At 42.7% G+C, this 288,358-nt stretch overlaps 5 protein-coding genes across 17 annotated transcripts; 3 read left to right on the forward strand and 2 right to left on the reverse strand.

Moving 5' to 3' along the window:
• Nucleotides 1-10,775: 10,775 nt before the first annotated feature.
• On the forward strand, nt 10,776-62,236 carry HSPA4 (heat shock protein family A (Hsp70) member 4). 2 transcript variants are annotated; one of them, XM_020806172.3, is made up of 20 exons: nt 10,950-11,195; nt 33,940-33,997; nt 34,554-34,694; nt 35,121-35,243; nt 36,834-36,933; nt 41,458-41,591; nt 45,016-45,260; nt 48,096-48,172; nt 49,880-50,031; nt 51,346-51,452; nt 51,707-51,840; nt 52,794-52,975; nt 53,249-53,341; nt 53,764-53,916; nt 54,069-54,194; nt 54,750-54,857; nt 58,626-58,745; nt 58,845-58,877; nt 59,132-59,293; nt 60,477-62,236. In XM_020806172.3, the coding sequence occupies exons 1-20, from the start codon at nt 11,089-11,091 to the stop codon at nt 60,681-60,683; spliced, it is 2,562 nt and encodes an 853-aa protein (XP_020661831.1). In that variant the 5' UTR covers nt 10,950-11,088; the 3' UTR covers nt 60,684-62,236. The 2 variants fall into 2 exon arrangements, with proteins under 2 accessions (XP_020661840.1, XP_020661831.1); XM_020806181.3 differs by lacking the exon at nt 58,845-58,877 and having other exon boundaries at nt 10,776-11,195.
• A 4,415-nt stretch (nt 62,237-66,651) lies between these two features.
• On the forward strand, nt 66,652-79,822 carry RNF14 (ring finger protein 14). Of its 4 annotated transcripts, XM_020806225.3 has the most exons (8): nt 66,652-66,790; nt 71,346-71,508; nt 72,667-72,818; nt 73,754-74,278; nt 75,443-75,671; nt 76,509-76,681; nt 78,719-78,849; nt 79,219-79,822. In XM_020806225.3, exons 2-8 carry the CDS (start codon nt 71,355-71,357, stop codon nt 79,271-79,273), a joined length of 1,419 nt encoding a protein of 472 aa, XP_020661884.3. In that variant the 5' UTR covers nt 66,652-66,790; nt 71,346-71,354; the 3' UTR covers nt 79,274-79,822. The 4 variants fall into 4 exon arrangements, with proteins under 4 accessions (XP_020661884.3, XP_020661854.3, XP_020661875.3 ...); XM_020806195.3 differs by lacking the exon at nt 79,219-79,822 and having other exon boundaries at nt 78,719-78,975; XM_020806216.3 differs by lacking the exons at nt 66,652-66,790; nt 79,219-79,822 and adding an exon at nt 66,913-67,039 and having other exon boundaries at nt 78,719-78,975.
• An 856-nt stretch (nt 79,823-80,678) lies between these two features.
• Nucleotides 80,679-97,594, reverse strand: GNPDA1 (glucosamine-6-phosphate deaminase 1). 4 transcript variants are annotated; one of them, XM_020806237.3, is made up of 7 exons: nt 97,460-97,594; nt 93,103-93,232; nt 91,782-91,883; nt 88,790-88,972; nt 85,193-85,377; nt 83,316-83,490; nt 80,679-81,173 (listed from the first exon to the last, which is right to left on the reverse strand). In XM_020806237.3, the coding sequence occupies exons 2-7, from the start codon at nt 93,224-93,226 to the stop codon at nt 81,076-81,078; spliced, it is 867 nt and encodes a 288-aa protein (XP_020661896.2). In that variant the 5' UTR covers nt 93,227-93,232; nt 97,460-97,594; the 3' UTR covers nt 80,679-81,075. The 4 variants fall into 4 exon arrangements, with proteins under 4 accessions (XP_020661896.2, XP_020661916.2, XP_020661923.2 ...); XM_020806257.3 differs by lacking the exon at nt 97,460-97,594 and adding an exon at nt 97,012-97,147; XM_020806264.3 differs by lacking the exon at nt 93,103-93,232 and having other exon boundaries at nt 97,460-97,546.
• A 9,053-nt stretch (nt 97,595-106,647) lies between these two features.
• On the forward strand, nt 106,648-162,205 carry NDFIP1 (Nedd4 family interacting protein 1). Of its 6 annotated transcripts, none has more exons than XM_072990209.2 (9): nt 106,648-106,922; nt 123,374-123,442; nt 134,795-134,882; nt 137,375-137,505; nt 138,883-138,970; nt 140,155-140,279; nt 144,844-144,910; nt 150,800-150,905; nt 161,275-162,205. In XM_072990209.2, the coding sequence occupies exons 1-8, from the start codon at nt 106,863-106,865 to the stop codon at nt 150,901-150,903; spliced, it is 732 nt and encodes a 243-aa protein (XP_072846310.2). In that variant the 5' UTR covers nt 106,648-106,862; the 3' UTR covers nt 150,904-150,905; nt 161,275-162,205. The 6 variants fall into 6 exon arrangements, with proteins under 6 accessions (XP_072846310.2, XP_072846309.2, XP_078241894.1 ...); XM_072990208.2 differs by having other exon boundaries at nt 106,706-106,922; nt 150,800-150,916; XM_078385768.1 differs by lacking the exon at nt 123,374-123,442 and having other exon boundaries at nt 106,706-106,922; nt 150,800-150,916.
• An 86,920-nt stretch (nt 162,206-249,125) lies between these two features.
• On the reverse strand, nt 249,126-268,663 carry SPRY4 (sprouty RTK signaling antagonist 4). Its single transcript, XM_020806307.3, has 2 exons — nt 268,470-268,663; nt 249,126-250,624 (listed from the first exon to the last, which is right to left on the reverse strand). Exon 2 carries the CDS (start codon nt 250,589-250,591, stop codon nt 249,671-249,673), a length of 921 nt encoding a protein of 306 aa, XP_020661966.2. The 5' UTR covers nt 250,592-250,624; nt 268,470-268,663; the 3' UTR covers nt 249,126-249,670.
• Nucleotides 268,664-288,358: the final 19,695 nt, after the last annotated feature.

Consider the following 288,358-nt stretch of genomic DNA (forward strand, 5'->3'; position numbering starts at 1 on the left):
CAGTAAGGCAGTGGAACCAATTACCTTGAGAGGTGGCGAGTGCTGCAACACTGAAGGCATTCAAGAGAAATTTAGACAACCACTAGGCAGATATCCTTTGATTTGTATTCCTGCATCGAGCAGAGGGTTGAATTTGATGGCCTTATAGGCCCCTTCCAACTTCGCTATTCTATGATTCCGAGATTCCTGAGCCTCGCAGATATCATTGCCAGTGAGAGTAATAGTCCAAGAAGGGACCTTTCCAAGTTCTCTTATGAATTTATAAAAGGAGGGGCGATTGGCAGCACTATTACGATCACACGCAGTTACCAGAGTGCTGATTGTGATACTGATCACTCCCTGGTGTGTAGTAGAGTAAAACTACGAACAAAGAGAGTATATCACACGAAAAAGGAAGGAAGACCACGCATTGACATCAGCAAGACTTGCGATCAAAGAAAAGTGAAGGAACTTGCCCAAGCACTTGAGGAAGTCCTTCCAGGTCCGGCTAATGCAAATGCACCTGAACGATGGGAACACTTCAAGAACACTGTCTATAACACCGCCTTGTCCACCTTTGGCAAGAAGACCAAAAAGATGGCTGACTGGTTCGAAGCCCATTCAGAGGAGTTAATGCCAGCCATCGAGGATAAGAGAAGAGCTCTAGCAGCATACAAAGCCTGTCCTAGTGAGTACAACTTGCAAGCTCTTCGAGCTGCTTGCAGTCAAGTCCAACAGGCTGCCAGGAGATGCTCCAACAATTATTGGCTCCAGCTCTGCTCTCAGATACAGTTAGCAGCGGACACAGGTAACATCAAAGGAATGTATGACGGTATCAAGCAGGCCTTAGGTCCAGTACAGAAGAAATCTGCTCCCCTGAAGTCTGCTACAGGTGTGCTCATCCAGGACCGAGCACAGCAGATGGAACGCTGGGTACAGCACTACTCTGAGCTATATTCCAGAGAGAATGTAGTAACCGAAGAAGCATTAAATAACATTGAGTGCCTGCCTATCTTGGAAGAGCTGGACAGCGAACCAACCCTAGCAGAAATAAAAGCGGCCTTGGACTCCCTCGCCTCTGGCAAGGCACCTGGAAAGGATAACATCCCCACTGAAGTGCTGAAATGCTGTAAGGAGATCATCACCTCCGAACTGTACGAGGTCTTTTGTCTCTGCTGGAGGGAAGGTGAAGTACCACAGGACATGAAGGATGCAAACATCATCACATTGTACAAGAACAAAGGAGACAGGGGTGACTGCAATAACTACCGGGGCATCTCTCTTCTTAGTGTGGTAGGGAAGCTGCTTGCCCGTGTTGTGCTGAAGAGGCTCCAGGTGCTTGCAGATAGAGTCTATCTAGAATCACAGTGCGGCTTTCGAGCTAATAGATCCACCACTGACATGGTATTCTCCCTCCGACAGCTGCAGGAGAAATGTAGGGAACAACAACAGCCACTCTTAGTGGCCTTCATAGACCTTACAAAAGCATTTGATCTGGTTAGCAGGGATGGCCTTTTTAAAATACTTCCCAAGATTGGATGTCCACCTCGTCTCCTTAACATCATCAGATCTTTCCATGAGGGAATGAAAGGCACTGTAGTTTTTGACGGCTCAACATCAGACCCCTTTGATAACTACTGAGAACAATGCCCAGCCCATACGGTCTAGCCCATATAGAGCAATTGGTAATCATGCTATCCAGATTGAACAAGAGATACAAAAGATGTTATCTTTGGGGGTGATTGAACCGTCATTCTCCCCTTGGGCTTCACCGGTGGTACTGGTGCCAAAACGTAACGCTTTGGGTGAAATTCTCGAGGAAGTAAGATTTTCTGTTGACTACAGAAAGTTAAACAGTGTTACTGTTCCAGATCCATACCCATTATCTAGAATGGATGATTTAATTGAACATCTTTCAAAGGCTAAGTTTATCAGCATTCTCGATCTAAAGAATGCTTATTGGCAGCTCGATTTGGCTGAAGAGTCACGAGATAAGACCGCTTTCATCACGCATGTGGGAACTTTCCGTTTCCGAAGATTGCCATTTGGTTTGAAGAATGCTGGTGCTTCATTTCAAAGGATGATAGACAAACTTTTACAAGGTTTACCTTTTGCAAGTGCTTATCTTGATGATGTTGCCATTTTCAGTTCTGATTTTGATTCTCACATGTCTCACATTGAAACTGTTTTGTCCAGACTTCAGCAAGCAGGACTGACAGTCAAAGCCAGCAAATGTCAATGGATGCAAGGAAAAGTCATGTACTTAGGTCATTTGATTGGGCAAGGAGAAATTCAGACTCTGCAAGCCAAAGTACAATCTATTAATGATTGGCCTATTCCAAAAACTAAGAAACAGGTACGCTCGTTTTTGGGCCTAGTTGGCTACTACAGAAAATTCATTCCTGATTTCAGTCATTTGGCTTCACCTCTGACAGAGCTCACTAAGAAGAGACAGCCTGTCAAGGTAAAGTGGACACCAGAGTGTCAAGGTGCCTTTGATGCTTTAAAAGCTAAGATTATGGATGCACCTATACTGAAATCCCCTGATTTTGACAAACCATTCATTTTACAAACAGATGCCTCTGAATTAGGCCTTGGAGCAGCATTGTTACAGCAAGGAGAAGATGGGAACCTTTACCCTATCTCATACTTCTCTAGAAAACTCTTGGATAGAGAGAGAAATTTTGCAGTACCTGAAAAAGAGGCTCTTTCTATATTTTGGTCTCTAAATTTACTTAGACCTTACCTATGGGGGCGTAAGTTTACCCTCCAAACAGATCACAGAGCGTTAGTTTGGTTGCAGAAGATGAAATCTCACAACCAAAAATTGTTGAGATGGAGTCTAGCATTGCAAGATTTTGATTTTGAAGTTCAACACATTCCTGGAAAATTGAATGTTGTGGCAGATGGTCTTTCTAGAATGTACTGTGAAGATTCTTATGAACCTGAACGTTGAAACAATGTATTCAACAGTGTGCTATGTTTCAGTGTTGTAATAGTTAATCTGTAGTTGAATTTTGAGATATAACCAGTTAATTACTTTGAATTACTTTTTAGTTACTTTTGCTTGATTTCTTAAAATTAGATCAGATTAACTGCTCTGAATTTTAACGATAATCAGGGGGGGCATGTGATGATTTGTGTTTTTATGTGTATTAGAATGGGATATGTAGTCCTAAGATTGTCCCAATAGCATCCATCTTGATTTAAAGTCTGCTCTGTAGTAGGAAAGTTTTTCATGCTGTTTCAGAGAAGCCTCGCTCTCTGGTTATCTCGTTGCTAGGATGAGTAGCGAGCAGAGACTTTCGTAGTCAAAATAATTCTGCCACAAAACTTGATAACAACTCTCAAGCTCTCATGAGAAAGTTAGGCGGGACAACAAGACCCAGGAGGGGGTGTTCCTTATGAGGAATTCTGGGAAGAAGAAGGAAGTTGGTAAGGAGTGGGAAAAAGATGGAGTTGGACTGAGAAAGGTCAGACACGTGCTTTTTCCTATAATGGATTATAATTTTGCTATGGACTGTTTTTCCTACCATGGACTGATGGAAGTTAACTGGATTTCATCTAGCGTCAGCCTCTGAAGACCCAAGACACATGAGATGGACTGTGTTATGTTTTTTTATTAGTTAGCTTAATTCCTTTTCTTTATTTTTACAGCTGGAGTGGGGAGGGGAGTGTTCCGTTTGTCTTGTTATGAAAATGTACCTACTGAGCTATTTTACCATCAACTGAAACCTTTTCTAAAGCAATTCTTTTCAATAAAGCAGTAATGATTTGATCTGCATGCATTGGTTCTTGTACAGACTAGCTGAATGTCTAATTGGCCATGTGTGTTTGCTACCAAAGATTTAGAGCCAGATTATTCTGAGTATAACTCATGGATTTGTCTGTGTGTGTTGCTTTCTTACTAAAGGAGATTGGCTTTTGAGGAAGAAGTTTAGACAGGACCTTGCTGAGACCTAAGTGGCTCTGCTCAGCAGTCAGAGGTTTGTCTGGATTTCGGACTCATCCCAGTCTTCGGCACCCCCATAAATCTCTTTGGAGATAAGGGGCAGCTTACATGGTTGGCAGCGGTGACACGAAACACGGGCTTTGATTTATTGCGTTTACTTTGGCTTAAGTTGAAAGCAGCAAGCATCTCGATGCATGTGCTTTTCACAGCTGGGAAATCCCAAGCCTTGGCAGAGGGGTTTCTTCCACGCTATTTACTTTGAAGGGCTATAAATTAGCTATATTGCATTTTTCTTTTCAGCTAAGGGTCTTAAAGAAAGACTTAGCTTTAAGCGAAGTCTGTTAAGAACTAATGCTTTGGTTATGTAATTGGGCTGTTTAATGAGTGGACATTTTCATGCAAGTAAGCGGTCGCCCTTCTGAAGCTCCAGGGTAGGGCTGTTTTCTGCCAGAGTGTTTTATGGCTTTGCCCTCGCCCTACAGTTTCGACTACAGGGGCAGGGAGAGGATTTTCCTTTTGGGTCAACTTGGTGTCTGCGTTAGTTGCAGCTTGCATGGAGCAACACTTAGAAGGAGAAGAATTTTTGGAGTTGCCTGGAGAGCAGTTTGTGACTCAGAGAACAATTAAGATTAAGGGATTGCGAACAGGTGGAATTAAGTACAGTCTCACAACTGAGGATATCCAGGACCTACTTGGATCTGATCCAGATCAGACTTGGTCTAGGTTGCGACAGATGGATCAGGCAGAGGAAATGGCGGGTGCCAGCACTCCGGTAGGGAGGGGAGTGCCAGCCAGAGACATTCCTGATGAAACAGCAGGAGCGGCAGCAGCAGCACCCGGTGCTGAGGGTCCTGATCCTAACAAGAGTCTATCACCAGTGGATAAGTTAACCCTTATGTTTGCTGATTTTGTTGCTTGTTACACTCAATCTATTCATAATCAGAACATTGCTGATAGTTATTGAAGCAGTACAGAGAGAAAAAGGTGGAGCGTTTGGTTAATGAGCTGAAGGAAAAAGAGGAGTTTAAGAACTCAATAGCCAGTGTTGATAGAAGCAATCTACCTTACTACCATGATGGCGATGATATCTTATCATTTTTATCTATATATGAGCAAGCGTGTAGAGATCTTAGTATACCTGAGGCCTGGTACCTCAAGTTATTGCGTACTCAGTGTTCTGGGCAACTTGCCAACATTGTAGCCAAATTATCTAATGAGGACACTGACTGGCCTATTTTTAAAGAAGTGGTAAAGAGAAAATTTGGTTTTACTTCGGAAATACTGAGGCAGAACTTTAGAAAACTGAAAAAGCAGCCTAATGAGTGTTATTCTGCACTAGCTGACAAGATAGAACACCTAGGTGATCAGTGGTTGAGCTCCTTGGGCGTCAGTACCTTTGAGGATTTAAGAACTGAGTTGTACAAGGAGCATTTTCTTAATTTAGTGCCTTCAGAAATAAGGAGTACTTTGTTGGAGAGAGACTACAAAGACTTGCAAACCCTTGCTTTAAAAACTGATGAAATTCTCTCCTTTAAAAGGCCTGAACCTGCTGTTAGGGCAAAGACTGCACCAGTAGTGCCTAAGAGACAGAGTCAGCCTGATTTTAGAAAGTCTTTTTCTCAAGAGCCCAGGCAAAGTTCATTTGAACAACACAGGAGCCTAGCTCCTAGCCAGAGTAAAACACCTCTTAAATGTTTTGAATGTGGTGGCTCTCATCTGCGACGAGATTGCCCAAGGTTGAATGTGCCAGCTAGCCAAGTTAAGGAGCCAGCTAGAAAAACACCTGTTCCAGAAGGGCCTCAGCATGTTTGTTTTTTAAGCCATTTTCTTTTGAATTAGCAGACATTTCTTGCTATATATAATGATTTTTTTCGAGCTAGGAGAGCTCCACTCTCGTGTCATGTCACAGGCAAAGACAGATTTGATAAGAATATAGCAGAGTAAAAGATACTGCCATGAAAGCATTTCTGACGTAAGCATATCGCTGCGTTCCAACCATGTACTGACAGAGGCTGTCTTTAAAATGAAAGTGAAAAGTACACAGAGTTGTGATAATTTTAGTTTCAATTGTGACCTTATTTTACCCTTTGTACTATTGACTGGCTCAAGAGCTATCTCATTCCTTGAGACTATATAACTGGATGAAAATATACAAATTTCAGTTGTGTACGCTGATTAATTAACAGTACTTTTCTGTTATCTCTTCCTATATCTCTAACCAACACATCAACTTTATAAAGGAGGGTTGTATACCTATGGAAAGGTAACGGGGAAGGGGTCTCTTATAGGCTGAAAGGGTCCTAGGCCTCTAAATCTTAATCTGTTGGTATATATTTTTTTAAAAATGAAGTAATGTCTGAAATGGATTGTATCCACAAATGGAAATGAATTGATCAGTCCTGAAGGTGCCTTAATTTTCTTTTACTTTCTTTTAAATCAAAATGTCAATTCAAATTCATATAAACACACATTGAAATAAATCTCTTAAAAGGTGCCATGTACTTTTGTTTTCTGTTAATCATATTGATACAGTGACCTGTTTGTAAATTAGCAAAATTCAGGAACACCCATTCCCAACTTAGACCTATCTAAAAGCATTGTTGAGATGTTCAAGAAAACTGTGGAGAGATCCAGGAAACCTGAGTTTGTCACTCACACATCGCTTCTGACAGAGGTTATCCTACAGAACTCACAGCTGGGGTTTTAATAAAATATCTTCTGCATGTGAAATTTGTATCATTCCATCTGCCTCTGACGGTGGACATTTTCTTGGTCCTGGTGATTTCCTTTGAAATATCTATACCTAAAAGTCTGGCCCTGCTGAGATAGTAAACAGCTGTAGTGCAGCACGTGTGCATGCTGCCTTTTATTGTGTAAATGGCATTTAGAGAGTTTGGTTGAAAAATAGTATACAGTATAAATATTATAAATACAATGTATTGATTTTTATAAAGGCTTCATTTGAGAGCCTTCTTAATTAACCCATAGGATAAAAATGATAACCACTAAGAGGAAAATGGATTATGAGGACTTTGTAGTGAGGAAAAGCAATATACTGTATACACCAGGATGTATTATCTTCCTAGGATTGAGTCTAGCAACATTTATTGAACACTTCACTGTGGAATGAGTTTACAGTACTCATATAAGTGAACCCTGATGTCACATAAGTGAAAAACCAACCAACCAAACCATCACTGAACACAATACGAATTGCTGCTCAACTCTTGTAAACACAAGGCAAATAAATTCAAATGTATCAATTCCTTTCTTGTCCGTTTTCTTTTCTGTCCAGCTTTCATACTTGTACACAGTTGAGAAAAAAAGAGTGTGGATGGTCTTGTCCTTGGTCTTAAGTAAATGATATTTTATACATAGTTCCTTCATTGCTGCCCTTCTGAGTCTCAGTCTTCTGATTTCTTTGCTGCAGTCTCTATTTGGATTGATGATTGAACCAAGGTATACAAAATCTTTCACTATTAAAATTTCTTCATTGTCTACATTAAAGAGGTATAGTTCTTCTGTAGTAATGATCTTTGACTTCTTAATGTTCCACTGCAGTCCTACTTTGCCATTTTCTTCTTTCACTTTCATCAGAAGTTGTTTTAAGTCATTGCTGCTTTCTGCCAGTAAAATAGTATCAATTGCATATTTTAAATTACTGATGCCTTTTCCACCAATTTTCACTCCTCTTCCATCTAAATCTAGTCTGGCTTTTTGTATGATATACAGTATTTTTCACACAGATTGAACAGATAAGGGGATAAAATGCACCCTTCTCTGACAACTTTGCCTACTGGAAATCAGGACAGAATAGGAAGAGACAGTGTTACAGTGGTGCCTTGCTTAACGAGTGCACCATATAACGACGAAATTGCATAGCGATCCGTTTTTTGGGATCGCTAATGCGATCGCTTACCGATGGCCCCAATGGGCGAAAATCGCATTGCAAAGACCGGTAAGCGTTTCGCTTACCGATCTTCGCATTGCGACGCCCGACAATCAGCTGTTTGGCGGTTCTAAAATGGCCGCCGCACGACCCAAAATGGCCACCGCAACCATTTTCGCGCCCTGCCCTTGCTTACCGAGGGCGCGAAAATGGCGTCGCAATGAGGAAACATTGCATAACGGTGAGTAAAGAAGCCATTGGAACGCATTAAACTAAGTTTAATGCGTTCCAATGGCTTTTTCCATCCCGTTTAGCGATGTTTCGTCATAGCGAAGGTTAATCCGGAACGGATTAACCTCGCTATGCGGGGCACCACTGTACTTCCAAGAGGCAAGGGTGTCAGAACAGTAGCTTCTTGTCTACAATACAGGTTCCACATCAGGACAATCGAGTGCTGAAGCACACCCATTTCTTTCAGAACAACCCATAGTTTCTCATGATCCACACAAAGGCTTTGCTGTCGTCTGTAAGGCATAGACTGATCTTCTTCTGGAATTTTTGGTTCTCCCCAGTAGCCCGCAGATGTTTCCAATATGATCTCAAGTGCCTCTTTGTTTCTGGAATCCAGCTTGAATGTCAGGCATTAGTCACTCCATATAAGGTAAAAAAGCCTCTGTTGAAACACCTTGATCATCACTTTGCATGGGAAACTAGAGCAAAATTAGAGTTATTCCACTCCTTGGCATCTCCTTTCTTAGTAACTGGAAAGTATATTGAACGTTTCCAGTCTGTGGGACATTATTGTTTTCTGTATTTATCTGCATATTCCTGTTAGGATTTCAACAGATTCAGTTTCTGTGGCTTGAAATAGTTGTATCAGTATCCCAGCTATTCCCAGTGATTTATTTCTTCCCAGTGCTTCCAGAGCAACTTTCACTTCACTTTCTAGAACTGCAGGTTCTTCATCACAGGGTTCCACTTCAAAGGTGTCTGTCATCTTTTTATCTCTTCTGTATAGGTCTTCAGTACACTATATACACATTCTCTTTATTTTATTCTGGTCAACTAGGGTATTTGGCACTAAAATTCTTTTAGCGTTCTTTTCCAGCTTTACTCTAATGTTGGATATTAACAATTAATTGTCAGTACCACAATCTACTCCTGATTTTCTTTTGGCATGGAGAATACAGCTTCTCCATCTTCTGCTTCCAATTACATAGTTTGATTTTTCTATTAACTATCTGGTGATGTCCAAGTATACAACTGACTGTTCAGTTACTTGAAGCATGTATTTTCAATGGTTGCATTGATAGGTTTCCCATGGAATTTGATCACTATTATTCAATCAGATCTTGCATCATAGTCTCTAATTGCCTGTGCTACATCTTGCCTCAGTATTAGAGCCACTCAGTTTCTTCTGAGTTTGCCATTTCCAGAGGAGAAAACTTACTAGTTGTCTCATTGAAAATATCCCATTCCTGTCCAATTTTGTTCGCTGGCACCAAACAATGCAATGCTTATACATACAATTTCTTGCTTTATTGCTTCCCTGATTCATACTTCTCATGTTCTATGTTCCAATTGTATGTGTGGTGCAGAAATGAATGTTCCTTTCACTTCTGTGCACATCAGTCACTAGATGTCCTTATAGCTTTAATCCAGTTGTGGGATTACCAACGTAGCCATTCATACTTGTCCTTTGCTCTTCCCCAGTAGTTTATTTATTTAGTACACTGCCCATTTGGCCAAGGGCCACTCTAGGTGGTTCACACCAGAATATAACAATAGACAACAATTTTAATAAAACCTTAAATTATATCAACATACATTTCAAAATACAGTAACATAAAAAAACAACCTGTACTAGACATTCTAACTTAAATACAGTACAGTAACTGGGCGCTTTCCAACCTGAGAGTCTCTTCTTCCCACACTCTCTCATTTTATTTTGGACTATGTCATCATAGCAGTATTATGGTATGGAAAGTTCAGTAGTGGTTTACCATTGCCACCTTCTATACAATATTAACAAAAGTTAGAGTGTTAGGCCATTGCCTCCACTGCCAGTGTCACTTTCAGCTACCATTGCTGCCTCTATCGCTGCTGGAGCTTTCTATCCATTCGTTGCTGCTGGTGTGGCCATTACTCCTGACCAGGGTGGAGGCATCTTCGTCTGGGGCTGAGCTGAGGCCATTCTGCCTTAGGTGACCTTTGTAGGAGCCCAGGTCTCACCTCCTGACAACATTGCTCTCAGCTTTACTGACACACTCAAACCCCTTCACCATGTGAAGTACAGTAATGGTCCCAAATTGCCCATTTACGATGTTACATACAGTATTTGAATCACCACAGGACTAGTTTACAACACTGTGTGCTGCTCCTGAGATAATGTTATCTCTCCCAGCTACTCCGATGGCAACGTTTCTATCGATATGTATAAGTAGGCCATTAGAGCTGTCGTGGAGGGCGGGTAGAATGGAGGGCTAGTATCAGGACTACAGAGAAGGCTCGGCAGGCGATGAGATCGAAGGGAATAGGCCGACTTGGCTGAAGAGAGATGGAAAGGGAGGGAGAGCGCTGCATTGGAACAAGAGACCGGCCAACCCCATCGATCACCGCAGTACACCCTAAAGGAGAGCGAACGGCCCGAGCATGCGCACATGCAGGAAAGCCTCTCCGGAAATCCCTGCCCCTTGACTTAAATTAACCTCCTCGCCTCCACCCATCGCTTTCCTCGACACATTCTGCGGGAGGCGGAGCTACCGAGGTTGCACTGTGGGTGCCTGTACTGTAGATGTTGTGAGAGAACGTGCGCCTTTCCGTCCGCCTGCCCTAGGAGTCTCGCGAGAGAATTTAGAGCCTCCTCTCCCCTCCTTCCCACCCGTTTTCCTCTTGACGGGACGGGATCTTTCGAGATCTCCCTTTTCTCCTCCGCTGCCTCTTCACCCCCTCCCTCCCTTCCTCCTCCTCCTCCTCCTCCCCCCCCGCACGCACGAGGAGGCAACGGGAGTCGCGCGCGCCGCTGCCCATTTAAACAGGCGGAGCGGCCGCTCTCAGCGGAGGTAGAGGCGGTGACGGAGCGCAGCCTCTTCCCCTCGTCGCTTTTGCCGTCTTTTCTTCTCGCCTTCTCTTGCCCGGCGGCCGGCCTTGGGCGAGCTCCGTTCCCCTCCCTCATTCCCTCCCCCGCTCTTTCCCGTGGGCCCCTCCGGCCGCCTCGTCTCGTCTCCGTTCGGCCCAACTTCGGCTCCTCGTTCGCTTCAGAGGCAGCATGTCGGTCGTGGGAATCGACCTGGGCTTCCAGAGCTGCTATGTGGCCGTGGCCCGAGGAGGGGGCATCGAGACGGTCGCCAACGAGTATAGCGACCGCTGCACCCCGTGAGTAGCTGCAGGGTTGGGGCGGAGGATTTGGAGCCGAAAGGGAGGCGAGAGGGGGCATCGCGCCCTGGGAACAATGGGGGGGGCGCGGAGGGGGGGGAAGAGAGATTGAGAGAGAGAGGCGCTCCTTAACGGCCTTGCCTCGTCATGTGGGGGTCATCCCAAGCAAAGTAGGCGGGACGCCGAGGGAGAAGGTCGCTACCGCTTCCCCTTTGGCCATCATTGAATGGGTGGGAGTCTCCGCACAGGCGAGCCGCGCCTTGGGTGGTGGGAAAAGGTGCCGCCCGCAGGGTCCGGTCAACTAGCCGTACGGGCCACTGCGCCAAAAAGGCGGAGGGAGTGCCCTTCTCTCCTCCCTCCCCCCCTCGCAGCCCCGCACCCCCCCCCGTGCGCACCTTGGCGAAAGAAGGGGGAGGGTTCCGCCCTGTCCCCTGAGAACCGCAGGCCCCGTTTGGAAACCCGTCAGTCACGCGGGGGGGGGGGGGAAGCAGGACCATGAAGCTTCTGGTGCTCTGCAGGCCTAGAACTGTAAGATACATCCCGGGTTAGGAAGAGCCTTCTGGAAGGTCTGGATTTAATAAAGTGACACTTCAGAGGCATTCGTTATTTGCAAAAAAAAAATCCCAAAGGGAGGACTCCCTTCATCTATTGCACCGCAAGCAGTCAAAAGTACAAAGGCTAAATCTGTTTGGGAGTCCCAGCTAGAGTACACCCATTGAATGGCTGGAAGTTAAGTCAACCCTTATATAAGTCCTACTGATTTAATGAATTTAACTGGGAGTACTGTAATATTTGGACTTGGCTCCACCCCCACAGAATGTTATCATGACGTAACTTTTTCTAGACACGATCAGCTTCGCTTGATACACAAAGTCTTGTAGCAACCTAGTAAGTATGTGGGTGAATGTTGATGGGTTGGGGATTATAAAAAGTGAGATAAGAGGGAGATGAAGTGCAAAACTACACACACAACACTGCTGTATGATGACAAAATCAATTGCATTGCTGTGGTGATTAATTTGTGCTGTCGGGTGAACATTATTCATTTTTGATCCATTGAATGTAAAGTTGATTTTTTGCTGTATTCAGTGACATTGCTGTATTTAGTGACATTTTGCTGTATTCAGTGACATTGCAATCTGTCTTTGAAGCTCCTTTGTGCTACAATGCTTACATAAAGATCATTTACAAAATGTTCCAGGAGATTGCAGTTTTCCTCCAAATGGTTTTTGAATATGCAGCTTTGCATGTCAGATTTGTTTCTATTTATTCTTTTCCATTTCTCCTGTGTCGAAGGTGTTGGTGTGAAATAATAGCAGATATTGCACTGCATTAAAAACAGATTTATGAACCTCTGGTGCTGTTGATGAGACTTTCTAAGGTCCTACAATAATTTTGCCAAATTAGTGGTAGGGACAGTATTGGTAGCAGAATCTTCCACAGTATCAGGTTTCTGTGTCTTGTATTGTGAACTAGGTTGCTGCTGCTTATTTCAACTTTTTTAAGATGGTCAGCTATTTGTAAACGAGTATAAGTGTGTTGTCTAAGACCAATGAGAGTGAAGCATCACTGTTTATGTCAGGGGTTTCCAAATGTGGGTCCCTGGTCAACTCCCAGAAATCCTGGTCAGCACAGATAGTTGTGAAGGCTTCTTGGCGTTTGAGTCCAAGAACATCTACCAGCTAGGAACCACTGGTAGGTGGATTGTAGATGGTAATGAGTGCTATAGATGGTATTTTCTAGTGGTATTTTATATTTTTTTTCCTTTGGAAATATTCTAGACCAGGGGTCTCCAAACTTTTCAGTGCTAGGGCCACATCATATATTTTACATATTTTTGAGGGTGGAAGGAGGAAGGGGGACCCAAGTGATTCCCCACTCCTGCTGTGTTTGCAAAGGTGGGGGATTTCTGGGTCCCCCTTCCCTCCTCTACCTATACCTGGGCTGGATAAAAAGGCAAGGCAGACCAGATGTGGCCCATGGGCTGTAGTTTGGAGCCCCCTAGACTGATTGTATTGCTTTGTTGAGTAAAGGGTGAATAGTAAGCTGCCAGATGTGGGGACTATACTAAACTATTTAGAATGGTGAGGGCAAAAGAATATTGTAAAGATCTCCTAAAGGATTTCTTCAGATTGAATGAATAAGTAATAAAATACAAATGAGACTCAGTGTAAAGTACCTGAAAAGTGAGGTATGTTAGGGTAGATCTTCCCAGCTTCACAGCAACACTGGTGAGCTCTTAGCTGGCAAGAGCTAGCCAAGAAAGGCACCTTAGGTTTGTGACAGAAGGTAGCTCAAAGAATTACAATTCATTGTGGAGCTGCTGTAAGAAAAAAAAGACAACTTCTATTTTGGATTGAATTAAAAAATATGTATAATCGATGGCAGGTGTCAAGAAATGACAAGGTTTGAGGAGTTAGTAATTCAGAGAGAGAAAGGAAGGAATAAACCAATGAAAGAGATGGTTACTAGGATTTATAAGATGTTGATTGAAGCAGAAAGGTACTAAGAATTTTTAAAAGTAATATGGGAAATGGATATGTATGTATGTATGTATGTATGTATGTATGTATGTATTTATTTATTTATTTATTTATTTATTTATTTATTTATTTATTTATTTATTAGATTTCTACCCCGTCCATCTAGACCGAAGGTCTACTCTGGGCAGCATTACAAATTTAAAAACAATTCAACCAATAAACATGCCCTATAAATCCAAGATGGTAAGATGTGAATGTAAGATACAGCAGGAGGGAAGGCTAAGGAAATAAGTACTGACATATGGAATAGTATATGGAAAAAGAGAATTTAAAGAACCATGTCACATGATAAAATAAGATGTTTTTAAAATGATTTGGAGGTGGTATTTGACACCTGTGAAACTAATTAACATTGACTGTAGATATTCTAAAACTTATTGGAGGTATGGTCAAGATGTAGGTACTTATTTCCATATGTGGCGGGAATATGATATTCTATTGACATTTTGGAAGTTAGTATTTAAAATCATAAAAACAGTAATAGAATTTTCTCCAAAGAGTGCATTATTGTTCGCATTTGAAGAAGGACAGTATGAGTGGACAAAAGAAGAGTTAATAACAAATATGATAATGTCAGCTAGATTAGCAATTCCAGAAAACTGAAGTATAGGTGTAAAATAATTGAATGGTATAATGACATTTGGGAAATAGCTGTTAATGATAAATTGACATAGCATATAAAATATAGTAAGGGATTGATAAAAGAAAATAAGCTTGTTGAAATTTGGCAACACTTCCAGAATTTTGTTCTCTCTCTCTCTCTGCAAAGATAATAAAAATATTTAAAACAGGAAAAAAACCCTTAATCTACATGAAGAGTTTGAGTCAAAAGTATGTAAAATATTTTGGCATGTAGTAATACAACAGATAGTATCATACTGCTATTATAACTCCTTGGTGCAACATCATCTTTGCTTCTGATTACAGCACCTAAAAATGCTATCATGGAGCTGGAAAGTGCGGAAATGGGGACTGGAACAACAGGAAAGGCTACAACATTTGAGATGGTTTGGATTAGAAAATAATGTACAAAGTTTTTCATAGTGTGGAGGAAGCAGGTCAGGAAAAGTCTTTCTCACACGCTTGTGGTACTGGAACCAGTAGTCATCCATTGAAGCTGAAAGGCAAGAGGTTCAGACAAGGAAAAGGAAGCATTTCTTCAGAAGGGAGTAGTTACACTGTGGAATTTATTGCCATAAGATGGAGTGATGGCTGCCAACTAGAATGGATGGATAAATTGACTGGATAAATTCATTAGACGTCAGCACCATCAATTACTACTAAGTATACAGTAATGGCTATATTTTGCCTCCAGTATTAGGCAGTATGCTTCTATGTATCAGTTGCCTGGGAAGTACAATTCCCAAGGCAGAGGGTATAATTACACTTGTATTCTGCTGGCAGACTTCCCAGTAGCCACTGTATGAAGGCAACTGGACGAGATGGGTGTTTTGTCTGATCTAACATAACATATTACTATTGTAGTTGTTTCGTTGTAAGCTTTTGGGAAGTTATTGTTAATAATCATTGTAAGTCTAGTCACTGGCCACAGTGAAACATGTCTTAGTTATATCCTGGCTGAATTACTGTAATGTGTTCTGTGTGGGGCTGTCCATGGAAAGTGCTTGGAAATATTTGCGGGTCCAAAATACTGCAGCCAGATTGTTTACTGGGACTTGTTACAGCAGCTCCACTCATTGCCAGTCTGCTTCTGGGCACAATTCAAAGTACTGATTTTAACATATAAAGTTTTAAATAGCTTGGGTTCAAGCCATCTCACAAACTGTATCTTAAAGAGCCTGTGCAGGTGTTGAGATAATCAGAGGAGGCTTTTCTCTCATTTCCACCACCTGCACAGGTGTACTTCGTGGAGACACAGGAGAGGGCCTTGTCCCATCTCTCAGAATGTCGAATTCCCTCTCACAGGAGGCCAGCCTGGCCCCATCTTTGCTGTTGTTCCACAAGTAGGCTAAGACCTTTCTCTACCTGTTGGAAATGGTGGAGAGCAGGGATTAAAGCATATTTTATTTATAGTAGCCCCTCCTATGTCCTTGGGATCAGTATCCACTGATTCACTTAGCTTCCTCAAAAAACTAAACACTCTGTGAGAGGCATGATGAGAGCATAGAAGCTCTCATTGGCGTGCCATCCATCAGTAGAGTATCCCAAGAGGTACAAACCACTCCTCCGCCGACCCCTCGAGAAAGCGTGCACTGGGGAATAGATACCTGGGACTTGGAAGAGAACTTACAGGGTTTAACCGTGACCACACAGACAGAAGGGGATTTGGCGGGAAAGAAGGAAAGAGGGAGGTCCGTAATAGAGGTGGGAATGGGAGATATAGAAAGGGAGAGTGTATACCAGGAGGTTGGGAACTGATCTGGGTGGAAGATCCCTGGACAGGGAAATGGGAGAAGATAAAGGTACTCCGGGAAGAAGCAGATTACTGGCGTAGGAGGGGACTACCCCAGAGACCCTCTTACTGGAGAGAGTCAGAGGCACGGGAGTGGAGAAGGAGGTTGAAGGAGGAAAGAGAGGTTGTGGTGATAAAAGCGGAGGACTGGCGGTAATGGCGAGCGGAGGAAGCACGGAGGATGATGTACTTTCAGGACCGTGGGGTCCTTCCGAACGAGAGGGGGAGTGGCTTTGGAGAGAGCAGAGAGACAAGGAGACCCTACCGCTACAGTGGTGCCTCGCTTAGCAATCGCTCTGTTTAGCGACGAAATCGCTTAGCGACACATTTTTTGCAATCACAAAAGCAGTCGCTTTGCAATGTTCCCTATGGGGTATTTTTGCTTTGCGATGATCGGTTCCCTGCGATCATCGCAAGGCAACCCTTTTTGCACAGCTGATTGGTGGTTTCAAAATGGCCACCGGGGAAAAAAACATGGCCGCCCGCTGTTTTCTGGGACAGATTCCTCGCTTTAGAGGCAGCGAAAATGACGGCGCTATGGAGGATCTTCGCTGAACTGTGAGTTTTAAGCCTATAGGAATGAATTAATCGTGTTTTAATGCGTTTCTATGGGCTTTTTATTTTCGCATTACGATGTTTTCGTTTAGCAGCGTTTTTTGCGGAATGAATTAATGTCGCAGTGCGAGGCACCACTATATTAGGAGATGAGGGAGAAGAACCTAAGAACCCAAGTTATGACCCCTTCCTACCTGGGCCATGGGACACTAAATTGTTGAACCTGTTTGAACAAAAAACCTGGTTGCCCTTGCGGGGCCTGTTGGCGCCACAAGAGAAGTTGGAAGAAGAACCCTTAACAGATACATTTCAGTTAAATAATTCAATAAACCCGAGTTTGGATTTTGTTATAAAACGACTCCTATTTTATTCGGTAAAGAGGCTGAGGCTAGTTTCGAACATTCACACACTCCCCTACATACATATTGATACATATTTTCAGGGTGTTTTTACCAGTACTAGCCACCAAAGAGAGGCAGAGGCTCCATAATATATAGTATTTGCTATTTCTCAGTTTTTCAGCATCCATGAGGGGCTTGGAACCAATCCCCCTCAGATACCGCATTCCTGCTGTATTGATTGTATTTTTATACCACCCCATAGTGAGCAAGTACTCTATGTGAACAGCCAAGGTATTAAATTACAGTGAGTATATTTAAAAAAACAGTCATTAAACATATTATTTATTTGTTTATTTTATTTATTCAATTTATATACCACCTATCTAGCCAAAGTCCACTCTAGATGGTGTGTATGTAGATACAGTGGTGTGCCTCGTATAACGAGCGCCCCATTTAACGAAGAATCCACATAGCGATGCGGATTTTGCGATTGCAGAAGCGATCGCATTGTGATTTTTCCCCATAGGCCCCATTTCCTCCCAGCTGACCGGCGGGCGCTTCCAAGCGACTGCGGTGGAGGCTTCCCCGGAGGTCACTCTGAAGCCTGCGCCGCCCAGCTGGGGGGAGAAGGTTCGGAGCGCCTGCGGTGGATGCTTCCCCAGAGGTCGCTCTGAAGCCTGCACCACCCAGCTGGGCAGCGCTGGCTTCAGAGCAACCTCCGGGGAAACCTCCACCGTGGTTCCAGTGCTGCCCAGCTGGGGGGGAGAAGGTTCGGAGCACCCGCGGTGGACGCTTCCCGGAGGTCGCTCTGAAGCTGGCTTTGGAGCGACCTCCGGGGAGGCCTCCACCGCGGTCCCAGCGCCACCCAGCAGGGGGAGAAGGTTCGGAGTGCCCGCAGTGGACGCTTCCCAGAGGTTGCTCCGAAGCCTGCGCCACCCAGCTAGGGGAAAATGGCCGCCCGCAGTGTTTTTGCGCCTCGCTTACCAAGGCGGCGAAAATGGCAGCTGGATGGGGGATTCTTCGCTTACGAGTGAGTTTTTCCCCAATAGGAACGCATTAAACTGAGTTTAATGCGTTCCTATGGGTTTCCCCCCGCATAGCGAAGAATCCGGATAGCGACGTTAATCCTGGAACGGATTAACGTCGCTATGTGGGGCACCACTGCAGATAGGTAGATAGATGGATAGATAGTATATTAATAATGAACAATAGACAAACATAGTACAGTGGTGCCTCGCTTAACGAGTGCACCGTATAGCGATGTTTCCGTATAGCGATCCCTTTTTCGGGATCGCTATACGGAAACATACCCGATCTTCACAATGGGGAAAACCCGCATTGCGAAGATCGGGTATTGCGGCGGCCATTTTGGAGCCGCCGAACAGCTGATCGGCGGTTCCAAAATGGCCACCGGAAGCCCGGAAATGGCTGCCGGCAGCCGTTTTCGCGCCCTGCCCTCGCTTAGCGAAGGCGCGAAAATGGCTGCCAGCACCTGGAATCCTCGCTGAACGGGTAAGTAACGAAGGTATTGGAACGCATTAAACGAAGTTTAATGCGTTCCAATACCTTTCCCCTACCCGTTTAGCGATGATTCCGTATAGTGAGGGTTAATCCGGAACGGATTAACCTCGCTATACGGGGCACCACTGTAATAGAAATACAAATGACATAATATCTTCTGTATTCACGCAGGCTTTCATAGCCGGGATCTAATGGTTGTTGTGGGTTTTTCAGGCTCTTTGGCTGTGTTCTGAAGGTTGTTCTTCCTAACATTTTGCCAGTCTCTGTGGCCGGCATCTTCAGAGGACAGAAGTGCCACTCCACTCCTTTGAAGATGCCAGCCACAGAGACTGGCAAAACGTTAGGAAGAACAACCTTCAGAACATGTCCAAAGAGCCCGAAAAATCCACAACAACCATAATATTTTCTGCTAAATGAAAATAGTAAAGTTAAAATTAAAACCCTAATAGAAGATCCCAGCTACTTAGCTAGAATAAAATGGCTAATGTTGTGGCAAGAGCTCACAGGCTTTCAAATTTGTTGTTGTTGCTTAGTCATTAAGTCATGTCTGACTCTTCATGACCCCATGGACCAGAGCACGGCAGGCCCTCCTGTCTTCCACTGCCTCCTGGAGTTGGGTCAAATTCATGTTGGTAGCTTCGGTGACATTGTCCAACCATCTTGTTGTCCCCTTCTCCTCTTGCCTTCACACTTTCCTAACATCAGGGTCTTTTTTCAGGGAGTCTTCTCTTCTCATGAAGACTCCCTGGAAGTCTTTTATTGTCTTGCTTTCAAATGCAAGACCATAAAAAACTGTCCTAAAAATTCAGTTTTTAACGGTTCAGTTTTGGCTTGTTGAGAATGAGTTCATGTGCTGGTATATGCAGGCAAAGACTAAAAATGTCAAATACCTTAGGCCTACTGTGTTCTTGCTTCAAGTGAAAGTGATTGGCAGGGGTGCACTAGCATATCAGTAAGATGTGCACGAATGGAGTTGTACCGAAAACGTTTGTAGTAGTTCAGTGAATTAATTCATTCAGTGTACTCAGGAGTATGGAAACTTGTATTTAGGTATGATTGGGTTCAGGTTTCCTGGCCATAGGTCTCTCTCACACTCCTCTCCCTATACTGACTGGGGGGTGAACAAAGGCTTCAAGCTTGCCACAACATGGATAGTGGGCCCAGCTCCCCTTAGCCTTGCTCTCCCTCTTTCTCTTACATCTTTCCATTTCTACATGTCTGTGCTGACTGTTGATTTGAAAGACCAAATTGTCATTTGATTAATAAAATACAGTGGTGCCTCGTTTAACGAGTGCACCGTATAGCAATGAATTCGCATAGCGAATATAGCAATGAATTCGCATAGCGATCCGTTTTTTGGGATCGCTAATGCGAAGGCATACCGACGATCGCAATGGGCAAAACTCGCACTGCGAAGATCGGTAAGCGTTTCGCTTACCGATCTTCGCATTGTGACGTCGGGAGATCAGCTGTTCGGCGGTTCCAAAATGGCCGCCGGATGACCCAAAATGGCTGCGCGCAGCATTTTTGCGCCCTGCCATCGCTTACAGAGGGCGCGAAAATGGCTGCTGCTATGGAGGAACATCGCTGAACGGTGAGTTTTGTGCCCATTTGGAACACATTAAACATTAGGTTTCCCCGTTCCGTTTAGCGATGTTTCCCCATAGCGAAGGTTAATCCGGAACGGATTAACCTCGCTATGCGGGGCACCACTGTAGTAATTTGATAAATAGTCGCTGATCGCTGATGGCAAAAGGTTAGGATGATGTCTACAATAGTAGGCACTAGGGCACTTACTGAGGTTTGGCCAATCGGGCCCACAAGTGTTGCATGAATGGCCAGCATTTCATACCCCACTTCCTCTCATGGGCCCCCACTCAGAGGAAGAGGGGTGGCACAGAATCCAGGGTACCCATGCAACACCTGTGGGCCTGATTGGCCAAACTGTTCTGAACTCTGGTCCCCATATCTAATAAGCAGCATTTATATCTGTCAGATGTAGTTTTGAATAAATGTTTTGAAAAAATGTTTGAGTTCAGTACATGTTCGAGTACAATAACAAATGTTCAGTGTAATATTCTTGAAGGGACTGAAGTAGCATAGATCCTGCTACAGTAAAACACTGAAATAGTTATGATTAGATTAGATTAAATGTTTGTAACTTTGAAAAACTAGTCAATTGTAGAGCACTCTGAAGATTTGAGGTTCAGCCCTCCCCTTTTGTCAAAATAAACAGGAGTCTTTTTTGAATCAAAATCTAAACTGTTGTTTATTTCTTTAGACAAGGGTAAAACTTTTTAATGTGAATCTTGTTGTAACTTCTCTTGCGTAGCCAACAGGGAGTCAAACGGATTCAATGATTTAATGTCCCAAGGTCCCACCATGCAGGGGTCATGGTCTGGCATACAGTGGGGTCTTGACTTGAGAACTTAATCTGTATTGGAAGGCGGTTCTCAAGTCAAAAAGTTCTCAGGTCAAATCTGCATTTCCCATAGGAATGCATTGAAAACCATTTAATCCGTATCTGCTCTTTTCGTCCATAGAAACTAATGGGAAGCTGCTATTTCGCCTTCTGCCACTAGAGGGGGATATTTTTTCTTTTTTCCTTTTAACCTAAGATGACTTAGCTTTTAAAAAAAGGAAAAAAAGAGTTCGTAACTCGAATCTAAGTTCGTAAGTTGAGTCCATATATTCCTATGAGAGCGGTTCGTAAGTCGAAACGTTCGTATGTCGAGCCGTTCGTAAGTCGAGACCCCACTGTATCTGCTTCAACTCCTTCTTCTCTCAATAGCGGTGAGGTCTCGTCATCCTCTTGCCCGTAAGCTGTCCCCACGGTCCTGGAGGTACATCATCCTCCACGCCTCCTCGGCTCACCATGCTCGATGTTCCTCCGCTTCTCGAGCCACAGCCTCCTTCTCCTCCCTCAACCTTCTCCTCCACTCTCTTGCCTCGGACTCACCCCAATAAGATGGGCGCTGAGGGAGTCCTTTTCCCGCCTCTGCGAAAGACCACCCCTTTTCTTCCCTTCCTGCCAACTCCCCCTCAGTTTGTGTAGCTTTTGTCAGACCCCGCAGGCTTATTTCCAGCTCCCGGGTATCTGTCTCCTGATGCACTTTCCTGGGAGGTGTTGGCGATGGAGTGGTCTGTGCCTCTCTGGAGGTCTTACCTGGGGACGGCACTCTGATGAGAGCTTCTATACTCTCATCCCATTTATCACATACTCATGTTAACATTTTAGGATTGTGTTCTGTGTGTAAAAGCTGAGGCTGAAATCTGAAAGTATAATTCATTTTGTGAGACACACTGTTTTGCATGGCAAGTCCTTATAACTTAGATGGACTTGTTAGTGATGAAAAAGAACACATTTCTCTTCAGCTCTTGGAAGCAACACTCAAACAGAGATCTGCTCAGAATGCTCTTGCCAATGGAAAGGAAGAAGCAATTGTTGGATCATTCTTCCTTCTGCAGCCCTCAACACTACCTCCCATACTGTTTAGAAAATCAACCCTTTGGCGCAGCTTCTTGATGTGCATGGCAGATTGCAAATGAAGAGAAAATTGATAAAGATTGTGTCCTGCTGGTAAAAGAAGACATTTGGTCTTTGAAAGGCTTATGCTAGTTGCAGTCTGTAGACCTTATAGTGCTGAGACTTTGTATCCTTCCCTTCAGTGACAATTGAGATTATTTCACATGAGAAACTGTGGGCTTTTTTTCTCCTCGCAATCCAAATGTATATTAGGAGTATTTGACTTTATTTGTTAAATACTCCCTCGCCTCAACATGTGTCATTTAGTTTGAAGATGTATTTGATGATGGGCAGGAAGATTCTTGACTTTTAAGTAGTCAGTATATTGTAAGACCTCCATACAGAGCACGTTACCATAGTCTCTCGAGACTGAAGGATGCCTACTACTATATTGTAAAACATTAGTAGACTGATAACATGATATTCTTGTTAGGCTGGTAAAATCTGGGTGAACAGTGATACAATTAGGTGGATTTGTGACTAATTGATGAATCATATTGACATAGTGCTTACAAATAGTTCATCATCTTAGAGAAAAATGACAAGAGGGTGTTGCAAGACTAGGCCTGTTGTAGTTCATTGTTTTGTAAAATAGCTTGCATAAAGGAGAAGAACGGGTATCAATGTTCCCTCTGATTTTCCACTAGCACTGGGTGGGGGCCTGCCCTGCCTTGTGTTTCCCGGTTCCGGCCACGACCAGAAGCAAATGAGCAGCAACATTGGCTCAGCTGCAATGCACTGATGCAGCGCTGCATAGCTGCGTGGTTGCACAGCTGAGAGGGACCATTAAAGAGTACTCATCTGATTTTCAGAGACACTTGAAGATGCAGACAAACTACAGAAACAAGATTCAAGGTGACAGATTGGCAAACTGGACCAAAACAAATAAAAATGAATTTTAACAAGGATAAATGCAGAGTCTTGAATTCTAGACAGATACACAAATATAGAATGAGTGACATCTCAGTTTCTATTGTTCCATGTGAAAAGAATCTGGCATTTTGCTGGTCTAGAACCTAATCGTGAATCAGCAGTGCAGTATAGTGGAAAATAAAACTAGTGCAATTTTAGACTATAAAAATAGAATTAAGGTGTTTAGGTAACTGAACAAATGGTGTCCCTCTGTTCTCTTCTAGTCAGACTTTAATGCAGTATCACGTACAGTTCTGGACACCACAGTTAAAGGATTATCAACAAGCTGAAATGTTTCCAGAGGGGGTTTGATAAAGATGGTGAACAACCTAGAAACTAATTCTCATGGGAAATGGTTGCATGAATTGGGTATGTTTAGCCTAGAGAAAAGGCAACAAAGACGTGACAGCTGCATTCAGATAACTGAAGGACTACATAGAAATTAGAGCAAATGAGTTTTCTCCCAAATTGAACTTGTAGGAGTAAAGCACTTATGTCCTGGCCAGGAAGATAATGGACTCCAGGGTTCTCCTCAGGGAGTACTTTAGTGGGGTGTGAAATAGCTGGCAGGCAATAGGCCTCCTCGAAGTCCACCAGGGATATATGTGGAAGACCTTGTAGATGTAGAGAATACCACCTGAAAACCCTGCCCAGGGTGATAACCCAGGTCAACAGCTGGCGAGGCAGGGAGATTCCCATTTAATTAGGCTTGTGGCAGGAATGGCTCCTTCTGAGCCTTCTGCTGTTTGTATTGCTAATAGATTATCTGTTGGTTGCAATCTGGTGATCTTAGAAGGGGAAGTCTCTTAGAGCAGGGGTCATCAACTCCCGGTCTGTGGCCTGGCGCCAGTCCATGGACTTCCTTTAAGTGGGCTGCAGACACGGATCTACGCTCACGCACGCACGCATGGGGGTGTTGTGCTTGCGAAGGGGCGTGTCATGTTTGTGTGGATGCGCACAAGCACAACATGGCCACCCGCAAGTGCGACATGCCCACCCACTCTCAAAATCTGCCTGGCTTCTACTTTCAGCCCAACCTGGAGCAGCAGCAGCAGCACCTACTTGGCGAGCGTGGGGCTTCCTCCCCACCTTGTAGGCGCTGGGTCCCACCTGCCCCTCCGAAGTGCCCACATGTCCAGAGGGGGAGCCTTCTCCCTGCCCCTCAACCTTCTCCCTCAGGGATTTGGCGCCACCAGGGGTTCTGCTTTTATGTCTCTCACCCCCCCGCCCTTTGTGGGTTACCCGAGGCTGCTGCTGCTGTCACCTCGTCCTCTCTGTGGCTGAGTTGAAGGAGGGGCCCCGCACGCAACTTGGCTGTGCGCTTCTCCTTCCTCCTGCCTGGTACTCCTCCGCTCCCTGCCCAGACATGCCGCGGAAGGGGGTGATGCCGAGAGAACAGCCTTCTCGCGCATGCTCCCTTCTCCCTGGTTTCTATTCGCAGCCTGCCGCGGAGAGCTTGTGCCCATCCATCCGTCCATCTTGACAGTCTGTCGCTCGTTCCCTCCCTCTCTTTTCTTTTCCTTTTCCTTTCCTGCTGCTGCTTGTTTGCTGCCACCACCGGGGCTGAAGAGCCACGGCCAACAAGGAACAAAAAAAGGAAAGAATCTTGGTATCTAGTAGAACAGAACAAAGCCTATTTTATATTTGTTTCTTCCATGTAGGCAGAACATAACATATTTCAAAATATATTGTCATTGTCACCCAGTAGTTGAACATATGTAGTACCAAAGACTGAAAGGGAGCTGTTCTGTTTCAGTGTGAGTAGAATTCTGTCTTCAGGCCCTGATGTAGACTAGTTACATGTAGGACCCGCCATGTACCACAAAGAGACCCGCCATGTACATCCAATACTCCACCATTCCTTTCCATTCCCCAGTATATGACTTCTGAATCACCCATCCCCTTGTACCTAACCAAATGCAGACTGAAAGAGAAAAAAAGGAAATTCAATTTTTAAGCAAGGAACAGTGGTCATCATTGACCAGATAGGCGGAGTATAAATTGAATAAACAAACAAACAAACAAACAAACATCTTACTCCAAGATGTCCAGTTGAAGAGACAGTGGTCTTCTCATCCCTTTGAGAGGCTGGATGTCATCGTGGCCATTCTGACCATGCATGCAACGATTCTAAACAATGATATTGTGTTGTATCCAGACCAATAATTCATTATTCTTCCTGCACTGCTGCTTCCATTCATTTTACCTGTATGATCAGCGGTAACAATTTGTCACAGATTCCTACAAATACCGTTTCCATCTGCAGCTCTTGGAAACTTCAGTTTAAAATTTATAAGGGTCCAACCCTTGGATCTCTATCCTTCAGGATTAAGAGAAAGAGGAGAGTTTTTTTTCTTATGACCAAATGGGAATGCCACTAGCTTGATGTTTTCTTGATAAACCAGCAGTGCTGATCATGTGAGCCCTGTCTCAGTAATTCACCTCTTGTGTGATAAGAGGCAGAATCAGTAGGAAATCAGTATAGTGTCGGGCCTGTGATTATTCTTGTGGATATTCTATATTTGGTGGGGTGGGAGATGGAACTTTGCTAGTGGCAGTCAAGACTGCTTTTGGGATGAACTGTGGAGATGTTGAAAAAGAATGCAAAAGAGAAAATGTAGAGACATGTAAACTGTCTGGAAAACATTTGAGAATTTTTGTAGTTAAAGTATTCCGCTGTGGTCCCTTGTTGATTATTGACACTTTGGAATATACAGTAATACTATGAATTTCCAAAACACTGTAGATTTATTCATATGATATTTTAAATTTCATGAAATTAATATTCAATGTTTTCCTCCACCACTGTTATTTAATCTCTGCCCACCCACTCCTGAAATAAAGAGACGGACACAGGTGTTGGAATTAGCTAGGGCCACACTTTATTGCTTTTAACTTCCAATCACTCTCATCCTGCAGAGGGGCCTGGGTGTCATGTGGATCCCTGGGGCAGGCTCTAGGGGTATCTCTTACCCCCTCTCCAATCCTAAGCGGGTGAGTCCCAAGCCCCTGGTCAGAGTTGTCCCCTGAACAGCTTGTACCCAGCTGGCCCCAGACTGGGAAGAAAAACCTCCCTATCTGCCATCCATCCAACTGTCTAGAACTAAGGCATGCAATGCATGGGACTATACCTTATTCACACCTCATCCCAGCGAGTGAAACACTAGATCCTGGTTGCTGTGATGCTGGGTGCAGTAGGACCCCATGCGCTTTTTGGAAGCTCACTGTAACTCACCTTCTCTTCCGCACTACCTGACAGTTTGACCTATTTAAACGTAACTCAAACCTAGAATAGCCCTCAGAATCCCATGGGTAAACAGTGTGGGATAGGCAAAAAATACATCCGCCCACCTTTTATATTCCATTCAGGTGAGATGGACTCAAAATTCCTATCCGGCCCTGAAGCAACCACCTCAGCCACACTGGACCCAGGGTGGGCAGGTTAACTCAAAGGAAAAAGGGCTGGCTGGGGGAAGAAGGATCTTATAATTTCACCAACATCCAGCCCAAGCACAGCCTTGTGGGAAGCGCCAATTGGTGCCACTACCTGCCTATGTCAGATCAGGAAACATGGGAAAAATAGTTCCAAGCCAGCGTATGAATCCACGCCAGCAGAGGTATACATTGCCCACCAGCTCCAGAAATACAGAGATGGACTCAAGTGTTAGAGTTAACTAGGAACACATTTAACTGATTTTAACCCCTCTATTGAGGGGTGAGTTGTGGGGGGCATATTATAAATGGTGTGAGGGATTGGTTAGGGCTGTCAGGCATGTGGGGCATGGAAGAGATGAGGGGAGTGCATAGTGGGATGCTTTTAGTCCATGTGGGGCAGAAGAGTCGTCATGTGGCATGGTGTGGGATTGGGAGCAGAGGATCTCCTGTAGGGGAGCCATACAGCTGGGAAGAAGGTGGAGTGTGTATGTATGAGAGGGGAGTTGGGTGATTCTAGAGGGGATCACTACACACAAAAGACCAGCTAATGACACCCATCAACCACAGTGACAGATAATCTCTTCTCCTTATCACAATACACCCACAACAAGACACACTAATCACACATCTACAGAAAAAGACAAAAGCCCATCTCACAGCCATAAATACTGCACTCCCAAGCCAGCTACACCAGAGCACAGAGTGCTGTCCTCTGAAGATGCCGGCCACAGAGACTGGCGAAATGTTAGGAAGAACAACCTTCAGAACACAGCCAAAGAGCCTGAAAAACCTACAACAACCATTAGATCCCGGCCGTGAAAGCCTTTGCGAATACATTGAACACTTATAGTGCTGGAAAAGAGTTTTACAGATAGCATGACTTGTCAGAAAGATAAGTAAAGCAAATTAAGTGTGGACTTTCACTACAAGCTAAAATAACAAAGGGTACTGTACTACCATCATAAAAAGACAAGCTCACTGGAAAACGCAGCACATGAGATGGATTGACACAGTAAAGAAACCCACAGTCTTTTGTTTGTAAGACCTTTTGTTTGGTGGTGCACTCAAAGTAGGACCAGGAGCAGAAAGACTGGGATTCAGATTTTGGGAATAAACTGTGATACTCTTGCCTGCTTTGGGGATGAGAAATAGAGAAACACGATTGCTACACACTTCATATTTCTGCTGTTCTCAGCAAACTGCAGAGCTAAATGCAGTAGAGATCACTGTAACAGTTTTGAGTCACACACACATAATTTTTCCTAGGTTTTGAGCCACTTTTCACTTTTGAGTCACACACACAAACACAATTTTCCTAGGTTTTGAGCCACTTTTCAGTTATGAGTCACACACACATAGAAATACACTGTGAGGAGGAGATAGAAATCACAGCAGAGAGTGAGCCGTTCCTCAAACATCCAAGATAGAACAAGAGATAAGACCCGAAAGGGAGTTAGGAGCAAGACGCAAAGAGAAGCAAGTGACAGATGCGCGCGCCAGGGAGGTGGAAAAGATCACGACTGAGATAGGAGAAATACAAGGCAGGGAAAGGCGCGAGAAGGAAAAACGGAAGAAACGGTCAGAAACAGCGGTTACGAGGGAAAGAGCAGAGTGGGGAAGTGAGAGGGAGAAAGTGGATGTGTTTTTAACAACCAAAGAAGGGAACGTATCCAAAGAAACAGAGAAAATAACAGTTGTAAAAGAGAAAGTGCCAGAAATACCTGACGAGGAAGTGCAGATATTTTCAATCCCTCAGAAGAGACCAGCAGAGAGTGATATTGATGAGGAGACCAGAGATCCTGCTAAGGGGAAATTTAGACCTATAATCCCTGGTCTTAGCCCTGAAGAATGGACGGTTCTAGTTTATCACAGAGCTCACGGTCTGGAGAAGATGGTACACCAGCTAGATCCCGCAGTAGAGAAAGAGCTGTCGAAGGAGGGAGATTGGGCCCGCCATCCCTGTTGCGGGATGCATGGCCCGCAACTAATTCATGAGAATGCCAACAGAGAAGGAGAAATCTGCAAGAACCTATTATTAAAAGAGTTACCAGTTGAGAAATCGTTAACCTGGTTTTGGGAAGATTCTCCACCCCAATTGATGTTACAAAACCCAGTTGAAGTTGATAAAAAGGTTAATGCAAGTTGTGTTAATAAAAATACTTTATTTCATAACCTAGATGCATCATTTGTTCTTTCTGACATGGAACATCATAAAAATAATACCGAAACCCCCCCCCCCACACACACACACATACACAGACAAAATTTTCCTAAACTTTTAATTCTACAGCATTAACACAGAGCCCTTTGACAAGAAAAAAAAAAGTTCCCAAAGAGACACTCTGCTTTGATGAAACAAACTCAGGGTAACATTTATACCAGATAAAAGTACACACAACGCACACACCCCTACCTCACTCCTTCAATTTTGTACATACATTTGAAGCCGCACGTTCCTTTCCTGCTTAACCTGCAGCCTCCCTCCTGCTTGCAAAGTCACCTCGGGCGGGGCCGGAAGCAGTCATTTGACTCCCAGGGGCTAGCTGTAACCAATCAAGCAGGCTTATCTCCTATCTCTTAAAGAGATCTCTTAAAGAAAGAGTGCCGGAACCCAGGAAATTAGCAAGAACAAGTGGCTGACGATAGTTTGAGTTTTGGCGGTGGTGTGGGGTGGTAGCGGGAGGGTAATGCTCTGCTTGTGTGCCAAGGGAGACGTCTCCGCGTGCCACAGGCAGCACGCGTGCCATAGGTTCGCCATCACTAGCCTATATCTATATATTTACACATGGATAACTCAGTTCCTTGTCTTCTCATTGGCTAATGCTACCCTCCATTAGTTTTGGCAGTTTCAGTCAGAGTTTGTGACACATATCTGTCTCAGAAAACTTACCGGTAAATGTCAGAGTTTGTTGCATTTTGTCAGCATTAGACAGTACTCTGTTATCTGAAAGGATTGTACAGAAGTCTTTGTCATTAGGACTGTCATTGGGGTGCCATTTATTAGTAGACTTTCAGGTTATGAACAGACAGTAGTGAACAAAATCTTTACTAGAGATCTCACACAGTGTATACTCATCTCCTATAGCAAGTGCATCACGAAGTTTCTGGTGCTCTGTTTTCAGTAACTTGGCAACAGTGACAATCAAAACAGATTTTATAAATGCCATCACATAAACTTGTTCATTCTCACAGTGCATGTCTGCTTGAAATTTATTTATTTAAAATATTTTTACCCTGAGTTTTCTCCTTAAATCATAAAGGAAGTTTAGTCACTGCTTGGTTATAATTTAATACTGTTTCCTGAAAGTATGTCCTGGTTTCAATAGGGCTTTCTTGCATTTAAAAAACTTTCCTTAAGATTTTGGCATTACTGCTCAAATGTAACAGCATTTCTTAAAACAGCAACAACAGTAGTTTCATTGTACAGATGTACCTCGGTTTACGAATTTAATGCGTTCTCCAGGACGTTACGTAATGCGAAAAATTTGTAAACATGCAGTTTGCCATAGGAATGGGGGCAATGCTATAAACCTCCAGTATTTTCAATGTACTTCTGTTTGTAAACCAAAAATTACGTTAACCGAGGTGTTGCTAAACCAAGGTACTACTCTATTAGGAATTATCCCCTAGCTCAGTGGCCCCCAACCTTTTTTTACCTCCATGGACCGGTTTAGAGTGTGGGGGGTGGAGTGGGGTATCTGCATGCATGGGGGGCTGTGGGAGAGGCCATGCATTCGTGGGAAGAGGCGTGCATGCATGGGAGGGGCCATGGGAGCAGGCAGGCGTAGGAAGGGCCATGTATGCATGGGAGGGGCTGTGTTATGTGGGAGGGGCCATGCCTGCATGGGAGGGGTGTACATGCATCTGCGGGGGGGGCAGGAGATCTGTCTCTGTGGCCCGGTCCTTGGGGACCCCCTGCCTTAGCTGATGAGCTTAGGTCTGCAGCTTTAGAAGTGCAATTCAATAACTTGGCCAATTGCTGTGGGTGACAATAACAAAGTCAAAGCCTGTGAGTTAGTGGGCTTGGTAATGAAAGAAGAATGCCACCCTTTCAGTCCACTATACTTTTCTTTCAGCCCCCTATGGTTTGGGGCTAGCAGCACATGAAAGTAGCTTCCACTTCTCTGCAACCAATACTTAAGGCCAAGAGACAGACAGAAAAGGGACAGGGACTCCATGGTTATGAACAAGCTTCATCCAGATCTCCTTCTGTCTTTATGTGGGAGAACTCCCCTTCGCTCAATCCCACCTCAGAGTCTACTTTAGAGGTACTTGATTGGCTTGATTTTGGTGATTTTGTCTCCTTTGGAGCTGTCAAGACTGCTTTCTCCTCTTAAGTTCCTTCATGTTTTTCCTTTTAAATTTGTTGTGGATTATGTAGGGCATGGTGCATCAGCCTCTTATTGACTATGTCATCCTTCACTTTTGCAAAGTTTGAGAAACTCTTCAGCTACATAAGGGTTTCTCTTTTGTGGTAGCTGCCATTTTCATGTTTTCTATTATTTGACAACATTACCTGAGACTTAGGATGAAGTTAGTTGTTTCATGAATTCTCGAAGGCGGCCGGCATCTGATGGTTGTTGTGGGTTTTTTGGGCTCTTTGGCCATGTTCTGAAGGTTGTCCTTCCTAATGTTTCGCCAGTCTCTGTAGCCGGTGTCTTCAAAGGACAGGAGTCGGATCTCTGACCAGAGCGCAGACAGAGTTCTGACCCCTGTCCTCGATGTTGGCCACAGAGACTGGCAAAACATTAGGAAGAACAACCTTCAGAACACGGCCAAAGAGCCCGGAAAACCCACAACAACCATTAGTTGTTTCAGTTTGTAGGGAATGGCATATGTGATCCAGGAACTCTGGTCTTGGAATTGGACTCCATATTCACAGCAGATACCCAAGAAGCAATACCATTTTACAACTTTCATTTGAGAAGGGATAATACGGTGCTTATTTTCCAGGAATGTGTGGCCAGAATCTTGTTTAGTGTGGTAAATTTCACTAGAGTATGCCCATTGAATCAATGGGGACCTGGTGAGTCAACTCTTCTCTAACTTTCATTGAGTCAAATGGGCCTAGTCTGGTATGATTTACTATGTTAATAGGATCTTGGCCTATAACTCATAAAACTGTCTCACAGTCACAGCAGTATGAAGCAGTAGACCTGGATTACACTTGTATGCATCTGTGCTGTTACAAATATAGACAAGGGCATGAATACTGTTTTTAGTAAATGCAGGCATTTCTCTAATCCAGGAAGTTAACCATCCATTAAAAAAGTATCAAGGGTATTAAAAATGATTGTAGTTGTTGTGTACGTGGTCCCCATTAAGTCACTGGGCAGTCTTTCTGGTAGTCTTGGAAAAAGATTATGTGTAGGTAAATGAATATTCTGTTTTTTTTTCATACTTCAGTGTTTTACTGTCCATGATGAAATCTTTGTTACTTGAAAGGGATTTGCAGAGTTTGAAGTGCAAGTGAACTTCCAGAGGACTGTTATACTATAAATGTAAAATACTGACATGCCTATGAATTAGGTAAAGTTGCTCAAGACCTCTTTAGACGATTGTTTATATAATTAGCCATGGCAAGTGAAATTTGCAGTAGGCTTGTATCAAAATTTTCACTAAAACTCAAAAAAAAAATAATAATAAAAATGTTGATTCTTAACAAGAATGATTCATCATCATATTCATTGGAAGAGTGAGTGGATTTAACAGCAGCATAGAACATGGTATTTTATTGTATCATAGTGTTCCAGTCACACACACTATGTGTGGAGTGGGTATTCATATTTCCATGCAGTATTCTATATAGTCTAAAATATTTTAATTTGTGGAACTGTTGATGTAGTAACAATGAGCTGAATCCAAGGTTGGTCCCAGCTACAGTAGAATAATTTAAATAAGTGGCACTTAACATTAGAAGTGAAGAACAAGGTTCATTAATCTCAAATGGGTCTTAGTACAGTGGTGCCCCGCTAGATGACGATAATCCGTTCCAGCAAAATAGCTGTAGAGCAAAATCGTCGTCAAGCGAAAAAAAAACATTGAAATGCATTGAAAACTGGTCAATGCATTCCAATGAGGGAAATACCATCCAGCGAAGATCCTCCATAGGGCGGCCATTTTCCAGTGCCTGTAAAGCGAAGAATCCATCCTGAACGCAGCGGGGAGCCATTTTGCACAGCAGGGAGCCATTTTGAAAACCTGACAATCAGCTGTTTGTGATCGTCGTTAAGCGGAAAATCGTCGTCAAATGAAAAAACATTTGAATCATCGTTTTGCGATCACAAAAAACTCGTAAAGCAGATTCATCAGCAAGCGGGGTAATCGTCAAGCGGGGCACCACTATACTTAAAATTCATTTTGCCTAATTGCAGTAAAACAGCCAGCAATCTGGTTTTGTAACATTTTGCATCAGGTTCGCATTTCAAGGTTCAGATTAATCCAATGATACTATTTTATTCTTTGCTGAGCTGAGTGGAATCTAATTTCCCTTAACTGTATTGGTTTTTCCTGTGCAATCTCTTGTATTCCATGAAAAACTACATTTGAAGATTGGGAGATTCTTTCAAGAGTTGCTGGACGAATTGCCCATCCCTGAGAAACAGAAGACAAGTGTAGGATCCAAACTAGGAACACAATGACTTGTTATAATTATTTCAGTAGGAAAGAGTTTGCTTATGAAATAAAACAAACTATACTGGTTGGAGAAAGCTTGTGTTAGGTTGTGCTGCGGTTGTATAATTCAGTATGCAAGAGCATAAATAACAGGACAGAACAAGCTTTAGTGTTTAAAACCATAGGTCACCACAATATCAACAGCAACACAAAATTACACTGACCCCATATATCTTTACATAAATTTAAAATGACATAACCTCCCTTCTTTAAGACTTTTAATGCTTGGCACTTATTTTCTTTGCTTCCAAAGCAATTTTTGCTATTTGATGGGTAGTATTTGCATCTGTACCCACAAGCAGTGTGCAAAGTTGAGTGGGGGGGTCTATCACATAGGAGTCTATGAATGCCAGCAAAAAGTTGGCTTCTTGGCATAAATAATAAATAGTGACTTCCCATCAAATCAAATTTCTCCTTGAGGGCAGTTTTAATTTAAGAGATTGACACCTGTTATGGAGCTTTTTGTTGTTGTCTTAGAGTTAAAGAGTGGATCCTTGTAAATAGATCTGTTTTATTAGAATTAGGATGGATAAAAGTCAATTTTTAAAAAAAAAATCAAATTGATTTTAAATTATTTGAAATAAAAATGATTTTTATTTAAATCACTAAAAATCTGATTTTTCAATTTAAATTGTGATTTAAATCAACTTGATGTTAAAAAATTATTGCTTTTTATCCACCCCAGTTCTAATCATATCCACCCTAATTAAAACATTAATTAGGTTCACATCACTCAAGTTTGCTCACTGGTTTATTTCTGTATTTGGAAAAAATGTTTTCATTCAATCTATATGCTGAACTGAACACTCTTCTTTCATTGTAGGTCATGTATAGCATTTGGACCCAAGAACCGTTCAATTGGAGCTGCAGCTAAAAGTCAAGTAAGAATTTCATGTATTTCAGAATGGTTCATACAATCACACATACAAATGCTAGATATAAATTTGATGAATACTGACAGCTTGAATTAAGATTGTATTTGGTTGTTGTGGGTTTTTCGGGCTCTTTGGCAGTGTTCTGAAGGTTTTTCTTCCTAACGTTTCGCCAGTCTCTGTGGCCGTCATCTCCAGAGCACAGAGTGCTATCCTCTGAAGATGCCGGCCACAGAGACTGGCGAAACGTTAGAAAGAACAACCTTCAGAACACGGCCAAAGAGCCCGAAAAACCCACAACAACCATTAGATCCCGGCTGTGAAAGCCTTCGCGAATATATTAAGACTGTATTTGTTTCTTAGGTTGAATTGTTAAATATTTTATGTGTGTATTTTATATCTCTTTATATATCTCTTTATATATACTTTATATACCTGTTAATAATAAAAGCACAAGAGAACTACAGGATGTGAATCAACAAGAGACATCAACCTGTTCTGCAAATTATGGGGAACATGAATATTATACCCTGTATGATGAGACTAAATGTTTTTTCTTATTTAGGTAATTTCAAATGCAAAGAATACCGTGCAGGGCTTCAAAAGATTTCATGGTCGTGCATTTTCAGATCCCTTTGTTCAAGATGAAAAAGCAAAGCTTGCTTATGAACTTGTCCAGCTGCCATCACATTCTGTTGGCATCAAGGTGAGCATAAGTATGCAAATTAACACATTGACGCAAATATGCACATGTTGATCCTGTCCATAAGAATACACAGCAGTTTGACTGATAAGCATGAAAATAGAGTGATTCTAAAAAAATTAAGGTGAAATAAGGATGAGTGTTTTTCTTAAACTATAACACAGCTGTTCAGAATGGCAGATTTAAGCTTTCCAAAATTTGAATAAGTTTGTCTTTTTTGAGGTGAAATAAATGTTCCATGTCAGAAATGTATCTCCAAGATACAGAGCTAATTTATGTTATTTTAAGAGAGACTGTTACAGTACTGATTTGTGAAATGGAAGGAGGAATATCTATAGACCTTGAGATTTTAGCATTGGTAAAATCTGTTTGGACTTCCTTGAAGGTTGTAACATTGAAATGTGTGTTTTATTCTCCATTTATACAAAGGTTATGTATATGGAAGAAGAACGAAATTTCACCATTGAGCAGATAACAGGAATGCTCCTCACTAAGTTAAAAGAAACTGCAGAGAATGCACTTAAGAAACCTGTGGTTGATTGTGTTGTGTCTGTAAGTAAAACAACAACTTAATGTCTGCATTGATGTCTAAACTGGAGTTTTTTTGTGAATGGCGTGTTTGCATTGCAAATATTTAGTTGTTCTATCAGAACATTGGAGTAACACGCTCTGAACAAAAGCTTCCTTTCTAGATAATCCATTTTTAAAAGGTTCCTTCAGTTTTCTGTACTACTCTGTATATCACAAGGTGAAGCTAGATATGCATAGAAGTACTGATATTATTTGAACTCTAACTGCATTCTTTGCAGTCTTGTTGATAATGGCTTGTCTGAGACAATGCCACCCTGTGTTGGACAAGTTGACTGTCTATTATGACACAATAGTGTAGTAGTTGGAAAAGGAAAGATGTGACTTGTAAAGCGTCACATTTGGGCTGTGAGTATGGATTGGGACGTTTATACTGGAACTCTTGGAGAAGGCAGAAGGGCTATAGGCATCATTATTACCAGCTGTAATTTTAGCATATTTTTAAACTGGTGCCTTTTATAGTAACTCATGTCAGACAAAAAGACGGTTCATTCTGTTACTTTCACAAATCTTACACATACAAAGAAAGGGAAAAGGAATCATTAAATTTCTGTCCAAATTGGATTACAGTAGGACTGCCATATCTGTGGGATCAGTATCTGCAGTTTCACTTATTAAATTAAAAAATTCAGGAAGATAACTTCCAATGTGTATTACCAAAGCTGGCCACAAGAGGGAACAAGAGACTATGCTATATTGTAAGCATTCTTCAGTCTCAAGAGACTAAGGTAATGTGCTCTGAATAAAGGTCTTGGAATAGCTTCTAGTGTGGCTGAGAAGGCCAATTCGAGAGTGACAATCCCTTCCACACTGAGGACAAATACAATCTGTCCCCTGTCCAGCTCCCTGGTTTCGGGGCTGCCTATTTGCCTCCTCTATATACTGAGCATATATATATATACTATATGCTATATACTGAGTTTCTATATCTGCATTTTCTGGTGTCCGGCTGTGAGGAGAGGACTTGGAACTGTTTCCCCTGAGATATCACTGTCGTATTGTACTTAGAAAAATTTTCTGGTTTTTCTGTTCTAATTACAGTGGTGCCTCGCATAGCGATTGCTCCGTTGAGCGATGAAATCACTTAGCGACTAACTTTTTGCGATCGCAAAAGCGATCGCTTTGCGATGGTCCCTATGGGGTTTTTTCGCTTTGCGATGATCGCGGGGAAGCAATCATGGCAAAGTGACCCTTTTTTAACAGCTGATCGGTGGTTTCAAAATGGCCGCCGGGAAAACAAAATGGCTGCCTGCTGTTTTTCCTCGCTTTAGAGGCACTGAAAATAGCCGCCCCATGGAAGATTTTTGCTTAAAGGTGAGTTTTTAAGCCCATAGGAACACATTAATCATGTTTTAATGCGTTTCTATGGGCTTTTTAATATTGTTTAGTGATGAAATCGCTTAGCAACGTTATTCTGGAACGGATTAACGCTGCTAAACGAGGCACCACTGTATACCTTATTTGAAAATATACCTTAAAATTAATTCAAATAAATGTTATTTTCCTGTTTGGCTATATTCTCTTTAAAAATATAATTTTATTTATTTCTTATAGGTTCCATGTTTCTATACAGATGCAGAACGGAGATCTGTGATGGATGCTACACAGATAGCTGGTCTCAACTGCTTACGTTTAATTAATGAAACTACTGCAGGTAGCTAGTTAACTGCAAAGAATACTGGGCATGATTTTTTTTATCTAATACATTTTAAACCATTCTGATTACAGTGGACCCTTGACTTACAGACGGCTTGACTTACAGACTTTTTGAGTTACAGACTTCTCTGGCCGCAAAATTTAGGTTTGACTTGCAGACTGAGATTTGACTTACAGACCAGAAAAAAACCAAAATGGAACAAAAACGGCCTGTTATGGGATTAATCGGTTTTCAATGCACTGTAGGTCAATGGAGACTTGACTTACAGACTTTTTGACTTGAGAACCGCCTTCCAATACGGATTAAGTTCTCAAGTCAAGACCCCACTGTATTATGTTGGTCTACTGTAATGTTAGTTTTGATGAATAAAGATTTATCTAGAATAATTTGAATAGACTTGCTCTACAATTCATACATGAATTTACTATAATCAACTTTTGATGAGTCTGTGCGTGAAGGCCTAGGATAATTCAAAATCTGTTTTTCTCAGATTTTTTTTCCAGTGAAACTTCAGGAATTAGGAGCAATGCAGCCCAAAGAATGCACTATATCATAAAAGAGTATATTGTTTGAAATATTTATGGAATTTGCAGAACAGTACTATGCACACAGTGTGTCTTACACAAAAATAAAATACAGTGGTGCCCTGCATGACGACGATAATTTGTTCCGTGAAAATTGCTGTTTAGCGAAATCGTCTAGCAAAAACAGTTTCCCAGTTGGAATGCATTGAAACCCGTTTAATGCGTTCCAGTGGGGAAAATACCTTGTCGTCTAGCGAAGATTGCCTATAGGGAAGCCATTTTGCGAGCGCCGATCAGCTGTAAAAATGGCTGTCCTGCGAAGTAAGGGTCCGGAAAACACAGTACAGCCATTTTGCGAAGCCGACGATCAGCTGTAGAAATCGTCATCTTGCAAAAAAACGGTCCGCGAAGCACGGACCAAATCAACGTCCAGCGAAAATTGCCCATTAAAATCACTGTTTTGCAAATCGCTATAGCGATCGCAAAACGTCATCGTTAGCGGGGTCGTCTAGTGAGGTACCACTGTACACTGTGTTTAGTTCAGCTTGCTCTCAGGTAAACACACATATGATTGATGTGTCGAAGGCGTACATTCCTTAGTTTTTACAAATAAAATTCCAGATATATCCTGTATTATGAGAGCTATAAACTGCCATAGTTTCTGCTATTCAAAACATGTAATAAATAAGTAGAAAAATAATTAAGATTGAATACAAACTTTATCATATGCAAAATAATTGTATTGGGCAGAAACATTCTCATAATTTTAATGCTTCTTGGAACTAAGCATTGTGTCTACCATGTACACAAGGATTTATTTGATTGTTTATTTAAACTATACCCTGCCTTTCTTAAGTGGACCTAAAGCAGCTTACAGTTTTAAAACAAATAGGGGAGAGGGGAATAGAGAGGGCTCTGCCTTAGGCAGCCAGTTACTGAGACAAAGTCTGCCTGAAGAGAAGTCTTTTGCCTGCCTGTGGAAGGACAGCAAAGAAGGGAGTGTCCTAATCTCTTGTGGGAGGGAATTCCATAGCTTAGGAAACAACAGAGAAGGTCTTCCCTTGTGCCCTCACCAAACGCACCTATGAGGATGGCAGGTGGGGAGAAAGGCCTCCCCTGAAGATTTTAAAACCTGAGCAAGCTCATGAAGGGAAATACAGTCTTTCAAGTAACCTTGAGTTATTTTATGATACCGCATAAGAGTCTTCATACTACTGATTCTAAGTGAGCAAGAATTTGTCTTGAATTATATAGAAAAGAAAATATGTCATAGGCAGTTATTAGTGATGTGCCATTTTTCTTTTTCTTTCCTGGACTGTAACTTCCAAAATTCTCTAAGAATTCCACAGGCAGAATTCTGGGAGTTCCAGCCTTCAGACCCACACCTACTAGCGCCTACAATTGCTCAACTGAGCCAAGGCCTATCTCAGACCTTGTTTCCTGTTCAAAAAAGGAGCAGTGCTTCCTTCAAGTCATACTAGAGATGGTGGCATTTGTATACGAATACTGTACCCCCATTTCTAGTTATAGTTCTTTGAGGGAAGCTCTTATAGAGTGAAACCGCCACTCAGGAATCCCAGGAGCAGCTTCCTTTTTTTAATCAGGGAGCAAGGCCAAGTGTGATTCCAGCTCAGTTGAATGAAATTGTTTGTGGTATAGAACTCCCTGAATTCTTCTTGGGTAATTATTCTAGAGTATTGGGAATTGGAGTCCAGGAAGAAGGAGGAAGAGAAGAGGAAGGAAGGAAGATGACACATCTCTAGTGTTTATGTCTTACTCTTGTGTAAGCATGCATGGGATTATTCTGCATATTTCATAAATGTGTCAAACAGTACAGCCTGTTATTATGAAATAATATATGTTGTTAAAACAGTAAAATAAGTGTTGGGTTGATTAAAAGTGTATCCAGTTAATTTCTCCCAATCATAGAAAGTCTTCCATCAGTGGAATGGGGAAGAAGTGATCCCTTGCTTATCCTTGACATTTTGGGGGTTCCTAGGGACAGGAACGATGGATAATGTTTTGTAGTAAATGTGGATGTCTATAACACGGGAGTTCATGCATATATTTTAGCTTCCCCTTTCCAGTTTTTTTTTCTGGGAGGAAACTGGAGGAGTGAACAAATTATCCCAACAACTTAAAAATTTCTGGAAATTTGACACCTTTGCTCTTAGTTTGTAGATCAGTTGCTTTAACAGAAAAGTGATGCGCTGGCATTGAATAAGAAGAAATGTTATTTTTTATGGTGTAAAAATGATGGTTTACTCTGGCATGGTCAACAGTACAATCAGTGCATAATGAGCAGGTAGGTGTGAACAGATCATTTGTATGCTCAGGAACATGCAACACTTTGGCCTTAAAATGCCTTCTTTCTGAATACAGTGGTACCTCGCTTAACGGGCGCCCCGTTTAATGACGAAATCGCATAGCGATGAGGATTTTGCGATCGCTTTGCGATGGTCTGATTGGGTTTTTTTCGCTTTGCGATGATCGGTACCCTGCCTAGCTTACCGATCATTGCAAAACGATGATTTTAAAACAGCTGGTCGGCGGTTCCAAAATGGCCGTCGGGTAAAAAACATGGCCGCCCACTGTGTTCAGGGACGGATTCCTCGCTTACCGGGCACCCAAAATGGCCGCCGTATGGAGGATTTTCGCTTAAAGGTAAGCGCTCATAGGAATGCATTAAACAGGTTTTAATGCATTCCTATGGGCTTTTTTATTTCACATAGCAACGAAATCGCTTTGCAGTGATTTTTGCTGCACGGATTACTGTTGCTATGCGAGGCACCACTGTACGTTAATTTATCTTCAAGGTCTAAGAAAAGAGCCTTTCTATTATATACTTTTATTTTAATTTTGCAAAGCACATAACTTCCAACATCCATCAGAGACCAACTATAAAGAGGTTTAGAATGTTATGGTGGTATCATAGCATTCTGTTAGATTAGAAGACTATAATAAGAATATTCAGTGATGCTCCGCTTGACGACGATAATCAATTCCAGGAAAATTGCTGTTAAGCGAAATCATTGTCAAATTGGAAAAAAACACAATTGGAATGCATTGAAAACCGGTTAATGCGTTCCAGTGGGGAAATACAGTGGTGCCTCGCTTAGCGACATTAATTCGTTCCGCAAAAATCACTGCAGAACGAAAACGTCGCTATGCGATATTAAAAAGCTCATAGAAACGCATTGAAACCCCTTCAATGCGTTCCTATGGGCTTAAAACTCACCGTTGAGCGAAGATCCTCCATAGCGCCACCATTTTCGGTGCCTCTAAAGCGAGGAATCCGTCCCTAAACACAGCGGATAGCCATGTTTTTTTCCTGGTGGCCATTTTGAAACTGCCGATCAGCTGTGCAAAAATGGGGGCTTTGCGATGATCGCTTCCCTGCGATCATCGCAAAGCGAAAATACTCCATAGAGAACATCGCAAAGCGATCAGTTTTGCGATCGCAAAAACAGTGTCGCTAAATGATTTCGTCGCTAAACGGAGCGATTGCTAAGCAAGGCACCACTGTACCTCATCATCCAGCGAAGATCACCTATAGAGAACCGCCAATCAGCTGTTTAAAATAAGTGTTGGGTTGATTAAAAGCAGGGGTCCGGAAAACAGCCATTTTGCGAAGGGAGGGAAGCCATTTTGTGAAGGGAAGCCATTTTGCGGAGCTGGAAAAACCATTGTTTTGAGAACAAACGGTTAGCGAAGCAGGCACCTTATCAACGTAAAGCAGATTTCCCCCATAGGAACCAATGGCAATCGCAAAAAACTCATCGGTAAGCAATTTCAACGTCATGCGGGGTAAGCGTCTAGCGGGGCACCAATGTATAGTATTCTATGTTGTGATGACTTGCATTTATAGTATGGAACCACATGAAGTTCTGTTGAATGGTTGGGATATAGTAAAGATTTGTTTTTTTCTGAAGGGTATACTTAGCAAAATATGAACAAGGCTTTTACTTACAGTAGACTGAACTCTTTGTTTCTCTAGTTGCTCTCGCATATGGAATCTATAAACAAGACCTCCCTGCATTAGAAGAAAAACCCCGAAATGTGGTGTTTGTTGACATAGGGCATTCAGCTTACCAAGTATCAGTATGTGCATTTAACAAGGGAAAATTGAAGGTAAATGATTATGAAATGTATTCTGCTATTTCAATATAGAACATGCTATACCTGAGAAATTTGTATTAACACATTGATGATCCATACAGTCCCTTTCAGTCTGCAGTTCTAAGATGATGATGATGATGATGATGATGATGATAGTTTAGGATTATAAATATGTAATACTGTGGATTACCTGAAATACACATAGGTAAACATTAGGATCAAATCAAGAGTGGACTCCCTAGAACCAACAGGGACTAAACTGTGGTTATAATAATGGGGGTATATCATGAGAAGATAAGATTTTCTTGTAACAGTTAATAATGCTTGGAAGGCAGCAAGAAAAGAGGAAGATGGATTGCAGAACTGTTAATAATAGCACCTTTTAGGGTGTCACTAATTAATAGGATTGCCGTAAGTTCTTCATAGTATCTGTGAACCATAGGTATGGTTTCCTTTCATGCTTGCACAAATGTCTTTGGGACCCTTCAGAGCCTAAATAATGCATTAAAATGCATCCTCTCCACTGTGCATGCTCCCCACCCTCTATCTAATCCTCAGTTCCCTTTTTGCTGCTACTGAGAACAGCCTAGGAGCTTCTCTAGACCTCAGATTCTTAACAGTTTGTATATAGTTCTTACCTACCTTGACCTTGACTGCCTTCTCTTCTCCCTCCCTCTACTGACTTTTCATCCTAAAAAAAATCTGTCAGATCTGCCATAAATTCACCAAGGTAGTAATAGAAACAGGCGGTCCTGTTTGAAATTCTACCTATGGTAGAATCTTTTCAGGCAGTCTGCACCATCACCAAGAAGACCCCATCAGTTTCAACTGTCCATCTATTAAAAAAATCCTAAAAAGTTTCTTATGGAGGTGCTCCACAAAAGCTCTAGAACAGTCATTCTCAACAGGAGGCATATGGTCCAGAGGGGGTAGGGGCTGGCACATTTGAAGGGGGCTACAGACTGGAAATCATCATAAACCACATTATAACGTTCATTATGTCACTTACACAATCCTGATTCAGCCTATCTTTCATGCTATGTTATAGCCAAAAAAAGTTTAGAATGGTTGATCTAAAGCAGAGGTCCCCAACCCCCGGGCTGGACTGGGCCACTGGGACAGACCTCCCCCCCCCACAGTCCCTTTGTGCATGCGCGCCAGCGCCCACGTGACCACTCCCCCACCCTTTTGCGCATGTGCACGAGCACCATGCCACTGTTTGCGCATGTGCACAAGTGCCGCACCCCCATTTTTATGCAAGCGCGCGAGTGAGCGCCTGCACGAACACCTTCTCCTTCATGCATACACATGAGTGCACCCCCCATGCGAGAGTGCTTGCTTCTTCACGCATGCGCGAGGGGGTGCCCCGCCTTCCCTAGCTGGTCCATGGGGTTAAAAAGGTTGGGGACCCCTGCTGTAGAGCAGGGGTCCCCAACCTTGGAACTCCAGATGTTCTTGGACTACAACTCCCAGAAGCCTTCACCACCACCTCTGCTGGCCAGGATTTCTGGGAGTTGAGGTCCAAGAACATCTGGAGGCCCAAGGTTGGGGACCACTGCTCTAGAGGACACATTCTCTCAAATAGAACCTAGCCAACAAATGCCAATCCTCAGTACTGAAGATAGACCCTCATCCTCAAAGTCTATATTGAAACCTCTTTGCACAGAAAAAGGTCTACCAATTCAGACTCCCTACCTAAAATGACTAAAACCAAGAAAACAAATAATCATCAAACATCTGCTGCTGAAGTCTCAACAACTCACTCGTCACCATGCCATCACTTGCCTCAAAGTAAAGATTAGGATGAACGTGATTACCTTATTTGCTTGGGCTCAGAATTGGAAGATACCCAATGTGATATAGTGGACAGATTGATGGACTAGGACTCAGGAGGTCAAGGTTCAAATCCCTTCTCAGTCATAGACTCACTGAGGCAGTAGAATTGGTGAATTCACCAGAATTAAGCAGAATTTTGCTCAAAGAAAGAAAACCATCCACTAAGCATACATTCATTCATGCATACATGCATTCATTTGTTCATTCATTCATTCAATATACAGTACCACCCAATTAGTGCCATGCACTATTCTGGGCAGTTTACAGAAATTTAAACCATACTATAGTAGCATGAGCAATTAAAGAAACCACAAAATCTCCTCCCCTCATTTTGCCACACAATGACTTTATTTACCTCAGCAGTGGACTGAGAATTGAATTGAAGATTAGATACAAGGTTAGGCACCTATGCAGTGGAGATGGTGAGTTTTAATGCTTTTTTAAGCTCTAGAAAGTTCCAAAGATGTTCATACAACCAAAAAGGATCCGATATGTGTGAAGTTATAGATGACCACTTGAAGAGCTACATTTACAGGTAAGCAACCTGTTGGATGCCATAAGTGAGAAGCAAATTTATGGTACATAACAAGTTTTCTTAAAATACCTCTTTGCCATCTCTTTTGAGTGTATTTCACTTGCAGATAAGTTTTTTTTTAAATGTAACTCTTTTTCTATACATCATCTGTTGCCATACGTGAGGGCAGGTCAGTGTTGTCAGTATGCTAGTTTTATGTAATTTTTTTAGCTCAGCAGCAGTATGTAGGAAGATGTCAGCTGACTTTGTAAAAAAAAGCTTGCAGAGGCTATCCTAAAATACGACACTTTAAAAGGGCACTTTCATGAGACTGAAGGCCAATATTCAGTTCTTATTTGAACTATGAAAAGGGAGCCAACTGGCAGAATATGTTGTAGCCTTCATATGTTGTAACAAAAATGTGAAGATAGGTACGACCTACTGTTAACAATAATCTATCAGCCACCTATTCAGAAGGTTCTATCGCTTTAGTGAAGAATTTCAAACTAGGATAACAATACTTTTAAGTAACTGTCACTACATTAACTTTAAATATGGTAGTTGCTGAAATTCAGTGATGGGGTGGTGAGTTGGGTCTTCCCACAAACCACCTCTGTCATGAGTGAGAACATACCTGTGACGATAGGTGTGGTCATTCCTACTATGATGACCAGGTCTTGACTGAAGTGCTGCCTGAATGGAGAAGCCCATGAAGGAAAATGCCTAATTTTGAGAAGAGCTATCTGAGTGCGCTTCATTGTTCCTCACCTTCTCTGTTAGAGAAGGTGAAGTGTGTATGAAGCCAGCTTTGTTGCCTTGGCATGCCCATCTCCTCCTGGTGAGGTAACTGTGAAATGTCCTTGGACACTGGAAATATCTAGCCCCCTGTTTTTGTCCTGTTGTTCCAGGGTGATACATCATGACATGAAGGTAGATGACCTGATGTAAAATATTTTCTGTGCTAGTAATTTTAATCTGTATTTGAGTGAGAGCCTTGAGTCTGTTTATTTGAAGCTCTCATATTGCTAGTTGTTGTTCCTTGGTTTCATAGTTAACAGAGATACTTTATTCCTTCTATGGTTATAGGTTCTGGCAACGGCATTTGACACAGTACTCGGTGGCAGAAAATTTGATGAAGTATTAGTAAATTATTTTTGTGAAGAATTTGGGAAGAAATATAAACTAGACATAAAGTCCAAAATTCGTGCACTGCTGAGATTATCTCAGGAATGTGAGAAATTGAAGAAGCTGATGAGTGCAAATGCCTCTGATTTGCCAATGAACATAGAATGTTTCATGAATGATATTGATGTCTCTGGAAATATGAACAGGTATTCTGTTTTAATTTCATTTATTCATAAATTTTAGTAGCATAAACTGCCTTAAATTTCTCTGCTTTAATAAATAAGGTGAGTACTGTGTCCATACAGTGTCCACACAACAACTGAAATCTGGTAGTAAGTCACAACTAGACTAGATCTATTAGATCAGTGAGGCTTTAGTGAGTCAGCACCTATGTAAGTTTGAGTGATTCATTGGGCCTACTCTAGAATCATAGAAAAGTGAAGTTGGAAGGGGCCATCAAGGCCAACCCCCTGTTCAACACAGGAATACAACCAAAGCATATCTGTCAGGTGATTATCTAAGTTTTTATTGAATGCCTCCAATGTTGGAGCACTCACCCCCTCTTGAGGTAATTGGTTCCACTGTCATACTGCTCTAACAGTTATGAAGTTTTCCTGATATATCTGGCTTCCTTTAACTTGAGTCCATTGTTGCATGTCTTGCACTGATTGAGAACGGATCTTGCCCCTCTGTATAACAACCCTTCAAATATTTGAAAAGTGCTATCATATCACCCCTCAGTCTTCTTTTCTCAAGACTAAACATGCCCAATTCTTTCAGCTTTTCCTCATAAGGCTTGGTTTCCAGCCCCCTGATCACCCTCCTCTGAACATTTGTTAGCATCCTTCTTGAAGTGTGGTGTCCTGAACTGGACACAGTACTCAGGGTGAGGCCTAACCAGTGCTGAATAGAAGGGGACTAGCACCTCGCAGGATTTGGAAACTATACTTCGATTAATGCAGCCTAAAATAGCATTTGACTTTTTTGTAACCATATCACACTGTTGGCTCATATTTAGCTTGTGATCTACGACAATTCCAAGATCCTTCTCCCTCCTAGTTTTGCTGAGCCAGGTATCCCCCATCTTGTAACTATGTAATTGGATTCTTTTTCTGATGTGCAGTACTTTGCACTTATCCCTGTTGAATTTCATTCTGTTGCTTTCAGCCCAGTGCTCCATCTTATCAAGTCATTTTTAATTTTGTTTCTGTCTTCTCAGGTATTATCTATTCCACCCAATTTGGTATCATCTGCAGATTTGACAAGCATTCCCTGCACTTTCTCATCCAAGTCATTAATAAAAATATTAAAGAGCACTGGGCCCAGGATTGAGCTTTAGGGTACCCCACTTGTTACCTCCTCCCAGTTAGAGAAGGACCCATTAATCATCACCCTCTGAGTATGATTTTGTAGCCAGTTGTGTATCCACCTGACATTTTATCTATACAGCCCAAACCTAATTAGCTTGCTAATCAAGATATCATGGGGCACTTTGTCAAAAGCTTTACTGAAGTCAAGATATACTATGTCTGCAGCATTCCTTCTGTCTATCAAGGAGGTTACCTGATCAAAAAATGAGATCAAATTAGTTTGGCAGGATTTGTTCTATGTGTGAATTACTACTGGATTTCAGACAGTATTTGCAAAGTATTTTAAATTTAGTCTTTTAAATTGAGATCCAAGGGTTGATGGAGAAGAGAGACCAGTTAGCTGTGTTTAGGGGACAAAATTGGAATAGTTTCATCTTCTGTTCAAACCATTTATATTTATGTCCTTGTGCAAACCCTGTTTGGGATCTTTTTTGCTATAATGCTGAAGCATGCCTTTAGAACTGCAATAGAAAGTGTCTACCTCCAGACTAGATCAGATGGAAAGCTCTTTAATCCCTCTAGATTGAGAGTGAAGACCAAAGCCCAGCTGAAATGTATGTGGGACTTCGTCTTTGCCGAAGATGCAACTGTTGCCCATTCTGCTGAAGACTTCCAACAACTCATGAATCACTTTAGCATGGCCTGCCAAGACTTTGGATTAACAATCAGCCTTAAGAAAACACTGGGCCAGGGCGTGGAATCACCTCCCTCTATTACCATCTATCTCTACACAAGAACTGGAGGTTGTTCATGATTTCGTGTACCTTGGCTCAACGATCTCTGACACTCTCTCGAGATGTTGAGCGGGATAAATGTGTTGGCAAAGCAGCTACCATGTTCTCTGGACTCACAAAGAGAGTATAGCTTAATAAGAAGCTGATGGCATATACCAAAATCCAGGTCTAAAGAGCCTGTGTCTTGAGTACACTTCTGTACTGCAGTGAGTCCTGGACCCTTTGTGCACAGCAGGAGAGGAAGCTGAACACATTCCATATGCGCTGTCTCCGAAACATTTTTGGTATCACCTGGCAGGACAAAGTTCCAAATAGAGTAGTCCTAGAAGGAGCTGGAATTTTTAGCATGTATACATTACTGAAACAGCGATGTCTACTTTGGCTCAGGCATGTCGTGAGAATGACTGGTGATTGGATTCCAGAAGTTCTCCTTTATGGAGAATTAGTGCAGGGAAATCACCGTAGAGGGAGACCACAGCTGCGGTACAAGGGTATCTGCAAGCAGGATCTGAAGGCCTTAGGAATGGACCTCAACAGATGAGAAAATTTGACATCTGAGTGTTCAGCCTGAAGGCAGGCGGTGCATCATGTCCTCTTCCAATTTGAAAAGACACTTGTCCAGCAGGCTGAGGCAGACCTGAAACCCTGCAAAATCAGGGAGCTGGACAGGGGCCAGATTGTATTTCTATTCAGTGTGGAAGGGATTGTCACTGTCGTATTGGCCTTCTCAGCCACACTAGATGCTCTTCAAAGTTCTCTATTCAGAGCATGTTACCATAGTCTCTCGAGACTGAAGGATGCCTATTGTAATCTAAATTTTAAAGTAAATGTGGCCAAACAGGAAGGGAGGGGTTAAGAAACTACCACAGACTGCCTGATTGCTTTCCTATTTTAAGCTAATGATAAAAGACAAATTCTCTTTTTCCCCTACTCACAGGAGCAAATTCTTAGAGATGTGTGAGGACCTTTTGGCCAGAATAGAACCACCACTTCGAAGTGTCTTGGAACAAGCCAGTAAGTGTAGATTTATTAGCTGGAATGTAGTATGTATGCATTAAGTAGAATATCTTAATTTAAGCTATTATATAGTGGCTAAAATAAAGAAAGCTGAGTTAGGTATCTGGCTGAGGGGGGTTCAGTTCCCCACTGTGTATTTCGAAAGAGTCAGCCTGTGCAGCCAAGGGCAAGCTGCAGAGTCCAATGATGGTCCCAGAAAAGAGAATAGTGAACCACTTCTGTGTATTCTGTACCCAGAAAACAGTGAAAAATGTCTCCATAAGTCATAATTGACTTTATGGCAACTAATTATTATTATAAAGTATGTAAAATGTACACTAAATGTTCTTCCTCTAAACTAATAGAACAGTGTTCAGTAATTTTCTAGCAAGCAAAATTGCTTGAGTGGCTCATTTTTGTGAATAGAGGTTTTTGTGTGCTAGTGAAATTGTGGAAGTATAGCTGAGAGTGGAATTACATAGTCCTCAGCAATGTACATTCAGCTAGTTGATCTTGAAGATGTTTACCCCTTGTTCTGCTATGAAGCCTGTATGTACGGTGGCAAAATGGTAATTATTGCTGCACAGATATGCAGCAGTAGATTTTGTGCAACAGCCCAATTCAGCATTCCATAAGGCAATCCAAAAAATAGGGGCACCACAAAAAAACTTTGAAGACAAAACTTGCTTACAGTGAAAGAATGGCCAGTTGCAATCCTTTTTTTTCCTTTTCCTTTTTTTTTTTAAATTTGGAAGGAAGCCAGTCTTGGGTGGAGGAAAAAAATTTTAATTGAGAGGCAAAAAACTTCTGAGTTTCTGGCTTTCCGTACAAACTGATTATCAGCATGAATACAGTATTCCAAGCATAAACATTATTACAGGCTCAGGGGAGGAGATCTGAACTTTTGACTTTGCTAGTCAGGACTAAATTAAATAATTCTCGGCAGAGGCCCAGGGAAGTGGGTCCCCTTCTCCTGTGCTACAGATCAATTGAAAGCAAGGCTCACCTGGTTTACTTTTGAGTAAGGAGACAGCAGCCAAGGACAGCTGAAGAAGGGTGAAGGTTGAGGAGACAGAGTAGATGCAACGCTTTTTGAAAAACAGCCCTAAAATTGCTTTGTGTTGGGTGACAAGTGGTTAACTGATGAAAAAAAAATCAGCTTCTGGGATTTTTCCTTGGTTGGTGTCACTTTATGAATGGTAATGAGCACAAGGAGGTATCCTATAAACCATCTTGACTGCTGCCACTGGTGTTATCAACATTCAGAGTGTCCTTTGCTATGTAAAACTTGTTACCCTTTTTTTCTGCTGGCAGTGCAGGTACAATACTGTGCAGCAATATGGGGCCATTTACTGGATTTTTGAGTCATATGTACAGAAGCACAATATCCCACATTTATAAACTGGAGGGTTTTTTTAAGAATTGAATGTTACTGTCAGTTGTAAACAAGGGGAAAATTGAAGAGATAGAAAACACATTGTATGGATGAGTAACATCAGAGACTGGCAAAGCCTTAATAAAGAGCAACTAATCCATGCACCAAGAGATATGTAGAGATATGCCACAATGATAGCCACCCTCAGCAACTGAAACGGCACCCAGAGAGAGAGAGAGAGAATATAGATTATGTGTTTCTAGCTTGTTATGTATCAACTATGGGTAGAGTTTTGAAAGTGAAAACAGAATTTATGCTTGGAATTCCTTAAATCTCTGTCCTCTTTGTAGAGTTAAAGAAGGAAGATATCTATGCAGTAGAAATTGTTGGAGGGACTACAAGGATACCTGCTGTAAAGGAGCGTGTCAGTAAATTCTTTGGTAAAGAAGTCAGTACAACTTTGAATGCTGATGAAGCTGTCACTCGAGGCTGTGCTTTGCAGGTGCGAACAATTGCCTGTATGCTAAGATATGGGTCTCTTTAATTTTTATTTCATTTTAGTTCCATTAAAGATTTAATTAAGTTTTGTATAGCTGAATTTGGAAGTAGTATTAAGTATATGTGAGTAAATGCATTGTTTGTCTTGATGGATTCAGTTCTCATTAGAACACTCAAACAGTGCAGGAATAGCTATGTGAAAACAGTAACTCACTACCCACTGTATCTGTAACAGGACAACCATACGTAATCAGATATCCATAACAATATCTAATCCTCTTGGATTCATTTCTACAGTATTCTCCCCCTAGTGGTAGAGGATGTATTGTATTTGCTTCACAGTGGCTGTAGGTTTTTATCTGAGTCTTTGAGGAAACTGTTTAAAAAATGTAATGTAAATTAAAATGTGGTTTATTTAGCTGTGTACCAGAAAACACATATGTCGTTTTTATCCATTGTTACTGTATTTTTTTTATTTACTGTTCCCATAGTCAAATCAGTGGGAGTATATTATTTGAGAGTTGTTTGAAAGCTGAATTTCTGTGACTGCTAACTTTGAAGTAAATCTCCTTGAATGTGGGAATGCTGTCTCCAGAGAGGGTCCATACATGATAGTTGAGTCTTAGGCATCAGGCAAAACCTTTATTGTTGCTCAGGCTTTGTGTATAATGAGTGGACAGCCTGCAGCACTTAAACAGAACTCATGTGGTTCTTAGATTAATTAAAAAATCCCAAGTACAAATGATATTTTTGTTCTCCATACCTTACCAGGCGGGACTGGGGGGTGGGGGAGATATGAGGTAGGCTAATCTGTGACCCTGTATACCTGTGGCATAAGGCTCCTGATTGATTTTCCCCCAAGGAATTATAGTGCTCAGCACGAGGTGGTGGTGGGGAAGTCACAACCCAGTGTAAGTTTCCATTAGTGGTTTGAATGCAATACAGTGGTGCCTCGCTAGACAATGATAATCCGCTCCACTGAAATCGCTGTTTAGCGAAATCATCGTCTAGCGAAAAGCATTTCCCCATTGGAATGCATTGAAACCTGTTTAATGCGTTCCAATGGGGAAGAATCGTCATTGTCTAGTGAAGATCAGCCATAGGAAAGCCACTTTGCGAACCGCTGATCAGCTGTTTAAATAGCTGTCTTGCAAAGCTGAGGTCCTGAAAACACTCGTTTTGCAAGCACGGAGGGAGCTGTCAAAATCGCTGTCTAGTGAAAATAAACATACATGGGACTGGGTTATGTAAATCTTTTGACATTGCAGCTATGTGTTTTGATCTTGCATAACTTAATCCAATATTTTGTTTCTTACAGTGTGCTATTCTATCCCCAGCTTTTAAAGTGAGAGAATTTTCTATAACAGATTTGGTACCGTATCCCATTTCTTTGAAATGGAATTCCCCGGCAGAAGAAGGAATAAGGTAAAGTATTATACACTAAAAGCACTTAAGAACTAATTATTGCTGACAGTCATAGCTAATTGCACATACAGTATGTGGCTGTGTACAACATACCCGAATACTAAAGTTTTAAAATCACTTATAAAATGTACTATATATTCCTCTTATTGTCTTGCAAGATTTTTTTTCTGGGTCCACAGAAGTAATTAACCTTGAAAATTGCAGGAACAGTACTACTAACCAGGGTCAAGTAAAATATATATTCTTTTCTACAGTGATTGTGAAGTTTTCCCAAAGAATCATGCTGCACCATTCTCCAAGGTTCTCACATTCTACAGAAAAGAGCCTTTCTCTCTGGAAGCTTATTATAGCTGTCCTAAAGAGTTGCCTTATCCAAATTCTGCCATAGGTAAGTACATGTGTAAGATGATGACTGATGAGTGTGCATACTTATACGTGAAACATACAGATAGCGTATACATATGCTTTTAATGTAAGCACCAGTTTTCTTATAGTCTTACATTGATGGAAAGATACAGGCTAAGGAGAAGGGCAAAGATTTGATCTTTGAACTAAATATAAGTTGAGTAAGTAACCAATACAGTGTTTTATTAGTTTTGTATTTTTGCTGCAGTACATGCTAAAATGAAGGATCTTATCTTAAGTTAGCAAATCTCATGGTAACACTATTGAAGGAGAACAGTGTCAGTATTCATAATAAGAGAGCTAGTTCTGATTTGAACTGCAGTGGTGCCTTCACTTATGAACTTAATCCGTTCCAGAACATGTTCGTAAGTCAAAAAGTTCATAAGTCAAATCAGCATTTCCCATAGGAATGCATTGAAAACCGATTAATTCGTTCTGGCTGTTTTTTGTTTGTATGTAGAGGCGCCGTTTGTAAGTCAAAGCATTAGTTCCTATAGGAACTAATGCAAAACCAGTTAATTCGTCCTCTACCACTAGGGGGAGATATTTTTTTAACCTAAAATAACTTAGGTTAAAAAAAGGTCAGGAAAGGAGGGAGGGAATGAACACCTTTTAAACAAAATACCTTTAAAACAAAGCAGCTTTAAATCAAACCAAGCACCTTTTAAACCAATTTTTACATTTTAAAATTACTGTACCAGACAGTACCAAGCAGTCTAAAGTCCATTTCCCGCTTTCCCCGCATTTTTCTTATTCCTAAGTCGAAGCTCCGTTTGCAAGTTGAAGCAAAATTTTGCAAACATAGCTGTTCATAAGTCGAAATGTTAGTATGCATGGGGCGTTCGTAAGTCAAGGCACCACTGTATTTGTATCTGTGAAGAACTCAAACTTACATTACTTACTTGCTTTAATTAAAATATTGTCTTTTTCCTTTAGCTCAGTTTTTAATTCAGAAGGTAACACCACAAGCAGATGGATCCAGTTCAAAGGTCAAAGTGAAAGTCAGAGTAAATATCCATGGCATTTTTAGTGTTTCAAGTGCATCACTTGTGGAAGTTCATAAATCAGAAGAGAATGAAGAGCCTATGGAAACAGATCAGCATGCAAAAGAGGAAGAGGTAACTAGAATGTGGATAGCTATGTCCTTTCCCTAGTCTAGTTGCAACAGTATATTACTGATACTGGCTGTACTAACTAGCTTTCACATATAGTGAGATCAATTTGATCTGGAAGCCCACCTTCTTTCACTTACGGCCCCTTCCACTTAGGAATATGAAAACAGTAATAATGATGAACTCAAAGTATGAGAAAATCTTGTTGACTTCCAGTTGTTTGTATTTAATAAGGTGGGGTATCTAATAAACAGGCAACACTAACTTTTTAAATTTCAGAAGATGCAGGTAGATCAAGAAGAGCAACAGAAGATTGAGGAACACCAGCAGCAAGTACAAACTGAGAGCAAGACTGAGTCTGAGGAAATGGAGGTAAAAATGTGTATGCAAACCAAAATTCCATTCTAGAATAGACTGAATAATAGAAACAAAATGCAAACAGCTTCACTATCTTGCAGAACACCCAATATTTTCAGTTTTAATTAAAATGTACATTACTTTAAATTAACATGATTTAAGTACATTACATTTGTCATTTACATTACATGTTAATGTAATTTCTATACAGTTGTGTTACATTCTTTGAATCCATCTTATTTAGACATAGGTCCCAGTGAAGTTGGTGGACCTTGCTTAAAAGAAAGCATTGTTAGGGTTGGTTTGTTAGTAAAATTGGTGATGCTGAACTTAAAATGAGTTTCAGTAAAATCATGACTTGTTTTGATTGTAAGAATATTGTTGGTCTTGAGACAATTACCTAAAACACAATATTTATGTACATTGTTCTAATGCAGACTTCTCAAGCTGGAACAAAAGAGAAGAAAACAGATCAACCTCCTCAAGCTAAAAAAGCTAAAGTGAAAACAACAACACTTGACCTTCCAATTGAGAATCATTTGGTGTGGCAAATAGGAAAAGATATGTTGAACTTATTTATTGAGAATGAGGTAATCTGGTTTGAGCACTAATGCCACTAGGGAAAGATTTTATAAATTATTGATGGTTGTGGGTTGGATGGGAGGGAGCTGTATAATAACTATTTGACAGTAACAGTCTCTTTTTAATTGAGACAAAAGTGTAATGAATATGCTTCCTGCAGGGTAAAATGATCATGCAGGATAAACTGGAGAAGGAACGGAATGATGCCAAGAATGCAGTGGAGGAGTATGTTTATGAAATGAGAGACAAGCTGTGTAGCTTGTATGAAAAGTTTGTTAGTGAAGAGGTATGTGTTGCTACTGACATATTACTGTGGATATTAAGACCATTTTTCTTAGAGTACTTAAACAGAGTACTTGTGATCACTCACACAATACATTGAGCAGAGAACTTTGAATTGAGATGTTAATAAATTGTGCGCTCTTCGTGCAAACACTTGAAAATGGAAACAGAGAGGGAGAATAAAAATTTTCCTCATCTTGTGACCAACATAAAATGGATAGTCATATCACTAATTTTATACTAAAGATGTGCAGCTATATAGTAGAAGAAAGTTAATTCCATCCTCTTTTTTTGTCCCTTTGTGGCATTGTTGATTTCTCACTATGCCCTGGCCTTCAAAGTTTGCCTGCCCAGTCTTTGCCTTCACCACGCATGTTTACAAGTTCTGTTTTGAAGTTTTCAGGAAGATTATGAATTTTAATTAACTATTTAGTTCTCATTTTTAAAGAGTTTCTAGGGCAACATGGTGGTGCATTTTTCATGGCTGGAAGCTGACAGGTCACATTTTAATGCATTCTTTTAAAAAAAGTTTAGCCTTTCATCTTTTTTTTTTCTCCAGGATCGTAATAGTTTTACTCTGAAGTTGGAAGATACAGAAAACTGGCTGTATGAAGAGGGTGAAGACCAGCCAAAACAAGTTTATATTGATAAGTTGACTGACTTGAAAGTAAGTGGCATTTTAAAAACCTGAAATTTTGCAAAGGAGAATCTTGGAGAATGGTTTAGCATTTCCTTTCCTTTCTCGAAGGAAAGTAAATTTACTATTATGAGTGTTAGAACTATGTAAGATCATCTATATTCTGATTATGTGTGGTTGTCCTGATTGAGTATGGTCTATTACATTCAGAGTAGATAAAATGAATAATTAAAATCCTGTTGTATGCTGAGTAAGACTGATGATATCATTAGCATTAGCAATTTTTCAGGATTTATTTCCGACTGCTCTTCTGAAAGTCCTGAGGATCCTGTGTAATCTCTTTCATTATAGGGAAGCTGTGGGGACTGCGGGATGGGAGGCGGAAGTCTTTGACTGCCAAAAACAGGCATTCTGCCAATAAAATGTATATGTCAATCTTTTGAAAAATATGTATTCAATCTATAGTGAACTAGAGTGTGCTTTTGGTGGTGGTGGGAAGATCACATGATTAAATTAAATCAATGTGTGTTGTGATGTAAATCAAGTCTACCCGATCAATGTATTCGCGAAGGCTTTCGCGAAGGGATCTAATGTTTGTTGTGGGTTTTTCAGGCTCTCTGGCCATGTTCTGAAGGTTGTTCTTCATTGATCACATTCTACCCTAATCACATTTGGTTTACATGTTGTAAAATTCACATGCTGTTCACCCAGTGACACATATCTTTTCAGCCCAACTGGCTTTTGCACTTTTCCAAAGATTCACACATTTAACTGATCCTTAAGTTAAATGGATCCTTGTAGACAACCTCTACATGACATCTGCACACAATGGTTGAAATACAATTGCACAAGTTATGCCATGTTTGCAGCATAACTTAGGGCAATGGGATTTCTGCCAACGATTTCACCCAGAAAATGGGACAGTGATGTGCATGCTTGAGCAGAGTCATCAGCACATCTGGTGCTTTATTCTGTGTCCTTATAGCTGCAGTCAAAAGCTGCTTTCAAAGTGAGTACAGTAGGATTACTGTATCCATAAGATCAATACCTGCAGTTTCACTTATCTTCTGCCTGAAAATATTAAATAAAAATACTCAGAAATATGTGTTTCGAAAATGTATTACCAGAATGGGTGAATCAATGGTGTTTCCCCTCATTTGGGCTTTTTATGAGGGATGGAGAAGGGAAGGTAGCAATTTAGGTAGTGCTTGTTTTGGTGCCTGTCTGTTAACAGAAGCAGGTGCGGAAGTACGAGGATGCCTGGCTTGCTTGCTTGTTGTCTTTGAGAGTGCCTATCTTGAGAAACTGATTTGGGAATGGGGCATGGAAGTAGCAGAAGAGGGAACTGATAGTGTTCTTCAGCAGCACCTCCAGAACATATTTTGTCTTGGGGCTTCTCACTGCCCCCTTCGCCTTTATCCTGGCCTTGCTCTCAGCCTTCGCTTAGTCCTTTTGCCAACCAGAGTTAGAGAAGCAAAATGCCTGGAGAGGCAGGTGGACAGACGGACAGAGGGGTTTCCTAGCAAATAACCAACCATGGGATGGGGAAGACAGTTCAGGTGAGGGGCTGCCCAAGGGCTCTGGTTCCTTTGGGACCTCAACCACTAGAGGATTCATTATTAACTACAGTTCCTCACCCATGGGAGGGAAAGGCTTGGAACTGATCCCCAGCAGATACTGGATTAGATGGTCATTTTAATAGGAGCTGATGGGTACAAGAAGAGTCCGCCTGCCCACAGGTACACATAATTGCTCCAGATTTACATACCAGAAAGACCTAAGTAGTTAGTTTCAACAGTGTTTAAAAAGGGTATGTCATGGAGATTTATTGTAGGATACATGTCAGGAATGACTCGTCCTTAAATGATGCTATTCCACTAGGGGCAGGTGCCAACTTTAGTTCCCAAATTCAGAACCTAGAAGATGTGTGAATGTGCAACTATGGGCAAGCTTCTACCCTAGATTTCCAATTATCCCCTTATTTTGGAACAAAATATTACTTGCTGTGTACTTTAAACCTTGCACACCAGCCTGACCAGGTAGGACACTGAAAGAACAAAAATAGCCACCATAGCCCTGTTGCTAAGGCACTTCCTTTAGACACTCAAGCCCTCGTTTCCCCAAGGATCACACTTGGGTAAAATATGAAAGAAGGTTTATTTTTAAAAGATTTAAAAGTTGTGGAACATAAGATATTCAAAAGTTACAAACTGTACTGTTAAAATGCCAAGGTTTTAAGGATTAACCTTTGATACCCTTTGAGCTGCAAGGGATCCGATGGATCATTGAGTCCAGCCCTTGTCAAGGAGGCACAGCAAGGAACTGAATTCCCAACCTCTGGCTCTGCAGCCAGAGACTTAAACCATTGAGCTATTCAGCAGTTCATTAGATGAGCTTCTGAAAGCATTTCCCTAATAAAACAATAAATATCTAGTAACTAGAGTATAATGGATGTATTACTTAATTACCATGCTAGTTGCTTACCATTGCTAAGTCTCCTGATCAATCAATGAAGGCTGTAAAACTTGTCACTCCCTCCTTTCTTCTGGAACACACACACAGTTAGTCCCACTTTCTATAATTTAAAGTATCTGCAGCATGATGGTATCCAATCAGTGCAGAGTTCTTTGTTCAGAAGTCCACGCCCAACTTGTAACTTTCCAAAGTTCAGTCCCTTGTTCCCAGACTGGTTAGCGATTAAGATGGAATCCAGTATTTACCACTCTTGGACTTCAGCCTTGAAGTGGACTTCTGTCAGATGAAACAAAAAAGCTGTTTCCCAGGCAGATATGACACCTGTGCAGACTCTTTGTGAGGGTTCTAGAATGGCCTCAGGTTGATTGGACATAAACACAGGATGCTCAGGCTTTGGAAAACCAGAACTGGGATTTATTGGTACATTAAACAAAGAATTATCAACATTGAACTTGTCTGTAGTTTTGTCTCTCACTGCCAACGGGTCAAACGAGGGTGTCCATAAATCTTGTAAGAACAGGTTGTAACCTGATTCATACCAGGGACACTTAACAAAAGGATTAGTCTCTATGTGGTCCCGGCTGTCAACGTCCACCTCAATCAAGGGAAGGGTCTCCTCATCTCCTCCCTCCGGGTCGAAGGGGGTGACTCCCTCAGCATAGGGGTCCCAAGGTCCTATAAATACCTCCTCCGGCGAGCCTCCTCCAGACACCATGCTCACCTTTTTTGTTCTTCTCTTTCCACTGCCTCTTTCTCTTCTCTCAAGCGCCTCCGCCACTCTCTGGCTTCGGACTCCCCCCAATAAGGTGGCTTGGGAGGCAGACCCCATCTCCTTCTATAATCAGCCTCTTCCCGAGGCACCCTTACTTTCTCGCATCTCCCTGTCCAGGAATCCTCTACCCATATCAACTCCCAGCCCCCAGGTATGGCATCCCGTTCCCTTTTTATATCCCTGTTTCCTGCCTCTACCAACAGTCTTCCTCTCTTCTGTTCCCGCCTTTTCCAATCCTGTTTGGGTGGCCACAGAGAGTCTTGTCATACCCCGTTCTAACTCACGGGTGTCTATTCTCTGGTGCCTGACCACAATGCAGGGAGTTGTAGTCTCTGTCTGGGTCTCCTGTTCTTTTCTAGGGGAGGACAACACTCCGGCGAGAGCGTCAATCGCCTCGCCTCGGGTCTCACACTCTGAAAAACAAGTACTACAAAACCCATTTCCTCACAGTACAACCATGAGGCATTCTTGGGGAAGGCAAGTGTATAAGTCATTTCAGATGTGCAATACAGAGTTCTAATTCTGTCTTGGTAAATGTTTCTTAAATTCAGGCTGTGGGCCAGCCTATTCAAGCACGATTCCAAGAATCTGAAGAAAGACCAAAAGCCTTTGAAGAGCTTGGAAGACAAATTCAACAGTTTATGAAAGCTGTTCTTGCATTTAAAGCAAAGGTATTTTTGTATGTCTCTCTTTGTTTCATTTATCTGGGACAGGTTTAAAATTCTATTGGATGTTTTCATTAGTTAAGAAACAAATTGGTTCCTTTTCAGGAAGGTGTGGGGCAGTTTTCAAGTGATGGGCAGGTATGGCTGGAAACTGTAGTTATCTCCTTCCATAGCAGAGTCCTATTACTTACCCTTCTGTTTATTCAACCCATTCTAGTCAATGTCATGTGATAGTGTGCTTCCGTGAATTTTAGTTTGCTTAATGTCCTGCCAGAATTCATTCACCCAATTCCTTTCATCAAGCTGAGGTGAAAAATTTTTGTTTTACAAAACACAGTAGTGTAGAACAGCATGGTTATTCAAACTAATATTTTACTTTCTGAATATGTTAGGATGAGCAGTATGACCACCTGGACCCTGCAGAAGTGGCCAAAGTGGAAAAAAGTGCAAATGAGGCGATGGAGTGGATGAATAACAAGCTTAATCTTCAAAATAAGCGAAGTCTCACCTTGGATCCAGTTGTCACAGCTAAGGATATTGAAGCAAAGACAAAAGTAAATAATTTTTGAATTTGTGAAGGGGGGGAGGATGTCCTATGTTTGCATATTGGTGATACTTTTTTTTGAATGAAAGAAGCTCACAATTTCCTTTCAAGGTTGTTAAAGAGGTCATGGGGTATTTTGACTCCATATGTTCATCTACGCTGTGAACGGTGAGGCGGGGCTCAAAGGGGTGCGCTCCAATGAGCTGGTGCACTTACCACTAGGTAGGGGAAAGCCCTGTCTCCATAGCCCCTTCTGAACTGTTTGTCTAGCTGACACCATTCCCATGTTCTAAATTCAGCTAGCTTAATTTAATTCAATTCCAAATTAATTTACTCGATATGAAATCTTTTGCACTCTGCATGTGTTCTCTGGAAAAAACCAGAATTGCACAGTCAAAGGCCTGGCTGCTGGATTAATGTCTCCAGGAACATTTTGCAAAGAATAGTCCCCCAGGCAAGGAGTCTATTCTAAAAGATAACTTTAAAGAGAAAAGGCAAAACAATGGTTAAACTTTTAGGATGCATTCAAGGTACAGAAGTTAAAGGCATAGAGCAAGTTACAAGCAAGCACTACAAGCCTGAATTGCTGGTATTTCTAACTATGTGTAACTGCCATTATTTTTCATGGTGGCTCTAATCTTACTTGAAATCAGGGTGCATCTCATCCCATGTTAGGAGAGGCTTCTCTCAGCCCTCAATCTGGAAAAGAGAGCTCTCCATGTCTCGGCTTCTTCACTCTTCCCTTTGTCCTGTGTTCCCTCCTGCCTGTTCTTAAAGGCAGGCAGGAGGGAACACAAGAACACTTACTATGTCCCCCTCTTAACCTCAGAGGACACACATGATCCTTGAGAACCTGGTGACACGTAACTTCAAAGGGGGCCTTTGAAGTATGGTTAGATGGGGGGAGGTTACTGTGACTCAAAGATGAAAGGTTTGTGTGTTTTATACTTCAGAGAAATGGTCATCTGGTATTCTGACTCCTTTTCCTGGCAAATGGTGAGCTCTGCCTAAAAGGGAGCTGTTTTCCAATAACACGTTAATACAATTTTATGGCAGAGCCATTCCTCCTCCCCCCCCATGCACTTTTCTACATACATATACTTTTATCTGTTTCCTTAGAAATGATCTGGACAATAATCTATTACTATATACTTTGTTGATGTATTAATGATTTTTATCTCTTTCATTTTTAGGAACTGATAAATACATGTAATCCTATAATGAACAAGCCAAAACCCAAGGTGGAGCTTCCAAAAGAGGATGAAAAACCAGCAGAGCAAAATGGTCCAGTAGAAGGCCAGGGTGATGGCAGCAAAGCATCTCAGACTGCTGACCAGAATACTGAATCAGCAACCCAAACATCTACAGAAAAGAAACTGCCTGAAATGGACATTGATTAAATTCCAGCTTTTGTTTATAATAGAAACTTTAAAAAAGCTTTAAGTTGTCAACTTCATGTTCTGAATATGAATGGGAGCCACGTGAGAACTGCAGCTTTCCCACAGTATGCTTTTTGAATGGGGGTTGGTCAGTATGAAGTATTTTAACTCTTGGGGTAGTGAACTCTTCAGTTTGTAAGTTCATTTTTTGCCATATGACATTAGAAGCCCTTGGTAACTATTAGATTTATATAAAATCATAACTGACTCTCGATTTACTCCTATCCCTGATGTTGAGTCCCCTTTTAGTAAAAGAATGAGGGCAGCTGGAAGATAATTTTGTCCTTTTCATTTTCCACTATGTTGCCACTGTGGATTGAAGTGGCTACATTATAATTATTAGTTGACATGAAAGTTCCAGAGGTGTTTGAAGCTCTGGTTGTTTTGCACAAGAGAATAATAAAAGTACTGGTTTTACATCCTTCTGCAGTTATAGCAGCAATAAGGGCATGTATTTTTAAGCTGGATGTTTAATTCTTTTCACACTGTACCAGTAATAGTTATGTGAGGAATATGGCACCATGGGTCAGATTACGTGTTTGTGCTAATGGCAAAGAGCTCAAAAGGCTGGAGTGTTTTTTTCCAATTCATGTCCACACTCCATTATAAATATTAATGTCCTGAGCATTGTATTGAATTGTTTATCTAATATGCAGTGTAGCAAATTATATACCTGAAGCTGCTATTAGATGCAAATATGTACACTTATGGTAAATTCCCCTCAGCTATATGAAATGCTTGTAAATTTCTGTCTCTAGTTTAGTTGCTTACAGAAAAAGGGGATATATTGGTAGCTGTCTGCACCTCTGGATGATTTTGATTGGTTGCTAAGAGAATGTTTGCTTCCTACAATTGGAAGTGCTCAGCTAGCTTTATTTTTCAACAGTGATGAAGGCTGGCAGTTTCCTCATATGTTCTTCTTCACTTTGGCTGTGTTTTTCTTCTAGTAATTGATAACTGTCATAGACTTGTATGTGTGAAATAAAAATGGAAACATCCATATACATTGCGAGAAATAAATGCACTGGATTATACTGGATTTTTTTTAAAAAAATTGATTATGGTTGTAGGAAATCAAATTCTTAAGAGATTGGAACAATAACATAGATGCTTTTTAAAAGCTCCTCTTTAAAAACAAAACAAACTTAAGATAATTAATTTACCAAAATGAAACTCTTCAGTCTGTCAGTCGTATCCTACAATTGCTCATGGGTTATACAATCATTTTTCCTGTTAACTGCTGTTTAGGTGTTAACCTTATGCTTTGATTAATGTTTCTTGGTATCCACAGCACATTCAAACTAACAAGCTGTATGTATGTGAAAGTACCAGTTTACTTCCATAAACCTTCTACTCCCAGTTAAGATTTTTTTAAAAAATCACTGTTTATGGGCTAGGAAGAGACTCCCAAGAATACCTTGAGTCTGACTGACAACTCTGCTGTTGTTCTTATTACCTGCTCACCAACTGCTGCGACTTCCTTCTAATGAAATAAAAGCTTTTGCTCTACCATGGCCTTTTTTGTTAGCTTCCATTTCTTTAAAAAGTTCATTGCTAATTTTCTTTTATCCATTTTTTTTTGTTTTCTGTGCATGAAATGTTAAGCACTTAAGTGCTAGAAGAATGGGTTTGTCTACTCTCATTGGTGTACAGTACTGTATATGTATACATAAAACTGGTACCATATTCCTGTATGAGTTTGAGTACTGAGCTAAATAGCATACGTTCTTATAGAGGATGCTTCTGGAACTTGAAAGGAGAAAAAGACAATAGGATGTTAAGTGGCAGACAAACAGCTGGAGCATAAACACAGAGGTGCTAGTAAAAGCAGTAGAATGGAAACGAGCTAGTGAACAGGCTTGCAGCAATAATAGATACCACTGTTGGAAAAGTAGAAAATCTGCCTTTTGTAAGTACAGTTCATTACTCATTGGTAATTGTGGGGTAAAAACCTTTGAACAATCTTGTTACTCGTTCATCACTAGTCATTAGTATGTACTGTAGTTGGCTGTTTAATGTATCAGAGGTATCTACAGAATAAATACCAACCTCAACTGAAAGATGAGGTGTCTGAAAAGGACTTCCATTAATCTTGTATATGACTCAGCTTCTAGTTTATGCATACTCTTTGGCAAGAAGTGGTACAGTGGACCCTTGACCTATGGAATTAATCTGTATTGGAACGGTGGCCGTAGGTCAAAAAGTCCATAGGTTGAAAATGCATTCCCCATAGGAATGCACTGAAAACCATTTAATCCATAACCAGCCCAAGAAAACCCTAAATAAATAGACCTTACCTTTCCGAAGCCTTCCGGAGGTCCACCATCACTGCTGCTCGAGGCCTTCCCCGCCGCTGCCGGAGGCCTCTCGGAGGTCCCCCACTGAGACAGGCTTTCCCAGGATGGCCCAGGTAGGCCCGGCCTACCCTGGGAAAGCCTGCATCGGCGGAGGGGGGGGGACACCTCCGAGATGCCTCCCATGGTGGCAGGGAAGGCATCTGGAGGCCCCCTCGCAGCTGATTGTGCCTCTGGAGAAGCTCCAGAGGCAGGATCAGCAGCAAGGGGGGCCTCCAGATGCCTTCCAGGGCTTCTCTGCCGCCGTTGGAGGCATCTCGGAGCCCCCCCCCCCGATACCAATCATGCCTCTGAAGCACGATCAACAGTGGGGGGTTGGACCTCTGAGATGCCTCCCATGGCGGCGGAGAAGCCCTGGAAGGCATCCAAAAGCACGATCGGCAGCCTACGGACTGGAAGGGGGAGGCGGGGAATGTGCCAAATTTGAATTTGGCACTTTCCCCACCTCCCCCTTCTGGTCTGTAGGTTGATTCTCCAGCCGCAAGTTGATTGGAAACTTTGCAGCCGGAGAAGTCTATACCTCGAAAAGTACTCATGTCAAGCTGTGCGTGCATTGAGGGTCCACTGTATATGAAGCTTTATCTATCTTTGGAGCCCTTGCCACCTCCTTCACATCCATTTCTGTACTTTCTTTATGACTACTTAAGGTTCAGAACCTATGTTAGTGTTCGGCTTTGGCAGTGCACCACACAGCATCAGCTGAAGGGGATGCTTTATTGGCTAAGACAGTCAATAAATAATAATTCAAATCTATTGTCTTCTGTGCTTTCCTGGCACTAAACCTAAATTCAGAGATTTCATTTTCGTTTACTCATATCAACTGAAGCCATCTACGGAAGCACTACTTTTATTTTTCGTGCAAACAAAGTGATGATCAAGGGGTTGCAACAAACTTTTACCTTATATGGAGTGAGGAATGCCTGGTGTTCAAGCTGGATTTTGAAAAAGAAGAAGCACTTGAGATCATATTGCAAATATCTGCTGGCTACTGGAAAGCACCAAAGAATTTCAGAAGAAAATCAGACTATCTTTTATAGACTACAGCAAAACCTTTGACTGTAGAGCATGAAAAAGTTTGGGTTGTTCTGTAAGAAATGGGTATGCTTCTGCACTTGACTCTCCTGATGCATAACCTGTTTGACAAGAAGCTACTATTAGGCCAGATTATGAAGTGACAATGATTTCTTATAGGCAAAGATGTCAGACAAGGGTGCATGTTATCTCTTTTATCTGTTAAATCTGTACCGGAACATATACAGAAAGCCAGACTACATTCCGATGGAGCGGTGAAAATTGGATGAAGAAATATCAATAATTTAAGATATGCTGGTGACAACATCTTAATGCAGAAAGCAGCGATGACTTCACCTGACTGCAAGGGGAAGTGAAAGAAAAACCTGTCAAAACAGGATTGCAGTTGAATGTGAAGAAAACAAAAATCATTACTACAGAAGAACTGCACAACTTTACCAGTGACAATGAAGAACTTAAAATAGTTAATCGATTTTGTATACTTTGCTTCAATCATCAGTCTAAATGGAGACTGTAGCAAAGCAACCAGAAGACTGCTGATTCATACGGTTGTAAGTTAGAAGCGACTTGATAGCACACAACACAACTGCAGCCATCATAGTTGAAACCTTGGTAGGCTTCTACAGTAGAGAAAGGTGGGAATTGGGGAAGGGTTGTTCGGTTGGTTTGGCAACAATTTCCCATACAGTATTAGGATAAACTGGCCACTGTCCCTGTTTTGAGATGGGTGAGTGAGACCCTGTCATACATGTACTGTACATCAATAGAATATTGGCAAAAGTAAAAGGAGAAAAGAGAAAAAGCCAAAATAATGCAGAAATTTTAAGATTAACAGATTTCAGTACGAGCTTTTGCGGATCAAACCCCACTCTGTTAGACCCAGGAGTGCAAATACATGCTACCTTGATTTATGTCGGGGTAGTGAGATACATGACCATGTGAGGATACAAATACCGTAATAGACAGAATGGTTCCTCAATCCAGGAATGCGATTATCAAAAGTGTTAATTGGCCCGGATGATTGAGTAGTTGAGGTTTTCCCATCAATGATTCGAGTTGTTTCCAAGGCTGAGATCAGAGATTATCAAGGGAGGCCACTACATAGAAGGGGGTGCTGATAAGCATTGAGCCTTTCCCAGAAAAAATTGAGCTAGGAAGCTATAAATTGAAGGGTGTATTGGCCAATAATCAAGTTCCTGTTTTTCCAAGGGAAAGGTGCAAAGCAGATTCGTGATGAAATGTCACAAACTATGGGTGACAGTGGCCCTTCATATGCAACAGTTAAATGTTGGGTTGTCAATTTTAAAACTGGCCATTTTGGTGCTGAAAGTGAGAAACCCAGTGGAAGGCCTATTTCTGTCTCTGTGCCTGCAAATGTGAAAGCCATCCATGACATGATCCTGGAGGACCGCTGAATATCAGCCAAAAGTATTGCTATATATCTGAGAATATCACGTGAGAGAGTTGGTGCCATTATCCACAACGACTTGGAAATGAGAAAGCTGGCAGCAAAGTGGATCCCCAAACTTTTGACAACCGAATCAAAGAGGAAATGTGTGGAGTCATCGGTGGCTGTTTTGGAACATTTCGCAAGAAATGAGTCAGATTTCCTGGGCAAACTGGTAACTAGTGATGAAACATGGATCTACTATTATGATCTTGAGACAGAAAAAAAGTCTAAGGAATGGAGGCACAGTGGTTCCTCCAGGCCAAAGAAATTCCGAGTACAAAGGTCGGTGCAGAAGAAAATGTCGATTGGGGGGGGGGGGAATAAGAAGGGAGTTCTGCTGGGGGACTACCTCCAACAGGGTTAAACCATCAGTGCAAAATATTACTGTGCTTTTGAGGCAAAACATCAAGGAAAAACGTCCAGGAAAGCTCTCCAAAGGTGTCATCCTATTGCATGCCAACACCTCGTCACACACTGCAGGTGAAACAATGGCAAAACTGACCTCAGGCTTTCACGTGATGCCCCATCCACCCTATTCTCCCGACCTGGCTCCTTCTGACTATTATCTGTTCCCCAAACTCAAAAAAGCACCTAAAGGGACAACGATTTGGGAGTGTTCTGGAGGCAACTAATGCTGCAAATGAATGGTTACACCAGCAGTCGGAGGAATTTTATTTGCAGGGACTTAAGAAGCTGCAGGACAGATGTCCCAAGTGCATTGACTTCCTGGGGGAATATGTAGAATAGTGTGGCGTTTACAGCTTCCTAGCTCAATTTTTTTCTGGGAAAGGCTCAATACTTATCAGCACCCCCTCGTACAGGGACATATATTGGCAGTGGCGTGGGAACGAAACAACATTTTGGCCTCTTTCCCCGCCTCCCTTTTCTTTTGCTCACATGCCGAGATAGAAAGCCAGGGATACTTCCTTGGAAAGGGATAGGAGCTGTGGGAGCCGCTGATTTCCTCAACGGGGGACCGTCGCCCGGGTTCGGCTCCCTTGCCCGAGAACGCAACCCAGCGGGCTTCAGGGCGCAGGCCAAGAAACGCCCTTACTTCCTCCTCCTCCTCCTCCTCCTCCTCTCTCGGTGCAAAATGAAGTTTCCCAGGCAAACCGGAAGCCCGAGGCCGCGCCGGCCTCTCTTCCTGCGGCTCCTGCTGCCCTTTCCCCGCCGCGTTGTCACGCCCGGTTGGACGCCGAGCACGAAGCCGGAATACCCGAGGGAGGGAAGGGGTGCGTTCGTTTGTGTGGGTATGGGTGTGGGTGTGTGGAGTGGGGGTTCGCGCCGCTTTTGGGGACCGCGGGCAGGCGAGGGAGGGAGGGAGGGAGGGAGAGAAGGCGGGTTGTGGCGGAAAGGGCGGCCGGGGCTGGGCCAGGGTTAGCGGCGGGCAGAAGCCGGAGAGGCGGCGCCCGAGCTGGACGACTCCCTCGGGGTAGCGGGAGCGCAGGGACCGAGCGGAGCCGGGGCGCCCCCGGCCAAGGGTGAGACGCGCCGTGCGGGGGCTCCGCTGAAGGGAAGCCGGGAGGGGAGGAAGGCGCCACTGCTGGCGGCGGGCGGGAAGGTCGGGTGCTTGACGGGCCGCCCTTGAATGTCGGGGGAGAGGCGCTCGGCTCTCGCCCCGTCGCCTCTCCTTGGCTGTTGCTGCCGGGCCGAGCCTTGCCTCCCTTCCGGGAATGGCCCCTGTGCCCCGCTCGTGCCTCGAGGTCGGTGGCCGGGGAAGGACAGTTCTGTCCGGAGGGAGCTGCAGGTTTTCCCCCTCCTGCTCACCTCTCTGTCTGCGGCTGTTCTCAGGCCTCACGAGAATAAACGCTGACGGTGCGGCACTGGCAGGAAACCCGCATTTTTCCTTGAGCAAACTGGTCGCAAAGTCGTAAGATCAGTTGCAGGACAATCAGAAGTTTTCCCAGGTAACAGGTGCCGAAGGAGGCAAAACCGTAATGTTCCCAGAAGACAGACCACCTTTTTCTCTCTCTCGTTTGAGATTGTTTTATAAATGGGGGTGAAAGGAGGAGAGAGAGAATATGATCCAGCAGGTGGAAATGTATAATCAACCATCCTTGCGCTATACCATGCTGTATTGTAAAAGGCTTCCAACTTTGTGGAATAATTTTACAGCAGAGAGTAAGGAAGTGGTGTGGTGGCTTGTTGTCGCTATGCTGGGTATAGTCAGGTTCAGTACAATGTTCAGTCCTGACGCCTTGGTCAGAGAGCAGTGGTCAGTTACGGTCAGCCCTGCTAGCTGGCTTCCCTTTCTGGCGTGGTTGGAAAAAGGAGTTAGACAACGTCCCACTTAGGTCACTTCCCAAGTTCTTTGTCGTTTTTTATTTTTAGTATTTATAAAGCAAAAAAGCAAAGAGTGCTGCTTATATCGGTCGGGGTGTGTGTGTATGTGTGTGTATAGATAGCTAGATAGCTAGATAGCTAGATAGCTAGATAGCTAGATAGCTAGCTAGCTAGCTAGCTAGCTAGCTAGCTAGCTAGCTAGATAGATAGATAGATAGATAGATAGATAGATAGATAGATGTATGTATGTATGTATGTATGTATGTGTGTGTGTGTGTGTGTTTATATATATATATGTGTGTGTGTGTGTGTGTGTGTGTGTGTGTATTGTCTAGACTGTTTTGGCATTGGGAAGATGAATGAAAATGGCCAACACTTGCTGGAGTTTTGCTGTTATTCTGATCTTTGTGTCAGCAACATGTTTTTTAATATGAAGCTTCAACACTGAGTTTCTTGGAGACTTGGCATTGGCATCAGCTCAATTTGATCCTCACTAGACACTCTAGCCTTCCTAGTATTATGATCACATGCAGTTACCAGGGTGCTGATTGCGATACTGGTCACTCCTTGGTGTGTAGCAGAGTCAAACTGCGAATAAAGAGACTGTATCACACAAAAAGGGAAGGAACACCACATATTGACATCAGTAAGACTCGCGATGAGAGAAAAGTGGATGAATTTGCCCAAGCGCTTGAGGAAACTCTTCCAGGCCCAGCTGGTACAAATGCACCCGAATGACGGGAACATTTCAAGAACGCTGTTTATAACAGTACCTTGTCCACATTTGGCAAGACAACCAAAAAGATGGCAGACTGGCTTGAAGCCCATTTGGAGGAGTTGATGCTAGCCATCGAGGAAAAGAGGTGAACTCTAGCAGCATACAAAGCCTTTCCTAGTGAGTACAACTTGCAGGTTCTTCGAGTTGCTTGTAGCAAAGTCCAACAGATTGCCAGGAGATGTTCTAACGATTATTGGCTTCAGTTCTGCTCTCAGATACAGACAGCAGCATACATAGGTAACATCAAGGGAATGATAGTATCAAGCAGGCTTTAGGTCCAATACAGAAGAAATCTGCTCCTTTGAAGATTGCTACATGTGTGATCATCCAGGACTGAGCACAGGAGATAGAATGCTGGGTGTAGCACTACTCTGAGCTATATTCTAGAGCAGTGGTCCCCAACCTTGGGCCTCCAGATGTTCTTCGACTTCAACTCCCAGAAATCCTGGCCAGCAGAGGTGATGGTGAAGGATGGGGACCACTGTTCTAGAGAGAATGCAGTAACTGAAGAGGCATTAAATAACATTGCGTGCCTGCCTGTCTTGTAAAAGTTGGACAGCGAACCAACTTTGGCAGAAATAAAAGCGGCCTTGGATTCCCTCACCTCCAGCAAGGCACCTGGAAAGGATAACATCCCTGTTGAAGTGCTGTAAAAGAGACCATCACCACCGGGCTGTATGAAATCTTTTGTCTTTGCTGGAGGGAAGGTGGAGTGCCACAGGACATGAAGGATGCAAACATCATTACATTGTATAAGAACAAAGGAGACGGGCTGACAGCAATAACTACCATAGCATCTGTCTTCTCAGCATGCCCATGTTGTGCTGAAGAGGCTCCAGGTGCTTGCAGACAGAATCTATCCAGAATCACAGTGTGGATTTTGAGCTACTTAATAGATCCACCGTTGACATGGTATTTTCCCTCAGACAGTTGCAGGAGAAATGTAGGGAACAATGACAGCCCCTCTTTCTGGCCTTCATAGATCTTACAAAGGCCTTTGATTTGGTTAGCAGGGGCGGCGTTTATAAAATACTTTGCAAGATTGGATGTCCACCTCTACTCTTTAAGGAAATGAAGGGCACTGTAGTTTTTGATGGCTCAACATCAGATCCCTTTGATATCTGAAGCGGAGTGAAACAGGGCTGTGTCCTCACGCCGACTCTGTTTGGGATCTTGTTTACTGTCATGCTGAAGCACGCCTTTGGAACTGCAGCAGAAGGTGTCTATCTCCGGACTAGATCAGATGGAAAGCTCTTTAATTTCTCTAGTTTGAGAGCAAAGACCAAAGTCCAAAAGAAATGCATGCGGGACTACCTCTTTGTTGATGATGCAGCTGTTGTTGCCTATTTTGCTGAAGAGATCCAACAACTTATGAATCATTTTAGTAAGGCCTTGCAAGATTTTGGATTAACAATCAGTCTGAAGAAAACACTGGGCTAGGGCGTGGAATCACCTCCCTCTATTATCATCTCTACACAAGAACTGGAGGTTGTTCATGATTTCGTGTACCTTGGCTCAACAATCTCTGACACACTCTCTCTAGATGTTGAGCTGGCAAAGCAGCTACCATTTTCTCTAGACTCACAAAGAGAATATGGCTTAATAAGAAGCTTACGGCATATATAGGTCTATAGAGCCTGTGTCTTGAGTGCACTCCTGCACTGCAGTGAGTCCTGGATCCTTTATGCATTGCAGGAGAGGAAGTTGAACACGTTCCATATGTGCTGTCTCTGACACATTTTGGGTATCACCTGGCAGGACAAAGTTCCAGCTAGAGTAGTCCTAGAATGAGCTGGAATTTTTAGCATGTATACGTTACTGAAACAGTGACGTCTGTGCTGGCTTGGCATGTCGTGAGAATGGATGACGGTCGGATTCCAAAAGATCTCCTGTATGGAGAATTAGTGCAGGGAAAGTGCCCCAGAGGGAGACTGCAGCTCAAGGATATCTGCAAACAGGATCTGAAGGCCTTAGGGATGGACCTCAACAGATGGGAAACCTTGACATCTGAGTGTTCAGCCTGGAGGCAGGCGGTGCGGCATGGCCTCTTCCAAATTGAAGAGACACTTGTCCAACAGGCTGAAGTAAAGAGGCAGTCCCGAAACCAGCAAAATCAGGGAGCTGGACAGGGGACAGACTGTATTTGTCCTCAGTGTGGAAGGGATTGTCACTCTGAAATTGGCCTTCTCAGCCACACTAGACGGTGTTCCAAGACCTCTATTCTGAGCATGTTACCATAGTCTCTCGAGACTGAAGGATGCCTACACTAGATATCAGGCAAATGGGATTGTTTCAGCTAGCCATTGTTAAAACAACTGTAGTTTGTCAGAGTTGAATATAATTCTTAACTGCAGTTAATTCCAGACAAGTAAATGCTTTTGAATACTTCCCAGCTGTATTGAAGAAAGAAGGGGGAAAGGGGGAAAACTTAAACCTGAAGGTTGGTGCTGTTTGTTACCTTAAATGTATTGACTATCTGATTGCGTTCATTTTATCACTTTAGCACAGAGACTATGGCAAATTACCTAATAAAAACAACATAACCCAATACAATACAACCAGACCTCTAATAAAAAGCTAGGGTGCTAGTGCTGTTCCAGTCAGCTACCATTCTCTTAATATTTCATCATCAGCCTGACTGGGTCTGATGGAAGCTGAAGCCCAACTGTGTTCTTGCAAATTATTCAATTATAGTAGCGTGCCTAACATTATGTTAATATTTACAGGAACTTTAAATGTCTTCAGAGGACAAAGAAGCTCAGGAAGACGAGCTTCTTGCTTTGGCAAGTATTTATGATGAAGATGAGTTCAGAAGAGCAGAGTCTGTACAGGGAGGAGAAACCAGAATCTCTGTGGACCTGCCTCAGAACTTCAGCATATCTGTTAGAGGTGAGTCTGGCCTCCTGTGGTAACGCCTTTCCTTGCAGTATATTGTGATAGCGATGCTACTTACAGAAGTTCTAATTAGAGAAGGGGGTATTCGTATATGAATACAAATATCCCTGCACAGCTTGAGTTAACGAGGGTCCAGCCCAAGGGGGACCCTCATCTACTCGCGCTTCCAGTGGCAGCAGCCTCACTCGCTCGTCCAATCACTCCCTGAGGCCCCCCCCATCTCTTCCTGCTCGGCAGCCGTGCAGGGAGACTTGTCCTCCCTCCCCCTGCCTGGACTGGTTAGCAAGCAGGAAGAGATGGGGGCTCCGGGAGTGATTGGAAGGGTGAGGGAGGTTGGCGGCAGCGGCGGATGCATGAAGGGACAGTCCAATCCCAGGGGCTGGACCCTCATTAACTCCAGCTGTGCGGGGATCTTCGTGTTCATATACGAATACCCCCATCTCTAGTTCTAATTCATGATTAGAGATGGGCACAAGCCACACAGTTCGGCAGCACAGCTTCTTGCCCATCTCTGTTCATGGTCCTCTTCCCCAGAGGTAGGATGGGTTTCACACCGTGGACCTTTGGTGTAGTTTGCACATGGTGTGGTGCAGGGCAATCTCATAGGCTCCTCTTTGTAGTTTTGAGAATATTTGGTGCGGTCAGATTGGAGTTGTATTGAAGAGCAGTTCATTCCTCCTGTAAGGAAAAGGTGTTCTAAAGAGTTAATCCATAATAGTATTCAGATCGAGAGAAACTGACCTGATGATTGTATGGTACACAAGTACAGGAACCAGCCTTCCAAACTAGATTGGCTACTCAGGGTAGTACGGTTTGTTTTTCAGCCATGTTTAGAATCTTGAGAATAATTCTCAAGAGAGAATTCTCAATAAGTCCAATCAATCAATCAATCAATCAATCAATCAATCAATCAATCAATCAATCAATCAATCAATCAATCAATCAATCAATCAATCAATCAATCAATCAATCAATCAATCAATCAATAAAATGGAGATCAAAGTAAGTTTAAATAGGTCTGAATCAGACTAGTGACTGTGTGATTCCTTATGGCTGAAAATGCTTCAGAGGGGAGGGTGCATATCTGTTCTGTTAGACAGCACAGTTTTAGAACTCCATCTCTCTTATATTATCAGATGTATTTTGTTGCAGGCAATCAGACGGACGGTCTTCAGAACAGCAACTTTGAATGTATGGTTTGCTTTTTGCCTCCAGTAGTGCTGAATTTTGAATTCCCAGAAGACTACCCTTCAACCTCCCCACCCGTGTTCACTCTCAGTAGCAAGTGGCTCTCCCGGGCGCAGGTTGGGCACTGATTTTTAGCATTTCATGTACTTTACCAGAAACGCAAAATATTGTTTCAATGCTCAGTACTGTGGTAGATTGTAGGAGGATTACTCAAGGAGCTAAATAATTAAAATTCAGATATAGCTATAGAAGATGAAGATATTAAATCTTATGTGCACCACAGCTTTGTCAAACTGTTTTGTATTCGACTAGACGACGAATTTGTTTAAAATCTGTTCTAAATCCTCAGCCTCCCATTGTGGTCAGCATGATGCATTAGTGCAGTGGTTCTTAACGTTGGATAACCCAGGTATTCTTGGACTGCAAGTCCCAGAAGCCCCAACCAGCATAGCTGATGGTGAAGGTTTCTGGGAATTGCAGTCCAAGAACACCTGGGTTGCCCAAGGTTAAGAACCACTGCATTAGTGAACATTGTGTGTGTGTGTTTTTTTTAAATCTCTCCATGAATATTGTTTTGTTTGCAGGATCTTTAAATGTGCATTAATATGTAATATCTGGTGCAGATATCATGCATGTAGTATCTGGTGCAGAACCAACTGAAAAATTATCCTGCTATAAATCCAGGAGTGTGAATTTTAGCTGTGAATTTGCTTCCCATTGAAAAGTCAGTGTAGGCATTTGCTCTTCCCTGCCTGGCATGTCACTGGTGTGGAACACCAAATCACCAAAGCTGCTTTTTAACTTCTGTTATATGTAAGTCGGGCACAGTTCTCAATATCCAGGACTGTTGCTTTGTGGCTTGGAATGTGGGTCTAGGTAAATAATAGTAGTAACAATACTTCTTATTATCTGAAAAGTAATTCCATTTGGAGAAAAGCATGCTAGGCGAGGCTTGATTTAATTGTGCCTTCAAAGCTGACATGTTCTTCATGCTTGGGAGTTTGAATGCTCCAGGAATCTCTGCTAACGGTCTTTCCCCCTTCTTTTCCAGCTCACTGCTCTTTGCAAGCGCTTGGACAACATATGGGAAGAAAACAGAGGCTCGGTAGTCTTATTTGCTTGGATGCAGTTCCTCAAGGAAGAAACCTTGGCGTATCTGAATATTGGCTCACCGTACGAAGCAAAGATCTGTGAACAAAGGGAAGAATGGAGCAGGACAAACGAAGAGGAAGCTTCCTGTGGTGCAGCAGGTGCTGCTGCAGCAGCAGCAGCAACACAGGAAGAGGGCCTTGACGCAAGAGCCGTGCAAGACGTTGATTCCCTGTCTAGCCTGATTCGGGAGATTCTAGACTTTGACCTGGCTCAAAAGGAAAAGTGCTTCAACAGTAAAATGTACACCTGTAATATCTGTTTTTCTGAAAAGCTGGGAAGTGAATGCATGTACTTTTTGGACTGCAGGCACGTGCACTGCCGGGCTTGCTTAAAGGACTACTTTGAACTTCAAATCAAAGAGGGGCAGGTCCATTGCCTGAAGTGTCCGGAACCCAAATGTTCTTCAGTCGCTACACCTGGGCAGGTAACAGAAACCTAGTTTGTGCACAATCTATTAAAACAGGTAGACGGTTTAAATCTAGCGCTACCTTTGGAGCTAAAAGTGGGCAGATATCCCCCAGAAAGCCCAGGATTCAAAACTGGCCACCACTTCTACCATTATGGGTCCCAAAGCCAGAAGAGTGGCAGTTGTGTTAACTTTTCTTTTTTCGTTAAGTAGGAATATGTAGATTCTGTAATTCTGCACTAAAGAAACATAGGCCAGGATCGCATTGGTATTTGTGGAAGGTTTGCATAATAACTTGCCATGGCTAATTGTGATGAAGCAACAAGGTACTAAGGTGTCTCAGTTGCACATCTGGTCATGCAGCTGATGGTGCAACTGAGATGCACCCCAGAATGTTGTCAGCTAGCTTTAATTAGCCATAGCAATAATAAGGTTCCAGACTTAATCGCGTAAGTGTACGGTTCTAGTTTTGTGGAGTGAATGGTTGGGTAGATGGTTGTAGTGGAAGAGTTCACAGAAGTGTGCAGCTTGGAGCTTAAGAAGTTAGTTAGTCAGCCCTGATCCTTGTGTAGCTTTGCTTTTTAAACTACGTAAGGTGCTGAGATAATACTCAGTCACACGTCTGGTCATGCATCTGATTGTGCCCCTGAGATGCACCCCAGAACGTTGTCAGGTTGGGTAGTTGGCTTTACTGGAAGAATTCACTGAAGTGCTGCCCGGAGCTTATCGTGCCTTAGATTTAGTTTGCCAGTCCTGGCTAGGTTTGCTTCAAAAAATACACAGCATTAATAATAATCTTGGAACTGTAGAGCTGGAAGGGACCCTGTGCAGCATTGAATCCAATCCTTGTCAGGGTGGCACAGTGGGGACTCAAACTCCCAACCTCTGGCCTCACAGCCAGATACATATCTAACCCACTGAGCCCTCCAGCAGTTCATTATTGAGCCGCAATGATGCTCTGCGATGATGAAGAAAGGCAAATTCCAGTATAGAATATCAGTAAAGAGCAAAGGATTTCCTTTGATAGAGCAATAAGTTTTACTAGAAAATGTCTGAGTAAATTGTTTTTATGCTATGCAATGGTTACTTGTATATATATGTTTTCTTTCTTCCTATGGTGGGCTTTCTCCTTTTCTCATAGCCCAAAATTCACCAACACATTTCCTTATGAATTCATTCTAGGTGAAAGAGCTGGTCGAAGAACAATTATTTGCCCGTTATGATCGTCTGCTGCTTCAGTCAAGCTTGGATTTGATGACAGATGTGGTCTATTGCCCACGCTCATGGTGCCAAAGCCCAGTGATGCAAGAGCCATCTAGCACAATGGGCATCTGTCCGAGATGCAATTACGCCTTTTGTACATTGTGTAACAAGACCTACCATGGTCTCTCTCCATGTAAAGTCACTGCAGGTGAGTTGATGGCAGAAGAAAGAACTGGAGTCTTGGGCAGATTAACAGTATATCTGCTGTATTTCTCTTTTTTATAGTTCTCCTTCCATCTGTTCAAACAATTCCTAGAGGAAGTGGATTATCTAGACCCATTTCAATCCAGTTTCAGACCTAGTTATGGGATGGAGACAGCTTTGGTCACCTTGGTGGGTGACCTATGTTGGGAACCAGGCAGGGGGTTGTGTCCCTGCTGGTTCTACTGGACCTCTCAGTGGTTTTTGATACCATTGCCCATGGTATGCTTCTGGACCATTTATCTGAGCTAGGTCTTGGAGGCAGTGTTTTAGAGTGGCTCCGGTCCTTCCTGGAAGGAAGAACTCAGAAGGTGGTGTTGCTCAATGACCTGGCCATTGGTCTGTGGTGTCTCTCAGGGATCTGTTTTGTCCCCCATTCTTTTTAGCATTTACATGAAACCACTGGGAGAGATTATCTGGAGTTTTGGGGTTTGGCTTATTGTGTGACCTTGTTCCATCGTATTTGCCATTTACCCTTTCTTTCCATCGTACACCCGTTACTTCTTAAACCCAAGAGGTTCTGAGGTTGAGTAAACAACAGATGTTGGATAATCTGCATGAGACCAGCACACATCATAGGGTTCCTTCCAGCTCTGCAGTTCTAAGATTATATTCTCTCAGTTAATCTCTGCTTCGTAACAATGTTGGTGGATCTGTATGGGATCAGTATGCAAGGCTAACTAGGAATATTGGTTTTGTTTAAGGAGTCAAGCTAGGTATGCCTGTATTGCTTGGTTCTTCAGTGCTTATCAGAAACATACCTTTGTTATGTTTGTTTGCTTAGACAAGTTACTAGATCTGCGAGAAGAGTACCTTGAAGCAGATGAGCTCTCAAAGCAGTTTTTAGAGAAACGCTATGGGAAAAGAGTGATTGAAAAAGCTCTGGAGGAGATGGAAAGTCAAGATTGGTTGGAAAAAAATTCCAAATTATGTCCTTCCTGTGCAACTCCTATAGAGGTAAGAATTGGGGCAGAGGATGAAGACTTGTGAGAATCAAAGCTTTTTCTTCTGATAAGGATTCAGCTATTCATGGGCAAGTAACATAAGAACATAGGGACACGGTGGCGCTGCAGGTTAAACCGCAGAAGCCTCTATGCTGCAAGGTTGGAAGACCGGCAGTCGTAAGATCAAATCCACACGGCAGAGTAAGTTCCTGTCGCTTGTCCCAGCTCCTGCCAACCTAGCAGTTCGAAAGCATGTAAAAATGTGACTAGATAAACAGGTACCCCCACAGTAGGAAGGTAACAGTGTTCCATGTCTAGTCGCGCTGGCCACATGACCACGGAAACTGTCTATGGACAAACGCTGGCTCTACGGCTTGGAAATGGGGATGAGCACCACACCCTAGAGTCGGACACGACTGGACTAAATGTCAAGGGGAATCTTTACCTAACGTAACATACTGATTCCTCTTTAAATGCCCGTGCACTGTCCTGTTTATGGGTAACAATTTCAATCAGTCAGACTTCTAGACAATGATTACTGTTCAAGTCTGGGCTTTTGCTACTGCTGCTATTGGTAGTCTGAGGGGCACAGAAAGTGGAACATTTCCCTTTCTGTTGTCAATTGACTCTGTCATTCCAGCACTGAGATGGGGTAACTGAGATGGGCCAACTGTAACCCAAAATATTTAGGAATAACCCTTAACTTATAGAGAACATTTAAGAAAAAAACTCTGATAAAATGAAAACCAGGGACAATGTTCTATACAAACTTCCTGACACTTGCTGGGGAGTAAATGCTAGTTCTTAGGACATCAGCTCTTGTATTGGTTTATTCAGTGGTTGAGTATTTCAGCCCTGTATGGCTAAACAGTGCGCATACAAAAGCAGTGGACACCCAGCTAAACTACACCACTGAGAACTATTAAAGCAGCGCCTCCGAGTAGCTACCAGTGCTGTGTAAGATATCACCTCCACACTTTTGAAGACAATCATCTTTAACAAAGGGAGTGGTAAAATGTGAGGCACACTGACTATACCTGAGGACTGCCATGATCAAATATTTAAACTCAAATCTTGGAACCCACTGTAGAAATGTAGACAGCAACTGGACAAAGAAGACTTTGCCATTGAGACAACTTGGCATGAGGAGTGGGCAATTTCTAATCCAAATCTGTTTAACTTAGTGCCCGATCCAGTGCAATGCTGTTATGGCTTTGATCTCCCAAGGAAAAAATGGGCAAGCACTTTAGATTCGAACTAACCATGGCAGGTGCCAATATTGGAAATATAAATGGGGGCCGGCCAATTATTCTAAATTGTGACTGTGGGTATGTCCTGCAAACTTTTCATCATATTGGGATGGAATGCTCCCTTAGAAGGTTCCCTGGCTTTATTTATTTCACTAATTATTTACCATTCATATTGTGCGTTTTTAAAATCTTGTAGAATTTTTTTAAAGATTTGACATTGCATACATATTTTATATTGTCTTGGTGATATTTTACATAATAATGCTGTATCTGTTATGCCATACAAAATAAATAAAATGGAACTAGCACTGGAGAGCTCTCTTTAGATCCTAAGAAATCATGCATTGGGAGTGGCTGAGCATGGTCATGGCATTTTATATTTTTAAAGTAAAAAAAATCTGAGCCTGAGGCCGTTGTCCATGTTTGATTGTATGTGGATGAGTATTAGAGGAAGAAACAATGCTTCTCTTAGAAAATCAGTCAATTAGCAATCATCCTATTCTCTACAATGCATTTTCTGTCCAAATGGCTGATGCTGACCGTAGCTGCTTTTCTTGCACAAGTCATCGTAGATTCTTATTTATTTATTTAATTTGTATACCGCCCCATCTGGCCGAGGGCCACTCTGGGTGGTTCACAACAGAATACAATAATAGACAACAGTTATAAGACAACATTAAATTGTATCAAAAGACATTTCAAATTAATATAAAAAACAAGACCTGCATGAAACATAAGGTATAAAAAACCCAATACACGTTGTCTTTTAAGGTTTCTCTTTTCTTCTCTTCCCATTTCAGAAGCTAGATGGATGTAACAAGATGACATGCACTGCTTGCAGGCAGTATTTCTGTTGGATCTGTATGAGAAGTCTGTCTAGGACAAACCCTTATACTCATTTTCAGGATCCAGGCTCCCCATGCTTTAACCGGTATGTGTACGCTACTGAAAGAAAATGTTACTTGCCAATTGGGCTGTGTTTGCTGGGGCTGGCGAGCTGAAATGTTCAAGAATGTTTAAGCAGATTCTCTATTTGGCCTTTGGAAATAATGGAAACCACCACATAGCAGAGCTATTCTTTTGAGAATGGAACTAAACTGTTAAATTTAAATTTGTGAGTGAACTAGTAGTGAGCTAGTTGCATTAACATGTCTTAGTCACTCTTGGAGAGTGTTGCAGATTTGTTGCCAATCTATAGCACATATATTAAAAAACCCTACAGGAGGAATATAACATATCTTTTTGCTAACAGAATGGCTTTCTGGTTCATAACCCACAATCATTTTCCTGTGTGTCTCAGGTTATTTTATGCTTTGGAAAATGAAGATGACATTGTGGATGAAGAATTCTACTAGTTCCTACTCATTACTGAAGATGAAGAAAAATGATGTTGAACTATGCATACTTTCTTCAAGGTTGTTTTGAACACTGGCAGATTATAAAGCAAAGAAGTTATTGAAGACGCTTAGAGAATTGCTTTTGTATGCTGTTACAAAAAGCCTTTAGCTGCATGGGATGATCTAAGATCTTTCTAAAAAGACCAAGTGGAACACTGAATAACGGTGTGAAATAATTAAAATTTCATCGTGCTATCTTGTAAGTTGCCCTGTTGCCACTAAAATTGATCCAGGAACAAGTGGAAAATGGGAAAATGTACCTGCTCTGTGCTTTTTCGTTGTGTGTGGTGCCAGTGGCAATGAAAACATTGCTACAAAACTTAAAATTCATTACTGTTCCTGTGGTACAGCAGCTACTTTTTTCTTAGCATTTGTTCAAGCCAGAAGAGAGTGATCCTCCCAAGTTTTATGAACATAATTTGGTAAGAGCATGATCTGTCTGAATTCACCTTATGTGGAACAACATTGGATTACTTCTGATATAAACGAGGATGATGACCTGAAGTAGCTTTTCCAGTGCTGAGGCTGAATTTATTATGTAGCTTCCCTTTGTATCCATTTCTGAAGCACCTCTTCCGGACATGCCATAAACACCTGCCATCATCTCTGGCTACCCTTTAAGTCAGTTTTCTGCAGCGCACAGGCAACAAGGCCCGAATGCAGGGAATTACTTGGCACGTTGGTAACTTGCCACAAGAATGGAATAAAATTGTGATGCTCTCTATTACCACAAATCTGTTGAAGGGAAATTATGAAATTCTCCTAACATGCCACCACACTCTAAAAGGTACTGCAGTGTGCTAAGCTGAATATCAAAAGTGTAGTTTCATCTGCCTCCTGCAAAGAATGTTTAGGCACTTTGTGAAGAGCTCAAGAGAAGCCTATTCGGCTATCAAGAAGTGCTAGCACAGCTGAACGTCCTGCTTCTGGCAACACAAAGGACAATTACGTAGAGCAAAGTTTCTTTTGCACTGAGATCACACGGGCTAGAGAGGGAAACCTACACCTCTCAGCCCCATTTCTACAGCTCTCTGTCCAGAGCCGTCTCTTCCTGCATGGCAGGGACAGGAAGATTGGGGGGGGGGCACCAGTTCTGACCCCTGCCAGCATGTGCATCCTAGCAAGTGAGTCCTAAGGAAATGTTGGGAAAGGAGCTTTCTAATCCTGATTTAAATGATAGGGCTAAGCAAGAGTGGCTACCAGAAGAGAGTTTTTGGCCTTAGGTAGTCAGGGCTAAGGCATTTTGGTTAAATTCCAATGTATTAAGATTTTGCATTTTCCTAAGTTTCTTGGAAGGTGACTCTCATGATGGTTAGCTTGATCCTTCCAGTTTTTCTGGAATTAATATTTCAGTTCACAGTTCTTTTTCAGAAATAGTACACATTTTTAATGTAGAAAAAAAGGCAGAAAAAGCTTCACATTTTGCAGATCCCATTTTTTGAGTATATATAATTTTTGCAATTGACATTCATGTTGCATGTTAAGATCTCTTTCCTAGTTACCCTTCAATACATGTCACAGCCTTTTACGAGAACAAATGCCTTCCATTCCATTTGGTCTTAATTTTTAAAGCAGTGCAAAACTGACATGAGTTAGTTCTGCTGTTGTGGAGCAGTGGAGGCAGGAAAGGTGGAAGGGATATTTTCTAACAAATACAGTCCAAGAATGTGTTTTCCTCCAGATGTAAAGACTTTAACACCTTCTCCTCCTAGGTATTAACAGAAGGCTCTGTGGACTCAGTTGTGCAGAGTGCTAAGAGGTTAGTCACTGTATGGTTTCTCAGTGTGGTTTGTTTCTGCTCCTGTTTCTTTCATACTGTATAGTGGATCCACAAGCTTGTTATGAACAAGCATCAGACCTGGTAAAGTGAAATGAAACAACAGAGACTTAGTTCTAATGCCAACATCACTGCATAAAGTGTCAATTTATATCCACTCTTCTTTGCTTCCCTGCCATTTTAGAGATGGTTAGGTAAGGTTGAATAAGTGGCAGACTGCATTTACTGTTTCAGAGGACATTCATACAGTTTATGAATCATTTAGTGCACGTGCGAGAAACATCAGATGGTTTCAGCTATACCTCCACAGTCCTTACCACTGGCAAGGGACTGTTTTAGTGTGTCAGGATGCAACATGTTCCATGGCAGCTCCTGCTGTCTCCATGCCCTGCATTTTTGCTCCAGCCATCCAAAATGCATGCTATGCTATACCAGCACCTGTGATCATTTCCCACTGCAAATAGCAGCCAGTGAAGAAAAAGTTTGGAAGAACACACTGAAGGGCTTGTGTGTGTGATTTATGTAATGAATGAGCACTGTAAATCTTCATTGTTGGATTTACTTACAAGATTATGGGGTTAAGTAGGATCTGAAGCATGTGGATAGCCAGTAGCACCTATAGTATTTCAGATTAGACTAGAATTTTCAGCATTCACCAGGGTTACCAAAAGTAATTCCTGATGAATTACTGCATTTCTTTTTAAAGGAGAAATATCCAAATTGAAATAACCAAGACCCTCACTTTCATGACCATGTTGTGGCATATTTCTCACATCCGCTTATGTAAGTATGTGGTACAGCTGCAGTGTGAAATACCGTGTTTCCCTGAAAGTAAGACAAGGTCTTATATTAATTTTTGCTCCAAAAAACGCATTTCGGCTTATTTTCAGGGGATGTTTTATTTAATTTTTTTCATGTACAACAATATACATTTATTCAAATACAGTCATGTCATCTTCTTCTGGTTGCTGCACAATGGTGAAGGGTGGGGTTTCACTTAACTGGGGCTTATTTTTGGGTTAGGGCTTATATTACGAGCATCCTGAAAAAACATACTAGGGCTTATTTTCAGGTTAGGTCTTATTTTCAGGGAAACAGGGTAACATTTAGAATTTTAGTCCCACTTTACCTCATAAAGGTAAAAAAAAATTGAAAATATTTCAAGAAATATTAGTCTTCCAGTAAGAATGGCTGGATTCACTGGGAATTTTAGTTTAGAAAGATACTATGAAAAAAACACATAATTTACGAAATGTGAATGGCACCAAGTTTTTTCCACTTCTCTGATGCAGCAGCCAGCATTCATAGTGGTTAGGAATTACAAGAGCTATAGTCTGACACCTGAGTAGAAACTGTTGTCCTCTTTTGATACATCTCAGAGGTTTCCCTCTGAGTGGGATGCAGTGGGATCAGAAGAGGCAAAAGGAAAATATTTCCTGTGATGTCTAAATGGATGCAGTTTACTGTCCCACACCTTTGTCTCCAGCTTGAATGGTCTTCCTTTGTGGAAGATAAACTGTCAAAAGTTCATTTTCAGTCAGATTACTGAATGGAATTGCCACCTGCTGAGGACTTTTCTTTGAGCTCTCATGTGCTTGAGACAAAAGGTGTTAGAGGGAATCCGCCCTCCTGGGCGACTCGTAACCTCCCCGTAAGCACCTGGCCAGCCACTGTAAAACACAAGACAGAGACTTGTCTGCTATGATTCCGCAGGACGCCCTCTCCCCATCTTGCAGCTGAAAATACCAAAATGCTTGTTAGGGATGATGTTTGTTCCCCTTTTGTGGGTTTTATTTGTTTGTCGTAATTATTTTTGTGCTGTTACTTTAATTTCTTTTATCTGTGTACAAACTCTGATCGGAACGAGTTGTAGGGTCAAATATCTTGCAAAGGAAACAAAATACAGTAGTATGTCAGTTCTTCCCTCAGTTTTGTTAAGCAGTAGGGATACTGGAGAACAAATGGAGAAAAGATGAATTAATAACGTTCATGCTAATAACAGTGGAACGCTGCATCAAAGGAGTCTGCCAAGTTGTAGTTCTCAGGAGATATTCCTGGTGTTTTAAGTTTCCACTCCCATCCTAAGTTCAGTATAGATAAGCAACAGCCACCCATTCTTTTTAAATGTGACCTGGGAAAGATTTTTATATATCGTTCTCACACTTCTATATTTTAATGCCATAGACAACACAACTTTCCTGTGGCCCCTTCTGACCTACCTACCTTGAAAGTACTTCACAGTTTTCATTTTAAGCTCCAGAGTGGCATCATCATCACATACAAAGAGAGTACGGGGATGCTGCTGAAAAGCTGAAACTGTCCACATGTGGTTTACACCTTCCTCAATAGCTTTGTGCAAAGCGAGGGCTTTATGGGCTCCTGTAATCAGAATCATAACCTGCAATGAAAGATACACAGGTAACGTGATTAGGGTTTTGATTTGATTGTGGGCTTCAGAAAGTCTGTCTCCTTGCTATTCTCAGATACAGTGGTACCTCGACTTACGAACTTAATCCATATTGGAACGACGTCCGTACGCCGAAAAGTTCGTAAGTCAAGGCAAGATTTCCCATAGGAATGCACTGAAACCATTTAATCCATTCAGGCTGTTTTTGTTCGTATGTCGAGGCGCTGTTCGTACTCTACCACTAGGGGGATAATTTTTTTATTTTTTTCTTCTTTTGACCTAAGATGAACTTGGGTCAAAAAAAGGGGAGCCAGGAAAGGTTTTTTCGTTCGTAAGTCGCCCAGAGACCTCTGGGTAGAGTGGGTGGCATATAAATTAAATAAATAAATAAATAATAAATAAATAAGTCGAGATTCCGTCCGCAAGTCGAAGCAACATTTTGCGAACGGAGCCGTTCATAACTCAAAATGTTCACAGGTGGAGACATTCGTAAATCGAGGTACCACTGTACATATGGATTGCAAGTTTGGTAAGATGACATCCACAGATATACAGCCAGAAACAAACATTTTGTAAATGGAAATAACATGCAAGGATGCTACTGAAATATTTGAGAAATCAATTAAGAGAACAGAAGGTGGAAGGATCAAAACATTCATTAAAGTTACACAGATTATCTGCCTTTTTTTAGTGAGCACTTGGAAGCCTTTCTTTTCACTGAAATTGGGAAGAGGGGAGGGCTCGTTGATTTACAACAGATTCCTACCAAGCTACCATTCTTTGGCTAGTAAAAATGATCTCCAGAAGGACTTCAACATACTAGATGACATATTTTCTTCAAACAAAAGAGCTTCGACTGATGTAGAGAGAGACGTATAGGCTAATAAATATCTGTGGGCTGTAACTTAATGGACTCAAAGGGGGTTTTTGCTTTTTGCTATTAGATGTCTATTAGCTGGTGCTAGGAAACAGGTTTCTATATAAAGAAGGACTTCACAAACCATCTACTTAATCTTGTTTTAATTTGGGCTAGATAGATAAGAGTCTAACTCCTGATCCAGAAGTTTCCTTTAATTGGATTTAACTAAAAAGGGCAACTGTGCTAAGTTTTTTTTAACAGCAAAAATTAATAGAGAATTTTGTAAACATCTTGAAGACTACCACATTTATTTAGTAGGAACTTTCATGGGCTATAATCAATGAAAACAAAGATTCACTTATTATTATGCAATATGGTATACAATTCATGTTGATTGCCCTTTCTGTTGTTATTGCTTTCTGTGGATTTAATTTTGATTCAGTGTTCAACAGAAAGCTATGTAAAGCAGACAGAGCCATGCATTCCAGTGAAACACAGAGCCTATGTTCCCTACTAAGCTTGGGGTCAATTTTGCACACTATACAGTTATCTTCTCTGTTTTGAAGACAAATATACAATGTGCACAATGGGCCACCATGGTTTTATGGATATACATTGTTCCTTCACTTCCTTCTTCCCTGCAGTACTAAAAACCAAAGTTGGATGAGAAAGGATTTGAGACGAGTATTACTAGAACTTAAATAACTCAGTAAAAAAACAACAACAACACACACACACACACATAGTAGCCTAAAATTCATTAGCCCAAATGTATTCCTGGCTCAAAAGCCCCCCACCCCCCCGGTTTCAGTCTGCTGATATTCTGCTTCCAACCTCTCGGGCATCCATGACTGTACCAACTCCAACTGTCAGAGCCATCGTGGGCACTTTAGAGAGGTCATCATCAAAGAATCTGGCATTAGCCAATATCGTGTCCATAGCCAAGGTCTTCACTCGTGTTCTGGATGCAAGGCTTGACCCTGGCTCATTGAAAGCAATGTGACCATCTGGACCAATACCTGTAGTGGAGACAGTTTTAAATTTTATAATCTAGCAAGCAAGGGCAATGTCAGTAAGTCATGCAATAATCCAAACCATTGTTACAGTATTTTTTCTGAAATCTCTGACCCATTTACAACGTGGCCCGAAATCCAAAGAGCTGCTTTAATTGACATAAGGGATCATCCACTTTAATGGAAAATTTCACACCTTTCCCATACTCCTTTGGGCAACCTCCTCTCCTGCCATATCACAAAATAACTTTTCGCCATGGTGTATGCCAGATGCTATTCAAGGAAACTTATTCCCTTTGGCTCATGGTTTCTTGGATTCTCTTTTCAGTCATGATTACTTCATCTACTTTTTCATAGCTAATGGGATAGTTCCTCAGTCCCAATGCTCTCGAGATACATCTGCTCAACGTGGAGTTCACTTTAAGCCAAGATGTCCATTGGCCAAAATCCTATGGCTTAGCAAACTATACTAGGGTATGGGGATTGTTCAGTCAACTCCCCCATAAGTTCACTGATTCAAATAGGCCTACTCTAACTTTGACTTGGTATTGTTATGTGCCGTCAAGTTGCCTCCGATGTATGGCAGCCCTAGGGGTCTGTGATCTCCCACATATCCTGTCCTCAACAGCCATGCTCGGCTCTTGTAAACTCAATCTATCATGTATTTTGATTTTCTTTTCCCCTTTATTGTTTCATTATTCTAATTCTTCTGTAATCTGTTGCTTTATTTTATTGTATTTTATCTTTGTTGTTGGCCGCCTAGAGTAGTCCATCGGACTAGATAGGCGGGATATAAATTAAATAAATAAATAAATAAATAAATAAATAAATATTTGGTTTTCCTCTTTATCTGGTGCCTTCAGCTTTGCCAGCACTCATTTTTTCCAGAGAATCTTGAGTTTTCATGATGTGCCCAACGTCGGAACATCTCAGATTCAACATTTTTGCCTTTAGAGATAATCCAGGCCTGATTTGCTCTAAGATCCATTTCTCTCTCTCTCTTGCAGTCCAGGGTATCTGCAAAGCTCTCCACCAGCACCATATTTAAAACAAATCAATTGTTTCCTGTCAGCTTTCTTTATTGTTCAGCTTTCACATCTCTTTGTACTGATCAGAAATACAATGGTGTGGATTATCTTGGCCTTAGTATCCAGGGACACATCCTTACACCTGATTATATTTTCTAATGCTTTTACTGATGTCTTTCCAAGTTTCAATCGTCTTCTGATTGGACCACCGCCTAAGGATGAGTCAGCAGGGTGCTGCAGCTGCCAAGAAAGCCAACACAGTCCTAGGCTACATCAACAGGGGGATACCATCGAGATAACGGAAAGTGATAATACCACTCTATACTGCACTGGTGAGGCTGCACTTGGAGTGCTGTGTCCAGTTCTGATCAGCACAATACAAAAAAGATGCTGAGGCCCTGGAAGGGGTGCAGAGAAGAGCAACAAAAATGATAAGGGGAATGGAGGCTAAATCCTATGAAGAATGACTAAAAGAAGTATGTTTAGCTTAACGAAGAGAAGACTGAGGGGAGACATGATAGCAGTCTTCCAATCTCTGAAGGGTTGTCACAGGGAAGAGGGCATTGATTTATTCTCCACTGCGCCTGAGGGTAGGACAAGAACCAATGGGTAGAAACTTGGCAGAGGGAGATCCAACCTGGAAATCAGGAGGAATTTCCTGATGTTGAGAACCATTAAGCAGTGGAATCACTTGCTTCCCAATGTTCCAGGTGCCCCATCACTGGAGATTTTCAAGAAAAAGATTGGACAGCCATCTGTCCAGGATGGTACGAGGTCCAGGATGGTATGAGGCCTCTTGCCTTGGGCATGGGATTGGACTAGAAGACCTCCAAGGTCCCTTCCAACCCTACAACGATTCTATGATGCAGTCTCCATTTGGACTGATGACTGAACCAAGATATACATAATCTTTCACTATTTCAATTTTTCCATTGTCAACATTAAAGTTGTATAGATCTTCTGTAGTCATGATTTTTGTCTTCTTAATGTTCAACTGCAATCCTGCTTTGGTGCTTTCTTCTTTCACTTTCTTCAGAAGTAATTTGCAGTCATTGTCACTTTCTACCAATAAGATGGTGCCACCTGCATATCTTAAATTATAGATGTTTCTTCTACATATTTTCGCTCTTCCTTCACTTTCTGTACAAACTGTCCTGTGGGCAGATTGAACAGATATGGGGATGAAATGCACCCTTGTTTGACACCTTTGCTTGTAGGAAACTATTCTATCCTAACAGTAGCTTCTTGTTGACACTCTAGGTTATGCATCAGGGCAATCAAGTGCTAAGGTATTTCCATTTCTTTCAGAACAACCCATAGTTTCTCATGTTCCACAAAGTCATTTGCTTTGCTATAGTTTATAAAGCATAGGCTGATCTGAAATACTTTGGTGCTCTCCATAAGCCAGCAGAAATATGCAATATGATCTTGAGTGCCTCTTCCTTTTCGAAATCCAGATTGAACATTTGTTGCTCCATATAAGGAAAAATCCTTTGTTGCGACTTCTTGCAACATCTTGAGCATCACTTTGATTGCATGGGAAATTAGAGCAATGGCATCTCCTTACTTTAGTATAAGTCACAGTTAGACGAGGCCCATGTCAGTTAATGGAAACGTACAGAGGAGCTGACTCAGTATATCCCCCTTGATTAAATGGGCCTACTCTAGTGTGATTTCTTACTTTTAACAACAAGATTTTGGCTACTGAATTTTCTTTGAACCGCATTTACTTAGGAGCTTATAGACCTCAATCACTCACTCACTCCCTGCTCAATGTTCTTAAGATTGCAAATAGAGCCCAATTCATTGTTCACCTTCCTGTTCTTTCCAAAAAGCGCTTAGCCTCTTCCCTCTCTGTCACCCCTTTCTACAAACAGAGAGGCTCTCCACACAAAGCAGCAGCCAGATTTTCCCAAGGCTTTTGTTTCCCCTACAGATCTGCTGCTCGTGCTGGGTCTGAACTACTACAGCTGCTGGGCAAAATTTCACAAGCCCACCCAACTCAGCCACAGATAAGGGACGGAGAGTCAAGGGTTGTAACCCCTTGGGGGTGGAGTGAAGCTTCCTGACCTCTACATTATGTGGCAGTGCTGGGAATATCTTCAAATGAAGAGTCCAAGTTATGATTGTAGTGCACATAGATTTGTGTGCTCTACATGTGCTTGTACATCCTTTGGAATCTGACCCTGATAAACCATTGTTCTGCTATGGGGCCTAACATGAACTGACTGCTCAGTAAGTGGTGTGTTTTGGAGACACAAAAGCTCTGTGCGGCAGTCATTTGCACTCTGATGACTATTCCACCTATGCAAGTCACTGACTGAAGGATGGACACCTCTCCATCCACCCATCCCTCCCACGGCCCTGCCCCGATGCCTTCCAGGTTTCACCTCCAACAAAGAGCTCTATTCCTCCGGCGGCCTTGATTTTTCTCTCAAAAGCATCACACTCTGCCTGCAGGTCAGCTGCATTCCCATCGAGAATATGCGTGTTTTCGGGAGAGATGTCAATGTGCTGGAAGAAGTTTTTCCACATAAAGGAATGGTAGCTTTCTGGGTGATCCCTCGGAAGGCCTGACCAAAAATAAAAAATTGAATTTTTTTTAAAAAACCCAACAAAACACATGGGGGCTGAAAGTAATTACACCCCCACCCGACCGCCCACATTCCTATCCCTAATAATGTTCAAAAAGCAGCTTGCAACAGGTGTCACACAGTAGGACACACCACAGTTCCCACCCCTTGTTCCCATCTCTCCTTTAAAAGGAATGGGCATCGAAGACCATTCACTTCAGGTCTCTACAACCACTGCCACTCCGTCAGCAATATAAAGCTATAGACAGAAGGGGGCAGAAAGAGAGAGAGAGAGATTGTGTGTGTGTGTGCGTGTGAGTGAGAGTGCGAGTAAGTGAGAGAGAGAGAATGAGAGAGTGAGAGTGTGAGTGAGTGTGAGAGTGAGTGTGAGTGAGTGAAAGTGAGAAAGTGAGTGTGAGAAAATGAGAGAATGAGTGAGTGTGAGAGTCATATAATCTAAGGCCTTTTCCTTATTTCTTTGAAAACATAATATGAAACCATCCTGTTACACCAAGAAGCCTGACATCATCGCAATACAATTGAAAACCAATCTTTTTGGCGATCATTACGGCAATGTGAATTCCCCCCACCACTTTCCCTCTATTTTTCATTAAGTATTCTAAAAACAATGTTTCTATAACCATTGATGGAAAAATACTTTTATGTGTCATTTCATTAGAAACAGAATAAGAAGACTGAAAAGATTTTTATTACAGACGATACATCAAGACCTGTCAGGCTTTCTTCCAAAAAGGCAGATGAAAAATAATATAAGGATAATTTTAAATACTCTACTATGAAGCACACCCAGAAAAGCAGATGGCTATGATATTCTTGGATGCGGAAAAAGCTTTCGACAATCTGTGTTAGACTGGATAAAAGAAGATAACCTTGGAAAAATGATAGATTACTCAATTTGGAAGGACATGATTTGCAGTTTGGCTGGCATGCTTTTCTGTGGTACAAAAAAAGATAAAGAGCAGAAACAGTTGAACCTGCATATGATAAGAAGAGCTCTACTAGGGACTTGGAAAAAGATCATCCAACAGATTAACCAAAAAAAATCAGTCTGGGTATCACCTACAGAGGCCTTTACACAACCCAATCTTATGACGAAAGCAAAACTTCTAAGATAACCAAAATTATTTATTTAAAAAAGTACTGTGAGTTACGGTCTAAAAAAGAGTTAGAGACACTATATATAGATATAGATATAGATATAGATATAGATATAGATATAGATAGATAGATAGATAGATAGATAGATAGATAGATAGATAGATAGATAGATAGATAGATAGATAGATAGATAGATAGATAGATAGATAGATGATAGATAGATATAGATAGATAGATAGATAGATAGATAGATAGAGAGAGAGAGAGAGAGAGAGAGAGAGAGAGAGAGAGAGAGAGAGAGAGAGAGAGATACATATTAGAGACAATAGTAGTACAGCCTCTCTCACTGCATGAACAAAGTGTGTAACATGTTAGTTTGGATAGCTAGTTTCTGGCTCTTTTCTCACTCTCACAGGGCTATTTCAAGCTGACAAATACCGCAAAGCCACAGTCAACAGACTGTAGCCATTATAAATTCATGTATGTTATAGTCCAGAGGTATAAAAGACCCTGAAGTGTAAAAATGTGTTCCTGGAGATAAGGCCAGGATAACCACAGTTACTATTGAGGGATGTAAAAGCTCAGCCTTGGTGCTGCTTTACACTCCTACATACTAGTTGTCAGTCTATTTTATAACTCCATATTCAGGTATCAGTTCTCACTGGGACTGTTTTGAAACGTCATTTGACCCACCCACCCCCTTTTACTTCTGTAAGCCTTTGGCTAACCAGAGCATGTGGCTACTTCCCTTTTCCTCTCAGTACTGTATCCACATTTTGGCTCCATTCCTCTCACCCCTCACCAATCAAGTTCAGTCTCAGAGGGGAGTGACAGAAAGTGCATTGCATTACAATATGTCTGATTGCCACAAGGGTAGCAAGGAGAGGGCCACTGCAGGATGCCAGTCTCTGCAGAGGTGGCCTGGGCTGGTAGGATATGTCGAGAGGGTTACTTCTCTTCCAGCTCTGCAGCCTGGGTTGAGTGGCTAACAGTACATGCTGTAAAGAGCACCCATTCCTCAGAAACTGGAGCAGAGGCAGTTTAGACAGAAAGACGAAGGGCTAAAAAGGGAGGAATTTGGGAGGAGCAATATTTTCCAGTCCTTCTCCTTGCCCTACAGCATTTTTTTTTTTACTAGAAGCAATGGGAGAAGCCAGGCTTGGAGATCCAGACCAGCCTTGTTCTTGCTCATGAACCTCCTTCTCCAGGAGTGGACTACCTGGCTGCCATCCTTTCTGAAATACAGTAGTTTAAGAGAAAATGGGCTTGAAGGTTCCAACCAATTCATGCTAGAGCTGTGCCTTGGATTTGGTTCAAACCTGGATTTTTGATGGAGCCAGTCCAATTTTGATTGATCTCTATGAAGCCTGGATTGGAACAGAAGAGTCAAGATTTGGTTTGGGGGAATTAACAGACTGATTTTGGTCCAGAGCACAAATTGAACTGGATAGGGCACAAATGGCTTCAGATTATTTTTTAAAGCAATCTTTAGAAGGGTCCAGTACGAGAGATCAACAAACAAAGCTCTGGGTCACAGTTCAGAGTCTTTATACCACAAAATATATTGTAAGTAGGTGAGTGTTTTAAAAGGTTTGTAGTTAATTAACCAATCAGTTTTTTAAATGGCAGCAAATAGTATTTGTGGCAAATAATTTCTCCTCATTATAGTTCTTAATAATGGCTAACTCACCCACATATTCATCCATATTGAAGGTTTTCACATATTTGAAAGAGAGATCCCCATTCTTGCAATATTCTATTAGTTTTCTGTAACACCCTAGTGGAGTACTTCCTGGAGATCAAAAAAAGCAGTGTACTGTTAGCAAAGTTGAATCTTGCTCCAGCCATGTGTCACTAATGCTGCACATTATTTCAGAGACATACTGGGCTGCTCCATCTTAACTCAGTCACTTTTGTTTTATTCCTGATGGAACAGGGAAAAAACTACGAATGTACCATCATCTTCCCATCCCATCCCACACATATATCATCTCCACAGTGAGAGCTAATAGCTAATGGCTTTTAACATAAGAAAAATGCAACTGACAGCAAAGTGAATAAAGTGAGGCACAGTGTGGACTGAAAAAAGCTTTTCTACCTCTCTGGAGCCATTGAGTCTGAAGCTAAAAAGTAAGAGTTGAGTCAGAGAAATAAGAGTGTATCTTTATCCATGTCAGTGCACAACTCAAAGATTCCCCTACTTGGGACCCCAGATGTTCTTGGACTACAACTCCCAGAAGCCTTAGCCATTAACGAGCTAGCTTGGGTTCTTGACCTAAAACTAAGTCCATATGTTTGGGAACCACTGGCCTATCTAAAGTATGAATCTCATCACCACAAGATGTCATGATGTTCATCAACCTAGACAGCTTTAAAAAGGAATCACATAAATTCTTGGAGGGTAATCCTATTAGTGGCACCTAATAGTCCCAGATCAACCGACAGCAAAATAACACATTTAAGTGATGATTAATGAGTCCCATTCATTTCACTGGGTCTAACTTTAGTTGGGACCAACTCTGGCTTTAATCCATCTAGCCTCCGGTATCCAAGGCAATTTTCCTCTGTGAAGTAGCCACTGTGGAATACAAATGGTTGTACTCATGCCCTCCTTGAGGGATCCAGTTAGCTACTGTGGGAACAGAATGCTGGACCAGAAAGGCCTCTGGTCTGATTCTGAACAACTGCTGTTATGTTCTTAAACAGATGATACTCAACAGTCTTCACATTCATACACTTTTATAAATATGTTTACAAGGCTGGGATGACGGAAAGTATTAATACATTGAGATTCTTTTGGGGGGTTTATAGAACTCAGACACATTCAACATAGTGAGTTACTTGCTAAAGTGTGAAACACCAAGTAGGGAGTGAGAGCTTGATTATAACGTTATACAGGCCAAGTGCTCTTGCTGACTGACCGTGACAAAATGCAAGTGCGATGAGAAAGGGGCGGTGATCTGTTCATCACAATGCCACCCCCTCCCAAAAAACTAAGCCTTGCAACTTACCAGTGGGAAGCCCAAGGGTAAAATACCTGTCTGGACCCGGATTAAACTGGACGATTCGATTTCTAATGTACTTTGCTGCCCACTCACTAGCCTGCGCATAATGCTCTAGAATGATGAGTTTCATCCCAACCTGCAAATTTGAAAGAAATATTCTGGTTAACTGGTTGCAAATAGAGAGGACAGAGTGGACAGAAGGGGAACAGAGATCTGGCCAGCTAACCCCAAGGGTAACATCATTGACTTTTAACACAAGCAGCACATGATTTGCTTTGGGGAATTTTGAGTTCAAGAGGTATGGAGTCAATCCTAGACAGAAAACAACAGTCCATCTTTATAAAAGAAACATTATCAGCCAAAATTCTGTTGCTTAGCGTAGTAAATCCCACTAGAGTAGGCCTGCTGAACCAATGAGGTTTTTGCAAATTATTTCCTCCACAAGTCCCATTAATTTCCTCCATAAGTCCCATTAATTCAAATATGCCTAGCCTTAACTGGTTTACTTTGGCATAGTAAATCACAGTTGGTTGTCCCATTTGAATCAACAGAATTTACAGAGAAGTTGACTCACCAAATCCTTACTGATTCAATGGACCCACTTTAGTGTGATGTACTATGTTTTATCCCGTTTATCTGAAGCCTCTGACATTCATAATTTCAGTCATAACTGTCTATAATATATCTTTATAGGAGTGACTAACAAACAGAAGTGTTTTTTGCAAAATGTTTTGGCTTCTGCTTTCCTCAGTTGCCCCGTCCTATCTGAAGAGCTCACAGCATAGAATAATAAAGACACACAAGAGAAAACACAGGAGATCCTTGCCCAAGATCCAGTATGTGAGTCAGTCCTTTCTCAAGTAACCCGAGAACAGAGCAGCAAGAATTATTCATGGTTCTTTCTTCACTCCTTCTGTATCTCTTATCCATGGAAAGATACATTTCATTTGGCACTCAAAAATCCTCACAGCCAAGATGCTTTGCCAGTCTTGCTTCAGTCATTAGAGGGAGCATAAGGAAAGGAAATTGCTCCTGTCAGTCCATCTCCCACATCATAGTAATATCTAAACTGGCTCCAATTCAGAAGCAAAAAACCCATACAGAAAATAACAAAAGAGGCAGCATGTTGGGGCAGGCAGTGGTTAATGAAGACTGAGCAGACCTAAGTTCAAAGCTCAGTTCAGCCATTAAGCTTCATCAGAAACCCTTGATCAGTCAAAGTCTCTCTATCATTCACTCACACTTGTTGTTTAGTTGTTAAGTCATGTCCGACTCTTCGTGACCCCATGGACCAGAGCACGCCAGGCCCTCCTGTCTTCCACTGCCTCCCAAAGTTTGGTCAAATTCATGTTGGTCGCTTCAATGACACTGTCCAACCATCTCGTCCTCTGTTCACTCACACATACAGGGGCTAAAACCCTATTCCTATATTATGTGTGCTTAAGGGCAAACATGACAGGTCCCCTCACACACACACTTTTATGGCATGATTTCCTTTACATGATCCACTCTGTGACCAACTTCACAATCAGTGTCTGTCTACTCACTTGAAGGAATGCCTCCTGGAGAAGGAGGCATACGGTGTGAGTAAACAACCTTCCAGCCACAGAATATGAACCCAAACTTGCAAGATTCTTCCGAGATGGATGCCACTGGGAGTTTCACAGAAGAAGGGTGCAAGGAACAAAGGGACCAATAAAAGGCACTTTGAAAAAGAGATTGTGAAGAGTCAGATACAAAATGGCTTCTCTAAGGTTAATATGGTGAAGGCCAACAGTGTGAAAGGATGTCTGAAGAAGTAGATGTCTCCAGGAAAATTCACACTGCAATAAAACATGTAATCTTAAAAATATTGTAGCATCTCTGTTTTTTGGTTTTATGTTTGTAGTCAGTGTGCTCGGAGGGGCAACGGCTAGGGGCAGAGCATACAGTTTGAATGTAAAATATCCCCATTTCACTCCTCACCATCTCCAGTCAAAACCACCTCAAAGAACAGGGATGGAGGAGATCCACAGCAATCAGTTCTGGCCTAGACTGACATAGGACAAACAAGCTGGCTCCATACATATTATATCATAGAATCATAGAATAATTGAGTTGGAAGGGACCAAAAAGCCATCAAGTCCAACTCCCTGCTCAATGCAGGAAAAGGTTTCCAGAAGACAACAGCTCAGCTGAACTCTGGATATCATGGTTACCCTTTGCTTGTCAAACTCTTGGGTTACTTCCATTTCATGGCAGAGTTTTCTTTCTCACTCTCATTATCCTCTAAACTTATGTTCCTCTCATAACATGTAAACCTCTTCCACACGGCACCTGTTTCAACAGCATCATTGCCATGCTTCTCCAGAGCATCCAATCTCTGCCTTCTTCCTCATATTCCTTCTTGCATAAGAAGGAACATGAGGAAGACGAGGCAGAGAGAGATTGGATATTCTTGAAAAAATTGGCACTGATGCTAATACTACTGTGTGGGAATGCGTTGTGTGTGCAAATAAGTACTCTGTTTCCCCGAAAATAAGACCTAACCTGAAAATAAGCCCTGGTATGATTTTTCAGGATGCTCGTAATATAAGCCCTACCCCCAAGATAAGCCACAGTTAACTGAAACCCCGCCCTCCACCCTTGTGCAACGATTAGAAGAAGATATTACTGCATTTGAATAAATGTAGATTGTTTTAAATGGAAAAATAACATCCCCTGAAAATAAGCCCTGATGCGTTTTTTGGAGCAAAAATTAATATAAGACCCTGTTTTATTTTCGGGGAAACGCGGTACATTAATATGCATGTTAGGAAGAGATTGGGATTCTAAGTCACCAGGTAGGATTTATTTATTTCCACTTAAATGATCGTTTTGGCACCTGAGGCTTTGCTGCCCCAATGGATTAGATGAGATTGCCATATGTGGGGAGTAGACAGAGCACACGAGGCCTATATCAGTTCTGTGCTGAGCCACTGTTTAGTGTTTCCTTTTGCCTGGGAGGAGCAGCTGAAAGTAGTATGCATATTCAAAGCAGGCGAGTCTACTCCATAAGTTTGCCCTTCAAAATTCTGGCACCCTGGGTCAAAGCCCCATTGATGCCTTGCATACCAGCTGGAACTGGGAGCAATTGCAGACCAAACAACATTTGGAAAGCCACCTAACTGCTTGCCTGATGCACACACCTCAATATAAAAAAAAATCAGCACACATTTCTCCCATATCTTCCAGACATCCCGATGAGACAGGAAAAATATGGTCTTCTCGATTTCCTGCTCTTTTTGTATGCAGAATATATGTGAAAGCCATAAGAGAATAGCTAGATGAAGCCTAACCCAAGGCCAGGCAATGGACACAGTGAGCAGAAATTTGAGGCCACTAATGGGCCCAATCCAAGACTCACAAACTATTCACAAGACTTATTGGATGTCTTGCCCTGCTCTCCCACTCTCTCACACAGGCAGAGGTTATTCGTAGCACCTCCCAGGGCCCCAAGACTAAAGCAACCGATTTTGTAGGTTTTCAACAGAAGACAGGTATAGGCTGTCAATGGGTTAAACGGGAGGGTGGGTGCGGGAAAAGAAGGTAGATCTGGAGTTGAACGACAGTTTAGCAATAACGCAACAAAATGTCTTCTTCTCCAGGCAAATCAGAAACACCTAAAAAGTTAGGTAGCCAGGACTGTTCCATTTAGTTCTACTCACAACTAACTCCTGAGGTAGAAGAACCCAGAATATCTTTTTCACGATGTCTCCCGGGAATCTCAGTAACCCGAAATCAATCCCAAAGTTGATCCCACAAGCCTGGGGGGGAGTCCGCCCACTCCGGTCTCCATCAGAAACGAGGTCCCGCCTACAGTAGCTCCTTCTCCGGAGCCATAGCTAACACCCTACACGTTCGCCGCGGACGGCTAAGGGGAAAAAGCAAGCCCACCTCGCCGGGACCTCTTCGCTATCCTGACCCGCAAGTTACAAGGTCCAAGGAAGGTGGAAACGAACGCGGCCGTTCCTTCGGGCATTCGTAACGGCACGCACGGTTGGAGTAACGTCCCTCAGGCTGGAGATGGAAGCCGAAGCAGCAGCAACGGGGCGGGACGGGGGGGGGAACGGCTCACACCCAGGGGCGCAAAGACTCGAGGCAAAAGGGCAAGAGGCGAGGGCCAGGCAGGGCACCGCGGGCGCTGCGCCCAGCCATCGGGAGACCTTTGGCGCTGCTGCGAGCGGGGCGGATGCATCCTGGCGCCGGGCGGCCTTTCTCCCCGGATCCGCGCCACGGCCCTTCCCTCCTGCCCGCCCGCCCCACCCCCGAAAGCAGAGGCCCTGGTCCCCGTCCCCCGCCTCGCCGCGAAACCCGAGGACGGGAGCCACGGCTCCCAACTCACCGCCCCGTAGTAGCTGCCCCGACCAAACCGCCCGAAAGTCTTCTCGCTCCGGCCCGCCTCCTTGTGACCTCAGCCGGTCATATGAGCGGTCACGGGGCGCGAAACTGCTGAGACCGGCGGCACCCCCTCCTCCTCCTCCTGGTCCTCCTCCTCCTGCCGGGGCCCGAGGGCTTGGCTTCCCCTTTCGGAGCGAGCGCTCCTTTTCCTTCCGCACCAGCTGGGCGCCCGAGTTCAGCTCTTTCGATCGCCGTGGCTTCCTGCTGGCGAGTCCCGGTTCCCAAACGGTGTCGCCGCCAAGCCTCGAGGGTTTCTGATCCAGGCAAGGTGGCGCCCTCACCTGCCACACGCCTCTTCTGGGGTGCCCGGCTTGGTTAGGGTAGCAGGGCCAGAACTGGCAGGAGAGAAGATCCAGGTGGTTGTGGGTTTTCCGGGCTGCTTGGCCGTGTTCTTAAGGTTGTTCTTCCTGACGTTTCACCAGTCTTTGTGGCTGGCATCTTCAGAGGACAGGGGTCAGAACACTGTCTGTTCCTACTCCTGTTCCTCTGAAGATCCCGGCCACAGAGACTGGCGAAACGTCAGGAAGAACAAACCTTCAAAACACGGCCAAAGAGCCCGAAAAAACCACAACAACCATTAGACCCCGGCCGTGAAAGCCTTCGCGAATACACAGAAGATCCAGGACTTTCTGATTCGCAAGGATTAGGACGACATTTGCTTCTTGATTTCCTCTTGAGATGAACTGCAGTCCTCCGAGCAGCTGCGAGAGAAATGGATTTTTCCAGGATATATTGCAAACTCTCCCAGTTGTAATGGAAATTATTCGAGAGTGACTGTATCTTGGCTGGGCAAGTCATACCCATAAGCTCTACAAAAGGGTGGACCGATCCAGCTGCCTGCATTTTTTACTTATTCTGAGGGGGAACTATGGACACAGTCATAAGGAGCGCCTGCATTTCCAACTCTTCACACTACACCACCGGCAACCCACGAGCCAAATTTGCTTGATGGAGCAATTTCATTTCTTTATTTATTTAAAATATTTTTACCCTGCCTTTCTCCTCTAAAGGACCCGAAGCAGCACACGTCATTAAAAAGACAATATGCAAAGCTAAAACCAGTAAATGTACAAATGTTTAAAAAGAATTAACACATTGAAGTCATTAGTTTAATGTATTTTAACCGCAAATTTGTGACTTTTATACTCTTGCCCATAGGTATCTAGACACAAGTTTACATATTCTCCTATGAATGGGGAATTTCGTGAAATAGCATATACTGTACATACAGTACTGTACATGGGACACAGAGTACTTATAAAATTAGTTTTGTTTAAGTGAAAGTAAGAATTCAGAAAGGTATGGAAGGGCTCCGAGAATCTAAATAGTTAAATATCATAGTTTACATTCAAAGTCTTTACTTTTCCATTTCTCAGAAATAGCTAAAATAGGTGCTGAATGCTACTAGCTGAATATACTGTCTTCCGGTTTGCTTCATAGTCACTTGAACACTTGCAGTACAGCATGAGATGTAGAGAGGCCATAAAAATAATTATAAAAGCATTTGAAAAATCACAGGTGCACTGCAAAATTGATAATTTCCCTTCTATGTTAGAAATGCAATGCAGTTATGCCTTTTTACTGGAAAAATTATCTATAAGCGACTTTGTATTTATAACCAGTTACTGCCAATGTTTGGATATTCCATTCTATGCACACCATTTGCTACCACAGTTGGCGTGCTTCACAATGATTTTCTTGTACAATTATCTGCTTCATTCACAGGATTCTCCATTAGTAACCCTATCACGCTTTCCCATGCATTTTTCTAGCACACTGCAAGACAATACAGTAGGTTTTCACTATCATTTTTGCTTAAGAGAAAAACAACAGACTAATGGGTTTTTAAATAAATGTTTATGCAGTGAATTTCTCTTCAGATCATGTTCAATAGAGTCAATTATTATGGGTTGACTAGCACCACCTGAGATTTGGGAATACATGCAAACAGATTAAATTATGGGGGAAATGATCAGTGAGAGACCCATCTGCAGGGACAGATTAAGATTGCTGGTCAGGAGATTTAAAAAATGATACTAGAAAGCTATAACTGGAAGATATATGTGTTACTTTTAAGACAGGGCAGGAACCTGTAGTCACCTAGTGGTGGTTGGATTAGAATTCCCATCAGCCTTGAGCCTTAACCATGCTTATTGGAGCTGATGGATCATCAGATCCAGCCATATCTGGATAGGGCCATTGAGTCCAACCCCCTTCTCAATGGTAGGGTAAAGTGTAGTACTTTGTAGGCAACACTCTCGATCCATCAAGTTTCTAGTATAATCCAAGGCCTCTCTGGTGTGAAGAAGCTGAGAAACGGAGAATATGGGAGATGGGATCCATCTTGAATGAGACAGGAAGAGGACTGAGAGCATGATTTCTAGCTGTTTCTCTTGGAATGTTCTTCAGTTGCCAAAGATCAAAGTACCTCCTTTCTTATCTCATGAGAAGGAAGTTTCAAGGCCAGCTTGGCCTAGCTAGTCCTCGTGCCATCCTAATTAAGAAGTGATTTCAGTTGAGTTGGGAGAGAAGTGGAAAAAACAGCTGCTTTCTTGAGAAACTGGAACTTGATTGGCATATGTTGGGAAGGGGGCCCATGCCACCAGGAACGAATGAATCAAATTTTTTATGGCTTACTTTTTTCAAGGCACACGTCAACCTCCATCACAGCACACAGTTTGGGAATAATGGGAAGTAGGTGAATTATTTCACTGCTGATAAGGCAGCTTCAAGAATTTTATAATTGTGTTATGTGCCATCAAGTCGTTTCTGATTTATAGTGATCTTATGAATTAGTGACCTCCAAATGTTGACAACAGCACACCCTCTCTTGAATATTCCAAAACAGTAGGCTGTCAGAAATACCTACCATATTAAAATATTGGGCATCTTGGGGGACACTCTTAATCTTTGGAGACAATACAATCTTTTATAAAACAAGGATCACTTCTCTCTAGGACTCATCATAAACATAGTTTGGAAGAAATGTACTCCCCATTCTAAGTGTACCTGATTATGAAGCAGAAACCCCTAGCATGTGAAGAGCATAAATCTTAAGAAGTCTGGAAATGAGAGTCTTGAGACCAGTTTCTCTACAAAGGACTGAGCAACTTTTGGCCATGTTTTATCAAGTTGCAAGAGCCCCACCTCATTCACCCTACAATCTAGTTGAGCAGCAGGGCAGCAAAGGTGGTAGGAGGAAGCATTGTTCAAACATTGTTATAACTGTATTTCGAATGATTTTATACATGTTATACTGTTGTGTTTTTATCTATGTAAGCCGCCCCGATTAGACCTTGTCTAGGGGGCGGGGTAAAAAAAATCTAATAAATAAATAAATAAATAATAAACATTGCTGTCAGCACTAGAAGCAGTGTTCCCAACTGAAGTATGGATATGGAGGCTCTTTTGCCTGACAGTAGGTTCTTTAACTCAAGAGACATTTGTGCATCTGTGAGGAATGGTTTAAAACATCAAGAGACAAGGAAGTGGGAAAATCACGTACTGTATGCTTTGTGGGGGCCCTCCATGTGGCCCCCAAGGCAAAAAAAAAAAAAAAGAGCTAGCCCTTGAAATAGCACTCAATGATCACTGTTGGAAGATTAATTTGAGCCAGCCCTTCTGGCTAGAATCTTTTGGACTTACAAGAAAGGAGATCTGTCAACTCTGGTGTGTGTCCTTTTGAAATAATTTAAGGAAAATCATTACAGCTTCCACATTTCTTAGATACTGAATATTTTCTCTGCAGACAATAAATTACCAGAAGTAGAATACAGGGAAATTGGAAAACAAAAACTACAGGTGACCTATAAAGTATATTATATTTGATACACATAATTACATAAAAGTATCAATTACGTATAATTCTCATATATACAGTATTCTAATAGTGGCCAGAAACTTACTGTGAAATGCTGTGCATGTAGGAGAAATTGTAGAAGCTGTTTTTGGAATGTTTGGATGTTTGCCATGCTCCTTGAGGCACAAACAAATGCACGACCTGGTACTGTATGTTCAAGTGTGTGACAGATAGCTGATACAATCACACACACAAGTTATGCAGTTTTAGATTTATGCCGCATTTGCCCAGTAGGATGATAGCCACTGAATTTTGAAAGGCACCATTCCAACATTCTGTTCACATCAAACTTGATTCAACTATGGGCTATAATGAAAACAAGTGGGTACAAGAGAAAAATAAGCAGGCACAGTGTGATTTTCAGAGATTTACAGTAAACTTACTGCCTTACTCATCCAAATGGTTTATACAATGCAAATATCTTTTGTCTTTTTTTAACAACAGTACAAGAGTAATAAAAGAATGGGCCAGATTGTTTAAGAGTGAAGTTTAAACACTAAGGTATGATCCAAACAAAGCTTAATTTCAGTGGGAAAAATAAGAATTCTGTATATAGTCCTATGCAGATTTACTTGGCTGCAATTAGCACTGGAGAAATCAGACTCTGGAAGAAATCCTTATAGAATAGTACAACAAATCTTCTAATTTCAGAGGGGCTTTACATGGCTGACTTTGGCTGCACTACATGTATCACTGTTGTTAATCTGTTAAATGTTTCAGCCAACAATATATAACTACAGGACCAAGTGCTGAGGATACACTCTAGAACAGCGGCCCCCAGCCTTTTTGGGACCGTGGACAGTTTGCGGGGTGTTTGCTCCATGCCCGGGGGGGCGGTGGTGCGCTCGTGGGCGGGCATGTTGCGCTTCCAGGTGGGCGAGGTGCACCCCTCTGCGGTCATGCCACACCACCGTGCGTGTATGTGTGGGTGGAGATCCGTCTCCATGGCCTAGTTCCAGGAAGCCCGAGGACCGCCAGAAGGCCATGGACCGGGCGTTGGGGACCCCTGCTCTAGAACATACCCATTACTTCCCTCTTAGTTGGATTCTGCAGGGGAAGATCATAAGTGCATGCACAACATTACTTTTTCCACTGTCATATTTTCACTATGGAATCTACCACATGCTTCTGAAGAACACCATGAAAAATCACCAGTTTAAAATAACAAGGTGGCTGCACAATGTATGTCAACATCACTCAGTAATAAGATAGGGAATTGATACAGTCAGGTAATATGTGTTTAGATTTACCTCGTTATCTCTTTCTTGGGCCTCTATCAAGAGATAGTGGGGATTTAGGCATATATGCACTAAAGTATTTTAAAATCAAGTACAAGTTGATTCTGTGGCATAATAAGATCAGCAACTAGCAAATTAAGAGCAATCGTGAACTGTGAGAAGTATGTTACACTGAAATATTTTAGACTGCTTTAAAATAAGAAGGCTGTAATACCATTTGTAACCTGATGACTGAATTCCTGTTATTTAGTGCAGTCACTAAATTTATAGAGAAATTAACACACCAAATCCCTACGGATTCAGTGGACCTACTTTAGTGGTGGCTTACTACACTAAGCAACAGGATTTCAGCCAATTTGTAAGACTTATGTATTTTGGTACTCAAAAATATAATAATGTATATAAATATGTAAGGATTCCATTTCACAGGAGTTTTTAGTATTCTTTGTGATGTAGAAACTGAGATACATTAACTTCCTGTGAGAACGTTCATACACTTTGCATCATGACCAGCATTAAACAATTTTGAAGTTTTAGGTAAAATTTAGTACTATTATATAATGGTTATTTTTGAAATGTATTCCCTCATATATTAAGGATGTTTTCATTTTCAGCATTATTTACCGTAAATATATGATCTGTACTCAGATCTAGTAATGTTTAAGAGTGGAAATCCACAGGTGATTTCTCATCATTTAAGTTAGTGATGAGATGACTAACTTAAATTCCATTGTTTTCAGAAGGACTGCTATATGCATGGCTAAATCAGTGCCAATTCTACAATAATCTACTCAAGAGGCAGTTGTAACTTGTAGGATCCTGTGAATGAATTCCAGAGAACAGGAGAGGATCAGGATAAACAGTTTTTACTTTCTACTACATCACACCCTGCAGTTTCTTAACTTTTTATATAGTTAATATAATTTTTTCTATAGTTATATATATAACCACTGTACCTCTGCAATAATTCTGCAAGTGTGGGATGGGCCATTCCAGTTTTCTTCACTGACCCCAAAATGTTCACACTATATATATATAGTTAATTTTTATATAGTTAATATAGTTTTTATAGAGCCTTTGTATAGTTCAAAGTGTGAACTTTTGGGGGGCAGTGAAGAAAACTGGAATGGCCCATCCCACACTTGCAGAATTATTGCAGAGGTACAGTGGTACCTCGACTTACGAACATCTCCACTTACGAACATTTCGAGTTATGAACAGCTCCGGTTGCAAAATGTTGCTTCGACTTGCAAACGGAGCTTCAACTTATGAACGAGAAAACCTTTCCTGCCCTTTTTTTAACCTAAGTTCATCTTAGGTCAAAAGAAGAAGAAAAAAATCTCCCAGTAGTGGTAGAGGACAGATTAACCAGCTTTGCATTAGTTCCTATGCGAACTAATGCCTCTACTTGCGAACGGCGCCTCTAGATAAGAACGAAAAACAGCCGGTACGGATTAAATGGTTTTCAGTGCATTCCTATGGGAAACTTTGCCTCGACTTATGAACTTTTCGATGTACGAACGCCGTTCCAATAAGGATTAAGTTCATAAATTGAGGTACCACTGTATTTTGTGAGCTAGGAACAGATAGATTTTTGCTGTAGCAACTTCAGAATGAGGAGGTGCTGTCATGCCAGATGTTCAAAGCCGCATGTCCCAAAAAGAAGGAACTGCTGTGGTCAAGTTCCAAGAACTTTCTCCTCATTTGATCTCCGGTGAGTATACTTAGGAAAACTGGAAATATTCACTTGGTCAAAAGTAGCTGACTGTGAACTGCCCTTAGGTAAATACATTGATGGCCAGGCATTATTAGGTAAAAATCAGGTTAAGCCGACAATTGCTGGCTGCACAAATCTGAGCCTCAGTCTTCTTGATACATAAAGTAACCGAACAGTGGTGGGTAACTTGACTTACTTTCTTCTGTCATTTGCTATGCATTGTTAAGGTTATTGCCTCCTTGCTGTAATCACTCTGGAGCCTCTTCAGTGGATAGCGGCAAGTAAATGGCTACAAATGGTGCTGTGCGACACACTGCCTGTTTTCTGGGTACACAGAGACCTGGTTCAAGTTTGTTTATTTATGAGATTTCTATGCCACCTGACTTAGCGAAACCTACTAATTTAGGCAGTCTACGCAAGAAATATGAAATATACAAATATTGATCCCATCAACCCTTACTCCACAACACAGAGTCAAAATAAACTAAATTAAAATTCAGCAGATCATTTGGCAACATGCCGTGTTTCCCCAAAAATAAGACAGGGTCTTATATTAATTTTGCTCCAAAAAATGCATTAGGGCTTATTTTCAGGGGATACTTTTTTTCCATGTACAACAATCTACATTTATTCAAATGAAGTCATGTCATCTTCTTCTGATTGCTGCACAATGGTGCAGGGTGGGGTTTCATTTAACTGTGGCTTATTTTTTGGGTAGGGCTTATATTATGAGCATCCTGAAAAATCATACTAGGGCTTATTTTCAGGTTAGGTCTTATTTTCAGGGAAACAAGGTAACATATGATTCAGTGATCCTGCCTGTTGATGCTATACGTACCTAATTTTCGCTCTCATTGAGAAAGTACCTTCACACTGTTGTCTTCTGATAGTTCTATGTTACTATTGTTTTTTTATTGTTTTAAATGTTTTTGTTATCTATCTTGTTATTCTACTTCTTGCGAACCGTCCAGAATAGTGCACCACACAAATAGGATGGTATATAAAGCTAATGAAATAAATACATAAATAACCTCAGGGGAATATGGTTTTTAAAGCCTCTCTAAACAGCTCTGCCTTCACCGGTTTCCTGAAAGCTTGGAGGAAGGTGACCTGGCATATCTCCAGTGGAAGTCCATTCCTCAGGGATGGGGCCATGACCAAGGAAGTCTACTTCCTAGTAGACCTTCTTGCCTCTCTTGGTTTGGCCACCTTTAGGAGCGAGGCCTGGGAAGGCTCAGTGAAACATGCAGCTCCTATTTGAGAGAGATGCTCAAGTTGTAGCTTATTTGAAAGTTGACAAGTCTCTTCCCACATTTAGTGTGAACATACAGTACAATGGTTTTGATAAAAGCTGGCATGATGAGTTGTTTGGAGGAAAAGCTGAGCACAACAATGTGAGACATGCATAGACAGCATACCATTTGGATGTTACTCTACAGATAATAGGAAATCCCCGAGGCAAAAAGAGAAGAGTTCTTGTCGCCACACCTCAAAAAAGACATAGTGGAACTGGAAAAGATGTGCAGAAAAGAGCAACGAAAATGATGACTGGGCTGGGGCGCCTCCCTCATGAGGAAAGACTACAGTGTTTGGGGCTCTTTAGTCTAGACAAAAAGGTGCCTGAGGGGGGGACATGACTGAGATGTATACAATTCTTCAGGGGATGGATAGAGGGAAGCTCTTTTCCCTCCCATGCGATACCACAGCCAGGGGATATCCACTCTAACTGGGAGAGTGAGAACAGACAAAAGAAAATCTTTCTTTACACAGCGTGTGGTCAGTCTGTGGAACTCCATGCCACAGGATGTGGTGGCGGCATCTGGCCTAGATGCCTTTAAAAGGGGATTGGACAGATTCCTGGAGGAAAAGTCCATCGCAGGTTACAGTCTCTAGTTGTCTCATGTGCTCCCAGAGGCATCTGGTGGGGCCCCTGTGTGAGATACAGGAAGCTGGACTACAGTAGATGGGCCCTTGGCCTGATCCAGCAGGGCTCTCTGCTTAGGTTCTTAGGAGCAGCGAAGTATTCTCTCCCCTCCACACACACACACACACAACTTATTCCCTCCTCATCCCCTTGAAGGAAAAGTTCACCGCAACCCCACTACAGCATGGCGCCGAAAAGATGAGCTCTCTGGGGTCGCACCCCTTACAAACCCCGAGTGCCCCGCGGAAGACGGAGAAGAAGAGCTGAAGAGCGGACGCCTGAAGGAAGAGGAGGAGGAGGAGGAGGAGGAGTGTGACGGAGCGGGGAGGAGGAGGAGGAGGAAGAGCCCCGGCCTGCATTTGCTGTGGCGGCAGCGAGTGACCCGCCTGGCTGCTGCTGCTGCGGCCGCCCTCCTTCCTTCCTTCCTTCTTCCTTTCCCTGCCCACGGCAGAGCCCATTGGGAGGGGGACGGGAGTCCGTAACGAGCCGTCCCTGGCGGGGCCTTCTCCTCCACCCGGTCTCTCTCTCTCTCTCTCTCTCTCTCTCTCTCTGCGCCCGGCACTCGGGGAGCCATTCTCGCTCTCGCTGGCTCAGTTCCTGCCCAGCGCTATGGCGGCGGCGGCGGCGGCGGCGGCGGCGGAACCCAGCAATAGCGGCCGATACCAGCAGGTGAGGAAACGGGCTGGGGCTCGGGAGAACGGATCACGCAAGCACCGCGGCTTCTTAGGCCGCGATCGGTTAGAGGAAGGAGGGTCGGAAGGAAGCGAGCCGCTCTTGGGAAGCGCCTGCGTCCCATCTTTAGGACGCGGAAGCTCAGCCGGGGAAGGACCAGGGAGGGAAGGCTTTCTTTCGACGAAGCCTTCGATGATAGAAAAGGCTTGCTGCTCCCATTTTTTTGTGTGTGGCCCCTCTATATTTATAGGGCGATTTTAGTGGTTTCCCCGCCCCCTGGTTCAAAGGGCCCAGTTCGCCTCTCCCATAAGCCCTATGCGACTTTTAAAGGCAAAAAAGAGAGAGATCCTGGTTACTCATTTTATGCTCCCACCCACACCCAAAATCCTTATTCCCAGGAGTGGGATGGGATTCGAGGGAGATAATCTGCTTCCATTTTTATCGGCGCACGGCCTGATCAGAAGCAGTCCTTCAGTGATGGACTTTTGTTGTTCATGCACACTCTACGTTTGAAGGCTCTACTCTTCAAGAGGAACGAATGGTCTCTTAATCACATCCCTATATTCCAAATCCGGGTGATTTAAAGACAGTGGTAGGATAAGATGCCTCCCAGTCTGCTTTTCCAACATTTATTTTTTTGGATATGGATTATAATCTGCATTAATTGAGAGTGAGGGAGCTGGAGTGATAGTAATCCTGGATTAAGAAGCACTTGGTGAGTCTAAGGATCCAGTGTAGGAAGCACTCTTGGTTGCACTCTCCTCATTTTCTTGCTGTTTCCCCGTGTCTAAAGTAAGCAGGAAAAACAAAACATTTTGGGTTGTCTTTAAAATACAGTATTGGAGAATGTAGTCACAGCACTGAGATTTAAATAGAGCCAAACAGGCCAACTTCCTAAATGGTTTCTGTGTCAGGGAGATAATTTGTTGATGATCAGCATTTGGAATTTAATTACCAGAAGCAAATTTCAGCTTCTCCTAAACTAGTTTTTACAGGGAGACTACATGTGATATTTGGGATCCACATGTTTATTCAAGATCTTTATTCAATTATTGAATATTTGGGACCAGTATTTACACCTTCACTTGAATCTTAATTCAATCCATTTGAAGTCAGTTACTTCAGTATTGTCATGTTTGTATTTCATTTGAGCTTAAATTCATGAGATCACATGAGGTAATCTCAACAGGGTAAAAACCCAACTATCAAAATTTTCTGTCTGCTGAGGGTACAAGCCTAATGAATGGGCAGTTGATCCCTAAGGTATTTTTGGACTCTAACTCAAATAATCCCACAATCCCTTATATTAGCTATGCTGGTTAGTGCTGGTGGGAAATGTAGGCCAAAAACATTTGGAGGCCTATAGTTGAAGTATTCATTTCAAGTGAAATTCCAAAGCAAAAAATGGTGGTGATATGTTTGTTTTTAAGTTGGATTTTATAGTGTAACTTTTAATAGCCTAACAGTTTTCTGGGAATTTTGATATAATATTAAATTAGATGGCCCATATATTTCCTTTTGTCTGCATTCAGTGAGAAATAGAGACTATGTGTTGGAAATAAACACATAGCTGTACAGGAGGTATATAGGCTGCAGTCGTGTGCACAGTTACATGCACACATTGCATTCATGTCTTGCCCAATAGTGGACAATTGTTCATTACACAAGACCTTTCTTCTCATGGAAATTGATAAAGCATTCTTTTGTAAACATTTTGGCATAATTATACATATAGTTATAGGACATTCCTCCTTGTTGGAATTGGGAAGAATATTTGAATGATAGTAGCAGAGTCCCTGAAAACTTTGTTAATCCTGTACTGGGAGCATGGGAGTGCACTAAGGAGCAACCGAAGACAGGAAATTCCCAGGTGACTGTCATAGAGTTTTTGAATGTCGCTTGCTGTAATACTCCAGGTAGTTCTCTTTGTATCATGTGTGGTATACTCTGGCTGAAATCCTGTTGCCTAGCATAATACGTTTTACTACTAGAATAGGCCTATTGAATCCGCAAGGATTTGGTGAGTCAACTCCTCTGTAAATTCCATTGATTCATATAGCCCTACTCTAGTTGCAACTTACTTTGCTAAGGAAAGTGGCAATTAGAGCAGGTCCATTTGAACTGGTGGAATTTACAGAAGGATTCACTAAATCCCCATTGATTCAGTGCACCTACTCTGGTACGACTGTAAACACTTAGCAAGAGGATTTTAGTCTCTGGCACTGCCTACTCAGAAGAAAGTTCCTAACGAGGCATAATCTTAAATAACATTGTTGTACATGATTGCCTGTATAATTTTTTTTCTGTTCTGCTTTATGTTAATTGGTTTAGTTGTTAGTCACTGACACTTCGGGAAAGTAGATCTTTTTCCACTGAAGTTCACATATACAAAACCCAATGTTGCTCCCCCCTTTTTATTTTATTCTTATTTTTAATCTTTCAACTTTATGTTATATTTGACCCCTTTCTGTCTTTGTTTCTTTCCTGGATTGAAACTTTATGACTTCGAAGTGCCTTTTGTAGGTGGCTTTTGAGGACATTGTTTCTGTTTAATCACACTGTTTGCTTACTAAGCAATTTCATACTATTATTCCAGCGAGCCCCGCAAGCAGGCATGGATTGCTCATTTTTTGGGAGGGATAAATTTCATTTGCAATCCAGGTTTGCAAGGCTCTGTGAAATACACAGCACAGGCCAGACCTGACTTATTAAAACGTCTCTACTTCCTTCACAGTGATACAAAGTTGGTTGTGCATGTTGAGTGCTGAATTTTCAAGACAAATACTTAATAAGATTTAGGCTTTTAATGGTGTGAGGTATGTTCATTGTTATTTCTTTTCCACTTATTCTTTTAGACATATAGGAATAATATGGTAAGGTAGTTTGAGATGTAATCTTAAAATCATTACCAGATGTGAAATGCCACGTTGACTCACACGGTCTGCAACTTGTGCCTACTAACCAAACACGATCTCCTTATTTTGTAGCCATGTATAAACAATTGCCATGTACTGTACTTTCATTCTTAAGTCTGAAGAAGTGGACTGTGTCCATGAAAGCTCACATTAAAATATAGCAGTTAGTATTTAGTGTACAACATTTCTTCCTTTTTTGATTGCTTGCTTGCTTCTGCTGTGTTCTGTTTCTTCGCTGATATTGTCAGATGTGTGTCAGTAGATGAGGATAGTGGATAAGGGATAGAGTTTTAATCTTAGAAATTATTTTGTAGAAATCTAAAAGCAGTTTTCAAACTGTATATTGAGCACCACCAGTGCAACTTAAGTGTGTAATTGAAAACATTATGGATTGAAAATTAGTTCTGTAGGTCTGTATTTGTTTCCTTCCTTATTCTGTATATGTCCTGTGCAGCATTGTAGTCACTTTTGTAAATCTGGAGAAAAAACAAAAAACAACAATACCTGTATACTAGTTCTTCATAGCAGAGAATAAGCAAAAGAGTTGGGAGATGAGCTGTATTCTTCCATGTGAGCCTACTCATATTTTTGTTTTTGAGATATTTGCGGAGACTCTTCCACCCTCAGAAGTTTTTCTGGCAGGGACACACAAGAGTGTCCTGGTGGCTGGTTCTAACCTGCAAGATGTGCAAGCAAGGAAGTAATGGCTGCCTCTTCTCTTTTGTTCTTTCCATTGGCAGGCAAAGATTTTTACCCAGCCAGATTTTGACAATTGGTTACTGGGAAATGAATGCTCTATTTTTAAAATGTAATTTTATTTACTTTTTCTTGACTTTACTTTTACTATATGAACTTATTTTGTGTTCCAGCTGAATTTTTGTTCATTCATACTATGAGCTACCTTCAGTTTCATGTTGAGAGGAAGGTAGGTTAGAAATCCAATTAATAAGCAATATGAGGGGAAAAGTTTTGCTTCTTGAATTTATGGCGTAGGAATGATTCAAGCTTCTGATTGCATAAGTTATTAAATGCCATACATAAGACTTAACCAGATGTAAACTCTGTGTATATGTGGACTAGGGTTCTGGCAAAGCAGTTATAGTATAAGAACAACAACAACAACTTGTTTTTAAAATAATTTTGTAAGAAATGCATGCAAAGGATTCTGAACAGACGTCTGTATTTTATGAAAGTAGTACATTTTCCATTTCCTAAACTCCCTTTATTGTTCTTATCACCATCTTAATTTCACTCCCAGTTGGTGAGGCAGGATGAATTTCAGGACAGTGGCCAGAATCCAAGTAAATATTTGTGTCTCTAGAAATGCATTGAGATAACAAAGAGTGTGAATTGCCAATAATTAATAAGCCCACAATTGAATTCCTGTAAGTGCACCAGTTATGTGACTCGACATATTACTTCGAATTCAGTTAGGAACTTACATGCTGTTCATTGCTCTGTGATATGCCAAGACACTTAACACAGATATAAGTATTCACTTGGATTCTGGCTGTTATATAAAAACTGAAAGAGCAGCACACATTGGTCTTTCAGTATGAAAGAGGTTCTAAAGAACCATTAAATGATATTTGGGACAAGATTAAACTCTGCACATGTTCAAAGGTTATTGTATTTCTTTAAAGCATGGTCTCCATATTATAAAATTGGACTCTGGCATAAAGAATAATTGCCAGAATGTTTGTCTGAACTGCAGTATGCCCTACACCTACATGCAGTAGACTCCATACATTCTCTCACTAAATCGGGTAAAAAGAAATATGTTTTAAAATAGTTATTTGTAGCTGAAGATTAACTAGATGACCTTTCAGCTATATGGTTCTGTGGCTGACATCCTGTTGCTTAGCATAGTGAAATTCATTAGAGTACACCTGTTGAATCAGGGTGGTGGTGATTAGAGAGTCAAATCCTTCATAAGTTCCATTGATTCAAATGGGCCTACTCTAGTTGCCACAGAGTAAACTGTAGCTAGAGTAGGCCCATTTGAATCAGTGGAACTTATGAAAGAGTGGATTCACCAAATTACCGGTGATTCACTGGGCCTACTCTAGTGTGACTTACTATGCTAAGGAACAATATTTCAGCCTGTGTGAAGTAATATTGATTAACAATTGATTACTTGTAACATGGAATGGTAACTTTAGTTGTACCCCATGTTTTCAGAAAGCATACCTGTCTTAAGACTTACCGTCATTTACCTGGCAGTAACACAAACTTATTTTAACTTTTTCTTTATGTCCTATTCCTTTTATTCTGTTAACAGTTCTTATTATGTTTGCTAAAATTTCTATTATTAAGGTAGATAAACAGAAATAAGTGAGATCCTTGTATTTTCCTTGGCCTAATGATGTTTCAGCAGTTATACTATCATTTACCAGCATTGTTGCAATATTTTCTGAATATAATTGTTGAAAGCTATGTCTAAACCGAGTGCCAAAATTAATATTCCACACATAGTCCATCTAATTCTTGTGGTTTCCCTACCTTAAATTTATTTATTACCTCTTCCGTCTGGAGATAGAATGCTGGAGGCATTCAAGAGAAATTTGGATAACCTTCTGTCAGATTTGCTTTGACGTGGATTCCTGCATTGAGCAGGGGTTGGACTCGATAGCATTATAGGCCTCTTCCAACTCCATGATTCTATGGTTCCCATTCTTAAAGCATCGCTAAAGCTGAAACTGACCAAGCCAAAAGATTTCCTACCATTTGACAGCTACAATTTCCAGTACTTTTGAGCTTTGATTATTTTATTTATTTTTATTTATTTATTTGATTTATACCCCGCCCATCTGATCTTCCGACCACTCTGGGCGGCTGTTTAGTTGTTAAGTCATGTCTGACTCTTTGTGACCCCAGCCCCTCCTGTCTTCCACTTCCACTTTCCTCCCAAGAAGCAGGTGTCTTTTAATTTCTTGGCCGCTGTCACCATCTGGAGTGATGATGGAGCCCAAGAAGGTAAAATCTGTCACTGCCTCCATATCTTCCCCTTCTATTTGCCAGGAGGTGATGGGACCAGTGGCCATGACCTTAGTTTTTTTGATGTTGAGCATCAGACCATTTTTTGCATTTTCCTCTTTCACCCTCCTTAACAGGTTCTTTAATTCCTCCTCACTTTCTGCCATCAGAGTGGCATCATCTGCATATCTGAGGTTGTTGATATTTCTTCCGGCAATCTTAACTCTGGTTTGGGATTCCTCCAGTCCAGCCTTTTGCATGATGTATTCTGCATAAAAGTTAAATAAGCAGGGGGACAATATACAGCCTTGTCGTACTCCTTTCCCAATTTTGAACCAATCAGTTGTTCCATATCCAGTTCTAACTGTTGCTTTCTGTCCCACATATAGATTTCTCAGGAGATAGATAAGGTGGTCAGGCACTCCCATTTCTTTAAGGACTTGCCATAGTTTGCTGTGGTCCACACAATCTAAGGCTTTTGCATAGTCAATGAAGCAGATGTTTTTATGGAACTCTCTGGCTTTCTCCATAATCCAGCGCATGTTAGCAATTTGGTTTCAAGTTCCTCTGCCCCTTCGAAATCCAGCTTGTACTTCTGGGAGTTCTCGGTCCACATACTGCTGAAGCCTGTTGAAGTTGGAACATGACTCTGGAAATCTTTTAACACAATAGGTTTGTCTGGAAGTTTTTTTTGTTCATGGAGTATTAATAATAAATGAAAAGGCTGAAGACCTCCAACAATTCATGAATCGTTTTAGCAAGGCCTTTCAAGACTTTGGACTAGCAATCAGCCTGAAGAAAACACAAGTCATGGGCTCACCTCCCTCTATTACTATCTCCACACAAGAATTGAAGGTTGTTCATGACTTTGTGTACCTTGGCTCATTGACCTCTGACACTGTCTCCCTAGATGTTGAGCTGGATAAACACATTGGCAAAGTAGCTACCATGTTCTCTAGACTCACAAAGAGAGTATGGCTCAATAAGAAGCTGACGGCATACACCAAGATCCAGGTCTATAGAGCCTGTGTCCTGAGCACACTCCTGTACTGCAGTGAGTCCTGGACCCTTTGTGCAAGGCAGGAGAGGAAGCTGAACACGTTCCATATGTGTCGTCTCCGCATTTTTGGTATCACCTGGCAGGACAGAGTTCCAATAGAGTAGTTGTAGATCGAGCTGGAATTTTTAGCATGTATACATTACTGAAACAGCAATGTTTATGTTGGCTTGGGCACGTTGTGAGAATGGCTGATGGTCGGATTCCAAAAGATCTTCTGTATGGAGAATTAGTGCAGAGAAATCATCCCAGAGGGAGACCACAGCTGCAATACAAGGATATCTGCAAGTGGGATCTTAGGAATGGACCTCAACAGATGGGAAACCCTGACATCTGAGCGTTCAGCCTGGAGGCAGGTGATGCATCACGGCCTCTTCCAATTTGAAGAGACCCTTGTCCAGCAGACCGAGGCAAAGAGGCAGTCACGAAAGCAGCAAAATCAGGGAGCTGGACAGGGAATAGATTGTATTTGTCTTCAGTGTGGAAGGGATTGTCACTCTCCAATTGGCCTCCTCAGCTACACTAGACATGGTTCCAAGTCCTCCATACAGAGCACGTTAACCATAGTCTCTCGAGACTGAAGGATGCCTAATCTAGTCTAAAATGGAAATGAACATTGTGGGTCAGTGTCTTATATTAATATCTTAAGGAATTCAGCCCATTGTGTGTGTGTTTGTCCCCATTTTTCCTCATCACAATTCTGGGATTCATAACAAAAATCAGAGGACCTATGTATTAAAAAGATGTTCTTCTTTCTGACCTCTGTGAATGTGCACAAATGGATTTAGACTGCGCCTGTGCAGGACTCCTCGGAATATTCTAGAGCTTAAAAATATGTGATTAGTAGGACGTTGCCCATGCTCCGCCTGCACGTAATACCTCAGTTCTTTTTAGCCACCGCTGACTTCGGAATCCTTTACCGACTGTTAGAGATATTCCTATCCTGATCATTCAGGTTTTTTTTTAAATCATGGACTGTTTTTTTCTCGTTTACAATTTCGGATCACTGACTTCATTCCTAATCTACAGCATACGATCTTGGACTGTTTAACGTTTACAGCTTTGGATATTGGACGTTTTCCTTGTGAGTTGTTTTATTCCCTCCCCCCCCCCCCCCCGTTTCTGCTGTTTGTGTCTGCCTTGTTTTATAACTCTGCTGTATATAGAATGTACATCATAATAAGTCCTAGATATGTAAATGTACAGGTTACTTGTAGGAAGAACGCTTAACAAAAGCAGACAAAACATTTGGAGCTTTCAGGATTGGAAATTGCATGATCAGATAAAAAGCAGCACGCTTTTGCTTTGCTTTAAGTAAGAAAGCATATCAGGATTAGTAAAAGGAATGGAACATATTACACCCTATCATATTTCATTATCAGTGGGCATGCTTTTAGTTGGTTAATTTTGGGCTGCTTGACAGAATTGAGGTGTCTTGTGATACGTGTAGCTGTTCTGTGATAGTCTGAAACATCCACTGCAGATTAATTGTAGTGTCATCTCACTACTGTGTTTCCCCAAAAATAAGACAGGGTCTTATATTAACTTTTGCTCCAAAAAAGCAGTAGGGCTTATTTTCCGGAGATGTTTTATTTTTTCCATGTACAACAATCTGCGTTTATTCAAATACAGTCCTGTCATCTTCTTCTGGTTGCTGCACAGTGGTGGAGGGTGGGCTTGCACTTAACCAGGGCTTATTTTGGGGGTAGGGCTTATATTATGAGCATCCTGAAAAATCATATTAGGACTTATTTTGAGGTCAGGTCTTATTTTCAGGGAAACAGGGTGTTAACGTGTGTGCGTGCAATTTATGCCCCATCACATGTACAAAAGAAGATTTAGTAAATGGCCAAGATAGCACAATTGAAGTAGTCCAATTCTGGTCAAAAATAGTCTAAGTATCTTAACTTTGTAATTTGTTTTTAATTTTACCTATATTCCATATATATCCATTATTTTAAATTGTGCAACTCTCTGATATGATTTAAAAAGTATTAAAACAATAACCACGTTTCAAGTTACTTTGTAGGGAAATCCAAGAAAATGTTGGAGTCTTTTGTATGTTATGTCTGTTCGGTTGTATTATAAAGCAGTGGCTCTTAACCTTTGTTACTCAGGTGTTTTTGAACTGCAACTCCCAGAAACCCCAGCAAGCAGAGCTGATGGTGAAGGCTTCTGGGAGTTGCAGTCCAAAAACATCTGAGTAACAAAGGTTAAGAACTACCAGCCAAACGATGAAATAGCAAGTAAGTTATGGCAGGCAAAAATCGGTATAGATTTAGGTTTAGATACATAAGGCTGAAGAAAACAAGTCTGTAAAGAAAGAGTAAAATGTGAGGAGTTGGGCAACCATGGCTTCAACTTGAGATAAGATTGTAATAGCAAGCATTTCTGTTAGGTTGCATTCAGAGTCCAACATGACACCCACACCCACACCAGTGTGCTCAGGGAGTGTTGGAACCTTCTGGAACAGAATGGAAGTACTCAGAAGAGTTCAAGAGGGAACAAGGAATTGTATAATCTCCCTTTGCCATAACTTCCGTTCACAGAAGCTACTGCTAAATCCATGCCACTTCTAGAACATATCACAAGAAATGCCAGGATTTGACTTCTGTGTAACATTTGGAACCAGAATGTCCCATCAGTGGAGCAGAACAAGTTACTCTGAGGTTTTCTTCTAAATCTTTTCTTTTGAGAAAGAGGAAGGAAAACTGCTCTTTTAGAAAGGAATCTGTAGGGCAAGAGTCAGGCTTGATCCTCTATTTAGACTCATGCACAATTAATGTAGTTCATATCCTCTCCTTTCAGATATAGTCGTGTGAAAGGTTACTGGCTGCACTCATATTTGTTCTGGAACAACTGTTGAATGTGCCCTAACATAATTTCTGGAGGAAATTGTGGATATAAAAAAGAATTTCAACAAGTGTAGGAAAATGCTAAGTTTATATGATGTAGCTTACAATCTTAAATTTGTCCTATTGAATACAATGGGATTTACTTCTGAGTAGACATAGTAAAGATACTAAGCATAGGCTAAAATCAACTTATACAAATGGTGTAACTTTTAGATGAAATTGACATAAATGGAGAAGTCTCTGTAGAAATTTTCTGTTGCACACCTAGTCACACAACTTATATGCAACAGAGAACTTCTATGGCGTTTTCTTAACTTATGACAATTCACTTGCAACAGTTAACATCATTTGTATAAGTGTGCTGTGACAGTATGATGGTGTGTGTGTAGTGCAGTATGATTTTAATACAGCACAGTAAAGTTTTCATGATGTTGTAAAAGATGGCCCAGGCAAGATTGAAAAACGTTAAGAGCCTTGATGAAAGCTTACAGTGAAAGAAAAAAGAAATGGGGAAGGAAGGAGTACAGTTACCTCAGTTCAGTCATTTCTGCTTCCTTTGAGACTTGAGACTTGATTTGGGATACAATCTTTTTGTTTGTTTTTTTCCTGGAGGCTCACCATATCTGTAAAGCTCCTAAAACTCTCCTTTTCAAATGAATCATTTTTTCCCTGTCAGATTTTTCCACTGGCCAAATCTCAGAGCCATGCGTAGTAATTGGGAATACAACAGTATGCCTTGGCCTCCAGTGATATGTCCATACCCTTAAGGATCTTTTCCAGTTTCCTTAAGTTGCCCTTCCAATCTTGGTCTTTTGACTTTTTGGCAATTATTTACATTGTGATTGATGATTAAATCGAGGTGAAGAAAATCGGTAACAATTCTGATTTCTGAAACCTTCAACCTTAATTTTAACCTTTCATTAGTGCAAATTTTCTGTAGTCATTATTTTTGTCTTCATGATGTTCAACAGTAATCCTGATTTTTTGCTTTCCTCCTCAGTAGTAAATGTTTCAAGTTACTGCTATTCTTTGCCAGTAATATGGCGTTATCTGCACGTCTTGGGTTGTGTTACTTCCACTAATTTTCATTCCTCCTTCATCTGAATCCGATCCAGTTTTCTATTTGAGTGAAAGGTGGTAGTGTGTGGTTATTAGAAAATGGACAGAAGAACAGAACATCTCATTTGACTGCATCATAATTGTGAGTTACCAAAATGCTGTGATTTCGGGAGCGCAATATACTTTCGTACAGTATGATCTTATGCATGTTTACATAGAAGTGAATTCCATGAGATTTGCATGGCAGTAAGTGTGCATAGGGTTGTGATTTTAAATAGGTTGAGTCATTTCAAATAGAGTAGTATTAATTAATCTAGTATGGAGTACTGGTGGGATATAATTTAGAGTATTTTATCCAGGTTTGTTAACTAAGATCTACTGAAACTGGGAGATTAACAAAGTTATGTGTAAGCAGGCAAATTGCTCAGTTGTAGGGGCTAGTGAATTTTTTGTACTTATTTGCAGTACTGATTTAGATTAAAAATAAATCTGAGGTGTGATATGATTGTATTATGTAGATATCCTGGGAAGCTAAGATAACACTGATATGTTATCAGAGTTGTTTTACCTTTAACAAGGCTGAATGAAAGAACCATGGCTGTGAACTGAAAATAACATTTCTGTAGAAATATGTAATGATTACAAATTACCCTAGTAATTACCCTAAAACAAGAAGGAAAGTAATCAGAACTCTGTTGTTTGGTGTATATGAACTTCTCACTTCTAGAGGTGCCTTTGAGGTGATGCGTTTTGCTTACTTCTCTTTGTATTTTGTGGCTTATTTTAACCTGGAGCCTGTAAATGATCAAAGATGAGTGTTCAGAGGTCTAGACAAGGTAGCAGTTTGAATGGTGCTCTCGTGTACTTTCTCAGGCCCCTAGTTAGTTATTTCTTTGATTTAAATTGATTTGGTGTACAGTACATTCCATCTTTCTCCCAGAAACTGGGATCCAAGACAGTTTACAGGACAATTAAAAGAACAAATGGAGTTAAAAATAATGCATTACAAATAGCAAAGCATAATTCAGTTTCAGTGTTAAGTAGAATAAGAATATAGCCAGAAACTGTTTTAAAACATTTCAGTAAAATAATTGCAATGGACAATAGAAAAGCGCAGCACTTCCTTAAAAAAGCCCTTTTGTAGCAGTTAGTTGCCAAAGACCAGCCTAAAGAACTAGGTAGTCATGTGTGCTAATAGAAGGACAACAGAGTGGTTACCAGCTTACTCTCCTTTGGGCAGAGAGTTCAAAAACTTGGGAGAGGTCACTGAAAAGTCTCTTTCTTGCCATTTCAGAGAGCATGTTTTTGAAGGTGGCAAGACCAGAGAAGGCCCTTCCTGAAGATCTCAAAGCCCAGGCAGACTTGTATGGGAGAATATAGTTCTTCAGGTAGCCTCAAATTGGCTGCAGCATTTTGAACCAGTGCCACATATACTGTAGTCCATTACAGTAATCCAGAGAGGATGTAACTAAAGCATGGTTCATTATGGCACAGATTGGACAACTCTAGGATTTGGCACAGTTGGCATATGAGCTTTAATTATACAAATGGCTGCAGCTGAAGCATGGAAATCCATGCTGAATCTAGGAGCACTTCCAGATGGTGAACCTGCATCTTTATGGGGAGTGTAATCTATCCAGTGTGGGTTGAATGCCCACTTCCCCTTCCCAACCATCTTCTGCATTTGGCCCAACAGAAAGGACCAAAGCCACATTGAAAAGTACCTATTAATAATAAACAAGCAGAGTCCCGGAATTGTATTAACACCATCAAAGTCAGAATAAATGAACAATTTTACCTGGAATATATCTTCAAGGGTGTTCACAACAAGGTGTCTGGATTTTCCTCTCATGGACCAGAGTGTAATGGGCTTTTGACCAGTCAAGAAACTAACTCTGAGGTTGCAGCTACATGGTCAAATGATACAGGTTTTACTATGGGTAAATTAATTCATTTTTTCCCCTTATCACATGATCAATCAATCTGACCCTTTTTGCTCCTGATGCAGAGGTTTTCTTTGCTGTCGGGGACTTCTCCTTTTTAAAGCCAGAATGATTTGTAAAGACTTTTCCCTGTGTGAGCAGTTGTTTTGTTCTGCAAAATGACAGGAAAGGGCATGCCTGTGGGTGATGTTATGGTGAAAGAAGCAGGTGAGACATTATGTTTAGGGACCTACGATCTGTTCTCAAGTCTCCCAGAATTTTATTTTTTTGAATTAACAAGTTTAGCACTGAGTCATTGCATTGATGTACCAGTTTAGCGCTAGGTCACTTTGGCACACACAAAAAATTATAATCAGCCCCACTGGAAGCCTTTCTGCTTTTAAAAAGTTGAATCCTTTTATTTTCTCTTATTCAAAAAGGAGAGACCAATTGAACACATGCATACACACGCGCACACAGAGAGAGCACTACTTTGGCAAAGCACGTTCCTTCCTCTTTGCCTCCTGCTTTACAAAAGAGGGCAAGGAGGGACAGTACACGCATACACACACCCTCAGCAATGCCTCTGTCCCGAGACATTTCTTCTTTTTAAAAAAACAATTTCTTTTGGGCAGACCTCTTGTTTAATTTTTTACAGATTAACAAGCTATTGGGTCAGCAAGATAAGAGGAGGAAATAAGAGCAGCTGAGAATGGAAAGCTTTCTTAAAACAGTTCCTTTGAATTGCACTGCCTACAAATAGAACTGCAATTAGAAGCTGTTGTTTTCTTGTTTGCTGACTTGGCATTTAGTAGCAGCATTTTCAACCCAAGCAGCCACAGACATCCTCCACCATGTCTTTCTCTGCCCTGTACAACACAAAGGGGACTGGATTGACTAGATCAAAACCTAGCTCAGATACGACAATGGTGGCATAAATCACCCCTTGATCTCCCCAGACTGCTAGTATGAAATGTTTTCTACTCTTCCAGACAAGAGGCTGGTGGAAGATGAGCATACTCTTCCATTTTTGCCACCTCCTCTAATGACAAAAAAAGGGCAAGTTAAAAGATACCACGGGCTAGAAAAGCAGGTACCTGGTGGAGAATGCATGGCATGCTGGGTTTCTGAGCTCTGCCTGTTGCATATCTAGCCACCGCCAAAGTGCAGTGGATGGATAGAGAGTGCATGGGTGGGTGCACTCAAGCAGCAGATATGTTGCCATTTGACTTTCAGCTGGAGGGTGCAGGAGTTTCTTGCTACCTTAGAAATCTTTCGGCTGTCCTGCCTTTGGGGCGTATTTGTAGACAAGATAGTTTTTGGATGCACTGAGAATTTGTGCTCTTGCTTATAACTGAGGTGACATGTGCAAACTAGATTTTGTATTGTGCTGCTATTATTACTTCAGAGTAGGCATTGTGGAGCACTACCTTTCCTAAGGAGTACTTAGCACTCGGTCAGAGAGTTTGACAAGCTACTTACCCACCACCTTTGCGCTGGGGCAAGTCCTAAGACCTCAGCAGTGTGTAGCGTAAGCCCTTTGAACAAGTCTGACCTTAAAAGAACACTTTACTTTTGTTCAGTACTTTGCAAGTACAGACACATGGGCTTTGTGATTCCTTAGAACTCACAACAGCTCAGTTAGGTAGGACTCTTAAAGATAGCTAGTTTGTGGCCCTCTCCACCTCCTGGATTTAGCCAGACCCTGCTGTTCAAGAGACCAATCCTTTTGTAAGAATTTTTATAATTAATTTTTATTAGAAAAATAAAGTTTCATAGAATCAGTTTATATTGCTCAAGCTTGAGCATAAAGAACATATTCAAAGATCATTACAGTTAATTAAAATAACTATTTCCCATTAAAATAATAAACATTACTAAGCTGGGCTGAGGCAGGCTACAGTGGGCTAGCCCCACCTCCTTCTTTCTCTTTACTTACATCCTCTCTCAATCAAGTTCCTTTCTCTCCCATCATCATGGAATTGAATCCCAGAACAAGAATTCTGAACCAAACTCTTTCTCTCACATAACCCATCGTCCATTTTCTACATTCTCTAGCTCCTCCCTTCTTCTTGACAATTCTGGCTGTTAACCAATTACCCTCAAGCGGCTGTAACATCTTCCTCCTCCCTTAATTCCCATGAAAGTCCAGGTGTTTTATCTCTTCTCCAATTAGCTCAGAACGTTGAGTCTTCCACTTGGTCCAACCTGCAAGTTTATCTCGAACCACGCTGTACCGATCTTCAGAAAAACACTCTCATGACACTTAGAAAAACACATTCCAATGTCTCTCAAATCATCTTCACACAGAACCTGTCTGACTCCATCTTACATTTCTCTGACTACATATCCCATCATCATAACAGACATAAAAACAGACAACACTGCGTAAACAGCTTTGTGGAGGATATGTGGTTGGAGAAGGCAGACCTGATAAAGAGCAGATTTACAGGAATAATCATGTAATATATTATCTCTGTGAAGACTATGGCTTGTCTTTTATTTAGTTTCTTGTGGAAATGCTAGCACAGTTGTCCCCAATTTATTTTTTACATGCCTGTTGGAGATCTTGGAAACCTCTCCAATGTTGCCATAGCAACAGGAAGAGATTTGAGGAGTGGTGTCTGCAGTCTAAAGGCTCATGTGCATTATCATTCTGGGAGTGTTTAGCAGTTCTTATACACAAATCAAGATATATAATTCAATATTATAAATGAATTTTTAATAATCTGTATTTTTGTGAAGGTCATGGTAAGGAGGCTTACAAGGTTGTTCTGTATTGGTATTTAATCATTTGTGGGTGAACGAATGTCCACGTCAACGCTCCTATCATCACAAGGCCTCCGTAGGATAGCAGAGCTTTTACTGAGAAGCATGGAATCTTCAGACTGTATTTCACTTTTAAAGGAGCAATGGAATGAAATATTCTGGAACATAGCAAGTACCTAAGCTTTTAAATAACTCAGATTATGATGTGCTGTGAAGGGATTTGGTTTAGATTATACCTGACTGGCCCATTGGTTTTTCCTACTTTCTTCAGTTTAAGTTTGAATTTTGCTATAGGAAGCTGATGATCAGAGCCACAATCAGCTCCAGGTCTTGTTTTTGCTGACTTTATAAAGCTTCTCCATCTTTGGTTGAAGAGAATATAATCAATCTGATTTCGGTATTGCCCATCTGGTGCTGTCCATGTGTAGAGTCACCTCTTGTGTTGTTGGAAAAGAGTGTTTGTGATGACCAGCTTGTTCTCTTGACAAAACTCTATTAGCCTTTGCCCTGCTTCGTTCTGAACTCCAAGGCCAAATTTACTTGTTGTTCCTTTTATCTCTTGACTCCCGACTTTAGCATTCCAATCCCCTAGATTGAGAAGAACATCTTTCTTTGGTGTCATTTCTGGAAGATGTTGTAAGTCTTCATAGAATTGGTCAATTTCAGCCTCTTCAGCATCAGTGGTTGGTACATAAACTTGAATTACTGTGATGTTGAAAGGTCTGCCTTGGATTTGTATTGAAATCATTCTATCATTTTTGAGATTATATCCCAGTGCAGCTTTTCCCACTCTTTTGTTGACTATGAGGGCTACTCCATTTCTTCTACGGGATTCGTGTCCACAATAGTAGATATGATAATCTGTACTGAATTCACCCATTTCTGTCCGTTTTAGCTCACTGACGCCCAGGATGTCAATGCTTATTCTTGCCATCTCCTGTTTGACCGTATCCGGCTTACCAAGGTTCGTAGACCTTACATTCCAGGTTCCTAAGCAGTATATTTCTTTGCAGCATCAGACTTTCCTTTCACTTCCAGGCATGTCCACAGCTGAGCGTCCTTTCAGCTTTCGCCCAACCACTTCATTAGCTCTGGAGCTACTTGTCCTTGTCCTCCGCTCTTCCTCAGTAGCATGTTGGATGCCTTCCGACCTGAGGGGCTCATCTTCCAGCATCATATCTTTTAGCCTTTTGTTTCTGTCCATGGAGTTTTCTTGGCAAAGATACTGGAGTGGCTTGCCAGTTCCTGCTCCAGGTAGATCGCGTTTAGTCACAACTCTCCACTATGACCTGTCCATCTTGGGTGGCCCTGCACGGCATAGCCCATAGCTTCTCTGAATTACTCAAACCCCTTCGCCACGACAAGGCAGCAATCCATGAAGGGGTTACTAAATATTAGTTCACCTTATTTCACAAAATGCAACTATCCATATATTTTCTTGTCCACTTATCCCTTCTTTTCCCTAAATGTATTCTATTGTTCTGTTTAGTATTAGGATATGATTATATATCTCTTCTCTGTGGTTTTAATTTCCTATCCTCAGACATCTCATCATTCCAGTCTCAGACTCTCTCCCCCTCCACTCCTCTGGCTTCTTGCATTCTAATTCATCCTTCTTCATGAAAATGAACCTAAATATGTATGTGTCACTTTTGCTTTCCGATTTCATTCTTCCCTCAAGTTTGCTCTAAATGCCCAAATCTTTCACAAGTGATTACTTTTAAGATGTCTTTTGCGCCCCTACCCTTTCAAAGACCTATGTAGAGTGGCTTGTTGCTGCAATCCCGTAGTCAACCCCCTGTTAGCTATTGATAAGATCTGTAGCTTAGCCTGAATGTAAAGCTGGCAAGTGGTGGGGTTCAAGTCTAACCCTGGCCTGCCATTCTCAATCCACAAACCAATTTGTCTTCTGTCTTCCCTCTAGTTCTACACACCATGATGTTGCATTTCTGCTGAATGAGGAGTCAGTATAGGTGATCTCCAGATGAAGCTACAGTGGGGTCTTGACTTAAGAACGGCTTGAGTTAAGAACATTTTGACTTAAGAACCACTCTCATAGGAAAATATTGACTTGACTTACTTAAATTTGAGTTAAGAACTGAAAAAAAACCACGTGGGAGGCAGGGAAAGTGCAAAATGTGAACTTTCAGTTAACTGTTGGCCAGTGAAAAGGGTGCCTGTCTGCTTCCTCACTCCTCCCAGCGTTTAGAGAGTGCATTGGGAGACAGTCTTCAGACTGCCTGGTACTGTACTGCCTGGACTGTATTTTCCCTGCCTTCCCTGAACCTTTCTTGACCTAAGAAAAAAAGAAACAAAATATCCCCCTCTAGTGGTCGACGGTGGAACAGCAGCTTCCCATTAGTTTCTATGGACGGAAAAGAGCAGATAGGGATCAAATGGTTTTCAATGCATTCCTATGGGAAATGCAGATTTGACCTGAGAACTTTTTGACTTGAGAACCGCCTTCCAATACGGATTAAGTTCTCAAGTCAAGACCCCACTGTATATCCTGCTAGTAGTATCTGTGAGATAGCAGAAGAGTGCATGAGAAAGGCAAGCAGTGTTGTAGGGGGGAGGGAAGGGAGAGATGTTGGAGTTTGGGAAGTCTTCCATATTAACAGCTTTAAAGCCCTGAATATCACTTCACCCTTGCCTTTCAGTAAACATTGTCAAAAGCAGTTGATTTAATGAGACAAATGATGCTCAAGTCAAATTGCTGTGGGAACCATTTTAATGGCCCCATGACTTACATAAAGTATCCATGGTCAAACTGTATTTATGTGTGCTCTATAATATATTGAGTTTTGGTAATCTATAAACCCCGCTGGAAGAGGTAATAAATTGCTTCTGAAGCTGCATGATTTTCAAAAGTATTACCAGGTAGAATATAGGGGAGCTATTGAAAGAAAGATATAACTGGATATACTCAAATATTTAGATGTACCTGCACTTGTTCCTTGGATTTGAGTTAGCCAGGAATATACATTGAGCATTTATATTTGTATTTATATTTATAAAGTGTCTTTTTAAAAAATAATGTGTCCTAAAACAAAACTTAAATTCAACTCAGTCCATGATCTTAAAGGTAAACGCTTGTAATGGAAGCTATTGTCAAGCATATAGGTATGTGACGATTTCTAACCATTCTGTTTGTTTTGTTTGTGGTTGTTCTATATGAAGAGCTAAGATAGCTGGCTAAATGACAGAAGGAATGAGTTGATTGGCAAGTGAGTGCTGGGTGAGTGGCAGTCAGGACAGATACAACAGTTTGGAGGTGGTAAGAATATGCCCCTGTGGCAATGATCTGTCTTCTCCCAGGTCAAGTGGGAGTGAAGGGAGAGTATATAATAGTATGAGTTTTGGAAGAGGTAGCTGTGATAGTCTGTGCAAGCATATCAGGCAAAATCCAAAGAAACAACAAAACAAAACAAAAAGACTAAAAAAAGAGAGACAAAAACATGTAGCCACATGTTTTTGTTTTATTTTGTCTTTTTGTTTTGTTTCTTTGGATTTTGCCTGATATATAAGAGTATGTAAATGTTTAGAAAGTCAGGTAGGAAGTGGGATAGATAGGATTGTAAATATGAGGTAGAATTGTGAACTTTAATCAGAGGTAGAGATAGGATTTTGAAGTTTGTTAGGCTAAAGCTTAGATTAGGACTAGATGTGTGAATAGATATAATTTATATTAAAAGGTAGCATGAGGTGTCTGGCTTGTGTATTATTATTCCAGTCCTTGTTATTTAATCGGTTGTACAAATAAAAACATCTCTGTTTTGTACAACAAACATCTCTATATTTCCTAGTAATAAACACCCATGCAGGCTGATTGGTCTTGGCTCAATAAAGAGGGAATAGAAGGGAAAAAAAGTGTAACCATTGAACGGCTTTCGATCTGGGAACTGGTGGCAGCCACGTTACTGAAGGGTTAAAGTCCTAACAAAAGGTTGAAGTAAAGTCCTTCCGCAGGGGAAGATGGAGAGAGGCAAAGGAAGCTGAGAGTCCCAAATGCTTAGACAAGGGCAGATCTGTGGGTAGTTGCTCCTGTGTACTGCTGTAATGTGACACTAGCTGAAGGAGGTTTTGGTGTGCTACAATATGTTTTTGTTAAACACATAGCGGGAGGATTTCTGTGACATTTCACATTTTCTCTGCAAGCTATATTTGACGCAATAAGCAAATTCAATCAGGTTTATGAGTAATGTGGCCTTTCTCACCAGATTACTCATAAACATGTTCAAACCCACTGATAAACTCAAATGTAGGTTGCAGAAAAAAATACGACATGTCATAGAAATCCTTCTCCAACACAGTTTTAATGGGGGACCATGGTTTCCCAATATAGGAATGAGCCGGCACAAGTCTTAGGCTCCAGTATTCCCCATCTCCTTCTCCTGCCAGGAGGAGAGTCAGAAACTTTCACTTCAAAATTTTAAAGACAGTTACCTGTTATTTCCAGACTTGAAGAATTGTCCTTCCTTCCTTCCTTCCTTCCTTCCTTCCTTCCTTCCTTCCTTCCTTCCTTCCTTCCTTCCTTCCTTCCTTCCTTCCTTCCTTTAATTAATTAATTAATTAATTAATTACTTTTAATTAATTTTTATTCCGCCCACTATAACCAAAGGTCTCTGGGCGGCTTACAACAATTAAAATTCAAATTAAAATACAATAACTTTGCTGGAACCGTAGTTGGATAACATATAAAGATAGTAAATCACAGCTTGATTGTTGTCTAAAAGTTAAAACAAACCATAATTCTCCAAGTAGGGATATTATTCCAAATTCTGGATCTTTCTAGAGTGAAAGTATAATCTTTTGGTATTCTTTTGTGGTGGAGGGAGAGATATCAGTTTGTTCAGCCCCTTTTTTGAGTAACAAGAAAAAATCGTAACAGAATGGTTTTCTATTAAGTCTGAGTCAAGCCATTGACTTAAAGACTGCTTTTTGTAATGCAGAGCATATTGGGGCAGACAGTGTATGTGGGTGTCTTTTTAGAATTGTAAATGACACACTACCATATTTTATTTATTTATTTAATTAATATATTTTTAATACTTCTATACCATTAAACTGATGAGTGGTGACTCTGGGCAGTGTACAGCAGAATACAATATAAATTAGTAGCACTTTGTTTCCATTTATTTTGTGTATAATTATTGTGTTTTATCCGTTTGTTGTTCTTTTGTTTCTTTACTATACTTTTTAAATAAAAAATAAAAATTATTTGAAAGAAAAAAACAAATCTATAACAACAAACATAAGAAAGCTTACATCTACAATTAAAATTAAGTTAAAATCTGGCAGCAGCTAATCAAGTAGATGTTGACTATATAGCTTATATTTCTTCAACGTGGCCTCTATGAATCCACACCAGTGGGTTAAACGGTGCCTGCGATGGTCCTCTCGGAATATTTTAGAGCTATAAGAAAAGTAACAAAGTTTGAGTTGCCCTGCATCGCGCATGCTCCATCTGCCAACCTCAGTTCCTTTTTTTCCGCCTGCGGAGTTGGAACCTCTCGGTTAGAGCTGCTTTAAAACTATTCCTATTATCGTGCTTTTGACCTGGATTTGGCTTATCGACCTCCCTATCGCGGTTGCCTTGACTTCGGACTGTTTTTGATTTCTCTCTTGCCTCTGGCGATCGTGGAAGTACTCTAAATTGCTCTTAATTGCTGCCTATTTACCGCCTGCTGAGGTGCCACACACCTACCGGACTCATTCTATTATTACCTCACAAGATAGTTTCCAGCTTTCCTCAGCTTATGTCACCTAAAAGAGGACCATTTAGCCGCTGTTCCTCCTGCTCTAGGAAACTTCCCTTCTCAGACGGACATTCCCTTTGTGTTTTCTGTCTGGGGAAGACTCCTCAACCTAGCATTGCAAACACTGCAAAGAATTTACAAAGGCTACCCTCAAAGCTCGCCAACAACATCTCAAATACTTCTTGTGGAATCGAACTCTGTCTGCTTCACAACCATCGGATATGGAGTCTGCTCAATCTACATCCTTGGTCCGTTCTGAGGTTCGAGTGGTCTCCTCACCCCCTCTACAAACTACAAAAGAAAAAACTAAAGAAAAACCTAAGAAAAAACCAGCAGCAAAGAAAACACTTACCAGTTCGTCTGCTCCATCGACATCTTCGGACCTGAAACAGAAAAAGACAACAGTTAAACCCAAGGCAAAGTCCAAGGAACTTACTCTTGTTGTTCCCCCGATCGCAACATCTCTTCCATCACCCATACTTGAAGATTCTTCTCGGGACTGAGATTCGACGTTGGAAATGGGAGCCTCTTTACCACCTCAACAAGAACCCCCTGTCGACATCGAGAGGTCGCCAACTGCTAGCCAGCTAGCCCAAGCCATTGCTGGTATAGCTAATGCCCCTAATAGCCCTGTTTTAACTGGGCGGGTGTCTCGATCCCCATCTTCAGCGTCGGGATCTCTTGCCTTCAAGGCTGCACCTCCACCTCGAGGGAGACTGGAGAAGCCCTTGGATGTTCTCTCCCCTCGACATCCTCCAACGGATCAGGACTAGGGACCTCCATCGAAGAAACCTCAATGCTGTCACAGGCACAGGCATGGCTGTGACTCCGGCATTGAGAAACGCAAGAGGCATCGGCATCAAGAAGACGCCTCCTTCTCCGATTCAGATTACAGTGCTGAAAGAAGGAGATCGCGCCGTCGGCGTCGAAGAAGAGATTACTCTTTTGAATCATCTTCGACGTCGAAAGATCGCAGAAGAAGGAGCGCTATGCCTATTCTTCATCCTCACCTTCCGTGTCTCCACTGAGGAAACATCGACACCGAAAACCTCTCGGTGTCGATACCCATAAACCCTCGATGTCGACAGGACAAAAATCATCAGCGTTGACAGGTCACATTACCACTGATCACTCTAAGGAACTTCGACCTTCTGAACCTACAATGCCTCAGAGACCTACTATTGAGAAGGACAAAGGACAGCATTCTAGCATATTTCCTGTGTCTGTGATGATGAACACAAGATCTCTGGGGACTCCTCTGAACAGGAGGAGGAGTTAACATCTGAGGCTTCTCTAGAGACACCTCTACCAGCAGAACCCTTAGGGTCGGATGCTGCAGACATCCAGCCCTCTTCACCATCTGAAGATTTTTCCTCCTACACCCAGATAGTTTCCCGTATGGCGAGCACCCTAAAATTGGAAACTGACAAATCACCCCCACGCGAAGATGATTTGATCTTTGGTGACATCAGCAAGGAGAGGTCTCATCCCGTCAGTCTCTCCTATGTGCCTGAGTTACTGGACCTTATTATGGAATATTGGGAACATCTTGCCAATTCCACTTCTATGTCCAGGAGAACTGAAAACCTCTACCGCATTCATGGAGCCAAGACATCCTTCTTACTGAAGCATCTCGCTCCAAACTCACTGGTAGTAGAATCCAGCGTCTCAAAAATTCCTACAAAGGGCCATGCTACTCCTTCCAGTAAGGAGGGCAGGAAATTGGAAGTTTTGGGACGTCGCCTGTATACCATGACTACCTTTGTCTTGAGAGCAATCAACTACTTGGTAGCCATGGGTGCTTATCAGAAGCAACTGTGGTCTAGGGTTCTACCAGCTTTGCATGTTGCACCAGAAAATATTAGGCAACTGTGCCTCAACATTCATGCTGAAGCTTTAACAGTTTCAAAAAATCAACGCTTGGTATCCCACCGCATTGCTAATGCCACTGCTAGAAATCTTGCTTCTGTAATCACTTTAAGACACCATGCCTGGCTGAGATCAGCCAATATCATGGAAGATATTAAAACTAGGATCAAAAACTTACCTTTCAATCCATCAGATTATTCAGTGAAAAAACATACGAGAATCTTGAAAACCTGCATAAGAGTAAGAAGACAGCAAAGTCTTACTCAATGCAGCAACAACCAAGAAGTGGAAAGTTTCAGTGGCGTTCCAAATATCCCCAACAACCTTACCAGCAATCCACATCCAACACTTACCGTTCCTTCACGAACCAGGGTCAGCCAAGGTCTTCTCAGGCCTCTTCATCCACTTCAAGCTTCAAGCCTCAGTCAAGCCTTAAACGACAGTCCTACAAAGCACCCGGTAGGAAATCAAAACAATATCTTTGACTTCACCAGAACCATCTCCACTGTCAACCACACAACCCGCCTGTCTTGTCATTTTCACAACTGGCTCAAAATAACACAAGACTCCTGGGTCTTAAACATTATAAGCTCAGGCTACCAGCTGGAGTTTATAGAATTGCCTCCTCTAGGATGGGTCAAGCCTACATCGTTCGATCCCATCCTAGAAGAACAGATTCTCACACTTCTTGCAAAACAAGCCATCCAGAAGGTACCAAATCGGGACATACAAAACGGGTTTTACTCCCGGTACTCCATGGTACCCAAGAAGGATGGCAGCCTACGACCAATTCTGAATCGGAGGGACTTGAATACCTACCTCTAACCACGCCGTTTCAGGATGGTCACCTTAGAGGCAATCATTCACCTGTTGAAGAGAGGAGACTGGTTTATTGTCGTGGATCTTAAAGATGCGCATTTCCACATCACCATCCATCAAAAGTACAGGAAATACCTGTGTCTAATCTTCATGGACACCATTTACCAATATGTGGCTCTTCCATTCGGCCTTTCAACGGCTCCAAGGACCTTCACCAAATGCATGGCCCCGGTAGCATCTTACCTCCGTGTACAAGGGATACAGATTTACCTGTATATCGACGACTGGCTGGTGGTGTCCAGATCCAAAGCAAAAGCAATCAAGGACACACAGTATGTTCTTCACACTCTGCAATTGCTAGGCCTGTCCATAAACTACGAAAAGTCCCACTTGGAACCATCTCAAGTGATGGACTACATTGGGGCAAGACTGGACTCGATCCATGTTCACATGTTCCTGCCTCCGGAGCGCATTCAAAAAATAACAAGGGCAGTTCAAAAATTCAAGCCTCAGGCAGAGTGATAGCAAGGCTTGCACAACATCTTCTGGGTCTCATGGCATCAACAACAAGTACCTTATCCCACGCTCACCTCAAGATGCGCTCCCTCCAGTCTTGGTTGCTCACTCTATTTGATCCTCTGCAAGACAGTCAGCACAAGCGCCTAACAGTCACTCCAGATCTAGCAGAGCAACTTCAGTGGTGGACATTCCTACCACATCTTCTCATAGGACGACCTTTTCGACCCCTACAGTTGACATGCCAGGTCACAACGGACACCAGTCCCCTAGGTTGGGGAGCTCACTGTGAAGGGCACTAGATTCATGCCCTTTTGTCCCCTCAAGAAGCTTCTCTCCACGTCAATCACCTGGAGCTGATAGTGGTGATGAAAGCGCTCAGAGCATTTCTCCCTCTGGTAAAGGGCAGAGCAATACAGGTGGTCACAGACAACACTATGATCATGTTCTATATAAACAAACAGGGAGGAACACGGTCAAAGTCCCTTCTATTCCTGTCACTCCACCTATGGGAGTGGTGCTACCAACAGCACATCTTCCCCGTGGCCATTCATGTATCCATGACAGACAATCAGCTGGCAGATGAGTTGAGCCGCCACTCGTTTCAATCTCACGAGTGGGAACTCGATCAAAATGTGTTCCTCAGTCTGTGCCACAGGTGGGGACATCCATCCATAGACATGTTTGCGACGCTGACCAACAAGAAGTGCGACAAATACGCTTCCCGCGCAGGAAAGGGTGAGGGGTCACTAGGGGATGCCTTTATGGTTCCGTGGAACGAGGGCCTCCTCTGTCTCTTTCCACCGATACCCATCATTCAAAGAGCCCTAATCAGGACACTCTAGATGGAAGCGGAAGCAATTTTCATTGCTCCCAGGTGGCCACGACGACCATGGTTCTCCATGCTCCTGCAATCTGCGGTGGACAAGATAAGGTTACCCCTTCTCCCACATCTGATCATTCAGAACTCAGGGAACATCCTTCATCCGGACTTGGAATCCCTCCACTTGACAGCGTGGAGGATTTCCCATCAATAAAGGAGGTTATTGATAAAGCAAGAAAGCCAGCGACCAAGCTTCTTTACAAATACAAGTGGCAGAACTTTCTCAAGTTCACTAAGGAGTGCAAGTTGCAGGCTTCACCTGTGGCCTTGTCTACACTCCTGCTCTATCTCATGCATCTGTTTGATCTGGGACTTTACAAGTCTACCTTAAAAGTCTACACCTCAGCCATTGTTGCTTTTCAGCCCTATGGCTCTGAATCATCCAGGTGGTTTTCACATCCCACACTAAAAGCTTTCTTCAAGGGTCTGTCAAACATGAGACCTCCTCTAAAGAAACCTGTACCGCAATGGTCATTGCAAATGGTGCTTCATTGCCTCACTCACCATCCTTTTGAGCCAATGGCTTCCTGTGATCTTCGCTTGCTCTCATTCAAGACTTTATTCCTGGTGGCCATCACTTCTGCTCCTAGAGCTAGTGAATTGGCAGCACTTTGTGTAGACTCTCCATACCTTCAGTTTTTCAAAGACAAGGTGGTACTAAACCCTGATGTTTCTTTCCTCCCTAAAGTGGTTTCCGAGTTCCACGTTAACCAGCCTTTAGTATTACCAACTTTGTTTCCTGATCCAGTTTCTAATGTTGAGCGCATGCTCCATTCTTTAGATGTTCGAAGAGCATTGGCTTATTATGTCACTAGAACTAAAGACTTTAGGAAAGTTCAAAGACTGTTCCTCTGTTTCTACGGTCAGCGTAAAGGTTCTGCTGCCTCGTCTTCTACACTGTCCAGATGGTTGGTTTCCACCATTTCTCTTAGAGCTCATTCCACCAGAGCTGTTGCCACATCCACGGCCCTGCTGTGAGGTGTTGACATCCGAGACACTTGCAGAGCAGCTACCTTGTCCAATGTGTCTACCTTTGTTACACATTACAGACTGGACCTCCGGGTCAAGAATGAGACCAAGTTTGGGAGAGCAGTGCTTACATCAGTTCTGCAGTGACGACCCTCCTTCTGGTAAGTGAGCTTGCTAGTTACCTACTGGTGTGGATTCATAGAGGCCACGTAGAAGAAGGACAGGTTACTTACCTGTAAACACGGTTCTTCAAGTGGACCTCTATGAATACACACATCCCACTCAGCCTCCCCACTGTCTGTCATTGTATGGTCGAGTCCAACTCCGACTGTGTGGCGGGCAGATGGAACTGAGGTTTGACGGGCAGAGCATGCGCGATGCAGGGCAACTCAAACTTTGTTACTTTTCTTATAGCTCTAGAATATTCCGAGAGGACCAGCACAGGTGCTGTTTAACCCACTGGTGTGTATTCATAGAGGTCCACTTGAAGAACCATGTTTACAGGCAAGTAACCTGTCCATTTATTACATATTTAGTCAGTGTCCTACTTGAACAGGACATTGCAATCATGGCATATGCATTGGAGGCATCATAGAAGATGTCATCCAACTCACCACAGTCATGTGCAGTACTTTAATGAAACTGTTTTAATCCAGTGGTGGAGTTATGAAGCATTCATAGATTTCTAACCATGAATATTATGACACCACCAGGCAAAACATTATTTACTTTGTTTCTCATGCATAAAGATTATTTTGCTTTAACTTCTGGGAAGTTGTGAATACTTACAGCTTGATCCTGTACATGATGCTAAATTCCGATTTAGTCAGTGAGATTAAACTTCCAGGTGTACATTTGATTGTAGGCATAGCTATCAAGTATAATGCTTTGCTCAATACACCTGCATGCATATATAGAGATTCAGCCAATTACTGTATCTGTTCTTGCCTCTACACAGACATTTCTGTTGCATAAAAAGCACACCCTCTGTATGTCCGAATGATTTGGATTATACTTCTAATCTGCACAGTCAGTAAAATTTAATATGATAGCAGCCAGGTAGAATGTATGTATGTTCACAAAAATACACTATCAGTAATTTAAATTAGTTGTGCGGAACTGTTGGGAAGTTATATGGAGATTTAAATCACTCATGTTAATTGCCTTGGTTGTTTTCCAGGCTGTTTGGCCAAGTTCTTAAAGTTTTTCTTCCTAACATTTCTAAGGCAAAATCAGAAATGTTAGAAAGAAAAACCTTAAGAACACCATCAAACAGCCCGGAAAACCCACAACAACCATCGGATCCTGGCTGTGAAAGCTGTGAAAGCCTTCGAGAATAAATTGCCTTGATTTGCAAAACATTTGTTTGCTTTAAAAACAGTGGTGATTTGTAATCTGTATACTCGGCATAGCAGTTAACTTTATTTCTTTTTTGTTTGGGAGCAGATTTGCATTTTTAATCTTGCCCTGATTGTGTTAAACTCAAAATATTTCTGTTCAGTTGCAGAATGAAGAGGAGCCTGGTGAAAATCTGGAAGCTGTGAATGATTTTCCACCTCCTTACAGCAGCATTTCTGGAGAAAACTCAGGTAAAAAAATAAAAAACAAACTCGCCCAGTGATGTCTGATATTAGAATTGTTTTGTTGATTATTGGAAGTCTAGCAAAGTTATTTGCAGACCGCTTAAAATCACAGAAGAAATCATGACTGCATGAATCTGTTCTCTCTGTGAAGTAGTATTTATTTTACATTCCAGTGTTTTTGCCACAGACAGGGGGTCTAATTCTGAGAGTTATCAAACATTGCTATCTGTCTCATGTTACATTTCATTTATAGCTATGAATACTGCTGCCAGCAGTAGATCAAGAAAAGGGAGTAAGAGAGTGACAGCTTGCTTTCTCCTGCAGGTGTTGCTGCTTCCTGTTAGCATTTGCACTAATACAGAGGTTACGTAATCAACAAATTGAGAACAAAGCCTTCCTTAATTGACATGTAACCTCAAGCTCAGCAAATCAGGGTGGCATTGTTATAGATTATTAAAAATTTGGTTCTAACAACAGAGCTTCTACCTGTGCAGTGTATTTGAAGATGGTGGCTAATTATTGCTTTCTGCATTAAGAAAGTATCTTTCTCTCATCCTTCTTTATGTCTCTATGGCTTCTGAAAACATGCTGAACTCAGCTGTAATGACAGGCTATGATCATCCTGTAAAGTCCCAAATCATACAAGTTTCACGTTGACACACAGTGTAGAATTAGTAGGATGACTCAAAATACTGTAATCTTCTTCTGAGTGACATTCATTATATGATTACATTCATAATTGAAATCAGTATAGCTGTTACAACTTTGCATTTTGCAAAGTCAATTAACATGAATAGGTTTGAAGAGACTATATGCAGGGATTATTTCCTACACATACTGCATTCAGAGTGGAATAAAAGGCCTTAAAGCCTTGCTGAGCTACTATTAGTTGTGCAGTGATTTTAATATCCATCTTCTACCTATTTACTAACCAATGAACCTTGATTGTGTAAGACAAAACTAGACATTCTGCTTCATTCCATTTTTATCTGAATCATGCTCATAATATGTTGTTCACCAATTATATTTCAGGAAAAGTATTGTGCACTGCAGTGGTATGTACATACTGAACATCTTAGGAGTAAGCCCAAATGAACACAGTCTGTATTTGCCCTTAGAAGCTGTTAGTTTTATAGGGGAAAAAGAAGAAACAGTAAAACTGGTATTAGGAAACATTAGTATTTCTTCGTTTTCTAATGGTTGTTACAGGAGAGTCAATCTGATATTGTGGCCTTTGTACAATTTGAAGAATGCTAACATATGTTTTCCGTACATGTTTTTTTGAAAAGACACTGACATAATTGTGAATACTCATATCTCTTTAAAATGCCCCATTTCAGCTACAACTGTAATTTTTCCTCCAGTGATGAGCTCTATCAGAACCTGATACCTTACTCCTCCAGGAATCCTACATAAATTTATAGACCTCCCAGGCACAGAAAAGTTTCTGTGATTCTTCATAACTGACATTATCCCTGCAAAGGGTTAATCCCAGAATGAAAGCAAACAATAAGTGACAAGCTTTTCCAAACTTATCTGGGTACCTCATAATCAGACTTTCTTTTGCTGGAATATTTCCAGGCAACTTCAAACTTTGTTAATTCTATATAAGTTCTATTTATTTACATCATTTCTATGTTCCATACTTAAAAATAGCAAATCCAAAAAATAAAAGGTGTAAAAGCTTCCGTTGTAGAATATGTTGTTATTCTCCTTTGTTTCACATGGGTTTCCGCATCTGTTTTGTGATATTTCTATGTTAATTAACATCATAGGTAAAGCACAACACAAATTTAAAATGCAGTTTAAAATGCATTTCTATTTTTTTCCTGTTCTATCTGTTTCACATTATGTAAGTGTTCTGTTATTTACTCTTTCTCATGAAAACTGGCATAAACTTGAATGAGCTAGTTCTGCCTTGTTATCAGTTCTGTGTTCCAAAATAAGTGAGGGTGTTTTGGTTTTGTAACATAAACTATATCTCAGGTGTAGTTTTTCAATAATACTTTCTCTTTTAATATACCTCTCTGAGACACATTTTAAAAGAACTTTTCATTTTTAGGGCAACACCTCTGCACCTCATAAACTCATTTTTAAAAAAATTGTTAACAGGCTCCATTTGGATTCTTAGACCTTTCTCACATATCAAATAGATTTAGACCTGAAAACAAAACATTGTTTTTGTCATTTTGAAACAGGATGTGGAGGATGACGCTGAATAACAAATCAGTATCTGAATGGTCGCTACTTATTTTGCATAATTCACATTTAAATTGGTAACAGAATTTATCTTTTCCTTTTAATACCACCAGATTCTTTGTTGTTGTTGAATACATTTTTTTCCAGATGCAAAAGGTAGACTTAAGAAATGCAAACTTGTTGAACCTGTAATACAGTTCAGTACATTAACATACTTATACTCCAGATCATTGGTTGTAACTTTTAATTTGTTAACTACTCTGAACATTAACTTACTTCTCTATCCTTCTTACCTTCAGTGTATTTTGACTACAAAGATGAGTCTGGGTTTCCTAAACCCCCTTCTTATAATGTAGCCACAACACTGCCTACTTATGATGAAGCAGAGAGGACTAAGGCAGAAGCTACTATTCCTTTAGTTCCTGGAAGGGTATGTGCGTTTGATGTTATGTACTTTAATATGCTCTGAAGAAATCAAAACACTTCAATGAGAATGTAATTTTGTTGGCATATGATCTTTGTGGGATACCCAGTGTGGTGCAGTGGATGGGAGTGACAGACTAGGATTCAGGAGACCTGGGCTTGAATCCCCACTTAGCCATTAGAAGTTCATTGGGGGTGTGGCATTTGTAAAACCACATCTTTAAAATATCTCATGTACCTTGAAAGCCCTATTAAGGTTGCCATAAGTCCGTTCTGACTTGACAGCACGTACGTAGTGTAACATAACCTGATCCTTGTATATTTTTAGACAAGCATTGTCTTCTTAACAGCGTAGTGAAATCAGTGCAGTACCATGAGAAGTCTCATTAATATACTAGTGAATTTGAAAGGCTCCATGTACGCTGGTAGTAGTGTATAGATAAATAATAATGATGATGATAATGGTTCATCAATTCAGCTTATATTGTGTTTTGACAAGTGTGGTCTTTTAAATGATATGTGATCCTTTCTCTCCTGTTTGTAATGTATGGGAATATACATTTGATGCTAAATTTGTAGTAGTCTCTCACTTTTCCATGCTTTCCTTCTTGTTTTTTTACCTATGCAGTCTCCCTCCCTCCCTCCGTCCCCCTCCCTCCCCCTTTATGTATAAGGAACTGAGAGATTTCTTACGACTTTACTTTATGGACTTTACTTTATTGAACTTATACCCCACTCCTCTAGACAAAGTCTACTCGGGCGGCTTACATGAGTAATAAAATACAATAATACAATAATACAATAAAATACAATGAAATAACATACATACAGTGGTGCCTCGCATCACGATGTTAATTCGTTCCAGCAAAATCTCTGTAGAACGAAAACGTTGTGATGCAATTTTTAAAAGCCCATAGAAATGCATTAAAACCAGATTAATGCATTCCTAGGGGCTTCAAACTCACCGTCCAGCGAAGATCCTCCATAGTGTGGCCATTTTCGCTGCCTGTGCAGCGAGGAATCCGTGCGAAAACACAGCGGGTGGCCATTTTGTTTACCCGGCGGCCATTTTGAAACCGCCGATCAGCTGTTAAAAAATCATCGCTTTGCGATGATCGATTCCCGAAGCAGGGAACCGATTATCGCAAAGTGAAATTCCCCCATAGGGAACATCGTAAAAGCGATTGCAAAAAGTTCGCCGTGATGCGGTTTCGTCATCAAACGGAGCACCAGTCTTGCGGGGCACCACTGTATTATTTTCACTGAAAAAGGAAGTGGGGGAAGTGTTCTGCACTGACAGTTGTTGCACTTCTATTCTCTGTATCACAAAGTCGCGTAACATCCATCAGAATTTGCTAGTAATCATTATCTATTTCTATCTTAGGAGGAGGACTTCGTGGCACGAGATGATTTTGATGATACTGACCAGCTGAGGATAGGAAATGATGGCATTTTCATGCTGACTTTCTTCAGTAAGTACATTTTAAAGGAGCTGTTTGCAAGATTGAACTAATATTTTACTTTCATATTTTAAGATAGTCCATCTATGTAGGACTCTTCTGAATTTTATTATCCAGATTAATGGTGTGGTACATGCTTTCTCCTGCCTGCAAGAAATATAATTTCCTAAATGATGTCTTTGCTGCTGATACAGAGGACTTGTAACATGAATCAGCCATTTTGCATTAAGAATGGTTGTGCAGTGATTTGGGATGTTCTGCACCACCTTCTAATCACTTGGTTTAATACCAATCTGTAAGGAAGGGAGTTTGGGTGGTAAGTCAAAATCAGCCTCTGGAGATCAGGGAGATCTTTTTCAAGTTATATTGAAGAGGCGAGGAATGGAACTGACAGGGGAAAATGGAGGAGGAGAGTAGATATTTCCACTTATATCAAAATAAGAAGAACTCTACTGAGTCAGACCAAAACTCCCATCTAGCCCAGCACTCCTTTTCCTCAGAATGGCCAACCAGATGGCTCTGGGAAAACATGAAGACAGCATTATAGTCATATGCAGCTGCCAGGTTTCCAACACACACTGTGTGCCTCTCCATATCGGTTACTGCTCCCCAGTATGGAGCAGTGTGGAGACGCATACAGTGTTTGAAACTGGGGAGCTGCATGTGACTATAATGTCCAGTTGTTATTTGCTGTCAAGTTGAAACTGACTTATGGAGACCCGGATAGAACTTTCAAGGTCAGTGGGATATTTAAGGAGTGGTTTTGCCCGTCCCACATTGCCAGCGAGTTTCTATGGCTAAGTGGGGATTCAAACCCAGGCCTCCTGAACCCTACATTGTCATTCTATTGACTACACCACTACAGGGTTACATAATGACTAGTAGTCATAGGTAATTTCCCTTGAGAGGGCCATTTGGTGCTTAGATCATACCAGTAGCTTGGAATTGTGCATAAAATTCTTCAAAGGCTGTCTTTTCCGTCTTTTTCCACAAAAGTGTTTTTGTTGTTTTTAATCTGAGCAGTGTCATGTAGCAACGAGCAGTATTTTTGTTTCCTGTGTTCATTGCACCTTTAATGGTAATTTTTCAAGGGATTATATTGACAGTAAATAATAGAAATCTGAATCAATTACAGTATTTGATTTCCATTGTACATCAGGGGCAGGGAGACATTGTCTTCTTTTTTGCTTCCTCAGTGGCATTCCTTTTCAACTGGATTGGATTCTTCCTCTCTTTCTGCTTGACTACTTCAGCAGCAGGAAGATATGGGGCTATTTCTGGATTTGGTCTCTCTCTCATTAAGTGGATCCTGATTGTTAGGGTAAGTTGCAGAGTGGAAAAAGAAGTGGCATAAATAGGAGTTGTGGATTTGAGACACAATGTAATAACTAATCCCTTTGTCATAAAAGTCCTGAAGAGAAAGTTTGAGTATATCATATCTTTCTGTAACGTATTAAGGAAGAGAAATCTGACTGACACATTTTAGAAGACTTGCCTATTAAATGTATTAAGCTCTGGCTGAGGTGTTTTACTTTTCTCCAGCTGCAAGATGTCTTTCAATAGAGTATGGTATATTGTCCTCATTGAAAGACGTGTCTAACATTGGGGATGGCTATAATGCTGTTGGTGCACTTTTATTCTTGTCTAAACGTTCAGATTGATACCATGACCTTGTCTTGCAGCAGGCTGATAAGACGTTACTGTAGAGTAGCTGCATGCTGCATGACGTTAGTTCCATTACTCTTCAAGGCAAGCAATTTCAGGAACTTATTAGGAGGGAAATGGTCCCTGTAGACAGACTGTGACAAGGCTGCTCCTGTAAATGGAGCAGATCGGTAAATCACCTTGCTGTGTAATGCTGTGAGATGAAGCATGGCTAGATGGCAGAGGAAACTGGAGATTTCCTGCTGTCTGAAGTGGAAAAAAAGTGCCACTCTTCCCTTGTGGCAGCACTTCCTCCACTTCATGGCAGTTTCCCATCATGAAAGTACTCTCCTCCCCCCGGGAATACAGTATGTGAGATTTCAAATGCAAAACTCAGCCACAACAGGGACTCAAAAGCAATTAGCAGATCAGGTGAAGCTCTGGATAGAGTCAGAGGAAGAGGTGATCAGTCAGACACAGTGCCTCCCCAACATTAGATGGATCCCTGACTCTCCATTTTCAGAGGAGCTAGAATGGCATTATGGCGGCTGCAGAAAGCTGGCCCAGCTCTAAAACAGAGCTGTATGTTCCAGAAGAGGAAGATGAGATTTGGTGCAGCTATACGTAGGAATGAGGAAGAAATGACATGCAGGTGATGAACTGCTGCCAGACTTTTTTCCACTAGACATTGATTCACTCCGTCTTCTTTCTTCCATGGGATCTGCTTAGCTGAGGAAAGAAAAGTCTCAGGAGGAAATGGAGAGTTAGGGAGTGGCAGTGAAAGAGGAAGAGCAAGAACAGAGAAAATGAGAGGAGTCTTGAAAAAAACAGCACAAGCCTCACTCTTCTGTGGTGGCAGCTACTGCCTCACCTATCTCTGGAAGCCACCTCCTCAAGTTGTCCGTTCCTGTGAGGAACCTGTGCTGGCTGCCAAAGCAGCCTGGTCTCTGCTGGAGGGAGATGCGCAGCGTAGTTCTTCAGAGCAGGAACAGCCTTTCAAACCTGGAGGGAGCAACAGATTTGCCGTGCTTGGCAAGCCACCTCCCAAGCCAGCTGCTTTGCTCTGTGTAATGGTAGCACTGGCCTTCTAGAAAGGCTTGAAGACAGGAAAGTCTGTTTCTTGGTGTAATGGATTTCTACAAGGTGTTTGAGGTAGAGATATGTGGCTTAGTTAAGCTACTATAAATCAAGGCTGTGGAATGTTTGGCTCCAGAGGCTAGGCTGCAGTTTCTGTCGTCCTCTCCACTTGCTTTGGTGACTAGGGCTGAAGGGCTCTACAGTCCATCAGTATCTGGAGGGCCACATGTCACCCACCTTGGTATAAGGCAGCAGGTGAATGCTGAAGCAGAAACATCTTCCCTGCAACATATGTGATGTTATTGAAGAAAGTGAGAGATATAATGGACCTAGTCCTTCAGTAGTGCTGTTTGTACACTATAGTCCATTGACCAACCATTTTGATTAGAGCTATTGGGCAGGTTTTGAGAACAATTAAAAATTATCTACCTTCTTGAAACATAGAAGATCTTAATAAAGCTAGACTTGCTTTTTATTACACAATGCTGTATATATAAAATGAAGCTGCTGCTTGCTAAGTGATGTTTATTCTGAATTCCACCTTCAGTATACCTTTTATTTAGGAAATGAAGAAGAGAAAATACTTGCCTTTGGGGACAATAAATATTTGGGAAAGAATTATTTGAGTTGCTGAAAGAACATACAATTTAAAGAGTGCATACTTTTTAGCAAATTGTTGCCATTGAGATGAGATGATGTGAGGGAGGTGAGATATAATGAACTTAGCCCTAGGAAGAAGGCAACAGATGGGTGGCTGTATAGGGAGGAGGGTTGTTTGGCGGTATGTAGGGGGAAATAATCATATGATCACATTGACTTCAGATGTAAGAAAACAAAGTATTCAGAATCGAGTCTGTGTACCATGGATATTTTTCTGTAGCTGCTTTTTGCATGGGGAATGTTCTGTAACCTTGCCTATGCTCTTGTCTATAGAAATATATAAAAATCTGTATTTATTTTTGTATGAGAAGCTGGATTAACCATTGTTGCAGACTCTGATTGGCAGTGACTGTCCATGATGTCAGGCCATAATTCTTCCTAGCAACTGCTTCTAGAGATTCCTTATAACCACAGATGCCGGGAGTTGAATCTGTGTCTGAAAAGCATGTGTTCTATCACTGAGCGACACTTTCTACCATATATTTATTTGTTGTTCTGTTCCATTAAGTCCTCCCAAGAGCTCAGAAATACAGGGAAATCAGTCTTAAAAACCATGACCGCTAAGCAATGCAGTTCTGATAGTATCAGAAAATAGAACTAACCACACACACACAAATATTTAAACAAAGCAGTTCTACATTTCTGAAGACTGGGAGGTAAAAGGTAAGAGGAATCAGAGCCATCATTGTGAGGTGATTTTGGAGCTTCAGCAACACCTCAAGAAGCCCTTATCTAGAGATCTGTACCTTTTTGTTTGCTTGCTTTTGCTATGCTACAACATTTACTAACAATGTTGACAGTGAGATTTCAGGGATTGTGATTCAAAAAACCTCTGGTTCCATGTACTCACCAAGTGAGTACTTGATGGATAGCAACATCTCCTTGGAATATTTTAATACCTAGGCACAATAGTGTGGTAGCAGGTGAGTCTTCAGACATCCTGGACATGAACTCTGTTGGTCTTAAAGGTAAAGGGAGTTTTCATGGAGCTTGGAAGAGAAAACAGATTAAACAGCAGCATTTGCCTGCAGGCTGAATATTGTGCCTCTGTTAACAACCTGGCAGCATTTTTCGGTGCCAGGCATTCTCTAAAATGCAATCCCCATATAGAGTGCATTGCAGTCGCCCAACCAGGGTGGAGCCAGAGTGTTTGATGGTGGCCAGGTCTCGTACGACGCTGCTGCTGCTTTGGAAGAGGCTGTAACTGTTCCTGCAGCAAATGCATTCCTGGCCATGCTCTTCCCTTTCCGTGGCAGGACTAGGACTAAAAGGATCTTTGCTCTATAGACTTGATCTGTCAGAGGCACTTGCACTTTTATCCAGAACAGGCTGAATATCAATTCTTGGCTAAGCTTTCTTGACCAGATAAAGTTGTACTTTGTTGGCTCCCATCAAACTCATTATAGCTGCCCAGAGTGGTCGACCAGACCAGATGGGCAGGATATAAATAAATAAATAAATAAATAAATAAATAAATAAATAAATAAATAAATAAATAAATAAATAAATAAATATAGCATAAGAGCCCAGAGTTTTGTTAATCGTGACACAGGCTGTATAATGCATTTAAATCACAACTATTTTTTTAAAGCAACCAAGAGAAAAATAGGGCATCTCTTTTACACAACATGCCCTCATCGGTGAAAAACAGGCTTCTGACATAGCTCATCAAGAGCTGGACTTAAGAGAGGAATGGCCGTGAGCTGTAGCACAAGTCTGAGCTGTTCAGCGACGTGAGGAATAAACCGTGCGCAAATACAAAGTTGTTAGAAGGAATTTTCTTTTCTTGCAGTCTGACCCTCATGCCTTTAGTGAGAACTACAGGTTGGTGATGCTGATCAGCATAAGGGGTAGCAGTTATTTGTGGACAAGATTGTCTTATATTTAAAGGGGGGGGGGGAAACTCCAGCTGAAATCCTTTGGAAATCAGTGTGTGTACCTACCTGCCTTTTTAAAAGAGCTGCTCCTTTTCTTCCTTCTTAATTGTAGCATTAAAGCATTTCATTCTATGTTGCCTTGCAGCCGAGAACTAATTCTGTCGCTGTCTATTTTCTATCCCTGCTGAGAAACAAGGTAGTAACTCCCTCGTAGGTCAGGGTGGGCAACTTCAGACTCCCGTGGATTCGGTGGACTGCCACTCCAGTGAGTGCCAGCCACAATGAGCACATGGTGGAGACAGATGGCAGCTTAATCCAACAACACCTAAAGGGCTGCAAGTTGCCCACCTCTGTCATAAGAGATGGTGCTTTGTAAAACAGACACTCTGCCCAGAAGGATGGGAGAAGATGATCATACTTAAATGGCCTGCATGCTATCATGCTAGCCATTCCAGGGAGATACCAGTATGTAGCCAGCAGTCGTATTAACCCTGAACTATCATTGGCACATACAGGAAGAGGACCATATCAAGCACTCACTTTTGCAGATGACCAGCAATAAAATGTCAGTGTGTGAAATCTCATTGGTTCCTCTTTCTTTTCTCATTCTTTTTTTTTTCTTTTTAGTTCTCCACTTATTTCCCTGGATACTTTGATGGTCAGTACTGGCTGTGGTGGGTGTTCCTTGTATTAGGTAAGTGTGTTAAAAGTGAATTTCAGATTTTCACCTTAGTATCATGAATATGTTGAATTATCTTTGGAATGGGGGGAATTTAGTGTTTGATACATGCAAAGGATTGTAATGTGTTTTGAATATTGTTTCAGAAACAAACTTCTGGGCCGTTGTATTCTAGGTTTATAATCTGAGACTAGTTTAAGAAGGGGGCAGCTGTTTGTTTTTTGGGTGTATTTTAGTATATTTTGTTCACTGCAAAATAATCTTGCCATCTAGTGGATGTTTCATTGTTTGCAAGTGGAAAAATAACTTGTTTAACTATGGTACTGTATAGTCTTGAGTTTAAGAATTAAGGATTCCCACTGAGTTTATTTTTATTTTTACTTTTACTTCAGAGTAGCTGTCCAAAGGCTACTAATTCATCAGTTAAATTGGGCCGAGGAGTGTTTATATTTTCATGAGAGCTTGGAAATAATAAGTTACAAGTACTGCAGCTGTCCTTAACTAGTTACTTTTCGGATAATTTGGATGTATGAAGTGTTATTCCAAAAATAAAATAACGAGGAAGATTAAAGCTACTTTGTTGAATATAGTGGTAATGTTTTTAGTTACTTTCAGAAGTTACTTTTAAAGGGCATTTAAAGGCAGTTCTGGAGGCATTTGGGCAGAATTTCTGAAGTTTGATATCCCCCTTTTATAAATGCTATTTTCTGCCTCCAAAAATCCAAGCTATAATAATAGAAAAGTAAGGAGCAGTGCATGCAAATGGTGGAACAAATTACTGTTTTAGCATAGAAACAAATAACAACAGTGCATTCCTTTTCAAGCACTCTAGTGAGTTAATGAGAAATAGTTACTTTTAAGAAACAACTTTCTAAGCTCTTTTTCTCAGTGCGGGTAAAAACCAGTGAGTGTTTTTAAAGAAGTTTCATTGCAATATTAAAATTTTGTATTAATTCAATCCCTTCTGGTCCTTCAGTTACTGCTTCCCCAATTCATACCCCTCTGGAACTTGTTACTGCTTCTGTTGTGGTGGGTGAGGGAGGCAGGTGCCATGCGGTAACTGTCAACTGCATAAGAGGAAAGGTTACCCACCTACCCTTGAACAAAGTAGTGGTCACCTCACCTGGCTTTTCTAATTTTGTGACGGTGTCTTGACACATAGAAGGGGTGATTCAGGAGGTATACCTTTTAAAAAGGTTTTGACAAAACTGCTTGCCACAGGCTCCTGAATAAATTTAACACTGATTGCAACAGAAGATGGGAACTGTTATGGGCCAGCATCTGGTTTTGGAAGCAGTAGGTAGAAATAAATGGACAGCTTTTCTAATGGAGAAAAGTTGGCAGTGTGGTTCCCTGAGGATTTCTGTTTGGATATTCCTTTTGCTGCTTAATAATTTGGAGTTAACAATGAGCGATGACAGGTATGAGTGATATTGAATCATTCAGGAGGATGAATCCAACTGCAATTTATAAAAAAAAACCTCACAAAGTTTAAGAGCCAATTAAAAACTTGGCTCTTTAGGCAGACCTTCCCTCCTGTCAATACTTGGCTTTATTTTTATTATAATTTTCTGTTTTCCCATCTTGAGCATTACTAAGCATTACTAATCACTATTGTTTTGAATTGTTTTTAACTGTTTTAGTTGCAATATTTAATGGAACCTGCCCGGAGTAGACTTTGACTAAAAGGGCGGGATAGAAATCGAATGAATGAATGAATGAATGAATGAATGAATGAATGAATAAATGAATAAATAAATAAATAAATAAATAAATAAATAAATAAATAAATAAATAAATAAATAAATAAATACAAAGGTATGATTTTTTCAGGAAAACTGTTTTTTGTACATTTCCTTCCTGGAGTGCAGATCACAAGCATAGTTAAGATAATGAGAGTTAAAATTAGATTTTGTTTTCCATATGTTGTAGGTTCTGCGGGGTTAGAACAAACCTCCATTCCTAAACTGTTTCTGAATGGACACCAGTCCACTTAGGTTGTTTGAAAAAAAAACTTGTTTATTATTAGAATGCTCAGAAAAAATATTCTGATCAGCATATCAGAACTATTTTGAATCTTAATAATGGATTTTAATCCATTATTAAGAGGTTAAATCTAATTACTCTCCTTCATGGATTGCTGCCTTGTCGTGGTGAAGGGGCTTGAGTACCGTAACTCAGAGAAGCTATGGGCTATGCCGTGCAGGGACACCCAAGACGGACAGGACATAGTGGAGAGTTCCGACTAAACGCAATCCACCTGGAGTAGGAAATGGCAAGCCACTCCAGTATCTTTGCCAAGAACGCCCCATGATCAGAAACAAAAGGCTAAAAGATATGACGCTGGAAGATGGGCCCCTCAGGTCGGAAGGCGTCCAACATGCTACTGAGGAAGAGTGGAGGACAAGTACAAGTAGCTCCAGAGCTAATGAAGTGGTTGGGCCAAAGCCGAAAGGACGCTCAGCTGTGGACTTGCCTGGAAGTGAAAGGAAAGTCCAATGCTGTAAAGAAAAATACTGCATAGGAACCTGGAATGTAAGATCTATGAACCTTGGGAAGCTGGAGGTGGTCAAACAGGAGATGGCAAGAATAAACATCGACATCCTGGGCATCAGTGAACTAAAATGGACAGGAATGGGCGAATTCAGCTCAGATGATTATCATATCTACTACTGTGGGCAAGAATCCCGTAGAAGGAATGGAGTAGCCCTCATAGTCAACAAAAGAGTGGGAAAAGCTGTAATGGGATACAATCTCAAAAATGATAGAATGATGTCAATACGAATCCAAGGCAGACCATTCAACATCACAATAATCCAAGTTTATGCACCAACCAGCATTGCTGAGGAGACTGAAATTGAACAATTCTATGAAGATTTACAACACCTTCTAGAACTGACACCAAAGAAAGATGTTCTTCTCATTCTAGGGGACTGGAATGCTAAAGTAGGGAGCCAAGAGATAAAAGGAACAACAGGGAAGTTTGGCCTTGGAGTTCAGAACGAAGCAGGACAAAGGCTAATAGAGTTTTGTCAAGAGAATAAGCTGGTCATCACAAACACTCTTTTCCAACAACACAAGAGGCGACTCTATACATGGAAATCACCAGATGGGCAATATCGAAATCAGATTGACTATATTCTCTGCAGCCAAAGATGGAGAAGCTCTGTACAGTCAGCAAAAACAAGACCTGGAGCTGACAGCGGCTCTGATCATCAGCTTCTCATAGCAAAATTCAAGCTTAGACTGAAGAGAGTAGGAAAAACCACTGGGCCACTCAGGTATAATCTAAACCAAATCCCTTATGAATACACAGTGGAAGTAAAGAACAGATTTAAGGAACTAGATTTGGTGGACAGAGTGCCTGAAGAACTTTGGATAGAGGCTCGTAACATTGTCCAGGAGGCAGCAACGAAAACCATTCCAAAGAAAAGGAAATGCAAGAAAGCAAAGTGGCTGTCCAATGAGGCCTTAGAAATAGCAGAGAGGAGAAGGGAAGCAAAATGCAAGGGAGATAGGGAAAGTTACAGAAACTTGAATGCAGACTTCCAAAGAATAGCAAGGAGAGACAAGAGGGCCTTCTTAAATGAACAATGCAAAGAAACAGAGGAAGATAACAGAAAAGGAAAGACCAGAGATCTGTTCAGGAAAATTGGAGATATTAGAGGAACATTTTGCGCAAAGATGAACATGATAAAAGACAAAAATGGGAGGGACCTAACAGAAGCAGAAGACGTCAAGAAGAGGTGGCAAGAATACACAGAGGAATTATATCAGAAAGATTTGGATATCCCGGACAACCCAGACAATGTAGTTGCTGACCTTGAGCCAGACATCCTGGAGAGCGAAGTCAAGTGGGCCTTAGAAAGCCTGGCTAACAACAAGGCCAGTGGAGGTGATGGCATTCCAATTGAACTATTTAAAATCTTGAAAGATGATGCTGCTAAGGTGCTACATTCAATATGCCAGCAAGTTTGGAAAACTCAACAGTGGCCAGAGGATTGGAAAAGATCAGTCTACATCCCAATCCCAAAGAAAGGCAGTGCCAAAGAATGCTCCAATTACCGCACAATTGCACTCATTTCACACGCTAGCAAGGTTATGCTCAAAATCCTCCAAGGTAGGCTTCAGTATGTGGACCGAGAACTCCCAGAAGTACAAGCTGGATTCCGAAGAGGCAGAGGAACTCGAGACCAAATTGCTAACTTGCGCTGGATTATAGAGAAAGCCAGAGAGTTCCAGAAAAATATCTACTTCTGCTTCATTGACTATGCGAAAGCCTTTGACTGTGTGGACCACAGCAAACTATGGCAAGTTCTTAAAGAAATGGGAGTGCCTGACCACCTTATCTGTCTCCTGAGAAACCTATATGTGGGACAGGAAGCAATAGTCAGAACTGGTCATGGAACAACTGAGTGGTTCAAAATTGGGAAAGGAGTACGGCAAGGCTGTATACTGTCCCCCAGCTTATTTAACTTATATGCAGAATACATCATGCGGAAGGCTGGACTGGAAGAAGCCCAAGCCGGAATTAAGATTGCCGGAAGAAATATCAACAACCTCCGATATGCAGATGACACCACTCTGATGGCAGAAAGTGAGGAGGAATTGAAGAACCTTGTAATGAGAGTGAAAGAGGAGAGTGCAAAAAACGGTCTGAAACTCAACATCAAAAAAACTAAGACCATGGCCACTGGTCCCATCACCTCCTGGGAAATAGAAGGGGAAGATATGGAGGCAGTGTCAAATTTTATTTTCCTGGGCTCCATGATCACTGCAGATGGAGACAGCAGCCCCGAAATTAAAAGACGCCTTCTTCTTGGGAGGAAAGCGATGACAAATCTTGACAGCATCTTGAAAAGCAGAGACATCACCTTGCCAACAAAAGTCCGAATAGTCAAAGCTATGGTTTTTCCTATCATGATGTATGGAAGTGAGAGCTGGACCATAAAGAAAGCAGACCGCCGAAGAATTGATGCCTTTGAATTGTGGTGCTGGAGGAGGCTCTTGAGAATCCCCTGGACTGCAAGGAGAACAAACCTATCAGTTCTAAAGGAAATCAACCCTGAGTGCTCACTGGAAGGACAGATCCTGAAGCTGAGGCTCCAGTACTTTGGCCATCTCATGAGAAGAAAAGAGTCCTTGGAAAAAACCCTGATGTTAGGAAGGTGTGACGGCAAGAGGAGAAGGAGACGACCGAGGATGAGATGGCTGGACAGTGTCTGCGAAGCAACCAACATGAACCTGACACAACTCCGGGAGGCAGTAGAAGACAGGAGGGCCTGGCGTGCTCTGGTCCATGGGGTCACGAAGAGTCGGACACGACTAAACGACTAAACACACACAAATCTAATTACTACTTCCAGGAGAATAGACTGAGTGGAGAAATGGGTCTTTTGTAAGCATTAAAGAAATTCCCATTGATTCAGTGGGTCTACTGCAATTGGAACAAATTTGATTTGATACCCATGATCAGTTGTGAGTTTAGTAACATTTGAAATTCTATAGCTATATATATCTAGAGTAGTATAAAGAACAATTTGTGTTGGGCTGGGCCATGTCTACTTCTCACAGGTAAATTCCATGGGACAAATGACAACAGGGTGATTTGGATATGATCCCCCCTGCAGGAGCAAGTCAGATGTCTGTGGTTCATATATCCCTGCCCCTTCTCCATGCATGTGAGAATTCCTGCCTCTGGCCTTGGTTTGATTTACCATTTTGTCTGAATGGGCAGACGTTTATTTGGGTTGCCCGTGGTTTGACACTATGGCTGAACTACCACAACAAGGAAAGCGAGAAAAGGGAACTAACAACTTAGAAATTGACAGAAAACGCCTTAATAAATGATCCTTGTGTCTCACAGGACAATATGAGTATAAACATTATGCCATTTTTCTTTAGGCTTTCTCCTGTTTCTCAGAGGATTTATCAATTATGCAAAGGTTCGGAAGATGCCAGACACATTTTCCACTCTGCCCAGGACTCGAGTTCTCTTTATTTACTAAAGGTAACACCTCAGTAAGTTTGCTTGAATTCCTTTTGTGTGTGTATTTGCTTGTTAAAAACTAGGAAATTTCACTTCTTTGTTGTGCATTGCCAGTACCAGATCTATTTCGTTTGTGAGACTCCTGTATACTGTTACCATAACCTGGACTCACATGGCTGAAATTAATGTCCATGGATATCAGTGGAGATTGTTTCCCAGGAAGGAAGGAAGGGTGTGTTAACTGTGGCCTTCCATCTGATGTTGCATGTCAGCTCCTGGCACCTCTCACAATTGTTTATGCAGGCTAGGGCTCTTTGGAATGGCATTCTGCATTATCTGAAGGACAACTGAACATGTTCTGAAGACTACATCCTATACTTGACTATTTGGAAAGTAAGTTTTGCTTAACTCAATAGGACTTACTTTAAAATAGGAATTATAGAATTGCACTATAAGGTGCATTTTTAGTTCTGAAATGTTCATATGTTTGGAATATTAGAAGACATTCAAAGGCAGCTAGAGGGCAGCTTTCTCTCCTAATAAACACTGTGGAACAATTGATTCGTTTGTAGAAGCTCAGGGACAAATTTTAGAAATAATGCAGGAAAGCAGTAAGGTTACACTCCTGTTAGTGTATTTTTAAGGAATCATGTAATAATATGGAATCAACAGTTAAATAGATTTATGTACTATTTTTCTGCTTTACAATGCCTATTGTTGTGTTTATCAACTCCCTGCTTGTGGGGTTTTTTTTGTTTTTTGTTTTTCATTAAGAATATCACATGCCAGAATTTCTCTTGAAATCTTCTCTCTCCCTTCTTTTCAAGTTCACTAATATTTATGCCTAAAGGACACTGGTTTGAAGGGACAGATATGCCAATATTGCTTTGCTTTTTCTTAACAAAGATGCATTTTCCGAAATATTTCTTATATACTTCTTAGCAATGTCTAAGTTGCCACCTCATTGAACCAAAGCAGCAAAAATTCTTGCATTGCCTTTTCAAACTTATAGTGAGGGAATACCCAGGTTGGAATGGAAACACCAGGGGTATAGCAGGCTCTGGCATATAAAAACTTACCCCATGATAAAATTCATCCACCTTTAAAGTGTCAGAGGATTCTTGGTTGTTTTTGCTAAAATAAAGTATTCCTCTTTGAAACCAATTGCGACTCTACAACCCCATTCCAGTAATGACCCAGTAGAAGCTGAAGGGTAAATCCAATTCCTTCCTTACTTGATAGCAATGACTTCAAGAGGCAGCTTTTGACCTTTCTCCAGTGATCAGGTCATTTGAGCAGCAGCAGATTCAGTAAGTGAGTGACAGGGGGCGTCAACAAGAGAGGTGGCTTGACAGTATTTGTGGAGCAGTGCGAATGCTCTTGCTTAAAAAAACCTTTCATACTCTTGCCCTATTCCTTAGACGTTTGTGCATGGCAAAAGGGTACATCTATGAATTTTCATGTAAAAGCCTGTGGTGTGCACACTTGCCATGCAGATGTTTACAGCAGAGTTTGAGAGGCCCAGACTGGAATCCTTAGTTCACGATACTTATGAGAAACCTCCATGGAAACATTCCATAGAAAAACTTATTCAGGAGAAGACCGGAGGTATTCTGTTCAGGACAGTAGGAAAAAGGAAAGTTTAAATTAGATGTTATTAAACACACATCCTTTAAAACGAAGCCATAGTTTTCATTTTCCACTTTCCTTTGTGCAGACCAGCGACCACACATTTGCCTTTGCTTCCAGTAGTTAATGAGATACATAGCTAGACCACACACAGGATGAAGGTTTCTTTAGCAATGCTGGAACACTTGAAAAAACTGCCAAACATCATCGTGTATAAGAAATGCAGCAGACAGCCACCACATTAGAACACTTGAACTGGAAAAAGCTCATAAAAGGGAGAGAGGGAGAGAAGTGCTCTGTGGTTAGGGTTTCTTGACTTCCTTGAGAGGGTTTGTGGTGTCCTCTTAAGATCCTCCTGGATCTTAAATTCATACTGACTTGCATAATTCTTTGCCACTAGGTTCTTTTCAGTGCTAATGCTAAAAATGCTGATGATTAGCTGCCCGCTCCTGTTCGTTGGCTCTCACTTTTTCTAGTACAAGCTGCTTCATTTCTTGTAATAACAGTTACAAAGCAGGCAGTGTAATCCAAACTCAAAGAATGACTAGCTATAGTATGCTTGGAATAGGCAGAAGCCAACCCCCTTGGCCTGGTGGATCTCCCATTTGCTGACACAACTGGCTATATCAGCACAGCTGCTATGCTGGTAGAGATCTGCCAGAAAAAGGGTCAAAAAGAAAGAGAGAAAGACAGGAGCAGGGGTATCCCAAATCCAGGGTCCTCTCCGCCTAGACTCACCCCACAAAAGACTGATTTTGATGAGACTACACAAATATGTCTTACTGTTACCAGTACTTTGAGACAAATAAGAATGCAAATAAGTGGTTTTTTTATTTTTTAAATGTTTGGATGACAAATCCCATAATTCTCCCTTGTGGGAGTTCTACCTGCAAGTCACATTTAGGTGTCTGTAAGGTGTCTGTCTGTCAGGTAGAATTCCCAGATGGAGAATTATGAGATTTGTGCTCTGAAAAATAAAAATGTAGATCCCTAGCTTAAAAAAAGTCTAATTATCTTAACATTATAATTTGTTTTAATTTTCCTATATTTTATGTATGTCCGCAATTTTAAATTGTGCAGTACTCTGATATGAAGAAAGAAAGAAAGAAAGAAAGAAAGACTGTACAGATGTGGCGTTTGTGCATTTATATTGTGCCTGTGACTGATGTCTGCTGCTTTTGAGTCAGCAACCCAGGTCTTTCAAAAGGCATCTTCGCCGGCAGGGATGAGTAGTCACGACTAAAATGGTTTGTAGTTTTCCAAGTCATTGTTGTGACCAGGCAGTCATGCTCTCAGCCAAGATCAAAACTAGGAAGAATGCCCACATTTAGGCATCCTGGGCCAGAAGTACATTTCCTTACAACAGTGGTCTCCAGATGTTCTTCAGCTACAACTCCTATGAATCCTGGTGTAGCAGAGAAGGCTTCTGGGAGTTTTAGTACAAGAACATCTGGGGACCCATGGTTGGGAGCCACTGCCTTAGAAGATTTGCAAAGAAATCCAACACAGGTCTAGATGAATCAAAAGCTTTACTACCCTTGAGAGACAATGTTCTTCGAACAGAAGGCCAGAGCAGATGGGCTGAACTTAAACCAGAAGAGAACCTAGTGTAGAACAATAATGTCTAGCATCTGCCAGGGACTAAAAGTGCAATGTTGCCCATATCTTTGCGTAAACTGCATTAAAGTCCATTTAAGTCCTTCAGCTTGTGTGCTGAGTAATACACAGAAAGCAGCTTTTGTTTGAGTTTTCCCCATTTTTGTCATGTATTGTTCCTGTTTAGTCTCATAAAATTAATTACATCTAAATATTCTGCCAGAACTTTGAGAAGTGTTGGTAATGAATCTCAAAAAAAAGTTTTTCCTGTCCTTGGAAGAAGGGAGACACATACTGTATGGATTAAGCCAGAAGAGGGAGACAGTGTACTACCCTTTTCCTTCCCACCACTCATATTTGTAGATCAGTGTGTATGACTCTGTAATCTTTAACACTAGAGCACTTGCCGTGTTTGAGATAACTCATCAACTATCATGACAGCAAACATAAAATTTTATCAGTTCTTTGCGGTGCTGTAGTCTGGCTTGTTTGTCCTGCGTTAGGTAGCAATTTTTGGCCTTCCCAGTGCAGGGACCAAATTAAGGTTAGTTCTAATAAAATGCCTGTTTTCTTATCCTTCCGTACCTGGAAGACTGATAGGGTTTTTAAATTCCAGGCTGTTGGACATAAATGTACTACTGTTGTGACTTGTAGGTGTTATATCAAACCAGTGCCTGGCCAACTGCATTCTTGTAGTATTGCTGATATGGTTTTAATTGAGTTCTTTAAAAAATCTCCAGTTTACGAATGTGGGAAATTCTGTACCTACAATTCAGAATGCCAGGAAATGGTCCACTATAGCTGCACAATATTGTACCTGTGTCACCAGCGGGGGGAAAAATGCAAGGGGTAGCCTTGATGTTGACAACACCAGAAGCAGCAGTAGAGAGGTTTACAGGTACCCTCTTGTGCTCACTACCATTCATAAAGTGACACCAAGCAAGGGAAAATCCCAGAAGCAGATTTCTTTTTTCATTAGTTAACTACTTCAGGGAGGCGGAGCTTGATTGCAGTGACGTCAGCAGCTCCCGGCTAACAGCTCCCGGGAAAAGTTGGAACCGCCCGGCCTGTTGTCCCTCTAGAAAGGGGGGGAGGGGAGGGGAGGCCAGGAGAGGTCACCCCGAAGCAGATGGTGAGTCCAGAAGCTAGAAGATTTGGCAGCAACCGGGTCTTTCTTCCCTCTGAAAATTCACCCAAGCACGGACCGGAGACGGAAGGCCATCTTATGGCAGAAAGCTGTGTGAAAACTCCACCCCCAATTCCCGAAGAAGAACAAAAATACGGCCGAATTTTTTTTGTTGTTGTTTAGTTGTGTCCGACTCTTTGTGAAAATACACAATAACAAAGTAAGTCTTTGATTTATGAATAACCTCATTAAGATGTTAAAGAAACTAAAGTGAAAATACCTGACTGAAAGGAGAGAGGAAGCGGCGAGCCGGCATGCCAGCCTGTGTTTTTTTTTTCCAAAGCGAACTGACTTTTAAACAACAAGTTTACAACTAGCAGACTGGCTCAAGGTCAATGAGATAAGACAGTGAGACGGAAAAAGTGTGTTTCTGGAAAAAAATCCCAATAGAAATATTACTCAACAGTCTTTAAGGAATTGAAATCTTGTTAATGCTGTGCAGTCTGGATTCTTCTTACTAGTTTGAGTGGGACTTTGAAAATAAAAGCTTGTCTTGGGAGCAGGAGGCATGAGCTTGTGGGAGGAAAAAACAGGCGACGAACTATCAGTGTGGCGACATAGATTGAAGAGCTGGAGAAGCCCTCTAGGAGCAATGGACAGTAAATCATTAGCTCGTGAGCGAGAGGAATTTAACAGAATAGACTGAGGACTTAAAAAAAATTAGGGCCGGAGTTACTGATGGACTATAACCAGAGTATAACGGTATTTTTTTGGAGAGACTGGCTCCCTGTGTTTGCTGTGTTCAGACTACAGTATCTGAATTTGCTGTGGATTTTGATAAAATTGCTATAATATCTGGATAAGGATACTATCTGGACAATATCTGGACAAGGAGGGGAGGACATTTCTAGGGGGGATTTGGTTTGTTGATAAAATAGTGGAATCTAAAAAAAAATTATTATTTACGCAAACCATATATGTACTGGAGAGATGGAAATGACCTCCGAAAGGTTGGGAATTTTGCCAGATAATGAATGGCTGGTTACTATGCAAATGACAATAATAACAGGATTCCAGCAGGTAAATGAGCGCCTTAACCAGGTGGAAGATCTTATGAAAGGGAAATCAGTAGAGGTAAAACAACAGTTGAATGAAATGGCCCTAACTCCAAAACAGTTTATACCGAGAGCTATGCCAGGTATTATAGATGAGAGTAAGAGTTACTCTGTGAGCTACTCAGCTATAATAGAAAAGGTGATGTTAGACTACTGTCCTGCACTCAATTTTATTTTCCCAAAACAGGAAGAAAATAGAGCTACAGAAACAAGAGAAGGGCACTGAGAAAATGTGGGAAGTGCTAGAAATGGAGATCTTTCCAGGCAGGCTGAATACACGTCCAAGACAGAAGGAAATTGAAAGAGGGGATGTATTTTATAATTGGTCTCGATTTCCTGATATAGTTGGAATAACTTAGATTTAAATTTTAATATGAATATAAGATGATATTTAGAGGCTAACCAAATAGTATGTATGTATATATAAAGAATATAAAGTTGTTTTTTGCATTGAAAAATGAATAGACCAGATGCATGTATACTTAATATGAATAGATTGGATGATTGTATATTCTATGTTCTCCTGTCTTCAAAACCCTTTTCCCGTCCCTTACACTTTTACCTTTTGTATTCCCTACTCTATTCCTAGTAGTTTAAAAAATAAAAAAAATTGAAAAAAATTAGTTAACTACTTCTCACCCAAATACAAAGCAATTAACAGGGCTGTTTTTTTGACAGTGTGGTGTTTTCCAACAGAAATATTTCCCTTTTGAAATAATAAAAAAGGGAGGGTTTGGAGTTAGTAAAGATTGTCGCTGGAAATCAAGGTCAAAATCATTCAAGCTATGTAAAAGAAAGACAATTAAGAAAGATAGGAGAAAAAAGTCATTTGAAATGTAGTGTTGGAAAGGAGTTATACAGATACCACAGGAAGGCAGAAAAGTCAAGTCAAGCTTGAGCTCTCACTAGAGCGAAAATGAGTCTACTGAGGCTAGCCTACCATGCACATATAATGAGAATACAGAACTAATCTGAAAATACAATATGGCTGGGAATTGGAGGGTGGGGCAATACAAAGAGAGAAAGACCAATGTAAGATAGATGGTTTCAATAAGGGAAGCCACAGCTGTTAGTTTTCAAGACCTGAGCAGAACTTTCTGGAAAGGACAGTATTGCTAAAGAAGGGGAGAGCAATAGGAAGAGAGAACAACCTGAGATGCTGTTCATTTGTAAGACTTGATCAAAGCTGTCAGTGATATGACATTTTGGAGGTCATTAACTCATAATCACCCACTCATCAGAAGTGCCTTGATGGCACATAGCATCTTTTGAGGTTTTTCTTAATTATTAAAGAATTCTATAGTGGCAAGTTGGGTGGAATGGTTGAGATGATGACAGGATAGAGGCACCAAAGCTCTGCTAACATGGAGTAAGACTATCCCTAGCCACAAAGCAAAAAAATAGTAAGTTCCCAGCTTAAATGAGTAAGCATCTGAATTTTTGTTCTGTATTCATTTTAAATGCCTTTTAAAATATTTTTACAGCCAGATACAAAATATCTTTGTAAGCACAAATTCCTTTTTGGCAAAGAAAGGGTTAAACATTCATTGGATCCAGGTTGACATGTTCAAAAGTTAAATTTGCTCCAGACCTGGAGCTGATCCCTCCTTTGAAAACTTGTGTCAGGAGCCTGGTCTCAGAAATCACGAGAGAGGATCTTCATTGAAAGTGCTCAGGGCTGGGACAAACACAATTGTTCTGTGCTTTTGTAATACAGAAATAATTTGAATATGCCTTACAAAATTGTATGCTAATTCCCTGGAAATACATGGCAAAATCTCCCTCTTTCTGTAGGATTGTCACTCTATTATTTTCTTTAAAGTGAACTCTTTTTTTTACCCCATCTGTAATAGCTGTGGACTTTTGTTCACTTGTAATTTTCCCTCACATTGTAGCAGCCACCTGGCAAGTTTGTAACAGATATGTTCAGTTTAAAGCCAAGTCACTGTTTTTCCCATTTGAAAAACCTCTTTTGAGGACCAATATTACAGTTCCTGTAGCTTCGATTCTTTCCAAATTAAAAAAGGTGGGGCTAACCAATCTCTTTGAAGATAAGCAAGATTGTTTTTTTCAGTTTATATGAGCTGTTTTAAATCTGGGGATGTTTATAAAGTTGCCTATTTCTGAACGGAAACTTAAAAGTTTTATTTTTAAAAAAATCAAGATTTGAAAACCCTCTGCCCAAACTTCCCCAAATTTGGTACAGAACAAGAGCAGACTGTCTGCTACATATGTTCACAAATTTGGTGCTCATCACTCCAGTTTCAAAGTTATATTTTTTGGCTGCCCCTCTTTTTAGAATTGCCTTGTAGGATGTTGATTTGCTCTGCTGCACGATATCATAGGTGTAGTATTATGCAGCTATAATTCCATTAAAGTCTCTGTAAACTTCAGAGCATGTGTTCTTGATGGCATGTATTTTTGTTTTGTTAAAGAAATCTAATGGGTAGCTAATCTGCTCACATTCCAGCATTATAAATATGAAGGTGGTTGGGAAGTGTATTTGTGAAATCAGTAGTACCCCTCTGTATTTGCAGGATCATTATTTGCTGATTCACTTATACATGGTCTGAAAATACTAAAAATATTAGAAGAAAATTTCCAAGAAATACGTATTTCTGACAATGAAATTACCAGAACTGGCCACTAGAGGGAGCTAGGGACCATAATATGTATAGCGTTTGCTAGAGCAGGGGTCCCCAAACCCTGGTCTGCGGCCAGGTGCCAGTCCGTGGCTTGGGCCAGACCGGGTCGCGGAGACATCTCCTGCCCGCTGCACAGCTCCTTCACACATACGTGTCACTATGCGCGCGAGAGCACCCCCTTTGCAAGTACCTACCGGGCGTCCCCGCCCTTCACTCATGCACGAGTGCACATGCGTGCCCCTGCTGCTTTGTGTGTGCGCAAGCACAGGGGGTGCCCCACCTTCGCTAACCAGTCCGTGGAGTTAAAAAGGTTGGGGACCACTGTGCTATAGAAAAATATTTCTACGATGTCATTACCAGAACTGGCCACTAGAGGGAGCCAGAGAACATGCTATGTACAGTATAGCATTTGCTATTTATAATAGTGCTTGCTATAATCAGTGTTTTTCATCGTTTGTGAGGGGGCTTGGAACCAATCCCCATGGATACAAGGATCCTGCTGCAATAAATATCTCATCATTCTCCAGAAGGAATGCGAGTGTATATGAAAAATGGTTTTACCTTTGTAATTTATTAAACCAGATGGTAGAATCCAATATATTATATACTGGTGGAAGATGAAAGATTTATTTTTAAAACCTGCTTTACCATCCCAAGCAGTTCAGCATTATCACAGAAGACCTGGGAAATAATATTTTAAATCAAGAATCTTGGATTGTTGGTTTTTCAGTCTCGTTGCATCTCACTCCTGAGTACATTTTGTTTTCAGAACTCTCCAGATAGCTATGAAATCTAGAGACCATGTTTAATAAATGAGAAGTAGAAGGCAGACTTGGAATAAGATTCTTCAACTGTACTACTTGGCAGGCTATACTTTCCCCACACATGGTGAGATAGTAGATTTGGTCCGTTGCACACATGCTGTGTGGTGCCCCGCATAGTGACAATCCGTGTAGCCAAAATCGTTGCTATACGGATTCGTCGCTATGCGAAATAAAAAAGCCCATAGGAATGCATTAAAACCCGTTTAATGCGTTCCTATGGGCAAAAATTTACCTTTATGCAAAAATCCTCCGTACGGACGCCATTTTCTCTGCCTGGTAAGCGAGGAATGGGCGTGAAAACACAGCAGGCGGCCATTTTTTTTACCCGGTGGCCATTTTGGAAGCACTGATCAGCTGTTGGGAAAACATCGTTATGCAAAAATCGGTAAGTGAAACAGCTTAACGATCATCGCAAAGCGATATTTTCCCATTAGAAATATTGTTATGCGATCGCAAAAACGATCGCAAAAAAAGTCACTATGCAGATTCGTTGTTAAACGAGGTGCCCATTAAGCGAGGCACCACTGTATAAAGATGCAAATTGTCAGCGTAGGGTTCCCTCCCCAACTTCAGAGCAGAAATTAGTAACTGTGGCCCTCCACCTATTAATGGTTAACAGTCCCATTAGTTCTATCCAACATAGCTAATGGGGAGGGATTACAGAAGCTGCACTTCAAAAACTTCTGGAGGGCCACAGTTACCCACCCTCCTATAGAAACTTATAAAAAGCTTCAAAATAAGTAAATGGTATGAGAGAAGGATTAGAGACAACATTGGAATAGGCACTATGTTTTCTCATTCATCTGTTGATGAATTCCTCTTTCTCATGCTTCTCTTTGTGTGATACTAATACGCCCTTAGAGAAATGGCAGTCCTGTTCATGATGATTTCTCATGGGGACACCAAGGAAAGCAAAAGAGATTTTGTGTTTCTTTTTGCTTTGGCTTGTCTTGAAGTGGGATGGTTCTGCTTTCTTAAAATGCACTGATTTAAGCCATAGACATGTTCCAATCATTTAGGGTCTCTCTGTCCCTGCCTGCCAACTTCAGTTTCTGGGGAAGGAAGGAAATAGGCTGGCCATGTATTTTTGTCCCTGCCCCGTATCGTATCACACCATGTGGACTTACTGGGGGAGTGAAGCTGGTAAAACCTTAAATATGTCACTTGAAAGGTACCTGTTAGGGTTGCTATAAGTTGGTTCCAAGTTGATAGCACAAAAACACATAGTGTAGCATATGACAAAAAACCTGACATTCTGAATTTCTGTGTGTCATAAATAGAATTAAAAAGTTAATAGAAATAAGGTGGATAGAAATGAGGAACCCCAAAACTCGTGAGTAAATGTGTCTCTGTTTATGAATGTGAACATTTTTTCCAGTATATTTTTCTTCTTCTTCTTCTTTGTGGATATTATTCTCTTGGCTTAAACAATAACTTTACTTATCCTCCTTTCAGACTGATGTTTTCTGGCACCGTTTTCCTGCATCAATGAATTCTCCCTCAAGTAGTAAGTGGACACCTGCAGGAAATGAATCAAGACTCTGAACACAGAAGAAGAAGAAAAAATTAATCACCTGCTTTAAAATAAATAAAGTACTGTTTTAAAAAAAAATGATGCATTTCTTTCTATTTGTTTCTAGATGTAAAATTTTAATAGTTTACTGCAGAATTCCTGTAATCATTGAATCATTAGTGGCTAATGTTTGAAACGGCTCTTGCAATCAAGTCTGTGATGTTACTAATAATGCCTTACATAGTATTTGTAGTTAAATAGCATGAGCTATTGCCCTGTAGCCAGAAGGGGTCAGTCTTGCTTTTTGTTCTCCTTAAAAAATGAACTTGGAATATGTCTCTTAGTGTAAGATATGTAATAATGCTGGCCATTGTGAAAGGGTTGTTCTTGGAACATTAGAAACTTGTTTTGACTGTATTTCCGCACATATGTATCTGTTGTTAAAATAAAATGAAAACAACCTGGAAGAAAAAGCCTACATGCACAATATGGATGTTTTTATGAAACAGTGATGAAAGATTATTGCTGAGAAGGTGGTACAAGTATTGCATTTTTGTAATATGTATTCAACATTTCTTACTGTCGTATTGTGCTTTTTTGGAATAGGGACTCTTGTAGTCTGTCTTGGATGTCATCAAATTAAAACAGTTTGATGATGCCAGATATAAAACCAGAAAGCAATTCACCATATTTGTTGATTTTGGAATTTTGAGTTTTTCCCTAATATAGCTGTGCTTCCTGGCTTTTCTAATTTCTGGTGCATTTAAATATTGAATGATGTGCACTTTTGATTTCTGCAAAGCAGTAATTCAAAGTTTTATTATGTTAAAACTGTAAATATAAGCAGAATATTAATAAATGTCACTTATATTAGTAGGGCTTTCTTTTTGCTATATATCAGTGCTGATCAGGGGATTAATTTGTTGCTTGTCTGTCTGAAAAACAGCTGTAATTCATAGTTACAGAATACCAAAAACATAATGGTAGGAGCTAAATAATCTTTGGTGTATTTCAAATTAATTTACTTCTTTTTTTTTTAACTAAGTGGTGCTGGCAATAGACTTTTTTTAAAAAAAATCTGGGGTTTTATCAGTTATAAAACTCACTAACGTTATTGCTGTATTGTCTTAAACCAGTGGTTTCCAACCTTAGATACCCTGATGTTCTTGGACTAAAACTCCCAGAAGCCTTCACCACTAGCTGTGCTGGCCAGGATTTTCCTGTTCTCCAAGGAAGCTGGCAGGAAACACAATGAGCAACATACTATTTGCCACAACTTTCCTTTGTTTCTTATCTTAGGACTTTGTAATTCCTTCTACTTCCAGTGTCTCGACTATGAACACCATTATGTATATGGGCGCCAGCATCATCAATGCCCAAGAAGGAGGTACCAACCCTTAAGGGAGACTTTTAAGATTTACAAAGTATGAATTTTGTATTTTTTGGGGGGGGGGATCAGAAACCCCCAAACATTATAAAACAGTGACTATACACCCAACCCTCCACACCTTTGATGTCTTGGGATTTATGTGGAATGGAAAATCTAGAGTGAGGACGCCACTTCATGTTGGGTGCCTGAACAGGACTGCTGCAGGTTGCAACATTTTGCTCCAGGTCGTTTCCGTGGCATGCACACATTCACTGTACCAGGCCATTGAGGGGTCTGTGCATGTCTTGCAACTGGCATGCTGAGTGCCCTGCACACAGATAGACAGAATAAATGAGGCACGTGAAGAACCAGATCAAGCCCATTGGTATTCTTTTTTAAAGTATGTAGGTTTATAAAGATTACATTCTACAATCCTATCTGCAAAGCCTCCACCGTTTTGTGTTTCCCAGGTTGCATTCAAGTATTTTCGTTGTCTCCAAACTAATCTTCAAATGGGATGTTTCAGCAATTCAGCCCCACGAGATTTCCTCTTGGTGCAAAGTTCTCCATTATGCCCTGAGATAGTGTGTTAAATTTGTACCACACCTATAGATTTAACATCTCCTTCCTGATTATAAAGATACAAGAAACATTTGGAAGTTCTTTTTTTTAATGGTGTGATATAAGTTCACCTCTTGGTCAATAGTAGTGGCATTCCCTCTTTCAGTGTTTTTGATCTTATTTGCTGTTACCAGTTGCTGGGGCAAGAAAAATAACCGGTTTTAATCTCTACAAGAAGTTGTGTTATTTTAATCAAATAGACTATTTTGGACATGATGCCTTCCTCTAAAACACTAGGGGGTAAATGCTGAGCCTGTAAACATTGGGGCAACATTCTAGCAATTCTATTATAATCATTTTTTTCTGTCTGTAATCCTCTGGGATATGAGATTATGGGCAAAAATGTACAGAATAATTTCCCAAGCATCCTTCACTCCCTGGCTTGTAAACAAATATGGGAATGGACAGTTTCCATCTTTTGACAGAGATGCTAGTTTTTCCAAAGATGTCAGATGACCTTGTTCCTCACGTCATTTCCTGAGGTACCTGGAAATAGTGGTATTTGACTTTCTTGCTGAGGGACTTTTGAGGAGACAGCCTTTTTCATTTGCTAAGAGGTATGCTTCGTTTCCAACTTTGTTTCTGAAGTTTCAAATGCTATGAATATTTTCTTGACTGGGGATGCCATAAGTACTCTGCTAATTTTTTAATGCTGCTTAAGAAAATTTTTGATATACTCAGATCCCTGTTGTGAGAGTAAGTAGACCAGTCAAGTTTTAAGAGACCTCAGAAATGGTAACTACACAATGGGATTTTGGTCAACAACAACAACAAAATATAACCAAGATGTAATGCAGGCAAAACCAGGATGCAAAGTTCATTTTTTTCCGACAGTTGGCTATATCTTACGAATTACTCTCAACTTTTCCTCTGTATTATAAAATTCCAGCCATCAGCAGTCTGAGAAAACAAAACAGCAATACTATATTGGGACAAGCAAGTTATCACAAATAAAACATTTGATTTTAATAAGCTGGATATTATAATTCTAGATCAGCAATAAAGAAAAGCATGTTTTACAGAAGTTGTTCCATCAGAGGTAACCTCAGAAATATGGAAAATAAAAAACCTGCACATTACCAGATATTAAGGCAAAAATTTAAGGCAACAGGAAAGCAAGACCAGGTCATCCTCCTTCTCATACTAATTTCCAGAGTCTTTGGCTACCAATTTAAAACAATTGCCAGTAGCTGTCAAATTCGAAATCACTAATTTTGTAAACATGGTGCCTCACCTGTGTATTTTAAATAAATTGTGTGCAAGATGCAACAAAACTATTTGCTTTTTTTGCATTGTAACCATTAAGGTTTGATTTCAGTGCAAATGTGAATAATATTATTTGGCGTTTTTGAGCGCTGGTGCCAGTAGTGGAGTAAAACCCATTCATATACAATGGAACAGAGAGAGGTCTCAGCCACTGCAGATCTGGGCTTCTTCATGTGTTGGTCACTTGTTCTGCTAGAGCCTTCAACTGAAGCACATGACTTCTTTTCCCAGCCCAGTCTTGGGTCATTGCCATTGAGGCCCCAAGGAGAAATTGGCCATGGGATGGCAAGGGCACAAGAGACAGGGAGGGAGGATGTCCAAGCTAGTTTGTGATGCTATTTGTATTATTTTGGATTCCCCCCCCCCCTCTGGTGCTCTTTCCAGAATCCTTGAGTTGCTTTGCGAAGGGAAATCTTGCATGCTACTTTGCAGACTGGAAAGGAGAGCTTAATATGTAGAAACTACAGTATTTTGACAATATGTGCAGTTTTTACAGACTTACAACTTGGGGATTCTTGGCGTGTACATCCCTACTGTCGTAAAAAGAATTATTTTGGTCCAAGTTTTTAATGAACCAAATAAATCATGTGTCTCATTTAAGCAAATAATGGAGAGGTTCGGAACAGAAAATATTCTGTTTTGATTGATTTGGTGTCTGGTTTTACTTTGTTGGCAGGGGGAACAGCAGAGTGGTAGAGCACAATACTGGTTTCAGTCTTGGGCATCGATAGTGAGGCTGGGAAATGATCCTTCCTGAAACCCTAAAGAGCTGCTGCCAATCCATGTAGATAAAACTGAGTTGTATGATCTGGCTTGGAATAAGGCTGCTTTCTATGTTTCTATGGTTTTTTTTTTTCCATTTAAAAAGGACAAGGAATTATTTTGTCCTGTTGGGGACCAGATTGCCACCTGGGGCCCTTTTTAAAGGAAAAAGGTGGGATGGATGGGCGGGTGGACGGACAGGCAGGCAGGCGGGCGGGCGGGCGGACAGACGGACGGACGGACGGACGGACGGACGGACGGACGGACGGACGGACGGACGGACGGACGGACGGACGGACGGACGGACGGACGGACGGACGGACGGACGGACAGACAGACAGATAGATAGATAGATAGATAGATAGATAGATAGATAGATAGATAGATAGATAGATAGATAGATAGATAGATAGATAGATAGATAGATAGATAGATAGATAGATAGATATTCTCATAGGCTAATCTGACAATCAGTTGCTGAATGGTGAGTCAATAAATTCCATTAATTCAGTAGGACATCTCTGACTGAGACTATGAGTTAGATTCAAGGTAACACAGAATAAAGATCTTCTCCAAAGGAAAAAAGATCGGGAGGCTGTCAGCAAATATTATAATAAAGATCTTCTCCAAAAGGAAAAAAAAAGATTGGGAGGCTGTCGGCAAATATTTGAAGGGTTGTCACATGGACAAATAGAGTGACAATCTAGTTTTACGTAGCACCTGATGGCAGGACTCAAGGCAATGGATTCAAATCGCAAACAAGAAAATGTGGCCTAAATGTTATGAGGACCTTCTTGACAGTAAGAAATAGACTGGCTTGGAAGTGGTGGACTTTTTTTCACTGGAGATTTCAAACCAGAGGTTAGATGGCCACCTACCAGGAATGCTTCAGCTGTGGATGTCCTCCTCTGTCCTCACCAAAGTGAGGCACCAATAGAAAGACCTCCCCTGATGATGTTAAAACCCAGACAGGCACGCATATGGAGATATGACCTTTCAGATAGCTTGGACTCAATTGATTTAGAGTGCTATAGATCAAAACCAGCACTTTTGAACTGTGTTTGGAAATGGGTGGGCAGCCAGTGGAGCATGCATGTTCCCTGTAATCAAGCCTAGTTAACAATCTGGTTGCAGCATTTTGGACCCGTTGAAGTGTCTGAACACTTTTCCAAGCAGCACAGTAATAAAAAGGGGGTGTGCTGTAAGAAAGGCACATGGCTCTGTGGGAAAATCAGACAGCACAAGGAACAAGCATAGCTGGGACACTAATTTTAATTGTGCAAAGGCCCTCCTGACCCCTGCTGAGACCTGGGTATCACCTGAGCACACCCAAGCTGCAAACCTGTGTTTTCATGGAAAGTATAAGCAAAGGCCGAATTCTTATTCCTTGATCTCCCTTTTGATTAACAGGCAGCACCTTTGTCTTGTCTGAAGTTTCAGTTCATTCACCATCATCCAGTCCATTATGACACCAGACACTGATTTAGGACTGAATCAGATTCCTCAGATTTAGGTAGAAAAGAGGGCATAGGGTTGGGTGACACCAAACCCTTGAATTCTGGGGAGCCTCTCCCAGCAGTTTCATATAGATGTCAAATAGCATTGGGGACAAAACAGAATCAGGGGTGGTCAGGGTGGTGCGCAGGAGTCCCTCAGCACCACCCTCTGAGTTCTCCCTTTCAGAAAGGACACGAACCTATAGAAAATGGTGCCTCCAAGTCCTATGCCAGACAGATGGCCCTGAATTGTGTTGAAAGCCACTGAGAAGTCCAGCAGAATCAACAGCAGGAAGGCGTATGTGTGCGCGCGTACTAATGTTTTAATATTCTGTTAGGGTTGAGTAGCCAAAAAGTTATAAATGATCTATGGAAACTTTTCCTTTTCACTCTGAAAGAGTTTATTGCACAATATGCTTAATTAAGTGCACTCAACAAAACAGCGCACTATTATTTTGCTTTCAAGATGTTGAAATTTTTATAGTTGGAGCCCGGTGTGTGTATGTGTGTGTGTGTGTTTCCAAATAAAAACTCATTGTGTCACGTAAGCCCAGCATAGGTGACTGGATATCCTGGGACGCTTACCCCTGCTCTGGGATGAGGGCCTGTGAATCACCATTTTAATTCTCCAGAATGACCCTGAGGTACTATCATTCTCAGGCATTGTGGGAAACTCAAGCAGCCTGCCATTACTGTTTACACCACTCTCTGATGCAATTATATAAAAACTGATTTAATAAGGTGCTCACTAAGGGATTATTCTTGAGAGAAAATAAGAACCTAAGAAGAGCCCTGCTGGATCAGGCCAAGGGCCCATCCAGTCCAGCTCCCTGTATCTTACAGTGGCCCCACCAGATGCCTCTGGGAGCACACGAGACAACTAGATACCTGTCTCCTGATACCCCTTCCCCTACATCTGGCATTTGGAGGTACCTTCCTTTTAAGCCTGGAGATAATACACCCCCATCATGGCTTGTAACCTGCGATGGATTTTTCCTCCAGGACTCTATCCTATCCCTTTTTAAAGGCATCCAAGCCAGATGCCATCACCACAGACTAACAACACACTGGTTAAATAAATATTTTATGTTGTTTGTTTTCACTCTCCCAACATTCAATTTGAGTGGATGTCCCCTGGTTCTGTTATTGTGTGAAAGGGAAATGAGCTTTCCTCTATCCATTTAATCGATTCCCTGCATAATTTTATACGTCTCAATCATGTCCCCCCTCAGGTGCCTTTTCTCTAGACTAAAGAGCCCCCAATGCTGTAGCCTTTCCTCATAAGGGAGCCCAGTCATCATTTTAGTCACTCTCTTCTGCACCTTTTCGAGTTCCACCATGCCTTCTTTGAGGTGCAGCAAGCAAAACTGTACACAATACTCCAGGTGCGGCCTTACCAGCATTTTGTTCAATGGCATTATAATGCTGGCTGTTTTATTTTCAGTCCCCTTTTTAATGATACCTAGCATGGAATCGGCCTTCTTCATTGCTGCCGTGCATCGAGCTGTCCACCAGCACACCAAGATCTCTTTCCTGATCTGTCAAGGAGAGCTCAGAACCCATCAGTTGATAACTAACATTTTGATTTTTTGCCCCAACATGCATTATTTTACATTTTCTTATACTGAAACACATTTGCCATTTTGCCGCCTATTCTCCCAGTTTGGAGAGATCCTTCTGGAAGTTCTTCACAATCTCTTCTGGTCTTCACCACCCGGAAAAGTTTCATGTCATCTGCAAACTTGGCCACCTCACTGCTTATCCCTGTCTCCTGGTCATTTATGAGTGAATGTGTTGGCATTAGAGCAGCAAAATAACATTTCATTTGAAACTGAGTTTACAAGCCCCCTCTTGCCTTGCCAAGTGTCTCCATTCAAGAATCGGGGGCATCACATCTGGCACATCTGCTTCCTCCTCTACTCCCAAGTTTTAGACCATCTTTGCCTGATAAGGAGTTCTGGAAAAACTTGAAAGCTGACTTTGTTTGTAACTTTTAAGTGTTCCAATAAAGCTATTGCTCAATCCGGATCATTTTGTTTCTGTGGTCATGACAGCACCATGATTTAAGTGAGTGTAAAGATGTGAAATGGCATGTCTTCCAGAATGCCAAGGGCTGGAGAAAGAAAGGAGAACAGTGGCATGTTTCACAACAGCTCTTCTCTGTGGAGTCTAGTTATGGTGGCAGAGATCCTCTGATTCAAATGCAAGGGCCCTCTGCTCTTCTTCTGAAACGGTATCACCCAGACACACAGATCTGGCATTCCGGGGAGTTGCAAAGTGAAAATGGCATGCAGGGCTGCAGATTGTATTTCTTCAGGTACATTTTTGTATCTTCTCTGACTGAAATTAGTTCTTGAATTTGACTGTCAAAACTATGTAGTGGGATGGGCCGGGAGAGGCTCTCTTTTGGAGAATAAAATTATGATTCCTCAGTAACTGGCGGAAGCAGAAGGGGCTTTTTTTCCTGCACGGTGCCCCCATGCCTTTAACAGGTGTGAGACTATAGCAGGTGAGGCTTTTCCTGGAACAGAGGTGTGGCTATTGACAAAATTGAAAAGTGATTAATTTTTTCCAGTCGCATCAAAGACAAGTTGTTGTTGTTGAGTGCCATTGAGTTGCCCTCGACTTACGGTGACGCTATGAATGAGTGATCTCCAAAATGTTCTGTTCTCAACTACCCTGCTCAACTCTTGCAAACACAACCCTGCTGCTTTCTTTAGGGAGCCAATCCATCTCTTGTTTGGTCTTCCTCTTTTCCTGCTACCTTCATCCTTTCCCAGCATTATTGTCTTTTCCAGAGAATCTTGTCTTCTCAAAATGTGCCCAGACAACCTCATTTTCAACATTTTTGACTCCAGATATAGTTCAGGCTTGATTTAATCTGGGACCAAATCCATGCCTCCCCTTTAGAGATCCATTGCCATGTATTCTGGTAAAGCCTGGCTGCTTAATGGAAGGTTGGGAACTTCTAATTTTGTCTAACCTGGGAACCCATCCTTCTGCTATCAGATGTTGTCATCATAACTGGTGTGCTTAGACAATGGAAACAGTGGAGTTGTAATCACATAGACAAAGTGGGAATAGGGGAGGAGCCCCAGATAGACAATGCACAAAGAGACCTCTTTGTGTTAGCCTAATAGTGTTCAAATAGACCTACCGGAAGAACTGGGAACATTGTATCAGCACCTTATCTCTTGCTGTGTTTATTTGCACCTACCAATCAATCCAATGTTTATCTTGCATTGATGGTGCAAAGTTTAGAATTCAAGCTAGCTCACAACCATGCTAGCTGGTTTGTTCTCGGTGGCAAGCAGCTTCCATGTTGAGGTTAGGGAGGAGAAATGTTTTGTGCAAGTAGACAGGCGCAGCTTTCTCTAAAGTATTTGCTTTGTGCTTTTCTGGATCTGGTTGCACAAAGTTCACAAAGACACCAAAAATGAATAAGATGTGCTTTTGCTGGGCAAGGTCCTTGGTGGTTCTCTGGCACCTGCGCAATTTGCCAGACTGAGGCTGAGAGAGTAAGACAAGCCACCGATGTGCTCTAAAGAGCTATTTTAAGCATGCCCAAGGGTCACCCTCATTAAGATTTTAGATCATTATTTTTTCTTTTAACATTTGACCTTATTCCAAAACAGGCCAAAACAACCTGGTCGACAATCCTGTTCCTTTCCAAATCCAAGCTGCTTAGCCAGTCTCCATGCTATGAAGCCTTTGGAATTTGTGCTTGTGCAGAGTGCAGTGGTAATGGAGAGTGAGGCTGAGACTATACTGGCAGTACCTGAATACTTGATTCATAGCCTGTATTATGGCTGATATTGGTCAGTGATCACACAGGGAGTATGGATTGATTCACAAATTCAGTGTTCATCCTTGATGCAATGGAATTTGCATTTCAGCCCACAGCTCCCCTCCCTCCCTCCCTCCCTCCCTCCCTTCCTCTTTTCCCACCTTTGCTGAGAATTTTATGATTCTCTGTCAAGCCACTTGGTTTGAAAAGATGGTGCAGTTTTCTGGAAAAGGTGGCAGGATCCCTAAATTCTTCTCAACATGTATAGGAATGCCATATACCACAGGAATGTTTTTTTTTTAATTTTCTTTTGTCCGAGTTATTTCTGTTTCATTTGTAATTAAAATATATATTCTGAATGTGATTTAGTGCTAAACTAGCACATTAAACTAGAGATAAGGTGATCCACAGCTGATCTCACATATGTAATTTTTTAAAAAATACAGTAGAGGATTATTAGGAGGGAAGAATACAGGGGCCTGTGTTCCCACAGTTGTAGATATCACACCCCAATTTCCTACATCACTTAAACACCACCCACAGACACGCCCCCATCTTAAAAAAAACAAATCAAACTGATCACTTGCAAAAAGTCCATTAAAATAGTTCTTGCTTGAAAAAAGAAGCCCTCCCTACATGGATTTAAATTGGCCTTTGTGCCATGTGACCAGGAAGGAAAAAAACACTTTGAATCAACCATTACTATAATCGCAGTCAATTCTGTAGTATTGGATTGTGTAGTCATATCTGAGGGTGAACAGATTTTAATGCCTGTGGAATCTCCTTTTTTCTTTCCTTTTGAACCTCTTAGACCCTTTAGCCAGGAGTCTGGAATCAATAGAAATTGGCCCCCAAATGGAAAAGACTTCAGAAGGACCATCCTGTTTTATTCCATCATAAAAGTACCCAAGTTCTGCCCCAGGACCTTACAGAACTGGCACAGAAGTGAGTGAGCCAATGAAAGGCTGCCCCTGCTTCCATGTAATGATTAGCAAGAGAACTCACTGTGTTTCCTGTCTTGCCTTCTTCTGAGCTCCTGGGAAGTGCCCTGTCTTGGGCTTTATCCTTTATACTTCTGGCTGTGAGTACTATTGAATACAGTGGGGTTTATATCTAGATGGAGGGATGGATGGATGGATGGATGGATGGATGGATGGATGGATGGATGGATGGATGGATGGATGGATGGATGGAGATGTGTTTCCTACAGTGAGCTCAAGGTAACACTAGCATATATGGCTCTCTTCTTTCCCAATTAATGTTCAACTACAACCTCATGAAGATCAGCAGAAAAAGAGAGTGACTGGTAGCGCAGCCAAAGAGTTGCATTACTCAGTGGGAGTCTCCCCAGGTCCTGTCCAATCCTGTCACCACTATGCCACTCTGGCTGCAACAATGGATTGTGTTGAGCACTTGCGTTGGTTCCAGACTCCTTGATTTCTTGCTTTACTATCACCCTACATCTACCTCTGTTATATACTCCCGGTCATACTTTTTTCTTGTCACCTACCTCTTAACTTGACTAGACACCACTTTGGCCCACTGCATAGATATTGACTGGTTCCAAATTATCTCTCGTTGTTAGACATTGCTTCCTGCTCTGACGCCACTAAGCTGTCAACACATTAAAAAAAACATTGCTTTTACTTGTGTTCGATAACCTTGGGCTTGTTAGCTTGGATTCTCATCCCAGTGCCAAGTAATAGTTTGAGCATCATTGTTGCTATAAACGACAGTATCTCTCTTCCCCAGCTCTAGCCAACAAATTCTTTGCAAGCAGCTCTCTAGCTTACCTGAACTTTGGAATCTGCTCCAGTTGTTATATAATCTTTACGTGAAAGTAGCATTTGAATATCCCTATGACTGAGGCTCCATTTCACAAAAGAGATTCACTCCCACAACACCACATTTCCCCTGCCCTCCATTATTTAGTAGAATTTAAGTTGTTTTAAATGTTTTTAAACCATGTTTTATGGATACCCAGTCATATCCATCCAAACATGTTTTAAAACAATAGAATCGAACTAAACAATAAAAAAACTGAAAGTATGTTCTCTAAAAACAAAGGAGCTGGAAAAAAATAATAAAGTGGACTACATCAGTCACTAAAAATATCTTGGGAGACAGAAAACTTTTGAGCTGACACCAATACAACTGCAACACTGGCAGCGGTTGTACCACCATGGACAGATTATTTCATAGGTGGGATGCCATAATGGGAGACGTTCTCTGCTTTGTTGGCACATTATGCGCCAAAGATAGTTATGGAGAGGGTGATGCTTCCAGATTGCAGCACTGTGGGAAGTTCAGCCTTAAAATGCAATTTTTCTTTGTCTCTGACACAGGGTCCTTAGAAAGGAGCCTGCCCCTGATGGTCTCAACTGCAGTGCTCACCCAGATCCTACTGCAATGTGTGTGTGGTGTATCAGCCTCTCTGTGTATACGCGCATGTTTCCGTGTCTGCATGCATGCGTGTGCAGGATGATCCTTTCTTCACACATGTGGCGATTACATTCTGGACTTTGACCTTGTTGCAGATGTTTCCTTAGCCCAAAACTGTCAGAGCCAAGGCGCACTGGCTTTGTGCACATCTTGCTTTATTTGGCCATGGAAATTGACTGAAAGATTTCTTGAACATTAGTGACAGCTAGATGAGGCATGTCTGTTTCTGGATCCAGTTCTGCCATGTTATTTATGCTTGCATGTGGCTATTGTTTGGGCTCAGTCTGGGGAAGTGGAAGTGCCTCTGGTTTGGCTGCTGAGGTCAGGAAAGAGGCGTCTGGAAAGAAGGAATGGGCCTCTGCTCTCCAGATGTGTGTGTGTGCGCAAATGTCTGTGTGTGCATGTTCCACCGCCCCACACACTACAAGTGTTCCCTCTATTAGCAAAAGAACTTGGGAGAAGGGTATGTTTTGAAAAGTGTGGTTCCCCATGGAGCAGCAGGGCCATGACGAGGGGTCCCACCCACTCTGTCCTGCTATATGGGTGCAGGCCACACACACACACTCCCAAAGAGGAAAGACAGAAAGAAAGAGGGGGAAATGGTGTTCCCTCAAAAAACAGAAAATGAAAATTTATGTTTTCATAATAAGAAAAGAAAAAGAAACTAAAGGGGGCCGAGACTCGTTGCCACTTACTGTATTTCCCTAACATTCGCCAATTGATTCACCTCTAGTTCTTGGTGCCCTCTTCATGTTGGTGTCCTGGGGCAAAGGCCAAGTTGCTCTGCCCCGAGCACAGCCCCAGTGGAGCGGGGCTCCTTGCAGCACTGCTTTGCCAGCAGTTCTAGCCGGCATGAATCTGGCTCGTCCCCTCTCAGAGTCTGAGGTGGGCCTTCCTGAAGAGATGGGGATGGCTGATAAGGGAACCGGGTAGAAGTACCAGAGAAGTGTGGAAGTGAGGTAGAAAAAAAGTGAGAGGAGTGGGAGGTCTTGGATGACGACCATGAAGTTTGGGAAAGGGCTAGCGGAGGAAGGGTGGTGATAGATGGGATTGGAAGGGGAAGAAAACTGACTTGGGCAAGATTAGAGCAGGAGTAAAGAAGTAAGGGACGTGGTGGCACTATGGGTTAAACCGCAGAAGCCTCTGTGCTGCAAGGTCAGAAGACCTGCAGTCGTAAGTTCGAATCCACGTGACGGAGTGAGCTCCCATCACTTGTCCCAGCTCCTGCCAACCTAGCAATTCGACAGCATGTAACAATGTGAGTAGATAAATAGGTACCACCTCAATGGGAAGGTAATGGAGTTCTGTGTCTAGTCGTGCTGGCCACGTGACCACGGAAACTGTCTTCAGACAAACGCTGGCTCTATGGCTTGGAGACAGGGATGAGCATCGCCCCCTAGAGTCGGGCACGACTGGACTAAATGTCAAGGGGAACCTTTATCTTTACCTAAGGAAGTCACAGAGGCAGAGAGTAGATGATGGGGCAGAAAAGTCAGAGATGTACTGCTGATCCGTGGGAATGAGCTCCTAAGCACAATGTAGTACAAAAGGCTGCCATGGTCTTGGTGTAAAATAGCAATGCAGGACTGCCCAGGCTGCTCACGGTGGTATATAATTCTTTTTCCCTTCCCCCAAATTAACTTATGAATTTCACTTCCTAGCTAATTTGACTCCTGCCTTTCCCCCAAAGAGTTCAGGGCAGTGTATGGGGCTCTCCTCTTGCGCCTTCACCTTCACAACAACACTTGGTGGTATCAGGGTGAGCAGCAAGAGACTCGTCTGCCTGAGGTTGCCCAGTGGGTTTCTTGGCTCGGTGGAGATCTCAGCCTGGATCTCTCCCACATTCCAGCACAACACTCAACCCAGCCATTGTTCTTCATCTTGGATTGCTCAATGATGCGGATGTGGTCACAAGGGTGAGGGCAGTGGCTGTCGTTGGCTGAGGCAACAAAATTGTGCAGGCTCCTGATTTAGGGTTGCTGCCTTCCTTGATCCTCTTAAAAAGAAAAGACCTCTCCCCATCTCTTCCATTTTACAAGGTTTAGAAGATGTTCATGGTGTGGGTTTCTGGGTCTATTGGTTTGAAAACAGCTGAACAGGCACCAAAGATGTCTGATGTTGGTGGCGAGGGAGAGGGAGAGGGAGCCCTGGCCCACTAGGTCTTTGGAGGTTGGTTGATCAGCAAAGTTACCTCTTTGGTTCAGGATACTCCCAGAAATATGGATATCATTTCCTGGCCTTCATATGTCCTGGTTTTTTGTAAACTCATTATTTTGAGCTCTCCACCTCCTGTCACAAGGATATGGGGTGTGTGTGCATGTATGTGTTGTGTGTTTAGCAAGGTCTGAATCCCCCGAAAGTCCATTGTAAATATGGGCATAAATCAGAAGTGGGAACATTTTTTAAATGACAACTCTCAAAGTACTCTAGCCAGCAAGGTCAGTGGTTACAGGGAGGTGTACCTGGAGAGTTGTAGTCCTCAAAAGCACCTTTTTCCACCTCTGTGTATAAGTACAGAAGTCCTGTGCTTACCAGCAAACTGTGTGCTGGAAGCAGCCCAAGTATCTCTCTGGCCATTAAAAAAAAAACACCACCAGCTCAAGAGAAAACCAGAAGCAGCGCACACAATCTATAATTAAAGACCCAGGGGCTGTAATGGGAAGAGATTTTTGAACTCAAGGCAAATCCCTTCTGGCACTTCCTGTGCCTAATAACCATCAACAGGAAAATCAAACAAATCCAATTGGCTCCAGCTGCTAAATCTATAACAAGCACAGAGAGGCAGGAAAGGAAAGCAAACCCAAGTAACATTGCTTTGAAAAAAAAAATACACAGGAGTGAATGTGCTCACCAGCTGAAAGGTCTTTAAGCTGGACAGGATCCTAGGAGACTTTGCAAGAGAGCAAGAGGAAAGCCAGCCTCTGCCAGCCCTCTTTCAACTGCTGGGCATGGCACACGAGCCAGCCCCTAAAAAAAAAACAGTCCAAGATGCTACGACAGCAGTTTAGCACTTAACCGTTTTTTTTTTCCTTCCTTGGGATGGGGAGTGTGTATCAATGAGAGATTAATAGGAGGAACAACTCAGCAAGGCTCACATCCAGAACTCAAATGCTAAGTCCCACCTTGGGGTACAGGCAAAGTAATAAAAATGAAGGGTCCTCTGATCATTTGCAATGAGCTTCCCATCCCACCACAGGGGTCCCTTAGGGACGGACATTCCAGCTCAGAGACTCTGGTTTCCTGGCTTGAGTCCTCCTAGCGCTTTTCATTTTATAAGTATTAACCATAGGCCAAAACTGTTACAAAGGTGTGGCCAAAATGTTCTGCTCATCCATCCATCCATCCATCCATCCATCCATCCATCCATCCATCCATCCATCCATCCATCCATCCATCCATCCATCCATCCATCCATCCATCCATCCATCCATCCATCCATCCATCCATCCATCCATCCATCCATCCAGAAATTAATGGTGGAATCCTACAAGTGTTCACATAAGATTAGCATCACTTACCATGAATAATTGGGCGGGGTGCTGGGGTTAACCTCGGTCATGTGCCTAGTCATGCGCCCACTTGCATAGCTGAGATGAGTAGCAGCCTCCCGACAGCTCCTCCTCAGCTTCCCAGCTATTCCTCTCTCTTGGAGGACCAAGCTGCGGGTGTTTGCCACATTTGAGCTACCATCATTCCCTAAGTGCTGCCCTCGGGTGTGTAAGCAGCCTATCCCATTGCTAGTAGTGCCTTAAGAGTCAACTGTCTGTCCAGTGCATTTCTAGATGAGGAATATTCCTGGCTCCAGTGTTATGGTCTTAGCTTGCAAACCCAGTGTGGCTGGGATTGGCATTGAAGAACTGGAGGTCTTCCTGAAAGGCTGACTCCTGGTCAGGCACATTGCAAGGTACAGAGCTTGGAAATTACTTTGAAAAGTAATGACAATTATAGCTCCAAGGCCACCTTGATAGTTTGTTAGAACTAAAGTAACTATTGTCCTATTCCTACGAAAATAAGTAAAATGGTAACTCTCACCTGTTTCTGTCCCTAAAATCTTCTGAATGTTACAACCCACCAATCTTTGGCAAATAAACAAACTACTGTTTTCCCAGCCATCTCATCATTGCCTCAACACCCACCAGTTAGGGAGGCTGATGTAATTGGCTAAAAAAATGAAACTGCTACAGATACATGTGTACAGAACGAAGAATTAAGTGGCCCTTCTTTAAGTTACAGTGATAATGCACTGTACCCATCCCTTTACTACTAGAAAAGTAACTAATCACAGGTAACTAATTCTTCGTAATTATTTAGCTCCATGCTCTGATTAACTGGTACTATATGATCTAAATTCAAAGAGAGATTCCCCCCTTCTGCTGAGTGTTACTTTCTGTCTCTTTAGTCTGTTGAAGTCAGCTGTTTGTTTGCTGTTGATCTGTTCACATCTGTAAATAATGAAATGTTTTCATTCTTTCTCCTACAAATGTTTCACAGTGAGTTACTGAGACTCTAAATTCCAGTTAATGAGAAGGGGGTGGACTATCTGGGGTACGTGTATCTATTCTCCTGTGTGAGTCTTTGTATTGTCCTGCGCAGCAAAAAAAAGGAGTTTTACTAGAAATTCAAAACTGCAATGAGTTACAGGGTGCTGGCCTTTCTTGGTGTTCCTCAGAACTGCTTGTGTGTGGTACATAAATCACAATATTCAGGTTAAAGTAACACTTCTTATTTGGGACACTGAATGGCACAAAAATGGTGCAAGTTTCCACGTTCTTCAGGACTCTTCATCACCTTCTTCAGTATTCTTTTGTTATGCTTTGACCAGAATTAAAGGATAGGGAAGTCACAAAAAGTTCAGAAATCAGGTCTGGCATCTTGGTCACCATGTGTCTCTCTTTAGTGGCAAAATATTGAATGCCAGCTCAGGGAAGAGAAAAGGTGCTGAAAACCCCATTTACAGCTTGCTGGGATGCATGGGCTCTCCTCCCAATCATGCAGAGGCAAGTGTGCTTTTTCTGGGCCTGAATCAAGCCAGAAGCCTGTGGCTCTGAAAAAAGACGACAAGCAGTTATCTGGATCTCAGCCAGCCCTCAGTTTGTTGGAGCTTTGGTGACAGAGTGGGGAAAGATTTTGGCCAAGAGCTCTTGCTGCTAGGACCGGACAATGTTTGGGTGGATGGCCAAATTTATGAGAATCCTGGAATCACCTCTGCCTCGCAGGGTGGAGAGAGCCGCATCTAGTTAGACCCAGCTGGGCTAGATGGGGCTGTGGTCCAAAGCAAGGGATTCTGTGATTTGCAGTCCATGAAAGTAACTTGGCTAGATCCTGCATGGTCCACATCAGGGGTAGGCAGCTACAATATTCATCCAGAAGAGGACCAATTTGGTGATGCTAAGCCATCTATTGAGTTAATGTGCCACTATAAAATATCGCCTGTTGGATTTAATTAGCAACTCAACATGCAAATTAATGCATGACTACCAGAGAGCAAGTGCTTGTTTACTAACATGCTGGGTAGTTTGCATGAACTCCCTCCCCTTCTTGACCAGTTAACCAACACTGTTTCTCTGTCGGGCAAGATAATCCCTGCTCTGTCTTCAAGTGCCTTGCTACCCTTGTTTTAGGCACAAGTTTTGGGGACCACAAGAAGGATGCTTGGCTGAGCATCTCCCCATGTCCTCCATTGTCTCTCAATCAGGCAACCTGAGGCACTCAATTTTGTTTTCATGATTTTAACCCTTTTTCTTAATTCTTCTTGCTAACCTCTGAGAGCCTCTACTCCTGTGTCTCTTATCTTAACCTCTGATTCAAGCTCAACTTTGCAATTTGTAGGTTTTCAGTAACGAAAGATCTATTTTACCTGGAAAGCAGTGTCTGTGCAATTACTTGTTAAATTTATTTATTTATTTATTTATTATTTAATTATTTATTTTATATCTCGCCTATCTGGTCGGTTAAGACCACTCTAGGCGGCTAACAGCATAAAATAGTATAAAAAATTTTAAATAGAAGAAACCTTAGGAGAGGGAGGAAACAATAGGAGAGGGAGAGGAGAGGGCATCAGGAATTGTCTGGAGGGAAGGCCTGCCGAAACATCCATGTTTTTAGTTGATTTTTAAAGATACCCAGCGAGGGTGCCACGCGAATCTCAGGAGGTAAGTTATTCCAAAGGCAAGGAGCCACCGCCGAGAAGGCCCGATTTCTTGTCTTTACCTTCCAGGCCTCCCTCGGCGTTAGGCTCCTCAGCCTCACCTCCTGGCTCGCACGAGTGACACGGGTAGATCTTGGTGGGAATAGGCGCTCCGCCAAGTATCGAGGCCCTAAACCGTTTAGGGCTTTGTACGTAAGCATCAACACTTTGAAGTCGATGCGGAACCGGATGGGCAGCCAATGCAATGCAGCCAGAGTGGGTGAGATATGTTGGTCTTTTTTCACTCCACTAAGTAGTCTGGCTGCCGCATTCTGCACCACCTGTAGTTTCCGCAGCAGCCTCAAAGACAGCCCCACGTAGAGCGCATTATGCTGTGGGATGTGTGTATGCTTTTCTTAGGGACTTGCTAATCAACCCTAGCTCTAGAGGTTACTGGTGATTTCATTGTGCAATTAAGAGAACTAACGATATTGCTGTCTGCTGGTATTATATAGCCCATCATCTGCTACAAATTCCACCATAGCATAACTCCCCCCCCCCAAAAAAACAAGCCACACATGCAACTGGTCCCAGTTCTCAGGAGCAGGACAAATACTGCTCCATGCTAAAGAGGCTTGCTCTCTTATCACTGGCTTTCCCTTCCCTCTCTTCAGACGTGGCTAACTTGCACATACAACTGGGACTTCCGGAATCCTGCAGCCAGTATGGCTATGCTGAGAGCCGTAGTGTGAAAATATGACCTTTCCAAAGTCCGATTCTGTTTCTGTGAGATGGAGTAGATGATGGTGGTGGGAGCCCCTCTTGGCCACAGCAGGGCAAAGGAAACAGCGCACTGCGAGGTCTGGCCTTTCAAGAGGCTTCACAAACAAAGCCTTTGTTGCAGATGTTAAGGAACAGAAGGAGGAAATATCCTTCACAGGATGAAATTATAAAAATGCAGTATTAAAATGCAATGAATGGAGAGATTGTTTACTGATCTTCAATATTCTTTTGACAATCAGATCTTGCTGTGTCTATTAACAAGGTAAAAGGGAGGCAGCCTGTGCCTGTAATAGCAGTTAATGATTTCCTAATGCTAACCTTGTAAGGAAAAGCCAACAAAATGTCTTCGTCTTATACAGTCTTGGGTTATGAAATATGATCAGAGGTATTGTCTGGGTTTACCAAATGTTGTAAGCCTTCAGCATGCAAGCATTGCCTGCATCATGTGAACATTAATCAAGCCTTCTTAATTTTTGTTAGTATTGCTTTTTTCTTTTTTCTGTTTGCAAAGCACTTCAGACTTTTGCACATAAGAACAAAGAATGTGTTGTTTCATCTGACCACAAGGAAGGTTGCCTCCACGTGATCCCAATAATCATGTGAAACAACTGGGAAGTTTGTTTATCACTGCTAGTAGTTTGGTACATGAAACAGAAGGGGGCATCATTTGCTTTGTCACCTCAGGCAGCAAAATGTCTTGGGTCAATCCTGCTTTGTGCTTGAAAACAGTCATTGAGATCTGTATGTGACAGAAAATCCATGAGGAATGCTGCAGGGTCAGACTTGAGAGCCATCTCCTCCAGCATCCGGCTTCCTGCAGTGTTACCTGTTGTCTGCAGGAAGCCCACAAGCTGGACTTCAAGCCAATAGCTCTCTTCTCCTGCTCTTCTTTTAGTTAGTTTGGCCATTTACGCAACCCCCAAACCAGGACAAATTATTTCCATCAAATGGTATGTGCCAGTTTATATGCTGATGGTCATTAATTCAAAGGGTCACCACAAATCAGAAATATACAGTATATGCACAAATGCAACATTAAGGATGATTTTTGAATAGAACTGAGCTATATTTCACTCAAGTGGGGAAGGCAGTGACCAGGTAATCTGTGGGCTTGCTAGGAATGGTCATCCTCCCAGTCCCTGATCGTCCTGGTCCTTTTTCTTGAAACCAGGCTTGGGTTGGCCAATCTTCCGAATGGAGGATGGCCTTTCAAAGGGAAGATTATCCTCTGGTAGTCCTCCAAGTGGGGGACAGCCCAGCCCAGAAGAGAATATTGTTTGTAGCCATTTAGCTGGTATTTCAGTGGCAGAAGGCCTCTGGCTTGTGGCCTTTGCTAGGGCTGGCCTCCCTTAAAGTTGTCCAGCTCCCTTCTAAATATATCCAACCTCATGGCCAACGCACTCCAACCTCATGTGGTAGCAGATTTGATCCATATGTTCACTTCTGGAATCAGCATAATTCTAAGGATTCTCCAAAAAGCTTGGTAAGTATTGTGGCTCTGAAGATGAGTTACTGAGGAGGAGCATGAATTAATCATGCACATAAAACAAATGCATAGGGACAGCCTTATTGCCTCTCTCTGTACAGTCCGTACAGTCTGCTAGTCATGAGGATGGGCAAGAAGATGAAAACTTCTTTCAGGTGACTTCTTGTTGTCCTGTTTGTTTGCATTCTGGTTTCATGAGGTCTAGAACACTGACAAGTTACTTTGTTTCACTAAAAGTTCCAGAACTCCTTAATCAACATGACTCCTGGCCATGCTGGCCTAGGGGCTTTCTAGGAGCTATCATTCTAAGCCAACCAAATGGCCAGCCGGACAACCAACTGAGGGACTCTTTCAACCTCTGATCCTGTTAAGATATTTTGAATGCTTTAACTGCTCCCCAACATGAAAGGTCTCAGCACACCAGTTTCTGTGGCATTTATTGAATTCTGGGCTTCCACAATCTCAGTAACTGGGATGACAACAGCCCGGTGTTCAATCCCTCACTCTGTTTTGTCAGCCATCAGATATATAACATGACGCGCCCGATACAAGGGCCACATGTCACCATCATAGATAGAGGAAACCATTCTTTTTTATTACTGCCTCACAGTGTTACATAAGCCATATCAGTCCCAAGACAAAAAGAGTACAAAGGAATGGCATATAGCCATATCACACGCTTGGTTTCATAACACATTGTAAAGGGGTGGCACACTGCAGAATAAAAAGGTTATCTTCTATTTCCTTCAGAGGGATCTGAGAGCTGCTTTGGGGTACGCCCAGCAATTTAGCTTCTAGACCAAATGCTGCTGTTGCTTTATGCCAGGAACCATGGGGTGCTAGCAAGTTAAAAGGGCTGGCCTTGCCTCATTCCTCTCGAGGAAAACAAGACTTACCCCTATCCTCGGCCCCATCCTGCTGCTTAACAGAAATTAGGGACTTCCTTAGAGCTTCGTTTTGTATCCCATGACAGTGAGTACACAACCTGTACTCTCTGGTCACACTGGAACCATCCAATGTGGTCCTTGAGGAGACTTACAAACTGCTTGGTTTGCAGCCATTTCATTGGAAAGCTTGCCAAACCTGGCCCTTTGAGGCTGGAACCATGTCCTCTCCTGCCCCCTTCTTACCTTCACTGGCGTGTTCATGGTGTCAGTTTGAGTCAAATGGACGAGCAACATGGGTGGCATCACTTTTTCCATCACTTTCTATCTGCGAGCGTATCGTGGTTGTATTCTTGAGGCAGCTGTAAAAATAAAGGTGGTTTGCTATTCTTTGCAGGGAGACCGTTACATCTGCTCCATTCATAATTCATTCCAAGAAGTGTCACCATCTAAACCTGAGCTATTCAGATCAAATTGCAGAAGTGAGGGTGTGTTACAGACTCTTGTCTCCATCTGACCAACAGGTGATTGCCACCACCTGAAGAGACACTGTGGGCAGGATGGATTCCCCTCTGCTCACTGCAGGAGTGGAGTAAGGTGAGGGTGGAAGGAGAGGTTCACCACATAAGTAGAAATTGCTCCTGTGACATTACATGTTGCTTGCATGCTCTTACCATAGCACGGAGCTGTGGCACTCCCAGTTTGCTGCAAACTGCAAAGCAAGTCAAAGATAGAGATGGTATTTGTGTGTCAAGATTTGGGCTGCCTCTGAAGTTGTGATTTAATACAATGCCACAGTCTGATTTTGGTTTTTCCCTGGGCTTCCGTTTACAGAATTGGATTTCTCCTGTTTCATTTTTGATTTCCTGAACTATTAACTGCATTAACTGTGAATAATTTTGTTAATCAACTTTTGCCTGGTCCATGGATAGGTAAGTTGGGTGGGTAACAGGGGAAGGTTCTGTGCCCAACTGTTGCTAGAAGGCTGCACTGCAGTGGTTTAGTGACAAAGAGTTGCTTATTTGAACAGTCCTCACTGTTGTCATTTAGTCGTGTCCGACTTTTCGTGACCAGAGCATGGCAGGCCCTCCTGTCTTCCACTGCCTCCCGGAGTTTTGTCAAATTCATGTTGGTTGCTTCAATGACACCATCCAACCATCTTATCCTCTGTGTCCTCTTCTCCTCTTGCCTTCCCCAAAAGTAAAAAAAAAGTAGGCAACTGGATTACACCTTATCAACAAAGGAAGGCTACTCTTTGGTAATGTGAACGGCTCTTTGTTTGCGTGTTCAAGACCAAACCATCTTGCTTTGCATCACAGCAGGGATTGCTTGGAACAATAAAGGGTCCCTGGGGAAATCCATTGGTCTCCTAGATACTGTGAAGACTGCAGCTCAACTCAGAGAAATAAGGAAATCTCAAGGGAGTGGTGTAATCCCTGCTACTCAGAAAAGCAGGGGCATTTATCCCCCCCCCCAAGAGCCCTGCCTCCACTACACCACTACTACACAAATGCTGGAAATAACTGAAAATATGAAGAAACAGAATTGGAAGTGCCTGGAGATCTGTTTCTAGTTTTGATTTTTGCAGTAGTGGGGGGAGCTTGGCTGAGGCCTCCAGGAGTGTGTGTGTGTGTGTGTGTGTGTGTGTGTGTGTGTGTGTGTGTGTGTGTGTGTGTGTGTGTGTGTGTGTGTGTGTGTGTGTGTGTGTGTGTGTGTGTGTGTGTGTGTAACCCACATGTTTCTGTGGATTTTTTTAAAGCATGAAGGAACGGAGGCGGATTCCATGGCAAACCTGATGGTCAGCTAAAATGCCTTTGGGGATGTGTCCTTTGTCTGACCCTTGTCTAGCCCAAAGGGGTAGGATGGCTGGATTGAAAGTTGTCTACTCTTTCCATTACAACCATCCCCCCTCCCCACTCTTTCGACAATATTTTCAGGTGAACAGAATTCCAATCAGGTGCCCTCCTTTGGCTCCTCCTCCTTCTTTTGTCTCTCTCAAAGGCCGAAATCCACACCTGTCCTTCCCTGTGCAGCCAAAGAACTGCTGCCCACCATGCTCCAAGAGAAGGCACAGCATTCCCAGAGGGCTGATTGACTGGAAAGAAAGTGATTATGAAACGATGCACAACATCTTCCAGACTTTCGCATTCCTGATGGATGAATGGAAATAATTACTTCACACAGTTGATCAAGTATGCCACCATGGGGGGGGGAGCACTGGGCTGTTGTGGTTTGTAAATAAATCCAGTTTCTATGGCAGTGATGGGAGCATTCTGTGGTGACTTGGAGATGAGGTGGGAGGCAGTTGCCCCAGCACGACACTCTTCAAAAGGCGAGCGATGTACTTTAACGGTGTTCATGTAAAATGGATGTATTTGCTACTGAGGTAGCCACTGAAAGGTTTCAGAAATTTCAAAAGCCTCCTGGGGTTGACTGCAGAGTAGGTTTCATGGCAACCTTTAATAAGACAAACAACTATATTTAGGAAGGAAACTAGAATACGTTGCATATTACCAGGAGATGAATAAGAATGGAGAATCCTTATTAGGGGATATTCCTGTCACTGAAATTGGATTGAGATCAATTCAATGTAGACTCATAGTTACTTATCTTGTTATTGGAAGCTGAATGCAGTTAGTTAGTTAGGCATCCTTCAGTCTCGAGAGACTATGGTAAGGTGCTCTGTATGGAGGACTTGGAACAGTGTCTAGTGTGGCTGAGGAGGCCAATCTGAGAGTGACAATCCCTTCCACATTGAAGACAAATACAGTCTGTCCCCTGTCTAGCTCCCTGGTTTTGCTGGTTTTGGGATTACCTCTTTACTTCGGCCTGCTAGACAAGGATCTCTTCAAGTTGGGAGAGGCCGTGATGCACCGCCTGCCTCCAGGCTGAATGCTCAGATGTCAGGGTTTCCCATCTGTTGAGGTCCATTCCTAAGGCCTTCAGACCCCACTTGCAGATATCCTTGTATCGCAGCTGTGGTCTCCCTCTGGGGCGATTTCCCTGCACTAATTCTCCATACAGGAGATCTTTTGGAATCTGACCATCAGCCATTCTCACAACATGCCTGAGCCAATGTAGACATCACTGTTTCAGTAATGTATACATACTAAAAATTCCAGCTCGTTCTAGGACTACTCTATTTGGAACTTTGTCCTGCCAGGTGATACCAAAAATGCATCGGAGATAACGCATATGGGATGTGATTAACTTCCTCTCCTGCCGTGCACAAAGGGTCCAGGACTCACTGCAGTACATGAGTGTGCTCAGGACACAGGCTCTTTAGATCTGGATCTGGGTATATGCCATCAGCTTCTTTATTAAGCCATACAGTACTCTCTTTGTGAGTCTAGAGAACGTGGTAGCTGCTTTGCCAATGAGTTTATCTAGCTCAACATCTAGGGAGAGAGTGTCAGAGATCGTTGAGCCAAGGTACACAAAGTCATGAACAACCTCCAATTCTTGTTTGGAGATAGCAATAGAGGGAGGTGAGCCCTCGCCCTGGCCCATGACTTGTGTTTTCTTCAGGCTGATTGTTAGTCCAAAATTTTGGCAGGTTTTGTTACAACAATTCATGTGTTGTTGGAGGTCTTCAGCAGAGTGGGCAACAACAGCTGCATCATCGGCGAAAAGGAAGTCCCACATGCATTTCAGCTAGACTTTGGTCTTCGCTCTCAATTTAGAGAGATTAAAGAGCTTTCCATCTCATCTAGTCCGGATATGAGTGCAATTATGCAAGCATTAAAGACTATGTTGTGCATACAGTAAGGACTGTGTGCTGGCAGGAGAAGTAGAGACAACTTGCTAGGTTGATCTGAAAGTTTCCCTCCTTTATGTTGCCTAAACTGTCTCCTCCTTACCCATAGAATGATCTTCCCAATGCAGTGTTACCTCCTCCTTCTCTCAGTCCACCCGAAGTCCTAACTCTTCTATTTGTTTCAGACCATAGATAGTATCACATCCTCACTGTATCCCTTTTTCTCTAAATATGGTCTCGATGATAAATATATTTTTCTTAAAACAGAATTCCCTGCTTATCTCAAGCAGAACACGCCCATGCATTTCCAGCCTTTGATATCAACATCTCAAGTAAGCTCAAAGTCATTTCCTTTGAGGGTAGGTGGTCCAGGTGATGGGAGGCCCAGTTACCCAAGAAATAACATAGGGGGAAATGTAGATAAAATCCTATAATGAGTGGCTATCAAGGTCACAAGCAGAAATGGAGATGGCCAATACTCCTGCTGGATGAGGTATTCCCTGGGTTGTTGTCCAATAACAGCAATACATCCCTATCTGAGAGGAAACATCCCCTCCCTGATCCTAAGCTTGTCTAGTGGGGTTAACCTCTCTGTAGACCTATGGGGAAAATTGACCAAAAAAAACCCCATACAAGTTGGTATTACCACTCTGTGGCTTGATAAGGACTGTGGGCATTATGAACTGGGGTGTGTATGTCAAAGACAAAAATGATCATTCTCATACTCCCATTTCATGTGGTCTTCAATTTTGAGCACCCCCCCCCCAATTGCTCTGTATGTTTAATAAGACTGTCTCTCCTACCCAGCCTTGTGAGTTGACAGGACATTTCAGAAAAACAGACAGAAGAAAATGTGTTAACGACACCTATGGAACATTCTCCTCTCATGCAGTTGCTTAACAGTTCTACTGTTCAAGTGGGAGGTTGGATCTGTGACAGCTCTCATGAGAAACAATTGTGCAATGTTGTGTAAATATTTATCAGCCGAAATCACCTCCCCATGGCACATTTCAAAACATTGCAATCATATAAAAAATGACCTTAGGCAGCTGTAACAGGTAGCTTTGCATCCGTTTCCAAGCCCTAGCCCTCTGCACTTCATCTCAGAGAAGGGTTCTTCAAGATGGGCCAGGGACCAGCTTTTCAATAAAATGAATTGTTCGAGAACTGCACCCTCAAGGCAGGGTTGATCCTGATGCCATTTATTTCCAGAGTTCCCAAGGTGTGCAGCGCAACACTCTTGTTTATTTCTAATGCCCACAGGCACCCACACACCTCCAATCGCTAAAGGCTCTTTCATGTTTGCTGTATGCTCGGCCACAGGGCCCCTTCTGTTGCAGGAACTGTTTCTCCTTTTGATTTAAAGAAAGCCCAACTGCCAATCTGGTTGGAAGGGCTGCAGTCTAGAAAGCAGCATTGCTGAGTTCAGGGTCTGCTTGAATGGCATGTTGGTTGCACGGTTAGCAGCTTTTCACAACTACAGACTCCACAGATGTGGTAGACTGCAACTCTTATCGTCCCTACCCAGCATGGCCACTGTCTGGAGGTGATGGAGATTTTAGTTAGATACATCTGGAAGTCACCACGCTGAGGGATGCTGAACTGTAATATGAATAACAAATTCAACAAGAATTTTGCCAAAGTGCAGGGTAGGAAAAGGATGTTCTGCACATAATTAGCCAGGCCAAACTCCACACAATCCACTGGGACCTTAAGCAGGCCCACAAAGTATAGGATTACAGCCAGAATGTTTGTATTGTGCATTTACATGTGAGCATATCAGAGCTGAACTGCATTCGTTTAAAAAATAAATAAATAGCAAGCATGAGGGAACCTGATCATGAATAAAAGCTTTAGGAAGGTGGCTTTAAACCTTCTTATCTTGATCCAAAATGAGTCTTTGCATCAATTTCTCTTTTTTGTTGAGGGAAATTAACTCCTCCCATTCACACCCGCGAAAGCTTTTCTTCCAGTGCACAAGCATGTACAGAGTGGATTGGGATCAGGATCATGATTGAAGTAGTGGAATGGTGTCAAACAGCGTCACACCTTTTGCTAGAGTCCAGGCCTTGACTCTCCTGCTTTCTGTTTACCTTAAATGCTGGGATTTAAGTTTTTTTTCTGTAGATGGATAGGGACATGGTGGCGCTGCGGGCTAAACTGCAGAAGCCTTTGTGTGCTTCAGGGTCAGAAGACCAGCAGTCATAAGATCGAATCCACGCGACCGAGTGAGCTCCCATCGCTTTATCCCAGCTCCTCGCCAACCTAGCAGTTCGAAAGCATGCAAATGCGAGTAGATAAATAGGTACCACCTTGGTGGGAAGGTAAACAGCATTCCGTGTATAGCCACGCTGGCCACGTGACAACGGAAACTGTCTTCGGACAAACGCTGGCTCTACAGCTTAGAAACGGGGATGAGCACCACCCCCTAGAGTCAAACACGACTGACTAAAATGTCAAGGGGAACGTTTACCTTTACCTTCTGTAGATGGAATGGCTTCTTCATCCATGAAAGGCTTCACATCTAGCCAAGCATGCAGCACATGATGCTTGTCAATTCCCCTTCACCCATGGAGAACGTGATTATTGTTAATTGCCTATCCTTCCAGTCAATCTAGCAAAGCCATGATCGGCTGGTATGGAGACAAGTATGACAGTGTTCAGAGCTAAGGAGGGATGGTGAAAAATACACTAAAGAACTGAACTTTCTGCCTGCTGGAGTACTCTGAGTGGAATGGGAGCATCTGTTCCTGCGTTTTTCACGGGAGAGTGCAGAAGTGGCAAAGTGGTATGTTAGGATACGTAGTTTGCTCATATAGCATGGGCCACTAGAATGCCGTCTCTCTGCTGGTCTTGGACTTAGGCTTAAGAGTGGGGAGCCAACTCCCTCCCCCCCTCCATCAACACCAGTAGAGCAGAATTCCATCCAGGAAGTGCTCCCGCTGCTCTTAAAGAAGTTGGCCCCAATTCTAATTCCCAAGATCTTCTCCAAAGAACGGACACAAATGATTTACCAAGGTACGTGTACCTCAAAATAAGTGAAGAAGGGCAATTGGAGTGTATGTGCTGTCGTGGTTGCCAAGTTTCTCTTCAGGTCAGGGGAGAAGAGTTTCTCACATAATTATTCATGCTTCCCTTGTTTATTCTTTTGAACTCCTTCTGGTGTTTTCCTCCCCTGCGTATATGCTTGGATCCATCTGCGTTCATTTCCATGTTCCTTCTTCTTCCTGGGGACAGTCTGCTGAGGAAGGAGCATCTAAATAATGACGACCATGGAGTGGAAAAATGAGCAAGTGGGGCCCATTTGGGATCATTTTAAAAAATTTATTTTAAAATCTCCCTCAGTATTGACTCAGCATGAGACTTTTGGCAACAGGAGGTGACACGATGCTGACGAGCACAAGGACATGTCATTCGTGAGGAGGCTTCACTCTGTTTTTGGCATCAACATCCCTGCCAGTTGTGTAGCAGGGAGATTTATCAGTCAAGAACAATTCATTACCCAATCCCTATCCAGCTGGAGATCTAGAGGAAGGAGTGTTTTATAGCCACAAACTTCCTGAATTTACTATGAATTACCTCATGCATAGTTGAAACAATAAGCATGTACAGCCAAGAATATTTGGCTGAATGCATTTGGCTGTTCCAGGGAAGGAAAATGAACTTCCTGTGAGATGCGTCTCTCCGTCTCTTTCCTTAAAAGATTTGTGCTGTTTTCTGACTGAACGTGACTCTCCCCGAAGAACACTTGTGGTCTTAAGTGGCCGAAGGAAGTAGTTCTTTTGCCTCAATTTATACTGAAAGCAGAGCCTGAAAAAGTTAATTTGTGGACTAAACTTCCCACCAGTTATGCTGGCTGGAAGAGACTGGGAGTTGTGGTCAAAAAAGACAATCCAGGCATTCATCTCTGATCGAGTTTCTCAGCATTTACCTGCAATTTTTAAAGAACACAGTGGAATGATGAAATGAAGGTTTTCTAAGTTAGGGATGGCTGTTCTGGAAATTCTGTATTTTCTGTATTTTGTTTAAACCTTTTCACCTTTTAATGCCCATGTTAAGTTTCTGCAGTAGCTTTGGAAATTTCTGTTTCAAATAATGAACCATGTTTTCTCACTTCTGAATTCAAGTATGGAATGGCCATTTCTCCCAATAATCTTATTTTTTAATAGGAAGTGAGTACTTTCCTGTTTGGAATACATCTCAACAGAAGCCCACCAACTTTTTCTAATTGCACATGAAGAGGTAAACTGAGCTAGGAATTGAATTTTACCTGAACGGCAATGATGGGACAGCATCTTCCATTACACTGGAGAGCAGCAGACTAGTTTGGGGGGGCCAAAGCAAAACACATGGCACATTCAGCTCTGACAGAGAGGAACAGACAAGATAAGAGGTTGGTGGGCTGCTGTTGTTCCACCCCATCATTGACTATCTGGGGCTTTTGCCTAAGTCTACCTAATGACAGAGGAAGAAGGAAAGTAGGTATTGTACAGGAGAATGAAATAATTTAAGAGCATACTCAGCAGATGTGTTGCTGCAATGCAGCCATAACATATCCCTAATCACTTTAACACATTAAAGAGAATACAGGGACAAATAGTTAATTCTGTCAAATAATAAAGGTTTAAAAATCTATACTTCAAACATAGCTTAAACATGTCTTATTAGTTAAGGACTAGAACTGCTTTTTAAAAAAAACTGTTCCTAATAATTAATAGTAGTTTAAACTAACTAAAAGAAATGACACCGCAACTTCATCATAGAGTATTTGTAAATGTTTTTTTTTTAAATAGTAACCACGTAGCCTGCTGTATTCTGTGCAATCAGCTGCGTCTGCATAGGGAAACATGCGCGTCATCTTCTTCCAAGATCTTAACATCGTAAGTATAACATTTAGACAAAACCTCAACAACATGACAAACAGTTAAAATTTATCCCAGCAGAAAATTGTAGTTCCAGATTAGAGTTTAGAAGCAGTCCAGCATGAGTCATCCTTACTGTGACCACAGTTTTTCCTTTCATTAATCTCAGTTCTATCTCAACTAGAACAAAATGAACAGAAGATGAAAATGCTAACCATTTAGCGTAAGCCCACTCTCTTCCAAGACCAACAGAGTACTCTTCAGCCACTTCACAGTAGCCAGATGCTGGAAACAGAGGATTGTATATGCACAGGCAGACAGTAACATTGAAGAAGGGTGCAGATCTCTCAGTACAATGTCTGAAACAGTGGATTAAGAAACCAAGATTGCACTCCTATAGCCACTTTTCCTGTAGGGCAAGTCCCTCTGAACTCAGCAGGGCTTTTCCCCAGAGGAGTCATGGAACAGGGCAGCACCATTATTAATATTTACATTATGCTTTTCTTAGGCTTCCCCTTCTGCTTGTGATTTCAGGGCCAAAACTGGAGATCAAGGGACAGTTCCTTGTGATGTTATGGGAGACGAGCTTTTATGTAACAATTGCAAAAGACTCTCTCTCTCTCTCTCTCTCTCTCTCTCTCTCTCTCTCTCTCTCTCTCTGTGTGTGTGTGTGTGTGTGTGTGTGTGTGTGTGTGTGTGAGAGAGAGAGAGAGAGAGAGAGAGAGAATATGGATTTCCTGCAGCATCTGTTAAACAAACATTATGCATGCAACATACTTATAAACACTTCCATGCTGTGTCAATGTTCCCTGGTGCATCTTGGGAGAGGAGAGGACATTACCATCTGGGCACGGAAAGCTCCAAACATAATAACATCAGATTCTCCTCTTTCAGCTCCACTCACTCTGAAGTTTGTTTCCCAGCCTGGAAAATCAGGAGAGCAAAGCATTTCCCTGAGACTCAGCCAGTGCCCTGAGACCTCGCAGCCCTTGTCTCCACAGCCATAGCCTTTCTCCCGGTCCCAAAACCCTCACAGGTGCATTTGGCTGGGAAATGGGAGAAGGCCTTCTCTGTGGCTGCTCCCAGACTCCGCAACTCCCTCCCACAGGAAGCTAATTTGCCCCCATCTTTGCTGTCCATCCACAGGCAGGCAAAGACGTTGCTCTTCAGGCAGGCTTTTCCCTAATGGCTGCTGGTCTGAGAGGGGTCCTAAATGAACTCTTGTGCTCTGTTGCTTTAAATGGGTTTTAGTATTGATCTTAGTTAACATTTTAATATAATACTTGTTTAATTCTTTTAAAATATTTGTGTTCTTACTGTTTTAGCTTTTAAATACCATTTTAATGATGAAAGCCGCCTTGGGTCCTTTTGGGGAGAAAGAAAGAAAGAAAGAAAGAAAGAAAGAAAGAAATAAATAAATAAATAAATAAATAAATAAATAAATAAATAAATAAATAAATAAATAAATAAATAAATTGAACAGAAGCAACATTTGTATGCCTGCTCTTCCACAGATATGTTTGTGCCCAGCAATAACATATTGTTGCTTTTTAGCTTTTCTACTTGCTGTCCAACTTTCACTGCTGTGGGTCGAGGCAGATAAGATGCAGGGAACATTCAGATTGAATTAGCAAAAGCAATAGGTTGTGTTCATCTAGATAATATCATGAAATAGATCAGTTTGAGAAAATAACACTATGATGATGGGCTATGAGAAAATAACAAGCAGGGACACGGTCAAATTCCACCCCAGGAACTCCAAGATATCTCCAGGACACAAAGGAGAGAGAAACCGGATTAACACGGAAGGCGAAGAGTGGGTTTTTTTTTATTCAGGCTAAAGTCACATGGATTTTAGACCGCATTCAAAATGTTTGGGGTGGTGTGTGCATCCTCACTGTCGCCATCATTGCCACCTCAACCTCCCCCCCCCCCACCAGCTCCAACATCACCACCTTCGCCACCAACATTTCCAATCTGGTGGCTCTGCTTGGCCAGAGTGGGCAGTGGGAAGAACATTTTATTTATTTCATTTATTTATTTATTTTATTTATATCCCGCCTATCTGGTCAAGTGAGGACCACAGCCAAGGTGTCTGTCAGATGAAGCCCTCCTGACCACCTGGATCAGAGCAAGAAGAGTCTGAAGCACAAAGTCAAGAGTTTTACTCACTGGTCGCTGCCTGGCATTCAGCCAGCAAATGGTAAGGCAGCCTCCTGCCATCCCCACTCTCCAGCCTGCCCGCCCACAGAGAGGGATGTGACCCGTTAGTGTCCTAGCTTTGGGGCAGGAATACAGAAGGCAGGTGTGTACAAGGGGAACCATGCAAAAGGGATGCTTCCAGCAAGGTGAGAGGAAAAGAAGTGAAAAGGGAAAGGAGCAAAGGGTGAGGTTAGGAGGCTGCAGGGGCAGGTGACTGAGGTGACTAGAAGGTGGGGATGATTTGGAGGGGGGAGAGGAGAAGAGGTTGGTTGAGGGATGGGGTGGCAGGGGAGGAAGGTGGGGGGCTGAAAGGGGAGGGAAGGAAAGCTGGCTTTGCTGCCTGGTGGCTGGGAAGGAGCTGAAAAACTGCACTCGGGAGCGTTCACATGTGCAGAATTGATTCCAATGAATTGATTCCACATCCTCCTCAAAATAAATGGACTTCTGGCAGAGAAGTAGAGAAACTCACTCCCCTGGTAGATAACTCTCTCCATGCACGTACCTCATGTGTAAGCCAAAATTCAAATTAGTTTTTTTAAAAGAAGAAACTGGTGAAACAGCAGTTTCCATTGTTAGTTGGTTTGAGCCCAGAAGGACACCAATGGATGCCCATAACGCCTGGATGGCAATAAAAATGGAGGCGGCCAATAGGCAACGGAGGGAGGAGTTATTGTATCCTTGGCAGGCAACTGATAAGAGGGAGAGTTTGCTGCCAAAAGGCAAGGAGAAGGAAGAAACAAGATGGAAGGCAGAAGAAGTGACACCTAAGGAAATAGGAGAGCAGGAGAAGGAAGGTAAGGCCCAGAAAGGGGGAGAAAATGGAAAGAGAAATGGAGAGAGTCAAGACCAAGAAAAGAGAAGAGATGGTAAAGACCCAAGGAGAAGGGGGAGGACAGCAAGAAAAGTGGGAAGACAGGAAGAAGAACGGCCCAGATCCTCTTTGGATGAGAGTTCTCCAGAGGAAGGTCCTGCGCCTCCTGGAAGATCCTTGAAGGGGGGGTGTCTTGGTCCAACCCAAAGTGGGAGCATTGATAAAGTTCCCGCTAAGCCATCTTAGGAGGAGGGAGACAAGGAAGGCCAGACAGTTGTGTTCTACTTTGGATGAAAGGTGAACTCAAGATAGATAGAGAGAGAGAGAGAGAGAGAGAGAGAGAGAGAGTCGGAGGCCATCCAGAAAGGGCAACTCATCCAGACCAAGGAACTACCCTGTCCAAGCCAGATGGGTAGGGGTCTCAACCACCATTCTAGTTTGTCACTTTGGAGGGTATACCGCCCCCCCCAAGGTGTGTGAAGGGGACTGGGTTGGGCGGGGTCTAGGACTGAGGAGTAAGAGTTGGGTGAAGGGTGACAACCCACCCTCAGGACATGAGTCTGCCTTTGTGAGTAAAATAAGGGACTCAAGGACTTTGTTAAAGGACTTTGCCACAGGGAACAACATTGGAGAAACAGTTGGAATTTTGAATTACCTTGTTCCTGATGTTCAAGTTACCCCAAGCTTAAGAAAACCTGTTTTGCTGCAATCTAATAGTTGATCATATATGGAATCCTGAATGAGAAATGGGTCCATTCCCTCTCTGGGAGAACCAGAGGGAATTACTGATACGTCCAACATACAGTGATAACATCATTTCTTAACTTTCCCAGAGACCCACCAAATGCCAAGCTGAAGATTTAAAATTTTTTAAAATGCATACTATAATTTGATTTCATTAAGACTAGGTGTTTGGATTGGCAGTTACCGCACGATCCAGAGCTAGAACGGGGAATAAGGAAACAAATAATTTGCCATTGAACTACAGGGGTCAGTCTAAGCCAACTACTGCAGATGTTGTATTGCAAGCATGGCTCTGGACAAGGATCCAAGCCAGCTAGTGAACGCTGCGCAATGAAAGCGCAGCCTTGGACAAGGAGGATATCGCATGAGGGAAGGGGTCCTCCAGGGAAGGCATTCTATCGCTGCAGAACCATGTCCAAGAAAATGCCACTTCAGTCCACACGAGGCCAGCGGCTCTGATATTTAGCTCCTAAAGCAATGCTTCTGCAATCTGTCTCATTTGACACAACAGACCATATGTTATACATTCCCCTGTGGGCTACACAGAATGGAGTTGGCCTTCTGATGTGAGTTCCTAATACTGGAAGGCTGTCTGCCTTCCCAGGATATGGTCCAATTCCAAGCCAAAAAGAAATTGTCCTTCCATACCTCCCCCCGCCCCCTGCCCACCCCAGCTTGGAGCCGTTACCTGCCGCAGCCCTCAGCTACAAGACGCACTAACTCTACTGGACTTGTAAAATACCTCGCACGACACAGAGCTTGAGCAGCACTCTTCTCCTCATTTCCCTTTTTTTCCCCGTAAGTGAAGAAGGGATCCAAATGGCTGACCGTAGGGGACGTGGCAACATGTAAGCAAATATGGAAACCATTAAGTATTATTTAGCAACATAGACCACATGCAGCTGTTACAGCACATTTATGCAACCGATTGGTGGAATTGAATTAGGATTTTCAAATGAGGAAAACAGGGTTATTTCCGTCTTTCTTTCCATTTTGGCACGAATAACCACCAGATGGGAAGAACAGCCTTTGTCCAGAAGTGTTCACTAATTTTATAGCAATATTTCTCCTGCGTTCTCTTGACAGAGCATCTCTCGTGCTTTCAGGACAGAGTTGTGCTTTCCTGAAGACTGCAAGGCAGCCCTTGGAAAGGGTTTGTCTTAAACGAGGCAAAGAAATGTCCTTGGCTCCAGTGAGAATTGTACTGGTGGGCTTCAGAGGCCACATTGTGTGCTGTCTTTCGGCAAGCAAATCTTTTTCAGCATATTATCTACACTATGCAGTTATAGTGGTTTGATACCACTTTTAATTACCATGTTTTCCATTCTACAAAAACGTCTGATTTATATTTGGATGAAGTAACTGGAATCCGTGCCACAGCATTCTTATGCAGTACTCTACACTCAAATGAACTACAGCAGAGAATGCTAAGTAGCATACCAGACTGCAAGGATGAGACTTTGACAGCTGCAGAGGAATCAAGGTGCTATGACTGTGCCATATAGACACACTTTCAGTCTTGATCAAGTATGAGCAGCAAGAATTGAATCCCTGTTTTTCTTTACTGTTGCCTTATCGTGTTTAGCATAGAACATCTGTTGCAAAGAATTCTGGACATGTTGTAAGTGTAGACAGCACAAAGAAGGGTCATGAACACTCCGCAACAAGAAGCTTGCTTCTTCCCCATCAATACTTGTTTATTCTTTTCAGAAATTCAACATGTGGGACACACATTGAAGTGAGTTTTGCCCCATAATATCTCTGCCCCGTTTCTGGTGCCACTCCTGATTCTAAGGATCTTTCATAGTTCCAGTGGGGGACAAGTCAGAGTCATTCCACTGGAAGCTATTTTTACCCCCATGTGAGTTAAGAATCACACTTGAAAACATTATATAGACAATTCCCAGGGTGCTGTGTATTGATTCATTTATCTAATTATTTTCATTTGTTTGCCATCTTTCTCCCAATTTAGGGACCCACGTTAACAAGCTGACAAGTTAATAAAAATGATCTGACTACAGCAGTTTCCTTAGTGTCATTTTTCCATCTCAAGGGTGCATGCTTTTGACATGAGCAGTGACACATTGGACAGCTGAACCTATCATATATGAGCACACTCTGTCAGTGGGTGCCAATTTTACCAGCTTTTAATATATTTAACATATCTTTGCAGTAGCCCTAAAGTATTTCATTTACAAATTAATAAAGCTTCAAAATCTTATTTAAATGAAGTAGTGTTGTATATCTCCACAATGCTATAATGCTACTTTAAAAAGTATTTAATGATATAGAGATATAATATTCTTTAATTTATTTAACAAAAGACTATCAAAATTACATAAATGTACATATTGTACTGACAGCAGCATTCAGCATTTTGTAAGCCAAGTAAAAAAATGAGGGGTACCCCCCCAAAAATTATAACTATGACACTGGATGTCAGATAGCTACCAACTTTGGCACAGATATATTAGAAAGTCTACTCTTGCTCTGTACCAAATATGAGGATGTTTGGGCAAAGGGTTTTTGAATTATGATACTTTAAAAAGTAACACTGTTTTACCCTGTGCAGAAGCAAGTGACCTCGAGCTCCAGCTGATTTAAAACACATTTATGACACCAAATTTGCCTACCTTGAAAAAAATGGTCAGTCCAAGCTGCTTTTTTCTCAAATTTTAAAGGAACTCAGCAATTCATGGCTCTGATACCCACTTTGAAATTAGTAAATGAAGAGCAAAACTAGCTATGAGTTGCTGGGCTTTCTCTAATAAATTGCCAACATTCTAAATGGATGGAACATTTGACCCTGCCACTCAGAACCCCATTCAAGGACTGTGAAAGAAAACATTTAACACCTTCCTGGACAAATATTCAACTCCTTCCTATGAAACTATTTTAAAACATATTTTTAAAAATAGCAAATAATATTCTGCAGCTCACTCATTTAAGCTGTGAAATTACTGGGTCCCCCCCCTGTGGTTGAGGTTATCTCAATGCAAGTTTTACCGGGTTACTTGTGAGCAAGTTTATCCAGTTTATATGAGTAAATTTACCCAGCTTATTTGTGAGTAAGGAGACAGCAGCAACAGCAACCAAGGACAGCTGCAGTGTGAGGGGAGAACATTGGAGTGATGGTTAAAGAGACAGAAGGAAGATAAACCCCCTTCCCCCTTTCTTGCGCTATATGATATTCCAAAATATTCAATATTTAAGAGATCTGCTTAGATCTTGCAAACCAACAACATCTAATGGTAGTTTGTTTTCTCTTCCTGCTGCTCACCTTCCTAGTAATATTGTCATTTCCTTTAAATTCTGCTCATGTCTTGCAAACTAACAGCTGTGGGTTCCTTTATTGAATCAACCCAACCCATGTTAGATCTTCCTTTCTGCCTACTGGTCCATCTCACTTTTCCTAGCAATATAGTCTATTCTGGTCATTTCTTTATTTCCATTATATGTGCATGGTAGGATAGACTCAGGTTAGTATTGAGCACTCAATTTTCTGCTTTTATGGCTATCTTTCGTATCTGTACCAACACCACATTTCAAATGAGTTGATTATTGTTCCTCTCGTTTTTTTCACTGTCTTTCTTTCATATACAGTAGTATGGATGATTTTGACTTTGCTTTCCAGTGACATTCTTTGCTAGCTCCATTCTTTGCTAGCTCCAAGTTCTTCCTTTTTAATATTTCAAACAGCAAAGGGAATATTTTGGAAAAAATGCACACAACATATCTGTAGAGCTTTTTGTCCAATACAGTGTACGTTTCCTTCCTCAGCTTGTCTAACTTAAAGAAGGGGTTTGGAAATTGGAACATAGCTTTTCAGTCTGCATTTGGTGGAGCGGGCATGGAAACATTAGTTTAACCAGGTGTGTATGTTTCTCCAGGGTATGTGTTGTACCTACTCACACATTTGCTTCACCATTTCATGGTGCAGCATCACTTTGTGAAGAGTAGTTCTTCAGTTCTTCTGTTTTCTTTGGTTGAAAAATATGAGTATCCCATCTCCATCTCTTAGCTTTTCTATAATAACATTTAATTTAGATCTTTATATACAATAAAGCATGATCTGTTATTTTATTAATATCAATGACTATTTTAATTACTCTTGAGATCAGGCTATTAGATACAAACATAATCAATTTTAGAGTTACTTTTATGAATGGAAGTAGAGCGCACATTTCTTTTTCATCTCATTTCATCACTCTCTTTCAGATCAGTTCTCCTTATCATTCTGATCAAGACCATAACACCGTTATTTTCCTCAGCTTTAGTAGGATTCAATTTATCCTTCTTTTTATCCATAACCATATTAAAACCTCTGGTCATTATTACATTACTACAAACTCTTCCCTTATTTCTTCCAGTTTCTCAAGCACTTCCTTTAAAAACTTAGTGTTATTTACATTCAGAGAGTAAACATTGATTAGTGGGGGGAATGCAGCAGAGAATAGGTAGAGAAGTAGTACAGGAATACCTAGTTACTCTAAATGAATTCAAGTCTCCAGGGCCGGATGAATTACATCCAAGGATATTAAAAGAACTGGCAGAAGTAATTTCAGAACCATTGGCAATAATATTTGAGAATTCTTGGAGAACAGAAGTCCCCACAGACTTGAGGCAGTCAAACGTTGTCTCTATCTTCCAGAAAAGAAAAAAGGGGGGGGGGAGAAGAAAACCCAAATAATTATCGCCCAGTCAGCCTGACATCAATTCCCAGAAAAATTCTAGAGCACATAATTAAACAGACAGTTTGTTATTACTTAGAAGGCAATGTTGTCATCACTAAAAGTCAACACAGGTTTCTCAAAAACAAGTAATGCCAGACTAATCTGATCTCTCTTTTTTTATAGAGTTACAGACTTGATAGATGAAGGGAACACTGCAGATGTAGCACGTCTTGATTTCAGTAAGGCCTCTGACAAAGTTCCCCATGATATTCTTGCAAGGAAGCTAATAAAATGTGGGCTAGACAGTGCTACTGTTCAGTAGATTTGTAATTGGTTGACTGACTGAACCCAAAGGTTGTTCACCAATGGCTTCTCTTCATCCTGGAGAGAGGTAACTAGTGGGGTGCCTCAGGGTTCTGTTCTGGGCCCTGTGCTATTCAATGACTTGGATGAAGGAATCGAGAGTATGCTGATTAAATTTGCAGATGATACCAAATTGGGAGGGGTTGCTAATTCCCTAGAAGACAGGATTAAAATTCAAAATGACCTTGACAGATTAGAGTCCTGGGCCAAAATTAACAAAATAAATTTCAACAGGGAGAAATGTAAGGTCCTACACTTAGACAGAAAAAATGAACTATACAGATATAGGATGGAAGACACCTGGCTAGACAACAGTACCTGTGAGAGGGATCTAGGAGTCTTGGTAGACCACAAACTGAAGATGAGTCAGCAGTGTGATGCGGCTGCCAAGAAAGCCAATGCAATTCTTGGTTGCATCAATAGGAGTATAATGTCTAGATCAAGGAAAGTGATAGTACCACTCTGTTCTGCTTTGGTCAGACCTCACCTGGAGTATTGTGTCCAGTTCTGGGCACCTCAATTCAAGAAGGATGTTGACAACCTAGAACGTGTCCAGAGGAGGGTGACCAAAATGGTCAAGGGTCTGGAAGCCATGTCCTATGAGGAGTGGCTTAGGGATCTGGGAACGTTTAGCCTTATTGGGGAAAAAAAAAGGTTAAGAGGGGACATGATGGCCATGTTTAAATATCTGAAGGGATGTCATGTCAAAGAAGGGACAGGTTTGTTTTCCACAGCTCCAGACACTAGGACAAGGAGCAATGGTTTCAAAGTACAGGAAAAGAGATTCCACCTGAATCTCAGGAAGAACTTCCTGACAGTCAGAGCTGGTCGGCAGTGGAATATCCTGCCTCTGAGAGTGGTGGAGTCTCCTTCTTTGGAGGCTTTTAAGTGGAGGCTGGATGGCCATCTGTCGGGAGTGCTTTGATGGAGTTCCTATGTGGCAGGGGCTTGGACATGAAGGCCCCTGTGGTCTCTTCCAACTATGTGATTCTATGAGAATATACTCCTCTCCAACCATTACTCCTCTATATTTATGATACTTCTCACAGGGTAACTTGCTATTGAAATCCTAACTTATTTTGTCTTTCATATACCCTTTAAAACTCTAAAGTATTTGAAATTCCACTCATCCCTATATGACAACTTATCTTCCTCTTCTTTAGCCAGCTACACTCGGAGTTACTCCCACCCTTACATTTTGATGCTCCCCTGATCTGTTCTCTTTGCATTCCCCCCTTTTTTAATAACCTCATATTGTGGGTAGATTCTAAATTAAATTTTTTTAATTAACTTTATTTTTAATTAATTTTTAATTAATTTTAATTTAGTAACTTTGAAGAACATTACCAGTTCACATCCTTTCTCCCATCCTCTATTACCCTTTTAATACCATCTCCTCCCTGGAATTAATACTATTAACTATCGTCCTTACTTATTTTCTATTATAATATATACAACCAATTTCTATAATACTCACATTTCCTCTTGTTAGACTCTTATTCTCCCAATGCCTAAGTTAACTTTCCATCCTGAAACCATGGAAACTTCTGTTTTTTTCTTTGAAATAACATAAGACCTTTTGGACAAATAAATTTAAACAAACCCAACAACTTCAGTTAGCTCTCAAATGGATCTCCTGGCTTCCAAGGCACTGTTAAAGCTCAGTTACTTCTCCTTCTAAGCTGCTGGTCGGACCAGAAGCTTTCAACTCAGTTTGCTCTTGCTCCTCTTGGTTTCTCCTTCTGAGGTGGCCGACTGCTTCAGCAGCTGCTCATCCAATTTGGCTCTTTTTTGTTCCCTTTGTTGCTCATCCAGCAAACCCCATTCATGAAGAAGATTCAGACCATAATCCAGCTAAATTATCTTGTAATCTTTTCCAGTACACAAAACTCTCAAATATTCCAAGAACTCCCAATTATAATTTATATTATTCTTCATGATGACTGTAACGACAAATGTCATATTACATCTCCATAACAGCATTTGATCACAAAGATCAGAGTACTGTTCGGACTCCTCTCTGACCATTTTCATAAACATTTCTTTCTTACAGAAGTTTACAAAGTAAACCACAATGTCTCTGGGGCCATTTGCCCCTCATGCTTCAATCCAAATCTATGGAGTCCCTCCAAGTCTTCTTCTATGCAGCTCAGTCTTGGTGTCACTGTGTTAATCCATTGTAATATTATATCTCTGAGATTTACTCTGTCTTCTTTTGGAAATACATGTAATTTCACATTTTAACTCCATTATCTACCCTCCAAATCAATTTTTAAATCAATTTCCATGAGCTTATTTTCATGCCAATACAGGCATTAGCTTTAGCCATTGAGTCAACCTCAATAAGCCCCTGCCTGTGCAGGTCCACCTATCAGCTGGGTGGTGGGGGTATGGACAGAGGCTGCATGCCTGGCTCCTGGAAGGGAAGCCAGGTCTGCTGCCTCTGATGATGGCTGACACCACCCCCATGACCCCCTCTCTGCTTCCAGGATGCCCTCTGCTGCTGCTAAGACCCCCACCCCACTAACACTAGACCCTTCACCACAGCTAGCCCCCCACTAGACTCTGCCACTGCCGCTGGGACCCCTGCCACAGTTAACCCCTTCACTGCCACTAGGTCTCCCTGCTGCTGTTAGACCCCCCCTCCACCACTGTTGGGGACCACCACCACTGCTGCAACCCTCACACTGCCTCCTCCCTGCAATGCCCCCCCTTACCTGTGCTGGGGCAGTTGTGTCCTCGATGGGGGCTCTGTTGTCTCCTCCTCCTCTTCTTCCTTACTCCAAGAGGCCCAAGGAATAGGGGGAGGAAGGTGGGTCCTTCATCCTCTCTCAGCTGTCTCATGAGAGAGGGTCACTATTGGAGGGCGGGGGAGCTTTCATAAAGACATCTTTCGTTCACCTGGAAGATGGCTGCCTCCTCCAAGGTAAGTGTAGGCTTCCCTCCCCCTCCCTCTCCTCCTTTTTAAAAAAAAGACTCAGACCCGCAGTTTTGAGTCCCTATAATTTTAATGGAGACCTGAAAGTCTCCAATAAAATAATAGGGACTCGAAAATATGACTTGGAAAAATCAGTCCAAATCACAAGGCGAGTCCAAGTTGCTGGTATTTTTTTAAAAAACTGAGTCGAGTTGCTGGTGTGACCTGAGTCAGACTCGACTGCGAGTTGCAAGTCCCTATCCCTGGTTCTTTCACAGACTGGGAGTTTCATGGTTTAGTTGCTGTTCATATCCAGGCTACAAACAACTACTCATCCCCCAAAATAGAGCATTATATATTTATAGTACTGATTTTTTTTTAAAGAAATGCATTTTTTTTTCTTTTTGTTCATCACTATTCACCACTCTGCTAAAATGGCAGTAACCAGAGAGGTTCTTCTTGTCATCTTTTTCAAAATTTATATGTGGCATTATAGGAGGATAGTATTGAATTACTTCTTCATTTAAGTGGAGAGTTGTGATTTTAGGCTTCTTTAAGCTGCAAAAGCATTTCAGTACTGCGAAGGGGTGATACACACAGAACTACCCCCAAAGACCGCAGTCAATGTCTGCTGTGTTCCAATAGCTTCACCCACCAAATAGGTCCCTGCCTTCGTGTGAGCCACAGCTCTTTGAAACAGGGAGGGGCATGTCAACATCTTCTTTGTTCTGAGCAGCAAAATGTCTTGTACCATCTCAGTGAGGATGCTCTTTGGTGCCACCAGGCCTAACTATTGCATGGAGGACACCCTATTTCTGAAGCCTGAGACGTGTCTCACGCATTGTAGTCAGTCACTTTAGATGTCTTGTCAGTCAATCTGAGAGTTCTGAAAAACCCTATGAACCTGACCAAAATGGCAGGCCATTTCGTTTGACTCTTCCATGCATTCATCAAGTGCAGTGCAACTGTGGAATGTACTGCATGTGCCACTCGTTTGCAGCACATGCAACAGCACTGCTGAGGACATCTGTCTCACCCGGTGTGCAGTTCTAGTATGATCTTCCAGTCAGCTCACACAACCAGCTGCCTGTCCTCAAGAGAAGAGAATTGCAGTCTCAGAGGCTTATGAACCTGTCTTCATTTTTGTTTTCCACTCTTCAGAAAAGAAGGCACCCGATAAACACGTGTTGCCTGCTTTTCCACCTGACTTCATACATTTTCTCCTCAGCATCATTTAGGCTTTCTAAGGCTAAACATAAAACAGAGGATAGGGTGGATTTTGTGGGGAACACATGTGCAGATGGAAAATCAGCAGCCCAGAGAATCTCTGGCAAAAAGAACTGTGGGTTTATAAGAAGTTACCAAGAAACAAGACGTCCAAAACATGCGGGAGTCATCTGCAGACATGAAGACGTCACAGCAGCGCCCATGTTTCTCTGTTTCTCTCATCTCAAAAGGAATTGTGAAAAGGAAGAGTATTTTCCATGCATTTGGAGTACAGTATATCTCTCATCATACACAGACAGATTCCTTGGGGCAATTATTATTTGACAAACTGAGACAAGGGAAGAGTAAAGGGAAAAAGCAAAGGAGCAAAGGGTGGAGGGCAGCGAGTGTGACTGGAAGAGGACTTGACTCTACTGCTTTCATTTATCCCCTGAAACTGAATTCGGTTTGGGCTGCTGGTGTCTCATTTGTCTACTTAGAGGGAAGGAGATAATGGCAACATAAACAAGAACTTATGCAGTCTGTATCAGGGAAGAAGTGATACCAGCAGGGCAAGCTCCCTTAAATAACTTACCACTATATTTGCAGATTTGTTTGTTTTTTTAATTCCCTGAAAGGATGGGAAGATCTTGCATGAACACATTGAGAATCTATAAAAACATAACCGGATGGGTGCTTCCTCACATTAACAAGGTGTAACCATACAGCCACGTAAACTTCTTTAAAGGCCTCGTTCATGGAAGCAGAAAAGCTAATGTTGTGTAGATAATATTAGAGCAGTAGGAAATAAATGCCTTGAGAGGAAAAAAGTATGATTTATTATTTGGGAAAGGGAAAGCAGCTGGAGAACAAGCAAAGTCCTGTCCAATAGGAGGATGCTTTGAAATGTCTGCTCTCTCTTCCATAAGAAGGAAAAGTCTGCATACACTCCGGTCAAGCAAGGAAAGGAAATTGTATTCAGGGAAAAACTGCAATACACACAGGACAGAACATTTTCAGGTTTTCAGGTAATACTCAGGTGTGGAAAGAAACCAGTCCCAGTTGAACTGGGACTATGGGATTAAAAACACACAACATAAAATGGCACCTTGATATTAAACTAAGGATGCAAACTACCTTGCTTTCAGTATATCTAGGTGAGTCAATTTCAAACAATAGATGATTGAATATAATGACTAAAATTCTGAGGTGTGGACGTTTGGAACCTATTTGACAGCATGTAATTATTTATTATTAACTTCTGAAGTTCTGCAGTTAATAATAAATAATTGCATGCTGTTGATTATGACTTTTGGAGACATTTTTCAGTGTTTCCCAGGTAGAGAATACTCAGAAGTGGTTGACCATGCCCTTCTTTTGGGGTGCCCTGGGACTTGCCCAAGGCCACATAGGCTAGCTATACTCACAGGAGTGGGACAATCAAACTCCCAACCCCTGGCTCCACAGCCAGGTACTTAAACCACTGAGTTACCTAGCCACTCCAACAAACTGTTTTGTCTTCATCAAAGATTCCCCATTTCTCCCACTTCTTTGTACCAGGGTGTGGGGGAATGCCCCTCCCCAAAGTTGCTAAGCTGTTGGCTGAATCTACAATAGAAGGGCAAACTCTTCTGGATGACATCACAGCTGCTTCTGGGAGGAGCTGCTACCCATTCTTTTTTCTCATAGGTGATAGAGAGCTTGCTTAATTGCCTTTCCTTGGGCCAGTCCTAATGGCATTATGTAGCCATTGTCCTATTTGAACTCTGTCAACTACTGTATCTGTATACAGTGGTGCCTCGCTTAACGAGTGCACCGTATAACGACGAGTCCGCATAGTGATCCCTTTTTCGGGATCGCTAATGCGGAGGCATACCGACGGTCGCAATGGGCAAAACTCGCATAGCGACGATCGGTAAGTGTTTCGCTTACCGATCTTCACTTTGCGATGCCCGCGGATCAGCTGTTAGGCGGTTCCAAAATGGCCGCCGGAAGCCCCGAAATGGCCATGCACAGCGTTTTTGCGCCCTCCCCTCGCTTACCGAGGGCGCGAAAATGGCTGCCGCTATGGAGGAAACTTCGCTGAACGGTAAGTTTAGGGCCCATTGGAACGCATTAAACATCGTTCCAATGGGTTTTTACATTCCGTTTAGCGATGTTTTCACATAGCGAGGGTTAATCCGGAATGAATTAACCTCACTATGCGAGGCATCACTGTACTGTCCATTGTCTGTGAGCTTGTAAGGTGAATAAACACAGTCCTCCTGGGGGCAGAAGCAGTCTTATTCTGCCTCTTCTATTAGTCGCCCACCAGGAGCACTGCTGGCAGACATCCCTGTGTGTGTGGCTGACTTCTTTAACTTCTATGTCTAAGAGACTATTCGCTATCCTAATTACTTGTGCTCACAAAACCCATCAACCTTCTCATTTTGTGACTCCAGCACCAGGGAATTGGTCCCTCTCCCGCACTTGCTTAGTGCTTTTAGTCTGTGTTCTCTAAGGAGCCATCTCCATTTCTTCAGAAGTTAACGCCACCTGAATAAACGAACAGTTTATTAGGGAAATTGTATGAACTTCAAATATAAACTTATCACAAAACAGGAAATATATTTAGGTCAACACATTTCAACAGTCCCAGAAACTAATGTAGGAGAATTTGCTAATCTTAAGGGCACTGGGGGTATTTTTAACCTCTGATTTTGCCTAGTTTTTGTTCTAGCTATCACTGAAACATCTAACACAGATAGTGGAGAGGTGGAAGAAAAAACTGTGGAGGGGGGGTGTAAACGACTCTGGGATGATTTGCATTGACCTGTACATCATGTTGTCAAGAGAAAATAATACGGACTTCACCATTCCATTCCTAGAGTATTTTTTTGGTATTGTTTATCAACGTAGTTGCTCCCTAAGCTTTTGAGAAACTGATCTTTTCAACCATTGCTTTATGAGTAATTTCTAATTACTATTCAAATCAAAGGAAAGCAAAGCAAAACACCAACCATGATAGGATTGAACTTTCATAACTATTAGTACCCAGGGCAAATAGCTCAATTGCTCCATTAATGTGACACTATAGGAGAATAATCTCAGATTTCCAGAATATATACAAGGGCCAGAGAGGGGTACTCATCTATGGCAACCACCTGCAGAAAACCAGACAATATTATGCAGCCTTGCTTAATACAGAGGCAGGTAATACAAAAATATGAATCCCCTTCCCTTCCCTTGAATAGATTACATTACAACTACTGGTCACTAGACTGAAATTAAATACAAAATAGGAATGTACATGCTCAGTATTTCAGCAATGATACAGTGTAGTCCAATTATATGCAGTTTGGTTCATGGGGCTACTTATTAATGCAGGAAGAGGCAAATATTTGGATTAGATTCCATCCTCTTTGCCTCTCTTCTGTTTATGTATCAATCATGTCCTTGGAAAGAAGCATGTTCAGGTTTCCTATACAATCATGTTCAGAGAATTTGCCATGCACATGGATACTTCCTTACTGTTCCTCAGGAATGCCACATTTACGAATATTTCTGATATTTCAGGTCTCAATACTGGGGCACTTAATTCTCATCCTCCTCTTTGTGTAGCATGAGAAGAGTGCCGTTCGAAAGCACAGGCTGATATTTTTCCAGTAGTCTCTTTGGCCTTCACACCCGGAAAGGTGTATGTATACAGAAACACACACATATACACAATATCATAATAGTTGCCATCTCCTTACCAAAGAAAGATTGAGCAAATAGGGTCTCTGGGATCCCAAAGATTCCTCCATCATTGTTGGAAGAAGTCAAGACACTTGACAGTGTTTTTCCTTTCTGTAGAAAAAGGATCAACAGGTAGGAAGAACTGACTTTCAGACAAGGTGATGACAGCCTTTTAAAGGTGTGGCCAGAGCTTGTACAGGCAAGCTGCAATTGGTACCCTAATGAAAGAAGTATACTTGTGGTGAGCCAGGGAATGAGTATTTGAAGCCAAAGGAAAAGCTGCCTTGCTCTTAGTCAGACTGTTGGCCCATCAACCTCCCTATTGTCCGTTCCGACTAGCACCCAAGGCCAGCGCAAGAAATGCTACTTCTTTTGGGGAGGGACAAGATGGCATTCCCATTCCATTTATAGCAGAATCTTAGAAAAATGAGAAAGGACCTCCAAAGCTCCTGAGAGAAGCAGCTAGCTTTGGGGGTGGGGGGTGGGCTGCCAAGTAGGCTCCCAGGCACACATGGCTCTGTATTCTAGTTATGACACTTCACTATGCCCCCCCTCACCACTATTCCATCCTCCATTGCCTGAGGCACCCATCTCACTTGGCCTAATGCTAGGGCTGGCTCAGCACATAGTGACTATCTAATATTTTAGATATAAATCTTTCCCAGCCCTCCCTCCAGATAGAGGGAGTAGTAATGGTGTATTCAATTCCCCCCCCCAAATTATATATCTCTAGTTTATGAACGAAAGATATTGTACTTCTCTATTCATAATGCAAGGAAATGGCCCAATATTGCTGAGCAATATCGCACGCAGATTGCCAACAGGAAAGAAAGGACGCCAAACTTTAGATATAGCAATGGGCCTGAATTCTGATAGCACCAGTGTTGGCAGTCAAGATGGTCTACAGCAGGGGTCCCCAGCTCCCAGTCCGCAGCCTGGTGCCGGTCCGTGGCCTTGGCAAGACCGGGCCGCAGAGACAGATCTCCCGCCCCCACCACATGCACTCCCCCCCACGTCCACCCATATGCACAGGTGCCCCGCCAATCCACGCATATGTGCAAGTGCACCCCACCCACATGAGCCTGCCCCACCCACCCACAAGCACACCCTGCACACCCGCACATGCGCGAGCATGCAGCCCATCCACCTGTGAGCATCACCCGCACACCCGTGAGCACGGGGGATGCCCCCTGTGTACAGACCCCGCCCTCAACCAGTCTGTGATTTGGAAAAGGTTGGGGACCACTGGTCCACAGGATACCCTCTTGTGTTCACTACCATTCACAAAGAGATGCCAAGCAGGGGGAAATCCCAGAATCTGACTCCTTTTTTCATCAGTTAACCACTTCTCACTCAAACACAAAACAATTCACAAAATGGGCTGCCCCCATTTTTAGAACTGTCTTGTAGAAAGTTGATTTGCTGTGCTGCACAATATCATTGGTACACTCTCATGCAGATATAATAACCTGGGATTTTAGTTCTGGGCTATTCTGTTGTAGACAGCTTGGCACACAGGAATCTAGAAGGTTAAAGTTAAGAGCAAATGAAGAGACCAATGAAGATCATAGCCAAGGTGTTTGAATCTAGAATTCTGTTTCTCACAGCAGCTAACCAGATGCCTCTGAGAAAGCTTCAAGTAAATCACAAGGACTGCAGTTTTCTCTCATGTTGTTTTTCAGCTACTGGTATTTTGGAGGCATGATGCCTCCGTTCTTTGAACCAGCATATAGCATCATAATGAACAGACAAGTCCACCACACTTTTGTGTGGTCCTTTGTCATCTGAGCAACTGGCTCTTTTCAATCACACAGCAGTAAATGAACATGTTTTTGAATTATAATACTGTACCTGGAATCCCTTTGTCAATTTATCCAAGTTCAGGGAAGTTCCATGGGATGGCCACTATAAACAATATAGTTCCTTATATATGTCCTGAGTCTCTCTCTCTCTCTTCAGCTTGAGTGGATGAACCACCTTTTGGTGTGGCAGGAGATGAAGAGAATAATATGTTCCTATCATGTCTCCCCTTCACTTTCTGTCTTTCCCCCCCTCTAAATGTCACACCCCAAATGTCACAACTTTGCTTCCCTGACAAGTTATTCCAACCCAAATCCCTGGGGTTGCCTTTTCTTCCCATTCCTGAGGTCTACAAAAGGAAGATAAACGACAGGGCAACCTTCACCTGTTGAACCTCTGCGTCAGTCTGCTCTATTAATGGCACAGGAAGGCGTTGCTGGGGGGGGGGGAAGGATCCAGCCTATTTGACCTGTTATTTCTGCTGTTACCTACCCATATATTATTACAGTTCAAATGTCATTTATGAAATACAATTAAGTTGCCCCTCTCCCGTGGGGGAGGAGTAACATAAGCTTTTCTGCTGGGGAAATAAGTTTTCTTTTTCTTTTTTCTTTTAGCTCTGTTGAAGAAAACCAGATCAAACAGTCAGGGAGCGGAAACGACAAAGGAATGTCCTGATAGTTCTTTTTTTTTCTAAGTTTAGAAGTGGAAATCATGTCAGGGTTGGGATGTTTGGAAATTCCTCTGTACATTGTTACTTCATAGAGGAAGTGCTTTATAGCCGAGCTATTGGCTTCTGCATATATTGAATGTGGATAGTTTCCATTTACTTAAACAAACTTGCACTCCCCACTTTGAGTTGCCTAGATTACGCATATAGTACAAACTGCTCCAAAGGCATGCTTGTGGGGAACAATGGCAACAAAATAACGCTTCAACAATCAAACAAGCTGTCAAAGTATGCCTGATAATTTTCATTAAAAACACTGCCTTTTTGCTTCCTTCCATCTCTGTGTTTAGGGATGAAGACATTAATCCTAGCAAAACAAAGCAAACATTTTTCTCCTTCTGAAGAGGGTTTGTTTTGGGGCTGCTGCACGGCACAATCGGAAGCTTTAATAAAGAACAATTGTAGGGTTGCTGTCAACCTCCACCTCCCTCCATGAGGTCTTGTGCAGAGAATGATGCAAGGCGGATGTTTTTCCTGGCTTTTTCAACACTCTCCGCAGGACCATCAAAAAAACCTCCTGGAACCAAACAATTGTGAAAGATGCTTGGAAAGACAGCAAGGAACAAGGCAAGGGAACGGAAAGTGCTCACATTACTTTCAACTGTGCATTTCTGAGCAAGTATTCTAGGGTCCTTCATATCCCTGGGGATAGAAACACAAGGGAACCCACAGTTTCCAAATGTACAGTTCTGAGGGATGGGGGGGGGAAACATGCATGTCAAATCATGGTCCCCCATCCCCTCCACCCTTTTAGACCTGTTCACAATTTCGGGTGTAACAGTCTACTAGGGCTAAAGTTACGAGGCCCATACTTGGATCAAAGTTTCTTTTCTTGAGAAATTATTGTGCTACCATCATCCTGGGAAGACACACCACTTTATCATGCAGGCTTCATAAAGCACAACACGTTTCAAGTTTCATTTCTTCTCACCAAAACCCATAAAGACACAACTGTGGATGTAGATTGGCTGTGAGCTGCCACCTGATCTACGTAGGCATGCTCCGAGTCCTTAGTTGCAGGAAATGTCCTACAAGGAACCTTGCCTTCTGCTTTTCTGGTTCTCAGGAGACTTTCTCCATCTCCTGGTTCATGTGTCCTGTGCAGCTGGCTACCTGGGATGCCCGGGCCAGAGCAGCCATGCAGCTGGGAGGCTAGGTCCAATTACTAATCCCAACTAAAGTAGACCCATTGAATCAATAGGGTTTACATTCAGCAATTGATTTAGTGGGTTTACTCAAACTGGGTCTGACAATTTATTTTTATTTTATTTATATAGTAGATTTATATACTGCCCATCTAGAACGTGTCTACTCTGGGCGGTTTACATATAATATAAAAATAAACTAAGATAAAAGCCAGATTAATCTAAGATGGGAAAGGAAAAAAGAAAGAGGGGGGAAAAGAAGAGGAGAAAGAAGGAGAAAAAAGAAAAAGAAGAAAAGGGGAGATAGGCAAGGTAATGGCTGTAGGGAAGGCCTGCCTGTATAGCCATGTCTTCTTAAAGGCCCTCAGTGAGGGAGCCAGGCAGATCTCAATAGGTAAGTTGTTCCACTGCCGAGAAGGCCCGATTTCTGGTTTTTTCCCATCGGGTCTCTCTTGGTGTTAGGCCTCTCAGCCGCCCAGCCTGACTGGAGCGGGTGATACAGGTAGAACTGGGCGGAAGAAGGCGCTCTGCCAGGTATCAAGGTCCTAAACTGTTAAGGGCTTTATATGTAATGGTTAACACCTTGAAATCAATGCAGAAACGGATAGATAGCCAGTGTAAGGCAGCCAAAGTGGGGGGAATATGGTGAAATCTTTTCACCCCTGTTAATAGCCTGGCCGTCGTATTCTGGACCATCTGAAGCTTCCGCATCAGTCTCGAAGCCCCACGTAGAGAGCGTTAGAGTAGTCTATTCTTGAGACTACGAGTGCATGGACCAGCGTGGTGAGTGCACCCGTGTCTAGATAGGGATGCAGCTGGGCGATCTGCTGAAATGGGCCCAACTGAAACGGATCCAGGGCACTGGTTTCATTCAAGAGAGCCTGAAGCTGGTCAGCCACCACCCTCTCAACTGGATTCAGGCAAGGACCAGAGGATTATGTCACTCTGATTTCACCAAGCTTGTGTTAGAACAGGTGCACTAGATTATAGAACTTGGTTGCAAGAAGCCCTCTGAACTCTGGACCTAGATATAAGCATAGGACAGTGACTAGTTAGAAATTTAATATATATAATTATATATAATATATATAATGCCAGTGCCTGGATAGATAGACCTTCAGGATTTCCACTGATACATTTTTTCTTTGCATTATGCTCTGAGTTACTCTAGAAGTTATTTTTTCCCCCGCAACCTGTCACTCTTCAGGTATGTTGGATCACAGCTTTCATCACCCTAGTCAACATGGCCCTGACAGGGGTTGATGGGAGTTATAAACCAGCACATATGGAGAGCACCAGGTGTTGCTTAAACAGTTCAATTCAGGGGAAAAAAAGTTATTATTTGCCATTATGGCCAGTATGGGCTCATTTTGTTCCTCCCCCTTCACTTTGTTGCTCTAGAGCTGTTTGTCCCGTGTGGCTGCTTCTTCCTCTGGTCTTCTCTTTGCTTATAACTCTTATTCGTTCCTTCTCCCAGAAGGAGGCTCACAAGGTTTGGGCTCTCTCAGAAGACCTTTTGTTCTTCCCCTCTTTGCACCAGCTGGTGCTCCTCAATGGTGGATCTCCCTCGGATTCTTCTGTGTGCTCTGCCCCTGCATTCTGAGCCTTATAAGGAAGTTAGCAAGATAATTCATCAAGGAACGGGCAAATACGCACAAGTAACTATAATGACATGAAGTATCGGTTCTTCCTCTCTACCCTACCAATCCATTCACTAAACCCAAATGTTTTGTGCTGGATTTCAGGGCCTTTGCAACAACACACAGTGGTGGGTGCGGCCAATCTTTGCACCTGAGGCTGAAATCTCATCCCATCTCTGCAAGTGTTCAGGGATTGTCCTTATCAGTGCATGTCGAAAGGTTTTCGAGTTCAGTCTCAGATGCCACAGAAAGGAGTGGCCTGTCTGGCTCAATGAGCAGAAGATGAGGGTGGTGGTGCCCATGGTTTGTCTTCTGGGCAGCAAGGACATGTCCAGGAAGACTTTTCACAACATGTGACTGCCCCCACTCTCTCTACAATTCAGCTGAAACTGGATTTCATCTAATGAGCTCGCACCACAAAAGTGTGCCTTTTGTCTTATATAGATTAGAGCACAACAATTTAGAGACAGAACTTGGAAATGCTACTTCCAAAAATACTACTTCCAAAATCCCCTAGCTAGCATGCTGTAATCCCAAATGTAACATTCCCAAATTCTGTTTAGAATAAAGGTAAAGGTAAAGGATCCCCTTGACAATTGTCCAGGTGTGTCCGTCTCTAGGGGGCGATGCTCATCTCCGTTTCCAAGCTGTAGAGCCAGTGTTTGTCCGTAAACAATTTCCATGGTCATGTGGCCAGCACGACTAGACACGGAATGCCGTTACCTTCCCACCAAGGTGGTACCTATTTATCTACTCACATTATTACATGCTTTTGAACTGCTAGGTTGGTAGGAGTATTCTGTTTAGAATACTGCATGTCAATTCAGTCATTCACAGCCCCAATTGTTCTTAAAGATGCATTTGCATGGATAATAGAAGAGGAGACCTATACATACAGTGAATACAATGGCAGTTTTTCCACAATAAATTTGAAATTTATTTCAAATTAATTGTAATTAATATAAGTTAAATAAATAAAACAAAATGAATTTCTGCCTTCGCAGTAGCACATGGTCAACCATCGCTGCTGGAAGAAACAATGGTTTTATGAATGGCTGGATTCAACACAGATTGCATTTTTCACACAAATGCTTCCATGGACTTCAGAACATAGTACTGTATAGTTTTGAAATGCCTGAACTAGTCAGAAGAGCATGTAGGGGACTGATGTGTGCAAGGTACTCAAGAGACAAGGAGAAGATGGTGCCCAGTCTCCATTTTATCTATAAAGATTCAGTGGCATGTCCACTTCCTTGATAATTCTAGACTGGCAAGAAGATAGCATCCTCCACCAGGGCAGCCAAAGCCAGCAAGCTAGTTTTAGTGGGTGCAGGACAGGCCTCTAGGCACACACAGTTCTGTCTCCTAATAAAAAAAGATGGCCTGCAGGCTGCTTCTGCTACCTCAAACACCTGCTGCCCAAGGTCTTTGTCTCATTCTGCATAATGGAAAAACTGACTCTCAGTGAATGTCTAGCTCGCTTGCATTAGGGTGGATGGCTGAATTTAGTCATCTAGTTCTTTCTAGCCTTTCATGTGTGTTGCCTACACCTGTTCTTGGGCATAATGTCCCAGGAAGGTCTCTTGCTCCAGCCCATGTATATCTGAGCCCGAGAGTTCCCCATCCTCCCCCTCATTTGCCAAGGTGTGGTGGTCTTTATCTTTTATTTTTCTGGTCTAAGAGTTCTGAAATGTTCTACCTAGAGTTCTGAAATGACTAGTTTTAAGTATTTGGAGCTAGCTGCTTTTTGGCAATAAATAATGTAACTAGTAGTTACAAAGTTGTGTTTTAGTACATTCTAAAGCATTTTGGCAGGATTTTGTTAGGTTTTATGCCATTCTCTTATCCATGCTTAGTGAAAAGGAAGATCTTTTTTGTTTTGTTTTGCTGTTTGTATTTTTTTACAACCATATCAAAACAGCAGTATCAGAACTGACCACTAGAGGGAACCAAAGAATATATCCCTGTATTTTGCAATAAAAGCAAAGCATGGTATTAATAACAGGTCAACACAACAAATGCCTAGGAGCAAAAGTTCCCTGTTGGGAGAAAGGAAGTTTACACACAAACAAACAAACAAACAGTAGGAGTAACAGAAATATTGCTGCCAAGAAGAAATAAGTAAGGCAATTCATTCCCTCCAAAATGTAACATTCTGAACTCTGATTCTGTCTTGCCCTGTTGACTGACGGAAAACCCAGGACCTGTACTGGGACCCTGTTTGAGATTTTGGTCTTGGAAACCTCTGGAAGTGGTTCTTCTACATTCTAGGAATGGGTTCTTAAACAGAACTTTGATTTTTGTGGCATCAAGAAAAGGTAATGCACTTCCTTTGAAATGACCTAGAATTTGGTCTTGCTGGGTAATTTCAACCTGATGAGAAATTTGGTTAAATCACCTGGTATTCAGCGAAACAAAGGCTGATTCATCTCTTCATGTTTGTCAGCTGAATGAACTAGTTAAAATATTCAGTGATAACACACTTCTGTCAGCTCAACGGATCTCCTAGATCAGGAGAGGCCTGTTTTCTGATAATGCAAGGAAGATGATATATGTAAGGCCTGTCAACGGACAATTACAACATCTGTTATTTGCATGAGATACTGAAATGGGACAACTTCCTGTGACTCATTGTGCTCCACCTGGCTCAGACACTCAAAACTAGGCCAGCAACAGCCAGCTCCACATGCCTTAATCCTACCCGGGTAAAATCCGGCCACCTCTGAGGAGGGCCATTCCGCTTCCACTTTGCTTTGTGAGGCAAGCAGGAGCTACTCAAGAGGATGTCAGGCAAAAATAGACATGGACTTTTCTCAAGGACAGTGATTCATGTGCCTCCTCCTTCATTACTCATTCACATATCTAGCTTTTTCTGTTTCCCATGGGTCTGTAGCACAAAATTTTCCCTCCTCTTAAGTTTGCTAATTTAATCGTCAGTCCAGTTTGCTAGGCTGCAAAGCGTACAGTATCTTATTGGTTTGCAAAGCTGGGCTCACTGCCATAGAATATCTTATCAGGCTTTAAATCGTTTCTGATCTGTGATTGCTGGTCAGAGATAACAGCAGATGTGAATTGCTGGCCTGATGGGAAACCTGGATATCTCGGTGGTCTAGGTATTTGGTTGCCGAGCGAAAGGCTGGGAGTTCAGTTCCCTACTGTGCCTCCTTAACAAGGACTGGACTCAGCGATCCATAGGGTCCCTTCCGGCTCTGCAGTTCTAAAAGTAACTAAAAGTAAAGTAACCCCCAAGGCCTCATTTGGCCAGATGGGTGGAAGATTTCCCCTCCCTGCTCTAGATATTGGAGGAATGAGCAAATCAGGATCAGGTGAGACCTGAGAGGAAACCAGAAACCAGCACCATTCAGCATGTCCAAAATACTTGAGGACAAACTGCAACTAGGAGTGGAGCCATCTGTAGACTGGCTGTGTGTCCTTTTTTAGGAAGGACGATCCTCCATGTGAAGGGCAGCCAGAGAACACTTCTCCTTTGGAAGGGAATCCTCTGCTTGAAGAGCCATCCAGTCCAAATCTGACTCAATGAGCAGTACTTGGACCACGTGTCCATCACTCACCGGACCTCTCCTGGAGCGAGATGCCCTCCAATTCTGCCATAATTGGGGGGGGGGGAGAGAGAAACATTTCTCATTTTGCATTCATACCTATAAAATGGCACCTGTAATTTTTATGCAAGCCCGTGTCTTCCTTTGTCCTCCATATTGGTGGTGGTGTGTAAGTGATCAACCAAGGTTGGACTTTGGAAGAAACATCTGGGGCGCCGTCACTCAGTACAGTAACCAGCAGGGTCCCAGTATGTATGTATGTATGTATGTATGTATGTATGTATGTATGTATGTATGTATGTATGTATGTGTGTGTGTGTGTGTGTGTGTGTGTGTGTGTGTGTGTGTGTGTGTGTGTGTGTGTGTGTGTGTGTGTGTGTGTGTTTGTTTGTTTGTTTGTTTGTTTGTTTGTTTGTTTGTTTGTTTGTTTGATTGATTTATATCCCGCCCATCTGGTATATTCTATCACTCTGGGCGGCTTACAGAATATCAAAACAATTGAAATTGTAGTGACAGGGCTGGCTTACCAGTCTTTTGAATCAAGATGCATTACCAGGGGTGGGTGGGTGGGGGGAGCACAGGATCATTAAGTCTAGACCCTAAAATTACCCAACTGCACCGTAAAGGAACAGCACCTAGCCATAGAAACAAGATTTACAGACATATTGGTTTTGATCTCTGTACCTGTAACTAGGTACGGAAGGATGCAGCAGACATTCCGGCCAGATCATGGCATTCTCGTCATTTTAAACTCTAAAGAGAGCCTCCTGTATCCAGTCTAGGCTACCAATGGAAACTGGGAGGGTGCGGCTCTTCTTCGCTCACTGATAATCCTTTCCTGCCCCCAGGCAGCTGGATCTGTGTGCTCCCAGCAGCCAGGCTGGGCTGGGTTGCATTCTTGTTCCTGTTTGTCAACCACCTCTTTTCAAGGTCTGTGCACCCCAGATGTTTTTCTGTTTAGTATTTAATTATACCGGCAGACATTTGGAAGAGATCTTCTCGATAAATCCAAACTGCCTGCTTCCTATATTAATGGAAGGACAGTGGGAAGAGAAATATCCATAGCCACATTATATACATGTATATGAAATATTCTAAGTATGCATATTGGATTTTTAAATTATTATTATTATTATTATTATTATTATTATTATTATTATTATTATTATTATTATTATTATTATTGTTGTTGTTGTTGTTGTTGTTGTTGTTGTTGTTGTTGTCGTCGTCGTCGTCGTCGTCGTCGTCGTCGTCGTCGTCGTCGTCGTCGTCGTCGTCGTCATCATCATCATCATCATCAGATTTTGCTGTCTTGTCTTTTGGTATCTGCAGGTTATTCATGGCTCATTATATGTTTTTAAAAAATAAACAGCAACTACAGGAGATGTTAAATGCCTTTGACATCACTGGCAATGGGTAATGCAGTAACAACACGGCCAAGGTGAAGGTTGGCCCAGCGCACATATTTCGCTGCCCAAGGCAGAGTAGCAAATGATGCTTTCCAATCACTCCTGTCAAGTTGCATAGCACCCAAAGTCAGGCATGTTATTTTGGTACCTGAAATAGAAAGTCCTACAGTACACTTATTCCCATTCATTTGTTGCAATAGGAAGAAATCATGCTATGAACAATTAGCTTCCCTTTCATTACACCCTAGATCTGCTCCCTGAAGCAGATCCTTTCCTCTGTCTAATGGTAAGGCAGGGCTTGGTTGAGGTCTGGCAACTGCTGTATGCTTCCCAGGTCTTATATCAGGGGTGTTTTGTTGTTGTTGTTGTTGCAGTCTTCCAACTGTTGTTGGATTCCAGCACCCATCAGCTCCACCTAATATGGCCAAGGATCATGGTTGATGGGACATGGAGTCCAGCAATATCAGCAGAAACAAAGGTTCTCCACTTCTTGCTGGTTCAGTTGCCAGACAAGTGTGTATTTAGAATGTCTTCTTTTTCATGTCTGCTGGCAGAACAGAAAAGATGGCAATAGTTGGCATATTGACTCTTCTGTAAGGCAAGTCCCAAAAAGCACATCTGCTTCCCAGAGAAGTTGTTAATCAATTATTCTTTAAAAGAAATTAACCTTGAAATATTTTCTGTTTCAAAAGACTGCTTTGGAATTATTCTTTCTGGATTATTTAATTGGCTATTTGAGGGAAAGACTGCCAGTTATTTGGGGTGGGGGAGGAATGGGCATTGAATCTGTGATTAAGTTGTTGCCTTTCCTTTTAATTAAATTAGAATTATACCTTTAATATTGAGAGACACAGTCATACAGCTCAGGGCCATCCAATCTGACTCTCATGGCCTGTCCCTGATGTATCTTGTTATGCTTTCGTGAGAGTTTCAAAAGCTACATAGGCACAGTTTTCCTGTAAAAAGCTGACACAATGCAACAGTGGATGAATTCTACAGCATTTCAATCATCTGTGAAACTGCTTCATGGGAAGGAAAAACATGCCATATCTACTGTACATGATAAGTAAATGCAGATTTGATTCCAGTTTGACTGTTATAGCTACAATTCCAGTTGTTGTTCTGGAATCCTGAAATTAGGAAAAGGCAGCAGGGAGATCCGACTTCAGAGATAGATCTGTGGGTGAGTCAGGGTACATATTCATTGAGCTCTGGTTTCCTAGTAGTTCACGACAGAGGGAGCAGCAGAAGGGTAGATTTCCCCTCTAAATTAGGCTGCTGAAAGGAAAAGGAGCCCAGGGAACGAATGATTTGTACAGGAAGTCCTGCAAGTTCAGCTGTGCTGGCAAAACAAATTCCTAGGTGGAACAAGTCTTCAAAGGCATCTGGTTTCCTGATTCAATATGTACCTTCTTCAGGGTGACCCTTCCACTAGGCAAAGGGATGCTGTGAACTCATGTGGCAGATGCTTGAGGGGGGCCTTAGCTTCACAGCCATTCATTCCCCTCTGTTGGGAGCAGACCTTTGACCATTTGCCTTGTATCTATAAATAAGCCAGCTTCCCTTGAGTAGGATGAAGGATGTTCTCCTACCCATCAGCATTAGAGAAGGACTCATCTGTCGGTTCAGTTGATTTTGTCTATGAAAGGGGAGGGAGCACCATCTACTCCTTCATCACAAATAGCAAAATATCTCTGGCCAGCCTTAAGTGGGAATCCTGTCCCTGGGTGCATGACTGCTTTTCTTTGCAATGAAGTTGTCATCTTTGGACTACCGTGATCCGTGATCCAGCCAGGGTTGGGCACTGTGAGGGCATGGACCACTGGAGGCAGGAATGGCTTCTGTGCTCACTTTATCTCTGCTTTTAGCCCTCCTTGTGAGCAACATGAACTCCTTCTTAGGTCTACTTTGCTCTATAGACTCACTGCGTGACTGATGGTTGTGATTATTTCTGTCCTGCCCTACATTAAGAGATTTTAAAAACAATTTTAAAAACAATTTAAAGCAGTTTAAAATGTGTTAGACACTTTTAACCATTAAAAAAAAATTTAAAACAGTAAACAATCTAAACAAAAGGGGAAGAGTTTCAAACATTGTAAATAAATAATTCAAGTTTTAGTAGAGGTAGCTGTGTTAGTGTGTGCCAAGATATCAGGCAAATAGACAGACAGACAGACAGACAGACAGACAGACAGACAGAGAGATAGATAGATAGATAGATAGATAGATAGATAGATAGATAGATAGATAGATAGATAGATAGATAGATAGATAGATAGATAGATAGATAGATAGATAGATAGATAGATAGATAGATAGATAGATAACGTTGTGACATGTTAAAGACCAATTGCTACATTTAATGTGAGCTTTTGTGGACAAGTTCACTTTGTCTGTCATCAAACAAAGTGGACTTGCCCACAACCTGTCCCTGTTATTTTTCTTTTGTTTTTGCCAAATAATTTAAAACATTTTAAAAACCTATAAAACAATTTAAAGAGTTTAAAACCATTTAAAAACAGCACACATCTAATGAGACGCTACAATCTGTTCAAGTCAACATTCTTAAACTCCAAGGGCTTTGGTGAGCACCGAGCAGCCATATTTTAGCTTGCTGCTTGGATTAATCAATGCGAGTGCCAATCAGGCTTCCAAGGGGAGGGCATTGCATAATAGTCAGCTTCCCACAGGAAAGAAATGTCTCTCCATGTATCTACAGAATGCATTACTCCCTCTTGTAAGATGCAGAGCTCCAGCAGATCTTAGTGCTTGGGCAGGTACATGACGTACATTGCTAGCATCTTGACTTTGAACTGGACACATCTTGGGAGCAGCATAATTGTAAGGAAATACCTTCCAAGAAATGATATATATAAATATTTGAAAGGACTTCTCGTCAGTAGTTTAGCTAAAACATACTGTATTGTATTAGCTGCAGCTGTAACACTCTCTGGTTCTATGGGGTTCTAGCTTCTTCACTCTCCCCTAATAATAAATCATCTTTTTCCCAAAGGCATCTATTTCCTGCTGCTCTGAGTTCTTTGTCCTACACAACATTAGCTATTCTGCTTGCATGAACCAGATATTTTAAAAAAATTGTGTGGCCGTATGGTAATACTTTCTTAAAGCGAGGAAGCACCCATCTAGTTTTGTTTTTATAGATTCTGGATGTGTTTACACACTATCTTCCCATTTTTTCAGGGAATGAAAAGAACAAACAAATCTGCAAATACGGTGGTCATTTATTTCAGGGAGCTTGCCCTGTGGATAACATTTCTTCCCTGGTATGGGCTGCATCCGTTCTGGCTTACGTTGCCATTATCTCTCCCTCTCTAGCAGACAAATGAAACACTGGCAGCCCAAACCAAATTCAGTTTCAGGGGATAAATGCAAGCGGTAGAACCAGGTCCTCCTCCAGTCCACCCTTTGCTCCTTTGCTTTTGCTTTTTTACTCTCCCTTTGCCTCAGTCCTTCAAATGGTAATTAGCCCAAGGAGTCTGTCTGTTTATAATGGGAGATACCTAGCAAATGCAGGAAAGTGCTCTTCCTTTTCCGTTTCTTTTGATATTATAGAAATGTATGTATGTATGTATATATGTATGTATGTATGTATGTATGTATGTATGTATCTATCTATCTATCTATCTATCTATCTATCTATCTATCTATCTATCTATCTATCTATCTATCTATCTATCTATCTATCTATCTATCTAAATCAAGGTGACAAGGGCTCTAACCTCCTCCGTGAGAAAAGCATCTTCTGCCTCTCCCACTCTTCTGCTCTTTGTTAACTGAAAGCTCAAATCACAGACTTTCTTAAGATTCCCCCCAACCGTCAAGGTAAACCAAATAGTCCATAAAGTCTACACAGCCCTACAGTCTACAAGGGCAGCCCCATATACAGCATTTCACGGTAGTTTAACAGGGAGACTGCCAGTGGATAAACTTTTGTGGCCAGCTTGTGCCCATAATACATTGCTCAGAGGGAAGACTTGCTTTGGAAAAACTTAGGGAATGACGGGATTATGCATTTATGACCTTCTTGAGAAACCATCCATGTGCACATTCATTTTTGTTGTTCTTTTAGGAATGTGTTTCAAGTTGGGTTGAATTTGAGTTGATTCTGACTATGCCCAAAATCATAAACATGATTTAAAAAAAAACCCTCACAAATTTGAACCAATTGATAGGCCAAGACAAAGGATGGCACAATAAATATGTCTTATTCTCCCCGCAGGGACATCTGATATTTAGAGTTCCAAATCTTTATGTGGAGTTAATACTATATGGCAGAGATAGCAGCAGCAGCAGCAGCAGCAGCAGCAACAGCAGCAGCAGCAGCAGCAGCAGTAGTAGTAGTAGTAGTAGTAGTAGTAGTAGTAGTAGTAGTAGTAGTAGTAGTAGTAGTAGTAGTAGTAGAAGAAGAATGTGTTAAACTTTGGGATTCTTAACTGCTGGAGGCGTCCCACTCTTTAACAAAGTCTCTGCCATTATCACAGCCTGTCATTTCTCATTTAACTCTGTGAAGCTTTGCCTTCTGGCTGTGTGGCTGTTACAGGCCTAAAGAACGAGGGAGGCATTATTGGTGTTGAAAGGAGCTGCTGGAGCATGCCTTTTCGTTAGTGAAAACATGAAATTATATCACTTACGGTTCACATTTCAAGGTTTTCAACTCCTTTTATTCCTTCAGAATGCAAAATCTTTAGTTTGTGCGTGGGGAGGGGAATCGTAGCAATTATATTATTTTGCTCTCCCCCTCTTACAGGGCAGCTACTTCTTTTGGAGGGATGCCTGTTTTTATCCTGTCTGTTGAAACAATCGCAAGGCAGGCTGCTAATAGCTGAACTTACAATGAAAGAAATTATAATAAAATGTCCATGCAAAAACATTTGGTCGCCACAATATAAAACAGCCATTTAAAAGCATTCATCAAACATAAAAGCAACCCCAATATTGGATAAAAGCGAAGGAAAATACCTATCTCTGTGGTGCTAAAAGGACTTCAAGATAGATTTCAGTTGAGCATGCAAGGTAGGTGCCAAATGAACTTTCCACAGAAGGGACACCATCACCTACTGTAGGAGTAGCCTTTCCCTGTAATTCCCTGTTGCCACCTAGATAAAAGGTGGACCCAAATTAAGGCTGCCTTTCAAGTGTATGAGCTGGCACAGGGCGGCACAGTATGAAAAAGTAACTTGGCCTACAATTTCCAGAATTCCATAGACAACACCACCAAGTTGTTAAAATTCACTGCTCCAAACTTCTTGCAGGAAAGTGAGAATATCTGTGTGCGAACATGTCCCAATCATTAATATCTTGCATTGGGCCCACAATCCTATAGACACAGATGAAGGCACAATTCCCAAATAACTGATTGCCATATTTTTCCATGTACACGACCCCCCAATGTATAAAACAACCCCCTAATTTTGACCCTTGATGGAGGCGAAGGAGCAGTTAATGGGCAACTGCTCCTCCACTTCCATCTCCTGCTGCTGCCGCCATCTCCACTGCATGCCCGATTACCTCCTCAAGTGCGACTGCCAGGACTCACTTCCAGCTCACCTTGCCGCCTTGTCCCCTGCCCTAAGGAGACGGTGGCTGGAGGAGGCCGGCCGCGGCAGCAGGAAAAGGCACCCAAGCTCGCTTGAGTGCTTGTATGCCTCTGTCTCTGCCTCCTCCTGCCTCTGCCCCCAGAGGGGACAAGGCCGTGATGTGAGATGAGCCCGTCAGTCCCACTGGAGGTGGTGATCGGGCAGGCAGGGGAGGCAGCAGCAAGAGGCGCCCGAGTGCATGTGTGACTGCTCCTTCACCACCACCTCCGTCTCCTGCTGCTTCAGCCCCCGGAGGGGACAAGCCGTGAGGCGGTGGCAGCAGCAAGAGGCTCCTGAGCACACATGCAACAGCCTCCTTCCATGTATAAAATGACCCTCAAAATTTCCTCTAATTATTTTAGGAAAAAGTGTCATTTTATACATGGAAAAATATGGTATATCTATAGCTGGACTGAAAACTCCTGCCATTCCTCCCAGGCAGTAATAGAGCAATGAAGCAGTGGTAGCTCTCTTCTTGATCTTTATTTTGCTTAATTCATCAACAACACTGGTGGGCTAAGCAGTCTATTTCTACACTCTGGCATTTAACATCCTGAAAATGTCAAAATGAATGCCCTTACAAAGAGGATGGATAATGGCCATCCTGTAGCTACCACCACTCCTGGAACTGCATGGAGCTTATTCCTCCACCTTTCAGTGCCTGTTTTCCTTGCTTAAAAATATGATGGCCAAAATAATGTTGTGTAGGCCTGCTGGTACAACAGAAATGAAATCACTGGCAATCGTAGTTTGCTGCTAATTAAAGAGTTCCTGCTTCAGTTTTGGGTTGTGCATGTCTTTGTCTCATTGCATGTGAGTTGCGCACAATGCAAAATCAAAGCAAAAACTCTGCTACTGGTATAATTCCTGCTATACTCATAGTAGCAGAGCTACATGACAAGATAACGTCCTATGGAAACTTCTCCAGGAGTGGCATCACCACCACCACCACTAAGCACTGCTCACTGCATCTGTTTCAAAGCATTGTTCCCAATCTAGGGTATCTCTTAGCCTAGATTGGGAACAGTTCACCATCGTGGAAATGGACATAACAAAACAAGCTGGTTGTGAAATCCTGGTCTCTCTCTTTCTCTCTCTGTCTCTGTCTCTGTCTCTCTGTGTGTGTGTGCGTGTGCGTGTGTGTGTGTGTGTTGCAGATGTTGCTCGGCTACATCTCCTGTAATCCAAAATTACTGCAGTTGTTGTTGGCTGCAACTGATGACCCTTGTACCCCAAGAAATCTGGAGGGCCACAGATTCTCCACCGTTGCTGGGATTAAGTATTTGAGTTTACCTCTTTGAGACAACTAAATTGATTTTTTTTTCCACTGCAGTAAACAATGGTTAAATGTTAGGCTTTGAAAAAGACTGTAAGTCCCAAGCTTTTAAATTGTCACATTTCATATCCTTTCCAATGTTGAAATCCTCTGCTATTGGAAAACTGTGTTGGAACAGAATGCGACAATCTTCCACATATGGCTTGGAGACTCAGGGCTGTTTGTGTGCTTTGGCCTTCTTGATTTAGTTTCCCATTCTAGGAAAAGAAGCAGAAGGGAAAGGAAAGGGGAGGGGAAAGAGCTGAGATACTGGGCTCTCCCCCGCTCCTCATGGCTTTTCCCTACAAAACCATTCAGCCCCCATCTCTCATATTTCTTTCACTTGCTATGTGCAGAAAATAGCACCTCTGTGGTTTAAGGAGAGGATGTACGACTGTGGATTCCCACAGTTTATAGGATGAAACAGGAAGATCTTGATGACTCATAAACACTAACAGATCCTATGTACGAGTTCCTCTTTGTTGTTTATTATCCTTAATTCCATGGTTTTCCTTCTTTTGAGCATGTTTGTGTATTTTAGACCAGGCCTTCATTTGGTCAGGACAACGTTGTGTGTGGTTCCCGCACATGAGCACTGTTGTTGACTGCCTTCAGGCTGTTCCCTGTTCTCTTACAAATTAAAAAAAAAAGCTCTCAGTGGCAACGATGGAGGTTTCCGACTACACCACATCCTGATCATACCAAATGTGGGTCACCTTTCCATCACATGGATGACAGCCTCTAAATTGGCCTGTCTGACTCAAGCTTGGTCCATGGCAAGCAGTGTGAGGCAAACATGGTTCACCTCAGAATCTAATTTCAGTACTTATTCTCTCCAAGTGTGTTATTGGGTCTTTTTAAAGGCTATATTTTATTTCAGTAGAAAGAATAAACACTACAAAATCAGAAATGATGCTATATAGTCACAAACAACCTGAGGAAGTAGATATTCTATCCCCTTCCTCTCTATGGTAGCTTTGCTGCCTCTGAAAATGCTATAGAAATGATTGTCAGATTCTCATGAAAATGGTGAACGGTGGTAATGGAGCTCAGTGGAGGCATTTTTGTGTGAGTTCAGCCCTTCTGTCCATTAAAAGGAGATCTCAGTGGGTCCATCTCAGTGAAATATCTCAATTCTGGCAATTGATAAGATAAGTAAGATTTTAGGAAGGTTACAATGACCACAACAAAGATTACATTATATATATAAAAAAATCTTGTATACTAAGGGTTTTTTGGTGGGGTGGGATTTCGGTATATATAGTAATTTTACTATATGGATACCAAGTACATATGCCAAGCTATGAAAATCTGTGGGTCACAGCCAATAGCAAAAAAGGGGTCAGTGAGGATGGGACAAATTCCAAGGAAAAACAGCAGGTATGACGAAGGAGGCCCCACACATTGTGTTGGAAGGATAGATTCTACCAGGGCCTGAAGACCCAGGGGGCAGGAGCTGTCCAAGTGGCAGGATCATTATCATGGGGAAAATCTGAGGCAGGAGGAGAAGGGGACGACAGAGGACGAGATGGCTGGACAGTGTCATCGAAGGTACCAACATGAATTTGACCCAACTCTGGGAGGCAGTGGAAGACAGGAGGGCCTGGCGTGCTCTGGTCCATGGGATCACGAAGAGTTGGACATGAATTAATGACTAAACAACAACAAATCTGAGGTGAAAATAATGCTTAAAAAGTATATGGAAATTTGTTTCCCAGAATCTGCATATTCAGATAAGAAGCAGTGTTTGAGGAGAAGAATTGAAGTCCTGAACTGCAAATTGCTTGCCAGGGCCTTCTCTAGGTCAAAGAAGGTGTGCAGATGCAGTTAACCAAAGATCTGCCATTTGAAAAACAGTGAGATTTGTGGGGTTTTTTTATGTTGTGTGTTTTTTTTCTTGCACAAAGGAAGGAAGGAAGGAAGATTTGTAGAAGGGACAATAAACCCATATATGATGTTTGAGGACCTTGATCCCTGGAACAGTGAGATCATTTGAAAGAAAGACAAATTTTATATCTGCTTTTGGAAAATAGTATGAAATACTTTCTTTTGTTGAATGGTATGTACAAGAAAGCCCTCCTGCTATTTGTCAGCACACTCCTACAGAATTTTACTCACTACTAGTGCAATAAAATTCTGATAACAAAGGGACTAATATATAGATCCTTAAGCTTAAAAATGCCTGTACTTCTGAAATTCTTTTTTTAATTTTTAGGTAGCTCACAATCTGAATTTGGGATGCCACCACTCTCTAACCTACATTATCAGTATTTTAAGATTGATATTAAAAAATATTGTTTTTGTAAAGCTTTATCAATGAATTATGTTATTACTATGGTGAGGCTCACTACAATATGCAAACGATATCTGACAAATTTTACAGCCTTAGGCAAGCTACACATCAATAGAGTGCTACCAGAAGTGGGGGCTGCTAAATCTCTTTTGAGTACTTTTATACCTGGAAAATTCTGGGAATGTAGACCTAAGTCGGAATTAACTTGGTGTCGCTTGATTATTATTAACCTGTCCATGAATATTACAGACAAGACTTCATTCCTGTGTTTGTTAGTGGCAAAATGAAATACACAAACATCATACAAACACATATCAAACCATTTGCTGGAATCAGGGCCATTTGCCATGCTATGATGCTAACTCGGGGGATTTAAGCAGCAGCCTAGTCTGGCCACATCACATGGCCTGATTTATTTATTATTTATTTATTTATTTATTTTATTTCTATCCCGCCTATCTGGACATATTAGCCCACTCTAGGCGGCTTACAATAAAAGAAACAATATAATTTTAAAACATTGCACCTAGACTAAGATAGAAATCAAAGAAAGATATAAGAAAGGAAAAATCGTCAGGAGTTTTCTGTTGGGAAAGCCTGCCTATACATCAATGTTTTTAGTTGTTTCTTAAAAATGTCCAGCGAGGGAGCCGCGCGAATCTCAGGAGGTAAGTTGTTCCAGAGACGAGGAGCCACCGCCGAGAAGGCCCGATTTCTGGTCTTCTCCTTCCGGGCCTCTCTCGGCGTTAGGCTCCTCAGCCTCACCTCCTGGCTCGCTCGAGTGACACGGGTAGAACTTGGTGGGAGAAGGCGTTCCACCAAGTATCGAGGCCCTAAACCGTTTAGGGCTTTATAGGTAAGCATCAACACTTTGAAGTCGATGCGGAATCGGATGGGCAGCCAATGCAGTGTGGCCAGAGTGGGCGAGATATGTTGGAATCTTCTCACTCCACTAAGTAATCTGGCCGCAGCATTCTGCACCACCTGTAGTTTCCGCAGCAACCTCAAAGGTAGCCCCACGTAGAGCGCATTACAGTGGTCTAACCTTGAGATTACGAGCGCATGCACCAAGGTAGTAAGCGCCCCCACATCAAGGTAGGGTCGCAGCTGGGCTATCCGCCTAAGATGGAAAAAAGCGGTACGGACCACAGACGCCACCTGAGATTCCATAGTGAGCGCCGGGTCCAGATGGATCCCCAAGCTGCGGACCCCATCCCTGGCGGGCAGAGTCACACCCCCAAAAGTGAGGGAGTTTCCCAAGTCCCCAACTGTGGGAGCGCCCACCCTTAGTACCTCCGTCTTGTCCGGGTTCAGCCTCAGCCCATTCTCCTGCATCCATTCCAATACGGTCCCCAGGCAACGCTGAAGGGACAGAACGGCATCTCCTGCAGTTGGAAAAAAGGAGATGTAGAGCTGCGTGTCATCCGCATATTGATGGCACATCGCTCCACACCCCCTGATGACCCGCCCCAGCGGCCTCATATAGATGTTAAACAGCATTGGGGAGATGATCGACCCCTGTGGGACCCCACAATTGAGGCTCCACGGGGCCGAGACATTCTCCCCAAGCTGTACTCTCTGGGGGCGGTCCTCCAAGAAGGAACAGAGCCAGGCGAAAGCCTGGCCACCTATTCCCAACTCGGTGAGCCTCCCCAGGAGGATACCGTGGTCAATGGTATCAAAGGCCGCTGAGATATCGAGGAGGACCAGCAGAGACATTTTGCCCCTGTCGGCCTCCCTCAATAGGTCATCACACAGGGCGACCAATGCCGTTTCTGTTCCGTGGCGCGGCCTGAAGCCCGACTGGAATGGATCCAGGGCATCTGTTTCATCCAGGAACGCCTGAAGCTGATCGGCCACCACCCTCTCGACTACCTTGCTTAAGAAAGAAACATTGGCGACGGGCCTATAATTGCCAATTTCGTCCGCCGCCAAACTAGGTTTCTTTCTAATGGGCCTAATGAGTGTTTCCTTGAGGGCAGAGGGAAATCTGCCCTCAAGGAAAGACCGATTAATTATTACAGTAGCCCATTCCGTTGTTGAAGGCCTGGCTGCTTTGATTAGCCAGGCCGGGCAAGGATCCAAGGAGGAGGTGGTGGCACGACAGCGGTCAAGCGTCCTGGCGACAGTATCGGACGAAACAGGCTGAAAGGTATCAAAAATCACTGGACAAGACGGAGCGCTGGACATCTCAACTCGACTCACTGTATTCAAAAAAGGAGCGAGGTCCCGGCGGATGGCCTCCACTTTAGATTTAAAAAATGCTGCAAATTGGTCCGGTGTAAAACTAGGGGGAGGCCTATCACCCGGGCCAATTCCGGATAGGTCGCGTACTATACGGAATAATTCCGCCTGCTGGTTAGACGCCTCGCTTATCCGGTTAGCGAGGTAAGTTCGACTGGCAGCCTTTACCTTAGCCTGGTAAAGGTTAGTAGCGACCTTAACAGCTATACGATTGAAACCCGTCGGGTCCTTTCTCCATTTGCGCTCTAGCCGTCTCCTGACCCGCTTCGACGCCCGGAGATCCTGGTTAAACCAGGGCGCCGGGCGATCTCTGCGGCGGAGAGGGCGTTTAGGCGCGATCGTGTCTACGGCACTAGCCGCGGCGGTGAACCAGCCGTCAACCAGTGCCTCGACAGGAGCGCCAGCCAGGTCAGCCGTAACTCCTCTCATGGCATCCTGGAATCCAATAGGATCCAGTAGCCTTCGAGGGCGGACCATGACAATAGGTCCCTGCTCCCTGCGAGGGGGGAGAGCCATCTTGGTGACACATTTTATTAGGTGGTGATCCGACCATGACAAGGGAACCGACTCGAGGTCAGTCACCATCGGACCACTCTCACTCCCGTTGGTGGAAAAAACCAGGTCTAGTGTGTGGCCGCCCACGTGTGTAGGGCCGTTGACATGCTGGGACATGTTCAAGAAGGCCATGGTCTCCAGGAACTCAAGAGCTGGTCCGGAAGCCTCTGCCCCCGCATGCATGTTGAAGTCCCCCAGGACCAATAGTCTCGGGGAACCCAGCAATGCCGCGGAGACAAAGTCCACCAGCTCCGGAAAGGAAATGGCTGGGTCGCGGGGAGCACGGTAACCCAGCAAGATCCCAATTCCGTCCCTAGCCCCAATCCACACGTGGAGGGCCTCAAGACCCGGCTTTACCACCGAGGAGCGCCTAACTACCTCTAGGGTAGACTTGTAAACGATAGCTACTCCCCCTCCCCGTCCCTCTAGTCTACCCTGGTGTTGGACAGCATAACCGGGCGGGCAAATGAGAGCTAGGGGGGGACCCCCCTCTCCACCAATCCATGTTTCGGTTATGCAAGCCAGGTCTGCATCTTCCTCCAGAATAAGATCGTAAATTAGCTGGGTTTTATTAGATACAGACCTGGCATTCAACAACACCAGGCGTAGAGTAGAGGGCTGGCTGGTCTGGCTACCTCGGTACTGGGGGTTGGTCTCCGTCTCAGAACAAGGAACAGCCTTTAAACATCTGTTCATAGTTCTTCTAACACGAGTAGGGACGGAGCCAAAGCCATATCGCCCTCTACCCGTAATCACAGAGATGTTTTGTGGCCCCTCGCTGGGAAGGCAGGCTCTCCATTCCATGATGAAAGGAAAAATAGAAGAAAAGGAAAGAGAAAAACTAATAACTTAATACAATTTAACAAATCAAAGTTTTTACAATACAAAGACTAACTAAATACACCATTAAAAAAAACACACACACACACATATAACAACAAATCAAACTTAGTAATAATTAAAGTAAAATGAAATAAAATAATCAAAAATAATACAATAAAATGGGGAAAAAATACTAATGACAGAATAACACAGTTATCCCCCACATGTGCTCGAAGATTGCACTCTTCTACCCTGTAGCCTTGTTGTTGGACTCAATGGTGGGGCTAATTTATAGTTCTTACTCATGGGGAGAGGCTCACAGATCTTGGTTGTTAGTTCTGAGCCCACGTTGATATTAGTTCCGAGCCTGGGCAAAAGCGTCAAAAGCCAAGATGGTAAAGGCTTAGTCCCTGCCGTTCCCAACTTTGGAAAGTCAATTTGGGGAACACCTTTGTTAGATAAGAAACAGCAACAAGCGGGGTAGCCGAAAACAGAGGAAAGGGCCGCCAACATGGCGCCGGCTCGCAGGAGCTCCGGCATCCTGGCGATCCCGCAGTTCCCCCAGGCTCCCAGGACAACGTTACGCTCTCCTGGCTCTGGTCGGCTCCGATCCCCCCGCTCCATCCACTCGTCGGGGATCCCGCCGGCCTCCGGTCACCAGTCAATCAGTCCCCCGCAAGGAAACTACACCAAATCCTCCAGGGCCAAGCAGGGCTGCGCAAAGAACCTCCAGCCACGGACCGCTGTATTCAGGGCTCGGACTCCACTTGACTCCGTTCGCTCCAGTCACTCCCCAAGACCAGCCCTGTCGGGGAGAACAGCAGGACCTCCTGGCTCCCGGACCCCCCAGCAACAAGCCGGCTGCGGACCCCCGCGACTCCACACCTCCACAGCGCGTCTCGAGCCACAGCCGCCTCACCTCCAGGGTCCAGCCAGTCTCAGTCCCACGCTCCGTGACTCTCCGCAACTCTCCCGGTAAGTTTTAGCACCGTCGGGAGACACCGGCTCCAGGCAAACAGGGGAAAAAGAGGGGGGACAAGAAAGGAGAAGAAAAAAAAAGAAAAAGAAAGTGGAAAAGAAGAGAGAAGAAGAGAGAAGTCCCAAGCGGCGAGCTGGAGCGGCGAGAGAAAACGCTAGTCGCCCAGCGCCAGCGCCATCTTTCATGTTGATCACCTGCAAGAGCAGAGGATGGAACATTTATTGGGTGGTGGTGGATTTTATCTGGGTTTTGTCTTCTGCCTACACGGCACTTCCTGATTTTTTTGTTTGTCACTTTGTGGATAGCTTATATAGCTTATACAAGCCTACAGTGCAGGAGCTTCAGCCACCAAGAGCTGTGGCAAAGCTGTCCTGTTTGGCTATCCTGTCTTCTATTATCTAATCTGGCATCTAAAGTTATTTCCAGCACTAGTAATCGAAAGACTGCCTGATGGCTCGCTGACTGCCTGATGGCTCGCTGTTTTCCATTGACTAAGGAGGCTACGTGCCCAGACAGGATATGTATACCTGTGACTTGACTGTGGACTTATATTATGTAAGTTGAAGGATGGAACTATTCTGCCTTCCCACATACCCGTAAGACTGTGGGATGCCTTGCTTGAAATCTAACACCATTGCCTCACCTATTTCATTGTCTGTCTCCTCCATCGCATCTCAAGAAACGACATAGTCTAGAAGAACTTAAAACTGCACTTTCTCAGTTCACATATTTCCTTCTCTCCTTTCTTATTTTTCCAATATTTTGTGTATTAAGAAATTGCTACCTCAAAAGATTGCACACTTTTTAATGCTTATTTTGATTGGCTCAAAAAATTATCCTCCTTTTATGGATTTTGGAATTTATTTTGTCTCAACATGGTTCTGCTTTTCCCTTCCTTCCTTCCTTCCTTCCTTCCTTCCTTCCTTCCTTCCTTCCTTCCTTCCTTCCTTCCTTCCTTCCTTCCTTCCTTCCTTCCTTCCTTCCTTCCTTCCTTCCTTCCATCCATCCATCCATCCATCCATCCATCCATCCATCCATCCATCCATCCATCCATCCATCCATCCTGGCTAGGGGATTTTTCCAGTTGTGGTCTGTAAGATTAACTCTGCGGGTGATTTGAGTGCTGGGTCCTCCTTGTGCCTGGTTTGCAAGGATCCTGCAAGCCTCTCCTCCAGCTTCTTGTTGTTTGAAGGTGGGGAAGATATGTTATTTTTCCAAGCTGCTAAAGGCTACTCATGTTTCCTAAAATCTCACTGCCTAATAACCAGGAACATTTCCATTATAAACAAGGGCTGTGTTCTAAAGACCCAATGGTGTGTACTTTAAAAAAACAACAACAACGTATATAAATAGATCATTTCCTCCTGATAGCAAGTAGGCAGGGTATTTATTGCCCATTTCCTCTAAGCCCAGACAGGTTCGAAGAGTTAACAGTTGCACTTCCTGTGGAATGCACAGGATCTCAGTGTTGTGGTGTTCCTACCGTTGTTTGTGTCTGTGGGCTTCCGTAGGCAGTTTGCAAGTCTTGGCCCAAATCTGTTCTGAAAAAGAAGTAGACCAGTGTTTGCAGATGAATGCCACAGCTTTGTTGGTCATTCACCAACAACCTGATCTGGCAGAAGGAGGATCCTTTGGAATGTAGGACAGTGACAACCCCTTTCATGACAGTTGCTCATTATAATTTCCCCGCTTTAAAAATAAAGCACTTCTTTGATGATATTTTGATCTAACAGCACTTTCTGTTCCACTATATTTTAAAATGTTTTAAGGGCTTTTACCAATGTTGCATGTTTGCAGATAAGAGTTCTTGTCTTCTGTAATGGATGCAGATGGGTGCCCAGAGTTTTAAGGCACTTCGACCAACCAACCGATCTAATCTCCTCAGATTGACCTTGTTTAGTATGATTTCTAGACTGATCCAGTCTGGAATAATTTTGCTGTCTAGTCACACCCTCAGACTCATGGAGTAATCATCATTTACTAAATAAAAAAGGTGGGAGGTTTTCAGAGGTAGGTTTGCTCAGTGGAGTAGAAATGCTCACGAGTGACAGAGGGAGGGAGGAAGATCTGCTGAACACCTGCATTGCCTCTGTCTTGCTCAAACTAGTGCAAGTAGAATAAAGGAGGCACAAGACTGGGCTGCTTCCTAAGGTCAGTAAAAAGGTGGTCCAGGAAGACTTTACAACTTGAAATGAATTCAAACTTTCAGCTGAGTTGTTCCATTTGTAGTTTTAGTCTCAAAGCTTTTGTCTACGATCTTCAAGAATTCTTGGGAAACAGCGGAGCTCTCTGAAGACCAGAAGCAGACAAATTTATTCCCAGGTTAAAAAAGAAAAGAAAGAGAAAAAGGAAAAGGAAAAGGAAAAGGAAGAAGAAGAAAAAGGGAAGGGGAGAGGATTCACATGACAGCCAACATGTCAGATTGAAATCAACATCAGGGGCATGTCCAGATGAGGGAACCAAGTGTTGAGAATTTTGATTATAACGTGTATTCTCATAACATCAGCAGAGTAAGGAGATATTGGTTAGCAGAGATACTTATGACACTATGACGCTGAGAGAGTAAAACCAACAACTTAGTCTATTTACATATATACATAGAGAACAGACATTCCTCTGGCAGCATAACATGACATGAAGCAACACACAGCATAGGAAAAAGTGATCTGATTTACAGCAGATAAAGATGTTCATGTAAAGCAAAGTTGGAAGCTGATATATAATTGGGCCCAGAAAAAGACAGGAGTTTAGGGTGAAACTTAGTATTTTCTGAACTAAGTGCTCACCAGAATCCTCTTGGAGATATTCGAGGTTCGGACGATGATGGAATCTCTGCCCCAAAGGGGGAAGGGAGATATTAAGTTTGGTGACTTTTCTTTTTTTTCCCCCTTTCCTTTTATTGTCGTTTTGTACAGTGTATTTTTGAATATATGTTTAGAGTTAAATAAAGAAAAAAGAAAAAAAAAGATGTTCATTTTACACATGACTTATGTAGAGTTCTGTGACCAATCAGAAAATACATTACTTCATTTTCTGTTACACAAAGTTTCATCATGTGCCACAGTTGTACAAAATTAAGTCTTAATCTTGATACCCACACCTGAATACAATCAGTACAGTGACTCGGGTAAAATCAGCCATTTTACATTTAATTATGCAACATTCATATTTAATACATTTTCATATCAAAATCTCAACACCAAGATGGTGAAAATTCTGGAAATAAATCCCTGAAGAGAAGACTGAGCAATGGCATGATAGCTATCTTTAATACCTGAAGTGCTGCAACATAGAAAGTGGAGTACATAAGCATGTGTTACCTATCGCTCCAGAGGATAGGGCCCAAAGCAAAGGATTGCCATTACAAAAAAAGAGGAGATTTCTATGAAATATTAAGAACTGCCTGACAGTGAGAGCTGTCCAACAATGGAATGGAATACTTCATAACAAAGTGGATTTTCCTTTTCTGGAAATATTTAAACAGAGGCTAGACAGCCATCTATGATGGACATTTTAGCAGTGGATTTTTTTGCTTCCTGAACACTTGGGATCCCTTTCAGCTCTACAGTTCTCTGTGAACAGAGTTCTGTGATACCCTAACATTGATTGATTGATTTGATTTATATACTGCCTCATTAGTGCAAGCAGTACTCTACAACTTAACACTTAAAAACTGCACAACCCCACATTGTTGTTGAAGTAGCTTTGAATAATTCTGTTTTTCCTGAACATAAGGAAGGAAGGAGCCCAGCATATCTCAGTGTATTTATTATTTATTTATTTAAAAGCATTTTACCACATCTTTTGCTTTTAAAAGGCCTCAGGGCAGCTTACATCATTTAAAAGACACTATTTAAAGCTAAAAACAGTAAGTGTACAAGTGCTAAAAGCGATCAAACAAATGCCACTCTAAGAACTGGTAAACAAAAGCAACACTAAAAACACATTTAAAGCAGCAAAACAGAACAATCCATTTAAAAATACCTACTCAGGTAATCAGTCACTGAGGGAAAGCTTGCCTGAAGAAAAAGATCTTAACCTGCTTGTAGAAAGACACAAAGATGGGGCCAGCCTGGCCTCCTGTGGGAGGGAGTTCCAAAGTCTGGGGGCAGCAACAGAGAAGGTCCTCTCCCACGTCTCCACCAAATGCACCTATGAAGGTGGCAGGACGAAAAGAAAGGCCTCATCTGATGATCTTATCACCTGACCAGTCTCATAAAGGGGAATGCGGTCATTGAGATAGCTTGGTCCCAAGCCAGTATTTTGAATTCTGCTGTTTTAACATGGAGGTTATGCAATCCCTGTAACCAGCCCCAATTAACAATCTGGTCACCGAGTTTTGGATCTGCTGAAATTTCCTGACACTTTCCAGAGGCAGCCCCACATAGAGCGCATGACAGTAATCCAGCTGGGATGTAACTAAGGCACCTGTCACTGTGGCCAGATCAGAACTCTCCAGTTGCTAACTTGTTCCAGAGACTGGCAGCCTCCACCAAAAAGGCCTGATTCCTTGCTATTTCCTTTTTGGTCTCCCTTGGTGCGGCCACTTTTAGCAGCATGGATGGAGAGGAGCAGGAGAAACAGGTAGCTGGTTTCTGAAAGAGACATTCAAACCAGTATCAAGATCCAGAAGGGCTTTCTAAGTCATAACCAGCACTTTTAATTGAACACAGAAAGTAACAGGAAACCAGTAAAGACGTGCCAAGACTGGGAATCTATGGTTGAAGTTATCATTCCCAGAAACCAGTCTGACTGCCACATTTTGGACCAGCTAAAGTTTCCAGACTGTTTTCAAGGGCAGCCCAATGTAGGCAGCATTAATAAGTTTAATTTGCCACCAGCTTTTGTGTATGGTACCCAACTTTTTCAGATGCCACTAGAATGTTCTTTGCACCTCAACATGTGCAGCTCCAAAACTCTGGTGGTATTTAAGTGATGTGCTCCTTGCTTTGCAATCCCTAAGATTCCTAGGTGGATCCCTGCCACTAAATTAACTTACATAATTGTGATGCCAGACATTTCATTTCAGAGCAAGGTAACTGACTGATCCCCAGTTGGTTCTTCATTAGATTACATCAAACGCCTCCATACTTAATGAGAAAGTGTGGTGGGGTGTGGCTTTCCTGAAATATGTACATATGTGCATGTATACATACATATGAAAAATGGCTCACAAATTACTGGTCCTTTTTCTAAAAGACATACACCTATCTGTATTCAGAAATAAGATGCATCTACATCTCTTGCACTTGCTCTCTCTTTCTTCTTCTTCTTCTTCTTCTTCTTCTTCTTCTTCTTCTTCTTCTTCTTCTTCTTCTTCTTTTAATGTTATAGTGATTTTTAAAGATTCAAATCCCTGGGGCAATTAATCTCCTCTAATCAAACAAAATGCAGAATAAAATAAAAAGGCATCCTTGGTGTTTCTGTTTGTGTTCATTAGAAAGCCGCTCCCGGACTGATCACTCTTTTGGCCCTACAAATCTGACTTCTGAGCCAGACATTCCTATTTCGGAAGCATCCTGCCTGCCTTGACCTTCCCTCCCTCCCTCCGTCCCACGCACATGCACAATTTGCTCCTTTGCTCCAGGGGAACATTTGTGGTTTCTGTTCTTTTACACAGCAATGTCCTCTTTAAGCAGTAGCTTTGACTTCTACGATTTTTGGCTGAAGATCTGCAACGTTTCATGGCTCCCCTCTGGGGGGGGGCAGGAGAGCGGTGGCAATTCTTTGTGTCCTGCACAGGGTGGGGGTGCTTTATCATTAAGGAAGGAAGGAAGGCAAGAGGAGGCATTTGGATGAGCCTTTTTGGAAGGCTGGGTCCTTCACTGGTGTGGCATGGATTGAGCCCCCCGCATTGTTTTGAGGGGGGCCACCTCCCCTCTCGCCCCTGAAGGATGACTTTCTTCCTTGACTCCCCGAATTGACTCCACCTGGCATGCAGCCCCTCCCCCAACCCTTTCCACCTCCCTGCCATGATTCTGGCATTTGCTGCTTCTCAGCTATAAATTATTTACAGAGGAAATGCTGAGTCAGGAAGCTGAAGTTGTAGAAAATGTTAGCTGAGCTATGAAACTCGATCTGAGCTAATTGAAAGCTTCCTGAGCTATGACTCTCCTTTATGGGCTTGGCTTGTCACGCTGAACCTGTCACCTTTTTTTTTTTCTTGCTGGGGGAGGGGGAGGGCAAAACAGTTGTGGCCCCCTCTGGGGAAACTCACCTCATTGTCTGTCTGGCAGTCCTCCCCAGCCTGGTCCCTCACTGTGAGGATGATGGGAGTTGTAATCTGAGCCGCCCAGAAAGCAATAGGTTGAGCAAGGTGGTCGTGGGGGCACCAAACCTTTCATGACTCGTCCAATACAAATAGGGCAAAGAAAAAGCACTTACAGGCAGGTCTACTCAGGAGGAAGTCCTGCAGAGTTCAATAACATGTAATATTGGGTAAAAAGTTACGGGTCTGCAATAAAGGGGTGTTGCTTTCATTTCATTTATTATGATTTATATTTTCATTGTAACATGATTAGCGCGCACACACTTTTTCTGTACATATCCATGCAGAATAACTCATTCTGGAAGCAGCTAAATGAAAGGGCAGCTTTGATTAAAACTGAATGCAGATGTGGCAACTTCCTAAGGCTGAGAGGTAATAAATCTTTCCCAAAGTAAACTTTACAAGGCTGGTGTTTTTTTTAAGAGAGAGTTTCTGCTCCCATTGTGATGTACCGCTTGCAACATATGCTGATGCTCTTGGCAGAACTATTTCTAAACTGAGGTTATATGGTTCTATAAAATGATCTTCTGGCTGTGAATATAGACCTGATTCATGCTGCCTACAGTGGTTGCATTTCATCATCATCATGAACAAATTCCATTCCAAAAAAACATTCCTGTTCATTTTGGAAGTGGGGCTGTTCCTATTCCTTTTTATTGAACAAAAGTTCATTTCTAGTGTCCTTTTAGTTTGATAGAAGGAAAGGGACAACAACCCATTTCTTTTCCAGTTTCCTATAATCCTACAGTTGTAGAAACAATGCACTTTCTTGAAGTCCAGCAACAGGTTCTGTATAACAGTTTTAAACTTGCTCAAAACATTACTTTAAAATGTATCACATAAAATCAACAGGGTTCATTCGGCAATAGACCAACAGGGGAAGAACGAATGTTTGTGTATCTCAAAAGCCCATATAACAGACATTAAAAGGCTAAAGCTTCAAAACGTTGCTGCTTTATATATTTGACAGTGAACTTATATATGCATCTACGCAGAAGTAGGTGAGACTAGATTCAACAGAACTTGCTTCCAGAAATATGCATATAAAAATCCAACCCAAGTGGGTAATAAGGGGGAAGTGTTATACTATGCTGGAAATTAAGTCCCCCACTCCTTGCATTTTGTTTTGATTTCTGAATCTTCTTGGACCAAAAATAAATTCAGCAGCAAGTCAGCTTCTCCCCTTTTCTCCTCTTGCCTACTTATAGGTTTTCTAGTGTAAAAGTTCACTGTAAAAAGTTCACTGCAAAATTCACTGTAAAAGTTTATTTTACAGCCTATCAGTTTAAAATCACAAAAGCAAAAAGGAGAAAATGTTGTGGCACTGTTAATTTATTTTAGTGCAAGCTTTGAATCCACTTCTTTGAACACACTGGTCCAAAGCCTGTTTGTGTTGTTATGCTAGCAGAAGATAAATGGTGTAACTTGCAGTGGCAAATGGCCACTGGTTAACAAGTCCCTGCTGTGATTTCTTTCTGTGTGCTGCTCAGGTGGCTTGGCATTTGGCCAGGAATCTAAGTGGGGACTCATTAAGAAGTGGCTACTGTCCACTGTGAGGTATCCCATTTCTTTTCTGCTGGCGTAATTATGCAATGGGATTAGGACCACCATATCCTGAAGAAGTGGGTTGTAGCCAGGAAAATTTTCAGAGGAATAGGTGGGTTATTCTGATGTGTCCCAATATTTTTTTTTGTTGCTGCTGCTGAACAGATACAGCTACCACTCTGAAAGCAGTTTGCAGCCAGCAGTTCACAACTTTCTAAAATCTTAAATGTTAACCTTAGAAGATAATCAGGGGTTCTGAGTAACAAATGTTGCAAACTGATGATGAAAAGGCCTTTAATTACCCAGAAATTGAGTTTAGCTTTGGAAACACAAATGTGATCACTTTTGTTCATTTAAGGTGATTATGTGTGGAAGCTTGTAACTCCTGCATTCATATTTAAGTCCAGTTTGATGCGATGCATACCTCTGAGTAAACATGTATAGAATAGTTTTGTATAGAGTGATAGATTAAGGCTCAGGAGGCTTCGGTTTGAAAGCTCTCTCTCCAATGGAAACTCACTAGACATGTGGCACTGGTAAAACCACACCTTAAATATCACACTTGCCTCAAAAGCTCTATTAGGGTCTTTATAAGTTTGTTTCAACTTGATGGCACATAACTACTACAACAAAGTATACAATTGCAGCCTAACTTTCTTATCTGACAGTAAGTGGGCAAGTGGGACTTTGCACCATTTATAGGATTGCTGTGTTGATCATATTCTAGCAATGTCTTCATTGGTATTTTTATATCATTCAGTGATATGAAACTGTGTAAGCCTCTATAATTTGCACATAGCTTAGATATATTACTTCTGTGTGTGTGTGTGTGTGTGTGTGTATTTCTCCCCCCCCCCCGTGTGTGTGTGCATATGCGTGCTCTCAGCATTGCATGTCTAGAAAAGCAATTAGTTTAGGCTCTGGGTTAGTCAAGGAGACAAATTAAAACTCCAGACCCAGTGAGGAGGCAGGGAATTGCTAGAGGGATTTACATATATTCAGAAGAGCTGAATATATGGAACGGAATGTAGATTATATTTATCTTTAATAGAAGAATGTGAACAAAGTTTATTTCAAGCCTGTAGTCATTGAGAGAGAATGCAAATTCGATTTATTTTTAATGGAAGAATCTGAACAAAGTTTATTTCAGACCTGTAATTGCTGGAGTGTTAATACAGGTGTCAATACAGGACGGGTTCTTCTAATGATGTGGGGAAAAGAGGAGACTGTTTCATTCATCTCCTGCTTAACACATGCAGATGTATTCATCCTTATCCCTTGCTCGAGGGCAGCAGGGCACAGGTGGGTTTCCAGCAGGCCTTGTCCTCCTGCCAGAGAGCAGTGCCTGAAAGAATGATAGGTAGACAATTGGAATGCCATTTAGCCAGCAAAACACAATGAAACTTGGAAGCTCTCTTCCTGTCTCCCAGACCCATAAATTATGAAAATTGCACCTGCCTCGGGCCATATAGATATTGTTTTATTAAAAGTTGGGGAAGAACAAACTTTTCAACTACAGTGATTGGGGGGAGTGAGAAAGAGTTGGTAAAAAGGGCTTGGGCTTTTCCTCTGGCCCAGTCACAAAGCTGTTGCCTTACATCAGGGGTCAGGGAACTTTTTTACCTTTTACCCCCCAAAAAATTTATATACGCCGACATTACCCCCTTGATTCGAAAGGAAGGAAATCATACATTATTTGAACTAAAAATATTATTGAATCTACCCAGGCTGTGTACCGAACTAGCAGGATGCACCAAATTTGATAAAGATGTGCACTATTTTTGCTGGAACACATTGCACTCCAGCCATGGTGTGGTATAGGGAGTAGTAAGGTGTCCAACGTGCCTAGCAAGTTGCATTAAATTTTTGCTAGCTTGCAGAGGATCATTGGTGGCTGCCAGAGTGGTGCTAGCAATGACATGCTTGCTAGAGACAGCCAACGCAGAATTGGGTGGGGTGGGGTTCCCTACCACTTTAATCATTCTATGTGTGGTGTGCAAAAAGGAACAAACCAGGCTAAAGGTCATGTCACCCACCCTAGTGCCACAGCCCAATATCAAAGGACCAGTGTGCTTTTTTTATCATCATCAATGGAAAACTCAGCAGTGGTCAGAGGATTGGAAAAGATCAGTCTACATCCCAGTCCCAAAGAAGGGCAGTGCCAAAGAATGCTCCAGCTACCATACAATTGCACTCATTTCACACACTAGCAAGGTTATGCTCAAAATCCTCCAAGGCTGGCTTCAGCAGTACATGGACCGAGAACTCCCACAAGTACAAGCTGGATTTCGAAGGGGCAGAGGAACTAAAGACCAAATTGCTAACATGCACTGGATTATGGAGAAAGCCAGAGAGTTCCAGAAAAACATCTACTTCTGCTTCATTTACGCAAAAGAATGGCAGAAAGTGAGGAGGAATTAAAGAACCTCTTAATGAGGTTGAAAGAGAAGAGTGCAAAAAATGGTCTGAAGCTCAGCATCAAAAAAACTAAGATCATGGCCACTGGTCCCATCACCTCCTGGCAAATAGAAGGGGAAGAGATGGAGGCAGTGACAGATTTTACCTTCTTGGGATCCATGATCACTGCAGATGGTGACAGCAGCCACAAAATTCAAAGATGCCTGCCTCTTGGGAGGAAAGCAATGATAAACCTAGACAGCACCTTAAAAAGCCACCCTTCCCCCCGCCTTAATTTAGTTTCTCTTTTACTTGCCTGCCTGTTCATTTTCAGTTCTGAGTAGTCCCTCTCTCTCTCTTCCGGAGGAAGCAGTCATTCAGAAGCCCCGGATTGGCTGATTGCCCGGGGCTAATCCCCAGCTGCAACCAATTAGGCTTATCTCTCCGATCTCTCTAACAGAACGGAGCATTTAGAAGTGTCCTGCTGCAAGGAAGGAAGTAACAGAATGAGGTGGTTTACAATTAAAGCTTGGGCTGCAGAGGGTGGGGGTGGGTGGGAGGGAGGGGGTAGCAGCCAGCTCATTACCCCCAGGATTTTCACTTTTACCCCATTTGGGGTAATTTAATCCTGTTCCCCGACCCATGCCTTACATTAATCCTCTTTCTCCATGGCTGCAGGTTTCAAGTAAATTTAGGGTAGAGTGGGTGTGGAGGCTGCATGGTCTGAGGAAGGAAATGGGGGAAATTAGGGTGGCTCTGGTGAGGTAGTACCTTTCCTCCAGATACTATCCATTTGCAATGTCAAATGTCCCAGACGAATCCACATTACACTACTGTTTCAGTTTGATTCCACTTAACTGCTGTAGTCCCATCCTCTGGAATGCTAGGATCGGTAGTTCAGTGAGGAACTTCACATTCTGCACTAGGGAGGTCTGGTACTCACTCCAGGACTACAGCAGAGAATTCCAAGTACCTCACCAAATTACTGCTCCTAAGATTCCTGGCACCTGTCATACCATCCACATTTCCTCTGCTCTCCCATGTTGGCTTGGTCAACTGGCTGCATGGCCTTTCCCAGTGGTAGCAGGCCATGCTGCTGGACTGATCTTGGAAGTCTAAGAGAAGTGACACACCTTCAAAAGGAGTTATTTATATGTAGCTACAGCCCTGTTTGAACTGAATCTCTCAAGCTGCTACTCAGATCACCTCAGGTACAGTTACAATGTTGAACTTGGTATTCAGCCGTGAATGTGGATGACGCCTTTTCTCTTTTGGTTCCCACTGTCCTCTCTCGCTCCCTGCCAGCCTGTCCTCTCTTCCCATTTAGCAGGCAGGGACTGGATTTGAATACTGTACTTGCCAAGGGCTGAAAAGAGGCTGCGATCCATGTGAGATCCATTCAAGACATCGGGTGTTGCAAAGCTACACAACTGTAGGTTGCTCCTCTTGTCCAAAGCTCTTGGGTGGAGTGGCAAGGAAAGCAAGTGGTCAAAGCCTTTCCCTTGGAGAAGTCGCTGCTTTTGGCCATGCAGAGTTGTTTGTTTGATTGTTTGTTATGGGCTTTCAAATCTCATTCAACTTATGGGGGCCCTAATATAGTTTTCAAGGTATGTGAAATGTTTAAGGAGTGGCTTTATCATTGCTGCCCCCTCCCCGGCCCCTATGAAGTTCCATAGCCAAGCAAGGATTTCGACCTAGGTTTCCTGAGCCTGTCAATCTGTCCACTATATCACACAGGCAGTTGAACATAGTAGCTTGCTGGCAGATAACTCTAGGCTCTCATGGAAATGCAGCCATTTGAAGAATTTGTTCACAATTTAATTGTTTTATCATTCCTGTTTGCTCATCTTAGTATTTGAATATTCAGAACCTAAAATAGACAAAGCAACAACCATGGCAGGAGGCCTTCTTTCAAAAGACATGCCTAAAGGATGCTTCCTTTCCGTAACAAAACAAAAAGTCTAAGCTTTGTTCAAAGAAATTCGTTCTCATTTCTTTACTGTTTCCAATCTTTTGTTCCCTCCTGCTCTTTGGCTTCAGATATCTTTTGTTATACTTTTTGCTTTTCCTGCATGATGAGAATTAGATGGCTTGCAAAGGGGGGGGGGAGTCCACAATGATTTGCCACCCACCTCCCCACTCCTTCACCATTTGGTGATCCCAGTTATTCTTCTTCTTTTTACTAGAGCTTCTTCATCGATTGGTGATCCACTGTTGCATTTGCTTAGTAATCCCTTTTTTCAAAGTGCGTGGGCCCAGCTTCCCCACTCCATCCTTTCCCTCCCTTGCTTTAGAGGGCTTCCTGGATGCCTGTCACCAATGTGATAGGCTATTCAGTAAATCTTGCATGTCCAAAGAGACACAAGAAACTTCAACAAGTTTATAGATTTAATCAGATGATTGGGAGGGTGTTAAACCTCATTTTAAAACTGACAGGGCATGTTTTCCACAACAGGAGCAGTGCAGGTGCCTGATTTAGGGAGAAATGAACATACCTATGCCAGATTTTGAAGAAGCCATTCTCAAAAATCTGTGGCTGACCCTCCAGTTAGGTACCATGTGAAGTAACCTCAGGAAGAAAATGCTAGACGGGCAAAGTGAAGGGAGCAGCATCAATGTGCTGTACAGCGCTGTGTATGGACTATGCGTCCCCTTGTTAATTTTTTACATCTTGCTTTGCATTCACTATGCTCACAGCAGAATACATGGTTCTCCTCTTCTCCAGTTTTGTCTTTTCAGCAGCTCTTTGGAATTGATTGGGCTAAATGTAACTGCCTCAGGATCACCTAGTGGCTTCCATGAACAAGGTGAAGAAAGATTTGAATTTTGATCTCCCCAGTCCAACACTCTAAGCAACATACTACACTGCCTTTCGAGCTAGGCTACTGCTTCCATATGCTGTGGAGGATAAAGTCAATTGCCACTAGTTATCCTTATCTGTAAATTGAATACAAAAAACTGCCATCTTGAACATCTTGTCCTTGGTTACCATCTTGTCCTTCATCTCAGCCAGACAAATATTTCAGGCTATCTCCACAAAATCTGAACTTAAAAAATATGCTGTAAAAATGAAAGATTGCATGGCTTAGTTGTCAGAGTCGACGTCCCCTTGTTTTAAGTTTGCCCAAAAATCCTTTAGTAGTTTGTAGGTGTTTTGACACAAAGGAAGTGTGTTAAGAGTGAGGTGGAGGTTGAAAAGGTTACTTTTTGGTCTGTATTCCATGGAAGCTCTGAAAGGTATGGTCCATCATTTTTCTTTGAAGTGGTGATAGAAGACTTTTGGAAAATTTATTCAGATGACATATATGGGCATACAGATAACCAGAAATCAAAAGAAGTAATGACAAACTTTTGTTAAGTTTCATTCCCCCTACCTCCTTATGCTATTTCATGACAGCCCAAGACAGCTGGAGCCATTAACTACTGCAATCCAACAGAACTTTCTCTGACTGGTTGGTGAGACCACAAAATACCTCTTCAGAAGGTCTTAAGACAAGTTTATTATCTTCTTGGGTTATGTAGAACTGCAAAATGAAAAGGTTTCCTTTAACATATGTGTGCACCTACAAAGCAGATTTATTTTTTTTAACGAATTAGGAATTATGGCTGTAAATCACCAGGCATATCTCCTCCTACTGTATGGACCATTTGGCACAGCTATTCAAAAGAAGATATTCAAGAAAGAAGTCACAAGATCATGGTATATTTAACAATATATATTTTATATATAATTTCTAGATCAGTACATTCAGTTTAACTTGTTTTTCTCCACGAACAGAAGAACTCTTACAATAGTAGACCTCTAAAATAAATACTATTAAAATAGAGCTTCGAAATAAATATTCTATACAAAGGAAAACTTCTGTGGCAATCTCTTTTCAGTTGAAGGAAGAAGTAAAGAAGAGGAAAACCTTGACAACCCTCTGAAAAGTTGCATGGGGGGTGGGGGAGAAACATACACTGGAAATTCACAAACATACATTTTCCAAGGGCAGGGGTGGGAAGAAATGTTTTACTTTGCTAGAGCAATAAAAGTCTCAGAAAGGCAGAAAAATGCAGTTATTTCCTTCCCATTACCTCATTCCATCCCTGCTCAGTGTAATGCTAAAATAGATCACTTTGAGAGAACAGGTTTTCTTTACTTGCTACATGTGAAGAGATTAACGTTCTCTAATTAATTTGAATTTCTCTTATCTGTGTCATGGAAGGTGAAGGTGTTACACCTAAAAGCATCCTCTGGGACAAACGGCATCACCCCAGATACCCATAAGGCCAAAATGATTCAAAAGATATTACATGTTGATCCTTCCTGATGACTTTTCTTCCAATCAGGATCCAGCCTGACCTGCTGGGACTATTGGTAGAGAAAGTGCATGCTCTGTTTTCTTGGCCCTCAAGGCAGACCCTTGATCAAATTTCACAGGACTGTGCCCATCTTGCTCTCTCTTTATACTCTTAAGAGGGTTCTGAGACAGAAGGGGTGGCAATGACAGAAGGTTCACTGAAGGGAAGAGAAAGGGAAGGGGTCAAAGACACGGTGGCACCTTGGCTGGAGGATGTGGGGGAAGGAGCCATTTTCCTCTAGAAGGAACAGCATGATGTCACACAGGTTCTTCTTGGGATGGTCTGACCCGGAAACCTTTCAATGCTACCAAGATGTCTGTCAACTTCGTTGCTAGGTCTCCAGGAAAGAGCTGGAGAAAACATGCTGACAGAGGGGGTGCTCAGGAGGTACAAGAAGATTTATTCTGCTACATGGACCTAGTCTTTCCTTTCCTTTAGCAGTTTTTCTAACACACATGATCCACTTAGATCAGATCAGCACCGTGGGCTTATTTCTTCAACCTGTTTAGAAATTTAAGTGGTTTACTACTATGTAAAGATAAAAGGCCATGTTTCTTTTTAAAAAAAATTGTATAAAAATATACAAATGTTCTTGGGTTGGGGGGAGAGGCAGGTCTGTATGTACAAGATGTCTATTGGCAAAGGGCAGTTCTCGCTGTTGGTTTACTGTGAACAGCCAAGCCAATAAGAATTTGCAGTTGTGGGATCAGTATTGTTGTCCCCCCCCCCCCCCCAACAGGAAGATAAGATACAATAAAACATACAGGTTGAAGGACTGGATAGTGTCAGGTACATTACTGGAAGCCTAGCTTGTTTATGGTCTAAAAGCCTACTTCAGCATTCCTTGGAAACTGGCAACAATTTAGACCCTCAACCGTATTTTAGCTAAAGCATTCTTCTTCCTACCCATTTTCCATGGCATGCTTGCCTCACATTTGTGCAAGAATTTACATACAACATACTATGCACAATCCAGGCAGGGAACTTCTGAAGTGCTCTCCATCAAAATGAATGGGAGTGGCCTCTGAGCACTCTGGTATCTGTTGCCATTCCTTTTAACGGGCAGAAGTTCTCAGAGGATGGGACCCAATGTGTCGTCAGGAAGGCTATGCTGTACAGCTTGACCTCCAACACAGATGTAAGATCACTTTTTCTGTGAACTACTATGTACAGAGACAGGCCAGTATTATAAATATCAAAAGATTAAAAATATTTCCCAATCAATAAATATGTACAGTTTAAAAATAAAAACAATCACCCATTATTAAGCAAAAGTGAACAAATTCCAACTCACCCTCCTGCTGCAGCTCCCCCCCCCCCAAAAGGGGGGGGGGAGATGGCTATCTTTTTTCAATATGCTTGTATGTTTGATTTCAAACCAAAATCACACTTGCTTATGAATATAATGTGGGTTTTGCCTACTGCTTGCATAATTAAAGAGGGTGATTCTAGGTCATTACAGCTGAACAGTAATTTCAAGTTCACCATCAACCCAGGATATGGATTTGCTCCGTTTGATGTACTATACTATTGAGCAGTAATTTCTCTGTTTACCAGAACCTGTGGCTGAGTAAAGGGCTGTCCTGCAGATTGGAATTTAGCATGCACTAAGCTTCCATAACATTGGGTCTCTCTAGAGGAGTTGGGCTGCCCAGCTGCAATGACCAAGGGCTGCGGTGGCTTGGACGACCGATTCTGGCCCAACACAGCAAAGAGGCTGCCCACTAGGGGAGGCCTAGTCTAAAGGAACGGCGGGACCTAGGCAGAGTTGCTTGTTGACAATGTTGGGTAACTGGTACTAAGCATGCTCGTTCAGTTTCTCCTGCCACAAGTACTTGGCGCTAAAACAGCCATTTTGGAAATTTCTCAATATTTACAAAGAAAGTTCAGCAGCAACAATAAAAGAATCAAAATACTGAGCATATGCCATTCTGCCCCAAACAGGGAGTCTGGGGTTGCACTGATGCCTATTTCAAAACAAAACAAAACACACAAAACCAGCATACATCCCAATATGTTGTACTCAGTTTGGATTGACCCACTGAAGTGGAAGATGAGGAAAAGAGTGTGGTTCTTTTGTTTGTTTGTTAAAGAGCTTAACTTCAAATACATTTGTAGCTTAATTTAATTAAGTATCACTCATTTCAAAGTGGGGCTTCCTTAATTTAATACAGAAGCTTTTGTAAGATTGGTGCCTTTGAGACCAGAGTTTGAGAAAGTTGTGTTTTTTTTTAGACTGCAGCTCCTGGAATCCTCTAGACAAAATGGCCGATATCCAGGCTACCTGGGGACAGCTGGAAATGGTCTGAAAATGTAACTTTTGTTTTAGACATATCTCAACCCCCCCTTTTTTTGCCTTGCTTGTGTGGTAAACCTGAGTATGCCACTTGGCCAAGCAGTAGAATGTGCTGATGTTAAAGGTGTGCTCAGAACCAGTACCATCTTGACTGTGTTGCTAAAAAGGGACTTATCTCCCAAACACAGCTGCCATTAGCAATTTTGGAACAGGGAGCAAATGGCATTATCCCCAACTAACTTTGCCTTGAATATTGACAAAAACTTCTTAACCGTTAGAGCAGTATAAAAATGGAATCAATTACCTCAGGATTTGGATTACTGCATTGAGCACAGGGTTGGACTTGATGGCCTTATAGGCCAACCCAACCCCCATTATTCTATAATTCTATGATGTGAGAGTGTAATAGATCATGCCTTTACACCCATTCGGCTATATTTTTGTATACAAAACAAAACGATGTGTTGGGGGTGGGGGAGACTGGCAAGGCTGCCCACTTTTTGGATCCTGTATCTGTGCCACTGAGGGTGCTGATTTCCACATGTCAAGGCGCTGCAACTGAAAAGAACTTCTGTAATATACTGAAAGGTATTTTTTGTTTATTATTTTAAAGAGGATGAGGTGCAGGCAACTTCTCTTAAAGGGCAGAAAACCCAACCCTTCCTGCCTATCAACAATAAATAAAAACTAAGGGAAGGGGCCCCTAGAACTGGATTTCCTTCACCGAATAACAGTCCATATTCTTGCTAGATGAACTTGCCAAGCCTATTGGTTAACTATTCTTGCAGTCTGAAGACTTAGCCAACACCCAACATGAAGACCCAGAAGGGGGAGAAAAAGTCTTCCAAATTGCCCTATATAGTGGATTTCTGCCTTTGCTTTGCAGAAGATCAGAACCTTCTTCTGTACTCTGCTCTGTGACTATGGATCACACTGCCCTCGCAATTCTGAATGCTCCAAAGTGCTTCAGTTCCTGGAAAGAGATCATTTCTTTTCTTTGTTCGTCAAAAGCAAAAAGGCTGATCCCCGTGTGTTTCGCTTGCAACACAGGTTATGAAACTCGCTTCCTGTCCTTTGTTTCTGTGCTCCCCACCTGCTGTATCTCCCCCCCCCCACCCCGGAGATCAAAATGGCTTCTCTGGTCTGCTGCTGATCTTCCCCTCAGGGGAAGCTTTACAAATCACACTGTTTGTATTTTTACACCGGCATCCAGGCCGACTCACTTGGTCGTAGCAGCGCTGTGACAGCTTCACACAGCCGGTGGCCGGCAAGTAACACAGCAAGCAGGGCAAGAGAAGAGAGAGGGCGCCCATGAAAGACCAGCGGGCACAGCAGTTTGAATGGGAACAGGAGCAAGGGTGGTCAGCGCAGGAGCCCTCGTCGTCCTCGTTCGTGCAGTGGTAGAAGATGCCCTTCACGAGACACATGCAGGTGGAGTAATTGACCAGGTTCTGTGCTGAGCAGAGGCACTCCTGGTTGCACACCCAGCAGGAGGGCAAAGTCCTGGGCAGGGCACACTCCTTGCACTTGCACTTCCCACAGGCTTCGCACAGCAAAAAGTGCTTGTCCAGCTCCAAAGGGACGGGTCCCTTCAGGTCCAGGGACTTGCAGTTCATCGCTTTGGGCTGGATGCGGACTGCCCTCGGGGAAGAGGAGGAGGAGGAAGAGGAGGACGAGGACTGCTCCACCACCGGGGCTGGCACCATGTGATCCAAGAGCCGCTGATCAGACGAGGTGCTGCTGCTGCTGCTGACAGAGCTGGGCCGGCCACTGAAAGAGATCCAGGGGTGGGTGACATCTGACTCACACCGCGGCGGGTGGTGGGTGGCTTCTGGGTGGCTTGGCTGGGATTTCTGAGCAGCCAACTGAACCAGGGTGGGATTGTCAATGTAGTCATTCTCCACGTGTGTGGTCTTCATTTGGTCAATTGGAAGGATGGTCAGAGGATGCTGCAGCCGGCCATATGGGACACGACTGTCCAGGAGAGGTTGGACCATGGTGGAACTGGGAACCAGAGTCAGGTGGTGTGGCATCCGAGGCTCCATCACTTAGGTGAGGAAAGGTGGGTTCTAAGGGTCCTGAAAGAGAGATAAAGGGAAGGGAGACCAAACAAAAAAAGATTCAGATATCAGCCAGTTAGTATCACAGTTCCTACACAGCTTCACTGCTTTACTTGCTGCTAGGTCAGGGATAAGGGATGTGGTGGCGCAGTGGGCTAACCCACAGAAGCCTGTGCTGCAAGGTGAGAAGACCAGCTGTCACAAGATCGAATCCAGGCGACGGAGTGAGCTCCCGTCACTTGTCCCAGCTCCTGCCAACCTAGCATTTCGAAAGCATGCAAATGCGAGTAGATAAATAGGTACCACCTCAGTGGGAAGGTAACGTTCCGTGTCTAGTCACACTGGCCACATGACCATGGTGGGAAAGTAAAATGGCGTTCCCTAGTCATGCTGGCCACGTGGCAATGGAAATTGTCTTCGGACAAGCGCTGGCTCTACGGCTTGAAAACGGGATGAGCACCGACCCCTAGAGTCGGACACGACTAGACTAAAAATGTCAAGGGGAACTTTACCTAGGTCAGGGATGGCCATGGTGCCAGTGGCTCTATAACTCTTGGTAGCATCATCCCTGAGGGAATGATAGTAAGGATAGGCCTGTGCAGCACTGCAGTTGAAAAACAGCTAAGTAAGAAATGCCATCATAACTCTCTTGTGACATGAACAGGAAGAGGAAGGAGGGCAGTGAGGGGAGGAAGCAGACACCAGGTCAAGGAAATATAAGATGACACAAACCAAACCAACCAAGCCTGCTCTAAGCTAGTGACTACCCAAGCAGAGATCTTCTTTATGTGTATTTTCACACTGAACACAGGAAATTTCTCAGAAGTCTCTGTGCAATGCCAGCTGCAGCTGCCGTCTTTGTAATGGCAGTCAAATGAATTCTTGCCAAACTGGAGCCTGTGAGTTTATCCGCCTGTCTTCAAATAACTTGCTTTGGTAAGCACTCAGCCCAATTCAAAATGTTTGTCTATTGATTCCCTACGCCCAAATATTCACAGTAGGTGACAGATCAGTACTGACACTGTCACAACATGTGTATCAAGGGGAAGCATAACTCCCACTGCAGGCAGGGTGCCAGTCATTCTAGACATTGGCATACTGGCTATATGTATCACTCATTGCTGATTTGTAGCCAGCCTAATAGGGAGGAGAAATGAATCCATTCATTGAATTTGTTCTCTGCTGCCCAACAAGCAAAATATTTTAACAAATCAATTCATACAGACATCATCTGTGAATTCTGTAAAATCAGTCTTGAAAATCTAAAAAGACTTGAAATCCAACTGTGCTAAAGCCTAGTTAAAAGAGAGGGAGTGAGCAAGCAAGAAAACGAGAGAGAGAGAGAGAGAGAGAGAGAGAGAGAAGTGTCTTGTCATTATTCTGAGATATTTTAGGAGCAGGAGACGGAAACAACATCCTCATGACTCATCCTGATCCTCAGGAATAGGAAGGCAGACAGCCTACAATAACAGAATCTCCTCAATGGATGATAACAACAAGAACAACAAAAAATATCACTAGTTCAGTTTGAGCATTACACGTGAACCACCAAACTGTGCTTAATTTTAACTATATTTTGTTGAATCAGTAACTTCATGAAACTGGAAATAAACTACGTACATCTGATTAACAGTAGCCTTACATTCAGGCATTACACTAACTAAGACCTAGATATTTGAGGAACACCTCCCTCTAGGCATCCCTCGAAGGGGAAAAAGGAGTTGCCTTTTCATCACTTGGCCCTGAGGAGCAGGCAGTTTCTGCCTGGGAGAAGCGTACCAGGTGGAGGTGGGCTTTCCTAGTTTTAGCAACCTGGTTACGGAACACCCCCAACCGGGTCTGGGAGGCCTGCCTGTTACCAACGTTGCCCTTACTTTGTTACCAAATTAAATCTGGCTGTTCACCCAATATTCAGGGCCTAGTAAGATGACTTGGTTTCCAATCCATCATATTGCTGGATTTTCATTTTTATTTTTGAACTGTTGAATTGCCTTGACGTATTTCAAAGTATTTGAAGTTGTACGCTTTCACGGCCGGGATCTGATGGTTGTTGTGGGTGGCAAAGCGTCAGGAAGAACAACCTCTAGAACACAGCCAAAGAGCCCGAAAAACCCACAACAACTATTTGAAGTTGTTTTAAAAGGTTTGAATTTATTTCAGTTGTCTCAAGGTGAGTTTATTGATGGTACTCCACCCTGAGAACTGCTGATAAGAGTGAGTGGATTAATAATAATTGCATGCCCTCAAGACAGTTCTCACATCTGGTGACCCTTTCTAGGGAGAGCTTAGAAGAGGTTTACTATTTCTTCCTTCTAGACCATGCAGCTTGCCCAAGGCTATACAGGCTGCTTCTTCTCTTGGGAAGCACAGGGAGGGGTGGGGTGGGGGAAACACCAAACTCCCAATCTCTAGCTCCGTAGCTTGTTACCAGATTCTCTGAGCTATCCAGCCAGCTCAGAGGCTTTAATTAATTCACAACTAGCAGTGCCAACAATCAGGACTGGTGGGAGCCATAGACTAGAAACACTGGGAGGGTTACAGATTTCCCAGCTCTTGTGCTTAACCAACTATTGCGTGTGAGTGCAGCTAACATGTTTTTGGCTTGTCCACCCACTACTTCCCAGTAAAGGTGACATGTTGTTATGTACCTCCAAGTTGCATCTGATTTATAATAATTTTAGAACTGTAGAGCTGGAAGGGACCCTATGGATCACTGAGTCCAGCCCCTGACAAGGAGACACAATGACCCTAATAAGATTTTCAAGGTAGGAGAGATATTTACAGGAGTGCTTTTACCATTACCACCCCATGTGAGTTCCCATTGTCTCTATATAGCTAATTTCAAGCCATAATCTTTTATTAATGTTTTCAGCATTCCCCAAATGACTGGAAATTGAGGTAACATTCTCATTCCCAATAAATGCTATAAATCTTATGGTTTTCACTGCATTTTTCACTTCTGTTTCCAATTCCGAAATCGGTGGGAGTACCTCTAACAGTCATAAATTAGCCCTTACAGTAGATATTCAAATGTTGGACTTCCGACCTGACACCATGGCCAAGTGGGGTTTTGAACCGAGGTTGCCTAAGTCCTAGTCTGTCACTCTATCCACTACACCACACTGGCTCTCAAAAGTGAGGTAACATCTGTTGAAAGCTCAGTTTTTACCAACCTTGCTCCTTGTGGCCCAAACACACCAAAGGAGACCACTTCAGGCAGCTAGTCTTCAGTTACGTTGAGACAAAATGCCTACCATCCCACAGTGGGTCAACTGAAATTTCACTGTTAATAAACAAAGCTTTAGGAAATGCTGGTGTATCAAATACAGTATGTTTACTGAAGGCTGGACTATATTCATTATATCACAGAGGATTAATTGGTTGTCTGTCTTATATGGAGAAGAAAGTTAAGTTTTCAAGATGTGCATTATTTGAACCCTGCCTGTTGGAGAGGCAAATGCTGACAGAGATAGATAAAAGCAGTGAAGTTAGGAGCAGGTGCTTCCGTGTCACTGAGCTAATCAAATCAGTCTTTAAAAAGCTCAGCATATGCCTTTAATGGGGACATAAATCTTGCCTCTTAACTTTGTGCTTTTCAAACACAAGGTATGGTTGAACTGCAGATAGAGCTGGAGCTAACAGGACTACCACGAAAAGGGCTTTTGAAAGACCCCACAATCATTTAAGACCCAAGTTGGATATTCAGAAACCCTTTGCGCCACAGTCCTTTCTGGACCAGATGACTTTTTGATGCAAATGAGAGAATGTGGGTTGGAATGTTTCTCATCTTAAGAAAGATCACTGCACATAGAAAGCTGATACCAAAGAAATATTTATTGTCTGAAGCTTTCCCCTGTGTTGCTAGCTTTTCGTTAGCAGGCAACATACAGGACATACGTTTTTAATATGGTGGGATATTCAGATATCTTGGTTCTCCACAAGGACTTCGAAGTTGTCCTGTCTGGAAAAGTGCACTCCACGCTATTTCTGCACATTTGGACTAAGAAGCCTTGTGGGTCTATGTGTGGTAAGAATCACATATTAATCCTGGTGGAACAATCCATACCCTTCATTTTTTCTTGCAATTTAGGTTTCTGATGCACACAAGCCAACCAGTCTTGGCCATGTCTGAATAAAGGGCACACAATTCTGAGCTAATCCACCCTCTGTGCTGTTCTGGTAACACTCAAACCTGATCTTTGCTTGGGGTCCCTGGTGGTAGTTGTGCATTTCCAGTTCTCCATAAAGACCCCATTCCTGTGCAAGGAATATGTAGAGAGCAAGTCCACATCATAGACTGAATGGTGCGGAAAGGACAGAAAGACACCAGCAACAATCTACAGAGCTAGGTGCTGTGCTTATTTCTATCTCTCACCCCCAGTTGTCAGGAGAAAGTCTCAGCTTCCTAGGGCAGGAGAGCTATTGAGATGGGAGAGAGGGAGGGAGGAACTTTAAAAGCACACAGAGTACAGTTGGCTTTGGTTCTTTCTAAAAAAGGGCAAAGCAGGGAGCCTGCTGGTTTTCAGGTAAAAACAAAAATTTAAATTAAATAAGACAAAGATGTTACAGCACCTTAAAGACTAACTATTATATTTTAATGTGAGCTTTTGTGGACAAGTCCAGTTCCTCAGACATAAAACTGCTGCTCTTCACTTTCCATCCTTTCTACCTCCACCTTTCCCAGATTTGAAAAGAGTGGGGCTCTCAGTGGGGGCCAAATGGCCAAAAAAAGATGGAAAATGGCCGATAATCAATTATTTCATTGCAGGAAACACAAGGAACAGTCTTTCCAAAGTAAAAAGCACACTCTTCTTCCTTTTCTTTTTCTTTCATTTTCTCTGCTTCTAATTGTGATATATGAACACTGGATTTCACATAAGGGATCTCTCTGTGCTGCTCCATGCTGTTAACGCCTCCAGGCTTTTTACTCTGCTCTGTGGTTACCTCAAAAATGCACAAATACACCTGATTTTATTCATTTTTGCTGACTTCTCTGAAAGCAGTGCACCTCCCTAATTCATACAGATGCTTTCACCAAAAAGCCTTTGGACCTGTCCCGAGAAAACTGTGCCTTTGATGCTTATTTATTTGTTATGTTGGAATTCCTCCCATCAGCTCAAATGATCTTGGGGTGGGATATGCCTCTTCTTGTCTCCTGTACAGGTACACAGGTGCGTCCACACCTACACTACCTCAGATATGGAACTTCACAAGATACCTCCAGGCCATTTCCTGGATGGGAAGACATGCAAAAGTGAGAGGATCTGAATAGGGATGCCAGTCAGTATTTGAAGAGGGAAAAGATACCAGTGACACAAAAAGAAATGCAAGGTAGAAGCGAGAGGTACAGCACATTCTGCTACAAAGGATACAGATATTTAGGTGGATGCTGAACTCAGCATTTTCCACACTATCTGTACTTGCAAAGCAGCTGCAATGTCTTTCCTTCATGCAGAAATTATATCTGAAGCAAAAACTTAGTCCTAACGAGAGTAGACCAACAGATATTAGTGGGATGTTTTAGTTTCAGCTACTTGATTTTGATTTTTAAAAAACAACAACCAAAAAACCAGCACTAATTCAATATCAGTGGGTCTGCTCCAGGTAGGAGGAATATTGGACTAACCTCAGGAATATATGTCTAGTTAAAGGTTTGTTCGTCTTTTTGGTAAGTCAAAAGAAAGTTGATTTAATGCTGTTTGTTGTTTTGGGAGTATGTGATGTGACCTTACAAGGCCTGGATAACTTGTTGGGGCTCTGACACACAAAAAATGCAGCCTCTACAGAGTGTATAAAACCAGGAGCGGAAGCTTAATATGAAAGTGCACACCATGCACAAGGAGGCTAGAAAAATGCTTTAAATGCATTTTGTTGTGTCATACAGTGCTCTGCTATATCATAGCATTCGTTTATGCCCAGACTACAGGGACACCCTGAGATGGGGGGTGGTGGCCAGGGCTCAGAAGAAAGGCTCCCCCTTCTTAGCCTTATGTTAAGTACAATACTTGTTTTCATGGTGGCTTCAAAATCATCATCATCATATTACTAAAACACTTCACCACAAGCTAGGCTTTTTCCTTTTCTTTTGGGAGGGGGTACGGCCTGCAACAAGGTCAGTATCTGGTGTGGAAACGTAACAGAAATGCTCACACAAGCCAGTGTGGTAAAAGGGCTGGGCTAGGATTTGAGAGATCTAGGATGAAGCCTTCCTGCCCCGTGCCATGAAATTCACTGGGGGTGACTTTGGGCTCAATTCACTCTGTCATCCTAGCACACCTCACAGGGCAGAGGGCTCCATATGCCACTTCGGGCTCACTGGGAAAAGGGCAAGATATAAAAGTAACTAGTGAATAACTACTTAGGCATCCTTCAGTCTCGAAAGACTATGGTAACGTGCTCTGTATGGAGGACTTGGAACAGGGTCTAGTGTGGCTGAGGAGGCCAATTTGAGAGTGACAATCTCTTCCACACTGAAGACAAATCCAATCTGTCCCCTGTCCAGCTCCCTGCTTTTGCTGCTTTTGTGACTTCCTCTTCACCTCGGCCTGCTGGATAAGGGTCTCTTCAAATTGGGAGAGGCCGTGATGCAATGCCTGCCTCCAGGCTGAACGCTCAGATGTCAGGGTTTCCCATCTGTTGAGATCTATTCCTAAGGCCTTCAGATCTCGCTTGCAGATATCCTTGTATCACAGCCGTGGTCTCCCTCTGGGGCGATTTCCCTGCACTAATTCTCCATACAGGAGATCCTTTGGAATCCGACCATCAGCCATTCTCACAACGTGCCCAAGCCAACGAAGATGTCGCTGTTTCAATAATTTGTACATGCTGAAAATTCCGGCTTGTTCTAGGACTACTCTGTTTGGAACTTTGTCCTGCCAGGTGATACCAAAAAATCCATCTGAGGTAACGCATATGGAAGGTGTTCAGCTTCCTCTCCTGCCGTGCACAAAGGGTCCAGGACTCACCGCAGTACAGGAGTGTACTCAGGACACAGGCTCTATAGACCTGGATCCTGGTATGTGTTGTCAGCTTCTTATTGAGCCATACTCTCTTTGTGAGTCTGGAGAACATGGTAGATGCTTTGCCAATGCGTTTATCCAGCTCGACATCCAGAAAGAGGGTGTCAGAGATGGTTGAGCCAAGGTACACAAAGTCATGAAAAACCTCCAATTCTTGTGTGGAGATGGTGATAGAGGGAGGTGAGTCCACGCCCTGGCTCATGACTTGTGTTTTCTTTAGGCTGATCATTAGTCCAAAGTCTTGGCAGGCCTTGCTGAAACGATTCATGAGTTGTTGGAGGTCTTCAGCAGAATGAGCAACAATGGCTGCATCATCTGCAAAGAGGAAGTCCTGCATGCATTTCAGTTGGACTTTGGTCTTCGCTCTCAATCTAGAGAGGTTAAAGAGCTTTCCGTCTGATCTAGTCCGGAGATAGACACCTTCGGCTGCAGTTCCAAAGGCATGCTTCAGCATGACAGCAAAAAAGATCCCAAAAAGGGTTGGTGCGAGGACACAGCCCTGTTTCACTCCACTTCGGATGTCAAAGGGATCTGCTGTTGAGCTGTCAAAAACTACAGTGCCTTTCATAACTAAATGTATATATATAATGTCTGTGCTGATTCGATTCCCACCATTGTAGGTGCTGAAGACAGCATGATTCAGTCTCACCATGAGAATTGCCAATCAGAGAAGAAAGAGCCGGAATCAACTGATTCTCCCGTCATGGTCAGCCAGAAGGCAGACAATTCTTGCTTACCATAAACAAGTGAATAGGTTAGTACATGGTGACCAATTGCTTTCCTACCAGCAAGAACAGCTCATCGATCCGGTATGGCTCTACTCATTCACGTCTAGAATTGTAGCTTATTAGGAAACTAAGAGGCCAGTGATGCCAGTCAGTCCAACAAGCCATAGAGTGATATTCCATGGTTTCGTCATCTTGGCATGGGGAGGCTTGCTAGGAAGAGCTGTTCCATCTACAGAATGTGTTTGCTTATTCAAAGTGATTTTGCACCATGCTGTGCAAAGTGGCCCACCCTTTCCGAATCAACCAGGAAGAGAGTGTTCCTTTTAATGGCGCCCATGCTCTGGAAGAGCCTCTGCTCCAGATAATAAACAGGCACTGACAATCTTACAGTTTTGTTGGAGGCTTTTTCTGTTTATGTTCATGTCTTATAGCTTATAAGGCCAGCTGTTACAGCTTTAGTTTTGTTTCCAACTTCAGTGTATGCTGAATTGTATTATACATTTATGTTTTATAAATTATATTTTAATCCTATACACTGAATTTCTGTCCTTGTATACTGCCTGAGAATAATGTGACGAGCAGTACATAAAGACTGTCACCACCACCACCACCACCTCTCAATAAGCCCAACAACAAAACAACAAGCATTGAACATATCTAATGCAATCTAGTTCCCTTTCTTTAGGTGCTTACCCAAGTTTTGACAGTGATATGGATACTCTGAGTCTTTCAAGCTCATTAGTCAGCTCTAGCAGAGCTAATTTGCACTCAGGCTCAGACACAAACCTCTGCTGAAAGATAGCTTATTACCGACTTAGCCCTGGAATCTGGAAGGGTTTTTTGGAACTTCTGGCTGATCAATCTGTCTTGCAATATGGCTATGAAGCTCTCACTGACTTTATGGTGAAAATGCTTAAAGCAAATAATTTTTTTAATCAGGTGAGCTTTTGGCAACGGACTGATTGCTAAGGAAGAGCTTTTTAATAGGTGGTTGTCATACTTGTTTTTTAATTGATGTGCTTTTAATTCAAGTATGTTGCTAATTGTATGTCTCATTTAATAGTGTTTTAATAGTTTAACTTCTGAAACAGAAGGGTGGAAGATAGGGATTCCCTTCTTTTTAATCACACCACCAGAATAAAAAAAAATTAAAAACCCCTAAACAATAGCAAAGGCATTTAGGCTGGGCATTTTTCTTTTACTGCTTTTCAAGACAAAAAGAAAGATGGCTGTGGGAAGTCTGACAACTCTTTCTGTAATTGGGTTGCAAGTATTATGAGACCCTTATAACTTTTAGGTGTTTGGTAAGTCTTCCTGTGAGACATCTTGATCCCCATTTCAGGAAGAAAGATCAGGTATAAATCTACCTATCCATTAAATGCATATACACATGCATTCCTCTGTCTCTTTCTGTGTGTGTTTGTGTGTGGATGTGTGTTTCTGCTACCAAAAACAGACCTTTACAATGGAAGCCTGGCACTGAAGATGCAACTTAGTGCAAGTTGTGTTGGGTGCCGGTCTATGATCTGAATAAATTCAATTCAATTCAACTTAGTGCAGTGGCACTATGATATAGGAGTCCAGACTGAGAAAACTGCATAGCTACCTAAAATGTGGATTTGGAATGGAGCTGTCTTCCTTCCTCCAGCTACATCCATAAGGTACTGTATACACCAGGCCCCTGCAAGGAAGTCATTACTTCAAGTAATCTTGCAAGCTAAGAGTTTAAGTAGTTCAGATGATTTAAGTAGTCACTTGCTTTCCTTGTTCCAGCCAGTTTTCTATCTGAACTTGTTCCCCTCGTGTGACACGACAGCCTTGAATCTTGAAGAATTACAAGAAGGTTGGAGGGCCACAACGGCATTTGTTGTGCTACTTTTGGGTTTGTCAAGAGAAGGCACACCGTCTGCAGGTCCTGTTATCACCTCCCCAAAGTTACATTACAGTCAACAATATATTCTGATAAGTGCATGACATTCTTATCTGTCTGCCTGTGTACAAAAATGGCCAATCACCTTTGTTATTTCTCCCTTTAGAAACCTCGGATCAGGTTACGTGGCGCTGCCAGAATTCTCGGATGCCAGCCGGGATCAAGGTCATGCTTTCCTTCGCTTCAACAGTGCTACAGCACCAAAAAAAAAACAGAGCTTGCAGGGTTGGCATATGGACAATTCTTTTTGAATTGGGTGGGAAGATGACATCATCTGTGAGGGCCCCTCAGGCTCTCCTGTTCCCCTTAACTTAGCCATAATCTTCATAGTACCTCTGGCAGAAAGGGATGCTCTCCACAATAGGGTATTGTTGTCAGCTCTCCTTGCTGTAATGCAAAAGTATTTTGAGGTAGTTTGATCTTGGATGAGCAATTGAGGCCTTGCAAAGAGGGGTCCCTTGTCAAGATGAAAAGTGATGGATTTGGTTCTAGCACTCAATTGCCCATTCAAGATCAAGCCACCCCAAGGCAACTACACTGATATGAATCCACTTAGTAACAGTGACTTGCAGTTTTGGACTCTCCTTGGAAGCCACGGTTGTGTGTGTGTGGGGGGGATGCCGTTCAACACTTAACATGAGAGAATTGGCTACAGCAACAGGTATCACAAATACAACGTTCTAGTCAGTTCCACCAATTGCAACCCCAACCACGAATTTGGCTCTTTTATATTATAACAGGGAGGTCCTTTAAGTTCCAAATCAAACATTAATGATGAGGCAGTACAGCATAGAGGTTACAGTGTGGGATGATGAGGGGGGTATATTTCAGAACTCTGTACAGCCATAAAAGTTACTGGCTGACCTTGGAGCAGTCCTTCTCTTACCCTCCTCTCTTTCACAGAATTGCTGGGATTGAGTGAGTGGAGTGCTGCTTAGAACAAAATACAGCAGAGTGAGGGACTTTTAGGGTTTGAGACGTGTTGAACGTCAAACTCCCAGAAGCCTCAGCCACCTTAGGCAAGAAATTACGAAAATATATAGCATTTGAGTTCTTTGGAGAGCAGACTGGAAATCCATATATATAAGAGTATCTCATTTGCCAAACTCAAAGGGGGAAAGGGTCCTAGTAGAGACAGCAAGACAGATTACACTGACTAGGAGATTTCAATCATTCCAACATCTTTTGCATAGAATTGCATACATGTTCCCAGGTAAAGTGATGCATTGCTTTATGAAGGAATAGGCAACTTTGGAGGGGGTGGTAGCGACATTTCTACACATTGCAGGGCTTTCCCCCTGAAATATGGGAGAAGCCCAGCCCCCACCGCAAAGTCAAACCCTGGTATAGCATAACGCTTACTTTCTGGTATCATTCTGAATAGGCAAAGCAAGATGCAGAGGGCTCCATGCCTTTCTGAAATGCAACACTTCTGTTTGCCCAGTGGCCAGCTGTGGGAGTCCATGTAGAGCAAAAGGAGCTCTGATGCATATACTTTGCCCACCACTACTTTAAGTCAATGACTGATTTCAAAAGACAGCTATTCTGAAAAATGCAAAGCTACCAATATTTGCCATGAAATCAATATGGGGTGTATCCTCTACGTCAACTATAAACTGCCTGAAACTGACTGACTGTCTACCTTCCCCATTCCAGGAGAAGAATGCACTCACAGCAGAGTATTAAACTCACTACTTTTTTGGACTATAACTCCCAGAATTCTGTCATTGGTTGTACTAGCTGGTGGATTCTGGGAGCTATGGCCCAAAGAAGTAACTGCTCCAAAGTTGAGGAAAGTGAAAGACTTTCATGGTGGGGAAATAAGTTGATCTGTCATAAACAGGAACAAACATTTATAGATAGGCCAGCTGGTCTCTAGATTTGAGCCTCCAGAGTCTCGCTATAGGGAGCACTGTCTGTGTGAGATGAAAGTGCTTAATGGTTTTGAAAGCAAAGCTTCATCTGCCTTTCTTCCTCTAGAAATTTGTGGATTGCAGCTCCCAGAAACTCCAGCCAGCATGACCAGTAGCAAGGGATTCTGGGCACTGAAGTCCAAAACAGTGGGAAGAAAAAGATTTGAGAACCACTGGACTGAATGGCCCTGGTTGCCCACACGAGCATCTCTGTGTAAGGCTTATGGGTTTATCCATCCTCAGACCATCCAGAGATGCAACTAACTAGCTAGAGAGGTGCCATGAAAACTCTCTTCATATATTATAAAGAATTCCTTATCAAGAATTCATCATAGCAATTTCTGTCTGATCTACCTGAAAAATTATCTTTTACAAACAGCTGTGAAAATAGATTGAACCCAATGTGGTACAGACACACTGAGAGGGTAAGGGCGCTTTCCTTCTTCCTGCCTCTGTCAACCTGGGTTTCTCCAGATGCACTGGACAACACTGGAGCACATCTGGGTGGCACCCTACTGGGGAAGGCAGCCTCAGGGACTTATCCTTAGCTCTGATCATTGCTTCAGGCAAAACTAGAAATAGGTGTAGGCATGTATTATCATTTAGGAATGTCAAAATAAAGATCTACGCCTATTAAGTGACTTTCCCATATGCATCCATTTAGGAGTGCTTCTCATGGAACAGACTGGGACCCATTCTCAAACTGGCAGCAGGAAAAGTTCCAGTCTCACAACAGAGATGGTGGGATTTATAATCCAATAGGAGTTTAAATTCATATAGCAGGTTAAAGACAAAACATAATACAGAAATACACTCCTGTGTCTCCATTCCCTTTCCTCTCTAGTCATTCTGGAAACATTCCATTTCCTGCCCTAAGTGTATATGGAAGACATGTCCTCCTCCAGGATTTCTGTCCTGCTGGAAGCTTGAGCAGGAGCACAACACAAAGCGCTGCCCTCCTTGGTTATTTGCAGCGACTTGCACCCTTCGGAATACACCAAAGCTTTCAAGCAACATCATGCATTCATCCGGTCTAAGCAAAGCCAAGGTCTACAGCACCCCTATGCTCACCTTTCACAACTTGCTGTCACTCCTGGCACCACTCCACATTCACTGGGGGCTGAAATCTGCATAATCCATGTGCATTCTATTGCTAGTCTACACTTCCCACATTTACCCAATGGCACCATCTCCACAAAGAAACTGTCTCTGTTGCTTGAGACAGGCAACTCACTCCAGCCCCCTTGCCAGCTGTGCTCTATAAGGATAAACGTGTGTGATGGGGGTCTGCTGGCTTCAGAAGCAAACACACAATTTGCAAGGCACGATTACTAATGAGCTTTAAAAGCCAGTATGTGCACACTCCTAGGGGTTCCCATTGCAGGCACACCAAGTTTCAGGTATCTAGTCTGGGAGCTGAGGTTGTGCTTGCAAGAGGCACATGCCATTTCTTTTACTGTTAAAACACAGGATGGCCTGTGTGTGTCTACAGAAAAGAACACATATCATAAAGTTGGATGTTTACTGTGGAAAAAAGGTCATGGCAGAGTGTGAAGGTTACTTTTTAGAAGGAATTTATGACATTTGTAGTCCCAAAGCTTCCAAAACTAGTTTACCGCCGTTATAATGTATTTTTAAAAGGAACTCTTTCTTGTTTTTCAGAAGTATTTAGTTACCTTATGATGGCTGAAATCCTGTTGCCTAGTACAGCAGGTGACAACTAGAGTAGGCCCATTGAATCAATAGAACTTACAAAGGAATCAATTCAATAAGCCTACTCTTGTTGCAACTTATTATGCTAAGGAACAGGATCTCTACTGGCTTATTTTAAACCAAATGCTACCAATCACTCTCCTGTGCAACAAAATACACTTTCCTTCCTTCCTTCAACACCCATCACAGAACACAAGGCCCAACACGAACCACACAATCTTCTTCCTTCACCATTTACTGAGACCACACTCCCTTTTGTATAAAAGTAACTAAAATTTACAATTATATCTCAAAAGGAATGAAGCTATTCCCCATTCAGTTACAATTACTGTATAACCGAGTACTAATCTTCAGGACTAGTGGGAAAGTGTCTAATTACAAGCAGTGCATTATATGCATCTAGCTGCTTCCAAGCGCTGAGCAATGCAGTGATATGCAATGTAAAATTATGGGAACTTCACATTACACTTCCCTTCCTGTGTGCCCCCCCCCCCAAAAAAAAACCTGTTCAGGAAAGAGCAAAAATCTCCTTGAACTGAGCAAACGTGCAATTGCTGTGGAACTTGAACTGCTCTTGTTGAATGTCCCGGAGAATCCTGGCACGGATTGAGAGGGAATAAGAAAGTATTCATTCCTCTTGGACAAAGGATTTCGTAAGGCAACGGGAAAAGAATCCGAAGAGAAACGCTGCCTCTTCAAGCAAACTCAAGCTGTCCGTTTTGGGGCAGTCATGAATACTGGAGGCAGTGTACCTGCCACATGTCAGAGATCGGTCAAACAATTATGCTGCTGCACAGAAATACCAAACTCAGATGACACAACAGCAAGTTAATTTCAAAGCCAGCAAAACCAGCAAACAAAACAGGTGTCTCTCCAATAAGCCATAACTCTTGACAGGGCCAGGGCTTCAGCCTCTCATCTGTGCTGGAACAGGTAAGCCTTCTCAAAGCACAGCAGAAAAGAGCACAGCGTGAAGATCCATAGAGTTTCCAGTCAGTTCTCTAACAGAAGGATCAGGCCTCATCTCCTTCTCCCTTTGCCTTGCTTTGTGCCACCATTGCAAAACAGTTAATTTGGCACAGGGGCCAGGAGAATGTAAAATGTTGCAATTATGAAGGAGGGCCCTACTGGATCAGGGGGAAAAAAACAACAACATTCTGTTTAGAATTCTAGGCAGACTGACTGTTGGTCAGAGCCACCAGGGTTTTCCTTCACAGACTCTAGAATAAGGGTGTTCTAGATTCTAAAGTAGGAGTGAAGAACTTGTGTCCCTCCAACGACCCTCTGCCTGAGACATCATGAGCAATAAAGAAAGAGAATGGGAACTGTAGACCCTCCAGCATCTGGAAAGCTGCAGGTTCTCTAGAACAATTCCACTTCCATATTGAAATGTGCCAGAAAAAAATGATACCTATTGACTTCAGAGAGCCTCCCTGTGTGATCAATGGACTGAAAAAACCAAACTTCGGCTAAGCAAAGACTATCAGAACACTGGGTGTCACCACGCAGAAGAACCCTGCAGGATATATGCAGAAGATGTCCTAATTTGCCTTCCACTCTAAGGAGATTCTCCAGAAGTTACCAAACCAGGGCAGGGTGGGGGGGGGGAGCAATTGTTAACAAGAATCAAATGACTTGTAAGCGTGGTGGGATAAGGGTGAGAGCAGAAAGGACAGGCCACACCTTCCCAACATCCATGTGTTTGATTTTAAAGATATTAACCAGCACACTGCTGCACACAGATCGGCAGGTGTGTAGCAACAGATTTGCTTCCATCTCTGCATTATATCTTACTAGGCCTGAATAGCATTATACTTTACAAGCAAACGGGGTTTCTCCGTCAACTACTCCTTGTTCCCTGCCACCCTCAAGCCTGACTAAATACAGGGGCTTGAGTGACCTTGGTGCAACAGCCTGGCCTCTGGGCAGGAACTGCACAGTTCAGCTGGACTACAAGAGCTTTGAAAAGAGTCTTGCCAGCAAATATAGTGGAAAGCAAGAGATAAAAAGGAAGTTGGCAGCTGGGATGATGTGTCTTAATATTTTTTTGAGTCCTGTAACTCAGGACTCAATTCCCCCTCCCCCCTTGTTTAAATGCTGGACTTTTTACAAAAATGTGGAAAGCATCCAGATTCCTCTGGATAGCTTCTTTTGTCCCAGCGGTACCAATCAATAATTGATTTCAATCAGGATGTTTTTCAGTGCTGCTGCTGATTCCAGACTGAGCCACTCATGAACCAGAGGCTGAACGAAGCAGACAATCCTTAAGCATTCTCGCTGAGAAAGCTGAACTCAGCAGAGCCTTACTTCTGAGTAAGCACGTTTAGGGGCTGGCCTTGAAGCCTCTAAGGATGGCTGCAACCTCCACCATCCTATCAGCCAGAAAGGAGAAGCAAATTTAGCCAGAAGCCCAACTTTGGGGAATGGCGTTTCTAACCAAGTGATCCTCTCGAATGCATTTTTAGGCTGGGTAGCTGCCAGGCCCAGGAAGAAGAGACATCAAGCAACGGCTGCTGCCATTTTAGGAAACCCAGTCAGGCATCAGCTTGTGCAAGATAACACACCACTTTGCACCAGCAGAATTAATCACGACTTGGTATGAACGCTTTTGATTTTACACTTAAAAGACAAAAGATGAGCCACGTTTCTGTTTTCCCAGAAGTTTAGACGGCGTTCTTTCCAAAAGATACTCCAACGTGGCCACATCAGTCCAGGACTACAGGCATAAACGTTCTCCCAGGGATCCCCATAACTTAAGAACGCACACATCTTATACTGTACACATCTTCAACCCCACCCTACCCGCCACTTCTCCATCACGCATGTTTACATTAAGGGGACAAGTGGGCTGGTGGAAGGAAGACGATCATTGTGCTTCAGTGCGCACGTCTACAATACGCCTTTCAAAAGGACGCCCAGATCAAGGAAGCTAGGTTAAATATTGACCATGCTGATTAGTGGTGGGGAGGGGGAGGGGGGAGGAAGGAGGGAGGGGGACGAGAAAGGAAGACGCGGAGGAAAGTCGAACAAGCTTTGAAACTCAGGGTGAAAATCTCTGCAAACAACGTTTTTTTCTTGTGCGTTTTGATCTTCCATGTCATTCATGGAAAGGCCGTCGAAGCAGCACCGCGAAATGAGACCCTGTTCTTTTCATCCCCCCATTTTTTTAAAAAAAGAAATAATCTTGCATCCGGAAAGGAACTAGGTTGGCATCTGGGTCAACAACCCCCTCGCCACCTCCCCTACGACTGGGGAGAGGGTCCCCCCCCCCCCCGCTTTTCCAAGCACTGGCATTTCAGGCCTGCTCCACCGCAGTCCCATCAGGGCTTTCTGCAAGAGAGGACAGGTCTGCCTCGTAGAAGGCGAGGAGGGGGTGGGCGATTAAAAACAAAAAAGGGGGCACAGCGAGGCAGCTTGGGGGGTTCGAGCCCCCTTCACGGCTGGCAAGCTGGTGACGCCACCAGGGCCAGTTCCAGCCACAGGCAACCTGGCCTCTGCCGGGACTGCGCCATCGGTGGAGAGAAGGCCCGCTAGGATCCAGGCTTTCTCCCTCTCCCTCCCACAGATACAGCCCGGGGTACAGCCTCGGCGCGCCCAGCGCTGCGCCGTTTGATCCCGAGGCACCGAGGCGATCGCAGAGTTCAAAGCCAGAGCAACACCGGCAGCGCCCGCACCCCGAGGAGCAGCCGAAGAAGCCGGGGTGGGGTGGGGACGAGGAAGGCCCGGCGGGTGGGGGTGGGGGGGAAGGCGGAGGGGCCAAAAGGTGCGGCGGGAGACCTTCCCTGGTGTCCCCCGCGAGAACGGGCAGCCGTCTATCGCCCGGCGAGCCACACGCGACCCGCGGCGAGGGAGCAAAGGGCAGGCAGCCCCCGGCGCTGGCCCTTCCAGCCGCTCCGCTCCCCTCTCTCCCCCCCCCCCCTTTGCTCTGGGGCGCCGGCAGCCACCCGGCCGGAGGGCAAGGAGGCACCCCGGGCCACAGGGTCGCCTGCCCAGGGGCGACGCCAGAAGCCGGGCGCGCACGGGGTTCTCCTCTTCCTCCTCCTCTCCCTTCGGGCCCCCCCCCCGGGCTGCAAAGGGAGCGAGGCTGCCATCCCCCCCACCCCACCCGGGCACGAACGGGGTGGGGGTGGGGGGTGAGGGTGAAAGTGCTCGGCTAGTCTCAGGAAGAAGGGGAGACTCTCGCTCCAGCCCGCCACCTTCTCGGTCCGGGATCAGACAACGTCCAAACGCCAAGTGCAGCTGGGAAGGAGAGGGGCCAGCGATCGCGAGGGCACCAAACCAAAGGGTGCAACCGAGCAGGGAAGAAGAAACGCACGATCATTCGCTCTCTCTCTCTCTCTCTCTTTTAAATTGACGCTCAATTTCCTCTAGAAAGGGCACACGCGTGGATTTAGGATGAATGGCACCACGCGTTTTTTCCACCGAAGGTCAGGAGAAGACATCCCAAACGCCAGAGGAATGTCTTCCCTCCGGGACATTTACAGATGTACAGATTTCCCACCGACCCTCCCACCCTAACCGGCGTCTTTTCCCCACGAAGATGAATAATTCCCTACTTACTTTGAATAATCCAGCCAGGATCATCTCTCAACAGGCGAGTTAATCCCAAATCCGAGACAGTCCAGGAGCGGTGCCTGAAAAGGGAAAGGAACCGGCACGAAACAAGCCCGGGGCGGAGGGAACGACCTGCAAGGGCTGCGCTGTCAGAGGCGGCAGCCGCGTCGCTTCCCCTTGCTTCGCCTCGCTATTGGAACAACTGCTGCCTGGGAAAATGGCTATTTTATGAATGGGAGGGAAAAGCGCTCTTCTGCGCACGCGCGTCCTCCCAATTCTATGAATGGGTGGGCACTGGCTTGCCAAAGCGCATGCTCCGCTCTCAATTATGAATGGGGGGCCGGAAGGGAACTTGTTGCAAGTTAAGGATGGATGTAGGCTGGTGCCTTTTTTTTGGCTCGGTTTTTTTTTATGAATGAAACGCGGTAACTGCCGGCAGCTGCGCATGCACCACACGCACGCACACACACACACACACACGGCCTTGGGCTGAAGGTAAAGCAAGCCGCAGTAGAGGGAGGGAGTGGAGAGAGATGAAAAAAGGGAAACGGGACGTGGGGAAAGAAGGTCACTTGCCTCTGCTCTGGCAGGCGGGAGGACGGCAGGTCTCCCTCTCCAGTAAGAGGGGAGCGCTCGGTGGGGCGTGAGAGGGAGGGCGCCGGGGGGGGGCAAGTGAAGGCTCTTCCCGACCCCCTCTTTGCAGAGGCGGCGTTAGGAGATCTGACCCCGACCCCCCCCCCCCGGGCTCCCTGAGAGGCTCCTGCCGGAGGCCTGCGCTCCCCCGCCCGCGCCGGCGACAACCAAGGGCGATTCCCGAGGGGGCGGCCGGCAGGCAGTGCCCTCTGGGCTGGCCCGTTCAGGTGCAAAGAGGGCTGATCGGTGGGTGAATGCCACGCAGACCGTTCGAAGGAGCCTCCCCGAAGAACGGGAGGCGGCGGACACGGTGGAGAAGGGGGGGGGAGGAGGAGGGAAACTATCGCGCCCATCCACACCAAATTCCAGGCTAGTCATCATCCTCCCGGTCATGATTTATCGCCTAAAGGTTGAACGCTGCGCATGGGTTTAATTTAATGTCCGGAGCCACTTCACATCCTGCTCGAGGGCGCACCGCGGGGGCAACGACAGCGCCTCAGAAGCACCAAGGCTCCGTCGCTGGCTCCGTGGGAGATCGTGCTGCTGGGAACGCATCCTGGCTCCGTCCCCTTCTCACAACCTTCCCCTTCGTTTTTAGGGAACAGATTCATCCGGCTTGACTGGGGAGCGTGGGATGCATCGGGGATTGATAAAAGAGAAAGAGAGACGGGACTGATAAGCCCCCAAACCTTTTTCCAGAGCCCGGCCACGGCCTGTGTCATGGGCAGCGGGAGGCAGGTAAGGCCCAGCGCCTCACCTGGAGCTTGGCAGAAGGCCTGGCACGGGAGCGGAGTCCCAAGGGGACGCCGTCGAGGCAGAGAGGAAGGAGAAGGCGAGGGGGCGCTCCCTCCGGCAAAGGAAGACCGGCCTTGTCCTTTCATCTCCGCCCCGGGAGGGCCTCGAATGGATTTCCACACAGACTTGGGCCGGGATGCACAGGAAGAAGGACTCTTCCCTCCCTCCCTCTCCCCCTCTCTCCCTCTCCCTCTCTCTGGGGCCCTTCCAGATGAGCGACTCCTGGTGCTTCCAGTGGAAAGGCATGTGCAGCTGTTCTCTCTTCTCCTCCTTCAGAGATTTTCTTTGGTGAAGGAGGAAATAAAATGAAGCAAAGCTAAAGAAGCATCTGGGGAACTCCAGAAGGTTACAAAGGGCAGAAGGCAAGATCTAAAAGGCCAGCAAAATGCTGCTGATGGGACAGGATCGCTGCAGAATGAAAACGTTATCCTGTGCCCTGGGGTATCTTACATCACTGTAGCAAAGTACTCACAAGTATTGGCCGCTTGCTAGAAAAGGTCCTGGCTAACTAAGTTCACGGATACCTATGTAGTCAAAATGTCCATCTCAGGGTAGAATATGGTGGGGCAGATACCTCTGGCCCTGATCAGTTCAGGCCTGAATGGCAACATGGTCACCATTGATCTAGCGATGAAGTTGCTTATCTGTATTTGTAGTGTCCTTGAAACCTATATTTATCTACTCAGAAGTAAGCACTACTGTACTGAATTCAGTTGGGATTCAACCAGCATAGGATAGGACTGCAAGCTGTTAACTTGGGAAATCTGGTTGGAGATTCAGCTTACTGAGTGAGACAACCCAAGTCTCCATTTAAGCTCTCTGATGGTCAACACAAATCTCACAAATACTGTATGTTCCTAATCATACTTACTTAGAATTGCCCCTTTATTTCATACAGCAATTTTGCCAATGCTCTGTTGGAAGTTATTCCTATGGAGATACTATATACCAATAGAATTTTACATTCTGAGTAAGCGTGATCAGTCCTGGGCTATCTCCTCTTGCTCCTGTGGGAACGAAGGAGATATTGCTCTTCTCCTTGGTTTGCAGGATCCTGTAGTCTTAGTTTCTAATAATAATTCCCCCCCCCCCGTTCTCTTCTCTCAGCTACTGTGTGCATGTGTAAAGGTAAAGGTAAAGGTTCCCCTTGACAATTTTTGTCCAGTCGTGTTCGACTCTAGGGGGTGGTGCTCATCTCTGTTTCCAAGCCATAGAGCCAGCGTTTTGTCCAAAGACAATCTTCCGTGGTCGCATGGCCAGTGCGACTTAGACACGGAATGCTGTTACCTTCCCACCGAGGTGGTCCCTATTGATCTACTCACATTTGCATGCTTTCGAACTGCTAGGTTGGCAAGAGCTGGGACAAGCGACAGGGGCTCACTCCATCGCGTGGATTCGATCTTATGACTGCAGCACAGGCTTCTGCGGTTTAGCCCACAGCGCCACCACGTCCACACGTGTGCATGTGTATATAATGCCAAATCAGAGCACAAGTATGAGTGATATCTGGTTCACAGTGAAAATATGTCACTACATTAGCCTTTAACATGTCATTTGACCCACTGTTGTTTCTGGGATGTGTGAATGGGAAACAAACACGTAGATATATATATATTTTTCTTTCTGTATTTAGTTTGTGCTAATCACAGGGAGAGTGAAGGAATGAGTTTGGCAGCACATACTCACTAAAGCAATTACCTGGGAGTGTGTGCTGCCAAATTTATTGGGACTGACTTCTGGTTGAGTGAATATGTTTAAAATTGCACTTTTAAGAGTGCAGTCCTGAACAATTCAAAAGAAGCCCTGTGTCCCCTTCTGCTCATTTTCTGTGCCATAAAAACCATGTGCTGTCAAGTCAATACTAACCTACGGTAGCTCTTTTCAGAGTTTTCCAGGGAGAGGATACTCACAAGTGATTTACCATTCCCTGCTCTGGGGGTATGGGAGGGGGGGGGACTCCTGGGACTGTGCAACTAGCCCCAAGGCCACACAGGCTGGCTCTCCTGGTGGGCGGCAGAGCAGGGGCTTGAACTCCCTACCGAAACATTGAGCTATCTGGCCAGCTGGGTCACAGAAGAGTCCTCTTATATTCTGTGAAGCACAGTTTACACTGATGCTGCTGTATAAAATGCATCCATAAAATATTGGCCAGGGCAAAGACCTGTAGGAAAAAAGACGGCCACCCTCATGTGCAGTAAGAGTAAACCACATTGGAAAAGTAGGTGGGGGGATTATTTCTGGGGGAAATTATGCTTTAGGTTGGGCTATGAACTGACATACTTAGACTACTGGAAATCTTAGCACTTCTAAGATTTCACACGATTTCAAAATGACCTTTTGTGGTCTTAAAAAACATAAACTTCCTTTTAAAGAAACAAAGGAAGAGGAGGAGGAAGGGCGCATATGCAGGTCTCACTACATGTCCTGAAGGGGTAGGGATTCAGTTCTGCTGCTTCCCATAGCAACCCTCTCACGAAACACTCTTAGAACCTAAAATGCTCCCCCCCCACACACACCACCAATTTGTTTCTATACATTTTTTTGTTAAATGTATGATTTTTATGCACTTGCATTACTTTGGGAAGATCCAGTTGGATTCATGTTAAGTTCCAGCCAGCATGCAGTCTAGCCATTAATGACTTCTAACTTCAGTTCAAGAGATGGGAAGATGCCAGAAGCATTGGGTGTATGGCCGAGGTTCATGAGGAGAGGTGATACTGCAGGGAGGAGGGAATGCCCTGCCCTCCAGCTGTTGCAGGATTGCTGTTCTCAGCTCAGGCTAGGATGGTCAGTGATGATGGGAAGATGTCTGTTCCAGTGTCCTCCCCTTGCAATTAATGGTTTTGTTGATCCTTCCTTGATTGTGCTCTTACATCATTCTGCTTGTCTGGCCCTCTGGGGATGACAGAGGAGATTCCATTTCTGCCGGATGCCAGGCAACACCCTCCAGGTTTTTAACACCATCTTGCTTTTTTTTTTTTAACCTCAGGAAGCTAAGTATCTTGGACCAGCCCCAGCTGTTGTGGATCAGTGTTAGGGATGTACAAATGTGTAGGAGCCAGCGTCCCTCTTCTCAAGAGTTCCCATAAGACCCAGGACCTTGAGAGAAACCCAGAGGACAGACGGATGCTGTGCCAGCACTCTCCTTCCTGAGCAGGATACCAACCTCAGAAAGTGCTGCCTCAGCAGGCGGCTTCTCCAGCATAGAGGACTTGATGGATGCTTTGCAGTGGATGGGGGTGGGGAGAGAGAAGAGCAATGCAGGGCTGGGTGGCTTTCTCTCTTTTGATGTTTTTTTTAAGTATTAAAGGAAGCAAGAAAAGTAAAAGGGTGCAAAAGCAGTTGCCATACACGGAGTTTCCATTTCTTAGGTTTAGAGGGGAGGGGAGTCACACCTGAGCCTTAAGTCAGTGATGGAACTCATACTGTACAGGCCGAAAGTCCCAGGTTTAATCCCAGGTATCTTGAACTAAAGGTAGCAGAGGTGGGGAAAATCCCTGCCCTTTCGAGCTGCTGCAAAACACAGTAGACGACAGAGGGCCAGCTTCATAAATGTTAACCAGAGCTTGGTAGAGCAGTTACTGTACTCTTTTGGACCTTGGCTCTCAGAAGTCCTATCATCATTGCCAGTGGCCATGATGGCCTGTGCCTCTGGCAAACGGTTGCTGGGTCCTCTTTGCCATCAAGAGGGCCTTTGCTGCTGTCTTCTGCATCACCTGGCCACTTTTGAAAGCCATCCTTTAGTCCCAGCTGGCTTTTAGAAGTGGCCGGAAGGTGGAGCAAGGTGAGACAACCAGGGGCCTCCTGGTAGTGGCCCCTTCTGATCGTATTCAGAGCACGCAACTGCTGCCATGGTTGCTTCTGTCCCTGCCATTAACTGGAGGACATTCGCTGCTCCCTTTTCCGTGATTGGGGGCTGGCTTGTAGAAATGGCCCAAGGGAGAGTGGAGAAAGCCCACTTGATGGCTCTTCTTCCTCATCACTTGTGTCTTCACGCTGCTTGTGCTTTTGCTGACCTTTTTCTAGTTCTGCCACTCCTGGTCAGAAAGAACCTCTGAAGCTTTGTGCAATGAAGGGGGTGCAGCAGCCGGGGTGAAGCGCAGCGAAGGGATGGCCCTTTGATTCCTGACTCTGACAGCAGGGAAGGTTGTGCCACCCCTCCTTCCGGGAGCTGCCACCCAAGAACATCTAGTTTTGGTAACCATGCCATAGCCTGGAAACACATCTCTCAGGTGATGGTGGTGGAGGTGGGGCTACCATAATGTTTGAAGATATCTCCTGATAAATAAGTAAAACTACAATCAGCAGCCTATCAGAGCATATTGGAGTAGCACATCCTGTTTAAAAGAATTTGTGAGCTAAGCCTTGATGGCTTCCAGGGACATAACTGTGCTTTGGTTTCCCAGATCTAGGTTAGGGCAGGATGGTATTTGTTCCACTCACTTGCATGTATAGATGAAGCCTCTGGCTCTTCCGCCTGCCTTACTGAACACCTGGTACTTGTATCCTCCATGCATTAGTCATGTCTGATGCCCCCACCCCCACCCCCTCTTTTGCATAACCAACCTGAGCTGTGTGTTTAATTTCCTTCCTTCCCTTGCAGCCCTCGTCTTGGACTTTGCCTAAAAACAAACATGCGCCTTTCTCTAAACATGCTCTTTTGTCCAATACCTCTTATCCCAGAGTTGGAATCTGAGCCGTGCTTGTCAGACCCACATCGTCGATTTGGACAGTCAGTCCTCACTGTCTTCTACGCACAACATTAGGTGGAATCTGTTCAAATTGCACAGTCCTGTTGAATAACATCCCACAACTGTTTATTGGCTCTTGACTCCTTTCCCCACGTGCTCTCTCATTACACACACACACACACACACACACACAGCCCATGCCCATGTATGTTGGATTACAGCTCCCATCATCCTTAGTTACTATGGCTGTTGGGAGTTGTAATCAAAATACTCGTGGAGGACTTCAATTGAGGAAAGTTGCTTTAATAAGAAAATTCAACCAGTACAATTGTTCAAGTGGTCTGAAATATCTCTATAGGTGCCCCATGTGTTCTGGGCCAACTTAAAACCTGGCTCTTTAGGCAGGCTTTCCCTCCTGTCATCACTTAATTATTTTTTTTATCTTTTCCCCATCTTGAACGATATTATTATTGTTGTTCTCTATTTTATTATATTACTTTTATGCTGTTTTTTATTGTGAGCCGCCTGGAGTAGACTTGGGTGTAAATGGGCAGTATGTATGTATGTATGTATGTATGTATGTATGTATGTATGTATGTATGTATGTATGTATGTATGTATGTATGAATAAATAAATAAATAAATAAATAAATAAATAAATAAATAAATAAATAAATAAATAAATAAATAAAGGGATGAGAAATAAAGTTTCTTCCATCAATTAATTTATGTTTGGATAAAAGCTGTTTACAGCTAGGAAAATAATGGAATTAGAGCTTTGAATGTCTGGTTGTCAATCAGTGGAAAAACAGCACAATGTGGCTATAGGGGAAATCATTATGTCCTTCATATCTTTATGGGTTTCTGGTACATGTCAAAGTTCTATTTGCAATCAGCCAAAATGCAGAACCCTATGCTGGAAGGGCTCCCCATTTGATGGCCTTCATGTGCTACTTTCATGAGGTCACTTTCCTCCCATTTGCTGTTTAGTCATTAAGTCATGTCCGACTCTCCATGACCCCATGGACCAGAGCACACCAGGCCCTCCTGTCTTCCACCACCTCCCGGAGTTGTGTCAAATTCATGTTGGTAGCTTTGATGACACTGTCCAACCATCTCGTCCTCTGGTCCTCTGTCCTCTTCTCCCATGGCTAAGTGTAAACCTTTGTGTTTAATTGCCACAATTAAACCCACTTAATTAATGAACTGAATTGTCCTGGTAATTATTTGATATTGAATGGCTTTCTCACGTTTTCACACCCATATATCTCTGTCTCCCATCTCTTAACAGGCATTGTGGGATACAGGGTGGGGGACATGATTTCTTTCTTTCTTTCTTTCTTTCTTTCTTTCTTTCTTTCTTTCTTTCTTTCTTTCTTTCTTTCTTTCTTTCTTTCTTTTCTTTCTTTCTTTCTTTCTTTCTTTCTTTCTTTCTTTCTTTCTTTCTTTCTTTGTAAGGGGAACCTATGGCAGGGGAGACAGTTGAAATTAATATTTAGTGGATGGTGATGTCTTGTTAGGAATTTTTTCCAAGTTGATCTGTAGCTCCATAGAATAAGTCAGACCTTTCTGCATAGATAGAGCAAAATTCCATGGACTGGCTTTCACATTTAAGTCAGCCTGATGTGTATTGACTTTGATTGTCATGAGGACAGAGTGGACTCCAGTGCTGGCTTATTAAATCATTGTGGATAACAATGAGTGTGTTTTCCTGAAGGTAGGACTGCCATGAGTCTATCCTAGCAGATCAGTCATTTTACCTCTGAGTCATTTTGAGCCACTATTATCTTGGCAGAGGCAGCTTGAATTAATGGCCTCCATCACAGGAAGCCAGCTGGAGAAATGACCCAGATTGGGCGGCGGCTCCTGAACGGCTGACTTATACTTGCCAATTACACCCCAGGCTCTGGAAACAGGATCTGGTCCTTGGCCCTCTGGAGGAGGGACTTGAGTCTCTGAGACCCATTTTTCAATGGCACAGCCATCCTCTTTTGTTAGCTTATCTCGACCCTACTGCATATTGTATTACCTACCCCTTCTATTTAACACTTTGTTTTATATAATTGCAGGCCAATCTCCAGGCAAAATATTTGGGAAGGTGATTCTGGCTGTTTACCATAAGCCCTTTGAGCTCAGGTATTCAGCTTGGTGACTATCCATGTGATGTCTATTTGTGGGTTATGACAGAAATACCTGGCAGGTAGTTTGTGGGTATTGGGCTTCTACTCATGTTGCTGGTCCATGGCAGAGAAATGAGGGTCCGATCAACGCTGGGCAGTGTTGTTTCCACAGTGGGAAAACCATCTCTTTGGCCTAGGGATGCTTCTGGCATTGTGCAGTACTATGCCTAGTTGAGGCTGTGAGCACCTCCTTGGCAGACATGCACAGGGTTCACCTCACTGATCAGGGTGGGTGGGTAAAAACCAAGCTCATAGTAAATTGCTTTGAGTAGAAGGGCCCTGGCACAAAATACATGCCAGCATCTCTATGATTTCTGAATAGTTTCTATGCACATAAAAATACTGGCTTTCTGGGTACATGCCTTAAAAAAAAATCACATCCACCTTTTAAAGCAGTGGTTTTACTGGCTGCATAAATAGAAAGTAGGAATGTAAGGATAAATAGCCGGAGCTTGGAACTGGAAGTTTTTACAATTATAACTAGGGACTTCGGGGACCTGCGGTCTCCAAAAGCAACATTTCCAGGCTTTTCATTCAATAGGATTTCCTGGATCAGTCCAGCCTCTTATTCTTTCACTTGCATCAGGGCCAAACAAGACTTTTATCTCTTCATGTCTTTTGCCATTGTGACTAACTTTCCCTGTTGCTCTTGGAGGCCACCAATACCTTAATTTGGGGTGCGGTGTTTCCTTTTGATCCTGTCTGTGCCCAGTGCAACATTCTTCCCAGCAGGTAAATGAGCCTCTTTTTATCATATATTAACAATGGAGGGTTGTGCTTCTTTTAAGAACAGCGGTCCTCCCATGAGAAAACAGACAATATATACTGTGAGAGAAATCAAGAGGTGTGAAGGACAATGCATTGCCGTGGGGCAGAAAGGGTGGGGTGGCTATGACAGTGCAACACTATGAGTTAAGGGAGCTTGCATTCACTAAAACCAGTGTGCTGACATGCAGGTTATTCTGCACAGACTGAGCTCTCTGGGGGCTGTAGCAGATTCTCACAGTGGTATAGGGAAGAAGTTCATGAGTTACTGTAGGTACATCTGAGAGATGGTGATGGCTAAGACGGCACAGGAAAATTTCAAGTTTTGGGTATTACAGCACTCTGAATTCTGCAACCTGTATAACAAGTGAGTGACCTTGCTGGCTGTGGATTCTGGAAGTCATAGTAAAAAAAAAAGTCCCATAGTTTTAAAGAGGCTTTTTCAAAGAAAGAGGAGAAGGGGTGATCTTCAGATTATATTGCAAGTACATTTCAATGTCTCTTCAGTTTCTGAGAGCAGTTACCCTTCAGGATGGAAAACTCCCACTGAAACAAAAGACAGAAAACTCCAGGTTTCTCTTGACTGACCAAAGAAATTTTTAGATCTCAAAGATTGTAGGCCATGTAGACACATGAGTGATGATATTAAGGATCACTCAGTTTTTGGTAGTTATCAAAATAGTCTCAAAGCAGAAAAACAACACTTTTTTTTTTGAAGTGGGAACAGGCTGCCAAGCCGGTTAGACTTGGTTAGTAAGGACTGGCTTGATGGGAAGATAACTCTAAATCAAGAATGGAATGGACTTCAAAAAGCCACAGGGAACCATGGGTTTAACCCCAGGCAGCACTTTGGAATGTTGCTTTATTGGATTACAACTCCCATAGTCCCCAACTATTCATGCTGGAGTCCCAAAAACTAAATGTTGCAGCCCCCAAAGCAGCAACACCGAGTTCTGGCCCCAGCTACTGTTGCTGATGTCGAATATTCAAGGGTCTTGCAGCTTTGCATTATTTGGAGGGCTACAGACTTAGAGGATCAGAATGTCCTCTTGTGACTGATTGTGGTTTTATTTGAATTAAAGCTTCAACTCCATAAATATCTGTGCAGATTTTAAATGGCTTCCACCTAACACTTTAGGTTTTGCAACTTTAACCTTTGTATTTCCTGTACGAAATACAGTGGTGAAAACTCTTTGTGGCACACCTGAGGTCTGATGTGTGACTAGAAAGATGTGGATTCTAATCCTTGCTGAGGACTGAAAAACACAGGACATCTCAGCTGAAACTTCATGCAACTAACCAGTTTCTAGGATGGAAGCTATGTCACCCTGTTGCAGGTAAACCAACAAACATTTATTGAGCTGTGGTCCACATAAGGTTAGGCTTCAAAGAAACATATTTAAGGTGCTTTAAGACCCATTCTTCTTTTTGCTACCCTATATAAGGTAGTTGTGGGCTGGCCCGCTGGCCTGGTGGCTTGAGTATCTGGCGGAAGAACTCGAGGTCAGGCATTTGATGACTCCTGGGAGAAGCACCAGCCTTTGTAGCCTTGGGCAAGCTGCACAATCCCGGATATGTCCCCAGATGAAGGGAATGGAAAACCACTTGAAGTGAATTTTCTACCTAAAAACCATTGAAAAGGTTTCCCACCATTTCGGATGGGATTTTTTTTGAAAAATGCCTAGTTCCAGAATTTGGTGGCAACCCCTCCAGTCAAACAGCAGGAGGTAGAGCAAAACCTTCCTGCCTTTCCCATACATTTCTTTGTGCCCTCCGAAAAGCGTCAAGCTGCATATTTGTGAGACACGAGGGACTCCCTGTATATAGAGCGCAGGGGTGCAGGGGGGAACCAGTTCCAACAGAAGCTGCTTCTAGCAGGTGGCACTGATAAAACCACTCCTTAAATGTCTCCCCTAATTTCAGACCCCTATTAGAATCGCTAGAAGTCAGCTGCCACTTGGCACCACATAACACACACACAAAAGCTTTCCAGGGGTTGGCTACGGAAAGAAGAAGACTCCTGCTGGATAGAACAAGGACAGCATCCTGTTTCTGACTAGAGCCCATGGATGCTTTTGGGAAGTCTATTTATTTGGGACACAAAAGCAACATTTCCCCTCCACTGATGAATACCCACTAGTTGGTGTGAGCATTATGAGGGCTGTACGCAAGCCTCCCCCAATTGTTTTTGAAGCCCACCTTGGCCCCAGCTGCCAAATCCAGTGGCAACCGCAGGAAACAAATTACTGCCTTAAAAACAAGGTTCTCCGGAAGTGTGTGCCTTGTGTGTGTGTGTGTGTGTGTGTGTTTTACAGCTAAACCCTAGTACTTTGGGAAATAGGCCTGTTTTCCACTTCTGTTGCTGCATGTTGCCAAAGTCCAGCCACAATGGGTCCTTTTAAGGAGAAAGGTGGGGGTAAAAATATTTTAAATAAATAAATAAAACAACCTTCAGGAAGGTGTTGGCCCCCCGGACCTGCTGAATTATCTGTCCCTGCACGAACTGGTAATCTGCTTCCCAGCAGCCTCAAGGCCCTGTTTAGTCTTACTGACTTTCCGCTATAGATATGCCTAGAGTCCATAAATTAGCTCACACTCTTTTTAAAGCCATTTGAGGTCGTGGCTATCACTGCTTTTTTTTTTGTGGCAGCACATTCCACAAATAGAGGACGAGGAGAAGCTTCGCTTTGTGTCCTCCATCTACTGCCAGACCATTTTGTTGGGTAAACCATAGACTTCTAGCATGAGGATAGAGGAACAATTCCAGTTCCCCTGCTTCTGTTTCTCTTGGACTCTTCTGGCTTGACTTCTTCTTCTTGCTTGCTTTTTTAAAAAATGCTTTTTGATCTAACATGTTACCACTGAGAGTCTTATAGATTAGGAAATGTGGGAGCAGAAAGGAATAGGCTGAACTATAAAACAACCACTGCAAAGAACGTTCAGTACATTTGAGGTTAGAATGTAAAATTCAGTCACTTTATCGGAAGCTTTTGCCTATGATCTGCAATTAGCCAAGCGGGTATTTGGACATTTCCCCACCCAAATCCTACTGAAGGCTTTTAGAAGTACTATAAAACACATTTTATGATACAGAAATCGGATATTCTGCTGTCTGGGTCAAATGTATTAAATTAACCAATCCCAGCCTCCCACCCCATTATCGAGTGTTGTTGGATGCTCTGTGCCCCACCCCCAGCATTTTAAAAATAGATTATGACTTTTGAGTAAGACTCAGAATGAAGTTTTATATGTCTGAGTAAACACAGTTATGGCTGGGTAATAAAGCTGCTATCTCAAGATTACTTCCTTGGAAGTAAACTACCTGTGGGATTTTCTTTCAAGCCAAGATATTCAGGATCAATGTTAATCAATAGGAGGACACAGCACAATCCAATTGGGCATTAGGCAACCTGGGGAAGTTTGCCTAACAGGATATTTTGATTAGCAGCATTTATATTTGCATAAACAGGAATACTATTGAAGTGGGTATAACTGGAAGCTAATGATTTAGCTAATTAGGATTCACAGGTGTGACTGGAGAGGGAGGCACCTCACACCAAAGCACCATCCTTATACCATTCATCACCCCTATGAAAGTCTTCCCCTTCAGAGGTCTGTTGATCACCTCTCTTTCTGGTATCCTGGTCTTACATAACCACCACAGATACTAATATTCCGTGCCATTCAGCATAATTATCCTCAGAGGTGGGGTGTGTGTGTCTCCTGCAAATCGGGGTGGTACCTTCCTGTTTTCTGAGCCTTGTGCCCTTTTTGGGTTGCAAAAGGGTGCATCGACTCAGATGATGCGTTTGCTCTTTAGATATAGGATGTTTACTGGTGGAAATATTTTATTCACATTTACTCAAAATTAACCCCTAGTCACTTCGCCAGATTTGGCACTAATCTCTATTGATGAAAAGGGAACTTACATCTAATCTTTTCGATCTTTAGCCACTGAAAGATTTATACAATAGTCTTCCTGATATCCAGCGGATTTATTTCCCAGTAGGGTCAGAGCTTGGATTCAAATCTCTGCTCAGGCATGGAAATTCACTTTTTGGGGGGGGGGGCACTGCTAAGACGACTCCTTAAATATCTCACGTGAGTTGAAAATCCTATGAGAGGCGCTATAACTCGGACGCGATTTACGGGCCCACAACAATAAAAAAAAAACTTGCATAACGCTGCCATAGAAAGGCTGTTCATAAGAGGCAATGGCGTGGCCTGAACTGTAGTCAGGAGACGTATGGAGTCTGGTCGGTCAAGCCACGTTCGGTGACGCGCTGCCTTGACCGACCCGACTCCACGCGTTTCCTGACTAGTTGCGGGATCGGAGCCCAGGATCCTACTCTGAGGGTTACTGGGAAGGCTCGGCTCTTTAAGCGCTCGGGGACTCTAAAACAGCCCCCGCTGTCCTCACCGGAGCGCAATCCTCAGCCGCCTTTATCGGCGAAGCGAGCGGTAACCGCCGCCAACGGCCCTGTGTCTCCTCAGCAGGAAATCCCCACGAAGCTCGGGGCACCTCGCTCCCGGGTGAAAACGGGTGTACAGCAGAAGGCAGCCTGATTTAACTAGGCAGTCGGGTCTTTAGAATCGCGGGCAATTTTAAGACGGGGAATACACCATGGATCGGGGCCCCGGCTCGGTCGGTTCGTTCTCCACGCCTTGCCCTTTTGGGCCGGATCAGGAGGTGCTGGTGTCTGGGTCCAGCTCGGTTCCACGGTGGGGCTCGGGGTGGCCGCGGGAGGAAGAGCCGGCCGGCCGGGGCCCCCTTCCGCGCTCCCCACACGCTCGGGCCTTCCTCTGATTCCCCTCTCGACCCAGCGGCCGTCAGGCAGGCGGCTCGGGCGGCCCGGGGATGGGGGTGGGCGCGCCTCGGGAGCGCTTTCTGCAGGCGGCGAGGCAGCAGCTGCCGGCCGGGGCTTTCCTCGGGTGGCGGCGGCGGCTCCTTTAAGGGACTGCAGCCATCCGTCTGGCAGACGCCTTTGAGCCTCACAAAAGAACAGGATGTTGTTGATTTGTAACCAAACCACAGAGAGGAAATGATTGTAAATTTCCTCTAAACATCCCCACCGTCTGCCTCCCTCGCTTCCGCCTCCTCCTCCTCCTCCTCCTCCACCCTCGCAGCTGAAGCCCGGCCGCACTTTCCATAAGGGGAATTTCCCCTGAACAAACAGATCGCTCGGCTTAAGAGGATTTTTCTGTTTCCAAGCAAAGTTTATGATGAACCCCAACCCCCCCCCCGTGGCTCCTTCCCGCCCTCTCTGCCTTTTGTCTTCCCGACCCAAACCCGCGCCTCTCGCGCTCCGGGCTTGGCGAGGGCGGCTCCTTTGCGGGCCGGGTCGGGGGTGGGTTGACACGGTTGTGCCGCCGACCCCTGCAAAGCCAGAACAACCGGTCGGGAGGGCAGGGAATGCGGTGGAGGGGCCGGGGGCAGAGGGGGGGAGGGAGAGGAAGAGGCCTGCTGGTGGCATCGTGTGTACATTTCTCTTCCCCAGCGAACGAGGTGCATTCTCCACAATATTTATTTGCTCATCCCAAACCCATTGACTAGGCGGGAGACTGCCGGAAGAAGCTTCAGTCCAAAACCCTTCTCCCTGCCTAAGGTTTAAAATAGCTCCGACTAGTTATTTACAGAGTTCTTTCTGTAGCTTGCCTTTAATTGCAGCTTTCTAAACAGCACATCAGGGTTGACAACCAGATGTCCGTATATATTTTAAGGGCTGTACTCTTCTCTTTCTCTCCTATTTTCCTCCCCAGAGGCAAGGACCTTAATCTAAAACACCATAGCTTTAAAATACAATACAGACTCTCTCTCTTCCCCACCTCACCCCCAGTATTTTCTATTCTGTAGTATTTCCTGATTGGAAGTCTGCCCAAACTATTTATAGCAATCAGGTCTCAGGAAGATTGAGCAATGGGTTGAAATCCTACAGTACTGTTAGGAGCAATAAAACAATTGGATCCTTTCTCAGGAAACACACAATATATTTGTGAGTATATCAGCATGCATGTTGCTGACAAAAGCATGGAAATCCAGTATTTATATTTATTCTTAATGAAGGGGGAAATGGAATATAATAGGAAAGGTACACCGATCACAGGTTACAAACACATGTGGGAAGGAAGTAGTAATTTCCTTGAAAAGTAGTAATAGTAAGGGAGTAGAAACTTTAGATACTGACCTGTATTCTGTTCCATTACACAATTATTAAAGAGTGATACTGTAAAGTCTCCTCCCTTCTCTGTTCTAGCAATCTTCATTTTTCATTCCTACTGTCACTGGTTGTGCGATCCGTGGGGCCTGCTGGAGCATGGAAATGCTTATTCAATAAAATACAATACAAATTTATTCTACAGCCAAAGGCCCGATAAACAAATAACTGTTAATAGGATACAAGCCATTATGTATGCCATCAGTGTAGACCATGTTCCATTGATGGATATTTTGGCACAAGAGCTGGATTCAGTCAATAAATTATGTTCTTTATTTCCTTTTTAAGTTGCCAGTTTTTCAACTGTGGAGCAAGTTGTTGTGTAATAAGGTCTGATTTATATCAGGGTGTGGTCTCCCCTCTCCAAATGTCTACAAATAGCCTGATTTAATTCAGCTGGAACACACGCACAAGGGGGTTATAAGAATCTCAGACACATCTCCACTGCTCCAGAATTCATGTGGGGGTCCATAGGATATAACATTTTTTCTATTTCAAGGGTTTTCTTGCTCAGTAAAAGCAAGTGTTATGGGAAAAGCTAGACTATGACTTTCCATCCTGGATTTATTTTTCATGTCATGGAGGAGCACGGTCAATGCATGTTGTTACCAGAAATCTAAAGTAATACAGTCAGGAAGGTCCACTGTCCTTTTGTGGAAACCTTATTTGCATTAATTGTTAACAGCAATGGGGTTTTAGAGCCACATATTCTAAATTGCAGGGTGCCAGGTTCTCTGATGGTCCGAGGGCCAGCATTTGCAAGGGAAATGTCTCGAGTGTCCAGCTGTTGCTTGTTCCCATAGAAATGGGCATTCATCTATTTGTATGATATACTAAAACATTTGAGAAGGTCCATCTACCTGTATAAAACTGTTTAATCTGCCAAGTAAAAACTATAAAATACAGTCTAATCTACTTGTTTTCTCTGAGCACTGTAGCCAGATGAAATTTTGAGTCAGTATAATCTGAAACACTGACTAAAGGATGTCAGTGGGCCAACAAGGAAAAAAAATGGGGCGGGGGGGAGGAATATAAATCAATGACCTACTTTGTCCTCAAAGAAACCCAGGGTGACTGGTTTTATTTTGGACACAAACTGAAATGTGCCATTTGCAGTACAGGAAATACTGCTGTACTGCTTCATCCCCCCATCATCGGCTGCTGAAAATAGTCACAAATAGTTGAATCATTGTGGGTGATGCTGACATCAAAGTTACAGGCCTAGAATGCGAAAGGAAATCCCTGTGCTGGACAGGAAATGAGAAAATATTAACAGTATCTGTGCTGAATGTGTCTCTGGGAAAGAAGGGAATCTCTGGTGTGTTGTTAAATCCAGTGCCAGAGCTGCTGCAGGACTCTTTTAAAAAAAGAGAAGGAAATAAAGCCTAAGGCTGCTCTGATTACTAATATCCTGTAAGCAGCAGCTTAAGACAATAGTTATGGGGCCAGGGATGATACAATGGTGATCTGAGTTTTGGAGAGCTGTAGTTGAGCCATGCTATCTACTAACTCCACAAAAGTTTCAACAGAACTTTAGGGTAAACAGCATAGTATGTAGTAACCCATATTCTAGGTCTGAAAACCAGAAGCTGACAGTTCTACCTTCCTGGTCCCTCCATGTCTCAATCTGTCTCTGTTGATAATGATACACTACACAGAAATGTGTAGTGTATCAGGGATGTGGTGGTGCTGTGGGCTCAACCGCAGAAGCCTGTGCTGCAGGGTCAGAAGACCAAGCAGTCGTAAGATCAAATCTACGTGATGGAGTGAGCGCCCATCACTTGTCCCAGCTCCCACCAACCTAGCGGTTCGAAAGCATGCAAATGCGAGTAGATCAATAGGGACCACCTCGGTGGGAAGGTAACAGCGTTCCATGTCTAAGTCGCACTGGCCATGTGACCACAGAAGATTGTCTTCGGACAAACGCTGGCTCTATGGCTTGGAAACGGGGATGAGCACCGCCCCCTAGAGTCGAACACGACTGGACAAAAATTGTCAAGGGGAACCTTTACCTTTACACAGAAATGATTTGCTTTTGTTTGGGGCAGGGGAAGAGGGAAGGAAAACTCTCCAGTCTGTACTCTAATACATCAACACTGCAAAGTTTGTGGAATTGCACAAAGTCTCAAAAAGCCATGGGTATACAGAGGGGCAATCTTTAATTTTCAGAAGGTTAGCTTAACAGGTTTATTATAGCACCAGTTTCTACAGATTACAGCCAATTTCATCAGATGTATAGGATGTTATCCTGAAGAATGAAAAGTGTATACATTACACATGGTTGGCAAGTGGGATTTCCTGCACCAGAAGTTGGGAGTACCTTCTGGTGCAGGAAAGGTGCTGCAGTCAAGATGATGAGTGGAATTCTTTCCTCCTGTATACTTGGACAAAAAGGTAATTTGTGGGGGTGGGGAGTGTCAATTACTGTCTCAGAAACAAGCTTGGGAAAATGGATTTTTTAAAAAAAGATTACAACTTCCAGAATTCCCCAGCCTCGGAAGTTTATTTTTCTAAATTCTGACCAGAATTGTGTCATTTACAAAAGCTTTGATTCAGAATCAAACCAAATCATTTTACTTTACCTAGCTGGAAAAGAGTTAATCTTCAAGCCATCTCTCTTTTGTGCATTTCTGTGTGCGCGCACAGAAGCAAAAGCTCTTCTCTTTTGTGTCACTAACTTTTCTTTTTAGAAATGACTCTTCCTCTGGAGAAGTTTTTGCTGATAGTGAAATAATCACTGTCACTTTTTGTTAGGACTTGCTCTTCTCTAGTGAGATAATTTCAGGGCTTAAGAAATTTACTTTATTGGATTTTGGATCTCTAAATCTGCTATTCTGTCTGGAGAGTTCTGGAAATTGCAATCCAAAATAATAACTTTTCTAAGCTCTGGAAGATGTAGGGATTCAGAAGTTTAGTTACAGACTTTATTTTTCTGATGGATGCTGCATCTTTGCCTACACAATTGTTTTAAACAGCATGCCTTCAGGTGAGTACTGTATTTGCTGCTTGTGTTTGTTGGTGGCAAAGCAAATCACATGGCATTTCCTCCTTACTGTTATTCTGATGTTCACAGTTGCATATGTAAGCCCAAAACAAATAATTAAGGCTGTGGTCCTACACACCTAACTTAAGCTCTGGAGGACTTAACTTCTGAGCACCAAACCTACAGATTCATCTGTCGTTCCAGCGGTTTGGAGAAGGGCCAAGTCAGCACCAAGCAGTCAGGCTGTATTTGGGGGTTGCTTATAAAGACAGAGCCAGCCAAGCAGTTTCTGGTATCTCCCTGGTACTCTTAGGTGACCTCACCACTGATGTGGAGCCAAGGAAAATAAGGAGGCATTGAAACGATTAGACAGGAGGATGCCTCCTTCGGGGAAGAATAAGATAGCCATGCCTTTGACATTGTAGTTTTGGGGATACAATGTATGAACATCTGGATTCTGTTCATTTATTTCTTGAGGAAGAATTTATCAATTTTTTGTTTTGTTTTGAAAATAAATTTATTTCTCCATTATTTGTTGTCAGAAGTCATTGAAAATAATTTTAGGTTTTGTGCACTTAATCTTATTGTTTTCGTTTAGTCGCTTAGTCGTGTCCGACTCTTCGTGACCCCATGGACCAGAGCACGCCAGGCCCTCCTATCTTCCACTGCCTCCCGGAGTTGTGTCAAATTCATATTGGTTGCTTTGCAGACACTGTCCAACCATCTCGTCCTCTGTCATCCCCTTCTCCTCTTGCCATCACACTTTCCCAACATCAAGGTCTTTTCCAAGGACTCTTCTCTTCTCATGAGATGGCCAAAGCACTGGAGCCTCACCTTCAGGATCTGTCCTTCCAGTGAGCACTCAGGGTTAATTTCCTTTAGAATTGATAGGTTTGTTCTCCTTACAGTCCAGGGGACTCTCAAAAGTCTCTCCAGCACCACAATTCAAAGGCATCAGTTCTTTGGCAGTCTGCTTTCTTTATGGTCCAGCTCTCACTGCCATACATCACGACAGGAAAAACCATAGCTTTGACTATTCAGACTTTTGTTGGCAAGGTGATGTCTCTGCTTTTTAAGATGCTGTCAAGGTTTGCCATCGCTTTCCTCCCAAGAAGCAGGCGTCTTTTAATTTTGTGGCTGCTGTCTCCATCTGCAGTGATCATGGAGCCCAAGAAAATAAAATCTGTCACTGCCTCCATATCTTCCCCTTCTATTTCCCAGGAGGTGATGGGACCAGTGGCCATGATTTTAGTTTTTTTAATGTTGAGTTTCAGGCCATTTTTTGTACTCTCCTCTTTCACCCTCATTACAAAGTTCTTTAATTCCTCCTCACTTTCTGCCATCATAGTGGTATCATCTGCATATCAGAGATTGTTGATATTTCTTCCTGCAATCTTAATTCCGGCTTGGAATTCCTCCAGTCCAGCCTTTCGCATGATGTATTCTGCATATAAGTTAAATAAGCTGGGGGACAATATACAGCCTTGTCGTATTCCTTTCCCAATTTTGAACCAATCAGTTTTTCCATATCCAGTTCTAACTGTTGCTTCCTGTCCCACATATAGGTTTCTCAGGAGATAGATAAGGTGGTCAGGCACTCCCATTTCTTTAAGGACTTGCCATAGTTTGCTCT

Source organism: Pogona vitticeps, chromosome 2, assembly GCF_051106095.1.
Source record: "Pogona vitticeps strain Pit_001003342236 chromosome 2, PviZW2.1, whole genome shotgun sequence".
NCBI classification, from domain to species: domain Eukaryota; kingdom Metazoa; phylum Chordata; class Lepidosauria; order Squamata; family Agamidae; genus Pogona; species Pogona vitticeps.

Bases quoted from the DNA above. Each gene is read 5' to 3' on its own strand.
- HSPA4 (XM_020806172.3), top strand. From the start codon at position 11,089: ATGTCGGTCGTGGGAATCGACCTGGGCTTCCAGAGCTGCTATGTGGCC. The intron at 51,453-51,706 runs GTAAAGTATTAT...TCTTTTCTACAG, and splicing joins CCGGCAGAAGAAGGAATAAG to TGATTGTGAAGTTTTCCCAA. The intron at 52,976-53,248 runs GTAACTAGAATG...TTTAAATTTCAG, and splicing joins AGCATGCAAAAGAGGAAGAG to AAGATGCAGGTAGATCAAGA.
- RNF14 (XM_020806195.3), top strand. From the start codon at position 71,355: ATGTCTTCAGAGGACAAAGAAGCTCAGGAAGACGAGCTTCTTGCTTTG. The intron at 72,819-73,753 runs GTTGGGCACTGA...CTTCTTTTCCAG, and splicing joins AGTGGCTCTCCCGGGCGCAG to CTCACTGCTCTTTGCAAGCG. The intron at 76,682-78,718 runs GTAAGAATTGGG...TTCCCATTTCAG, and splicing joins CCTGTGCAACTCCTATAGAG to AAGCTAGATGGATGTAACAA.
- GNPDA1 (XM_020806237.3), bottom strand. From the start codon at position 93,226: ATGAAACTCATCATTCTAGAGCATTATGCGCAGGCTAGTGAGTGGGCA. The intron at 83,491-85,192 runs GTTGGAAGCAGA...CTTTCATTGCAG, and splicing joins CAGTCATGGATGCCCGAGAG to GTTATGATTCTGATTACAGG. The intron at 81,174-83,315 runs GTAGGTAGGTCA...TCACTTTACCAG, and splicing joins AACTGTGAAGTACTTTCAAG to GTCTGATGCTTGTTCATAAC.
- NDFIP1 (XM_072990209.2), top strand. From the start codon at position 106,863: ATGGCGGCGGCGGCGGCGGCGGCGGCGGCGGAACCCAGCAATAGCGGC. The intron at 106,923-123,373 runs GTGAGGAAACGG...TGTCCGTTTTAG, and splicing joins ATAGCGGCCGATACCAGCAG to CTCACTGACGCCCAGGATGT. The intron at 137,506-138,882 runs GTATGTGCGTTT...TTTCTATCTTAG, and splicing joins TTCCTTTAGTTCCTGGAAGG to GAGGAGGACTTCGTGGCACG.
- SPRY4 (XM_020806307.3), bottom strand. From the start codon at position 250,591: ATGGAGCCTCGGATGCCACACCACCTGACTCTGGTTCCCAGTTCCACC.